Genomic DNA, 274,727 nt, shown 5'->3' with positions numbered 1-274,727 from the left:
GGTATCAAACAGCTCCTTCTCCAGTCGTGCTGCTGGCATCCCTCTGAGGTTGGGTGCGGTATATTATTAATCTATTATAATAGATTATATATTAATCTCTCTATACAGAGTGGTAATTGAAGCAAAAAACTGGATCCAAGATCCAGTTCACACATTTTTTTTATGCATTTGTAGAAATATAGGTGAGTGCTAAAATCTCATTTGTCATCAGCTTTAGATGGCAGAACACCCTACTCTTCTTCAAGCTGTCTGTGATGGAACAGAATATTGGGTTTGGAACATATGAGCCTTCTGTTGGCCTTCCTGGCACAGATCAACTGCTTTTATCAGGATTGTTGTATTTATTAACTGTAAGAGTAGTGATTTTGCCTCTAGTGGTCTTAACTTCCTCTAACCTGTGAGTTAAGTACAATTTGTTTTGACTTGTAGATTGTTTACTTTGCAATGTAGCTCTGGCACTGAGCTCGTGTGAGCTGAGTCCCTGCCAGGGCTGGACTCTCCCTGCATCCTGTGCATCCTCCCTGAGCCAGGCTGGATTTCAAACCTCGGTGGCAGTTTTGCCTGTGGGGATGCCCTTCTGTGGGAGGGCAGGTTTGTAAAGCAAAACTCTGGGATGAAGACTTGGCTTTTACTCTTTGCCCTTTACAAGCAAATCAAATTGGACCATGTCATTTTCCTCTGTATTTGCTTGAGCTTTATCCTCAGTGACACACAATAACAGGAGTATCTTGTCAGCAAGTTTCTTCATCACGGACTAGCTGGCCATGGACACAGTAAGGTCACCACACTCAGTGAATTGTTACTGACTTACACAGGATTGCACGTGTTGTAACCTCACAAACTGATTTACAGTTGCTGTACTTCAGACAAAGTTAAATTCTGTTTCACAAACTCCTTCTCCAGCTCATCCCCCTGGCAAAAGAATTCCACTGCTGAAAGATTTTGATGCTTAAACTTTTAACTTTATTAAACATGATTTCAAATCCAAATTGAGATTATGTTAACATGGAAGTACCATAAGGACTTCAGTGCACAGAACACAAATTAGCTTTCTCTGTATTAAAGGAGAGCTCTGAAACATACATAATCAGCTTCAGTCAGATGCTTCTGGATTGTATGGGGGAAAACAGATTACTTTAGTAAATATATTTAAATGTTTCTACAACTAATATTAAAATATCAAAAAAAAACCAGGTGCTTTTTCACCAGAATTGAGCTGTTCAAAACCCTTATTGTTTCCATCAGTGAAAATCCATCAATATTTCAATTGAAAATACTGGTCCAAGAATAAAGGCACTTAACTTCAGCAGAATTGCTGAAGCATGTCTCACAAGCCAGAACACATTCTGTATCTAGTCCTAACCCTCTGTCTGCTTGTTAAAAAGAAAAAAAGCCAAAATGTTGTCTCTGAATAAATCTCTGATGCAAATTTGTATGTGGATTCACATGGGGATGGCTCAAGGGCAAATAGTCATTGGACATTTAAGTCTATTCAGCACCTGACAGCAGGTCCAAAGCCTGAAATTACGGGCTATTTCCAGAACCTAGGCCAGACAAAATCTACCAACATTGAAATAGAAACTATATGGGAAAAAGTCAATTTTATTACCTGCAGGAATACTTAGTGTTTTGGGAGGACAGTTCTTGTTTTGGCTAGAGATTTTTATGAGTAAAGTTTTTGCCTTTAGCTGTCTCTCACATTTCCATTACTTTTCCCCACAAACACTCCACAGCACATGAGAAGAGGGTCCTCTGTTATAGCCCATATGGTCTGTTAGACAGTAATACTGATGTTCCCAAGTCAACCTGAGAGATGCTCAGATCTCTCTGTAACCAAGAGAATGGGTTTTTTGTTTGTCAAGAAATTGATTGAGAGCCCAAATGATGGCAAATAAAGTGATTATACTTAGGAAACATGTAACAGAGCCATCAGTGAAACTACTGAGAACAGCCCCCTTCCTCAATATTCCCACTTGTGGCTTTCTCCAGATTTTCCTTTGAATCTCTATTCATTTGAGTGAGAACATGACATGGTAAACTCTATGTTGAAAACACTATGTGAAGAGAATGCAGCGTCCGTGTTACTAGTCTGTGACTTCTGTTTCTATCAATTAAGGCATCCAGCTGCCCCAGCTAAGGACACTGGCGGACGTGATGCTCCTACTTCCAGTAGATCTTGCCGGCTTCTCCAACCTGCACAGCCCCACTGGCAACAAGCTGCAGGGCAGCAGGGAAGGCTCGGTGCTCAGCCTCCTTCACCCTTTCAGACAGGGTCTCCACTGTGTCACCAACCTTAACTGGAACTGCCTCTTGGAAAATGATTGCTCCAGCATCAACTTCCTCCTGTAAAAGCAATAGCCAAGAAGTCTATGTGGTTGAAAGAGGACAACAAATGTAACCCAGCTGCCTTGGGGATCTGTTTATCATTACACTATTACAGGAAACATGAATTTGGGCTCATGTGAGGAGTGCAAAAAAGATGCTGGCACTCACATCGGCCTGCAAGGCACTGACAGAAGTGTAGTGTTCACAGAAAAAGAGGAGGTAAGCAGAACACCATCAAGTAACATCTCTGCTACAGAAAAGAACAAAAACCATGCTAACTTGGGACATGATAGGCTAAATTGGACCAAATGATGACATTTCAATTCAGAAGAGCGAATTAGCCAAGCCATGGCACAAAGCCAGAGTAGAGGACACCGCAGGTCTTTCTTCTGCATGCTAATGAGGCAGATCCCTGCTGCTGTGTTATTGTTTCTCGGTACATTGCCACACACAGAAGAAACCCTGAGTTGTATCATGGAGAAAGGAATGCAGTTTTTCCTTCTCTCTGGAAAATAGTTTCTGTCTCCTTTTCCAAGAGAAAGGAAAAATCATGAGAACAGATGTCAGGAGCAGTGGAAAAGAAGAGGATAATCTGAAGAATGCAGTGAAGAGGGGGAGACTAGTTACTGTCAACCCTGAGAACTGAACATGGAAAAAATGCACCCTGAGGTGACAAAAATGTTCATCTTCCAAGTGGAGTCATCCCTGGCTTTTGTTTTCTTAGCTTCTAACAGAAATTGTGAGGTTTTTCTCCGTTGCCACAAACACTGGATTACTTCTCAACAAATCAAAGCTTCTCATGCCATTCCCAGCATTGTTGGTTGTTGAGTTCTCTTTTTATCTATTAAAAGCAATGAATCAGGAAGGTTCTACAATAAAATCTAAGAAGTTAGTACTGTGTAGTAATACAGATTTGGGGTTAGCCAAAGCCTTATATGAACTAGTACCCCCACTCCAACTGCTGCTGGTAGGAAGCAATGGGATGCTTAGGGAAGAAGTTAGCTTAGGTAAAGCCTAAACTCCTGTATAAACTCTTAATTTCCAGTTCCTTCTCCAGGGATGGCAAACTAAAGCTCTATATTGTCTATATGTTATGAAAGAACAAAGGAGCAAAGGTAAGCAAAGGTGATGGTATAAAGGTGTTCCAAGCAAGCTTCGAGGTGAAAATCTTAAGACCAAGGAATTACAAAGGGAAGGAGAAGGAAGTACTTACAGCTACAAAGTGTACAGTGCAGCCTGTGACCCGCACTCCAGCCTGTAACACCAATTTGTGGGCATTTGCACCCTTAAAAGAAGGCAGCAGAGATGGGTGGATGTTCAGTATTTTTCCTGGAAAATTATAAGCAAGGTCATTGCCTTTTCAAATTCAGCCTTACCAGAGTGTTCAAAGTACCATAATCAGCAGAAGAACAAACGACATTAGTGAAGATTTTTCACACCTTCTGCATACACTTCATTATAATGATACTGACAGACAACCAACCAAAGCATTTCAGAATGTCTCACTGTTTCAGCAATCAGTTACAATCAATTGCATGGCTAAAGCACATTACTCCAGTGACTAATAGAGTTTTGATGTAGCTGCTCTTTCCCTCAGCACCTTGTTCTTCTCTGCTTTGATCACAATCCTCTTTCTTAGAAACTCCGTGCAGTTTCAAATGATGTAACAAATGCCCCATGACATGGCAAAAATTCTTTAGCCTGGACTTTTCCTCCACACCTGTTTTGGCTTAATGAAAGACAACAGCTGCTCATACAAGAGCGTTCTCTCTGCCCTTCTGAAAAGCATCTCTCTGTCACTACTGATTTCCATGTGGAAAGTTGGCAGGGGACTCTTGAAATTGATAATGTAACCTCTAATGCTCAGCCAGACGCAATCATGGTTATGTCCCCAGGAAGCATGTACCTTACATTTGCTTTAGAAGAGGAAGCATATGCCTGTGTTCCCACTTAGCTGTAAAGTAAGGGAGAGTGGCTGCTCATGACCTCAGGGTCTCACCACTGTAGCAATGCAAAACCACGTTAAACCATGAGAAAACCACCTTTCTTCTTGCAGACTTCCCCTGTTTGCTCCTAATAGTCTGTGATAACTCCTCCTGCCCATTGTGGAGCAGAGTGAACTCAAAAGATGCTTAACAGCCCCAGATCTTAGATACAGTACAAACCTTTACAGGATAAAAAAAAGTGGCCATCAATACTATTTATACCACAGAATGCTTCGCCCACACCGTCTCTGCATGCCTCCTGCTTAGGAAGACTGTATGTCATTGGGATTCATTGAACACCACCTAAATGCCAAGCAGCGAGACAGAGCTGACAGATGCTGGCGGAGGCAGCAGTGTACTGAAATAGAGGCTTATGATTTTGTAATGTGAAGGGAAGGCCATTCCTGGCAGCACCATGTGAAACCATCCCCAGATGGGACTGTGCAACTTAAAAGAGGCAAATGTATTGGCTGATCTTCAACAATATCTCAAATGTGGTTTTTATCTCTAAAATGCCCCTTTTTGAGCATCAGTGTCTCCCTGCCTGCTGCTCAAGTAAAAAAGTATTGGGGATAGTAGGCTGAAAACAACGCTCTGCCCTTTTGTCTTGGGTTTCCCCACTTTCTTATTACAATAGCATCAGAAACTGCTCTAAAGGAATGTGGGTTTCTGTTTGCTTGGTTTTGTTTTGTTTTTTAATCTGTCATTTGTGTTAATATTGAAAATTAACATTTCTGAGCCATTAAGCCAGAAAGTTTCATAGGTAACTTCACACTCAATGTCCTTGTGACTGTGAGTGAAAGAAAAAGCAACAGCTTCTAAGAAAGCTGCAACAAGAATTGATTACTTGTAGACAATACAGGGCAGTCAGTGCCTAGACACGTCTGGGTCAGAGTTTTATAGCAGGTTCCAGGTAGCTGGCACAGATCCCTGAGCTCAACTCTGAGCTCACACCTACGACTCAACTGAAGCATACTCTTGGTCAGAGCTCACACAGGTGTCTATTTTCAAGCTCAGTTCAGTGCTGGGCATTTAAAAAGTGTTAACCGTTCTATACTGAAGCAAGTCTTCTCTTTTGGTCTCAGGCCAGTCATATTTATAATGCAAATCCTTCACTGTGCAGGGCCATCATCATGCTCCATTCCTAAATCAGAGGGAACTAAACCCACCCTTTATTTACAAGATCTTGGCACTAGAAAAAGTTCTTTTCCATCCTCCACAGATACTCAAAACACATCTCCTGTAGCGAGGAATTCCTCTCTTCCAACTACAGCTGTCTACAGCACAGACTTACGTCTTCTGGACTCCATAATGAATGGGAAGAAACAAAAACAATTCATCTGACTAACTTTAGCTGACAGCTTTAGCATAAAATGAAGTGCCTCCTAGGAATGCCTGGTTTGCTCCACTGGTTTTAAAGAGAGGTGTGAAAAGTAGTTCAGGTGTAAAAGGTCTGTATCACAGACACACCCAGGGGAAACAAAAGTCACCCTGTGAACAATAAGGCCACCCAATGTATAGGCTGACCAGCCTGCAATTAACTGGTATGAGCAAGAATTAGTTTAAGTAACCCTGGCTGAACCGAAAGCAGAGCAAACAATGAAAAGAGCAGCTGTTTGCCTGATTCAGGGCTCCCTGAAAGAAACAGACATAAGATGAGGAATGTAACAACTGAGGGAGGGAGAGCAGCCACTGAAGTAACCAGAGGTGTTACCAGCCTGTAACAAAGCCCTGGAAAAACTGTAAAAGATGACCAGAATGGAGACACTGTAAACATGTTGGGCCAACAAGAGCTCAATGTGCCTGTGAAACATACCACTCTTGGATTCAGACAGCTCCTTGGATGTCTGACCAGAGGACTGGCAAGGTCTTGTTAACAGGATCTGCATGTTACTGCCCAGTTCTGCGTTTTTACATGCAGCTCATCTGTTAGGGGAAGGAATTCTCAGTGTGTGAATGCTCATGTCTTCTTGATCAACACCTGCTTAGGCAACAATTTGCCCTGCACCTCATGTTTGTGGAGATCTAAAGCCTTCACAACCTTATTTTTAAACATTTTCTAATAAATCAAAGACTACAAGATCTTCACTTGCCCTTGGCTTCCTTAAATCTCTGCAGAAATGACAGAGGGAAGGGGGAAAATACTGCCTTTCTCTTTCTTATTCTTTTCCTTACAAGATGGGAAGAGTCTAGTTTCCTGCAAACCCAGAATTAGTATGGTCCCATCTCTATATTTTTCCCATTTTCTTCTTCCCGGGAATAAGATATAAAATTACTTTTATTAAAAACATGCATATAGTACTATGCTGTGCTTACCTTCCCATTTTTTGACAAAAGGACCTGACAGTATTCTCATAAATCCAGCCAGACAGATCAGTTCAACTGAGAATTCTTCAAGGACTTTGTCAACAGCACTATCAAATTCAGTGCGACTTTCATACAATTTATGGTCAATAACCTGTGATAACCCAAAAGACACAGAAATAGGGACATGGTGTTAGTTTAATCTAGTCCTAAGAGCACAATCAAATGGTAGCCTGGAATAATAAAACCCAAATAAAATATCCACGTGTGGCTCAAGTTGGGTGCACATGCACAGCAAGAAGATTTCATAAATGCATGCAGCTCACAGGCAAACATGCAATCTTTATTCCTGTTCACAAAGAGCAATCACCAGAATAAACATGAATTTGGTCTTATTAGGCCCACAGCTGTAGGCCCCAGCATTCTGACACGATTTAACAACTTACAAATGTAGGTCATTAAGACAACCTAAAGTCTTACAAGTATTTCATTCAATTTAAGGCCTCTGAGTTTTAAGCAGCTGAACCTTGCTAAAAATTTTATCACAAAACCTTGACAGAAAGGCTAATTACAACTCATAAAATAGCCCCTACTGCATAAGGTCAATGTTCTCGAGTTACATGTTTTTCATCCAGGACACATCTCCTAGTATAAGCAGGAAGAAGGCAGTGCTATGTAACTTAAAACATCCACAGTCTTTAAAACAAAAGTATCTGTTAATGCCTACCAGATTTACCACAATAGTTTTGAAGCACCAGAACTGGTTAGCTGAGAAGGTGGTAGAGAGCACTGGAAATAGAGACCAGCTCAACACTGGGCAGAACTACCCAGTTCTGGCACAACATATTCCTCAATGCCTCTGTTTCATCATTTTCCATCTTAACCATTGATACCATCAGCCCTCCCAGACTGTATTTTTTTCCTCATTATATGTTTGTTCCCTGCACATCATGGACATATTTTACTTATGATCCTTGGGTACTCCCAAATAACAGCAAGGCTGATGTTCAGATCCTGCTACTGTTAAAGTTAACAACAAAGCTTGCATTAAGCACAGCTCTTCCCTGTGCCCATAGCTGTGAGAAGTGCCTGTAAAATGCTAAGTTAGAACAGTAGCATTTCACATTTGTAATACAAATGACTGAAAAAAGAGCAAAGCAAGGCAGCACTGGATTCAGTGACACTAAGGGAAATGCAGTTTGTTTTGCATTAATACTGAAGAGCCTGAAGCAATGCCCAATGAGTCAGTGGAAAGTCCTACTGCATTTGACATCTCTGTTTCAGTCAAATGAACTACCATGTCTGTTTAGCATGTAATTTTAAAATTAAATTTGGATTAAATAGCTTGTTACTTCAGTGTAAATGCATGTAAATACGTGGTAAAGTTTAAACTCTTAACTCTGACAGTTTTGCATCTGCTTAATATCGACTGCTCCCAAAACCATCAGGATTGCTGGCAGTATCTCTGAGAAGGAGAAAGTTTGTTCAAGGGCATAAATTCATGACAGATTGAAAAAGAAAAGCTAAGTCTTCCTATCAAACCATCTTTTACCCCAGTAAAACTTGTTATGTCACAGTGCCTTCCCACTATAGTCAGAGATAATGATGGCTAGTTTTAAAAAGATGAGAAACACTTACCCTTGTAGAAATACCAGCTCTCTCAGCTCTCCTTAACCCCTCCACACCAGCTTTGTTAGAAACAACAAGAACTATTTGCGCAAAACTGGTGGGTTTCTTTGTGCTGCTTATAAGGGCTTCCAGATTTGTGCCTGTAAGTGACAAAATAATTAATGAATATTAAAGATGTTCCTGGAGAATAAATATAGTTAAGAGCCAGAAGAGGTTTAAAATAAGCAGCAATGTGGGTGAGACACAATCCAAAAATCACTGACGTTAACAATAATCCTTTTTTAATTGATATTACTGGAGGCTGAATTTGACAGCTGGAGGCTATAGGGCTTTTACTAGCAATTAAATTTGCAAACTATAATTTATGGAATTGAAATGATGGTCTACCCCTTAGCAAGTGACAATACCGGAAACCCTAACGGTGCCTATCTGGCAAGAAGAAATTCTGATCTATTTGTGGAATAATGTTGTTATTCCTACAGTGCAGTCATTGCTTGGATGTGGAGATATGCAGAGTCTGTAGATAAAATGAACACAGATGTAATTCAAATGAGCTTGCAGCAGAGGTTAAAGATCATTCTGTTTGTGACTGAAATTAATCCATGAGCCAAACCTATCCTGTCTGTTACTGAAAGCCTGCTAGAAGCCTATCAGAACCTCCATGGAGAACTGAAGGACTTACAAGATTTTACATCTAAGATCAAGTTCTGCTTTCAATAGTCTGTTTTACACTGTACTGAAGAATATAACTCTCACCTGTTCCAGAGATAAGGACAGCAACCTTCACTTTCTTTGTAGGGATTTTGCCTTGGATATGGCTGCGCAGAGACAATGACCTATTTGCCTGCAAGGCTCGAAGCAGGTTATGGACTTTAACATGGGCAGAGCCTGAACACAAGAGGAAAAAAAAACCAAATAAAGCAATGCATAAATAAAGGGAGAAACAGAGAGGAGGAAAGCACCCATGAGAAGAGATTAATGGCACAGCTTTACTCCTCATAATTTATTTATAGTTATGGTGACATCTGACATTGCTAATCACGTGTTCCATGGACTAAGACTGAGGTCATGAGGGCTGTCATTTTAATACCTTGTGCAAAAAGCCATGGAGTTGTCAATCAAGAGATTTTCAGCTAACCACCATGAAGACTCACCAGCTAAGGAACTAAGCTCTGCATTTTTTAAGGAAAATAAAAATGTAATAACCTTTTTGAAGGGAGACAACTTTCCCGATCAGCCACGCTGCCTCATGTCTCTCTATGTCCTTGAGGACCTGCTGAGCCAGCTCCTTCTGAACTACCAAGACAGCACCGATGCCACAATTAAATGTCCGAGTCATTTCTTCCTCAGAGAGGTTCCCTTCTTTATGGAGCCAGCAAAAGATTTCAGGAATCTTCCAAGTAAGAGCATCTGAAGAGAATTGAAAATACAAATGAAGAGTGGAATTCACTACTAATGGACAAATACTAAAAGTATTAGAGTACTGAGAGGCAAGATCTGTGTGAAAAGCACGAAGTCCCACAGCAGCATTAGCTTGAGTGAAATCGGCTTCTATGCACAGAAACAGGATTTTGTTTTTCCTTCCTTACTGAACTAGGAAAGAAGTATCTGGGAAGAAAATAATCATATTGCTCTGCTGCAATCCACTAAACAATAATTCAAAGTGGACTCTGAAGCATTCTTTGGAAAATCCTTGTCTTGAAGATTACACCCCTGCTTCTAGAGAAACTATTGCACCAGAACAGTAGCTTTAAAGCTTTCACAAAACTCTCATATTGCCCATAAATCTGACCAGGTAAAGATGATTTACAACAGCATGAGAAATGCTTCTGGACAAGCTACTGCAAAGGAACTCCAAAGACACTAAGTTTCTTTCTTGTGTTATTTTTAAAATTGCATTATCTCCATTTACATATACCAATGCCCATGATGGGAAAATGGAATAATGATTTACATGCGGTTCTGGGCACAAAAGTCAATATTGGTTCCCTTATTTTATTTTACAACACAGTGAACACTGCATAGCCTACAGTAAGTCATCTACCTTTCTGTACTACACTTTGTAAGTGAAATACACTTTCTACCACACCTGATGAGATTGTGGTGAGGATTAATTATGGTATGTCAAATAGCAAGAGATGTACTTGAGCTAGTGATCGTATCTGAATGCTAATTCAAGACTTCATGATTATCATTTAATTAGCAATAATTCTGTATATTATTGCAAATTGTGACAGCTCACTTTGGATTGCTTTTAAAGTTGTTTTGTTTTTACAAGTATGGATAAAATCCAATCCGAAGCACCACCAAGGGAAGTGAATTCAGTGGGCAGCAGTCTAAAGACTACAAAGTGTTTTGACTGGCTCTGATTCAGACACAAGGAGAAATTCAGCAACAGTGAAGAAAAAAGCAAACATTTCTAGAGAGGCAAGTCTAGCTCTTACAGCACAAGTCAGCTGACATGGCCCTACTGCACAGGCTTCCACATCAATCCATATTTAACATGAGGATGCTTCCATAGCTTTTCTTTTTATCTCACCTAAAACAACACCAAAGGACTCTGGGAGAACTCTGGGGATATTTTCCAGCAAGCCCCCTCCAGTGATGTGAGCATAGGCTTTCACATGGCCTGAGCGGAGGACAGGCAACAGAGTCTTACTGTAGATTTTCGTTGGGGTTAACAAGAGATCTCCTATAGATGAAAAAGGGTGAAAGAAGACCAGTTACAGCACAGAAAGAAGTGTTAATCAATATACAACTGAGAAAATCTCAAAATATTAATTTGCTGGAAACCAATGAGCATTGTATCACAGACAGAACCACAATGTTCTACTTGTTTTGCATATGAATAGTTATTTATCCCCCTCCTTTAATTTCTTTCCTGCATATGTGATTCAAGGGAAAAAAGAAGATGAAAACATGCTAAAGAGCATTTTTTTAGTGCTTTAGAAAACTTACAAAAGCAAAAGCACAGATAAAACAATTGTGATATTTGCATGTTCAGAAGTTTACATTATGAATGCAAGAAACTGCATGGTAAATGGTACCTAATGTCTGATAACCAGAGACATCAACCGGAGAAGAGAAATCAAATGATGATTTTTCCACAATCTTCCTTACAAGGCTGTATCCATTGCTGTGAACCCCTGAAGAAGCTACTCCAATGACCACATCTCCATCAGTGATTCTCTCCAGCTGAGGCAGCATCTGCCCTCGCTCCACTGCACCAACAGCAAAGCCAGCCAGGTCATACTCTCCGGGTGGATACATGCCTGGCATTTCAGCAGTTTCTCCTCCTGTGGGAAACAAAAAAAAAGGGGATGTTGTAAAACCGATGGGACTGGTAGGCCTGCAATTTTTCACTTTTAAATTAATAAGGCATTGACAGAGTAATTTTTTAATTACATTAACAAACATTAAAAATAATTAAAAACATGCTTGTCACAGGCCCTTCAACTGACCAAGCAATACCAAATCAGGAAAGAATGTTTCTTCTCTCACTCTTGTGAATGCAAATCAATCCAATACAATTTAAAATCAAACCATATATTTAGTCTTTCATATTTCCAAATTTCTGTCAGGTTTAATATTCTCCATGTCAAGCCTACAAGATACAAGTAACACAAGAAATTCATACAAGGACATCAAGGGAACAACATAACTGTGAAGTCCCACTTGCCTTCACAAAACTTTTGAACACAGTGCTATCTTGCTTGCCACTCCTGCCCACAACCTGGCCATCACTATCACTATTTGGGCTCCAAATTTACATGAGTGATGGTGGAAGCTGCACTTGTGCTCAGTGATTGGCATTGCTCAATACCAGATTCTCTGGAAGCTTTTCCAGGTTTCTAAATAACATTGTTATAACCAACTTTAAAATCAAAGTACATTTGCTTAGATACATCTGTTTAAATCTGTATTTAATAACAATTGTGCAAAATGAAGCATGTAGATAAGCCTTTCAGTACCTTGCTATCAAGTGGTCTGACAAGCTTAAGGTGGCCGAGTTGAATATTCAGTTATTGCAGAAATGCAAGGTAGGAATTTAGGAATATATTTCAAATGAGACTTGTATGAGATGTTATTATACAAAGACAGGCTGTGTGTGTGCACAGTTAAATGAATGGGTGAAGCTAGAGCCCAAACTGAACATTATTTCAATGCTCCAGGCTACAGAAAACCATTTTCCCCTTAGGTTCAGAGTTACTGCATCATCTCTGTCCCTTCTTTTCCAAGAGTGCCAGAAATTTGGAGAACAAATCATGGTTGCTTTATTTATAAGTTCAGTGGACTTATTTTTATATTAGCACAAAAATATATTTGCTAACTCATTTACAATCTTAAGAAATTGTTCTCTGGTAATAAATTTAAAACATCTAAAGCCCTTTGTAGTCTTAAAGTCATACAACTGGAAATAGAATCCTGACATTTCAGTAAGCAATTTCATACCAAGATTTCACATAACATGTACTTATGCTAAAGTATGAATGGTTTGATTATACTGGGTAAACTGAGAGAACACCTTAAGAAAAATATAAAGCTGACTAACAGTTCATGCAGAAGAAATTAGACCAGAACATAAATAGACTCTTGTTTAAAGCTTGTAAACTACCTCAAAATGACACACTCCCACTTACAAAGGGCTTTTGTTACTAACTTTCTTAAAGAATTAGAAAAAAAGGACAAAATTACTGTATTACAAATTATAAAGTGGTACCTAATGTAAGACACTTGAACTGTCTGTTTTAGTCCCAAATTAAAGGTAATATTTGAAAAATCATGGCAATCCTCTATGTCTGGTTTTATACAAAAAGAGGGAAAAACAAAAATTATGTGAGGAAACAGAACTTTCTGGGTTTATTACTCCAAAATTTAACCCCACATTGTACTCCTTTTGTAAACTAAAGCCTTATACAAAAGAATGTATTTTTGACTGACCTAGAAATACTTATTATTGAGCTGAACAGTGTTGAAGCTGTATGTTTAAGATTCAAGAAGAGAAATATTGTATCATTTTCATAGATAACTAGATTACTGTATACCAGAATACATACACATGTTTTAGTAAAATGTCTTGAGTACTTATATTATAGTGTTGAAAAGGAGAATATTTAAATTTGAAATTAACATATTGGAATATGCTCATCTTGGTGAAACTAATCTTCAGCAGACAAAGAATTTTTCTGTTAGTTTCGTAACTAGTGAAACCTGTTTTCTTTTATGTTTCTGTCTTGTGGTTAATGTCTGTGTCTTAAGTAATGAGCTCCAGCCAAAACTTTTGTTGCATTCATAAGGACAATCTTGGGCCTTCTAGTTTTACAAAGCTTGTGGGAACAAACAGCTGTAAGATCTCTACCTTTCCTATTAAATATGGTTAAAATCAGACAAGAGGTGCAAAAGATAATATGTATACACATAGGTACAGGTGCATGCACAGTAACACATATAAACCTTGTTTCTAATGGAAAACTTGAGGATTTCCTTTAGGATAAAGGATAGAAAAGCTTATTTGGTATGTTTTAAAATTTACTTGAAAAATACAGAGGTTAAAAATACATGAATGATTAGTTTTCTAGATAGCTGTTATTGTTATAAAGTTAAATGAAAAGATACTAATAAGAAAGTTTGTATGCAACTTCCTGAGCTAATGGCAACATTTGCATGGAGTACTGTTGCTTTCCAGTGGAGATCAACTTCTCTGACAGCACTGACAGCAAAAACGTATGACACTGTGGGGTTTGTTTTCACTCCTCTCAGATTTTTCAGTAGAGTAGGAAAACAAACACATTAAAAACCATTATAAATGTATTGCATCAGATTTTTCACATCCTTCAAAGAAGCATGTTCATACCTAAAAGTGCACATCCTGCTTTTTTGCAAGCTTCAGCTATTCCTGCAATGACACCCTGAGCTATTTCCACGTCAAGTCTGCCACAGGCAAAATAGTCAAGGAAGAAGAGGGGCTCTGCTCCTTGAGCCAAGATGTCATTCACACACATGGCAACCAGGTCTTGACCTATGGTGTCATGTTTCTTACACACTTGTGCAATCTGCAAAACACATTGAGAGAGAAAAAGAACCCGTTGGTTAGCTTTGAGAAACTGAAATGCAAGCAGAGAGTCTGCAGTGGAAGAGGATCAAAAACATGCTGTTCCTCCCGATGCTTTATGAGAAGCAGCTTCATTTCTTATCCTTGCTTTGAGCCTCTCCTAAAATTTCATTTTGGGAAGTATCACTTTCTTAATTAGCAAGTACAAAAGGCACTGTATGGAAGGGGACTGGGCTGGAAAGGGTTTCTTTGCAGTCTGCGTAAACACAATAGCAACTATATAATTAGATGTTTTTCCTCACAAGTAACCTTTTTGAGGATGGAAACTCTAACTTAATGAAATGGAGTCCCCAGTTCTGTACTTAATATTAAAAATGAGTTATTTTAAGCATAATTTCAAGTATGGCTATTTACATGCCATAAGCTAAAGGTATATTTAATTATTTTGCCTGAAAGAGGGCAATTTCATTTTTTATACCCTTTTCAAAAAGACAAATAGGTGTTTCTAAAAGACAGCTGGCATTTTCTGTGGAAACATTTTCCATTCTGTGCTTTTTTCCTTACTTTACATGGATTTTCACATTACCTTGAGTTTTGTGCCAACACCATCAGTTCCAGATACCAAGATAGGATCTTTGTAACCAGCTGCTTTCAAATCAAAGAGGCCAGCAAACCCTCCAAGCTCCGCATTGCAGCCTGCCAGCCAGAAAACATGAAAATAGTAAATTTTTACTTTCATGGCTTTCTCCATGATCCCCAACATAAGTTTGTCAACATGACTTTGCTTTGTCAACAGGAATCTTTTCTCTGACATTTAGACCCTCTTCATAGAGACACAGGAGCTCCTAATTTTATGTTTGCTTTGTCTTTTTTCTTCATTACCTAAGGCAATGCAAAACTTTGTGATTGAACATTCAATAATTACTATGACTGATATATTTCACCCTTGCACTTAGTATTTTTATGGACAAAACCAAACAAACAAAACCCAAAAAAAACCCCAAACAACAAACCAAACCAAACAAAAAACAAACAAAAAGAAGTTGTAGTAACAGATTGAAGCCCACTGCTTCCTGGGAAAGGATGGTATCTAGACATTTTCCAACTGAAATTTCTTATCTCTTTGTTAATACTGCTACTTACAATATATTAAGACTCCTTGTTCCTAAGCCTGGTTGTGATAGGTAAGCACAGTAGCCTTGAAACTATAACTGGCTAAATCGTAAGAGTGAAACAAACATGAGGAGAAAATACTATGAATGCTGAGAAATCACTAGTTGTACTAGTGTGTGTGCATGTGTCTGTATTTTTCTATGTATACTGATGTTATCTGAAGGTTCTCAGTTAATTTGAAGTAAAATGTTTATTTCATAAGTGAATGATATTTTACATCTATCAAAAGAATTGCAAGGGACTTCCTAGAGCAAGATATGCCTGAGAGATTCCTAATATCATGACACTCAGGACATGTAATTTAGAATCATTTTTTGAATAAAATCTGTAAACTTAATGAAGCACATTTTGAAGAAATCACCAGCATTTGCTTACCCCAGATATTTCTTGTGTAATCTAGCAAGACACAGAACACATAAATATGAGCATTTGTATCAAGATCAAATTATAAGCCTCATTGCCATGAGCTGACTGAGACAGGACTAGAAGGCACAAGTCTTACCTGACCTTGATGTAGCTGAAGCTAGCGGTTTAATTTTCTGAACCAAAGTATTCCCTGCTGCAATGTCTACTCCACTGTTTTTGTAAGTCAGGCCTCTGGAAGAAGTTAAAAATAATGTTACAACAATTGATTACTAAATTCATAAACATATTTTAAAATAATATTTATTTCTTTACATCATTGCATCACAAAAGGGATGAACCATTCAGAATCCTATTCTGTTGTCAAGTACCATTATTTTCCTGCTTGTACAGTAACCAGGCTCATAGAAAATGATTTCTAAGTATTGCAGCACTCATTTCAGGCAGGTTCAACATCTCAAAGGTTAATCTTCTTGCTGTTTGGAACCTGGCCTGAAGCAGGAAGTATTATACCAAAGATAGGAAGTATTACACCAAAGATAGGAAGATAGGAAGTATTATACCAAAGACACAAAACTTCATGGGTCTCCACCACAGAAAATCTGCCATAAGCAGTATTCAAATAGTTCCAGATATCTTAAAGACAACACAGGAGCATCAGTATCATACTCTATCCAGTCAAATACTAAGCCAATGCATGCAAAAATGCACTGCTAAATCAGAACACCTCAGCACCCTGCAGGATTAAAGCAAGTTAGCTTTTCAACACAGAAGTATCACACAAATCAATAGTCCCCTATGATACTTTGGGAGTTTTACAACTGTAACCTGCCTCTTTATCACCTGAAATGATACTACCACAAAACCAACCACACCTCTTTTTTACTTAAATGGACTTTCTCTTAAAGTATATATTTTAAAGTTTATTTAAAAAGACCTAAACTCTTAAGGACCATTAGAACAATACAGAAAAATGTCTGTAAACTTCAGGTGTTTCTTTCTCACAGCCATACAACAAAAAAAACAGTACAAAATGTTACATGTCATTTGTCTGTCCATATGATTGACTGGGACATTAAGACCCTCCCATATTTACGGAAGAATGTTTTCATTTTGGAGATAGTGAGTATAATGACTTAATTCTTACTTGTATCACACGTATCTCACTCCAGTTAAGAAACTGTTATTTCTACACTGTCAAGTGGAACGAACCAGGCTATGTGGTGCATCCTTGTTCCAGGTTTATACTGATTTTAGTTCTATGATGTGATTCAGTATTAAGTTTAAATTCAAAGGGTGAAACACACTATTGATTACCAACGACAAATACAACAAACAACTGGCTGAAGAGCGCTACTACCAGGAAAATACAATGGTATTTGTACATATCACAGTTCAATGATTTGCAAGATAAAAACAACTTTCAGAAGTAGCTGTTCAGTCTGTGAATAAGACTCAAGGAAATACTAGCCTGCAATAACAAGTGACCAAAGTCAGCCCCTTTTAGTCTGGACACAATAGATATTCACCATATTTTCACCTTAGTTTTAAAGGCATGGTATATACTTTGATTCTTCAAATAAATCTTTAACTTTGTTTAATTTTCTTGAATATTGTTATTAAATAAATATTCCGGATTTTTCCACAAAGTGAAATGCATAGGACTTGATCCTGCAAAACTGCCAAGAGGAGGTGCATCCCCAGCTGTATAGACCCAACCATCACTCTTCCATAACTATGTGCAACACAGAGTCCAAATGAAATATGCCTGTCTGTTCTTTCAATTTTAGGATGTCTGAGCAAAAGTTGGTGCAGAATCAAGGACAGCGAAACAAGCATTGACTATACACAGCTTCCAGGAGTCCCCTTGGTAAGTTAGGGATCCCCTGAGCACATAGGCACTCCAGTCAAGAAACTTGCTGGCTATGGCCCATGAACTCAGTGTTTTAGAGAACAGCTCATTAAAGAACCTTCTTGTCTCGCCTTACACACTGATTTTTTTTCTACTACAATACAAATATCACATATTTTCACAAAAATTTCTCAAAAGATGCACAGCACTTGAGAGAGAAAGAAGACTAAATACAAACACCCTTGCTCATTTAGTAAGTTTATTGATGATAATTTTACAATATACTAATCAGTATACACTGGCAGTAAAAATGGAACTCTTACTAATATACTTCATAGACTAAAAAACACTCTACTATCAAAACTTGTGTTTTGAGCTTATTGAAGCATAGGCAGGCAGATACACTTCATATTAGGTGAAAATGAGTTAATCCTACATGCTTGTCACTGTAGCTGAACTCAGATATGGGAGAATGAGAACATGGATGACAGAGCCATCAAGAAGTGTGTTCCTCCCTTGGTTGCTCCTCTTAGATTGCTTACAAAGACGGTAGTTAAAACTTCTCTAGATTTATATATAGTATCAACATCAGTTTATTAATGTAAACTAGCGAGGCCTTTAAATCCCTTTTACACCACTTATTTGCATTTCAAATATTTCAAATATCTACCTGGATTGTGTCAGGAAAGCTATACCCCGATAACCAATGTCCTTTCTATAAATGGCACCCCTGAAGTGTATAGCTGCAACTCCCTTGTTGGCTTCTTGCAGTGCTGTCATAAGATCTTCTTTAATAGCAGTTACTGTAAGGACTCTTCCTCCACTAGTCACCACTCTGCCATCCTTCAGGGCTGTGCCTGCATGGAACACCTCCAGTCCTAGCTGCTTAGCCTTAGAAAGTCCTGCGATGGTTGTTTAAGAAAATAAAAGCAGAAAAATAAATCTATTAGAATATCCTCTATTAAATTACAAATTAATAGATATTCAGCACTTATTGACTATGTCTAGAAACCACAACTGAATTCAGTGTGATTGTGTTGGAAAATAGGAATAAATTTGCAAAATCTACATTTTGTGGAGAGACAGGTCTGCTACTTATATGCTCAGAGACAAAGAAAGAGGTAGTTAGCTGAGACATCTGCATACAACATCTAATTCCAGCTGGATTTTATATTTCACTGACATACAAAACACAGAACATACCAACATCATTATGTAAGAATCAGTGATCAGTCCAGAACTACTTTACTGTAACACATATGAAAGAAACGCTAGAGAACTTAATAATATAGTGTAGAGAATCAAAAATATGATGGGTGCATTAACAACAATTGATGTGTGAAAACTCAGTCATCTTTTCCTGAACCATAGCCACAAGACCTATAGTTTCTATGTGCCTGTGTTACACTGATTCACCTTTATCCACCAAAAGAGAGAATGGAGAGAGAGCAGGAGAGAAGTCAAACTTCTGCGGTTTCTCCTATTACATTTACCTGTTATTTCCAAACCCTTGGGATATGTTCCTGGATACCCTTCGCTAGCCATGACCACCGTCACAGCTGCACCATCTTCAAGCCACACTGGCATGGAACTAGACAACCTTTTATTGATAACTGCTTGCATGACTTCATACAAATCACTTTTCAATAGTGGAAGAATTACCTACAACAATAGAGATCAGCAAATTCAAGATAACAATATAAATTGTTACATTTTCTCTCACTGACCTTTTAAAAATACTAATGAAACTGTCAAGATAACATTAAATATGTTTGTATGGTGTACTTACACACATATATACACAATGTGCATAATCTGTGTACCTTTAAAAATACTATTCCTTGAAGGCAATTTCAGGGAGTAAAAGATCTGCTACATACAGAGGAGAAAAAGTAGACAACAAAGAACCCTATTTGCTCTGAAGAATTACAATGAAGTGGTTTATTCCAGTTATTAACAGGGACTGGGGAAAAGAAGTGTTCACTTCTAATAGAGTAAAAAAAGAATTCAAGTCCATTTGAGAAAAGATATGGAAGTGCTGAGTTTCACTCAAGCTTACCCTTGTAAAACCCATCTTTGAGTATAGCCTGCTGAAATCTTTTCTGGAATGGAACAATTTCTTAACAGACCTTCTGTCTTGAGTAAACAAACCAAATATTTAAAATCTCAATCAGCTAACTGTTCATCTGAAAGTTAGGTAAGAATAATAGTAGATGGCAACAGACTTTTTTACTCCCATAATGCCAAACTGTATCTACCTACGCAATAACTCACCTGACATTCTGGGTCACCAAATCTGCAGTTAAACTCGAGAACTTTAGGTCCATCTTTGGTAAGCATTAACCCAGCATAAAGCACACCTAAAATAAAAAATTACATAAAAAGCCATCTAAGCAACTGCATAGGTCATATGTTTTGTATTTGTAATAGCATTAAAAAGAATGACACCTGTACTTATTTAAAGGTAGGATGCTGACACTTGAGAAGTGTTAAAAAGAAATCAGGCAGAAACAGTTGTGGTTACCATTTTGCAGCTTATTTTCAAATGTTTTCCTCTCTGTTCTTCCTTACTTGACAATTATCCACCATTAATAAAATTATATCCATTGATTTCGATGGTCACTAAATCAAGCCACTGATACCAAACCCAGTTTCCAAATAAACCAAAGTTATTTACCTTAACTTACAGGGTGAGTTAGGCCTATGAAGAGGATAAAGTAAAAAAAAATACCAGAAGTTCTTTCTCTTTATGATTAAAACCCCCAAACTTTTGTACATACCAAAATAGGGGACACCTTCTTTCCTCATGCCATCAACAGTTTTTTGAAGAACAGTATCTCTTATTTTCTGCAGTAAATCTTTAGATATCTAATAAAATAGGATTAGAAAAGTGTTTGTAAAAAAGAAAGTGCATGAGTTTTCCTACTCTGATGGCTAGTGTTTATAAGAACCAAGCAGAATACTTGGTGTCCTGCTTTCTCCAAAGTGTTTCATATTAGCTTGTCGTAGAAAACTAGTATTTCTTTCTCTGTCCTCAGACAACAGCATTAAAACAATCATTTGCATATTTTCAGACACTTTTCCATGTTTAGATCTATATGTGTACACAGTCAGCCTGGCTTCACTGGAATAAACTATTTGCACAGATTGGAATTTAGATAAGGTGTCCCAAAGACAAATCAGCTGGAAAGTACAATGATCAATGAACACATTTTATTCAATAAACAAAATTAATAATTTTATAGAATAATAAACACCCCCCTTTTTTTAAAAAAAATACCCTACCCCTGCCTTCACTGGCCATGACACAGGTTAAGAGAAAACAAAGTAAGTCCTTTTGCAAATAGAAGTTCCTTGCCAAACTACCTTAAACCACAACTAAAACTCATCATTAGCTTAGCTCAGCACAAGATAAAAATGTGGTTTTAAGCACCTGGTTCAGTATTCCATAACAATGAAAAAAAATCAAAATCAAAATATAAAGTTACAGAAATAACGTATCCACCTTCCCACTTCCTCCTGTGCATCATGTGGAACTAAAAATTCACACATGCTTTCCATGCTAGAGCTGTAGCACAGCTGTAGAGGAGCATCTCCTTATCAGTACATTTTTACCTGAGGTGCTGGGGAATAAGCTCCCATCCCTCCAGTATTAGGGCCTTCATCTCCATCCATTAATCTCTTGTGGTCCTGGGCTGGAGGCATGGAAGCAACTGTGACGCCATCAGTGAAACATAAGCACTAGATAACAAGGAGAATAATTAAAACTCCAGTGTATGATTAAAATTAAAGCACAGAAAGTACATTTGATTTTCAGTGTTGCAATAGATATTTGAAAGTGTAAATTCTGTCTCCCTGACAAAACAAACTATATTCTGAATGTTTTCCTTTCCCCTCAGGAAGAAGTGCCTCATTTTTTACTACCTTGCTGTGAAAATTACCTTTACTTTAACACATAAAAATTACAACATAACATCAGTACTGAAAGAAAATACTAAAAAGGTTAAAAAAACATTTAAAATACTCTTGACAGAAGCTATTTCCTCCCTCACCTTCCTCCCCTCCCTGCCCTGGAAGGAAAGCATGACATTCCTTTCAAGATTTCCTGTTCCTTGATAAAACTATTTAATTTTGAATTATTTATAAATCACTTACATAGCAGATGCTTTTACCTTCCTTATATTCATAACAACAAGCCTGCTGGAATCCTCTGAACCTCAATGATGATCTTCATTGATTGGACTACTGCTAGCTGTACTCAAAAACATTTTAGAATGCTAATTAAAAAAACAAACAAGGACTTCCCTACATAACCTGAAAATGCCCAAATATTTATATATGAAAAACTAACAATTTTTGGAAGGTGAATTACTTTGACAGCCAAAGCAAGCAGCACGTTTTTCATATTTCTGTCAGTTATCACAGAAAAAAATCCCCTTTAAACTGCATGCTTATATTATTGTGTTAATTTACAGTAAGTATTTTAAGGACTAATTAAGGGTGTTATATATTTTCCACCACAGAATGAAGATCCGGATAACCCCCTAGTTCCTAAATAGGTCAAGCCAACCAGGAAGGAGTAAGGATGCCTTGCATATCTGATTTCTTCATATCGGGCAGGAAAACAGACTATGTGAAGACTGGCAACAGTTGGAGATGATTGCTTGCTTTATAAATACCACCACCTTCAAGATGAAAGCGCATAACATCACCATAAGTCAACTCCAGCTCCAGGAGCTGGGAACCTGAGCTGGTACTTGGCTGTTCTACTTTATGTGAAGCAGGTGTCAAGTTGTTCTGACACCTCAAAACACAGGCTCTAAATTCTCCTTTTCTCTTTCACACTCCACTAATCACATCAGATATATTTTTATAAACAAATGAGCTGAATTAGTTTAAAATAAAGGAAATGTCCATTCTGCATATGTAGAGTAAATCAACACTGTCAAAATGTTCAACAGCCTTTCCTTCTGGGTCCCTTGTCTCCAGATGCACTTCCACATTGCAGTATCTAGGCCAATGAAACACATTAAAAAGGATCCAGAAGGCGCCTGTCTTGAGCTGATTGTTCCCTTGCTCCAAAGTTTATGGCTCCCTCATCATGCAGTTCAAGATATTTCCTCCATCAGCAAAGCTGATTAAATGAAGTCCCCATGCTCTTTTGCTCCCTATCACTCCTTGTCTTGCTCTGCACTTCACCATCCTGTTATACTGATTCAAATAGCACTGGCCTTTAAACCAGAACACAGAAAACACATAAGGTCATGGTGCTGATTTTGAAAAATGATCCTTAGATTGTAGCTTCACAAAGAGGTAACTTGTACAACTGAATCAAAGGCAAACTATAGTGAAGAGGTAGCAGTGTGGAAGGGAAGGTACATTTTACGCTGTCTTTGCTGTCAGAAATACTAACATAACTGCATGCTCAATGACACTCAGAATTTTTAAGGTTTGCTATTCTTTTTTCATGTGGCAAGAGTTGATTACTATTTGAGTCATCTTTAATTTTTTCAACAGACTGAAGGATGTTTGGTTCTTAACACAGCTGTCTTTAAATTTATAAACAGATAACTGGTTTTAAGTAATAAAATCCTACACATCCCTGCTGTAGGTACCTATGTAATATTTCCTAAATAGTTTAGAACAGGTATAATCAAAATGTTATAGTGAGATGCACACTTACAGAAACTTCTTCTCCTTCAAGAAGTTCTTCAACAACAACGGTTTCCCCAGCTGTGCCAAAAGTCTTATCCTACAGTAAAACAAAAATCTGTTTAGTTTTGCTTTTGTTATTTTAAACTATTCAAAATGTAACAAGAAAAAATATTTCTACCACAGCAAGAAAGATGTAGCACAGTTTTAAGACTATTAATCCATTCTCCACCCTGGTTATGTCAAAAATGGTAAAATCTTTGCTCCTCTTTTCTGTTTATTCCTAAATAAATGCAGATTTTATGTGTCAATGTTTTTAAATTACAGGTGGTATTTATGACTTACTGAGCAATTCCTCATGCTCTAGCTTCTGAAGCTTTTACCCACTATACTGAGACTAATAGCAATGACTATCAAGTCTATAATTTGAACTTTTATTTTACAAGAAAGTGCCTTTCTATGGAATACATTGGAAGAGGGCAATATTTTCATATTTCAATGCAATGTTTAAACACTGACTGCATATTCAGGCAATTAAAAACAACCAGCCCACACTGACAAGGTAATTTTGGGGATCAGTAAGCCTCTCTGACATACTTTTCATTTTTTGTTCAAGACACTGAGCCACTTGTTAAGACATCTATTTGTCCAATAACCATACACACACAACCAAATGTGAGTGCAGACTCTATCTGTATTCTAACTCTTGAAATACAAGTGTCAAATAACATCTATGAATCAGGATAGCTCCACTGCATTATAAGACACTGTGCTGCTGACACCAGCTGAGGACCTGACCTGTATGCATCTTATTTTCCATCTCTATATTCCTAGCTCTTCAGATAAAATCGCTTTGTTTCGCATCTCTTCAGATTTTGATGGTCTTAATGTGGTTGTTAAATATCATACCTAAATGTATATTTTGCTTGAAATAATTCCTCTGGAATTTCACTGCATGCTTAAGTACTGTGTGACTGGAGTCCTAAAGCTGATGTTGCTTGTCATGATCAAGGTCAATTACAGTGTTAGTGTTACAGCACTGTAGTACGAGTTTGACTGCAGCAGTCTCAAATGGTACAGGCAATCCATATGGAAGTAAGTGTGGGTTTTGTTTAAGAATGATTCTATTTTAGCCTAAACTATGCCTAAAAGAGTACCCTCCCTCAGGCAATAGATATGACAAAGCTTCCTAGTTGTCCACATAATGGATAAAAAATTTGATGCCTATTAGCCAGGTTCCTACTACATAGAAATAAAGAATATCTCTGAGATGCTCTGGTGGTTAACAACTTATTTTGTGCGAGAATTCCTCCAGTTAGTGCATGACATTTCTACTAACCTGCATGATTTCAGTAACAGCTTTGCATGCTTCTTCCTTGTTTGAAGCCACGATTACTCCTTTGCCAGCTGCCAGGCCACTAGCTTTTACAACTAAAGCAGGGAAGTTTGCACTTCAAAGACACAGAAGAGAGATTCAACATAAACACTCTGTATTGCAAATACATTTTGTAGACATTTTGAACATTTCAAATAGATGAAAAATCAAAATACTTCTAAGTTTTCATAGCAACATTTTACCTTATTGAGTGTTGTGGTTTAAAACCAAACTGCACAGATTGTGCACTCACTCCCGCCCTTGCTCCCCCAACTTCTGGAGAGTTAGGAAGGAGAATCCAAAGATTGTAGCCCCCACGGGTTGAGGTAAGAACAGTTTAATAGCTAAGGTATAACACAAATCACTACTGCTACTACTACTACAAATAATAATGATAAAGGAAATAACAAGTGAAGAGAATACAACACCTCACCAGCCACCAACCCATAACTCACATTATATTGAGTTACACACAGATAAACACTAGACTTCTCTCATTATGCTATGCCTGTGAAGGATTTCTGCTTCTTGTTTTTTTTCTCCACCACTGAATTTCATTACTGTTGTTTTTCTTTTAATAATTTATTGCTGTAAATTATTATTATTTGGGTCACCTGAATTGTATTCTGAAGAGCAGAACAGCATTTGCTGAGTAAGTCTCCAATGCAGAATTTATACTTGTGGAAAAAAGGTACAAAGAAAGCAGAACAAATGACTGCCAGACTGCAAGCTGGGCTTCCACAGTAGACAGTTTGGAAAAAAAAAAAAAACAAAACAAAACTTGTCCTATATTCTCTTGTAAACTGAACACTGAATTTTATTTTCATTTAGAGCAGTAAATAAGGACCATTTAATTATCACTGCAATGTGCTAGTGTTGTTATCCTTTAAAACCTTTACAGATGTTCTATCACAGCTGAAAGTACTCATATTAGTAATCATTTGATTGTTTGCTTTGGATACTTGGCACACTGCTGTAAAAAGAAATATTTCTAAAATGACAAGAATTTTACCTGTTAATAAAGCTACATGCTGCTTTGGGATCAGTAAAAGATTTCCATCTTGCAGTTGGGATTTCGTGACGATCCAAAAAGGCTTTGGTAAAGCTCTTACTGGACTCCAGCTGAGCTGCCTTTGCCGTTGGACCGAAACACCTTACTCCAGCTGCTGTCAAATCATCAACAATCCCTAAAAAGTACAACACATAAAAGTTTCATAAATCACCATGAGAATTGAATGATTTCTCCCTGTCCTTCTACTTAGCTACTAGTTAACTCAGCTACAACTCATCCTGAACATCTGCTAGTTTTAGATAATCTTTATCTACGTGTCCTGTTTTGCTTACCATAAATTTTGGACATTCCGTTTTGCTTACAATAAATATTGTACAAGGTTATAAGGTCCTAGAACTACATCAACTATGGTCATTTATCCTTTACAAGGATGACCACTAAGCAGAACTAAACTTACTTACTTGTAATAGATCATATTTCATCCTGTTTTCTCTATTTCATCAGGTAGTCTAAGTCTTGCAGAAGCACTGATTCATTTGAACAAGTATATCACAAATAATAAGCCATATATATCTATCCAGTGCCTATTTCAGATGCATTCTTCACTATAATCAGAAGCAGACAACCCTGCAATATCTGTGGCTAAGAAGATCTGCTGCATTTGGTAAGAGATGACAATCTCCCCTTGTTTTATTTAGCTTTTAGTTAAAAAGTTAGCATTAGTATTTTGTGAAGATGACAATTGTTGATCATGTGAAATGTTAAAACACAAAAACTGTCAGCATGTTTATAAATGTTGTGGTTTTGCGGTTGTTTTTTATTTTGGTTTGGTTTTCTTACCAGGTCTGAAATTATTATTTGAAGAAATGAAACTTCACCAGAAAATCAAAACTCTAATTAAGTTTCATATATGGAAACACTTTGATACCTTCCCTACCAATTCCAAGCACTTAAAAAGAAATTGAATATTTAAGGATATTTTAAGCGTTATATTGTTCACACAATGCCCTTCAGAAATTCATTTTCATCACACCACAACCCTGAGCTTCAGGGAAACTGACACAGAGAATCTATTTCCATTCCTACTGAAGACACTGGGATACTTCAGTGGTGCACAGAAGACAGGAACTTAAATTTACTTTTCTTCCTAAATGATGAAGACTATGTTTTTTTAGCTTGCTTTCTCTTACCAGCAGCAAGAGGAACCTCTGGACCAACCACAACCAGCTTGATCTCCTGATCTCTGCAGAACTGGGCGAGTGCAGCATGATTGCTGATTGAAATAGCTGTCAAAAATACAAAAGAGTGGTGAGACTGGATTCATTACTTTTCCTTGGCACTTATACTATCAACACATGAAGCAGCACTTTCATCAGTCTCACACTCTTGAATGTGAATGACAGGTCATTATGCATCTGGAAGAGGGAGGTATGAACTAATATGTAGGCTTACATGCAAGGGGTAGACCAAAATAATGCACTCTCAAGCCCCCAAGCAAAGGCTGTGGTTTGAAATGCATTGTCAACCCACTTCGCTCTTGAACATGAGAAAACCAATTTTGGGTTCCCCTACACTGCCATACATCTCTAAGAACATCTTGTTTGCCAGCACAAGAGGTGTTGTGAGGGATTCAAGTGAAAATAACTCACAAGCAAAAATAACACATTTTTTTCAGCCGGTCTCCTTCCTGAGTAGGGTCACCATGAAGCTTTATACATGTCCATGCCAGTATCGTATAAGGGACAGGTATAAGTGGCTAGTGGTGGGATTGCAACTGCTTTCTTTTCTTTTTTCCTTCTTTCTGTAGTGCCACGTGAAACTGACACTACTGAAAAAAAGGGGAAGCTCAACATTTTTTTATTACATTAGGCTAAACTTCATAAGGGCAGGTGCTGTAATTATGGGTAAGGTTATCTGGTCTTAGGTTTTTATGAACATTATTTTTCCATAAACAAACATTTAATATGACAATTCTTGGAATACCAAAAACTGTAAACAAAGTAAAAAGCTTGCACAAAAGACAATAATGACAAGTGTCATGATAACAAATTTACGCAAAGGCAATGTAATTCCACTGCTTTTATCAAGAATAAACAAAGCCAAAGTCTACAGCAGATGGGGATACAAACCCAGAACAACCAAACCGGCAGTGAGAGAAGCCTGATGTGTATTGGCTGACCCTGCAGGGAGGAGACTAACACATCAGCGCACAAAGCTCCCAAAAGGAGCATCATACAGCACAGCACAAACCCTCCTTGCAGACGGACTACCTTCCTTTTAAGTTTTGTCTGTGATGTCCTGTTAGCAACTGTACTGCCAACATGCCAGGAACTCATGGTCTCTTCCAGCTAGTTTCCAGGGAAGTGATGAGAAACAGCAGTGACAGTGACATAGCTGCTTCTGCTGGACAGACACAATTTTGTGTCAGTGCCCACTGTGCTCCTGCCATCCTATATGACTAAATTGTCTCCTTCCACAAGGGAACCAACTATTTCTGCCTAAGAGATGGTATAAAAACAGCTATCTGAAACCCACACTATGGTTGTAGATTTACCTTATTTGGGTGGAATGGGGGGAACAACAGACTGAACACTAATAAAAACTATGTCATCGATAGCTATTTCAATTACATTGTTCCACAAATATTTGTATGTAAGGAGAAGCGAAGGCCTTTAACTTCCTTGGACAACTTATGTCAGTTGACTTCTGGCTCACAAGAGAGCAAAACCAAAAGCATTAATACGCTTGGCTTTAAAGTACTGATTAACATAAAGGTCAATATTGCATTTCAGTCCCATGAGGGTGTTGTGAAAGCAGCTAGAGAACGACAGATCCCAACCAAAGAGAGTGGGAGCTCTGGTGGGCTACTGAAGAGGGATGATCCCTGTTCCTTATGAGATTAATCCATGTGAAGGGGAGAAGGGAAAAGAAAGAGCCTGTACGGTGATTACACTTCACATTCCACATTGTCTTGCCTCAGGTCTGATCTACTAGTGAATATGGCATCAGATTTACATGATGTGGAAATGTCCTAGTAACAAACAGAAACAAATAAATCACACTGTTAATGCATAATTTTAACTTTCTTTCCCCCAAACACCATTTTCCTCAGGATGCAAACTGAAAGAGGATATTTTTGTAGCTGTGTTTCATGTCTCAAAACAACAGCTAAATATTCCTTTTGAAATAAACAGAAGGACTTTGACCAAGGTTTTCAAAGCTAGAGCTTAAAATTAAAAGAGTATAAGGTATACTGAAAGCTATAATGTGATTGAAGGAGGTGTCAGGATGCTTAAGTCCATTCACGGACACACATACACCTATCTCTGGATTCAGCCCTTCTGTACACTTCTGGCACTGAAACTGCCATGTTAATTAAATATAAATTAAATATAAAACTATATTTAGTCACTCAACCTAAATCTGTCTTCACTGTCAGAAATGATTACTGACTCAAATTAACCATGAAAACTTTTTTTTTACTTAGATACAAGAAAGTTTGAAAGTTTTAATTTTACAATTTTAAGCTCACATTGATGTATTTCAGAAATCATCTGAGAACCAGAGCTGCAATGCTAATTAAAGGCAATCTCATGAGCCATGAGAGGAGGATGAACTTTCAAAGACAAATCTTCATTGTACCAAAAAACCCCCAGAAACAATGGTAGCAGTTTCACAGTGTTGCCCAGGCTCACACAATCTAATAGACTCACATGCTTCTGCAAAGCTGTTTTCCATTCTCTCTCCCGAGTTAAAATCTAGACCCCCATGACAGGACTAAAATGCCTGAGCAGATAAGACTAATTGTTTCCTTAAAAACAAGTATGTCAGACTCTTCACAAATTCTAGATTCTGCCTGCCTCCTGGTTGGCTGAGGATCTCTCTCCCAAAAAACATGTGAACCCCTAGCCTAGAAGAAAAGGTTTTAGTAAAAGATTTTTGGACCTGGCTCAAGCATAATTATGCACACGCTCAGATATTTTTCACTGTTGAGGGTGCAGGATTTTTTATAGAATAACAATGGAAGAAAAAAGCGCAGCAGTTTTTAAAAGACACCACTTGAGAAAAAATACTGCAATTAACATTCTGCAGGCCAAGCAGACTGGCAGTGACTCCACTTATCAGAATGGTAAAGATTTTTGTTTTAATTTCTCGGATGCGAAGGAAACGTATGACTTTCCTGTGAGGCTCTTCCTTGGACCCACTCCTCAGAGGCCAAATAGAACAAAACACGATTCTGTGACTAGTCAAAGAAATTAAGGAAAGAATTATTTACACAGCCTGTAATTAAGTATTCCAATGGAATTAAATATAATTTACTGCTGTACAACAATCTGACAGGATTCATGTTTCCACATGAGGTGGTAACAAAAAAAATATTTTACTTGCACACAAACATGACTGCATAAAATTGATGTATATAATTCATGTTCACATGCATACTGTGTTAACTGTAATTCCATACGTTACCACATATTTTAAAGTGGAAACTTAAGTTGGTTGTTTAAAGTACCTAATTCAGGTTCTATTATGTAAAGGACACAAGACAGGAATCTGAATAATTACGCTGGGTTTTGTACTGATTCACTCTGTGCCTCAAGGCAAGCATTTTAGACCAGTAGTTTTTTAAATGCAGCACACAATTTTGGATGCTCAATTTGAAATACCTTAAGCTCGATTTCTCAAAACTATTAACTATGAATAATCTCAAATACAGCCAGTCAGGGCTTAACATATTAAGCTAGAAGCTCAAAACAAGCAGTCAGTACAAAGACAGAAACATCTGAAAATAACCTTAACTTCGTAAGGTCACCAAGACAAAGGAATGAACATTTTCCTATGGTGGAAAATTTCAGGCAAGAAAGTATCCTCATCAAAGATTGTAGGGATCACAGGACTTCAATACACTTGAAAATATAGTTGTGAATTTAGTACTTTAGGTGTTGACATTTGCTTCAGGCACTTTTCAGCTGTTCACTGAGCAGTACTGAACAGCAGTGTGTACCAAGAGAAACCACAAACCACCACCCCTTCTCTGCTAGGCTGCTGGGAGCTGGGAACCACAGCAGCTATCTATCCTGAGCTGTATTCTTGGAGAAACATGCATCTTACAGATGGGAGTTTTAGTTGCATCCTCCACCTCCAAACCTAAAGGATTAGATACCACAACTGAGATAATATAATTAATTAATTCTTAACTGCATCTATATGTTCTATTTCACATGCCCAAAACATTAAAAGATAGTAATAATCTTTTCACATCAACAGCTGTGATTTCAGATCTATGACAAGAACAATTTACCAGTTGAGTTATCAAATTTAAAAGTGGTATTTTGGGGGGTTTTACCTGAATTTGAAATTTTTCCACTGTCAGCTGTTCCTGCATTTCCTGGTGCAACAAACACATGTTTTACATGTGGAGACTGGGCCAACTTCCAGGCCAGCGCATGCTCTCTCCCTCCACTGCCAATCACAAGCACTTGATCAGCCATTAGTCTGCATAAAACCAGAACACAAGCAAAACAGCCAGAATTAGCTGCGTGAGGTTAGGAAAGCAAGAGCTACACAGACCACAAGTTTTAAGTGCTGGATGCAACGCAATTCACAACAGATACGAACGTCACTTTGCTTCAGGCAACAGTATTTCTATAAAGCTTTTGTTGGTCAAAAAAAAAAAAAAAGGAGAGAGATATGTATATGAAAATAGATAAATGACTTAATCAGATGTGATATGAATTAAATATCTAAGATTGAACTGCTCCACAACACAGAATTAACCTGCAGAGCAATCCATCTTGGGTTTTCCTTTAGTCAGATTGGCAACTGCTACAAGTTATACAGAAGTCTGTGATACAGGAAAAACAGGAGTGACTGGACCTATAGAAATTCCTGGTGAACCCAAGTCTGCAAAGGGCAAAACCCTTCTGATGAACTGACTGTAGGAACACAGTACTACAGAGTTTAGAGCTGAATGGGAAATCAACTTCCAGCTCTGGCTTTCCTAAGAACAACCACAAGGCGAACAATAGGGAAGACCAGGTGACATTAACAAAGAAGATTCCTCTGAGAAGGTACTGAAGGATGTGCACTCCCCTCTCCCATTCCACTGAGTTTTAGGAAAACACATTAATGCTGTCTTGGCCTGAATAAAGCAGGTGTTTGAATGAAGGCTGTAACTTCATTACAATTTTAAACTGTCCAAAACCTTTTCAGTGGTTTGGAAACAAAATGGTCACAAAATTTAAATGAACTCTCTCAGTTTTGCCTTCGCTATGTCATCTGTATATGTACATATAACTTACACGTATTGGACTGATGTCAATATTACAATTTTTTCTTTGAACAGTTTTGAAATTTAGCCTTTGCTTTTTAAGACATATTTACTTCTATGCATATTCTTTACATACTTACTGATGTACGCCACCTCAGAACTGCTATCCCAACAATGATACCACACAGCTAGCAAGGAAGTAGGAGAATTTGCGTACACTGAAAAAAACCCACTGGAATTTAAAAAATCCTAAATAAATTAATAAAGTATATAATTTATAAAATATGTTCATATGTCTTTATTTGGAGCTTATAGAAAAGCAAGGGCTAACCTCCTAAACTATTCAAAGAATAAGCTGTTAAGAGTCACATTTGTCCAACCATAAATTACATACACAAACGATGCCAGCACACTGGTTAAAGTGAGAGTTTTATTCATAGAAGCCAAATGCTCCCCAAAGAAGTTATTCAGTGGAGCAGAAAGCAAGCAGCTACAAGTTGGCAGGTGGCCCTAAGTCCAAGCGCAGCATGTACTCCCTACTTGCAAAAAAAAAAGCCAATCTTTAAATCTTAACTTATGCAAAACAACAATCTAAACCTATTTAAACGTATTTTAAAAATGGCTCAAGCATTTTAAGTAATGAGAATAAACAAAACCAGTTCAGTGTTGAAAATGGCACAATTTATTCAAAGGGCTTTGCCTGGCCAGTGAAGGGGTGTGATGTGTCCCTCCCCTGTAGGAATCACTTCCCATTCATCAGGACGAATGCAACCCAGATGAAAGTCTTAGTCAAATGGAACAACCAGTCTCCCTGTTGTAATCCCAGCTCACATAATGCGCAACCCTTGGTCATCCCTGTGCCTCTTCCATTAAGCAGCTGGTCATTGACCTGCACTTGCCAATGTGTACAGTGCCTCCCAAGGCAAGCTCAGAAAAAAACCCCTGACACACATCATAGCTTGAATTCACACAGGTGACAGCTCCATTTCCAAAAGCAGTGAAAAATCAGGTCTCCTCCCCTCCTTCGAGGAAGGAAAAGAGAGGATGACTTGAAAAAAAAAAAGCACACCTTAAAAGGAAAAAAAATACAAAACCACCAAACAACAGATTTCTAAGAGAAAAGCAAAAAGATATGAAAGCAGATTTTTAGCCAAATGATAAGGCAGTGACAGCTTGATAAGACTGCGACAGCTTGACTTGAATAGAGTTTCTCTGATAGGTCTGACCCTGAAGAAATCTGCACTTCCTGAGGATCTGGACTATGGAGAAAACAGCTTCTGCTCTGAGGGCACTATGCAATGTATATGGCAAGCCTGAATTTTAAATCCAAGCCCACTGTACGAAACTTTAGATCGAAAGAACCCACACATGTTATTCACTATGAACTAAACACAGTGGAGTTAAACTTTAATTGTAGGTTCAGCCTGGAGGAGATCAATAACTTTCTAATCAACAGTGTTTGACAAGATACACATGTTGCAAAGTTGCAGAGATGCTTTAGTTGCGAAACTCCAGAATTACCTACAATAAAAAAAAACCCATGGGGTAAAAATTATCAGTTATGGTACACATACTTGGGAAACCAAGTTATGCGAAGCCTCTTTGGTATTAGAATTTAAGCAAAAAAGAGAAGATGAAAGATTAAGGGATTGGCTACAACAAAAGGATGGCTAAGATAAAGGCAAAAATAAGTAACCTAGGACAGAAGAATGTAATCTAAAAGAATAAACATTTACCATGTAGCAGGCAGCTATCTCCTACACTAAAGTTAAACCAAACAAGTATATTTCCAGTGCTGCCCAGAAACAGTCATCATTAAATAGCAATTTTTAAAACAAATTTTATCAATAAGATGAACTATACACATTATCTAATTTTCTTACAACTACCTCAAAACTGCATGCAGAGATTTGAATCTAAACAGAGAATACACTTACCCTACCCTATGTGCCGGCAGTCGGAGGAAAGTAGTGCTCAAGAGTTCAGATGTGCAAAGAAAAAGGAGATAAGCAGCCTCCAGTTCAAAAGTAGTACCCCTGTCCCAGTACTACCGCCCCACTGACGACACTGCAACTAGCCAATGAACAAGAAAGACCAGCCACTCCAGCCGGGAAGAGGGGACAGAAACTCGCATGCAGATATATGGTCTAGGAGTGAAGAGTAAAACCTTTGCAGAGCAGAAGCAGCAGAGCCTGTTGTTTCTGAACATGCAAAATGAATTCTGTCCCATCCTACATATTTTTTGCAGTTAAAATCTATTTGTTACTCAAGACTGTAACCATTCTCTTTTTATTTAAAAATGAGGGTACACATTTTGGCTATGCATAAAAATGAGGCTATGTATAGTCCTATGAATATCAACAGCATGAAACAACAAGGTGCATGATGCACTTTCCTGCTCTGCTAAGCCTACTGCTTAAAACTAGGACAGGTGTGAAGATCCAGGGACACTCTTGCCAGCTAAAGTAACTCACCATGCTGGCAACTCAAAGAACCACTTATTTTTTTCCCCTGAAGGAACATATTGTAACACTACTTTCAGCTAAAAAAAAATAAATTAATAATATACAGCATGAAGTTTTATATGGGAGCAAGTAAAATGAACAAGCCATGTAGCATATGTTCAAATAAAATGTAACCGATTTTTAACATAGTGTGAGTAAAAATTAAGTTTCAGCCATTTGTTTTGAAAGTCAGTGTTATTTGTGCATCCCACAAGTGGTATCCTAGCAACTTTTATTTAGGGATGCAGCTTGAGAAGAACTTCTGGTGGCAATCCCAGTTTAGGAGGCTCAAATCTAGCAGAAGCAGCCTGTCTTTTTTTGCACTGACATAGAAAATGTCATGTAGGCCCTCTGCTGCCCAGCAAGATCTTCCATTAAAAACCGAAATTCCAAGAGGTGACATTTCCTTTTATTTTGTCTCTAATACAAGAGTCAAAAACCTGTTCTCAAAAGACTTCAAGCCATTCACAAGCTAGATATTTCTTCTGTGAGGCTTATCATACGCTCAGGTTTTTTGGAAACAATTCGTGAAATCCTTAAAAATTCCAGAACATGGAGCATAATTTCCTTCAGCAACCATTGTCTGCTATTGTAAAGAAGGAAGAATGAACTTATATGAAGTAAGAACATGAAAGCAAAAACAAGCTGATCACTCTGTGTATCCAAGTGGAGAGGACATGAGGATAGAGTGAAGACAAGTCAACTTCCAGAGCAGTTAGTCAGCAGAGAATGAGCATCACCCTAGAGACCTTTATCCTTCACAAAAGGTAAGGCCCACCAAGAAGCTGGCCAACTCTTCCAGTAGGTCAGAGCCTGTGGAGCAGAGAAAATAAAAGTGAGGAAAGCAAAACTAACAGTATCTTGTAGTTTGCCCCATCCTGACTCCAAGGCACATTCAGATTTCAAATACAGGTAGAACTGAGAAGAGGCTACTGACTTGGATGCTGCCCCTTCCCTGTTACCATGGAAGGACAGGAGCCATTGACTCTTTCTAAAACTGATCCTGTGCACAGACTTGAGTGTTAAACTCAGCTCCTTGGTTGTGTTACTGAAGATAACTCTATAAGAAAATTTAAACTCTTTAAGTTCTTCCCAGGTTTCAGTTTCATATCATAAATGTGTAGTGCAAGTGACCTAAGTATTTTATCTCAACTAGGTGCACTCTCATAATAAGCCATTGCCCTACTACCTCACCCCTAACTAAAGCAATAAAATGGTGCAATTAACATAAGAGCTATGTAGTATAGTACAAACAGTAAATGGTATGACTGGTGGCAGAACACTGCTTCAGATAATGTCTTTTTTATTTTTTAAATTTAGCTTTCTTAGTGCTCCTTGATTTAGAGACCTGGTGGAGTGTGTTTTGCTTTGGGGAGCCAAATACACTGAATCTTGAAAACCTGTGTGAAAAGGTGCCTCAAACCAAGTAGTTAAAAAAAATGCTTTTAGTGTCTTAGTTTCAAAAATATCTGAGCTGAGGCTGGAGTAACAATGGTAACAAATGAGTATATTTAAAATGTTGCACTGTGCAGGATCTAAAACACTTCTGCCCTTCACTGAAAAATACTTGCTGTCCAAGCAGGTTCACACTCTGCTGTGAACATTTACACCTGCATTAATGCTGGACCCATTCATATACCTTGTTGCCATTGAAAAGCGATCTTGTGAGCCCATACACACTTTCCCTTTTCTTTTACTGGCTTCAGAGCAGGCCTGAGCTAGTCAATTCACTGAGATTCAATAAAACTAATGGGGGGGGAGGGAGATAAAATCCAAACCAGATTTCTGTAAACTGAACTGAAGTGCAATCAGCCAAGATCTAGATACACTAACAGTGAATGGATGGGACACCTGAGCTGAGCAGAAGAATTTGAGGGCAAGACTTGCTTTTCAGGCAGCAACAATCTACTGCATTACTGCACACTTACTTACACACTACTGTATTACTACACACATCTAACCTCTGCCTATTTAAGAGCTGAAATACCTTAGCTTTTTAACACTGTGATTCCGGAAACCTAACACAGGCATTTAAGTCTCTTTATACAAAAGGCATGGTCCTTGCCCAGAGTCCTGCTTTCCTAGAGCTCAGGCTACAAAATGGCCCAGCAGTTACAGCACTTACCCCAAACTCAAAGAACCCAAGCTCAGCATCACTAAGAAGGTTCAAACACACACCCCCTCAGTCCCTGGAATAGAGTTCTTATCACCTGGCTTTGTACTTCCTCTTGAACTTAGGCAGGAGAAGAAAAAGAAATGAAGACTCACAGGGGACAGGAAAGACACAAAGCCGGCAGGCTGTGCAATTAAGCTGCAACCTCACTGAGTATTAGTTTCTAGCTTTACCAGTCAGTCATTTAGATCTGTAATGGGATGAAAAAAAAAACCAACAAAAACTAAACAATGGATAGGAGAAGAAGTCAAAACCTAGAACTTTCTACTTCCATCTTCAACAGCTAGGCTGCTGCCATATTCCCTCCTGGGAACCTGCCATCCTTTACTTGGGTCCTAAACTCATCAGCAGCCAGGTGCTGTGGTCCCAAGACCCCTCAGGCTGACCCCAGCCCTTCTGCTTTCTGCATTAATGCTATAACCAACAGGCTAAGTCATTTTCTTATGACTTAGCCTGCTGTGCGTCATGAGTGCACACAGATCTCAGTACACACAAGGCGAGCTCCAAGCTGGCCTTCTCCATGAACCTATGACAACTGCTGGACTCTGCTCAAGCTTGGAGAGGAACCAGAGGCTAAAATGCACAAGCTGCAGGTTCATCAACTGGTCTTTCACACTGCCCTTTGATGGTGCAGCTTCCCATTGGTCCCACCAGCTTCTCCACCTCCAGTCTTTCCTTCCCTCTCCCTCCTGTGTGCCAAGGGTGTTAAGTCACTTGGATCAGGTAGACAATAATGCTGGAAAGTTAACATTGCAACAGTAGCTAATGCAGCAAATATGCATATATATAATATGTGTATGCACTTATAAAGAAAATATCTTCTGCCAGCTTAGTGAGCTAAACTAACTCACTGGGGGGGTGATGTGATCACCAAAGAGAGTACAAAGGAAGCAGAAGCAGACAGCCTGAGAGGGTGAAAAGAGCTCAGTTATGCTGCAGCAAACCCCCCATCAGACCAACTGTCCTGTGCACTGCACCCTTAGATCATCAGACCATAAGGCAGCTGGTGGCAAATGATGCTTCACAGTTTACCTTCTAATCAACTGTTCGTTCTCACCTTTTGCACCAGCTTGCTCCAGGGTGAGCTGGATCAGAAAATGACATGAGGGCTGGGGAAGAGATGCAAGCCTCTCCATGTGTTTTTTCCTATGTGTATCAGTTTCCAGGGGGAAATCACCATGCCAATTGTGCAGATAGGTCTGCTGGTGCAACAGAAGGTAAAAAAAAAAAAAAAAAAAAAACAAAAAAAAGAAACAGCCATGGCACCTAAATTGGCAAAATGGACAAAACACAACCATGGAACTAGAAGTTTAGGCTAGAGCAGCATTAGACTAATCCTGAAGGGAACCAATACCTTAAAGAACATTTTTCCTCAGATTTCAATACCATCAAAAGTTCCTTAAGGAGTTGAGAGACCTCAACAATCAGGTGGCATTTATGATGTTTAACTATAGCTTTGAGTTTAAATAAGCTGCTTTCGCTTATGTGTTTTATTTAGGACTGATTCATGGCTCTCACAAGGCCATGTACTGTGGTGTATCAGATCACTTTAGAAAATAAAATCAAACTAGAAAAGTCATTATTATCTATATTTTACTCCTGCAGAAATCATAGCATCAGGCTGAAGGCCTGAATCAGACCCGAGAATAAAACATACCTCTTTTACGGCCTGAACTGAGGCTCTGCGGGACAGGGACCTTGCCTCCTGCAAACAGCCAGATTGTGCATTTCTTAGGCAAAACATTACCTCAACTTCTGCTGCTAAAAATACATAGGGTCATAAACTTTTACAGCCATCCTTGAAGTACTAATTTTATTTTGCTTCAAACTCCATGTAGGAAGCTGTGTCTTTCCCCACCAATGCCTCAGCTGAAGCTACCAGGTGAGAACCAGAATGAGTGAAGAGGGAAGAGAAATGTCCATTCTGTGTTATTATTTCAGTTATACACACAACACAGTTAACTAAGTATTAATTTTACTGATTAATTTCAGGTATCTACTGGATAGACTAAAAAAAAAAAAGAGGGCCAACGTTAAAGTTAGTAAGCCCCAAACTTCACAAACAGCAGGGAAAGAATCAAACGGAGTCAAAGTCCAAAACAAAATAGGCTGAAAGTTTTATATTTACTTAAAAGCAAATATTTCATCATTTTACAAAATCAAACAGAGCTGGGGAAAAAAAGTAGGTATAAAAGGCACATGCTTTTTAAAATACTTTTAAGAATGCTACACACCAGGCTCCCCAGAAGTAAATCTGAGCACCAAACAAGCAGTTAAAATATATATATAAATAAGCTGTTTGCATCTGTATCTTCACAGACTCCTTCAAAGTCAAAGGTGCGGGTCAGGGCAGGACCCGGGCTGACCCACAGTCGCCCGGGGTTTCAGACGAAGCCAACTCACAGAGACAGCCAAGACAGTGCTATCTGGACCGGCCGCCATTTTACCGCGCGGGTAGCGGGCAGCACATGGCCCCGCCGCCGCCTCGCCCCTCTTGCTCCGCCGCTAAGCCCGGCGGGGGGGAAGTTGGCTGCGGGCAGTGATACCGGCACCGTGCGGCCCAGAGAGACCGCGCTTCTCCAGAGCGAAAGAAAAACTTACTTTCCTTGAGAGTGATTTTAAGGAGCGGGAGGGCATCCTCCGCCGCGCCGCCAACGAAAACTACAGTACCCAGCGCACACCGCGACATGGCGGCGGGCTGGCTCGTGGGCGGGGGCTGGTAAGCGGGACGGGAAGGAAGGAAGGAAGGAAAGAAGGGAAGAAGGAAGGAAAGAAAGAAGGAAGGAAAGAAAGAAGGAAGGAAAGAAAGAAAGGCAGTGCATGAGTGTCCCAAGTTTGGAGGTTACTAACTGGCTTTTGAATGTAAATTGTTCAAGTCTAGAAATATCTTCCGCTGGGGGTGGCTGCTGCTTGGGGAGCGTGCCCAGCCGGGAACTTGCTAGAGCCAGCCAAAACCCCGTCTCAGTATGTAGGTTATTGTTTTTTTCCTTTTGGGAGTAGTGCTTCACGAACTATACGTGATGGCTTATGAAGTTGGCTGGACTTGGATGTGCAAAGGCTCATTTTGTTTCCATGTCCTCACAGAGAGAATTCTACTGCGTAGGAGCAATTCCTCAGTTTGTACCACATTGAACTACTTTATGAACCCAAAGAATATTGGACAACATTTAGTCCAGTTTAGTATTTCAATTTTGCAATAATACTGTTAATAAAACCAGATTTGATCCATAGTTTTGCTTACCCTCTCCCCCCCCCCCGAGCTATAATATGAAAATCTTACTGTTCTTTGTAAATTAGGTTATGAAATGAAGATTCAGTAAATCTCATTTGCATATTTAAGCACACCTTTGATTCATGCTTTATCAGGGAATGGCCACATGAATGAATGCTCTAAGTAGCATTGATGATAGCAGCAGAACTGCTATTAGTAAAGTTCTATAATTGTTATGTCTACCAAACAAACACTAAATGCACCCCAAACAATCATCGGTCTTGACAAAATGAAGGTAAAATATTAATCTGAAAACTATGCAACACCTAAATTAATAAAAGTGTTTAACTCAAGGGGGTTCATACAGCCAACAGAGATGGGAATGAATAGCAACAACAGTTTTTCTCGTGCAGGGCTGTGGATACTCATTTGTATGAGAGGTGACTTGTATTTATCACTTTGTGTCAATTTTTAAGGAGCAGGAGGAAAACATGCAGCATGTGCTAAAATTGTTCTCTGCCTTTTTTTTCTTTTTTTTTTGTACCTTCTGCTATGATTTGCCTTGTGTAGATGGAGGCCTACAATGGTCATGGTATTAGTGTAGCAAAGTTACTGTGAATTAATTAATTAACTGCAGATGAAAATGGTCCATTTCTGGATGGCAGGGAGGTTTGTTTTGTGGGTTCCCAGTGGCCCACATCAGAGGTGTGGTCTGCAACTGGAACAGCTTTTCTGTCTGAAGCCCCTAACACAGGCTATAAGTTATGTTGGTCAAACCTGCTGTTCTTTTGTATACAGTTTTGGGGCTTCTTATTTGGAAGGGGTGAATTACCATTACATCCTGCCTTTGCAGCTTTGTGTTAGGGCAAGGCCTACAAAGAATATCACTAGTTAGTTCTAGGTAAAAGCATGCCTGGTTTAGACAAGGCCACTTGCATCAGGGGAATCTTAAGTACATCTGAAACTGTTCAAGTGAAACATTTTCAGTCTTTAGCTCACTGAGTAACAGAAATTATGTGCAGTATTCTACTAGAAAGATCTAAAAGTTTTCAATGTTGGCCTGGCACACAAGATACGAGTTATTTGTGAAAGGGCAACTTAAATGGAGCTGCTTTCTATTTCAAATGTAATAAATTATCTGTGACATAGATGTAAGCAAATTGATCCAAGTATGAGATCCATTATTTTTCCAAAGTTAATATTAACACAGACCATCTCCCAGCAACATGCAGTAAAGAACAACACTGCTTTTAAAGGGGCTTGGGTCTTTAAGATACATTGAATTCAAGGCTGACAGTGCAAGTGAAGACTCCAGCAGGAGCTAAATGCTTATACCTAGGTTTTGATGTATTTTAAATTTTAAGGTGAGCTAACCCCCCTAAATTACTCCATCATGACACCAGAAGGGCTTTGAGCAACCTGGTCTTGTGGAAGGTGTCCCTGCCTGTGCTGGGGGGTTGGAACTGGATGAACTTTGAAGTCCCTTTCAGCCCAAACCATTCTGTGAGTCTGTGAGGAGTCTTCCAGCTGTAGGATTATTTGGTTTAACAGGGCATGACAATGTCATATTTGTACATACATGTATCAATATGTATGTATAAATACCTATATATACACATCAATATATATATCGATATATCTTTATCTGTATCTATGATTGAGAGTTGGTTTTGGGGCAGCATGAAGGGAGTCTCCAGAGTGGTTGTACAGGGTACATACTGATTTTGGTGCATTCCAACAGAACACCTCGGAGAAGACACTGCTTTGCCGGTGTCGGCTTTCACTCTGGTGCCATTTATTTTATTCGGTGCACTTCACCGACGGCGTTTCCCTCTTTCTTTGTTCCTTTAATTTTCGTCTCATCCCGCGGGGCGCCCAGCCCTGCAGACAGCCCCCGGAGCACATGTGCGTGTCACAGGCAGCCTGCTCTCCCGGCGGAGGGGGAGGGCGCCTTTCGCATGGAGCCGCTCGGTAGCTGAGGGCAGCGCCGCGCCGGGTACTGTGATGCAACACTCGTGTGCAGGCAGGCCCCCCTGCTAGGCGCTGCCTGCACTCGGCGCACGGGGCGGCGGAGGCGCGGGGCTTGGCCCCGCTCCATGGAGACCAATGGCATCGCTTCCACCCACCCCCACCGGCCCCGAGCCCGCCGGCACGCACAGCTACACGCTGCAGCCCACCATGGCCCCACCGCCGCCGCCGCTCCAGCCGTCTGCGAGGTAAGTGCGGGCCGCACGGCTTTCCGCGGAGGCCTAGACGGCTCCGGTAGAGCGCGGTAGGGGAAGCGGGGAGGAAGGGTGGGCGGGTGGCTGGGTGTGGGGAGGAACGGGGGACAGGGCCGCAGGAACCCGCGGTCACCGGCCACCATGGTGCCCTCCCCACCCTCCTTCTTTTCCTCCCCTCCCCCGGGGGCTCAGGCACAGTTTTTCGGTGTACGGGGCGCGAGAGGGGCCGAGAACGGCGTAGGGGGAGGGGGGACGGGGTACAGGCATCGGTCTGTGTGTGTGGACAGAGCGGCACTTAACGGTTTTATCTGAGGGGGTGTGGGGGGCCCGCCGGGGCTTTACCGAATGGGGGGGTGGGGGAGCGCCGGCAGGCGCGTGGGGAGGGTGGCGGGAGGGTGGGGGGGAGGGCGGTGAGTGCAACAACATGGCGGCGCATTCGTGCGGGGGGAGGGCGGGCGGCGAACTTCTCCGAGACACGAGACCACGAGACATTCCCCCCCTCCCCCCCGTAACCGCCGGAAGCCAGACAGGGGCTGGCGCTCTATGACTCCTGCTCAGTGCTAGAGCGGCCGCCCGGAGGCCCGAGTTGGCCCTCCCTCCGCTATCCGTCCGTTAGAGGGCAGCCAATGGCGAGAGGGCGTACAGCGAAGACGTAAGCAAGCGCCCTGGGCTTCTTGTTGCCGCGGTGTCTTGTGGGGTATAGGAGGCCTCGCGTCTCGGCAGGAAGGAAAGCGGAGCGGCGGGGGGGGCAAGGGGAGAGGGAGTTGGCCCTGTGCTGTAGGGCTGTCATGGCGACTAATATTGAGGAGATCTTTCGGTCCTTTGTGGTTAACAAATTCCGGGAGATCCAGGAAGAGCAGCAGCAGCACGGCGGGTAATGAGGCTGCTCGGAGTGGCGGGGGAGATGGCGCTGCCGCGGCCTCTCGCACGGGGAAAGGAGGGGTGTACGGGCAGAGGGGAAGTGCGCGGGTCTCGCCTCGGTGCGGGAGGAAGGAAGGAAGTAGGGAGGGAGGAAGGAAGGAAAGAAAGAAAGAAAGAAGGAAGGAAGGAAAAAAAAGAATGGAGAGGGGCCGAGGCCTTGGGCTGTTGCGGGTTGTTTCGGCGTCAACATGGCGGGCCCCGGGGGGCCACGGCGGGAGGGTTGGGGGAGAACGGGAGGGAGGGCTGTCTCGTGGGGAACACGCACCCGTTTTCACTAACGGATTTTCAGTACTGGTCTCTTGTGTTGAGGCAAGAGGGAAAGGGGCGAGCGTCTGTTAGATTCCTCTTGCCGATCTTTCTGCGTTTAAGCTCACTTAGTTCTTCCCAGCCTTATCTCGCAAAGCAAACAAAACGTACTGGAGAAGAGTGAGTGATGGGTGCTTATTTTCTGAGGGGAGCCTATACAAGTTCTTGCATAAAGCACGGGGTCTGTGGCGCATTCAAGACCACGTTTTCCTCCCTTGTGCCTAATACTTAGTTGTCACAACATGTTCTGTTGCGAGTGTATGAAAGCTAAACAAAAAAATAGATGGTTTGCTAAAAGCGTGGCTTCTTCAGGAGGCTAAAATGATGTTTTGAAGGGTTGAGTATAATAAATGCTTATGAATAAAAAAGGTCCAAAAAAAAAGCTCAAATTTGCTTGTATTATGTTGATATTTTTTTTGGTTAGTGGAAAGGTAGAAGGCCAGCCCAATGGTGACACAATCCCAGCTGAGCAAGCCAACCCTTCAGATGACACTGTTGCTGGTGCTGGGAGTCGTCAGAATGATCAGATAGTGCAGAAAATAGAGGAAGTGCTCTCTGGAGCCCTTGATACAGAGCTGCAGTGCAAATCAGGTAAATGAAAACATATTTGGCAAACATGTTCTTGTTTAAGAAGGTTGTCATAGTTCTTAAAATGGAATAATTCTTGCAGAGATGAAAAGTAATTTTCAGTACTGCTCCTCTCAGTGAGCTTCATCTGGGAAGTTGTGTGCTGATTGTAATGTTTAAGTTTTTTTTTTTATCTACTCTAACTTACAACCATAGATGGACAGAGAAGTACATAATTTAAAAACTTAAGCTGTTTATTTGTATGAAAGCATTACTTAGTCTGCAAAAAAGTTACTTTTTTCTCCATTACAATAATGCTAAAATGTATAAATAATATCCATTTTTATATAATAATAATTGTACTTTATTTTGTATATATCTACTTCAGGGCCTCAATGGGCAGTTCTTGCTAGCAAAGCTGGTACTGACAAAAACATGTTGTTTTGGATTGGTTTGCAAGATTATTTCAAAAAATCATTTGTTAGACTTCAGAACTGTAATTAACTGTTCTGTCAGAGTAAGATGCTGTGTTGTTTTAAAACAAATAATGCAATTATCTTTAAAATGTAGATACTCAAATTACATTCCCAAAGGTTAAGAATTTTTTGGTCATAATCTAAAAACTTCAATAAATTACTGGATTTATTATGCCAAAAAGTTGAATATCAGTATACCTTCGCATGAGACTAGTCGTTTTTTTACATTTCTGAGAGAGAGAGTTAAGGGCTCTGATTAATGCATTTTTAATGTTTTTGAGTTGAATCTGCTATGTGCTTGGTAAGTATAGTTCCAGAGGGACTTTTTTTCTAAGAGGCAGCATAGAAAATTTCAGAGATTCTGTTTTGCAGGGTTTTGGAATTGGTATTTCTTTCTTTTGTGTACAGTGGCTTGTTTACCTTGATCATTTTCATCAGTCTTTCACTTACGTTGCACAAGCAGCACTTTTTGCTGGCATCTGGTTTACTTTTGTTCTTCTGTCATGGAAGAATAAAGCAAGCTAACATGTTAATGAATGTAAGACCTATTAATCTGTAAGTTAATAAACTTCACCTATGGTAAACGTTTCCACTGTTCATATCTGGAAAGGAGCTATTGTTGCTGTTGTGCAACAGAGGTTATCTGAAAAGGCTGGGTGAAACGGGTCATTTGACTGCTTCATTGTCCTCTTTCATTACATTCACAGCAGTGATGGTGAAAGCACTATTTTTTAAGGTGTTTATTCCATAAAAATGTGTGCTCAAATCTACCTTAGATACCTCTCTATAGGAACGTAAGTCATGTTAATTAAATAGGATTGCGGTATTAGTATTTTTTAAGTTAGGTTGCACTGTTCACTTGAGAGAGCATGTTTTGAAATTACAGCAAGATCATAATTGAAGAATCCATGTTGCTGCACTGACCAGTATAAATATAATCACTGAAGAAAATATGGAAACAGGCTTAAATATGTAGCTCTTAGTTAACAGCAAATTACAAGTTGCTTTTAATAAAGTGGCTTTCTCCTCAAAAGAGCACCTCTTCTATAAAGACAGGCTGAGAGAGTTGGGCCTGTTCAGCCTGGACAAGAGAAGGCTCAGGTGGGACTTTATTGCAGCTTTCCAATATCTGAAGGGGGCCTCCAAGAAATCTGGAGTGCGACTTTTTACAAGGACATGTAGTGACAGGACAAGGGTAATGGCTTTAAACAGAAAGAGGATTATATTAGATATTAGGAAAAAAATTCTTCACTGTGAGGGTGGTGAGACACTGGAACAGGTTGCCTAGGGAAGCTGTAGCTGCCCCATCCCTGAGAGACTTCAACACCAGGTTGGACAGGACCTTGAACAACCTGGTCTAGTAGTATATGCCTCTGCCTGTGGCAGAGAGGGTTGGAACTTCTGACCTCTAAGTCCTTTCCAACACAAATCATTCTATGAAGCCATGGTACTAGATCCAAAGAAGGGTAAGAACCTAACACAGGTTAAATTCAGAGGGAAATGAGGTATAGAATGAAAAGAAAGTGATTGGTTTTCCTCTTTTTTTTTTTCTTTTTGCCTCAGTGATTGCTTGTCCCTGCAGTTACCTGTATTTCTTAGTTACTTTCCTTTTTGAAGCAACAGCTCTGTTAGGTACTTCCAGGTTTGCCTGTGGCAACTCCAGTCTGAGCAGTTGATTGCCTGCAGTGCTTTAAAGCTTCTATGGGACTGTGGAAGTATATGCTGTTTCCCAAAATTTGTTTGAAGCATTTTGTCAGTGAGAAATTTAATCAGTAAACACACTTACAAACTTCTAACACAGAAGTAATACTGAGCATGCTCCCAAATTTAAGTATAGTAGGGAATAATGGGCTGGCCACATTTTATACAGTAAGCATACTACCACTTAGGTAAGTTGTCTGGAAAATTGGAGTTCTTGTTTCATGTGCAGCTTGATGTAGTTTAAAAACACATCCCCACTCTCCTGAAAAAATGAACTGCACAGTTGAATATAGGTGGATGTATATCCTACTACTTACTGGGAGGAGTCATCTTCCCACTGGGTCTGACGAAGATTTCTTTAACTTTTTGGAAGAAAACGTAGTTATTTTTACTTCCAAGTGACACCAGAGAGAAGGGTTAGAGGGCTGAAAAGGGAGTGTGTGCAATTTTGTATGGTACTTTAGTGAAGAAGGCATGTGTTTCAAGTTTAATTTTTCTAACTCTGTCCATGGCTTGGTCAATAGCCTAAAAGAATTTCTGAAATGTCATTTTAATAAAATTTACAAGGAAAATATCATTTTTTCTAGATGTAGACAAAAATACTGTGAAAAATAGTTCTCAGCCTACAAAAAGAAGCTCTACTGCTGAAGATGAAATTCCTAGGAAAAAATCAAAGAAGAACAAGAAGCACAAAAGCAAGAAGAAGAAGAAAAAGAAGAAGAAAAGGAAGAAAGAGAAAAAGCATAAAAAGCAGCCAAAGGAGGCAAAGCTGAGTGCACGTCATGGAGACCGTGGGGACTCACAGCTTACTTCTCAGTTAATACCAGAGAAATCAAGTTCCAAACTGAGTGTACAGCATGGAGGATTTGAAGGCGCAAATCTGGCTGTCCATACGCAGCCAGAACTGTGCTTACAAACAAGTGAGGAGCTTGATAGGCAAACGTTAGGGCTTGTTTCTCATTCAGGAACTGATTCTCAGCAATCTACAGAAAATCTTGGAAGTGAGAAAGGGACTTTGTTTGTAACAAATCCTCCATTTACTTTAGAAGGCAGTCAGTCTGATATCCAAGAAGATGCTAGTATAGCTCAAACTAGAATTTGCACTAGAGAAGAGCAAATTAAACAGTCTCATGACAATATTTATCCTATAGCTACTAATGTGAGTGAAAAGGGTGTTCTTGTTGATACTGGAAGTGATACTTCATCTGGCATCCTGTATGAAGTCACCAATAAATCTGACATACAGAAAGATTCAACAGTAACTCTAGCTTCAGAGGTAGCTGAGGCACTAAAAGGTCCAGAAGTTATTCTGGAATCTAAAGGCACTGGGGAAGTAAAAACTTCGGATACAGCTCTTGAGTCTGAGTTCATGGAGGTGTTGACATATTCAGAAACATTTCTACCATCTCTGGCACAGGGGAGAGCAAGAGAAATGGAAGCAACTTCGGAACCTGTGTGTTCAGTAAGTAATGTGACAACTATTCCTAAATTTGCAAATCAGGCAGATCTGAGTACTGTGAATGTAGCTCACATGTCTGTGGCCATGGAAGAAGTGAGAATTCTGGAAACAACTGAAAAATCTCTGCCTATGGGAAATGTGGAAAGACCTTTGGAATTGGGAGGTATGAGCAAAACTTTGGAGCCAGCCCTGAAACTCTCAGTTACATCTGATAACTTGAGAGTGATGCAGGCCAGTCCCATCAAGGGTTCAAGTGTCTTGAAGACAGATACGTCTTTGCAACATCCTTATAAAGTATCTGCAGCTACTGCTGTGACCCACATGGAAATAAAAACTGCCAATATGGCCCAGGGACCTGGAGCTGTTACAGAAGTTAAGGATATTGAACCAGCTAGAAGCTCTGAACATACAGAACATGTGAAAACTTTGGAAGAAGCTTTGCAGCCAGTTTCTGTAGGAAAGCCTGAAAGTTTGGAAACAATCCTGAAACCTGTGTGTGTTGCAGCAAAAGACATCACGGCAGCTCAAGAACATCTGCAAGCTGAAGTAAAATATGTGGAAGATACCACTGGTCCTGCAACAGTGCTGAATGCATCAGGAGTGTTCCTACAGCCTAATGTCTTGATAGATACAAGAAGTGTGGATAGAACCCAGGAATGTACCCTTCCAGCAGAGCTGACACGCGTGAATGTGGTTGCAGAGGTAGAGGGTTTAAGATCAGCTTTAGAACCTGTTGTACAGACCTTTGCTCCCCAAACAGTTCCAGAAATCCAGATGGTGGAGGGTTTTAAAGGTCCACAAGCAACTACAGAAGTTGCAGCACTAACAGGAGTAAATATTAGAGAAACAAGTCAAGCTGCTTTGCAGCTGGAAAATACTAATGCTTCAAAAGTTTCAGAATCTACTTTCAAGCCTGTTACTGCATCAGCAAAACATTCAGAAGGTACTTCATTACTGAGACAACAAGAGGAGCTGAGAGAATTAAGATATGAGGGTGAATCAAGTGTGAGAGGTCTCCTGTCTTTGCAGAAAGAAGGTGTGAGTGGCCTAGGAGGAGTCCTAAGACCAGCTGCTGTGGTGGAAGCAGAAACTTTAAAAACAATTTCACCGTCTTTGCAAATAGAATGTGTAAAGGCTTCCGAAGCTGTGCATTGTGGGACTGTGGCCAGAGGTTTAGCAGCAACAGTGGGTTCAACAGTGGTGTCAAAAGGTTCAGAGATAAAACTTGAGAGTGTGGCAGTAGAGGCAGGCTCAGATGCCAGTCTGGCTATGAAAGTGGAAGCAAGTCCAGGGCTTCCTGCCTTGGAAAAAACATTGGAAAGGCCTCCTGAATCTATGGTTGCATGTGTAAGCATGGAAGCAGTTAGAGAGTCTGACACATTAGCAGGGATGATGCATTTGAAAACCACAGCAGATAGAGAACCAAAACATACAGAAGCAGTCGCAGAACCTCTTGGTGCAAACAAAACGGAGAGTTATGTTTTACAGTCTCAGGTCATGGCACATACAAGAATGTCACAGCCTGATACAGTAGGGGAGATAAAGGATTCTGAACTAGCTACTGGTTCTGCCACCGTAGAAGTGAGGGATTTAGACAACTTGAAAGCTGAGGCAGTTGCAGAGGTAAAAGATGTGGAAGTGAGATCAAAAACTTCACACTTAACACAGATGAAAAATTTGGAAATGGTTGTGGGATTTGAAACAAGGGCCCTAATGGAAGGCATGGGAAGGACATTGGCATCTGAGGTGGTTGGGGAAATGAGGTATTCTGAAGTTGCTCCCGAAGATTCAAACAAAGCAAAGGCAAGGAGTGAAGAAGCAGTATTAGAACCTCTGCAAACAGTGATGGTGCAGACTTTAGAAGCAAGTCCAGAATCTATACAGGAACAAATAGTAGGTCATTCAGAAGCAGTATTAGAGTGTTTACCCAGAGTGGAAGAAAAAACTGTGGCATCAGAAGTGGTGACAGAAGTAAGCAACTTTAGAGGAACCTTGGAATCTAAGATTTTGACAGATGTAGGAACTCAGGGACCTACTGTAGAATATGTAATTGCAACAAGGAAGACAAGCACACAAAAAAATGAGCCCTCACTTAGCGATGTCAAATATTTGGAAGAACCTTCAGAAATGGAGAAAGCAGTGAATGCAAGATATTTGGAGCCAGCATCAGAAGCTGGAGAACTGAGGTTGGAAAGTGGGAAAGAATCTGCAACAGTAGAGGTGAAAGGTTCTGAAACAGTCGAAGTGCCTGAGGTACACATGGATATCCAAGGAAATCTGGGGGCCATGAATGTTTTAGAGCATGTTTCAGAAGCTGTTCCAGAATCTTTGCATACTGAAAAACAAGAAAATCTGCAAACCATACTAGAAGCAAAAGCTGCTGCAGAATGGAAGAGTACAGAAGAAGCTCCAGAAATCGTGACTGCTGCTGAAGTGAAATCTTCTGAAGCAGGTCCAAAACTAGAGGATATGAAACATTTGGAAACATCACTGGAACATGAAGTAGCAGCAGAAGTACGATATGCAGAAGGAGTGCAGTGTCAGCAGGTGGAGGATGTGAGAGCTCCAGGTCAAGCTCAGGAATGTGAGATCCTAGTTGAAAAGAAAGATGCAGAGCAAAGTCAAACATCTGAGCCTTTTACAGCAGAAGCAGCTTTCAGCTCTTCACATGCAGCAGATGAAAAAGAGACTCCTGAATCTGAAATAGTCAGAGACGCAAAACAGTTGGAAGCAGCTCCAGCTGATGTGGCAGAAACAAAAGGTTTGGAAACTGTTTCTCTTCCTGACACTGTTGCAGAGCTGAAAGATGCAGAAGCAGCTGTGGAGTTGGAGACAGAAACAAAAGATTTGGAAGCAGCTTCCGTACCTGAGACTGTTGCAGAAGCAGAGCCAGTACCTGTGGCAGAGGCAAGTGAGGCAGAAGTCCTTCCACAGGCTGAGACTGTCAGAGAAGCGACTCCAGAACGGGATTCGGAGAAAAGAGATTCAGAAACGTCTGATGTACAACCTGATGTGGCGGCACGAATGAAGGAGACTCTGATGAGACTTGAGAAAGTTGTTGAAAAAAGTAGCCATAGAAGCAGTGATAAAAAACATGATGCAAAGAAACAAAAAAGGAGTCGCTCCAAATCTCAGTCCAGGTCTAGGAAGCGGAAGAAAAAATCAAGGTCACGTTCCACTTCTAGGCGTTTGACCTCTAAAAGAGCACGTTCTAGGAGCAGAAACTATTCAGATTCCAGAAAAAAGCATTCCAAATCTAGATCCCGATCTGTGGAGAAGAGAGAGAGAAGAGTGTCTTCCCGGAGGTCTAGGCGCAGACGTTCCAGGTCATCTGACCACTACAGGTCTAAATCGAGATCGGCAGAGAAGAGAGGGAGCAGATTGTCCAGACGCAGACGTTCCAGGTCATCTGACCGCTACCGGTCTAAATCCAGATCAGTGGAAAAGAGACTGTCCTCCCGAAGGTCCAGACGCAGACGTTCCAGGTCATCTGACCGCTATAGGTCTAAGTCTCGGTCAGTGGAAAAGAGACTGTCTTCTCGAAGGTCTGGGCGAAGACGTTCCAGGTCTTCTGACCGCTATAGGTCGAAGTCCAGGTCAGTGGAAAAGCGACTGTCCTCCCGAAGATCTGGGCGAAGACGTTCCAGGTCATCTGACCGTTACAGGTCTAAGTCCAGGTCAGTGGAAAAGAGACTGTCCTCCCGAAGGTCTGGGCGCAGACGTTCCAGGTCATCTGACCGTTACAGGTCTAAGTCCAGGTCAGTGGAAAAGCGACTGTCCTCCCGAAGATCTGGGCGCAGACGTTCCAGGTCTTCTGACCGCTATAGGTCTAAGTCACGGTCAGTGGAAAAGAGGGGGAGCAGGTTGTCCTCCTGGAGATCCCGCCGCAGACGTTCCTTGTCTTCTGACCGTTCTAAATCTAGATCCAGATCTTCAGAAAAGAGAGGTAAAGAATACTCGTGGAGATTCAGACATAGAGGATCTGGTTCCTCTGATCGTTCAAAGTCTAGGTCAAGATCTGTTGAGAAGAGAGGTCGGAAGGCATCTCTACGGAGATCTAAACGTCAGCGCTCAAAGTCCTCTGACCGTTACAAGTCTCGATCTAGATCAGTAGAAAAAAGAGATCGAAAGCAGTCTTCACGGAAGTCTAAACGTCAGCGCTCAAAGTCCTCTGACCGTTACAAATCTAGATCTAAATCAGCGGAAAAAAAGAAAGAGTCTTCACGAAAATCTAAACGTCGCCGCTCAAAGTCATCAGAACGTTACAAGTCTCGGTCTAGGTCTGTCGAAAAAAAGCGCAAGGAATCTTCAAAAAAATCCAAACGGAAACGTTCAAAGTCATCTGATAGTGTTAAGTCAAGGTCAAAATCTGTAGAAAAAAGAGGGAGTAAGTTATCCTCAATGAAGTGTAGTAGCAAGGGTGTGGAATCCTCTGAATGTCAGGATTCAACCCAGTGTCTTGAAGAAGGAGAAATTATTGAACAGTCTTCTGCAAGTGAAGACAGTCCCCGCAAATCCTCTAATGGTCCCATGTCAGTAGCTTTGTCTGATGAAAGAGTAAATGGCCCAGAGCTGCCACCAGCATTTGATAGTGGGTTTTCCAAGACTTCTGATAGTCTTGAGAGCAGTTCCTCATCTGTTAAAGAAACAGCGGGTCTACAGCCTTCTGTGGTGTCAGAATTTGATAGCTCCAGACTCCCACATGACCAGGAAGGATCACAGGTTTCGGAGCTTTCTGTGACATCTGGAAATGGATCAGCTGAAAAAGTGGGGGCTCTGGAGTCTTCACTACCTGAACTTACATGCTCCACATCCAAGTCAAGATCCTCATCTGTTGAAAAAGGAGATCCAGAAACTTCTTCGGTAACGGAATTTCAGCTCTCTGCATCCCATGAGGATGAGTTGAGATCTACGTCTGTCAAAGAAATAGAGGGTCCAGAGTCTCTTCTGACACTTGAAAGTGGATGCTCTGTGTCTTCAGATGATAACAAGACAACCTCCTTAGCCTCCGGAAGAACAGAGGCTCAGGGATCTTTGATGTCTGAAAGTGTACTCTCTGGCTTGTCTGATGGTCATGAATTGAGACATTCCCCAGTTGAAAAAACAGAGCCTGAAAACTTTTTACAAGTACCTGAAAGTGAATCTTCCAAGCTGGTTGACATCTCTGAGTCAAGGTCACTATCATCTGAAGCAGCAGAGGCTCAGAATTCTTCTCTAGCACCTAAAGTTCCATGCTCTGCATTCCCTGATGCCTGTGAGTCAGCCTCCTTGCCTGTTGAAAAGGGCCAGATGCAGGAGCGTTCTCTGTCTTCTGACAGTGGATGCTTCAGATCTCCTGATGCTCTTGAGTCTGGATCCAGCTTTAATGCACAAACAGAGGAGCTGCTGTTGATGTCTGAGACTAGGCCCTTCAGGTCACCTGATGGAAATGAACAAAGGTCTTTATCTGCTGAAAAAGTCAAGGCTCCAGATGTTTCCTTGCAAGCGGAATGCAGCCGTGTTGAGATTTTGGATGACCTCGTTTCAGCGTCGTCATTTGGAAAAGTGCAGGAAGTTGTACTGACAACTGTAGAACAAAGCTGCAAGTCCTCTGGCGTTCATGAGTCCAGATCATCTGTTGACAGAGATGGTCTAACACTTCCACAAGTACTCGAAATTGAGTGCTCTGAACCTTCTGAAATGCATGAATCGAGATACCTGCCTGCTGGAAAAATAGAGGGTGCAGGACCTGTATTGATGTCTAGAAGTGGAATTCCTGTGTGCCATGATGGCCATAAAACAAAACACAATTACTTTGAGAAAACAGAAGGTGCAGAACTGTTGTTGGCATCTGAACTTAGGTGTTCTGTCTTCCCTGAAGGCTATGAATTGACATCTGCTGCAGTTGAAAAAATGGAGATGCAGAGGCTGGAAAGTGGATTCTCCAAGTCTGCTAATGTTAGTGAAGCATTAAGCACACCTATGGAAAAACTACAGGCCTCAGTGGCTTCGCTGACATCTGAAGGTGGACTTTTCCTGTTGCCTGATAGTCATGAACTGAGACCTGTCCCTGCTGAAGAAGTGGAGGTGCTAAAGTCATCTGAACTGAAATGTGTTGCATCCCCAGATGACCACAAGTTGAGATCTGCCTGTCATGAAGAAATACAGGTGCAGGAGCCACCTGTAGCGGAAAGCAGGTGTTCAGTTTTGTCTGATGGTGATGAGTTGACATCCACCTCTTTTGAAAAAGTTGAGATAGAGGAGCCTTCTCAGTTGTCTGCAAATGAATACACAATTGGGCTTGATGGCCCAGAGTTGACATCAACCCCTGCTGAAAAAACAGAACTGCGGGAACTTTATCGGATGTCTAAAGAAAGATGCTCTGTGTCTGTTGAGAGTGAGGAGTTGCAGACACCCCTAGTTGAAGTGCAAAAGCCTGCTCTGGCATTTGAAAATGAATATACTGTGTCTTGGGAAGGCCAGATGACATCTAGCTCTCCTGAAAAGGTAGAGATACAGGAGGCTTCTATAGTACCTGACAGGGAACATGCTGTGTCTTCTGAAGAACACAAATTGCTGTCTTCCCTTGCTGAAAAAACAGAGATACAGGAGTGTTCTTTGCTGTCTGAAAATGAATATGTTGTATCACCTCACACCCAGGATGTGGCAGCCAGCCCTGCTGAAAAAGAGGTGCAGGAGCATTCTCTGACATCTGACAGTGGATATACCATCTTCTCTGAAGGCCAGGGATTACAGTTTACCCTTGCTGAAAAAACAGTGGTGCAGGGACCTTCAGTGATATTGGGCAGTCAATATGTTGCATCCTGTGAGGGTCAGGAGTTGCACTCCGCTGTCACTGAAAAAACAGAGGGGCAGGAGTGTTCTTTGCTGTCTGAAAACGAGTATGATATATCCCCTCAACGCTGTGATTTAAAGTCCAGTCCTGTTGAAAAAGAAGAAATGGAGGAACCTTGTGAAACATCTGAAAGTGAAAGTTCAATGTCCACTGATAGCCAAGAGCTGCAGTCTGCTGCTGTTGGAAAAACAGAGGTGCAGGAGTTGTCTTTGTCTGAAGGTGAATGTGCCATGTCCCCTGGTGGTCAGGAGCTGCAGTCCAGCCCTGCTGAAAAAGTAGAGGCAAAGGAACCTTTTCTGACATCTGAAAATGAACATGTTCTGTCCCCTCAAGAATGTGAATCAAGGTTGGCTCATGCTGAGAAAACAGAGGATATGAGTTCTTCTTTGACATCTGAAAATGACAATCTTCTGTCTTTTGAAGGCCAGGATGTAAGATTCACAGCTGCTCAGAAAGCAGATATGCGGGAGCTTTCTTCAACTCCTGAAAATGAACATGCAGCATCTCCTTATGGCCAGGAGTTGAGATTCTCTGCTGTTGGAAAAGAAGGTGGTTTTGAAGTTTCAACGCTAAATGATAGCATCTCCGTGTCCCCTGATGACTTGAAAGCCATCCCTGCTGAAAAAATGGATGATGCAATGCCATCTTTAATTCCTGAAAGTGCATCTTCCATGTCCCCTGATGGCTACAGTGTAAAATCTGGTCCTGGCGAAGAAACAGGAGATCTAGAGCCCTCTTTGTTATCTGAACGTAGACATTCTACATCCTCATATCAAGAAAGCCATGAGCTGAAATCTCCCATGGAGGAGGAAGGTCTAGAGTCGTCTTTGACTCCTGAGCATAGACGATCTGTGTCCCCTGAGGGCCATGACCGAAAATCTGTCATAGATGAAGAAATGGATGATCGGGAACCCTCTTTGACATCTGAACATAGGCGCTCCACATCCCCTGATGAGCATGAGTCAAGATCTAGCATTGGTGAAGAAGCAGAGTATCTGGAGCAGCCTTTGACAACAGAACGTAGACGCTCTGTGTCTTCTGATGAGCATGAGTCAAGGTCTACTGCTGGGGAAGAGGTAGAGGATGCAGAACCCTCCCTTACAGGTGGGCGAAGAGATTCCACATCCTCTGATGAGCAGGAGTCGAGGTCTACTGCTGGTGAAGATGCGGAAGATGGGGAGCCCTCATTGACAGCTGAACGTAGACACTCCACGTCCTCTGATGATCGTGAATCAAGGTCTACAACTGGTGAAGAAACAGAGGATTTAGAACCTTCTTTGACAGCTGAACATAGACGCTCCGTGTCTCCTGATGGCCGTGAGTCAAGGTCAACTACCGGTGAAGAAGCAGAGGACCGGGAGTGCTCTCCAGCAACTCAACGTAGACACTCCACATCCTCAGATGAATCTGAGTCAAGGTCTACTGCTGGTGAAGATGTGGATGATGTGGAGCCCTCCTTGGCAGCTGAACGAAGAGATTCCACATCATCAGATGATCATGAGTCAGGGTCTACCGCTGGTGAAGAAGCAGAGGATGTGGAACCCTCTTTGACAACTGAACACAGACGTTCCACATCCCCTGATGGACATGAATCGAGGTCTACCAGTGGTGAAGAAGTGGATGATGTGGAGCCTTCTTTGGCAGCTGAACGAAGAGACTCCACGTCGTCAGATGAGCATGAGTCAAGGTCTACCACTGGGGAAGAGGGTGAGGATGGAGAGCCCTCTTTGGCAGATGAAGATAAACAAGATTCTGTGCCTCTTGAGAGATCGGAGGAACAGGACTCTGCCTTTGTACCCGAAAGTAGGCGTTCTGAGTCTTCTGAACGTGAAAAATCCAGATCCAGATCCGTTGATAAAATGTCTGACAAAGAGTCTTCACGGAGATCCATAAGCAGACATTCAAAGTCTCCTGCTCACCAAAAGAGTCGATCCACATCTGTTGAAAAAGAGGCAGACAGAGAATCTTCACGGAGATCTAGACGTAGGCGCTCCAGGTCTACTGCTCACCCAAAGAGTAGATCCACATCTGTTGAGAAAACAGACAAAGAATCTTCACGGAGGTCTAGACGTAGGCGCTCCAGGTCCACTGCTCGCCAAAGGAGTCAGTCAACATCAGTGGAAAAAGTGGCAGACAAAGAATCTTCGCGGAGATCTAGACGTAGGCGCTCCAGGTCCACTGCTCGCCAAAGGAGTCGATCCAAATCTGTTGAAAAAACAGCAGACAAAGAATCTTCACGGAGATCTAGAAGCAGACGCTCCAGGTCTTCTCAGCGCAGATCCCAGAGGTATGATACAGAATCTCGTTCTAGACGGAATCGCTCCAGATCAGTAACACGGAGAAGAGCATCAAGATCAAAATCTAATCGTCGGTCTCGGTCTAGTTCGTTGTCGCGTTCAAGGCACAGAAGGAGGAGTAGGTCAAGGTCAGCATCAAGACGGCGGCGTTCTTTATCAAGGGACAGGCGTAAGAGATCGCAGAGAAACAGATCAAGGTCTACTGATAGAAGAAGAAGAAGATCAGATTCAAGAGATCGTAGGATATCTCTCAGACTACGAAGCAGGAGTCGAACACCTATTCGTCAAAGGCGATCAAGATCAAGAGGAAGAAGACGGAGCTCTAGTAGGTCACCAATTCGGCTGCGGCGATCAAGATCTTCAGGGAGAAGAAGATACAGCAGATCACCTGATCGTCGTAGGTCAAGGTCATCAGAATTTTCAAACAGGTCACCTAAACGTCTTACAGACTTGGGTAAGTGATAAGTTTATTTTCAGTATTTCCATGTTTAGGTGGAACTGTGGTCATTCACATAGTATTCCTTAATTTAGTATATTTCTCTAGCATTCATAAAGAATTTCTTGCAAGTAAGTTCAAGCATTGCTTTCAGGTAGTGATTTCCTGTAGGGACTTCTATGTTGAAGCTGACCCAATGCTTGCTATTTAGATGAAATTGTATTTAGAGAAGGTTATATCTTGGTTTTAGAGCTTTTATACAAAGGTAGTACGTTACAGTCTTGGGGAACATTGTTCAGTAAAGGCCACATAATCTGTAAGAAACAGAGGCATTTCTAGTTTTACTGAGAACAAAATGGGCATGAAAGAACACTTGAAAGTAAGTGACAATTGGAGAGTTCTTAGATGTATTGTCAGCTGTAATGGTTGTTTATTTGTTTCCGTTACCCTCTCTATATTGCCTCTTTCCCATGGTAAAAACTTCATGACCAGAGAAAGAGAGGCCTTGGGGTTTCCTTAGGTAGTAAGTTGCACAAGGAGAAAGCAGGTTTTAATTCTGAGAGATGAGCTCTTGTACAGTGTGTGAGGAAGCTTCTTTTTTGTGGACCTGAGGTTCTGATCCTTTGAGTCCTGTCTCATAAAGTTCCTATGAAAGCCTCTCTACCAGGGAAGCATTTTCATACAGAACATGACAATTAATGAGAGTCCTTGAATCTGCCTTCGTGCTTTGATTATGCAGCAAGTCTGTGTTTATATACTTCTGTTGCTTAAGAAGCAAAGGAATGTTGCCCTTTTAGGATTTTCTTAAAGCTGAACTCTTGTAGAGGTAGTGGTAACTCATTTATTCGCAAACTGGCAGATCAAGCAAGACATATAATTCATTTTCATACCATATTTCTGTGATAGAGCCACATGCGCTTTCTTAATAAAGCAAAATACTGTTTTATTAACAGTTTTGCATGTAATTTTGTTTTATGCAAGGGCTTATCTTACGCAGTGCTTGTATTTTTCTGTTGGTTGATAGTAAGTAGCATTCAGGTTACTTACAGGGAGACTTGCAGGGATTTCCTCAAGACCTTTGAATGCTTTCCAGAGATAGCTAGGAAGTAGACTCAGTGTTTCCAAAACCAGAGTGAGGTCGTGAAGTAAACAGGCCTCAGAACTTGTGGGATTTGGCGGATTTTGACTGTTGTATTTTGGGCTCCCATGCTTTGAGCTAAATTTGCAATTTTACTTGTCTGTTGTGTAGACCAAATTAACTATGGAGTAACTAAGTACAATTTTAGCTGTTTTAGATATTTGCATAGAACATAAAAATGAAGTGTGAGTAGAATCTTTTGTCTTCTACTTTACTTAGTCTGCAAGAAATGCTTAGTTATTATTAATACAATCTATAAAAATAATAATTCTTCTTTAAAAAAATAATTTCAGACAAGGCCCAGCTACTTGAAATCGCCAAAGCTAATGCAGCTGCCATGTGTGCTAAGTCTGGTGTTCCCTTACCACCAAGCCTGATGCCTTTGTTGTCTCAAAAGAAAGACGACAAAGCCAACCAGAAGTCATCAAGAGATACGCTAAAGGAGCTCACTGAGGTAAGTGAGAACACAAGTAGCACACCTGAACATAAGCAGATTTGGTTTTTTGTGACTTCTAGGCAACTGTCATTTTGTGTGCTTGGTTTGTGTGGGAACCGGCCTGTGGTTTGAGACTTTCTTTTCTACTCTTTGGTTGATTTTTTTAAGTCATGAAAACATGCTTTAAAATTCTGTATATTTGTAGTAGGGTCACCTTGTTCAATTTGCTAATTTCCTCAGTTTGCTGTCATGTTTCCCCCCAGAAACTAGAGAAAAATTTGAATGGGGGGAGAGGGAAAAGTGCCTACTTTTAATTTTGTTTGGTCGATTGGTTTTTATAATTGCATCCTCGGTGTGACAGTCTTGAAATAATCTGTTTATGGGAGTACACCTAAAATTAAGCAATGTCAAATCACTGAAAAGCAATGTTTTAGTTGTGTGTGGGATAGTAGATGTCAAAGTACGTTTTAGTAAAAAACCAGATTGTGTGAATACACTGTGCAGACATCTTCGGTAGTTCTTGATGTGACCTGACCAAGACCCAGAGTAGCTAGTGCTAATTTGAAAGCCAAAATCCTGCCCCTTCCTTGCTTTTTCCAGCTGTTTAGAATGTGTTCCTGTTCTGCTGAATCAAAATAGGCCACAGAAGCAGTCCAGGTTGTCGTCATGTGTCCAAGCAAAGGGTCTTTCCAGAGCCTGCTCACTTTCTTATAAAGCTGGCAGTGTTTTCTTTCTTTCCTCTCTGCAATATAACCTGCAAACAGTAGAAACTGCTTCCAGTTAGTTGGGAGCTAACTAATAACTATACAGAATACATATTGATTAGCTTTCTGAATAGTGCAGCCTTTTCCTGTTGCCTAAAGAATGTGCTTCAGTCATTGTTTGTAGGCATCTTAGCACAGGAGAGTGCAGAAGTCTGTTTTTATAAGGACTGATGAGAACAGTGCCTTCAATGTGTCTTGATTTTTAGTGATGGAGCTGCTGGTTTGCTCCCTATATGCCAACAATGAAGTCATCAAAACAGATGTGACCTACAGTGAATGATCTGAACTTAAACTAGAATCCAGACAGATGATGGCTCCACTTTGCCACTATTATTTCCTCAAATATTATGTCCTCAAACGCCTTGTAAGTCTTGTAAATGTGCTTCTAATGAATGGAGATAATAACAAATATAACATACTAGACTATAATATTCTCTCCTGCATTTTTGTCCTAAGTTATAGTTGCAGCTGGTAAACACTTGGTGCAGAGAACTAATCAGTAAAGAATTCTTCATCATAAAATTCTAGCCTCCATAGAATGTCATTTTGTTGTTTTTTTATCTCCACCTGGAGGCACTCTTCTGTTTTGACTGCAGTATCCCCATAGCACCTAAAATGTTTAATTTCTGTTGAATATAAAATGGTGATGTCAGGCATAAGTGGCCAACATAAAAATATCTCAGAAGAAATCGAGGTCTTCTGGAGCCATTGCTTCTGACTAGGTCTCTGTGCTGCCTGTACAATTTAGAATTACTGATAATTTTTCCTGTGTTGTAATTTTGGAAGTTATGCTGAAGCTTCTATTCAATTGCAGTATGCTAGTTATGTGGGATGCCAGACAGTGAGCTCTTACTCTGGAATGTCTTCAGCCTTAGGTACACATCCTGTAACTACCATTGTGTGGCAGGTTTTACAGTACGCTGCTGAAATCTTATGTATGAAATTATTCACTGCATGAGTGCCTAACAAACCTAGGTAGGTGTTTGATACTGTGTGTCAAATACCAGGTACATATATAGATGACATTGCTAAAATTTCATCAAAAGATTTTCTCATACCTCCTTTAGAAAAGATGTTGGTGTTTTTATTTATGTTTTGGCTGAAAGTCCAGGTTTATTCAAAGCTGTCATGTTTCTCCCCACCCCTTCTTTTTTTAAGAAATGCAAAAAGATTGCTCAGAGCACAGATGATGTGATAGTGAACAAACCTCATGTTTCTGATGAAGAGGAGGAAGAGCGTCCTTTCTATAATCATCCTTTTAAGCTCAGTGAACCCAAACCTATATTTTTCAATTTAAGTGTAAGTACTTCTTTAATTTTAAAATTTTTAAAATGTGGTTATTTTTAAATAATGCAAGTAATTTTGTATAAAGTTTAAGAGGGATCAGTAATTTCAGTGAAATTGCAGTGGTATGTTGTCAAAAGTACTCTTGCTACAATAAGGAACTTATATGCAGTCTATGAAATTATAGTAAGTCTCAGAACTGGATTGAAACTGATTTTGCCATTGATGTCTTTGCAGCTTTTAAAGATTAAATAACATAAAAAGGATCAATTTACTTTACGTTTTCATGGCAGAAATACTAGTACGAATTTGCAAACAGTACTGGAATTGGAAAGCACTTTTGGATAGGCACTGTTTTTCTTTAAAGACAAAAATAAAACCTGTCAAAATTCTAGAAGCATTTTAAAGTGTTCTAAATAACATTATGCCATCAGCTTTGCGCAAACTCCAGATCTTTTCTGCTTCTTCAGTAGATCTCAAGTGTTCACTAAAGGAGAGAAAAGTTGTGTTAGTCTTGAGATTAGCCAAGTCTATTTAAAGAATGAGGATCACTGAGGTTGCCTGTAGCCGAGAGGGTTTAAATGGTCCATTAAACCCCCTCCTAGAGGGACTGCCTTTGACTGTCATAGCTTGTGTTGATGCTTTCTGGGTATGAGCATGTTGGAAGGAATAAAATCATAGAGTGTTTCTTTAAGTACATCTGTGATTCATATGCTTTGAAGCATGATGAGAACTCTTCTAGGTTTTGGTTGTTTGGTTTTTTTTTCCCTTGTATCTTCAGGGTTTTTTTTGTGCCTGTGAAAGTCTGCTCTGATTTTGCAGGGTATAGAGTACTATAAAAGTATTAATATGCTAAGTGTAAATATAAGTAGCATGTATGTTTTTATATACAAATACACATAGCTTGTGGCATACACAAAATAAGAAGTAATACATATTTACATAAGCTGTAAGGTAGAAATAGATTTATACTTTATATGGTACTATTAGAAAGTGGTACAATATGAAATATATTCTGAAGTTCAGTAAACCTTGGGATTCTTACAGGCTCCAAAGAGGAATGTTCTTTAGTGGTTAGGGCTGCTCTGCCTGTTTTCCACAGTCCTGACCATTTTTAGTGTCATTCTTTCCATTCTTCCTGGATTCTATTCTTACTACTATTCCTGTCTATCTTCCTTTGATAGCAGAAGTTTACCCAGTATTATCAGCTGTCTGGGCTCTGTTTGCTTCTTAGAAGAGGAACCTGCCAGAGATCTCTGAGAACTCTTTAGCAGTACTCTCTAAGGAAGACCAGCTCATAGACTTAATCTACTTTAAAATTCATGCTGCTATTAAAAATTATCAAAACCTAGAAAACAAAACATTTAAACTACTTTCTCTATTTATAGTGATGTAGAGCTTTTTATCATCATGTGACTATCACATCCGATGTTTTTTGCTGTCCAGGAATTTCATTCTTGAGCTTTCCATACAAAATACATGTGTGGCAGATGATTGTTCCCTTTGTGATGGTGTCTCGGTGGAGGGAAAGCAGGAAGGTTAATTGTGAGAGTGAGGTTTTGTGTACCTTTGGCTGCTGAAGCTGACTGAAGTGATTTTAACTTCTAGCTAAAAATCTGCTTGTTGCTCATTTGTATGTTTTTAGGGCTGTACTAAAATGATTTGTTGTAAAGGCTTTTGGTTTGATTATGGTTAGAAGGATAACTGTTTTGTGAAAGCGCGGCACCAAGTGTGCGCAGTAATTAGTTTCTCAAAGACGCATTGTGAGCATTGTGTGTTTTCAAGTTTTAACTTCTTCTAACTTTATTTCTTCAAGACTCCCAGCATAAAACCAGCACCACCTCCACAACCAAAAAATCAAGTCAGCCTGTCAAAGGAATTCCCTGTTTCATCTGGGTCTCAGCATAGGAAAAAGGAAGCAGATAGTGTCTATGGAGAATGGGTTCCAGTTGAAAAAGGCAAAGAAGACAGCAAGGATGATGTTTTCCCCAAACCATCAATTGAGGTAAGGAAGGGAAGGAAAGCATATCATATAAGAAAACCCAAGCCATTACCTGCTCAATCTGGTGTCAAATCACAGTCTGTGAAGAAGAAACGTGTACATAGGTAGTATTTAACACTTGAATAAGCTACTCATGTGAACTTCTGCAGTCTTCCGTTTGGTGGCCATGCTTGTGTAGGCAGTGATGAAAGCAGCCTGTACCCGTATCTTGTGCTTTTGTCAACTAGTGACTTCTTTGCCTCAATAGAATTTAAGCTTTTGCTTGAATGTGAAAAGCAAGATTCTTGTCCAGTTTCCTGCAGAGGTTAATAACCTAAGTTGAGACTTTCATAACAATGAAGTTATAATTAAAATTGTCCTACCAATCTTAGAGCAGTAATGTTGCATTAAAATGTAATTAATTCAAAATAGATTTGAAAGTAGTTTCTAAAACTGCAATTTCATCTGGGTTTATCTGCTAAGTTTTTAGTTTGACAGTCCCATTTCCTCACATAGTTGTCTTCCATATGGCCTTCCAAAGGAAAATCTAATTGTATGTATAGTAAAAAAAAACTGAACTAAACAAAAAGAAAGCAAATGTTTTTCCCCTTGAAATGTCTTCAAAAGGATATTTTGTGGGGTTTTTGTAATTAAGTAAATTGAATATTTAAGACGTATGTTAATCTTTTCAAGTTGCTGTTACCTCACTCTATCTGAAGACTTGTTCTCATACCTTTCAAAGTAAATAAAAAAGCCTTGGCATCAGTTTCTGATGGAACAATCTTTCCACCTGGTGCATTTTGTCTTTGAAGAGCTTTTTAAGATTGTCCAATTCACTTCCTGAAGCACAGAAGGTATTTTCTTCTGGGTCTTTTACAGCACCAAAAGCACAGTGAATATAACGCATTTAACAGACATTTTCATGGTATACCTCGACAGTCAGGCATCCAGTTCTTTGTTCCCTCAGTGTAGATCATAACTGCTGTTTGGTCTTTGTCATGAACCACTAATAAGACAAACATTCTGAAGTGTTTGTGCAGCATGTCTTTACCAGTTACTAGTGTACATGCAAAAAGTCCAGAGCAGAGGAACATTGTGTATTAACATTTCACTGTGCTTTTACCACGTGGCAAAAGTCTTGTCCTTCACATGGTTAGTGATATGCTTGTAGTTGAGGTGAGCTCTGTAGAAGTCTGCATCCAGATGGCCAGTGACGCTAGGCTTGTGTCTTTGACAAATGGGGTTAGCTAAGCACTGATGGTTTGTGTATTGATTGTAGAAGAGGCCTTAAAAATCAACACTGGAGTAAATATATTGAAACTTTCTTTCCTGTCATGTGTATCTTTATAAATGCTTGTAACAATATTGTCTGTTTTTATATTTTGTAAATAAATATTTTTATTTGCATTTACCTTAACTTGGTTTGTGTTAAGGGTGATTTCAAAGGTCTGACAACAGAGCATACCATCCCCTTGGGTTTGGCAGTCCTTATTTTTGAAATACAGGAATACTCCTGCAGTGGCAGAATCCCTGTACTTTGCTCCAGGGAGTCTGAAAGGGAAAAGAGGGCTTCTCTGCTTAATTTTTTAAATGCTTGTGAGGACTCTTTGTAGATGAAATGGGTTTCTTTGGGCCAGATAAGCCAGATAAGCTCCCTTGCTGTTGGAGTAGGGGAGTGTGCTTGGATCCTCGGAAGTTTGACATATAATTTGCCTCTATGCATTATTACCAACTTTGAAATCTGATGCAAGTCTATATTGACATTAAAAATATGTAATTGGTTTTATTGTTACTTTTTTTTTAATTCAAGTCACAGAATTAGTTACGGGAATAAGCAGTATAAAATAGTCCTGCCTATTATAAATTGTTTTAATAACACATTATGCTCTTAATATAGTTGTTTGGCGTGGTAGGAGACGCAGCAAAAATTCTTCAGTAATCTGAAGGATCAGCATGTCTCTAGAAGCTGGGGAAACCTATGAGAAAGCAGCTGTACTTGAAAGTCTGAAAGTTATACAGCTGAAGCATTGCATCTAAGTTTAGGGTGTACACAGGTGACTATTATGCAGAGAAGTCATTGTGATCTAAAAATGCAGTAAATGCATTTGCTGTATCATTGGACATATGAAGTATGTAAAAAGTGCCTGCTTTCTATTGTCAGCCTTTTCCTTCTTGCTTCAGTATTTGTGATGTGTGTCTGTGGGGAAAATTGTATTAAAAGTCAGGATTGGAAAGGCAGAACTCTTACGGAGAATAGCATGCTGAACTTGAAACTGTTTTACTTGACTAAATAATAACAACTTTTCATACTTCAAGCAGAGATTTTTTTTCAAGATCCAAAGCTGCCATCGAGTGTCTTGACATAATACAAAGCCATGATGGTCTCCAAAATGGTGACTGACCATGTGGGGAAAGTGTGTGGGAAATCTAACTAACCAGGGTATCTACTAATAGGCCCCAGTCCGGTAAAGCACTAAAGTACACATGTATGTTTAAGTATGTGAGTGGTCCCAATGTGGTTTCAGTGGACTACTTGCATGCCTATGTGTATTGCTGGATTGAAGCTTTTGGTGAGTAGAATAACTTTTATTATCTCCTGAACCAGTTTCACAAACAAAACATTACAGAATTACTTTTCAGTATGTAAAGGAAACTTATTAACTCAATAAAGTGTATATTTTAAACAGGCATTCTTTTACACACATGACTGTCATGTTAGGTGATGATTAGAAGATCTTTTAATTCTTCTTGTGCCTTGTTTATGATCTGTATTTTTGTCAGCTTGGACAACTTATAAACCCTGAAGTCAGTTCATAGACACTAGGACTTCTGGGATTTTAAATCTCCCTTAGTCAGTGCCAGATGTTTCAGCAATGATCTTCCCAACAGAAATACTGTTTATCCCAGACAGTACAAAAATCCCCTTAAATAAGATATAATAGAATACAAGAACAATTACTGTTTTATGCAGTTTTAGGCATTTGTGTTTGTCTTACTGTTTTTCAACATTTGCTAAATTTTTGACCTGGTCCCTGTGACAGAGATTTTGTGGCGTAACTGTATTTTCCTGTTCTGCAGAGTCAAATTAGTTTCAGTTTCTTCTACTGGCCCTTTATTCTTGCTTAATGTGTGAGAGGCTAAGGTTATGAGATAGTGATTAACAAAGGACAGAAGTACTTTGTAAAGCAAACTAAAAAAAATGAAACTATTAACTTACTTTATGTCTATATGCCACGTGCTGTTTTGATTATTTGTTTTCTTCTGTGCTTCAAATGGTTCCAGCCCTTTCAATACCCTGCACGTGCTCACCTCCAAAGACATATATTTGTCTCTGAGCACTGTTCTCCTTTCAAGGTAGAATGATCCATAAAATGCACATGATCTGAGGAACAAGGCACAAGTAATTTTACAAAAAGAGCCAGAACTTGTTACATCTTTATATTCCCAAATATTTTGCATTTCTCTTGATTGTTTTGCATATAGAGTAGACTTTTGCATTCAGCTTCTGCGTTTGCTCTATATTTTTACCAAAATAATTCTGATTAGTATGTGCAGAATAGTTTCAAATACGTTTTTCTTTTAAATATGGGTGTGGGAGTTTTTTTGTTTAGTTGGGTTTTTTTTGTTTGTTTGTTTTTATTATTATAGTTCAACAACACAGATCTAAAAATCCTTTATAAAACAGTCAATTTTATGAGCTACCAGTCTGGTTTTACATTTATACAAGTTTTAGGCTGAAGATTAAGATTTGAAACAGTAAAGCTGAGTTCATGGAGTACATCTGATTCTTGCTATAATTATTTTATGCATAACCTGAAGTTTTAGTGTGACTTAATAGAAGGTTGCTCATGTGTACAGCTCTGTATGATGGCTTTTTTCTTTAAATTCTTAGCTAAATTGCATTTAGTTTTGTTGATGAATAAGATTCTGTTGAACATAAAACAATACACACCAGAACTTCCTGTGACCAGAATGGTTCTTTGAAAATAATTCTTATAATATTTTGTATGTACAGATGATACTAAATTATCAGGTTGTTACACTTTAACTTCAGATTTTGTATTGGTTTATGAAAACCCATATTGTATGTACATACCAAGTAGTCCCAGCATTTTTTTTAATCATTGCCTATTTGTAGTGAAACCAAATATTCAATCCATAAAACATCTTTGTAGCATTTGTTCTACAACAGCTTTTTCCAGATCAAATGGATATTACAGTGGTTTGATGTATTTTTAAAAGTAATGTTTTTCTTCCTAGGGCGTGGACATAACTACAGCTATGAATGATCGAGCAATAGCTCAGAAAAGGCTTAATGAAAACACATTTGATTTAGAGGCCATGTGCATGCTAAATCGTGCACAGGAACAGGTATGTTGCAAATATTCGTCAGCATTTTGACGTACTTAAAGTAAATGTTAACCCTTCATACCGGTTTTTACTTACACATTTAAGTACAGGCAAAATTTTGAAAGCTCATTTTATCAGCATGTGGTTAAAAATTCTGCGTTTATTTTGCACATCATAGCAATGATTTTGAGGATAAGGAAACCATGAACCACAAACTTGCTAGACTGAGTTTGGGCTTTTGGGTTAACATATAAAGATGTTCAGCTTTTCAGAGTGATCACTAAACATAAGTGAAAAATCATTATGAAAATAAGAATCAATAGAGAATTGCAAAGCAAAAGTTTGCAAATTTTCATTTTGGTCTTACATTTGATTTTTATTTTGTAGATTGATGCCTGGGCTCAATCAAACTCCATACCTGGCCAGTTCACAGGAAGTACTGGAGCACAGATATTGTCCTCGGATGAGCTGACCAACAGTGGTCCCCAAGCGTGGATTAGAAAGGTAGAAGTTATGCAGACATACTTGTCTGACTGTCGTATTTTAAATAGTAGAAGTATTGGAAAATGCACAAAATGTGCCTTAAAAACCTATGGTAATGCATGTGCCAAATATAACAGGTTGAGTTAAATCAGTGTGTTTGATATAGATATATGCTGCTGCTGTGTCTCTTTTGTTTTGCATTAAGGTATTGTTCATGACATAGGGTACTTCAATAAGGTGTGCGTCTGGTATTTGAGTCAGATTGGTTCATACATACTCTTACCTTACACTGAAATGACATTTATAATAACATTATGGTTGCAGTGGTAGGTCCATCACTACTTTCACAGGATTGGGACAGATCAGGCAAGGTCTGATCCTGATGTTACTGAAGTCAGTGATGTTTTGGCATCAACTTCAGTGAGCTAAGTACCAAACTGACATATTGTTTGACTTGGTTTTATCTGATGGCTACTTTGCCTCGGTTTGTATCACCAGTTTTTTCTGGGACCCAAAGATTCAAAGTATTACAGTAACAGTTGCAGTTTGGTTAATAAGTTTAATGTCACCCTACAGTGAAATAGTTACCTCTTACTTCAGAGTAATAGTGGCATATTTTTGGGGTGTGGTGTGTCATACATACATGCGTTTTATAAGTTTAATAATTCATGCTTCATATTTGAAAATTAATACCAAACTGGTTCTCTTTCAAGAAGTAGAACTGAGGAATTCAAGCACTGTCTACTTTTCAGGCAAAAAGAATAAGATTACTTGCAAGATTGACTGTTGTTACATAGTCGAGTATATGTTGTATCTGCTTGTCCTTCCAGAACACAGTGTTAAGACAACCCTCAAAACTGTTAGGTAGATTTGAGGCTTAGTCAGAATTTTTCATAAAACTTGGTGTAAACTGGACACAAAAGTCTGGAATTACAACATCCTAAAAATAGAAATATTTTTACCACGACTCGCTAAGTTATTTTTCCACTTTATATAGCCAAGCAGTACAGAGGGCCAAGCAACACAGGGATCCAAGTTACTTGCTAGATGGGAATCTTTTCAGCTTTTCTCAGTGTTAATACAGAGCATATGTGACAAAGTCTTATTTTAACAATTATTAACTTTTGAGATTGTAACCAAATGTTGGCTTTGATTACGATAATTGTCCCTTGCAGAGAAACTTAGAAATATAGAGCACTCAGCAGGGATGTGCTGGTGAGAACAGAGCTTTTCCTCCATGAGGCTTGTGAAAGAGATCAGCAAGCGTGTGAGGGTTCTCCCTTTCTGCAATACCTTGAATGGGTTCCCAAGGCAACAGAAAGGGAGCATCTCTGATCATCTCCTTCCCAAGCCTCCTCATTCGGTTTTCATTCTTTGAGTTTCTGTGGTGGTGTTCTGCACCTTACAGTAACAAGTGTCCACTAACAAAAAGTAAGTGGAGGAGGCAAGTGAGTTTTCCCTCAGTCTTATATAACTTTTCACTCCATGATTTGCTTTAAAAATAAAATCAAAATAAAACCAATGAACCGAACAAAAACCGCAAACAAACCCAAACCAAAACCCCAACAAAATGCTTTATAGAGACAAACTGAGAGAAGACTCTGGTCTCTGGCTTGTGGGCACGACTGCTGTGAGGAGCAGAAGCACACTGGAACATTTTGTTGCATCTAGAAATAAGAGTGAGCAAGCAGAACAACTTCTGCTGTTCCCATAGCTGCAAGACTGTAGTGGTTTGCAGTAGTAGGTGTCCTCCCTAGCAAACATCCTGTGGTTTGTCAGAAAGGAGGCTGCTACTGGAAACAAGAAGAGTTGGTGAAGAAGATCAGGATTCATTCTTCTTTCCTGCTCTGGCATTCCTCAGCTTGACTTCTTTTGCTCTTTCCAGGTTCCATATTTGCACGCACATTGCCATCAAACTCATGAGATGACAAGTAGTTAAGTCACGCACCCTCTGCGTGTTAGGGGCTGCACAAGACTCAACCTGTGTTTTTAGGAGTGGTGGGTCCTGTGAGAGCCTTAACAAAATTTAGGTTTGGTGAATTTAATGTCAACTTAAGACCTATTGTTAGAGAATGATTTCACAGAATAAACTGAAGTAGGGATAATGGGTTATGAATGCATGTTATCTTTCTCAGTGTCATGAATGCAAACCAACCATGAAATGCAAAGTACAGGTTGTATTTTACTTAGGCATTTGAAGTTCTGTAACTTAGTTCCTGGTAATTATGCAGTGTAGCACTGGGAAGTCAGATTTGTACTCCCCTTTTTTTTTTTGTCCTGAGAAAATGCATTTTATAATTTAAAAAAGACACCAAAAACCAAAACCCAAGAAACTAATGGTTTTTAATTTTTCACCTGCTAGCAGGGCTGTGGAGTTTGTTAGGTATGTTTTTATAATGGGAATGGCTTTAAACTGAAAGAGGGTAGTTTTAGGTTCAATATTGGGAAGAAATTTTTTCCTCTGAGGGTGGTGAGGCACTGGAACAGGGTGCCTAGAGAAACTGTGGCTGCCCTGTCCCTGGCAGTGTTGAAGGCCAGGCTGGATGGGGCTTTGAGCAACCTGGTCTAGTGGAAGGTGTCCATGTCTATGACAGGGGGTTGGAACCAGGTGAGCTATAAGGTCCCATCCAACCCAAACCAGTCTGTGATTCTGTGTTGTGTGTGTAAATTAATGCATGTTTCTGACTGAAGATGTTGTTTACTGAAAGCATTTTGCTTGAGAGATTGTCATAAGCAATTGCCATAAGGCGACTTGTGGGCCTGCACTGTTCAGAAGAAACAGCCCATGTCAGCTTGCTATTTGTGTATCTTTAATCAAAGAACATTTACAGACATTGTGCTTGACAGATAATTGCAAAATTAGATAGATGTAGCAGAAGAGCAGCGTCGGAGGGGAGAAAAACTGAAGTACTTGGGGAGCTTGTTTTGATAAGCGCTGTCTTCACTTTGCATTTCGTGGATTTCAGCTACTTTTTGTTGTTTAAAAATAACTTTGGAGAAGGTAATATGTACTCAAACCAAAATATGCTTGCAATTTCAGTTCAGTCTCAAAATTCTGAGGGAATTAGTTACCAGAGTGGTTAACGTGGCATACTTGAGTGATCAACACACCAATTAGTAGTATGGTTTGTTTTTCTAAGTCATGTGGTAATTCATGAAGTTCATGTGCAGGGTTCCGAGCAGTACTTAGAAAGGAATAATACATTGTTAGGTTTCTTGTGTCATGAAAGCAAATTTATGAACAGTATTATCTTTTTCTTTTGAAAAGTGGCTTCTGTTTCAGTTTATCGTTGTTGGTGTAATCAGTTCACAAATATGACTGACGTGTTCTGGAGGTTACTTCTTTTTTTTGTATTTTTTTTGATGTTTTCTTACAAATACACTATGCTGCTGAATGAATGCTAAATCAGAGGAAGGGGTCAAATACCTTTTCCAGGCAAATGCTGTTGAGGTCTACTTACTCAGACTTTCCCAAACTTCACCAATTGTTTCTGGATTTATCAGCTTAATTCTCCCACCTAAACTTTATCCCCACTCAAGGTTTCTGGAATGTTTTACGTACACAGGATAGTGCCCGAGATGTGTTTCACTCAGTTGGGCTAAAGCATGACGTGCAGTTTTATTATGACCATTACAATACTCTGTGTAGCTAAAGTTATGAAAAGTTAAAGCATTCTTCCATTCTTCCATGGTTACAGCAGATGAGCAAACTCATGCTAAAGATGGATGTAAAACTAAGTCTTGTGATTATCACTTGCAGGACTGCTGAGCTTCTCACAAGGCCACTTGTATTCCTATTGCCTTAAATGACACCATGAGCTTTCATTGGAAATGAAGGCCATGTGGCAAGGCCAATCAACCATGTTAATTATATTGGACTGGGTCCCTGTTCAACCCTCAAAATGTTCTGGGATTTTTTCCCCACTATCCTCAGCTTGCTTTCTACTGACTATGCAAAAGCTGCAATCAGAAATCCTGAAGCTGATTGCTTCAGGATTTCAGGAGTGTAGTTTTTGTAAGGCATTTGATAGCATTCTTCAGAAAGGTATTCTTTCTTTTCTGCTGGGGAATGAATGTGGCTGCTGCTAAAAGGGCCAGTTTATTTAATGGAAGATTCAGCTACTTTGCAAAAGTTTTGCCAAGGATAGATGCTTGTTCTGGTGCTTGGCTTAGAGGAATTTCTCAGAGTTAAAATAATCTTTAAGATAGCCCTATTGTACTATAGCTGAAACTGTCCACCAAGTGCCTTTAAGGCTTTGTTGTGTTCTGCTTAATGAACTGTTGCCCAAAAGAAACAAACCTTATGACACAACTTGTATTTTAGAGCATGCCAGCAGTGTGAGAAGGAATGGGTATTTTCTTTTTACAGAGGAGAAATTGATGATGTATTTTAAGATCTCTCAATTACAGCTTTCATATTTTGGTTGCTGTGGGTGCTGTTTTATGGATTGTCTAGTTCAGTGCTGTGTGCTATCTTTTACCCTGAGACAGCTGTTGCAATTAAATGATGGTGACTGTCCAACTTGCATTGTGTTTCAGGAAAAAAAAGTGTAAAGTCATCTTTCAGGTGTGATTTTTTTATTTTTTGTGTGTGTGGTTTTGCTTGTATAAGCCCTTACATGCTAATTCAGGCACTCGTGTCCCCCAAAATGGGTCACTCTAACATAGCTTTAAAAGAGGAATAGTTTTTAAATTGCTAGAAAACCCTCTTAAATGATGAGGTTTTACTGTGTAGCTAGCCTTCTTTTTAAAGCAAGTGTTGACACAAGAATGTGGTTTATTGGTTGTCTCCATCTACTGGCAGAATGGAAATATGCTTTGTTTGGCTGACCTTCCATGGAGTTTAGATAGAGATAAAAAGATGAGAGGAGTGGTACTGAATTTTCACGCAGACGTACTCAAATTGAGATTAGTGAATGAAAGAGAACAGTTATTTTGTAAATTTTTATTTTATTTTGTTGTTTTGGGGTTTATTGCATTAGATACTCTTCAATTTGATATCCTCCTGTGGGCCAGATCTGCAAGGGTATGGAGCTGCTAAAGAGTTTTGTAATTTTTAAAACTGAATAGAAATTTAGATCTTGTTCCAGCTCTTGTTAACATTTCTACTGCAGTTTTTACATTTTCAAATGTACTTACAGACATAGCTCTAGTTGTACCCATACTCTGTTAAATCATGGGCTGAGGGAAGTTGTCTGTCACTGCATTTAGTTAAAGATAATACAATTGTACAGGTGGCATTAGAGGTTTATGTTCAGCTTATTATTTAAAACCAAACTAAAACTGAAGGAACACTTTCCTCTTGCTGCAAGCCTTCTTTGCTTCTTCAGTAAGCTGAATCAAAGTGGGCTTCTGGCTCCTCTCATTTAGGAGAATTATTTCACGTAGCCTTCTAGGGTGATGTACAAGTACAGCTATTCTGTAACTGAAACAAGTCCTTCCGTTCTAATTCCTTGTTGTCTTGCTTCTATCATACATTTAAGACTCAGCATAGTGTGAAAAATTCCTGCTGAAGTTACCAGATAGGGCTCTGAATTAACACATTAGAAGGTGTTTTTAATAAACTACACTTTGGGTTTTAGAAGACTTTTTATTTCCAGGATTTGGAATTCTATTCAGACTCTGGTAGTTCCTTTGTGGGAACTCAGGGCTTTGATTTTTAACTAAGAATAGCAATATTTAGGCTCTGGTCTTTCTTTTCTACACAACTACTAAATGTACTATTAGTACATTTACAGGTGTGATGAGAAAGCTGTGTAACGTGTAAAAATGACCTCATCCAGAAATGGCAATCTTATCATTTGTGAACTGAATACACACTGGTGGTAATGAAACAGATGTTTATATTGAAAATTCTATCATTGCAAAGCAGGTACAAAAGAGGAATCGGAACCCAGGGTGACATTGACTGGGGTTTGTATCATTCTCGGCAAGGTTGCCCTTTTCTTATGAGAGGTTCCTGGAAAAGAGAGGGGAGGATGAAAATGGAAGTAAGTAAAAGCCATTCTAGGTATATAGATTGAGGCAGTTCATATTGAAGAAACTGATTTTGTATGCACACACATTGCATGGTCTGCACCAATCAGAAAAGAAGCTGAACTGGAGAGGTGCATGTAGCCTCTCTACTTTTCCATCAGACCACTTTGTTGAATGCAGCATCCAGTTACATGATTGCTAGGTGTTTACTGTTCAATAGGGAAATATTTGGAGAAGTTCTGCCACAATCTTCCACACTTACTATTATTTTTATTTTTTTTTAACACCATGGGGATTACACACATGCTTCAGTGTGTGTCAGTTGCCAATTTGAAATCCCCTTGATATCCTTAGTCTCTGCAAAAGTAAGACTTCTGGTTTTCTTTTTGTACGTATCAAAACCAAGGACCTGTCAGTCCTGTGTCCAAACCTGGGAAATGCTTACTTTTGCAAGCACAACTCAAAATGAAGAAGAAAAGCCCCAAATAATGTTCTGTTAATTTGCTTTGATAGTAAGTAACATTTTCACAAAGATACTAGGCATTGTATCATCTAACCTACTATGCGAAATAACGGATGGACTTATCAGTGCCAGTGTGTAAACTTGTATATTTTAAGGCAAGCAATTTTTTGCTGTGATGGAAATGATTGACTTACTTACTTGGGTCAGCGGGGGGGGCAGAAGAGAGTTGATAGTTCACAGAATAACCTGTGAACTTTCACCCCTCTATATGGAAACTTGTTTCAGGGTCAAATCCTTGTAGCTGCCTTCTTGCCACGGTCAATGCCAGCCCTACTATTCACAACACTGCGGCCATCGAGGCCTAGGTACGTAAACATTTAAGGAGTTTTTAAAGTTCTTTACATCAAAACAGATTTTTAAGATTTCTGTTTATAAGCTTTCACCATTTAACAGCTATTATGTAAATGATGATTTGAAAGAATGTGAAGACTTCTCTACTGATGCTAAACTGTGTGGCTAAGCGCCTTTAAAAAAAAAAGAAGATAAAAACCTGTATGTTTCATGTGGATTTTCAGAGTAGAACTTGAATGTGCAACTGCTGTATAATAAAATGGGGAATTTTTTTTATATATATATTTTAAATACACCTAAACACTGTGAATGTCATTACTAAATGTGCTTGTATTTTGTTCAGTAACTAGGTACACTTGGCACACGTGTTGCCAGTTAAACAGTTAACACTGCCTCCTTTCACGAGATGAGAAGAGATGCATTGGAACCAAAGTAGCGTGTTTAAAACTGGACGGTTATCATTTTATTAAATGCATATGTCTGCAAAGGGTCACTTGCCACTTTTGGATCACATTAGAATTTTCTTAAGTTGTTCTTTTTTGCAAATATTGATTTGTGTCTCGTGTGTCTGCGTGAATTCTGGTTGCTGCCAAATGTTAATGTATATAAAGCTAAGGTGTATGTTTTTTTTTAATTGAGTCTGTGAAAGGTTGTTAGAAACATTTATTTGGAAGCTTCCCCTTAGGTTTTAAAGCCCCAGTGCTAACTTTAGGACTTGTTTTACTTCTCTTTTTCTGGATAGGATCAGTTCTTAAGAGCAGCCCCTGTAACTGGAGGAATGGGAGCTCAACTGATGAGAAAAATGGGCTGGAGAGAAGGAGAAGGGCTTGGGAAAAACAAAGAAGGCAGCGTTGAGCCAATTATGGTGGACTTTAAGACAGATCGGAAAGGTAAGCCCTTCTTTACATGTCTTGTGGCAGTATAAACTTCTCATGTCAGTTTTGCAGACAGGCAACATAACTTTGAAGTAGTAACCCTTTTCTGGGTACAGCACCACTGGAAAAACTAACAGAATGGTGTAGGTGATTTTGGTACTAGGTTTTCATGCCCTGGATTATATATATAGGCTTTGCCCTTATGCTTGTGGACTCTTCCAGGCATTCTTTAACTTTCCCTAACCATCACCTTCCATTTTGAAAGTGCTTCTCAGTAAATTAGAGATGTGCTTTGGTTGGATGTGTGGAGAAGGCACGGGACAGGGAAATTGTGGAAAAGCCATTGAGGTTGGTCTAGAGGAAGTGGCTCAAGCAGAAATGGGGCTGGATAGAAGATTGACTAGGTCAGTTTTAAACTGGGGTGGAAGACAGATGAGACCTACAGAGCTGGGTTTGCTGCTGCCTTTCAGCTGAAGTCTTGACAGAAACAGACTCACACTGATGTTTTTAGGTCTTTCAAAGGGATTCTGTGTCCTTTTTTGTCCATCTGGTCTCTCGGCTTTTCTATCTCCTCATTTGATCCCGTTGCAGGAAGCTCTGCTCAACTACAGTGATGTTGGCCCGGTCGTTTCCAAGGATTATTTTTTTTAGCAGTCTTTTCTGCTTCTCCTCTCTATCAAAAGTCCACGGCCACAAGTGGAGAACTGTTGCACTTGTTTCATTTGATGCAAGAGAGCTCTCCTTTTAATTGCAGGCAGCATGCTGCTCTGGAGGCCGGGGCAGTGTGGTTTTGTACGGTAGGCCATTTTGCCAGCACATTCAGCAAGAGCTGTCTTTTCAGAGTGAATGTTTTTGGAAATTTTTCATCAGCAATACAAGTTCTAACCATTTTAAAGGCCAGATGCGTAATTTTAGCAAAATTTCAAGATTAGGCATGTTAGCAAAGTTAACAACACTGCAGGAAGACATGTTCTGTCTGTTGTTCTCCTAATGTACATTTGTTTTTTTCAACTGGGAATCTTTAATATTTTAAATAGATCACATCTGATATGAAAGCATGAAAATACTTTGAATTACGGATTTATGTTAGCTTTTATCAATACTCATATTTGAGCTTGGAGAAAACAAAGCATATAAATGCAAATGTTGTGAAGTTTGCAGAGATGCTGCTGGAGGAATCTTTATGTGTCAACAGGATAGTTCTTAATACAGAGGTAGTTGAGTATTGCTCAGGTGACAGCTAGCAGTGAAAATAAAGTTTAAAGGGCACAGAGGGATAGAAAATGAGGAAGGCCTATATTATGAAAATATTGCTTTCTAAATCCTAAAGACCTTCTAGCAGCATAATGTGGGTTTTGTAAATGGAGAAGTGCAACAGTCTCAAAGTACTGAACACAGTTACACGGACTTCACTTTTCAGCTGGTTTTCTTTTGTGCAGCCTCTCTGTTTAAAGAAAGGAAAAAAGATACCTGGTGACAGAGTGGTTGCCAAGAAAATAATTTTTGACTAGTATTTTGTTACTGTTACTTAGCTACTGTCGTCTTTGTAGATGTTGTCTTGGAAAGTTCTTGGTGCTGGCAAGAGTTCCTTCAACCTAGCTTGATTTATAGCAGTCGGAGAGAAGAAACTGAGAACAGTGTCAGTATTATTTTCTCAAACAGCCTATGTAACATGGTGATGGAGTTTTGTGGTGAGGAGGGAAGGATTAGCTCTGTTCCGTCATGTTGCTTGCTTCTTGCTACCTCACATGAAAGAGGCAATTTTGCTGCACAACCTGTGAACGTTTTGAACATTAAAAACGTTTTGGTGAGATGCAGCTCATGTTGCAGCTCAAGTTTCCACTTAGAGAAGTGTGTCCCAGGATCCTCATGTTTTTCCTAACAGAAATTTCCTTAGTGCCTGCAGAATTTATTACCAAAGTTTCAAGCACCAAGCCCTATGGCCTGAGACAGGTCAGGTCCTTGTTGTGCTGGGCATTCTGTAACAGATAGTTTGCTCTTTCTTCTTCAGAACATTCAGTCTTCAATAACAATTAAAAACGTTTAGTGGAGTTAAAGGATGCCTCTTCCTGGCCTGTGGTAGCTCTGTCTGAAAATACAGATAACCTTAGTGATGGCTGTGCTTTGCTCGAATTTAACTGTTTTTAAATACTTATCATCATGTGTGCAACCTAATCTGATCATTTCCACCCAAATAAATTCTAAACATGTTCTGTGTTGATAAAGAATTATCTTTAATATTGAGCCAACCAAGTGTGTAATACAGGGAGGCAGTTTGCGTTGTGAAGAGGTTACATGTTTCATGCATTACAAAGAAGCAGCTGAACAGTGTTGAGTAGCTGAAAAGCTTCTTCAAACATCAGAGTTTTTTGATGCTTAAATGTGTAAAAAGTAGTATTTTTTTAAAGTTTTTATAGAGGTTTAAAGACAAATCAGGAATTTTTAGAAGGAATCTGTCTGTTACATTAAGTGTCCTGGTTTTGTTTTGTAAGGAATATTTTGTCACGCTTTCAGAACTCATTCCCAAATAAAATACTATTCCTAGATGCAGGACCAAGCAGTATGCTCAGAGTTACTCAGTAGGCTGAACTAGGACACAAACCAAAAGGTTGTCTGTCTGCCTTTGTCATAGCTTTCCCTTAGACCCTGCTTTTCCCAGGCACTGAGCGAGATCTGTAGTTCTGTCACAGGCAGCATTGAGCCAAACCCTCCTTGAGCTTTGATATCAGTCAGTAAATTGCTGGTTGTCTGTGTTAAAGAACCTTGGTCCATCAGTGGGGCTTGGTGGAGTCCACTGCTCTTTTGACAGTCCTTCTTGAGGTACCAGGGACAAGATGTGGAAGATAAGTGTCAGTGACTGCGAGTGAGGGAGACACAATATTAATCAGAGAATGACATAAGAGGTTTTTTTCTTTGGTGGAAATCTTTGGTTATTCTGGATATAAAATTCTGTAAAGGGAAGAAAAATAAACCTCGTTTCAGTGATTCTTGTCTGTGAGGGTTTCATACCACTTGAAAAGCCCTTACTCGGGAGCTGCATGAATATTAGGATGACAGTCTGGTAAGGAGAGAAGGATTTTCTTCAAAGGCAAACCAGATCAAAATGCCAACCAAAAAACCCTAAAGGAACAGGAAGAAACTGGAAACAATTGCAGTATCTCCCTGTCCTTATTCACCAAAGCCAGGAACACAAACAAATAGAGGTAAGAAACAAAGTAGTATTTGAAAGACTGAAGTCTGAGAAACTGAAAACTGGGCAGGTATTTTTGATATTTAAGGTAATAGCATGTAAATATGTAAAGATACTTGAGTCACTGTATGAGCATGGCATGGTTACTGGCATTTGATATGTTTTTAGCAGTTGTTGCCCTTAATTTCTTATTCTTGTAAGCTTCCAAAAAGAAAAATGTTCAGCTTCCGTGTTTCATAGTGACTTTCATTGGCATTTGTGCTCTTTGCATTGTCTTGTGGCCCAGTTGCAAGCTCTTCTGCTATTTTATATTCGGGTGCAGTTGAAAGCACAGAAACTGGGCTGTGAATTTGTACTTAAAGGATAAGTATTTGAATACTGATAAATAGAGCACATCAGAATGGTGCGGTGTTACTTGTATTGCAACAGGATGTGCTAGGTTACAATTCTTACTGTTTATTGGAAATACAACTGTTCAGTGTGTCAGAGGCAAACTCTTACGGTAGTGGATGGCTTCTGGGTTGCACAAAAAGACTGGAGGAGAGAGTGTTCTTAACCTTGTCTCTTATTCAGTGTTTCTCCAAAGAGGGCATTGAAAACCAGGTGTTTCCTGACTTGCATGAGACTACTCAAAGTTTTCTACTACCTGGCTTGTTCAGTCTTACTAGAGCAATTGAGAAGAGTGTTATCTGTAGTAAGTATGAAGGGGAGAAAAAAGTTGGATGAAGGGGAGGTTTGGAAGACTTCTGAAAAGACCATTGAATGGTGTTCAGACTTCACTGAGTACATGTTATTGCTTTACTGCTGGTAATACAGAAGTCAGGTGAGGATCGGAAATGTAAACTTTACTGTGTTTTGTTTAGGGCTTGTTGCTGTGGGAGAGAAGGCACAGAAGAGATCTGGACATTATGTTGTGATGAAGGATCTTTCAGGTGAGATTCTTTCTTTTCTCAAAGCAGTCTTGTTTAAAATGGTGGCTTCAGTGGCACTGAAATTTCAAATGCATTTTCTCCTTAAGGTAAACATCCCGTTTCTGCTTTGATGGAGATCTGTAACAAAAGAAGGTGGTCACCACCTGAATTTGTGTTGGTGGATGATAGTGGGCCTGATCATCGCAAACATTTTATCTTTAAGGTGCGTGTGAGTTTGTTTGCTGTTGGTCTTTCTGTTAAAGGTGATGTAAGTTCATGGTTTTATTTTCGTATAAACATATAAACCATCTTACGAGTGGTTGAGGACTGCTGCGCAGTGTCTTTGCTAAAATGTCTAAGTTGTGTTTCTGTAATGGCCAGATCAGACCTCTAAAAGTTCATTAGTCTGTAAATCCATCAAGAAACATACTGTTCCACTTCCTAGTACAATTATTGACTCATGTGGTACCATATTCTTGCTGTTTGCTTGCAGGCATGGTGTTGAACCTTACTGTTGTAAAGGCAACGAGCAAGATGGGTTTGTCCTTCAGTTATCTTACAACATGAGCTTTCTTTTTCACATCATACCTTGTATTAGCAGTTGATGTTCAGAAATGATGATGCTTACATACCAGGGGTGGGTTTTGACTACCCCTAAGAGGGATTGTGTAGGGAAGGTGCTTAAAGGAGGAGCTGCGAAGCTCTGCCTCAGAGCAGTGGTTGAGGCACTTTGTAATGCTTTCTTCTCCCATAAACAGGTGAGAGTCAATGGAAATGAATACAGGCCTACTTTTGCCAGCCTTAACAAGAAGCATGCTAAAGCCACAGCAGCAACTGCGGCTCTCCAAGCGATGGGACTTGTACCAAAGGAAAGCATGGTTAATACCACCATGTTTAGGAGTGCCTCACACCGCTAGATATTGTTTTTTATATTGACATTATTTCAGATAATTTTACTCTGCACAAAAATGGTATTTGCCCTTTCATGTTGTAAATACATTGGCAATTCCCACGTTGTAAAAACTGTACAGACACCTTCAGGTTTTTCTTTTGTACCATCAAAATGTATTTAAATCATACTTAGTTTTTGGTATGTTTATATTGTTTACATTAGTGATGTAATTATTTCTTAAATGACTAAATCAGACGACAGACTCTGGAGGCATCAGTAATTGAAACCCTTGTTTTAAAGCTCGTGCGATTCCTCTTCAATACGGAATGTTAACACTTTCATACTGTTTTGTATGATGCTGCAGTTTTCTCTGGTCTCGGTAAAGCTACCCGTGCACGTTGCCGGCAGCTGGTGAAGGTCATGTGCTCACCCATGGTTGGTCGAGGCCAGGTACCAGGCAGCGCCGCAGCCCCGTGAGAAAGCACATGGTGATAGCCCTGTTGTACAGTGTTAGCACCGTGGCTGCTGTCTGTGTTCAGTCCAGGGTTGGACTCGGTGGTGCACTGCAGCTGGCCCCGCAGCCCATGCTCCAGGACGTACGTGATTTAGGCAAAAGACATGCACTTGAAGGGACGGCAGGAAGTCCAGCAGTGGATCCCGTGAGACTCGCGACGTGAAGGTGACTCTCCCTGCATGTTCTAAGAAGGGAGATGATGGAGTTGTCTATTCCAAACAAATTAACACACTGCCTGATGTTGATTGTATGATTTTGTGGTTAATGTGAATTTTAAACTCTTAACAAATCTACAACTGGATTTGGGGGGGAGGGAAGGGATAGAATGATGCTTAAATTGTTGTACCCAAATTGGTCAATAAAAGCAGCACAAGTTCATAATCTTAATCACTGGTCAGTAAGCAGTAATTCAAGTGTCTGCCAAGTTGACTTGTGGAAGAAGGGTGCAGTGTAAGAGTATGCTGAGGATCACCAATAACTGTTAGGGCTGCAGGGTCACTTCTAGTTGCTTTGGAGTATTACCAAATTAATTCCATGGGCTTCCACTTTCTGTAATGGTACTCTGCCCTCAAGGAGACAGCCTGATCCAGAGTTTAGGCAGTTGGACAAGGGAGAGGATGTACAAAGCTTTCCCTTCTTTTATCTTCCCCCACCCCTCCTTTTTTTTCCACTTTTAATTTAAGAAGTGTTAATACTTGAGCTGTAATCACTTTGGATTGGAAAGGGCATTGCACACCTCTGGCTGTATTTGTCTGAGTTATGATCAGGGTGCCAGGATTTATGGACTTCTGCAGCTCATGTGCTTATTTCAGAAAAGTCTTTCTGAGGTTTCTTTGTATTACACCCCCTGAGCAAAGCCTCGTCTGGGATAGGAACAAAACACAGTTTGTACACAGCAAGGCTGCGCTCAGGCCTAAAGCGTGTGAGCTTTGCCATGGTAACAGGAACAGAGGTGAAGAATTACTAGTACCTCTTCCACAAAGTAAGATGACCTGTGTGTATTCTGCCAACTGTTAAAGAACAAGGTGTCTTTCTGTGCCCTGAAGGGACAAGGGTCTATGTCTTGTGTTATGTACAGCAGAGAAATGGTGTTTGGTTGTTGACTGCCCACTTCCATAAAATAAAGACCCTTACTCGTCTGTCAAAGCGCTCTAGGCCTAAGTTAATTTTCATGGACATAATTGTCTGTAATTAAAACTTTTTTCCCTTTGGCTTCTTGCCTTCAGTCTCTGACTAAATATGTGAAGATTTCCTCGCCGCATTTGCTGCACTACTTGGGAGGTGTGTATAAAAATAATTGAATACGCTGGGACAGCAGTGGAAGGATCCAACCTAGGAGAAGTGGGTGTTGTATGGGTCTTAGCACAAGTCGGGCTTGTTGATGTACGACTTGAGAGTAATTAATGGGCTCTTAATCAGACTTTTGTGTAAATGTCTGGTTTGATAGAGCTGAAGCAGTTGAGATGTTCGTTATTCTGTTCACTCTGTCCGTGGTGTCCATGTCAGCACTGGTGTCACAGCTGTGCAGCATCACATCTGGGAACATAACAATCTCTTGTACCTGTTTGCTTTTGCCTTTTTAGGTCTGTATTCCCCATATATAATGTAAAGACATGTTATTGCACAGCAGCAAGGAATGGATGAATTTAGTCCCACTGCAGACTCCATTTAAAAAATAACTATTTAGGAAAGCTCTGGATTTCAGGGCAAGATGTGGTGCTGTACATGGATTTAACCTTTGGTCTGAAGGAAGACTTGTGAAAAAAAGATAACTAAGGTCTGTAATGCCCTAATCATGACAGTTCTTGATTTTGAGGTTTGTGTTCTAGTTTAATTCTTTGTTGTTTAAGATGATCTATGGATCTAAAGCTAGTGCAGCCATGTGCTTCTGTTAGATTTGTAAATTTGAATTGGTTTGAGTGTCTTTTGCATGCAGGAATAGATAAGTAGTGATACATTAAAAAGAACAACTAGGAAACACTCTTGGAACCTGGTTATTTATGCAGCACTTGAGCTGTCTTGAAGGGGACTGCCTGTAACTCCTCCCAGCTCTGGCTGCGGGATTTCCTTTCCCTGTAGAATTCTTTCCCTAGAAGTAACTTTGCTTGAAGGTGCTTCTGCACCTTCCCTGTCACACAAGAGGGGAGCCCACAGAAACAGTCACCTGAGGACTTGTAGCCGGCTCCCATGGGAACAATTTGTTTGGATTCTTCCCATTTGTAGTCTTTAAATAGTTAGGACTGGAGGAGCAGGAAGGCCAAGTGCCTGTACCTTGGAAATGTTGGAATTGCCTCTCCCAAACAAAGGACAGGTTAATGAAATTCTATTCATTTGGACAAGTTAAATAAATAAATCTCGCTGCTTTCCACATGCCCGAGATAATGGTAGGTAGTACTTACTGAACATACCTGTAGGTGGGGCAGGCTAATGCCAGAGCTTTTCTAGGGAAGATTCCCTAGTGCCAAGTATGTGTTGGGAGCAGTGCTGTGTTGCAGGACCGGGAGCAGTGGGCGCATGCTGCTGAAAGGGCAGGCAAATCTCTTGAGTGAAAGCCAACAGTTCAGAGTGGCAGGAGGCACTGCAGCACAAGGTAAAGAATTCAGTTGTAGATCTTTGAAGCTGCACGGTTTTAGACTACCAGAATGTAACTGCAGTTCAAGAATGTTTTTAAATGCATGCTAGATGTGAAAATACAAACTGAAGTAAGTTAGCAACAGCCAGGCTCTAGACCACATACAAAAATGGGCACTGGCTCAATTAAAATTGCTTTTCCATAGAGGCAACTGCAGAACTGTTATTCCCTGTTGTTTTCAGTAACTTGTTCCATGTGCTAACACATACTCTGTAGGCCTGTTCCTCAAGCACAGACTGGGAAAATGCTGCCCATTTTCATTTTCATTTTTAAACTGAATGGTGGGCTCTGAGGTCAGGAACAGCTCTCAAGAGAGGCTCACCTCTGGGACAACAGGGAAGCTCAAGAGAGACCTGGATGAAGCCTCCTGTTGCTGTTTTAGAATCCCTGGTCAATTCTGAGGTAGTGAGCTTCACAGCACCACAGTGAAGATAAGGGTAGCTCACCACATGGCCCGAGCACCACTTTGTTTTCTGTGCAAAGTACTGGTTGGATTCAAAATGTTGAGGGCACAAGCACAATGGTGTCCTACATACTGCTCTTCACATTTAGTGTTTTCTGCTGCCAAAATCTGATCACTTAATAGCTGTGTAAAAAGTGACGTACATGCCTCATAAATAACAGCTCTCATGTGAAGTGAAGCAGACTGAATTCAACCTGTTCATATGCTACTGTTGCTATGAACGTAGATCAGCAGCCCCCTTCTGGCTCCTTGTTCTCTCGCAGGTGCCACAACTATTTATTCCTCTAACTTGTTTGTAGAAGTGGCTCTTTAAAAGCCTAGTTAGCTTTAATGTGAGTGTGGGTATGGGAATACCAACTAGGTATGCCCAGCAGTTCTGAGGAATTGAAACCTTTTAATCCAGTCCCACTGCAGCCAAAACGCTGCTGTGTCCATCTGGTTTTCATCTGGCTTTGTGGAGTTGAGAGCAGACTCACTCTAAAGCAGGAGGTGCAGCATACCAAAGTGCAGCTATTGAGCTCTTGGTAAGGTGCTGTGAGCAGTCCTGGAAGGAGGGTGGGAAGGTTGTGCCAAGAATTCCACATGTCCAAACTGGTTACACAGAGCAATTGCAGCACATCTGCATGACATGAGGAATACAGACCTTCTGGACACAAGTCAGACCAATAAAACATAATCATGTTTTATCCAGTTTTATTTAAAAAAGGCTTTCTAAAATACAAAAGCAGATGTCCAAGGCCTTTTCATTAATTTCCTTTAGAAGTCCTTTGAAGCGTTTTATGCAATAGTTATCTGTGTTGTGCAATTAGATCGTATCCCTATCGGTATCCCATGGGTGGTGCCTGTGTAGATGCATGTGAACGAAATACAGCAACTGCACGCTTGAGAGCATTCTCTCCCATTAAATGGGACTAGCAGACCTAGGACTTCCAGGTATAAGCATAATCCTTCATTTCCAGAAATCGGATGGAAGATTTTCTCAATGTTGGACGCTGACTCAGTTGATCTAAAGTCTTGGGATGCAGTCCACATGCAGGAAGATCTTTGTGTACTGTTTCCTGTGGGAATTTACATGAAGAGGAGGGACATAGGTATTTCTGTTTGAAGTACCTGCAGTTCTAAATGTTCATTTGTGTACCTCTGGGGAACTTCCAGAAAAGCTGATTTCCTGGATTATTCTGTATCTAAGGGAGGGACAAACCCTGAGGACAGCCAGGTCGTGATCACAAGTAGTTGGGTGTAAACCGATGTGTTAAGGGAAAGTTTTATGTCACTGTGTCCTACAGTTTGCAATAAAGATACTATTCCTAACACGAAAGATTGTCCATACTAGTTTCCTTACCTCATTCAAGGCAGGGTGTGTGTCGTCAAGATCAGTGTTAAACACAGCAGTTGGCTCATGCGTATAAAACACACCAGAGAATGCTCCCCTCTGGGCAGCCTTGAGCAGCATAGTCAGTGCATGCAGGGAATGAGGCATGACGGGGCCCACAATCTCCAGGCTGAATATGTTCTCATATGCCAAGCGAACCCTGGCTTTGGCGTTTATACTTCGAGCCTGAGGACAAAACCATATAGGATTAGTTCTTGACACACCAAATCAAGCCCTAATTTTAATTTATTTCAATACTGCAATGCTACAGTCCCATTAAAGGTTCAAAATACTTCTCAGTATTGTCAACTTACTGTTCAATACGTGAGCATTAGGCTTTTACTGTCTAAGAACTCCTAAAATGTACTGACTGATATGCAGGAATGCTATACAGCATTAACTCCTGAAGAGCAGTGTGAACTGCTCTCTGGTGGGTGAAAGACTGCACTACCTCTATTAATGGCATCTCCTTTAGTATCCACCACATCCTTATAGTAACATGGTGAGCCATGGCTTAGAGGCTCCCTCCATGCAAACAGTATCTCTGATAGCTGGAGACCCCATGAGATCCCAGAACATTTTAAGAACCATTTTAGCATTTGAGAAGTCTGTTTAACCCCTTACTTATCAGGGTATGAAGAACATAAACTTGGGTATTTTAGTTTAGCAGCACAGATCAATGTGGACAAAGACTTAGGAGGCAGTCTGTATTGCAGCCAAAATGCTCCCTTGGGTTGTAGCAACAAAAATTACTCTGCAGTACCTCAGGGAAACTATACAAAGCCTGTATCTGATCTACTGGGTGAAGAAACAACTTTATTAGAAAACAGAGACAGTGGTGTGACTTACTTTGAGCGTTTGCATTGTTCCACCTCGGAAAGCAACAGGGGACAGCAAAGTCGGCGGAAGGCCTGCCTGTGGGCCTGCCACAGCCACCAGGCTCTTACAGTTTATCAGGAAGTTCAGCAAGGTGAACGTGTTTGTTCCTTTCACCAGTGCAAGGGATTGGGGTTTGTGATCCATCTGCACCTCACGATTATCCTTACGACTGCATTGACTGAAGTCAAAGAAAAACCATGAGGAATTGAAAAGCATCAATGCACCCAATTTAGAACTGGAGTAGCACAGCTCCAGAAGGTGCCCCTCTGACCAGTCAAATCAGTTAAAATAAACAAAACCCACCAAGCTTCACACTGATCCAGGTTTGTTCTTCAAATATTAAACAGCATCTTAAGCCAGGCTTCTGATTTCATTATTAAAACCTCCAGTGCTCCCCACGTGCAAACAGAACCAGAAGACCTCTGAAACACCTAAAGGTTCTCAGCAAAAGCTGTCCCGGTCTATAGCTTTGTCCCTGCTATGCCACACTACTTCCAAGTGTAAATTCAGCATACGTGAACAGACAGCCTTTTCTTTCACGCTGCTTTTTCGTTCAAGAAGAAAAGCATCTAGAAATACTTGTCATAAAGAAACAAAGAAGACATGCACAGTCCCTGGCTATGCAGTAATACAAGGATTGGTATTTGGAAATAAGCTTTCAAAAGCTTTTACAAAACTCAAATCTATACCACAGAAAGATAACATCTGCATGGTTTTCCCCTGTCATACACAGTGATGTGCACAGAAAGGATACAGTTTAATAGAAATAGCATCTGGTTTCTTAACCTTGTCTTGGACTCCCATCTCCTCAAGCCAAGAGAAACTTTCATCATCATCATCATCGCTTGGAGCTGGCTCTCTGGGAAACACAGAATCAGTGTTAGGTGAGCAACACTTCTTATGAAGGTTTCCAAATAGAACATTGAGAATTCTGTAGATACCCTTGAATTCCAGCATTGTGGAAGACCTAACATTATGTAATACATACTCTCCACCGTCCATGCTGTTGTCCACTTCAAGGCTGTTGGCACCTTCTGCTTCCAAATTCACTTCAGAGTTTTTCTGTTTCCTGCTTTTACTTTCTTCTACCAAAGGTAAAGAAAACTCTATGCCTTGAACAGAGGAGGAGAGCAAGCAATGAATGGTTCTGTGCTGCAGTCAATGCACTTTATCAGTTATTCAAATCCCAGTTGGACTGGTTTCACCTCACCTTCATTTCTCATGGCTTCCCTCAAACCTCTAGTTGTGGGAGAAATTACAGCTGTGATGACATCACTTCCTGCAAGACCGGCTGCACGGAACAGGACAGTAAACTGGTAGGTACATACGTAGAAGTAGGGACACAGTTTGGCTTTGAGCAGATTGTACAGAGAGGTAAAGCTGACAGACCTGCATCAGAAGAAAAGGTGTCTGTGACTGAAGGTAATCCTTGGGTGTTGACCTACCCAGCCGGGTCTGACTGGGTATTGGTGGGTGTACTTTGCACAGATTTGGCTGTGTGTTAGTGGGTGTACTTTGCACAGGTTTGGCTGGGTGTTGGTGGGTGTACTTTGCACAGGTCTGGCTGGGTGTTGGTGGGTGTACTTTGCATGGGTTTGAGAGCACTGTGAATGATTGTCCAGATCTTCAAATGTGCTCAGCATCTGGAAAACTGTACTCCTCCAAAACACAGCCTGTTTGCAAGCACTATGCTCTTCCAGCACATGTGCTTTCTAGCACATGGGTTTACAGGAAGCCTCAGAGGCAACCTAGATTTATGGACTGCTACCCAGATTAACAACTAGGATCAGAGAAGAGCATTTAACACAGGAGGGTAGCTTTAGTCTTATATTTTTTTAACCTGGGTCATCAAAATAATGTGTATTCTAGAAGGAAAAAAATAAGTTTAAAAGCTTTTTAACTAAAATGGAAAGAACTTGTACAATTATTAAAATCTCATTATTTGAATCTTACTAGATACAGTGTTTGATTCCACTTACCAGTCACTCATTAGCACTTGTTGCAAGTCTTCATCCTGTGACCAAGGACTAGCCTTTCCGACTATTTTCCTATCTGCTCCAATGCGAGGGAACAGCTGCAGCCACGGCAGTGAAGGGTGAAGCCAGTAAACGAGGCTTTGCTGAAAGGCACAACGCAGTTCTGTCGACAGCTTTGGTTCCTAGGTGTCAGAAAGTATTTGGTGAGGACAGTAATGCTTCACTTCAGGCAGTGTTGCAAGTGAAGATTAAAAAAATAGTACATAAAGTATTAAAACAGAAACATCCCAGGCTTGTGAATAGGGCAGACTTAAGAAAGATGGAAAGCAACTGGCAACTGCTCCACAGTTTAAGATTTAACTTAACCTCTAAGTGGTCATTTAAGACCACTCACCACTGCTTGCTGCTATGAGTACAAACCACAGATGGAATCAGGTTAGTAAGTAGGCCTTATTCTTAATGTAAGATGAAAATAAAACAGAATCAAGCCTTCACTGCCATGTACAGAAAGGTGCAAAGGTACAGCCTCCTTTATAAAGCTGGAGCTCCAAGCTACCCTCTTACGTATTACCTGTAAGCTCTGTGGCAAGTTTGTTTCTACAGCTCTGCAATGCTGAGCAAATCCTTGAGCTTCCTCTTGTGCTTTTAAGTGTTCTGTCCAGGTAAAAGGTTGTGAAGACATAAACAAAAGTCGTGTTTTAATACTCCAGTCTGCAGGAAATTCATGCTTTGGTGAGGAGGGGACTTCAGGTACAGTAGCAGATGAATGCAGGTCCTTATAAAACAGAAATAGCATCAGTTAACCCCTAGGAAACAAACAAATAAAAACCTAAAACTGAACAACCACCAACAAACAAGAAACCAACCTATGTAGCTACCTGTTTATAATTTAGCATGGTTAGGTCTCCTCCCTTGTGAATTTAATATACCTTTCCTGGCAGGCAGACCAGATACTGGACTTCAGCTATCACATGGACCATCTTCAGTTTAGTAGCCTATAAGAAGACAAGTTACACCTGCCATCTCCTGTTTTTGTCCAATTCAGTACACAGCAAGAATCATAGACTGGTTTAGGCTGGAAGGGACATTAAAGGTCATTTAGTTCCAACCCCCTGCCAGGGGCAAGGACACCTTCCACTAGACCAGGCTGCTCAAAGCCCCATCCAGCCTGGCCTTGAATATTGCCAGGGATGGGGCAGTCACAGCTTCCAAATGCCTGACTCCTTTTGTTCCTAAGGAAATGCTTACATTAATTTAAGACACATACTTAAAACAAAAATGCTTTTTCAGACAGGATTTCTAAGTTACCCAGAGTGTCACTCTTAACAGTAGAACCAAAGTCACAGTTTATACTCAATTATTTTACTCAGTAACAGATTCTACTACAAATACAGCATTATATTGCTTATAAAAATGCAAAAGTAGGTTTTCAGTCACAGAAGTCTTTCCAAAAGTTCCGAACTAGGAACAGATAAAAGGATAAAGGACTTAAAAAAAGTAAAAAAAAACAAAACAAACAAAACCAAAAAACCTCAACAACTTAGCCTTAAGTTTATGAAGGCAAGAATTTCCATGCCAAACCAATTACTGTTTAAATTCATCCTCTCCTGGTGACTGTGGTGTCAGATACTTTTCCTGCAGGCTACAGAAAACCCCACTGGGGAGCTCCAGGACAGTTTGTTCTCTTTGAGAGGCCATTTTTCTGTTCTGCTAAGTTAGTCTGAACTCCAGTTTCTGAAACAGTAACAGTGTTAGACACTGTCTGCTCAAAACTGTCTTTCAAAGTCTGGTTCTTAAGTATTCTCCCTTTCGTGTGTGCTGAGTGAAGTTGTTTGTTCCCTTTCTGCAGCTGAATAAAAGACTGCAGGATATGCATCACGTTGAAGAACATGCCTAATCTCAACAAAACACAGAACTAAGAAACAGGAGAATTATGGTGAACATGGTAATAAAACTGGAAGAAGACAACAACCTCTGCCAACTGGAACTACAATAGTGATGTCAGGCTGGCTTTAGCCTATTACTAGAACAGCAAATATCAAAGCAATTTAAGGCAGTTTCATGAACACTGACATTTTAATACATGACTTTATACAGAGATGGGCTATCAAATATTGAATTAAACAATTTCAGCTATTTTTGTGAACTGAGAACAGCTAAAAACCATTTCAGAAGCAGTATGTGCTGTTTCATACATCGGTTAGGGTGAGGATGTCAGTTCTTTCATAGGGCTCCGCTCTCCTGGTGGGCTTATCTTCAGAAACAGGCTCTAAAAGCTGAATGGGAAAGAAGCGTAAGATGCAGCACAAAGTTAGAACTAGGTTCGTAATTTATAGCCGCCCCCCTCCCTGCAGTGAAGTTCCCGGAGGGATGCTAAGCACATATATACTGCAAACACCCACCCTCGGTGCGATCGAAAGGCTCCTACCCAGAGCAGTGCAATGGCTCGGCCTGGTCTGTGCACAGAGCCAGGGAAGCCCCAGAGCTGCCTTTCCCCAGAGGAGCGGGCTGCTGGCTGCCGCGGCCGGCTGAGGGCTATAGCGCCGGCGCCAGCGCGGAGGCTCCTTTCCCTTTCACCCCGCGCATCCCCGGCCCCACAGAGAATCCCCCGGTCCCCGCAGGCCCGGCCCTACCTGCCAGAACGGCACTGCCGAGGGGTACCCGTCTGCCGGTGGCCTCCAGGCCCGCTCCAGCGGTTGCGGGGTGCCGGCCGCCCGGGGCGCGTTGTCCAGGCTGGAGAACGGGTTGCGGCGGGCGAGTGCGGAAGGGCCCCGCGGGGCCGCGCCGCAAGGCGGGGGAGCGGCGGCGGCCGGGGACTCGCTCCTCCTCAGCCGTTTGCGCTTCAGCCGCAGCACGGCCGGTGGCTTCTTGAAGCCGGGCGAGTACCCGGGCACGGTGTGTGCTGCCATGGCCGGGCGGCGCGCAGCAGAGCGGAGCGCTGCTGAACAGCTGGGCGGGAGCCGATGTCCCAGCTTGGCGCGAAATGCTACGAGCTCCGCCCCTGGGCGGTACTAAGGTACCACAGCAGCGGCCGCCATATTTTCCGCCCCCCGAAGGCGCCTAGGGGTGACCCGGTTACCGCGGCCCTGCCGTGCTCCCAACCACGGTTCGGGGGGAGAATAGTAAAAGCGTTAGTGCTAAAAACCGTAAACGCATTTCCGAATCCATTCTGAACCCAGCCTGAGTGCCTCTCCAGTCAGGGACTGAGGAAACTGCCACATAGCCGCATCAGGACCAAAATCACTGGTGCAGATGCTAGATCACAGCTTCCACTGTGTGAAATGGGAGACTGTGCACACGCTGTGCAGAAAACTAGTTGTGATGGTGATTCACACTACTGGCGAGGGCACACGCTGGGCTATTTTACTTCAGACTGTCGTGGAGAAAGGCACCCATGCCCTCACCACGAAGAAAAGGCAGTAGCTTTCAGCCCATGCTAGGCAGATGATCTTTCCAAAATACAACTCTGAAGGCCATTAAATAAAATAATGCTGGATTATTGATATAATCCAGACACAAATCTCTTTTTGAAGACACATGGCTGCCCTTAATGGCAGTCTGTGTCTCACTGAACATCATCTGGCTGTGTGGGGGCCTGGGCTCACCAGAGCCAAAGCTTCATTGGCATAACCTGGGAAAAATCCTGAGCTGGCACAGCTCCTGGTATGCCTCTCACCATTATCAACACCATAGGAGACCATGGGCAGCTTCATGGGCTCTCAGCCATGAAGCACATGCCATTTTCTTGTCAAAGCTACAAAAGAACCTGGCAGGCTTTGTCCCCCGAGTTGGGGAGCCTTGTTCTCACCCCCACAACAACTTTCTGCTTTCTTCTGTCAAGGGATGCATGAAAGAGGAAGCAGTTTCTTAGGAAGCCTCATGAACCCTCTTGTTCAAGCACACACAACTCTAGAGCTAGCATTATTAAAGAGCATTAGAAAATGCTGGCACACCTCAGCCAGCTAAGCTAAATGGACCAACAGGCAGTTTAACACCCAAAGTACAAGACATTTGCTTCATAACCTGATCCAGCTGAAACACCAAGACCACTTCAGGAACAGCTAGCCTTTGTCCATCATGTGTGGAGTTCAAAAGACATTTATGTATGTAGTTAGGAGAAACATATCTACTGACAAAAGATCCAATAAAATATGTACTATAAAAATATTTCCTCTGCAGTTTTACCCTGTTGTAGTAAACCTTATTTTAACTCTTATTTTTGCTTCCTCTGGTCTACTTTGTTTTGCAAACTATTTTTTATTATTTATTTTATTTATTATTATTTTGCAAGCTATTTTATAGTTTTACTATGTAAGCAAAAATGAACAACATCAGGAAAAAACAAATATTTGGGTACAAAGCTTCAGAATGTCAAACTAACATCTGGGATTCACATGCTTTAGATGTGCTAGTGTCCACTGAGCTATGCACACAGCAAAGATGCACAGCACAGCTGAACAGAAAAAAATAATTTTGCTCTCAAAGAAGAGCAAGTAGAAAAATCACATGCTTTGAAGAAGAAAACCCAGCAGTTCCTTCCCTTGCTGATTTACAGATAGTTCATGGTAATGGAGAATGTTGGATAAACAGATCTGAGGCATTGGAATGGTAGGCATAGGAAAGAGGTTAAAAGAGAGAAAGTAAGAATGTACAGCATAGGAAAGTCTTAACGGAAAGATATCAAAGATAACCTTACTCTGACTGGATACATAAAGTGCCTCAAATATCTGAATGGCACAATCATTTCATAGATTTACTGGGTTTACTCCCTGATTGCTAAAATGAAGAAAATCATCTGTGGGGGGGACTCTTACTGTCAGTACCATATCCTTCCCCCTCTAGCATCCTTTGCCAATTCTGATGGTTTTGCTTGTCTTCCAGTTAAATAACAATTCTAAATGTGGATTAAAGACTAAGTGTACCACAGAGAGTGCTCAGTCTCAATGCAGTCAAACGAAAAAGGTAAATATAAAGGTGACTCTTAGTAGAGGCTGGAGACAGAAGAACAAATAAATCTCACCAGATTTATTTTTTTTCCCTTTCATTTCTTATGTTTGAAAAACAACAGCAAGAGAGTTTGCCTGTAAATATTAATGACATTTGTAATTGGGGCAGGGCAGATAAGATTTGTATGTCAAGACAGCCTCTTTAGAATTTGCTGCTGGGAACATTCTACTGAAGTTAATGAAAAAAAAAAAAAAAACAAAACCAACAAAACACCAAACTTGAAAGTCACAGGAATCTCACAGGACAAAAGATCTGAATTCCAGTTACAGAATTATTTGAAAGCGTACACAAATTTACTTCTCAAATACATTACGTTTCTTTATCTTCCACAGGCTTAGAATCCAGGAAATTGTGTGTGTCAGAACTGGATGACTTGCCTTTTTCTTGCTTGATTCTTTTGAACTATTTCCATAGAAACTTTGGCTTCATACAATGGGATCGGTTCATCCAGCTGAGGCCTAAAATGGAACATGTCAGAAGTGTCTGGTGAGCATGCTCAGATCAACAGAAATATTGCAGGACTACTGCTATAGACTTTACTTTCACTATGTAAACTTTACTCCTTAAACAAAATAAAAGTTTTATAGCTTTGCTTGGGTTCACTAAAGAAGGGAAGAGCCCAAAAGCAAACAGAAAAGAGAAGTTAATGAAAAGAGATCCTTCTTAAGGGGTAAAAAAATAGGTGGCAGTGGTGAGGCTTTTGCTCAACAGCAATACAGTCATCGTGCACAGAGGTAAAGGATCTTCCATTCCTACTTTATTATGGGAGTCTTCACACATAGTGAAGCTGTTACTCTTCTCAGAGGAGTATTAGACCTATCATCTTCTACAGCCAAAACCATTTCTCAGTCAGAGATGTTGCTGAGCAGCTAGATACATGCGCTTCCTCCACCAAGAAAAGAATATGTGGCCTTTGTTAAATTCTGACATACAGCATAATCATGGGATTTACCCAACATCCTTGTGCGTTAGCTTGCTGTATTGCAAACAGAAATAGACCATAAACTGCTCCATAAAAACTGTGTGAGGCATCTTTTCCTGAGTATCCCCCTATAAATTTGCAGTATACTGCTGGCAAGAGTTATCTGCTCTAATACTGAATTTCATTAAAAGAAGAAAGAAAATAATAAAAAATCAAGTCACATCTCACCTGAAAATGCTACTTGATAATTTCTCCATTATATCTTCTAAGATGGGTAGCTAAGAGGACTGTCAAGGTAACAACGTATCTACAGATAAATCTTTCCATAATTGTGTATGCTGGCAAGAGCCCTGTATTGATACAAAACCAGCAGGACCAAGGCAAAAATTAAAGTTAACGTTAATGCCAATCTTTAGACAACCTTTATGCACTTGCTTATATATCAGAAGCCTCCTTTCCTGAAACAGTATACAGAAATGAAATGAAATATGGAAAATAAAATTTCAAAAAATAAGGCAAAAGTGTTAAGACTGACAAATGCAGCCTACACTAGTTCAAAGTTCATCAATCAGAATGGCAGCTGTGGGTTTTGTGTAGAATGAAGAGGACAGACTTTGGTACAGTTAACTATCCCTACTCATCATACAGACATCTGAGATGAAAATCAAAAGAAAGTTTGGAACACAGTGAGTCTGTAAATTCATGAAGCAGCACTGTGCATCTGTAAGGGATCTCTGAGTTAATGACTACCATTCATGGCAGAGCAACAGATGAGGCTGTATTTAGTCTTTATATGAAACTCAAAAATTAATGTCTCTTCCTTAATTTTTAGAGCAATCTGGTTAATATTTGAAGCTCAAGTTATTTTAAAAAGCAATCACCTTGTGTTTTCTTCAGATGTTATTAATGCCATATGCTCAAGAATTTCACAAGATACACAGATCCAAAAAAAAACCCAAACCTAAACCAGATTTTTCCTTTCAACTTTAAAGCCTGTTGTGATAAAATGTGCTGTTGTTATTAAAGATACCCCAGGAGACAACAGAAGAAATATTACTGTTTAGTCAGCTTACTTTTTATGTGGATAACTACTCAGTAAGTGTTCAACAAAAATACCAAACAATAAATCCATTCTTGATAACCTGCATCCTATAAATATTTGCTTAGTGTGCCTGACCTTGCCTAAGCAACTTTGCAGTTTAGTGGAGGAGGGGAGGATCTCCTCACAGTACAGTTAGCTGTTTCACAAATATAATGACTTAATCCTCACCTTCCTCTGCCGTTCTGCTAAACTGCAAAAGTGATTCAGCAGATCTCAGTCTGCAGTGCAGTAAAGAACAGGGAGGGTCCTTAAAGCCATAAACAGAAAAACCTCCCAGTACTTGAAGGGATCCACTCAAAACTGTCATGCCCAGTAGAAAGCTCAGAGTCCAGCTGCTAAGACCAAATGTAGGTAATGCATACTGCAAATGAAGGAGGCATTCCTTCATTTCCGTCAAGGAGGCATATGCCCACATCCACATCTTTGCTCAACAGATTTTATGTACATAACATTGCAAATACGGAAAAGCTTATGAAGACAAAATATTTTAACTTTTCCAGTTAAACTGCATTCAGATTTATGGATGATGCATTTACCGCCCAAAAGAACACAAAAAAATTAAAATAAAAAATGTCATATGCATAATATAAAAACTTACAGAATCAAATCTTAAACTAATGGGGTCAATCTTAAACCAAAATACTGCATTTTCTCCAGAATACATGTTTTCTATTTCAGCACTGCTTTTAATGGAGCGTGTGGAGACACACACTTAGAAGGAACGCAGAGGCTAGCTTAAAACATGACAGAATGTTACGTTTCAGTTACACTGTAAGCTTAACTGTGCTGACCTTTATGCCTGTCCTTATGTGACTTAGTAGAAGAAAATCTGTTAGTTGGTTTCTCGGTTGTATTTACATCCACTTGTATCAGCAGTCAGTATTCAAACGGACCATCGAAAGGATATAGAGATACTTCCCTTGCTGTACATTGGACAAGTTCCATATCTCATCATTCAGAAAGGAGACAGTGGCTCCTTTAAGAAACAAGGAATGGCTGTCTGGAGGATCCAGCTATAACAAATTAAAGAACAATGTTATTTAGTTATGTTTTCCTATACAAAAATAGAGGATAAATCGTTATTTTATACAGATGGTTAAAAAAAAGACCACAAACCACGCTTTGCCCATGCTTAAAACATAGCAAACTTGTGATATTAACAGCTTTAAATAATACTTTTCTGTTTGTCAAGCAGTTTAATACACTCAGCCAAACAAAACAGGTCACTTAAAATCTGTCAGTACAGCTAAGCCATTAACATAGCTTACTATTATCTCAGAGAAGACAACCCCAAAACTATCCCAAAAGAAAATAAAAAATGTTACTAGTGCTGTCTACTTCCCATTTTCTGGATGTGAAAATTTTCTTCAGTGAAAAGTGATGGTGTTACCACTGGAGAACCACTTGGCCATGACCGAAGCTCACAGACACTTCCATACATGTACTGTGGTACAAACTAACTTTCTGATGCAGTATCTTACCTGAAGATTTTTTTCTGTTGTAATCCAGTGTCCCCCGACACCAAGAAGAGTTATGATATCATGCTTATGAGGCAGCAACTGTGATTTTGAAGTTGATTCATCTTCAGCACTATATAATTTTACTGGGGAGGAGGGAAAGAACAAAGTTCATTTCAGCTCAGAAGAAAATTAGGTTCAGAATGAAACAGCCATCTCTTCCTATACTTAAAAACACATTATCTTGGGATTCTTTACAATCCTATGTCCTCAGATACAAAAGAGATGGAATAGATGCACACGAACACATCCAGTGAAAGACACTTGTCTGGAGCACCACTACAAATAGATTATGCTGTTAGTCACATGAGAATACCTGAGAAAGTAGTTGATTTAGGAAATTCAATATATATTTCTTTTAACACATTTCAGTGGAACTCTTAAGAAGTTCTTCAATTATTTCAGCTAAAAATAGTAACCAGAGATTTAAACTATTATGGCTGCTTCAGAATACAGGTTGACAGTACTGGTGACTATGGCATAATACTTGTATTAAAATAAGGTAGCATACACAGTGATGTCACAGCTCTACTCTTTAAACACATTTTTTTCCTTTTCAGTTTTAAATACAGGAAAAATTCAGACAAATTTAGCAGATGACTGACAGTATTAGATACTTCCTCTAGAGGGTGATGAGGAGATCTTGCTTAAGCAAACCTATTGAATAAAGATATGTACATGAAATTGCATGGGAACAAGCAAGTAAATGTAATTGTTTGAGGTGATGCAGCCTCCACCTAGATTACCTGGAAATTCTACTACTGCTACCACCACCACCACCACCTAATAGTGCTCTGAAGACCAGTTTTTCATCCGTTGCATACCTCCAGCATCCAGAACAATATCCACTCCCAGGCCACCTGTCTCTTCCAAGCAGCTCTCTGCCACATCAATCTTGCCATTTGACACATCTATCACACGAGCTAGAAAGAGCAGCACATTTGGTTAACAACAATAAAAATGCAGAGTTTAGATTCAGAGAAGAACAAAGTTTCTAGCTACTGAAAGTATTATAAATAAGTTTGCAGCCAAGTCAAAAAACCTTAAATAGCTATTAGCTTAATGCAGAAATCAAACTCACAAATCTGTTTAGGCCAAAAAGAATAAAGTATGCCATGACAAGAATTAGAAATCCTTCTGTAAATTCATTATTTGGTATGTTTTTCCAAAAGCACCTTCAAAAATAGCAAGTTCTGGAGTGACTAGCCATGTTATTGAAGCAAAAGAGTGGCCAAAAGCTAAGTAGGGACTTATTTCACATTTCCCAACTTTCAAATTTTCTGTCAAATAACCATAGCAGTAATGCTTTGGAAGAGTTTTCCGATCATTGCTTTCTTCCCTTACTCTCCATAAACCCCACCACTTCCTGCTCATCCCTCGCAGAGCTCTTCTCTTGCTTCCACATCACAGAGGGAAACAAAAACCTATTCTCTCTGGTATGGAACCCTGTCTCACAGTGCAAGTCAAAGCAAAAGAAATTCAGTCACTTGTGAGGCAATGACTTGACCTTTCTTAAGATTCCAGCTAGTCTTTTATTCTTATTATATCCATCTTTTCTTTAAAAGAACGCTTAGTAACCTCGTTATTTATCTCACAGCATGGATAAGCTCATTAATGTATTACTTTGTGCATGATGGTTTTAACCTCTAAATAGCCCTCTGGGTCATAAATATTTAGATAAAAGTATTTACATCTCTTCATGAAATATTTCTGAACTGAAAGTCACTAATACATTTTCTTCTCATATATCTGTGATACCATATTTATAGATGGTTATACAGATAAACCATGGAATCAGGGATAACTAAGGCAGAGAAGTAGCAGCTAAGGTTTTTAGGTCTTTAGTTTTGGTTTATAATTATAAGGTAAACCAAACATTTAGAAACTAAACAGGGCAAACACATCTTAGCAAAATGATAACTGAAACAATATCAAATTTGGAAGCTCATTTCCAAGGCACAATGAGTTAAACTCAAATTTGCAATCTTTACTTACCCACTAAAGGCTGCCGTATACCTTCTTGAACTTAGTCAAAAGGGTGAGAAGGAAGAAGAGAAGAAAAACGGCGAGAAACCAGTAATTGAGAAGAATATTACAAATACTCAGTTAATGCTTTGGGGCTTGTTTTTAATCACCCTTCCAAATAAATTATAAGACACTTTCAGATTTTTAGGTCAATCATTCAGTTTTTTCACTGAAGTCAAACTATCTGGCTAAAGAGAACAGACATGGCCATAATTTAATACAGATGTCACATTAATTTAGTAATGGTAGTCACATTTCCCATATGCAAATAAAACCCCACAATATCATTTTCTTATTAGTTTCCCGGTCAAGAAGTTAAAAAGCTTTTCTTAAAATGGCAATTTGACATGGTAAAAGGTTTCTGCAACTAATTTTACTTTCTAAGAATAATTCTGATTTACAGACTCAAAACCTGACTATCAAACCAAAAGGCACTAGTTTAATCAGTTTGACTATTTCCTGATTTCCATTTAGCAAATATTTTCAGTTTTATTACTTGAGTCAATACAGTAGTTTAAACTGTACTCATCAAAATCCTGTTCAATTTCCTTCCTAGCAAAAGGCTGTAATAATCTCTCTCCACTACGGAAAAGGCTGAGCAATAAATTATAATCTAATTTTCTATAATCCTTTGTCATTTATGCAAAATTTCTTGCAAGGAATTTTTAAATTACTTCCGTTTCTTCTTGAATAGCTTTTAAAGTAACATTATTCTGACCAGCAGAAAGGCTTTAATTTCTCTCCTCTTTCACTGTTGGTGACAAGTAGCAATAGCAGTATTTCCCCAATGTGCTACCAGTGCGCACTCTCACACAGTGAGATTTCAGCTACAGAGTTTAAAAACTGTCACACAAAAGATTTAAGATTTGCTATTTTGTTTGCTGAACAAGCTCAAGCCATGGAATCACTAAGGAGTTCTTACCAGAAATGTATCCACTGAAAGCTCAACAGTGGTTTCAAAGAAAAAAGAAAAAAAAAAGAACCAAACCAAAAACCCAACCAAATGAAAAAAAAAAAGGTGACCTAGGGAACAGAAGAAATAGGTGTGTGTGTATATACATATATATACATATTTTTCTTCTGTTTTCTAACTGAAACTCGTCATATTATTTACATAACATTCTCTCTCTAGTCTGAAATATGGGCATTAAAAGTTCAAAACTGCTTGTGATCCCCTCCTTCATAATATTATTATATTTACCCCAGAGATTACTGGAGAGATGTAAGGACCCCACCCTGTTGGCCTAAATATAAAATCCTTAAACACTAACAGGAACTTCTACTTCAGGCACTGGAATCATATTTATTAAAACCCAAAACAAAAAACCCTGAAATGCAAGAACAGTGAGTGGCTTTTTGCTTGCACACTCAAACTGTTTCTCCTTTTAATGCTGTACTCAGGTTATATCTCTTTATTTGGAGTAAAGATACAATTAACTTTTTTCCCCTAATATTTATGTTCCACAAACATTTGGAAAACTGCTAAATGAAACTTCTACTGTTATAGTGCAAGCATGTACATAAGCAATGTAAGCCATGGCCTCTTCACTGCAAGAGATGATTATTTCAGCCATTTTATGAAGCAGCTGGTTATTCTATACACTGGTAACTCAAACTGCTGCTCATTGACAACTGACATACACTTTCTAAAAGCTAAACAAAGAACCCAACACTAAAGAAGCACAAAACTGAAAAAGCCTCCACACACAGGCATTAGAAGCCAGCTTAGATACAGCTAGCTATGCTTGGGTTACTTTGAGCATTTATTTTGTATTAACATCCATAGAACTTAAAAACGCCAGCAAAAAGTAAGTAAGCCAAGCAACTCAAAGTCATATTCATATGTGCTGACAGGATTATAACAATAAAATTGCAAAGTCCTTTCTTAACTAATAAAGTTTCCATATCATTAGCAAGATACAACCCTAAATTACTAAAAAACAAAGTTTCAGGTCTTTTGTATTTACCCTTTCACCCTGCAACAGCTGGCATAACAAACCTCTACATAATAGCAGCATTCACAAAAATGCATTATGTTCTGATGCCTGTAATGTCTACTATTACAGTAAAAAAGAATTCTGAGATAAGAAAAGGAAAAACTAGCTTTTCAGAGGCTATAGAAAAATGTAGAGAAATAAGTCTTCCGGTTCTTAGAGGAAATTATGACATCCCCAACACAAAACTTTGCAGTTCCCTGTTGAAAACTGTTAAGGTCAGACAGCAAAAATGTCTTTCTCCCTGCTCTTGTGTAATAACCTCTGCACAGCACTCCATTTCCTGCTGCATTATCAGCACTCCAAAGCCACTACTGGAAGAGCTAAATACACACTTGGTAGGCTGGAAGTGAATCACTCCCCAACACTGCAGATGTGTGTGAACGTGCAGCCCCAGAATGCATTTGCACACTGTGTTGTCTCTGTGCTTCCACTGCCAGTTCTGTTCTTGGGAGCCAGAAAGGAATTAAAATTGACAAGAACTCTGTTCTCTCTGTGTCTAAAGAGCAGCTCTCTGGTTTATTTCATCCCTCTGTTAGCTTACTATTCTTGAGCCAGCAAGGCAGAACACAAGGACAATACTATGTGCACCTGCATATCAGCAATGCCTCATTTTAGTGAGTCACTAAGAAGAGAGGAGATTTGAAAACAGCTCTAATTTTCCATTTGGAAAGCAAAGATGCTCACATTATTAAGTGAAAAAAAAATTCCCACAAAGGAGAAAGGAGTCAGAAAGAGGGACAGCTAACCTTGATACTAACTTTTTAATCAGATCTCTTCTTAACCCATATATATTTTTATTGCTGCAACTGTAATGTACGTTGATGCGATAACTGACTACAGAATGTTTTCCCCCAGAAAATACCTTACAAGAGACACAGCTACTCTTTACATATGCTTCTTTGACTGGTAACAAAAGTCATACGCTGAAAAATAAACTTGGTGATTATACTGTGACAGCCTTTGCATTTTGAGGAGGCAATAATAGACACTGGTTTTAACCTTCTACAGAAAAGTTCATGGACTGCAATCAAACTGGACTTTGCAATGCCATCCTTTAAAGTGTCTGAATAAAGAAATACTCTACTTTCCTCCACTCTGCAGCATCGAAATAAGAAAAAGTCTGTTCAGGAAGGATGCCAGTAGCTTCGTATAGTCAAAATAGCACTGTTATTTTCAGGGACACCACCCTTCCCCTTCAAAATTAAGTATCAAATAGAAGAAATGGAAAAAGTCATAGATGAATACAAGTATTAATGTCTAATATGAAGCTCATTTAGGACACAGGAAAATGCAGAGACTTTGACTACCCTGTCATAACAGCTACTGTTATGACAGTACTTGAAACAAAGCTGCCACACAGCTTGATAAAATACTATTAGAAGTAATCTGAGTCTGATGAATACTGTATCTCAGGTACGGGATCGCATCTGAACTCTGGCTCAGATACGTAGATTACATAGTGCAATACTGGTGCTTTAGTAATGCTTTCTTCTTGCTCACAAGCAACCAGTTTATAAAGACTTCTGGAGTAGTTAGGCCAAAAGCCAGCACTCAAGCACTATAGAAAATTAGAAAAGACTGTCATTACAATTTAAGCGAAGAATAAAAATGCCATTAAATTCACCTAAACAAGAAATTAAATACCTATGGAGTACAGAATACATTTTAAAATTATTTCATTAGATTATTTATAATTTTGTGTTTCAGTTTGCAGCTACTTGAAATAAGTCTCTAGACTAAACGAAAAGTATTTTGAGACATTCTTCAGCATGAATTTTAGCACTGAAGAATATAACTTACCCACAGGAGGTCTGAGCCTCTCCAGGTGCTGCTTATCCTCAAGACTGTATGCAGTAGAGATTACTTTAGCTCCTCTGTGTTGTGCTAACTGAATAGCTATAGTACCGAATGGCTGCAGAACAAAAAAGTAGATGAATTTGTTTACAGCAACAATTTGATGCCATTTAAGGAAGATTATACTGCAAAGAACATTCAGGAGAGGATCCCAAAATTAACTTACTCTTTTAATAAAACAAATCTAAGCCAAGATTTTGAATATTCATAGATCTGCTTCTGTGCTAAATAAAGCTAAAAAAAAAAAAAGTCTTTTCATTGACTAGAAAGCTCTGAACAAACTTTTAGTAACTACTTCTCTTCTTCAACAGAGTATCTCAGGTTCCACTTTAACACAGGTATCATAGCTGCAATTGTAACTTGTAGCTTTGGGCTTGCTTGCTTGTTGAAGGAGGAAGTGCTACTAAGGAAAAAGCCCCAGACACATTTACATTATTGCATCTTGGCTGAGGCAAGCTCCACATCTTCATTAGCAATAAAGATTGCAGTAATGCAAAGGAAATTATTTATATCTAAGAGGAGTTAAAAAGCAGTGGGAAAGGACTAAAAAATTTAGGCACTTCCCTCCAGTTATACTTAAGGGCCTAAGGTAAAACTATGTCAATATAAAACACCAGAAAAGAACTACCTCTCTTCACTACCCACACAAAATGTAAAGGCCTATATTCTTGGCTCATTACCTTATGGGGGAGGGCCCTTCCTATTAATCCATTACATTAAGGGTGCTGCCAAGAGTAACATATAAGGCTTGATAAGTTTAGCACGTTGTAAGAAATCCAATTGTTCTGGTGATAAGGCAGTTATTTACAGCAGAGGTAATCTTTCTGTTCTGAAATTGTTATTATTGCACAGTCGTTACCTACACTTGCTCCATCCATTACAAGTACAGTTTTTCCAGGAGAGACTTGGGAAAGGTAGTGTAAAGCTGTGTATGCTCGGACACCATCACGGACAGTCCCAGCTGCTTCAACCCAACAGACTTTTTCTGGTTTATGAACTAAGTTTGGGAAAAAACAAACAAAAAACAGATGGGAAAAAAAAAGGAGCAAGTCTCTGATATTTCACTCAGTTATTTTTCAGACTTCATCAATTTCTAAAACATGAAAGAAAATTACACAAGTCAAATCATCTACAGATGTAATTACGATTATTTCACAAAGGCAATATTCCAATATTGTGACTCATCGCAGTCTTAGGTCAGCTACATGGAGTCGAAGTGGAAAAAGGCAATTATTATTCCATGAATAACCAGTTTGCTTTTGCAGCACTTGTGTGAGGAAGTTCAGATACAAGCACAGTACTTAAACAGAAAAAAAGAGAGATGTGTACTTCCTACTATAACCTCCCGATAGTAGTGATCTGAGGAGCTCTTTTTTCTGTCAGAGTTATTTTTGTGAAAACATAAAATGCAATTTCCAATCAATGAGTTCCTAATTCTTGTTCTCTGTAGGTTACGATCTACTTCATAATCCATTGGTACAAAGAGCTTATGCAGGTTATAACATATTTTAAGAGAGATAAAGGTCAAGATAACATTCTTTTTCATTTCTGCTTTCTGTTGTCTCTACCTACAAGATGCTTCAAAATTTTCCTATTCTATCGACATGCTTACAAGGAAGGTAATGTTAATGAAGTACTCTATTAAATAGAAATCACAAGTTCAAACACTATTTTCCATGTAAGCAATTTACATGATTTAGCAAAGACTTTAATGCTAAGCTACAAATCATCATAGCCCAGCTGAGAGTCTGGCACAGAACTGAACTAAGTAATGTCAGTCCTCTTGAGGGACACTACAAAGAAAATAGTGGAAAGGTTTGGTCTGTCACTTTAAACATAACAATTGACTGGACTAGCATGAATCAGGGAAGCTATAAAACAACATGAGCAATGTGATCACCTGGGATCATTTATCAGTGTGTTGGAAAAGAGTTCTACAGATCATCACCAGCATCATCACTTTTTGTGCCAGTGCATTCTATTTAGCATGAAGTAAACTACTGGAGATAATATAAAATCAGAAATATTTTCTGCCTATAGTAACTGTGCCTATAGATATGGCAGCAGAGACCTCTAGATTTCATTTTGCTTGATTTGTACTTTTAAGTGTTAGCAAGAGTAAACCTTGTTTATTTCTGTCTCTGTAAGTTCATGATTATTTTGCAGAAGCTGTCAATAGCCAGTTAGGAGGATTTCATCTTCAAACAAGACAACATAAATAATACTTCTTTGCCTCTCACATATAGGTTAAAAAACCATGGACAGCATATTTTACCATATTTTATGCACTAAATGTAGGGATTCTGATTTGGTATAAACAAATTTAGAGGAATCACCTTTAATTACACAGGTTGAATTCATGGACAAGCACAAAAACACAAACTAATCTGAGTAAAGACTAGCTTGTTCAAAGCAACACAACAAACTGTTGGGAAAAGCACAGAGATTCCCAAATTTAGTATTCTACACGTTAGATCTAGCACTTTATGCCCAGAAAGGGGAAACTGGAAACTCACAATAACTGTAAAAAGTGTTTCAATGCTAGGATTTCCCTGATCCTCATTACCTGAAAATTCCTTTCTCCACCTTCTAGTCTGCTAATTTTATCCCATTTGTTAGTCCAGTCACAGCTGATATTCTTGGACTGGGTCAAAGTGAGGAAAAAAGCAAATGTCTCCTTACTTAATTTTGTGACAGATGAGGTGAAGAAAAAGTAGAAAGACAATGGAGCAACAAAAAGGGAAATTACAAGAGGGGTAACAAAAAAAAAAGGCAGCTTTTGTGGTTTGATTTAAGGCAAAACATTAACCCATTCAATCTCAACAGCAAAGAAAAATCTCTTGAGAGTACATCCTATACAAAGTTTCTATGAACAGGTGGAGTAGACACAATGTCTGAATGTTGCTATACAGAACTACTTTGCCCATAGCTCCAAGTTAATTAGCTTCTATTAGAAAAGCTAAACTGAAGTCTAAAGATACAGTAAATATAAATATTAGCAAGATACATGAACAACTTACCCAAATAATGCTCATGAACTAGAATAACTTCACAAAGACCAGACTCTTCAGAATCCAGGGGCAAAATTCCTGAAAAAAAAATGAACATAGACCTTAAACTAAGCATACATTGTAACTAAAACAAGCTTTGACTGAAACTGCCAGTCCTGCTTGGGCTGTGGTTCTGTTGCCCTCCTGTCAGGTTTTATAACAGGTTAAGAAAACTTGCAAGGTAATAGCCTATCATCTCTATGGGTGCAGTGCACAAGATGGTTCCAGATGTGCTCCAAGCAGCATTTTGGGGTTGGGAAGAGACAGAATGGGGACACTACCAAGTTCTATTTGCATGCTACTGGCATGCTTCATTTTTGTCAAGTCATGACTGAGCCCACTTCACACTGCTCTCACTCTGATGAGCGCTCCTATTTCTACTCTGGGCCATGGCCGACAAAGAATAAAACCAAGCTCTGTATTGCAGATAGGCACCAACCAAGCCACATTGCAGATACCTCTACACTTCCATCCTGATGCCTGTACATGTGTTGTTGGCAAAGGCAGCAAAAAAGGGACAGAAAGAAGCAGAGGAAGAACAAGCAAGAATGCATGAGTGTAAGTTTTAAAAAGCTGGAATAGAAAAGAGGAACTGAAAGAAAAAAAAAAAAAGAAATCCATCCTGGTCATAAATGCACTGGCCAAAGGAGGAGATTCATGAACAGTAGGTTCTGGCATTCATTCAGTCTTCTGAAATATACATACCCTCTATCCTTGGTAAAACCAGTATTTTATTCCCTCTTCTTACACTCCATTTAGACCAAAGCAAGGGCTTTTGCATAAAATCCTCAGCAAATTTGGCTGCTATTTCCAGGCTTTCACAATTCCCATTAAAAATGGTTACCCTACAGTAACAGATGTATACAGCTTGTATATGTCTGCTGATCTTTCAAGGGTTTATCTATAGAACAAAAATAATATCAAGTCTAAAGTAGCTATCTATACCAGCTATTGTGCAATTAGGAAATAATGCAAGAAGGGCAAGAATCTCAGAACAGAACATACTTTCTTACAACATCACTATTGATTCTGTCTTACTTTCATAATTTAGGTCATTCTCTAATCCTTCAATTTAGCATACAAAATATAAACCTGTGAAAAAATGTCTTAAGAAATATCTCTTCTATCCTAAAGCATCATTCAGTTTTTGATGGTTAATACAATATTTCAAATGTTAAGAAAAATCTCCTTATAGTAAACGAAAGTAGCCTTGGCACTTGAACTAGTTTGCTTTCTAACATCTTACTATAGAAAAAGCAAATCAGAATGAATAATCCATGAAGAGATTCCTTTTCTTGACAGTCACAAAAGTTCAGGAACAAGTCATATTGTCTCTTAACATTCAAGACAGCCTCCAAGGAGTCATTATACATTGCTGTAAATTCACACTGATTTTAGGGTCTCTAAAACCATTCACAAAAACGTGACCCTTATACTAAGGGAAAGACAGGACATCTTACGAACTGTCCTCTCAGTGCTTACAGAAGCTCCAACATATATGTTACACGCATCAAGCATTTGCACAAATGAAAAATTAGATTTTTCATCTTACCTGCCAGAAATACTCCACAGAGTGTAGGGCTTTCATGCATTGATTATTTATGCATTCAAGAATGAGGCATCTGGAAGAACTGATGAGCAAGCGGCTAGCCACCACCAAATCTAAGTAGGTATTTTTATATTTAGGTTCATGTCTCCAAGTATTTGTGGCCAATTTAACTCTCAGAATATTTTTGCCTACACTTATTTTAATGAGGAAAAAGGCATAATTGATTGCTAAAAGATTCTGAGAATAACAAAGAAAACTGACTGTAACTTTGAAAGGAAGTCAAGAATGTATCTCAAAACAAAAGATTTTTGGCTGGTCCAAGGTTTTACTACTGTACTTTTTCTTAATCAAAGAAATGATTATGTATAAGATAATACATTACATAGACAAAGAAATCTCCCCTGGCAAATTAAAGAAGGATCAGAAAACCTCAAAAATGAGAAACAATTCACAGTATGATTTTAGGAATAGATTTAATACACCAGGAAACTCCAGCAAGCACAGAACTATTCTTGCACAAAAAAATAAGAGATTCATAACAAAAAATAAGAGATTCATAACAGCAGTAATATGGTAATATGGTTCTTATTTAAACTCAGTAAGGAATATATACCAGGACTGTACCCTTTGATAAAAGGACAAGCTTTTTTTTCGTAAAATTCAAGTAGAAATACTTTCCTGACAGTTGGGTATTTTGGGACTGTTTCACATTATTAAACACACAGCTAAGCAGACCATTTGGCAATAACTCACTTTCTTTTAGATCTGCTCACTCATTAACTACATATAAACTCAGAGCAATAGTACCTGGGAAGTGTGCTCATTAGGAGAGATTTACCATAATAGAAATGTTTCGCTCTTATTTTTTGTCTATACTGGATTCATAAGGTTGAACCGCTGTTTGAAAGAAATGCCATGGGATTTCAGTATTTAAAAAAGTATGTTTTCTTTCTTTTTAGGGCTAAAAATACATAATGCTCTTTTCTTCATCTTCTTATTTCCCCATGTGTAATTCTGACTTTTCTGTACCTGCATTCACAAGCATTCGGTATTTAAGAATAAAAAAAATGGACAATGGAAGTCTCAGACAAAATGAATCTGCTTCTTTCATGACCCAAGTAGATATGCTGTTCTCTTAATGTGAGATTCAGTCTAAAGTAGCTCAGCTGATTCAAGCTACTTATTCTATATTTGAACTAACAAGAATGGAACAAAGTTCTAAATCACAAAAAAGCCCAACCCTCCCACAGCCACTCTGGAGGTCACTTATGACCTCTCAGGTCCACAGACATATTTTCAGAAGTTTTCTCTTTTTCCCTCGTTACTTACTGAAACTGTGGTCCTTCAGCTGCAACAGAAGGTGATTGAAACACAAATACTATTTAAAAATATTCAACAGATGCAGCATATCTCAGTGAGATATTTAACCAAATGAGCAATACTGTTCACGATAATGATACTATTCATAGTTCAAAGTTAATTCATATGCAAGACCAGAAAATGCCTTACCATAACTGTTCTACTTCATTACACAAAGCAAAGCCTCTTCTGTATATCATAAATGGAATATTAATTCCCAAGTGTAAGGATTATACCTTTTGTAGTGAATAAATAGTAACAACCACACATCTTATTCCATTAAATTTAAGCTAATGATGTGAAGGGTCTGACAAATTTTGACCAGGAAAAGCCCTAAACACTTTCAGTCTGATTTTTTACCTGGAAGTTTGTTTAAACAACAAACAAAAAAAGTACAGCAACTACCACTTGCCTTTCTGATGGGCTTCTCTGACAATAGTGTTATAGCAGGATCATAAAAGCACTGATTCCCTGTGGTTAAGTTAGAGGAGAAACAAGTGCTTTCTAGAACTCCACCAAGCAGTAAAAATGAAGGGTCTGGAAAATGAACAGCTTGAATCAGTGCTTCTTTTTAAATGTGGTCCTGAGTATGTGCATTGCTTTTGGCAACTCAGAAAATCCAGCAGAACTGGTGAACCTACTTGCATGTTTAAGCTAGGACCACTCTTGATTTCTTTATTCAAACAGAAATTGACATGACTTAGAAGAAACTGAACAGTCTTCAGTACACTTGAAGAAAAGATTCATCATTAGCAGTTAAAATTGTATTTTTACATCATTCCTAAGAAGCCAGGTAATACAAGTCTGGACTTTGCATGACTGTTTATATTACTGGTGACTGAAGCAGGACCATGACTGACTGCATTAGCCAGGGACCTGAACTTCCAGCCTTATAACTAAAAAGCTTCCTTAACAGAATGCTTTTAGAATAGAATTCTCATTCAGAAGAGTTTATTCATGTGACACTAGTAGAATCTTTGAAACTATATGTGTAGTTGTAGCTTAAGCAATGATTATAACCTCAGCCATTCATTATCAAGATTACTGTGCTAGCTGATAAGGCAAAAAAGCATTAACTTACCCACAACTTCATCATCAGGCTGAAAAAAGGTCACCTTTCTTCCAACTCACGAAGAATATATGAAAGGAGGGAGGAAGGCATGAAGAGAAATGTTTATAGATGAAACTGAACATGCATTTGAAAGCACTGTTTATCACTAGCTCACAAACCTAAAAATATACCCTGCTAGTGACTTTTTTTTTCCTATTAAATGTGCACATACCAAACCCAAATGTTTAATTCACTACAGTCTGGCACCCCATCCACAAACAGTTACATGCAAGCACACACACGTACACGTTTTTGAAAGATCCAGGCTTTAAACTACACATCAAAGGTGGCTATGCCAGTGAAACACTGCCGAAATTCCTGAATGTTACTTTGTCTTCACTATTCCAAGGAATGATTTTTATAAATAAAGATTGCTATAGCTTGTGTGGGGGACATCTTAAAATCTCTGTACATTTTATTTAGAAAGCTCACATGCACTTTTTTTCTTTTTAATTGGTATGCAGGAATTAAAATTCAGGTTTTTTTTCCTTACTTTCATTTAAGGATCATTACTGACTTGGGGGAAGCCTCATGAAGAAAGCATGAAGTTCCTACTGTTACAGGAGTATCATACAAACAATGTTTATTTGTTCTGGATTATCAGACCTTAATTCTTGCTCCATATCCCCACAAGGCAATTATACAAACTCACCTTCCAATACAACTCCAGAAATTTCTCGACCAACAGGTAGAAGCTCCTTCTGCAGCTTAATTTCTGATAAAAGCTAAATGAAAATAATGGTTACAACATTCTTAGTAAGGCTTGAAATTGGCATATTTATTACCATCTTGCAGTGTCTGGTATTCACAGTAAGGAAGTTGGGCCATTACCAAAATGTTGTCTGGGGGAAGAAAGTATACACATTCCTCATTCAATATTAAAACCTTTGCACTGATTTTCTGAATTTAAATTTAGAAGCATATAAAAAAAACCAACCCAGAGATTTATTAACAAGCAAGCCAAACTGTGACTTAAAGTCAGTATGCAAAGGATGATAAAAGGGATTTACTGTAAGAGAACTCATAAATGACAACTGATCTTTCTCCATAAATTAGGAACTAAATTACAGGTTCTTTTTATTTAGAGAGATATAAAAGACATGTATGCAAGAATACCACATCAATCCTGTGCCCTCTTTCTCAGCAGTAAAGCCATATCCTCAGATGGCATAAATGGAATTGTGCCCATTATCAGCCAGGGCCCTGGCTAAGATCTTCAGTGGAAACTGTAAACACCTCTAGCTTTTTAAAAAAATATAAATAAGCAAATACCTTTGTATCTATCCAGCTCAGTGCACAGGCTCTAACTTGTATTTTCACTTCATTGTCTCTTGTAGGAGGAAGGTTTTCCTAGGACAAATTTACAGATGTTACATTATACAACGCAACATGAATGTGCTCGTAGGATTTTCTCAAGCTCTTGAAAGCACTTTTCCACAGAGTCTTTGTTTTAGATTGTTTTGTAGTGAGAACAAGAATTTATCTTTTTTTTTCTCAATTAAAATAGAACTTATACCACAACGGATTTACAACACCATTTTGAGTACACAGAATCATGGAATGGTTTGGGCTGGAAGGGACCTTAAAAGTCATCCAATTCCAACCCCCTGCCATGGGTTTGGAACACACAGAAAAGTGTTCAGCCAGTGAAGCCTCCCCTATGTATTTCAACTTTTGGTTTGAGGATTAATATATGAAATTATTTGAAGTAGCTGAATACTGCTAATTTAAAGTATTTCATTAGCCAAGTTGAGTTCTGGACTGCGGACTGCATACTGCTGTCGAAGAGCCATGTCAGGTCCTGGAGGCAAAATCATGTTATTTCCATGTTACACTGTAGTCTTCAGTGTAGACATCTGTTGAAGCTAAACAGTTAAACCACCAGAAAGTCAGGAGAGTGCTTTGTTTCTGCTTCTGAAGTTAAGATGTATTAAGTGTTTAAGATTTCTTTGATTTTTTTTTAACTCTTCCAAAGAAACAGCTGTTGCTTTTCTCCCAGGCTTAGCAACATGAACAGTAACTTCTATCCAAGGAATACTGAGCTGAACTTTTTCTCACCCCAGCTGAGTTAAACACATGCTGTTCCTTTAAAACTGCAAGGCATTTTGCCAGACTGACCTCCTGCTTCTGGAACAAACCAAAATGGGTTCTCACTCTTCATTCCACAAAGCAGAAAAGCCAGAAAAAAAGCCAACAGAAAAAAATGTTGAACTATACAAATACACATCTCTGGTAAAAAAAACAAAACAAAACAAAACAAAACCAAAACAACAACCAAACCAACCAAACAAATAAAAAAAAATCCAAAACCCAACCCAACAAAAACAAAAAAAACACCGTCAAAAAACAAAACCAAACCAACAATCCCATACCCCAAGCCCCAGACCAAAACCTCACAGGACTTAGAATTTAAAGGACTTGTGTAATTTATGTAAATATAAGGTTATATTGTCTTTTGGACCTATGCTTTTGGTAGAATGCACATAATAAAACTGTTTTTCTTTATAAAAGAATACAAGTCTTAAGAACAAAAGGAGCTAATGTAATGTCTGTGCTGTTAACTGGCTCCTGCCTTCGTAACTATATCATTATTTAATTTATGGTGCTTGGTTAATTTAGCAATTAACCAAGCCCCATATAAGGAAGGTTTGCTATGGAAGCTCTTTATGCAAGATACTGACTTTTTGTTATCCACCGTCTGTTCTTCTAAAGTCTCCTCAGTCAACTAGCTTTCCTATTTCTTGCTTTTGTCAGTATTTATTTGTATCTACAATGAGGATTCCATAGTGCTGGTCATTACACAGACACATGCAGAATCAATTCCTCTCTGAAGAGATTTAGATAGGCAAGTAGGCAGCCAAAGTCTATGCACATGAATGCAGTTTCAGGATCTGTTTTAGCTTACCAAAGACTGTACCAGAGCTGTCTGGCTCACTTGTTGCCAACATCTACATATTCCTATCCCCTCCTTTGTGTTGGACCTAGCAATCATGGAGCCATAATGATATGAACTTGTAAGAGGTACCTGATCCATCTTACCTTACAGCTCCATGACTCATAAAACCATTACAAGGAAGAGAATGAAAATATGCTGCTAAAAGATGAACATTTTTTTCAGCAAAAGGACAATTCTATAATCAGTTTAAGTAGATCTAAAACTGCTCCATCAAATCTTGCTTATATCAAAATTACCCATCTAATTGCATCCTTCTCTTCAGGCAGTTTATTAGATGAGCTTCACTACTGGGACTTTACAGACTGCTTGAGCAAGATTCTCACCAGTGCTGTATTGTTTCATTTTCATTTATGGCTCATAGGTATATTTAGGTATCGATATTAAACAGGTATACATAGGTATCTATAGTAATTTATTTTGTACCTATATTAAAGAATACAGGTTCACATCCTTAAAACCATGTAAGAGTTTTTTCTACTGTTCAGACACCCACACTGCATCAATATATACTCACTGACATCCTATTTTAGGCTTATGCCACAGCTCATGTATACCCACGTCCCCAGTTAATGGCTACAACAAACTGACAAAGACCCTTAGCACAACAGTTTCAGCTAAATTTGACAGAAAAATAATTACCTTCTTGTTCTTTCTTTCAGTTGTGGGAAATAGGTAGGTTAGACAAAAGAGACTTATTGATGCCTCTGAGAATAAGGAGGCACCGTGATCTCAATCCTCACTAAAGGCAAAGCACTTGCAAGAAGAAAGTAACAGTAGGAACACTCCAAACACAATAGTTTTCTCAAGTTATAATTCTATTTTTTCAGTGATCAGAAAATCCAACCAGGAGATCGGAAACCATATGAAGCCAGGGTACATTTGCTACACCTGCAAAACTTGTTCTTAAAATATGGACACCAATACTGCAAGAAATCTAGCACTGGTCTTGCCAAGTGCTACATGATGATGGCAAAATACACCTCCCCTACTTTCATTTACCTGTAAGGTAAATTTTGCCTGTAGGTGCAAAGATTACACCAGTTCTTTTTTAAGTCTACGGAAGAATTAGCTGTTACAATTCCCTTGTGGTATTCAGCCACACTCACTTCTTCCACTGAATGATTAATAGCACTATTATGATCAAAACTCACTCTTTCCTGGAAGACAAATGTAATTTCTTCTCCAGGTGAATTCTGCTGACCATACAAGGCCTTCATAGTGATCTAAAAAAAGATACAGCAACCAAACTGTAACACATTTGGTATCTATAAGGCAAACAGGTTACTAAAGCTTTATATTACTATATAAGCAGAATAGTGATTGTTTGTAAGCAACACAGGGCGCTGTATTCCTTCGAATAGGTAAGATCTAAACCAGATCAACAGACAAAGCAAAATATATGCTGTTACATGCAACAGGTTACATCCGTATTGTTGACCATAATACAGCAAATCTTAGGGTCTGAGGATCTACAGCAAAAGGCAATGAATGATACACAGGATTTAAGAACTAGTGGTCCAACGCAGTAGATCAGTTGGTTGCCACGGAGGTTAGAAGGCATACAATTTGACTAGCTCAGACAAAGGCAATGCAAAGAATAATATAACCAGCAGGAATATGGGGACCTTTATGTATAACTTCACTAAAAATCACAACTTGGGGTTTAGGTCTCCTCTCCCAAGTTGGCATGTGTTGTCCTCAACAAACAAGAACCTTCTGGAGAGGAAAGCAAAACAAAACAAAACAAAAAAACAAAGTAAGAAGAAGAGGTCTCCAAGTTAAAGGAAACATAAAAGCAGAGACCAGAGAAGCAGAAAACCACACAGCCATTACATTCCTTCTGGCAGCACTAGCACTTCGGGGGATGACCAATGTTGAGGAGACTGCCCCAAGCACCTCGCCTTTAAGGAGAGCAGCGCCGCAGCCGGGACTCGGCACAGCCCCCTCCTGCCCCTCAAGGAGCCCTGGGCTCTGCAGTGCTGGACCATTTCGCCTGGTTCCCGGAGCGCTGCGGGCCCAGCACCTCCAGATTCCCTGAGGGCAACCGCCGAACTGCACCCGCTTCCCTTAGTGCTACCGGCCACGCAGCCACCGTTTTCCCGGTGCTTTACCACACCGCAGAACAGCTCGGCGACAGGGGGAGAGCCAACGCCCCAGCAGCGCCCGCCTCTGTCTCCGCAGCGCCCATCGAGACGACACTAACCCCAGGTGGGATACCCAGCCTCCCTCGCCTCGGGTTCTACAGCGGAAACAGCCCCCGGGGCCGCGACAACACACCAACAGCCCCGCAGCAACGCCGCCACTCCGCGGCCCGCGGTTGCCATGACAAACCGTTACTTCCGCCGCGCTCCCACCTCGGCGCCCTCCAGCGAACACAAGCACGGCCCCCACACCCCGCCATCCACAGAGCTCCTACGTGAGCTCATGACTGGAAGCTGCTGCCGCCAATCAACAGAAAACTGGGAATAGGATTGGATACAGCGGCTGTCACTCGTTACAAGAGGCGGCATCAAACACCCTCTTTCCCGCCCCGGCTGTGCATGAGACTACGAGGCCCAGCAGGCTGCGCGGCGCTTCCCTCCTTCCCTCCCTCCCTCCCCGCGGTGGAGTAGAACGTCCAGCGGCTGCCCTGTGTGAGCTCCTGGGAGCAGGGCAGAAAGCCGGGACACAGCCCCTGGGAAGGGCTGAAGAGTGTTAGAAATATCGTCTTGCGTTACCGCTATGGTAAATAAAGGAGGCACCCGCCCCTGCAGGCGCGTCTCGCCAGAGGCGAGGAGGAAGCCCCTTCTCCTTCATTACCCCCCACGCTCCGGCTCCTTTCCCTGCGCGCTGACCCCTCTCTGGGCAACGAGCCCGGATTGGCTGGAGAAGGCCGCGTCCCCGCGGTGCTCCAGGCCTCTGATTGGCGATATCCTCTTGCCCGTCTGGCGGTGGGGGCGGGAAGGAGGCTGCGGCCGCGCGTCAGTACGGCGGCTGTAAGAGTGAGCGCAAGCCAGAGCTCCTCCTCCCCGCCCTGCCGCCCGCCAGACGGTGGCTGAGGAGGCAGCGGGAGGGGATGGTGCGTCTGGTGGAGGCGGTGGCGGACGCCACTCTGGCTCCTCCATCCCCCCGCGGTCGCCATGGGTATGAGTAGAGTCTCCCGGCCTGCGCAGATATGAGGTACTGCCCAATAGCGGCGGGAGGGGATGGGGGGAGAGGAGGGAAGGGCACGACGGTTCACCTCAGGCCAGTGGCGCCCGGCAGGCACCCGAGGGGGGGGGACGGCAGTGGCCCCCCTATGGCCCTCGCACGGTACCGGCGGGCAGGCGTGTCCCCGGTGCCTGGGCTCCCTGACAGGAGCCGCGTGCCCAGAGCAGAGCGAGGCGTCCCGCTTTTCCTCGTCTCCCGTCGTTGCCGCGGTCGTGGGCGGCCCGGGGGTGGGCCCAGAGCCTTGAGGCGGGATGCGCCCCCCGTGCCGGTCTGGCCCCTGCGGGCTGTGTGTGCGCGCCGGCTGCTGCGCGCTGGGGCGGGCGCCGCTGCTTGCCTTCCTCGGGCTGCCCTTTTTTACACTATTATTCTTGCTGGTACCTCCCCGGGGTGGGTTTCGCGGGTGCTGTTTCGCAGCGACAGTTTTGTGGGTAAAGCGGGGCGATGCAGCGGGGGGAGCGCCCCGGCTCATGTGCGCTGACTCGGTGGTAGCACAGCCCTCGCCGTCACAAGACAGCCATCGCTGCCCGGAGGCAACTGTGTCCCGGCCACCCGTGTCCTCCGGGGGATCTCGGACGTGGAGTGCAGGGGGTGGGTTGTGCGGCTGCGAGTAGAGCGTTTCCATTTATCACGTTAAATAACAATTATTCCTTCCGCCTCTGTCCTCTGTGCTCTATGCCCCTTCTACGCATACGGTCCGCCCTGGTGCGAAGGGAAGGAGGAATGCTATCCCTTACAGCTTGCAAAGGGCACACGACCAGTTGAACGGGGGAGTGTTGTCAGGGCATCAGGAAAAGAAAACCGGTACATGGCCGGTTTTTTGCCCTTCATTTCTGTTTGCCTCATATTAGTAGACAACTTTGTGGAAAATATTTCCTGTGGACATCTTTTGTTCTGGTTCAGTTGCATCTTTAATTTGAAAGAAACGTGGTGTTTGGTTTTAGAAAACAGTATTTTCTTTGAGCTCTACCTTTCTGGGGGCTGTGGATGTCACAATAGGGAAAATACTTTCATCGATCATTAGAGATATTTAGCAAATCTTGCTGGTAAAATAACTAGCATTCCAGATGTGGTAGTGTGGTACTCATTGAAGCGAGATATGCTCTGTTTTCCTCTACTTCTTCCTACCTCCCAGTTCTAAAGTACGCTTTTTGTTTTGATCTTGTATGGCAATATGTGTTTAGGGTAATTGCTATGTATTTTTAACAAAATATTTGAAGTCAGCCTCAAAGGCATGCATTTTTTCCTAAATCAAAAAGTCAAACTGTGTATTTTAGGTATTGTTGACTCTAGAGAGTGTTAGACTGTGCACTGTTATTCCACAGTGCCTTAGACAACCTTTCTTTTTTTATTGTGCCTTTTTGTTCTAGTCATCAGTAAATTCCCTCGATGAACCTGACCTGGTGATGTTTTTATATAGTATACTTTTTAACATACTAGTAAATTGATTACTGAATTTTTCTTTTTGTTTTAAAATGCTCACACTGCATCTCCAAGTCCTGCTTGAGAGGATAAGGTATAGAAGGAGTATTGCATGTCAGCTGTATTCAGATCTCCAAGTACAGGAGTGCATGTGGGTACGCTTGCTTGTGGATGATGAAGAAGCGTACTGATTACATGTGGAAGTGAAGGTAAAGAAAACAGTTGTGTTCCTTTTGCAAACTGGTAATCTAGGATATGCAGTCATCTATGTTTAGGCATGCATTTAGTCAAAGCAGCTTGAGCCATTTTAGCTTGCGTGATTAGCACTTGTATGCTCTCACTGATTTTGGCAGCTTTACAGGGGTCATGTTTCGTACAGATGAACTGTTTCTGAACAGTTTCTGCGTATTGGGCTCAGACTTAACTTGAGCTGAGTGGGCTGCTCTTTGCACTTGCTGCTTTGCAAACCACACTTAATTATTTCAGTTCTGGTGTTCCTTCTATAATATCCCAGTGTCTTCAGTTCCAGATAAGATCCTTTTCAGAGTAGCTGTGTTTTCTTGATAATTTTCCTTTATATCCTGGTTCAGTGAAATAACTACTTAGTTACAGTAAAATAAGAATTGGTATCTCAAACCAATGACCTGCAGAGCCTCTTCTGTCTCTTGCTGCTGTTAGCTGTTTGGTGGAAAGTTTGTATGCCCTTTCCTTAATGCCTCTAATCGTGCAATTAGGATAGATTTGGATTCAGGAAAGAATGTGAATGTAGCAATTAAATAATTCCAAATTATGATGTTGGATAGCCTCTTCTGATCTATCTTTGTACTGTAATCATGAATTGTAATTTTAGCTTCTAGCAGGATAATGCCTGTGAAAACAGGAATATAAGAGTTCCATTTGTAGAATAAAAATCAAAATAAAACAGGGAAAATGTAAGCAATGGCTTAAAGAATAGGGAGAAGGTCATCATGGAGAGTTATCAACTAAGAACATTTGCTTATGCTCTCTTACTAATAGAGGCGTATAAATCATAGACAGATTTGTTTGCAGTATGCATTTAAGGTGGGGGTGGCTCAGTAGTTAACCTGTATGAAACCAGAGAGATCAGATTTTATTTTTTCTTGTTTTTACTATACAAGTAACCAAAGATTTCTTTTGCTTCTGTTGTCTGCTAGAAGCTTTGAATGTTCATTGCTATTGTATTTAATACAGCTGCTGAACTTGAAATGCCCCCTACACAGTAAGTTGCTTTTGTTTTTACTTGCATAGCATGAAATTGGGTGGTGTGGTAGACAATTAGAAATTTGGTCCAGTCTGAGATCTAATGATAAATTACTTCTGCACAAAAAAACCTTACTGTGAAGTGCTAAAATTTATGTTGATACTGTGAACAGTAGTTACCCTCTTAGTATGTATGATACAGGGCAAAAGTGGTTACCCTCGTAAGAAAACGTTTTGAAAATAAGAAATGTACTGAAATTTTTTTTGAAAATGAAAACAAAGGTATAGCAGATTCCACTGATTTTTTTTTGTGGTATTGTTATGTTATTGTAGGTATGCCTTGATATTTTAATTGCAGATTGCAGTATTCAGAACTGTATTTGCCAATCTTTCCTGTAACAAACCAAAAACTATATTTTTGGAGTGTACATGTAGATGTTTAGTTAATCCATCTGTCTAGACTGAATCTCTAGATAGCTCTGTGTCTGGAAGGCATAGAGTTAGTCAAGTTCTTGATAGACTGCATCTTTTTTATAGGAGAGGTTAGTTTCTAATTACTGATCTTAAATGCTTTTCTACAACTGAAACTGGAATTTGTTCAGAATGTCAGAGGATCACCTTCCTGACCAGAATAGACAATGAGTGAACGTTAATTAATATTGTGTGGGGAGGAGTGAAAAGAGCTATCTTTTGTCTTCCCCAGGAAGAGAGTTTTTTCTTCTGGTTTGTTTTTTCCCCCCCCCCCTTTTATTTCTGGTGCAAAATGTTCATTTTTAGAGCATTCTCATTGCAATCAGCCAAAATGCAAAAATTTAAATGACATCGTATGTACTTGACTTGTTTTTCTTTTATTATACGTGTTAAACTTTTATATATTGGACATTTTCCGTTTTCATGTGTTGTAGCTAAGGCAATTGGATTAATTAGTGCTCGTGTCATTCAGTGGTCACCTTTCATTTTCTCTGTGAAATCAACTTTTCATAAGCATTGCATGTGTAAAATGTGTGTCTGGAATTTAAAAGTAATAATATTAATTGCCTGGAACCTAAATCCCTGCTGTGTATTTCTCTTTCACAGTAGTTCTCAATCTCCATTCTCATGCTCTGTCTCTTGTGGTTGTGTGTACCCACAGGATGTTTGTGGTGACCACAGTTTTGACAGTTGAAGTCTAAATACTATGGATTTATAAGAGTAAATTTTTGTGCGATGTCAGTCCTTGAAAATCATGGGCTTGATGGTACATTCTAGTATTATGGATATATGAACTAGGAGTAACATTACAGATTAGCAAGACCTAGTAATACTATTAAAATAATTTAACTGGAGACCTGTTTTCTCAAGAGTTCAGGTTTTCCTTTATATTTTGATGGGTAGCTCCTAATTTCCATGGGGATTCTCTACCTAAATATCTTTTAAGGATCTAGACCTAAGGATGGCTAATCTACTATAAATGACTGGACAACAGTTTATCTTTGCATTATTTCAAGATACAGTTTTATTTGCACCATATAAATGCACAGTTTTTAAATAAGAGTTATTAATTTATTTCCAAAATAGAAGGCCTGGGTTTAAATCTGTGGTTTCTGAGAGAGGGTTCATGAAGAGCCACCTTGGGATGGATGGGACATCTCTGGAGGACTCATAGTGAAACTCCTCTTTAGCACCTTGCTTTTTAATCTTTCATACATAATTGTAAATAATAACAACAATGAAATATACCTATAAAATAATTCAGGAGCTATATGTGAGGACTTATTTGCAACATTTAGAAAATTTCTAATTCAAATCACACATAAAAAAATCTTAAGTAGTATCTTTGGACCAGTTTACTAGTTAGCTGCTCTACTTACATTTAGCCATGCTTTCTAAAGATATTTTCCAAAAGTAATTACCAGACTTAACAACTGAGAATAAAACAATGGAAGATGAAGCTTTTCATAGAATATATACTTCATAGTAGAAATTTACAGCTTAGAATCACAAGTGCTGTGAGCAGGTAGTAGGGTTTCCCAACATCCTTGACAGTTAACTGCAGTTTTTATCCTGTTCTGGCCCCCACTTTTTAAAGAAAGATGTAATCAATTTCTGTGAGTGGTGTTACGGTTTGGATGTGTTTTTACTGAATGATGTGATAGGTGTAACTAAGTCACCTTCATTGTATTAGCTGCCCACAGATAATCTTGAGAATTTTTAAGACGTAAAGGACTAAAATAAACAATTCTGCATTAAAACTAAAGCTGTATGTTTGAGGGCTTACTGAAGATGCTGAGTGGCAAGTAGCACGAAACACAGATTTCTAGTTTCTCAAATGTGACAGCCAGAGTTTCTGTAACTGATAACTTTATTAAGGCTTGAAGATCACCATCATAGTTTACCAGGAGGCAGCTTCCCTTGGCTTTGCCCTTGCTTTGTGATCAGATGCATCTGTAGAACCGTATCAATGTTTTGAGGTGAAGACTGTATGCAAACTCTTAAATGAAACAGTAATTGTTTTGAGCAAACAATTGTAGCTTTGCAGTGTTTTACAAAGTAATTGGTTTGTAAATAAATGTAACAGATACACAAATCAAATTGTTGCATTTTTTTTTCTGTGATTCTGCAGGTCTGCTAAGGTTCAAAGGTGCGCGTGTCAGAGTTGTGTTGGAGAAACAAGAACTTTTATTAATTTCTGACTGTAATATTAAGTCTCTCAGTGTGAGGACGTAGAAGTGGTGTATAAGAAAAATATTAAAGTTATATCTAGTTGTGTGTTTAAGAAAGGGTGACCACCCATCTTTGGGGGAGAAAAGAAAAATGGTATCGATTGTATGTCAGTACAGAGTAGAACAGTCTTGGGTGCCCATTTAGCTGAAGAGGCTGTGTAAAGTCAGCTGCATATTCAACTTTTAAAGGTCAAGGTGAGTTTATGCAGGGACATTCAGATGTTCATCAGTGATAACTGATATGATCTTCATATTACGTTACAATAGTGCTTGTATATTAACTGTTCATATGACTGATTTGAAAACTGAAGATACAATTGAGCTAATTTTTGTGTTTTGAGAACACCAGCTCTTTATTAAAAAAAGCCCTCTTACTAGTAACTGTGAAAATTCATTTTCCATGTACTCTAGCTTTATAGTACAATTTAAAATTCATTAATACATGAGAATACAGGCTGCCCTGTACACTGTGAGGTGCAATATTTAATTTCTTTTTTTCCCCCCAAGTAATTTTTTTAATAAGTTATGACAAGATTGATCAAAACTTTAGTGTTGCATTTTCTACCAGTCTTGCAGCCAAAGAAGATAAAAGCTGAACAGATCCTGGTTCCAGTTATATTACACTGTGTTTAGACATCAGCTTCACATTGTTAAGCCCTCATCCTGCAAGCTGTTCTGTATGAACACATACTTGTACCCCTACAAAGCTGACAGCTGAAGAGAATATATTGCAATTTATAGATGCATCTGTGAAGAGTTCCCTGCAGGTTTGTGGCCTTCAGCTGGTGGATTCCTGTGTTTGTGATGAGGAGGTTTAGACTGAACCTCAATTACTCAGTGTAAAGTTCTAATAGCTTCCATAAATCTTCAGGGCATTTTTGAGAAGTAAGATTCTTTCTTTCTTACAGAGAATCATAAAAAAGAGCTGACAGTTCTGAGAGTTCTGAGAACTCTCAGAGAAAAAGCTAGGAGTTCTGTTTTGTAATAAAATGCAAGTAATCTGATCATGTACCAAAGGGGATGGTGCAATAGTTTAATTTCTTGGAAAAAAAAAAAATCTGACATTTTTTTTCATTGGATCATGTGCGAGTCCCAGTTGGAAAAACTTGGTTCTCTGTTTTTCTCTGGCAAATAGACTTCTGTGATATTCAGGTTTCGGTTTTGTTCTGTGTTTTTGCTTGTTTGTTTTTTCATAGGCATCCAATGTAATTGGCTTTTTTTCGTTAACAATTCTCTGACCTGGTCCTTCAGTGCATCTACTGCCTGTGGTACTGTGATGTTTGCTTTTCTAGCTCCTTGTCTTCAGCAGTCAATATTATTTTTTTCTTCCCCCCCCCCCTTTTTCTTTCTGCTTGTATCTGTATTTCTTCATTTTAATGGTCCTGTAAATTTTGCTATTATCTGAAGGCTGGCAGATGTTTTTTCCTGCTTAAGCTTTATAATTCGATATTTCTTGTTATGCTCTTGTTTGTAAAAGCCAATCTCAACAAGGGAAGACTGTGTGCAATAAATTACTGGAAATAGTTTGTAGAGCTACATGAAGTACTTTAAAATTTTCTCACAAAGCAGCATTCCATTTTAATACCTCTGTTCTTCAGTGTGCCCAAATTGCAAACCAGCATTAAGAAACAACAAAAAGGAGGAGAAAGATTTTTTTTTTTTTTTTTGTTAAAATGAAGTAGTGTGGAACTAAGTTGCTGTAGGTATTTTGGCAGGTATGAAATTTAAAAACCTGGCATGTTACAAGTTTTTCCTCTGTTCTTTACCAACTAGTCCTTATAGTTGTCTATTTTTTTTTTTTTCGGCTGGTTTGTAAAACTTCAACCCACAGCAAAAGCTCAAAATGTAAAAGTATTGAAATATATTTTCACATAAGGTCATCTATACTGAACTTTGTGGCAGAACATCGTGAATTTTGGAGGTGTTTAGTGATGAAGTTTGAAAACATCCATTATCTGGCTTAGAAATTTCTGCATGTTCTGCTGTTCCACACTTAGTCTACTTAAAGCCATAGTAGACTGTGGTTCTACTATGCAGCCTAGTAGGAGCATAATGTGCTCCTAAAAGAGCAAAAGGCAACATAACATATGAACATAATGTGCCAATTTTAACAAATATGATAGAAATTAAGTTAGTTGCGTACATAGGCTTGTGAAAAATGGTATTGCTTCAAGGAAATGTTGCGAAACTCTATGATGACATGGGCAGAGGAAGAAGGCAAATGCATTTAATTTTTGGTGTGGTGCAGCACTTGCCTAGATGTGATGATGGCATTACCAATAAGCTCTGGCTGTGGTCAGGAGTCAGTGACTTAGTTGTTATCAATAAGTTTGTCTTAGTGTTGGAAATTCCTGTTTGCCGTGAGCCCTTCATCTAGTAGTAGTAGTTCAAAGAAGGTGGTACTGGACTTATGAAGAAGTGATCTTTAGTTGAGGTGGAACTAAAATAGTTAGCTCCTCCCACTCTGATAGTGAGTTCCTCCCACTAGGATGCTTTTAGGATCTTAGTGGGATCCTGAACCAGGCTTGATGAGGGGAAGCTGCTAAAATTGTTATCCATGCTCAGAATGTGCTTTGTTACCCCAGTTCTGATCAGAATAATCTGAATGGAGTTGAGGGCTGTGCAGCATTTTTCACTTTAACAGTCTCATGCTTATTTGATTAGTCTTTTTTATTTTTTGTACAATCAGAAGTTAGGGATGTACTGTAGGGCACATAGCTCTGTGCAGTAAGTAACTGGAATCTGCTCGTGTGAAACAGAAATATGAAAGGCTCCAATGAAGTGCTGGGTTTAACATACCAAATGCAGTAATGGATTGATTCCTTAAATGTGTTGCAAATGTACATTTTGGTGCTACTATTTAAACTCAACCTCTAAATCTGAGGGGATTGCCTCAAACTTGTTCTGTCTGTAGATGATGCAAGCAAAACCATTTTGCTTTGTGGGTTGTTTTTTCTCTTTTGAGGGGAAGGAAGGGGAGAAAATTAATCCTTTTGAGTCAAGTACTCTTAACATTGTTCGGAACTGCAACAAATGTTATTGTATGACTAAAAAAAAAATAGCTTGTTTTTAGTAAGAAGTTGCTTTAAGTTAACTCAGAGTTTAATCTGCTATTATTTTAGAACTTAACAAACAAAAGCATGAGTACTTCTTTAATAACTCAGATACATTCCGAAGTAAAGCTGCTTTCTTAAAAAACCACAACTAAACCCTAAAACCACAACCTAATCCTGCATGAATTTACCTGATGTGTTCTATAAACTTATATAAGGCCTTGATATTTAAGTATCTGTTCCTATTCTTCCTCTGTCTTAGGAAACCTGGCAAGTATTATTTTAGTCTCTGTGCTATCTAAGACTTTTTAGGTGATGATATGAGGAAGATCCTGGTGAAGACCTTGGACTAGTTAGTATTTGTATGGGAAGTTAAATGGAATTTAAAAGCTAAATTTGCATTGTTAGCCTGTTGTCCAGAGCCAAGAGATCATATTTGACTTGCTGTGTGAATAAGAGAGAAATAGAAGAATACTAGATTAACAAAAGGAGCATAGTATTTTGCGTGTGTCTGACACTAGCCATTTTAGCATCAGATCATCTCAGTGCCCCAAAGAAGAGCCACTGGTGTTGTGGGAGAAAAACAGAAATGTTTCTGAAAATATTTGAAAAAATCTTTCTTTAAAAAACAAACAAGACCAATTCAAACAAAAAAGCTGAAAGCAAGTGAACGTCATCTGTTCTTTTAGAGTCTAACCCTTACTTTGTATACAGTCTTTGTACAGAAGAGACTAAATTTCATGTGGTGTGGTATCTCTGAGTATTCAGGCACCACCATTTGTTTGTGCTGTTGCTTTGTTTTGTTATTAGAATTGAGAATTTCATATGCAGGTGACAAGCTGTTAAGATCTGAGCTAGTTTCACTCTGTTCCTGCTTGTGTCTTAATACAGATTTCAGAGTCCTTACTGAGACAAGAGGAGAACTGTAGGACTAAAATCAGTAGGAATATATAGAATTGTTTTTCTTCTTGCTTCCCGGCCTCACCACTTTCTCAGAGGCAGGGATAAGAGAAATGGAGCCTTGACCTTTCGGCATCTTGGCTCTCATTAGTTGTTGGCTTGAAGGATTGAATGTATTCCAGGGGTGACATGCTAGCTGAAATTTCAGCAGACTGAAAGACTGTAGTCTTTTCAGCTGGTAGTTGTTTCTGGGTACTTGGTAGGCTCCATTGATGGCTGAATAATAAACCGTCTGCCTATTGTGTGTTGTCTGGTAGGTTTTTTTGTTTTGTTTTTTGTTTTTTTTGAGCTTTAAAGGCTTTTGTATAAGTAAGAGGAAGGATTCCACCTTTGGTGGTTTTGATACATGATAAAGTTCCTGTAATCAGAAATTGCATGAAGCTTCAGAAATAGTTTTGTGTCTTTCTGCTGTAGTGCTTCAAGCAGGAAAACGTTACACTGTAGCTCCAAGGAAAATGCGATTCCCTGCTGGAGTGGCTTTCTTCCTAGAATTTTTGGAATTTATTATGGCAATGCCAAGTTCCTGCTCTTCCTGGATTACCTAGGTGCAATCCTGAATTAAACCACCTGGTGTTTGTTAGAAACATACAGGCTAGTTGGGGAAGGGAAACAACTACATCAAAATAGCTCTCCTGAATGTATGTAGGGAATATAATCATGCTGAATCTCTTAAATTATTATCTTATGTACCAAAATCAGGCATTTTGCTTGGGCATTGAAAACAGTGTCAGAAATTTAGTTCTCTTACTTAAACACAAACCCTCAAAACCCTGCAAGCATTGTGAACAGTAATCCTGACTCAGCTAAACTTTCTGTGCTGAAATAAAACCTAGGAAGCCTACATATAGAAATTTCTGTGATATTTCATTTCCTTTTGTCTGGAGATTTATTTCTTTGTTATCCTTTCTCAGCTTCAAAAAGAAAAAAAAACCATTCAGTGAGAACTATGCATGCAATTGCTCTTCACCTGAGATACTTTGTAGCTAGAGAGGTTTAAAAAGACAGTAACTGTAAAGTCAAGAAAAGCGCAGAAGGCTACAAATAGTGTAGATACAGCAGTATGCAGATTTTCAACCTTATTTGGCACTGATTATTGTTTCTATTTCTTTCTAGTTCTGTACCAGGCCGTGTACAAGAGGTTGACTTTTCTGGCAATCCTCGGGTACTTTTCTGAAGTAGCTTGGATACTTACAATGAGCTCTACAGCTAGGGAAGAGAGATGGAAAAATACTAGGTTAACAAAATTAGCCAAAGAGGGAAAATGGGATCTTGTCTCAACTAAGGTATGTTTAACATCTACCTGTTGAGTTCAGTTGTTATCCCTTTACTATATTGTGAAACCAGATGAAGATAGCCTACAAATAACTTCATCTTGTGTTAGCTTGGCTTTCTCTCCCATGAAAGACTTTATTCTGCGAAGATTTAAACAGAAACAAAGCCTTTTTGTGATGGAAGGAAACAGGTCGCCTAGTTAAGTGGCTTCCACCATTCTTTTGATTTGTAGACCTCTAAAATATGGCTTCTGAGGATACATGCTTGGGATAATGTATGTAAACCTAATATTAGGCTTCATTTTCCTTTGTTATTATTTCAAGTTACATAGAGGTTTCCTTTGTCTTGAATGTGAAGTAATGGAAACCATGCTCTTGATTTCTCATGGTCTCTCACTCTTTGTTTGCTGAGAAAAATGCTTTAGCTGATGTGTTTTTAGGCATACTGTTGGGAGGTTGAACCATTTTTATGGATATGTACATCAGGGAATTTATAGCAGGAGCAGGTGTATCTAAACACAGAGGCAACCAAATGACCGCTTTGCTCTGAGAGCATAGAGAACACAAATTACATGTGTGAGGCTGCCACTGTGTAGCTGGTATGTTCATATGACTGTTTTAAATCTCCAGAAGATTTCCTATTAGAGTCTTACAGGGGACATGGGAGTATTAGTGCAGTTGACCTGCTGCTGATGTGGTGAGGAGTAACCAGTGTGGAAAAAAGTCTCATGGAAGTTCTGCTTCAGGGGAGAGGATTCTTAAGTGATGTGTCTGTCCTTGCAGAGTGATGGCAACTTGGGTACCTACAGTTTGTGTATCTGTTTACCTATTCCTGGTTATCCAATTTATTTTAAATTGCCCTAGTTTTGTATTGACCTCAGATTTGCGCTGTCTTTTGAGTCACAGCAGTGAACATACTTTCCTCCTCCCACTAGGAATAGGCTAAATTTGTTGGGAAAGTATTTGGCAATTGTATTCAGTTCAGTCTGTTTGAAAAATATCTCAGCAGCTGGTTGCTATAGAATCGTTCTATCTCTTCCAGATTTTAATGTTTAGAGGGTTGGATACAGTGGAGAGGTTATTGGCAAGGTAACTGAAAAAATGTGTTAAGTTCTTTCTCTCTTGGGACAGCGCTGGCTTAGTGCCTCTTTGTAGAACTTCTTTATTACTGTTTTTTAATAGCTTGCATGAGCAGTGCTATTGGTAGATGCTGTGACCTCTGATGCTGTGTATATGGTTACTGATATTTTTGGCCAGGCTGTTTTGTTGTTTTGTTTTTCCTTGCATTTTTGTGTATCAGCTCAGTTGGTATGCCAAACTAGAGAGAAGTGCTTAAAAATCAGGTTTAACTGAGTTTCCATTACAGGTCTGCAACACTTTGCACTAAAACCTGTAAAAAAATTAGATTTCTCCTGCAACTGTTAGCTATCACTTGGAACAATTATGATTCTCCTCACTTCTATTCCCTATCCCTTACCGCCAAGCTTTTGGGTTGTTTGGGTTTTTTTGTTTTTTGTTTTTTTTTTCTTCATAGAGTTTAATTCATAAATGATTTACATATGTTTCTGGGGGCTTGATACTCTGAAATTGCTGTTTTCCAAAGCAGATGAATTCTGTCACAGAGAGAACCTTTTTCAGAGTTCAGTTGCTATATGCAGTGATCTAGAAGATCAGATCTTAAGGATTTTTATAGGTAACAAAAGCTTTTTTATTATTCAGAAATTAATCAGTCTGAAACATAGGCTGTGGTCAGGGTGATTCATGAACTTCATCTGTACTCCTTCAGAATTTTTTAAGAATGGCCTTATCTCAAGGGTTGTTGTATCTCTGTGTGTGTTGTACTAATGCCTGCATCTTGCTTGTATGTTCAGGCATGTAAGTTTAATTCTGTCTTAATATTCTAAATGTTTCAGTTTAGAAGCAGTCTCATAACTTTCATAGTTGTCAGTAATGAAATTAATTTCTTGGAAAGACTCATGAAAGAGGTAGATTAGTGTAAGTGAAGAGTTAATACAAGTGAGTAAACCAGGAAACTTACTACTCTGTGTAAGCTTATGTCAGTCACCAGCTGTCACTTCTAGCCTTAACTCTGGCATACCAATCTGTATTTCAACAAAGTTTGTCTCCCTCTTCCACTGTTGTTAGACAGTAGGTTTCTTTCTAATATTTCCTGAAAAGTGAATAGTACTCATACATTGTCTTAAGGTATTACATTTTCTTGTTCATTTTGTTTGCACTGTTACCCAGTTTCTTTGCCTCTATTTCAACATGATTCTTTCAGTTGGTACCTTCAGTTCTCTAGGGATTTTAACCCAGCATGCTTTGGCAATGAACTGGCTGCTGGCAATCAGATTTCTTGAGGCCTCCATTAAGACTTCAATTTTAGGCTGTTAAACCAACAGGAACTTTCCAAAAGTAATGATTGCAGGGTAGGAAGATGCTGATTTTTCTGCTGGGCCTAATTCAACCAATTGAAGGAACTGGAGATGCTGGGCTGTTTTGTTTTCTTTTTTTCTCCATACTTCTCATGCATTCCAGTTCTCTGCTGTACAAGCAGTGATTAAATGAGCCACAGACAAATATATATCCCAGATACTTGTGTTACTCTCTCAATTGTCATCATGTATTTGGTATTTAAGAGCTGGTATTCAAAGTAATGAATGATTTTTTCAGCAGGTCTTAAAGTAAGAACACGTACCATATAGTACACCTGTAGTGTGAAGCAGTTGTCATGGGTATTGTTGGAGAATTAAGAAATAAAAAGCAAAAAGAAAAATGTGTGAGTAAATGGCCTACTCATTCTAGAATGCCAGTGCATTTCTTGGCAATGCTTGCTGGCAAGCTTTATTGAGGATTACTTTCTGCTTCTTTTTTCTCTTTTAAACATGAACTGGCTTTTTTTTTTTTTTTTTTACTGGAATTTTTGGTTGCATAGCATGGGATTTCCTGCTGGAAGGTTGCACTAAGACAGCTGCACATTTGAAGGAGTACTTTGAGTACTTGGGTTCTGAAACTGTCAGCAGCAGTATTTAAGTACATGAGAACTGAGGCGTTTTTATATAAATTTTATCCCTACGGGTACTTTATTGATCATTTATGTGAGAAAGTAAAGTTGATTTGGCTTATGTATGAGATTTATGCTAGTACTGCTCTGGAAGCTTTAAAAGTGATAGAAAATAGTACTGTAGCTGTAGGAAAAACAGTTATTGTCGCTGGGTTTTCAGAGGAAGTAAATTTAACAATCTCCCTCTCACTGTGTCCTACGCTTACTATAATTTACTGCTGCATAGGACCTGCTATGACTGCTCACAACCCTGGAACTGAACATATTTAACAGAAAATATTGTATATCATACTTGGCATATTTAGTGCCTCTGCTGGTTCTTGGTTAGGCATGTATTAATTGTTCTGATGTCAGATTGTGGGTAGTGTTACCACCTTATTCTTTCCCCTGCAAGTAGCCAACTCCTCTTTCCAGTAAGTTCATTTTGTCTTTCGCCTTTCATTTCAAGTGCCAGTAAATGTCATGTATGTTTTTCAGGAGAGTTGAAAACTCTGCAGTTGAGTTTTTGAGAAAAGCTTTTTTGTCTGACAAAGGTTTGATTGCAAGTGCTTCAGTATATTGGATTTTTTAATAGCTGAAATGTTGACAACTTATTTTTTAATGTAAAATATCTCAAACCTACACTTCTGCAGACAAGTGACTACAAGAAAATCTTGCTTGCCTTTCTAGAAACTAACTTCTTAGCTGTAATGATTGTTGAGAGTGGGTGCTTCATTATAATGATAGTTTTCATTTTCAGATCTCAGAAGGTAAATAATCAGGAATGTATTTTTAGAATCCAAAGTTTATTTTTAAGATCTTGTCAGTTGCCAACTCTTAGAGTATGCTGTGCTGTACTGAAGCCAACTAGTGTGAGCTGAAAAATCACTGCAGAGTATACTGCCAGTTATGCTAGCCTCTGCTCTTTAAAGCTTCCTGCACAGCTGTCCCCAAGCCACTTCTGATGATTTCTCTGCTGCAGAAAATGGCTCTCAAGCTGTCTTCTGTTGGAGTCATAAGACTCAGTTTTCAAGGTAAACTTGCTCCTATTTTTAATTAAACCAGATGGAGAAAGAAAGTAATCCTGATTTAAGAGTGAAAGCACCTGAAGTTGTAGTAGCTTCTGGAGTAGGTTGAATGAATGGGGACTGTATCATTCCAGCTCTTGGGTTTTAATCCACTACTGCAAGTGTGAGCTATAAATTGTGTAAACTTGTATTCCTCCTGGGCTATAAATTGTACAATCTTTTCATATCTATCGTTCTCACATGAAGGTATGTTAACATACTTGTCAGGGAGAATAAATCATGAAAATATCTCCATTATGGTAGCATATGAATCCTTTCTGTTATGCCAGGCAAATGTTGGGTTGTTTTTTGTTTGTTTGTTGGGTTGTTTTGGGTCTTTTTTCCTAATCTTATGTATGTGTACACATATATTTTATGTGAGCTGTTTACTTAAGATTCTTTCTGAGCTTTGGCTGCATGCTTTATCTTGAACTTGAAATCAGCATAGAAAGGAAGGAGCTGTTTTGAGATTAAGTTTAAGGACTAGATGTGTTTTTTACATGTATATCAGTGTGTTGGTAGCTATCAATGTCTTTCATCCTGTTGATCTTGAAACCAGAAGAGAGAATAAAATGGTGAAGATGTACACGTTTAATCAGCTTTTCAGGAGCTTCAGCTGTAATTGTTAACAAGGCATGGGAAATAACATTCTGTAATTTCTCTTATGTTTTTACCGATGGCAAGTTTAAAAGCTACGAAGGTAGACAGCTTTATAAGCTTTGTAATGATGTAATTTAAACATTAAATATTTTTTAGTGTGATTATTTTCTCTTTTTATAGAACAGGGGTTTTTTTAGGTGCAGAATTCTCATTTTAGTGAAGATGATGTAAATTTCTTGGTCTCTGGATTGCCCTTGGTAACTGTTTAAATTGATACATCTCTGTCTGATTCCGTACAGATCGTGTCTGAGTCTTGACAGACACCAGTTTTCAGTGAAGAACTGTAAGCTAATGGCAGCAAACATACCAAGAGAAAACTGTCCAGGTGAGATTTAGTGCTGATGACTTCTGTAGGAATTTGAAGTTCACTCATTTAACCAGATGGCTGGCGTCTTTCACATCTTCAACATTTGTGTCCTACAAGAGCCTTGCTCAGGGCTTGTACTGTGAGGGAAGATGAAAAAAAAGAGTCTTACAATCTGACTGACTTCTTCTATTTTTTTTTAAAAAAACAATTAACCCCCCCCCCCCCCAAAAAAAAAGCCAAAATAAAAACAAGCAAAAACCCAAACCCACAAAACAAACAAAAAAACCCCAAACCTAATCTCAAGGCAAGTCAGATCCTAAAATGAAGCTATGCCTTCATGTCATTTTTTTGTGTAATCATCCTTTCTCAGGAGTGTGAAACTTGAAAAGCTTAGTCTTTGTGAGGTTTCACATAAGTAAAACTGTAAGAGCTGTGGGAGTTTGATGAAGGAAAGAGGTGGGTTGTGTTTGAACTATGAGGTGCATGAACCACGAAGTCCACTGTAGCATCATGCCCTTCCTGTGCTTTTATCAGGCTTGTCCTGCTTCATTCTTTTTTGGCCCTTTTCTCTGTGACTTTCTTTACTACTACCCCTATAAGTGTTTAGTTTCTTCACTTTTTTTTCTCTCCCTGCTTTTGCTGAGGAAACAAGTCAGTGTGTCTCTTCATAGTAATCAATCTGGTTGCACCACACAACTTCAGTGAGTAAGGATCACATTGTACAAACCAGCAAAACTGTATTTATGCATGTAGCTGGGCACTTGAGTAATAGCATGTTAAAAACTTGCAAATGTTTTAAGGAGTTCAATAGGGTTGTTTTCATAGCTGTCTTCACTTTCTGCTTAAATCAAACTTGAAAGGTTTTATAGATCTATTATGGTGGGAAATCAGAGCACTGTAGTACAAATTTGCAGTTTGATTATTTTTTTTTTTTTCCCCCTAGCTGAAGACAGCCCTGCAAGCAGGATGTGATTTATTACAAATTTTCCTGATTACTAGGTACTGAAAAACAGATGACTTTTGAAGTACCCACAGAGGAGAAATTTGTAAGCTACAGTAAATAAACCTCCCCAAGCTGCAGATTTGTGACTTACAGTAAATAAACCATTAGCACTAACAGTAATGTTAATGTTCTTATCCTCTTTAAGGAAAGGAGTTTTTATCCTGGAAAGAGATACTAAAGCATTTCAGTACAAGGAAATTACTCTTTTCAGTATTATTAACCATACAGACTTCTTTGGTCATTTACAGAAAGACCATAACAAAGTTGGCTCCTTCCAAATCAAGGATGAAGAAAGCCTGTGCATATAGTGCCCTACCCCTGTAACCTGCATTCTTAGCAGGATTCATCTTATCAGCTATAAATATATAAATATTTATAAAATATAAAATATAAATACTGAGAATGAGCATCTCTTTTCTAACTGCTTGATATATCCATCTTTAAAAAAAACCCATTCCTGTCTTCTGTTTCTTCTTTTTCTTGCAGTTGGTTTGTTTGTGTACATGGCCTGTTTCTTTCTTTATAGGCTTGAAATAATTCCCAGCCTTGCTAGAAATGCTGAGTGTTTGTAGCCTGGAATAGTGTTTGCAGTGCAGCGCTGTTGAAAGCTGAAATCTGTCTGTTCTTCCAATAATCTCTTGTGTCTACCTATGTCTCTTTGTAGTGAGAAAAACCTTACTTTTGCTGTAGATAAGCTTTAAAGGACTCTGTGTTGCACAAGTACTGGCACTTCTAGTTAAAAACATATAGAAAGCCTTATTTTTTTTGTGTGTCTGTTTTTATAATTTCTTTGCTGCCTCTGAACTTGTTATTACCACTGGTAAGTATTCAGCAGGATGATTCCTGTCCTTTAATCATAACATTTGAGAAATCTTCTACGCCAACCGATGACTGAAACTTTTCCCACTGTTGTTAAGATGCAGGAGACTGACTTATGTGGAACTGATAGAAAACACACTTGTCATCTGTAAAGGAAACTTGTCATGTGCCCTTACACAATTTTTAGTGCCATTCAACTACACTTGCAGTCAATTGATAATTTTGTTCACTATATGAACAGGATTTATAAGTTGGTATACATTTTTAAAATTATTATATGTGTATCTACCATTTATGATTTCATCTTGCAGAACATTTTTCTTTCCCTTATCCTATTGCATGTATCAGTTGCCTAGCCTTGTGGACACACCTAAAATGGTTTTGCCCTTTGGTGAAAATTGCTTACAGGAATTTTGGAGGAGAATCAATATCCTGATGGAAAGAGGAAACAGAAAACAGGGTATTTTGAGATGTACCCTGCCTTGTGCAGTTAAGCCCTTTATTACTTCACTCATGTCCTTTAGTATATTTTAAATAGATGTTACCTCTGGCACTTGAGCTTTAGCATATTTAATTCCTTGTTTAGGGCAACTGTTCCATTAGGGCAACTGTTCCATTCTTGACACTTTATCGTTTGTTGTCTAATAAGCAACCTTTCTAATGTAAGGAAATACCTTAATTTTACAAATGCCCAAGGGTCTCTCCTTATCTCTGTGAAAAACAGCACAGGAAGTTTCACTATCTGTTCATCTGACATTTGCATTTTTTCTCAATAAATCTTCTATTTAAAGTACTTTGTCTTTTAATTGTCTGCTGGAAGCATATTTGTGTTAAATGGTGTACTTCTATCTTTAGGTAGTGTTAGGTAGGTCTTTGGAATATTTCTTCACCCAGGGTGTTTTTTCGTTTATCAAACTGCATGCCATTGCTTTAATTGGATTGGTTTTAAAAGTATTTCATTTTCTATAAAGCTGAGTTTTGATAATCCTACTAAGGGAAAATTCCAGATCTTGGCATAAGTGAAACTTGAATGGCCTGCTTCATAGAAGAAATGAAGCTTCAGTAACTAACTCCTTGCAATCTGTCAGCTGCTTTAGACTCAGGTATGTTCTCTATGTTCACCTGGGAACTATTATTTGTATTGATTTGTTACTAAAGTTCTTGAAGTATTCTGGTGAAGGTACCTTTAGGTGATGTTCAATTTCAGGCAGACTAAAGAGAGTTATTGAATTGTATCATGTATAGCCGGTACTGCTTACAATCATAGAATCAGCTAGGTTGGAAGAGACTTTGAAGATCATCAAGTCCAACCACTACCCCAGGGCTGCCAAAACCACCACTAAACCATGTCACTAAGGGCCATAGGTAGGTAGATAGATAGATAGATAGATAGATAGATAGATAGATGATTTTTGACCGCTTCCAGGGATGGTGATTCTACTACTTCCCTGGGCAGCATGTTCCAATGCATGAGCACCCTCAGTGAAGAATTTTTTCCTAATATCCAACCTAAACCTCCCCTGGTGCAGCTTGAGGGGAGAAGAGGTCAACCATCACCTCACTACGTCCTCCTTTCAGGTTGCTGTAGGGAGTAATAAGGTCCCCCTGAGCCTTCTTTTCTCCAGACTATAAACACTTCCAGTTCCCTCAGCTGTTCCTCATCACACTTGTTCTCCAGACCCTTCACCAGCTTTGCTGGACTCCTGTGGACCTGCTCTAGCAACTCAGTATCTCTCTTGTAATGAGGGGCCCAGAACTGAACACAGGATTTGAAGTGTAGCCTCACCAGTGCCAAGTAGAGGGGGTTGACCAGTTCCCTACTCCTGCTGGCCAAACTATTTCTAATACAAGCTGGGATGCTGTTGGCCTTCTTGGCTGCCTGGGCACAAGCTGCTCATGTTCAGTGGCTGTCGATCAGCACCCTGACGTCCTTTTCCACTGGACAGCTTCCCAGCCACTCTTCCCCAAGCCTGGAGCATTGTATGGGGTTGTTTTGGCCCAAGTGCAGGACCTGGCATTTTGCCCTGTTGAACCTCGCACCACTGGCCACAGCCCATTGATGCAGCCTCTCCAGATCCCTCTGCAGAGCCTTTGTGTGCTCCAGCAGATCAACATTCCTGCCCAACTTGGTGTTGTCTGCAGCCTTACAGAGGGTGCACTCAATCCCCTCATCCAGATTATCAGTGATGTTAAACAACACTGGCCTTAACACTGAGCCCTGAGGGACACCACTAGTGACTGGTTGCCACCTAGATATGACACAATTTACCACCACTCTTCGAGAGCCATAGAGCGAGACGGCATCCTGCCATTTTATTGTATATGTTTCTTATTTGAAGTAGAAAAGAGACTCTTCTTTAAATCAAGGAAATTGTGACAAATTAAATGTAGCATTGATAATTTATTCATCGTGTAACTGGTTTTAGAGGACTTTGGCCCTGACCTCTTACAGCCTGTTGTGTGCCAGATGAGTAGAAGCCAAAATCTGGTGATCTTGTATGAGTCAGTCCACACATACTTTCAGTATATATATTTACATTATATAGAAATAATTTCTTAAGTCAGAATAGTTTTGTCTGTTCATACTTTTTCTAGTTCTATGGCATTTCCTGTGTAGTCTCTAAAATTTCCTGAAGGATCAGGGTCATCTACAGATGGAATACTGTTTTTTTCAAGTAAGTTAGTATAGTGTCATGTGTTGACTGTAGGTGGCTGCCAGATACCCATCCAACCACTCACTCACTGCCCTCCTCAACAGTACAGAGGGAGAAGATGGGGTGAAAAAGCCTGTGGGTTAGGATAAAGACAGGGATATTACAGAACAATTACAGTCACAGACAAAACAATCTTGGCTTGGGAAAAACTCATTTATCACCAGTTAAAATAGGTTTGGCTAGTGAGAAACAAAGACAAATTGAAACAACACCTCTACCCCCTCTTTTATCCCAGGCTCAACTTTATTCCTTCATTTCTAACTCCTCTGCCTCTGTCATGCCCCAGGCAGCACAGGAGGAGGGGAATGGGGGCTGTGGTCAGTCTATAACAGCTCCTTTCTGCCTCTTCTTCCCCTGCACTCTTCCCCCCTGCTTCAGAATGGGTCCTCCCCACAGACTGCAGTCCTTCAGGATAAAGCTGCTCTGGCCTGGGGTCTTCCGCAGGCTGCAGTATGGATGTCTGCTCTGTTGTGGCCTTTCCATAGGTTGCAGGGTGATGCCTGATTCAACTAGCCCTCTCCAAGGGCTGCAGGCGGTCCCTGGAGCACCTCTTCCTCTCATGTGGGTGCTTGCAGGGCTGTTTCTCACACTTTTCCCCTCAGTGCTGGGCAGTATTTTGCCCTTTCTTATACACACTTTCCCTGAGGCACCACCATCTTGGCTGAGGGCCTCAGCTTTGCCCTGTGGTGGGTCTGTTGGAGCCTCAGAGAGGAGACTGCAGTTCCCCACTGCCGGCACTACCTGCACTTCACATAACCCACACATATGAAGCTTGTGCTACATGTATTTTTATAGCTATATACTTTTTATTACATAGATTATGTGTGTTGCTTGTGATGAAATCAAAAGGGTCAGATAATTGGGGTGAATGCAGTACTTGGATCACTGCATTGTACATTGATGCATTCAGTCACCTTGCAGTGGTGGGATCAGGAATGTACCTGTGTGTTAGTGCCACAAAACAGAGAATCTCCTGGCATGTGCTGCATCAGTAGCTTTATAGGTCAATAAAATGCTTTTAGAACAACATGAGACTCCTCATAATTAAATCTTGAAAATTTTGTGAAGTTCTTTCTTAGTATAATCTCCACAACTGAAACTGTAACTTTTTGCAGAGTGTTTGTGTGTCCCCTTTCTCTGGGAAGCTCTGTTATGGAAGAAAAAGGTAATTTCCGAAAGAAAGTTAGGACAGCATTTTCATTTTCAGGGTTTGTTTTAATGCCCGTTTTGTTCTTGCCCCAAAGAACAAGCTTCTCTCACAGCATGCTGCTCAGTGGTGTTGGGCAATTCACTGATAGGTGATTTCTTTTTGCAATTATTATTTTTTTTTCTGAAAACAAACCCAACAGTGAGTGCCACTCATTCTCACTGGTTTGAGGGGGGGTTTGGGTGAAGTGCAGGGAGGTTCGACATCTCTTAGGGGTTCTACGCATGTTTAGAGCAGGTTCAAGGAATGCTTGTATGTTTTACGAGGTCTCTCTCTGAGAGTTTCGCCCTGAGATCAAAGTTTTTATATTGACATTCTCAAGGAAATCAATATGACTAATTAGAAGAAAAAAAAATAGAGGAGTACGCCACAGAGAATGACTGCTATCAACCTGTGCCTAGACAACAGGTTAAGTGTGACCAGAAGGAAGGTGAACAACAGGAATACTTGGCTAGATTACATAATACATGTCTGTTCTTGTATCAGGAAGTGCTCCTAATGTCATGCAGAAGAGCTAATGCTAGAGCTAGTGCTCCTAATGTCATGCAGAACTGAAGAAATTCATTACAGAAGGTACATGTGTGGGAGATGTTGGCTACTTCAGTCAGTAGTGATGTGGTCTGACACAACTGCTGAGATGCTGATAAGGCTTGGTAGATGCTGAATAATTCTTTCTATTGAAGCACTGTTTTGAAAATCTACTTGACCAGTCTGCTACAGCAAACTGCTTTTGCTGTACCACTGCATTTATGTAGCTGATGATCCCTTTTCCTCTAAGAGTTCAGAAGATGAGATACTTATGGAGAAATTGACCTACACTGGAGTAGTTCAAAGGACAGAGCCATCTGTGCCTTCCCTAACATCACTGACTGTGCTATCTCTGCCATACTAGACCTTTTATCTTATAGTCTTTCCTTAGAGAAGAGGAAAGAAAGTGAACACACAGGTCCTGAACTCTCTCGACTTACACTTGTGCTGACTCTGTGCTTTTTCTTCCTTCTTACACTTCCCCCAACATAAGTGTTACTATAGGGCAGCGATGAAGAATGTGAAGTGAAAGAACTCTGAACATCTGATTTTAAGTTTTAACTTTTTCATTGTTCTTTTTTCAAATGATTAGCCATCAATATGTGAAGGGGGGCTTCCAAGGATGCTGGAGAGGTGCTCTTCATCAGGGACTGTAGTGATAGGACAAGGAATAATGGGTTTAAACTTAAACAGGGGAAGTTTAGGTTAGATATAAGGAAGAAGTTCTTTACTGTGAGAATGATGAGGCACTGGAACAGGTTGTCCAAAGAAGTGATAAATGATCCATTCCTGGCATTGCTCAAGTCCAGGTTGGACAGAGCCTTGGGTGGCATGGTTTAGTGTGAGGTGTCCCTGCCCATGGCAGGGGGGTTGGAACTAGGTGATCTTAAGGTCTTTTCCAATCCTAACTGTTCTGTGATTCTGTAAATTCAGATAAGAATGCGTATTTGTACAGCATAGCTACGTGACCTTGGGTTAGTCCTACAAATAATGAAATCGGGGTGGAAGACCACCACTGCTGTCCAACAAAGACTCTGATGTATTCCTTTGGCTGTCCTCATTCCTCTAAGAACATCAGGCTGCGTTATGAGTCCTTTGATTCTTATCTGTCTAATGTTACTGACAGTTATGTTGGCCTACTCAGAAACAGGGGTCTAAACTGTAACTGTAATTCTTAGGTTTTCAGTCCTGTGTTTGAAAACACAGTTCTTGCATCCACAATCTCCATCCCCCCCATTATTTCTGAGCTCAGGCAGGGGTATGAAAAAATAATCCTTGTGGTTAGGGTGGCTTTAGCTGCAGTAGAGGTGTGCAATGATAAATGATGCTTTGAGAAGGCAGAAACACTAGACTAATGCTGGAACAACATGGTGAAACATAGGAGAGTTCATGCAGAGCTGTGTAGTGGGTATCTGTAGGAAAGTGGGGGAAGAAATATACCAGCTGGTATATACCAGGTATTTATTTACCTCTGATAGATTTACATGATCTTATAGACTTGCAAGTAATACAGCAGTGTCCATGTCACTATAGGAGGTGGCCCAATGGAGAGTGGAAGCAGTTGTGTTGTGGTAGTTGATGTAGGAATAAGGAAAATCTGGAGGGGGAAAATAATGCAAACAAGAAACCAAACCAAAATCATGTTCATTATTCTGTAGGTGACTGTTTCGTGCTGAGGCATTAAAGGAAGAAACAAAGGTACTTGTTTTGTGGACGGGAGAGATTACAAATCTAACAAGGGAAAATGCCCAGTGAAATAGAAGTGATCCAGTGCTACACTGGGCTTTGAAAACAGCTGTGCTCTACTGTCTGAAAAGCTAGAGTTGAAAGGTTAATGGTGGCTCAATTAAAAGTGTGACATGATTATCAGCCTTTTCTTGGAATAGTACGCTAATATACAGGTAACATAAGACTAGCACTTAGGTATTACAGAGCACTCAATTTGCTTTCTTTGACTAAGGCTGCTCTCCAGGCTTTGGACACTTTTCTCTTTTGTTCCCAGTGTATCTTGTAAGTGCCATTGCTTAGTGATCCTTGAGCCATGGAGACAGACAGATTAACAGTTCTGAAATAAAGCATGACTGACTTAATTTTATGTAATGTAAATAGCAGAACCAATCTGCTTTATCCCATTTTATTAGCATTCAGTATAATTCTGAGCCATTACTTACTGGCAGTTGAGATCACTGCTCAAGTTCATGTTTGTGAAACAAAACAGACTTTGAGGGTCAAGAGAATACAACACTTTTATATCTAGCAGTGATATCATGCATTCCTTGTCTTCCTTACTGAATCATTCTGGAAGTTAATGCCAGCCTACTGCTAAGGCTGTCTTGTAGGTGTGGCATGTATTCCTAACTCCTAATTCTTGTTTCAGAAGTTTAGTTTCAGAATTTGTTTTTTTAGGGGGAGGAGTCAGAACTTGCCAACTGCAATTGTGTTAATGAAGCTTTTTAACAAAAAAACCCTCCAAAAACCAGACAAACAAACAAACAAAGCACTTTATTACTACACCTCTGTAAGTAAAGACAACTAGAAAGAGAAAATGGAAGTTGTGAGTGCTAAGAAACTACTGAAATTTCATTCTAAAAAATAAGAATTCATACTTTACAAGGGTCTGGTGGTTCAGAATGAAGTCAGCAAATATTAAACTGAAAATAAATCAAGGTACTTATTTCTTGTTATGGGTTTTAGAAACAGTTGAGTGGTGAATGGATTTTCCATCATGTGAAAACTTTTGAAATGGAAGCCAGTTGTCTCTTTAAAAAGATACTGTGATTCAGCTATAGTTCACCCAGTACTGGAATTACTGGGTGAAATGCTGTCAAGATTAAAACCAGACCATGTATGTGCAAGATTAGAAACAGCCATTTAAATAGTGCCAGCTAGACTACACAACAAAGTGATCTTATCACTGCAGCCTTTGCTTGCTTTCCTCCTAAAGTTAATTCCATTTGAATAAACTGGGAACTCCTTAAGGGAAGGACTTTTGCTGTGGTTATGTAGCCTGTACTATCCTGTAGTATTTTAACTATAATGCTTGGGAGCTGTTTGAGTACTGCAGGTGATACATAGTCATCAGCAACATTTCTTATGTGGATGAAGATTTAGAATGTGATGACGCTGGAAGATCTCCAGTTCTTTAACTTCTCATTTTCATCATTATGCATTTGTTTCTGTTCTGCTTGTAATATCCATGTGTAAAATATATGTTCTTGTGGTTCATGATCACACTGAATTAGGTTTCTGTACCAAGTTGCACTACTAACTTTTACCATGAATTAGAATGTTTTCCTGCCATAGTTTCCCCAGCTTTGAAAAGGGGATTGTCATTCTCATTTGCTTCGGAAGGGTAATATTAATGCCAGTGACTAGTTATCTAATTGCTTCTCATGTACTGGAAGAAGAAAAGGACTAAATTTTCAAGGTATTAATCTCTGAATTCTCCTGAAGAAATACGCTTATATGTTTGTTAAAGACAAATTCTGAGCACCTTGCTCAGATTAAATTAATAATTATTAATAAATTTAGATGTCGGTTAAAGAAATTAGAAATACCTTCTCCCAGAAGCATATAAGGTAATATAGCCTGGAAAACTCTGTACTTTAAGGAAAAGACAATGTTACTTTAAGGAAAGACAAATTGTGGAAAAGAGCAAGCCAGCTGTTAATCTGAGTGGCAAAAAAAGTCCGTTGTCTGGATCTTGTCTGTGAATTTTGAGCAGTATAGGTCTGATTTCACCACGAATGTTCTTAATAACCTTCCTCTTGAACTTTGGCTCTAAGGCCTTGAAGTGATGTGTTTTAGACAGTGTGTCCCTTACGCAGTTTTCAGCAAGAACAGACAAAACCCTGGTAGTTCCTGTGAAATTAGCTGTGAAAGGCTTTCCTGCAGAAACACTTTAAGCTTACGTGACTGAACAAGCTAAAGTGACAGTGATATATCAGGAAAATAAACAGTGTCCTTAAGTGCATGCAAACTTCTAGTACATAGAAACACCATTTTTGTTGTTTGCTTGGGGCATCCCTTACAGTTGTTGATAAATATCAGCATTAGGTTGATATATGTCTCCATTGTTCCTGGGTTTAGGAAGTAAGGAATTCTTTATTTGTTAGACTATTGAGCTGACTTCTGACTTCAATGAGAGGAAAGGGAAGGGTGCCTCGCTACTACACCTGTTGCCTGCATGGTGGGTTCATAGTGACTTCCTTTGTGGTCAGGGTATCCTTTCCCCATAGAAGCAGATAGATATTGTGAATGCAGAAGCGACCTTCACAGTTTGATCATTGCCACAGGTATGAAAGGTGTTTGCAACACTGACTAGCTTTGTTAATCTCATTTGGGTACTTGGCAAAAAAATGAAAATAAGAATAAGAAATAAAAAGAAGAGAGAAACAGTAGAACTTGGCATTTGTGAAGGTTTTTACAGTTAGAAGTCATTCCTGTAAAGAGCAGAAACTCTGAAATGTTTGACTGAAAGTGGTAACTCTATTAATGATCTGATCTCCGAAGAGCAAGAATCAAACTTAATATATCAAACTGTTTTTGTTTTCCGACATCTGTCTAAAATACTTTAACACTATAGGCTTTCCCATGTAACATGGGAAACCAACAAAACCTGCTGTTAGTCTGTGATACTTTCAAGTGACATCCTGCTTTGAGGGTTTTGTCATAATTTGGAATTCTTGTGAAGGATGTGGGGGTTTTATCTGGTTGGTTTTATTTCTTTTTTTTCCTGTAGGAGGAAGAATGTGACCAATAAGTTGCCTCAGGAATTAATTATTGAATTGTATGCCCAAATTATCTTGTGAATGATTATTTAGGGATAGAAATGCTATGATGCATTTTAAGGGGGGGGGAAAAGAGTTGTTTTTCACGTGAAACTTGTCCATATAAAGACACATAGCACTGAAATAGCTAAATTGCTCTTAATTTATACCTCCTATGGCTTTATTCCAGATTTCTTTGTAGACATGTGCTTAGAAGAGCACAGATAACTTGAAATATAAACTATAATAAAGTTTTGAGCCATATATAATATGTAGTGGAAGAAATTTTCATACATGTTTGACTTCTATGCATAAGTGTTGTTATTGCAGTTGTTTTCAACCTGATCATTTTTTCAAGGTAAACACTTAAATAAGACATCAGTACTTAAATTTACAAGTGGCAGAGAGGTAAACCCCCTGAACACAGTCGATGTTGAGTGAAACTTAAAAAAAAATGCTCACAAGCAGCATCCTTTCTGCCTGCTCATAACAACATAGTGTAATAATCCTGTGCAGAAAAGAATTGCAGACAGATGTCTATAATGGGTCTTGTGTACATTTGCAAATTATTGATCGATGGGAACATCATTTGTTCAATATGCTGTGTTCACTGACCTGGGAGCACAAACGTGCTCTTGTTCTGTACAGACTGTTGTGGGGAAAGGGTGTGCAATACATGGTTGCTGTTGGTACCACACTGTGAATTTGAAAGCTGGTGTGTCTGCCTTTTGTGGAGAACTGGGAACTACAGAACTTGTGAATGATTGTAGTGTTTAGTGGTTTATGTTGTGTGTAGGTTGGATGTATATCTCTAAGTTTTTCATAGACCAAGTGCTGTATGCTAGAAGGAAGTGTTTAATGTTGGATCTGTTTGTCAAATCTCAGTGCAGTAATGGCATAAGCTTTTTTTGTGAAGTCAGTGTTCTTAATTGCTCTTTCTAAAATAGTGTAAAATATCCATTGCATCTTCTGATTCTTGTGGAAAATAGACTATTTGATGGACTGTACTAAACAGTTCATTACTAGCATAATTTTGCTTATGGTAAGAGTTTGGGGCTGGCTTCCTAAGGAAAGTGCATACGGTTGACTGACAGTGCAGTTGTGGTTCCTCTTATTGTCTCTCCTTCTTCCTGTTTGAATAATTTCTGAACTCATTTGTCAATGTGAAAGGAATTTGTCAAAGTTCAAAAAATTGCTGAGATACCTAAAATTCCTACAAATATGAGTCAGTAGTTAGTGAGAAATTATTGCTTTTTCTTTTTTGTTAGCTTTCTGATCAGGTGGTTTCTGCATAGTTTTTACTTTGTGCCGCCATGTGTTCTCTTTTTGGAGGTGTCAGGAGGAACAAGAAAGTCAGAGGAGTTACTGTTACTGTAACCAGTAGAGATTAGGGTACAAGGAAAGCAGATCTAAAACAGCTTGTTACTATTTCAGAATAATGTTGTGAAGTGGTATGTCTGTGCTTGTATTTGCATTATCATAATTTGCAAGTATATGGTAATTTATAATAAAATTACTATGCCAGATGCTTTTTTTGCATAAATAATACCTGGTCTCCATTCCCAGAGATCTTCAAGCCTAAACCCAGAATCATAGAACAGCCTGGGGAAGAATAGACCTCGAAAGACCATCTGGTCTGACCTTTCATGGGAGCAGGAGCCTAGATGAGATTATCTAGCACCCTGTCCAACCACATATTGAAAACCTCCAGTGACAGGGACTCTGTCACATCCTTGAGGAGGTTGTTCCAATGATTGATCTCACAGTAAAAAATTTTTTTCTTGTATCGAGAAGCAACCTTTCATAGTACAACTTGCACCCATTGCCCTCTGTCTTGAGAGCCTCTGTCCTGTTTGTAACCACTCTTTAAGTACCGGAACACTCTAATGAGGTACCCCTTGAGCCTCCTCCAGGGACAAAAGACCTAACTCCTTCAGGCTTCCTCACAGGGCAGATTGTCCAGCTCTTTGATACTTAAGCGAAAACCTAAGAAGTCAATATTGGAATGCTTTGAAATTCTTGATGTCTTTTAACCTTCATTTTCCTATATAACAAACCTTGAGCTGTTGGAATCAACTGTACACAGTTGCGAAGTTTGATTCCTGCAGAGTTAAGGCTTATGCTGTCACCTTGGCATGTAAAATGAAACCTCTGGTTGTGGAAGTTGGGTGTGATATTGGCAATAAACAGCAAACTTAAATTGCTCTCTTCCTGGAGTATGCTGAACTTTCTCTGTTTGCTTTCTACTGGGTGTCTGTCTGCAATTTATTTAATTTTCTTCTTCAGTCTCTGAAGTTTAAACATAGCCTTCTTCTCCTTTTCTCCATTTTACCTACCACTATTTAATCTGTTTTCTGTTTCTTCCCTGCCTCCCACCCCTCCACCCCCTCCCTTCTTTCTCTCCAGAAGCCCTTGGAATGGTTTTATGCTTTCTTTGGCATCCAGCACAGGGCTAGTCTTGAGAATTCCCACTTCCTCACCCCTTTCTGATGTATTCAAGCTAAAGGAGGAATAAACTACCAATTTATTTGGAATAGTAGTAATCTGTGGAGGCGTATCTTCCCTTAAGTGGCTGAACACTTTTAATCTTCTTGTTCACTCTTCTATCCTAGTATTTACAATACTTAAGTTTTCTGAGCTTGAAAAAAAAAAACCCAAACAAACCCAAAACAAGCACCACTCATCCCTTCCCCAACCCGCCTTCTAGTTCTCCTTTTCAAGTGTCTTGTCCTGTGGCTGCCCTGGATGCTTTTCCTGTACTTCTGAAAACTCTGGGAAATTGAAGTAGGAAGAGAATCTGTGGTTTGCCAGTCTCTCTCCTATTACCTTTTTAACACTCAAGTGTAAAAACTGCCTGTGCTGTAAGATTCCATGGTACACGTTTGGAAGTTCAGAAAACTCTCTTCCATTTTCTTTTTTTTTTTTTTCTCCTTCTGTAGGATTTGCTTGCAGGTTTAAGAAATAGAAATGTAATAGAGCCATTGCCTTTAACAGAGTACAGTAAGAAAACATAAGCTGAGATTAAAGTGCTGGTGATTTAGGACTGGAGAAGTGCTTTTGGAAGAGCCATAATACTGAAATAGCTTATTCTGAAAACACTGTATCAGTTTGCATGTGGTTTTAAACTTTTGAGATAATGCTTGCTGAGCATGGAATTAGCATCGGCTGTGTTACCTGGCATTTGGGAGAAGGTTTCTGAGTCATGTACCACACTTGGCTGCTCTGCCAAGTTATGAGAAAAAAAAATAATCTTTTTTCTCATAGTTTCCTCAATTACAACTGATGGGGAGACTGACTTATAAAAGTGCTGTGGGTTTTTCTGCAGTGACATCTGTGGAGTGTATATATAGTAGGTTCCTAAGTTGGAAGCCAAAAGAGTATGTGGGAAGTGTGAAAGAGGGTTGGGGAGGGGAGTGAACAAGAAATTCAGACAAAAGGAAATTGTTCATGCACGTTAGTGCCTTTTCTTAGTGATATTGATAAATTTCTGCTGCTGCTCAAGCGGTCTAAATTATTCTGTTTCCTTTTGCTTTTTTTCCTGTTGCCTGGAAAACACGAGTGGAATCTAGTAGGACAAGAAGCTGCTTTTGTATTGTTTTGTGGCTCCATTGCTAGCTATTGTCCTCTTGGCTCAGGCAGTTCATGTCAGTCTTTGTGTGGAGTAAGAAAAATGTTTTTCCTTTTTTCTTTAAAGATTAAATTTCTAGACTGTGTAGATTGCTTTCATTTGAAAAGCAAGCAGTGTTAAGAATATCTCCCACCAACCAATGCATTTTTGCTTGCCATGTCACCTTTAGCACTTTGTTCATTGGGACGTACTTATTAAATTTGTGGGCTAGTTTGGAGTAAAGCAGTCTTGAAATCTAGTTTCAGTTTTTAATGTACTTTATTTAAAACAAAGGAAATCCAAGCAAGATGGTGCATTTCGTGAATTTTTCTGTCAGGAATAAAAACCAGATCGCTGACAATGTTGTATGTTTTCAACAGTTGGAAATAGAGCCAATTTTGCTCTTAAGTACAAGCAGAGCTCTAACATGCCGTAAAGTAACGTAGCCTTGAGCAGTGTCGCTGAGATCTTGTCTGTTGTGGCTGACTTAACTCTCTTCTTTACTATACCACTGATAATTTGTAAGAGAAGATTGTTGAGGGCATTCTTGGAACAGAACTGAAATGTAGCTGTTTGCTAGTATGAAAACTCACTCATGGATGCATAGCGTGGTACAAAAAAATAAACAGTTCTCTTGTAACAGTTCTTGCTGATAGCATTTAAATGCTTCTACTTCTTCATTGCCTTTATTTTTGCTGTATTAATTAATTTATTTTACAGAAAATATATTGAAAATAGAGGATACTGTAATTGATTACCTGTTTTGTTTTTTTCTTCTTCAGGCATCTCTTAACAAGATAAAACTTACAGAACCATGGCTCAGTTTCCAACACCTTTTGGGGGTAAGTTGTTTATAGTGTATTCTGAACTATTCTGATATACAAAAGCTCTGCATAAGTCTGCTGCTTTCTGAATATGTTCTCTATGTTCCTGTTTGTGGGGTGTCCTTCTGAGATGCTAGTTTATCTGATTTGCGATGTTTATGCAGACCAGTTAGAGAAAACACAATTTTGTAGAGACATCTCAGGAGAGTCAAAGAGAAAAGCTGTGCTGTATCCCTTTTTGTATGTTGATCCATTACAGTCCTACAGTTTGTAACTGTAGGGCAGATAGGTCCAGGTCACTCAGCCACTGGCAGTAGGGCATAGCCTCATTCTGTACTAGTTATGGCTAAGAAGTGGACATGCTTTTTCCTTTGAGGTTTCCTGAACTTTTTAGTTACTAAAAAGTACTGTGGATGTCTGTGGATACGATCACTTCAAATTTCTTTTCCTTATTGTCCCTAAACCCATGTTTAGATTACAGCAAAGGTGCTGTGGTTTTTTTAGCTCTTCATTTAGAGCAGGGGAAAGTAGAGCATCTCAAACCAGTGTTCTGAAAAATCCAGGAAGGGCCTAGGTATAGTGCATCAGGCTGCTCTACAAAGAGGAAGCTGAAATAAGCATGGGGCTAATGTAGTTTCTGGAGTAGCTTTAATTTGTAGTGAAGTGTGGGGGGAGTTTTTTATGATATTCATACTTGAACCAAGTCTACCAAGTAGCATCATACTTCCTCTTAGAAGAATGACAGCAAAAGTCTAAGAATGTTGTCAGAGGAAACAAATGGTGTAAAAAAAAATCTGGGTTTTATGGGGAAATTTATAATCCTTTAGAGAATGCAACATTTTTTGTTACCTGTAGTCACCAAACAAGATGGAGAGGAGAAGATTCATGCAGTCTCCATCTTGGAAGAGCCCTCACTCCAAATTTGCAATATCTGGTGTCCCTCTCCTTGTGAATACCAGTAATGATGTTTTTTGGTTTTAATTCACTTCCTTTCTTTTCAAAGAATCTTTCAAGTCAGTTTGTGTATGGAAAGAGCACAGCATCCAATTTTTAAATTGGGTGACTCATTTATATTCCAGAACATGGCTACTTTTAAGGATGACTAATAAGATAAAAAGCGTGGTCGGATTTTTGTAATTGTTGGGAGAAATGTGCTATGCCTGACCTTCTGTTGATTTGTCCAGAAGAAAGTGCTTATTTCATATGAGAGTCCACTGCTTTGCTTTTGTAGATGAGGGGATTGCTAAGCCATGTAAAAGAAAAGATGGTTAGAGGCTTGCTGTTGCATGGACAATAGCTTGCTTATGAGTCAATTTTGTGGTTTGGTGACTGCCTTCTTTGTACCCAAATGTATTGAAAAGCCAAACAACCTCTGTATTGGCATCCAGGATCTGAAACCATGAACGATGGCCTAGTGTTGAGTAAGATCTTGCCACATGTCCTCCCATAGCTCTTATTGTTTCCTCAAATAACAAAAGATGGAAATAAGGCAATGCCAGAGATGCCAGCCATATTTTTTTGACTGAAAAGAAGCTACTAGGCTTGCTTAGTTTAACATTGGCTCCTTTGATACTTGTTTCCCACAGTAGATATCCGAAAGGAGATTTACTGTTTCAATACCAACTGAATTTCTATCTGGAAAAGTAAATATTGAGAATTGTGCATGTTTTCCAGTTATAGGAACTCCAGCAAACAAATCAACAAAATTTGTTAATAAAATAGTTAATAGAATACATTTTTAGTTACCTCATGCCATAAGAGTTTTTAGTTTTGTGTTTTACTGCCTTCTTTGCAGAAGGATGGGAATAGCTGGGTTTGGGGTATTTTATTGTTTGGCAGTAGAGAGTTGGTTGGGTTTTTGGGGTGTTTTTTGGCATTGGAGTCATACATACCTCAAATTGAGAGAGAGTGAGCCAGTAAATTATTGCAAATTTCATGTTGTTTTCTTTGTTTGGGTTTTTGTCTTTCTGCTTTATATTCAAGAAATTCTCCCTCTTTGTGCAAGCTGCCACATCCAGCCTTAGGATCTTGGGCAAGAGCAGTCATTTCCAATGCAGGGAGAGCTGTTTGTCTGCTAGTTGGCTTAGTCTGCATATTGGTCATAAAGTCTTGATCAGCACTATTCCTTTCCTCCTGTCAAGAGTTCATGAGAAGATGGGGGAGAAAATTGCTTACCTGAACTATTGTGCTTTAGGATGTTCATATCCAAAGAATTCCGATCCATCCCCACAGGGAGCACAGCCATGAAATCTGTTTACAGTGCTTCTGTGAGCTTAATCACTAACACTCGTGAAGTTTTGGACTAATCTTTGTACATCCTTTCATTGAATTAGATATTATTAGCCTGTCTGCTTCTAGAAATTCATAGGTTAACTGAAACTGAGATGATAATTTTTTACCAAGAATGTAGTTTTTCTTTTGTTAATGAAATCTACTATTTAAAGGAATATTTTTTCTTCCCCTTGTCGACTTCCTTTTCTCTCCAAAGTACGTTTTGCCACATGAAAGTAGATTTTAAATAGCAGTAATTCAGGAGACAGGGAATTCTAATGTTCTTCATAACTGCTGCATCTAGTTCTGCAATAATATTACTTATTATATTCTGCAGTAATATTACTTATTATATTATCTTACTATATTCTTGAAGTAGTTTGAAATACTTGCTGTAAATGTTTGTGGACCTTATTACCTGAAATTTAATCTCTGAGAATTTAGTGCTGAGACAGAGTGAATGCTGGGTCTCCTCTGTATTTTTCTGCAAGTCTACATTTTATCTTTTACTATTACTTCAATAAAACAGTGATTCAATTAACTGAATGCTTTCATATCACTACATTCATATGGTGTTGGAGTTACAGGAAGATACACTGGTGCAATGTACTTGTAGAGATGTTAAAGCCAGGATTTGTACTTGTTAGAAATTGTTGAGAGAAACCTGAAACACAATGTTAGAGAGTTCATTGGAGGCCTGGAGGTCTCCGGTGGAAATTGAAATATGTTTGCTCTGAGTACAAATAATCTGGAGGATAGAACTGAAAAGTCTGCAAGAGGAGAGAGAAGAGAGAAACTGCTGCAAAAACAGAGAAAGCATTGTGGAAGCATTGCACTGGGGAAGGGTAGTACATCTTAATGTAAACTAAATATTCACCTCCAGTTTATGAGTGTGATGTAAAGAATCTGGTCTGTGTAACATATTTTTACTCGGATTTCTTAGAATGAGTAGCACACTTTCTTGTGCTGTTGTTGCCCACGGGAAATGTTTACTAGATGGTTGAATCACACTTTTCCTAGATAAGGAGAATTCTTTTCTTACTATAGTACAAAACCATGTAGTACACAGCTGATTATTTGAGGTATCTCTTCAGTTAAAAGAACTTGCATTTCAGCTGTGTATGCTCTGAGAGGCAGATGATCTCCCACCCCCTAAATATCTAGTGTTAGGAACTATCTGCATTATATCCTCTGGTGTGCTGATGTTGTCTTTTAATAGCCCATTTGTAAGTTTGGTTGCACTTTAAGTAGCATGGTTGTAACTTTAATTTTTGAATGAGCCAGGTAAATGAGTCAGTGCTCACTAGTCGTCTTCATTTGGTAACACATAGTTCTGATAAGTTCATATGTCCTAACTGGCTATTTAAGGATTCCTAGAGCTTTCAACTATAGACTTTGGATGAATGGCTTCTGTGTGTATGTTGTTTTCAGAGGTCCAGTATGATATAATTACACTCAGAAATACAAATAGTGTAGTTTTTAGATAATGTTTCTTAATTTTATTTCTCCATTTCTTTTGAGCTAGGCAACCTGGATATCTGGGCTATTACTGTGGAGGAGAGAGCAAAACATGATCAGCAGTTCCACAGTCTGAAACCAACATCTGGATTTATCACTGGTAATGAAATAGTTTTCACTTCTAATTTCATTTAATAAAGTCTTAACTAATGAGCCTAAATATGGAGAGAGTTGCCTGGGAGACATTTGGGCATACAAACTTATAAAATTGGGCAGATCTTACTTTTAAAATGAAAAATTGCATAAATGAAAATGTTGCCTAAATGAAAAATTTATATCCAATTTTTCCAGTGCTTTGCCACATCAACCCCATCTTTTCTGGTATTTTCTGGTGTTTTTCTGACACTTACCAGCTATATACCTGGTTTACACCACTTGATTTTTCTGTAAGTAGGATTAAAATGATTTATAATTATTTATAACTCTATAACTGATCTATAAAGCAGTTTTATTGTGTAAAGCCAGCTGATACTTATGAACTGTATAGTTGGAATTTAGCATGTGGAATCACCCTGATGCCTGGTGATATTTATAGTGCTTTTGATGTGCTCAGTGAATTAGCTCACTGTGCTGAGTCTGCCAAAGATGGAGTTAACTTCCCTCACAGCAGCCTGTATGGTGCTGTATTTTGGATGTTTTGGCTATAGCTGAAGAGTGCTTGCAAAGCCCCTGGGCTTTCACAGTTTCTTACTCTGCACTCAGGGAGTACGCTGGGGTTGGTCAAGGAACTGGGAAGGAGAAAGAGCAGGGACAGTTGATCTCAACTGACTGAAGGGTTATGCCATACCACCATACTCAGCAAAAACTGAGAAGGGGGGGCTGTTGTCTCCAAGGTAGCCATTGCTCAGAGGCTGAGCTTGGGGAAGGTGGTGAGTGAAATACCTTTGCATCATAGAATCATAGAAAGTTAGGGTTGGAAAGGACCTTAAGATCATCTAGTTCCAACCCCCCTGCCATGGGCAGGGACACCTCACACTAAACCGTATCACCCGAGGCTTCATCCAGCCTGGTCTTGAACACTGCCAGGGATGGAGCATTCACAACCTCCCTGGGCAACCAATTCCAGTACCTCACCACCCTAACAGTAAAGGATTTCTTCCTTATATCCAGTCTAAACCCCTGCTGTTTAAGTTTCAACCCGTTACCCCTTGTCCTATCACTACAGTCCCTAATGTCTTGGTTTGATTTTTACTCTTTCACTTATGAAACTGTCTTTATTGACGCCAACTAGTTTTCTGAATTTTCTAACTTCTGCTCTCCCTATTCTGTTACCCATCCTGCTGGGGGGAAGGAAGTGAGGGAGTGACTGGGTACTTAGTTTCTGCCTGGGGTCAACCCACCATGCTAACACACTAATAGGTTAAGAACTCTATAAATAAGGGTGTATCAATTTAACTGAAACCTATTTCAGAAACTGATTGTTTAAACAAGTGAAATCAGCATGAATGACCTCTTTAAAAATTCTAAATTACAAAATCAATTGAAGTTGTGGGAAGCAAAGCTGCAAGTAACGGAATTATACTTGTCGTGGTTTAAACCAAGTCCCCCAACTCCCGGAGAGTTAGGAAGGAGAATATAAAGAATGTAGCCCCCACGGGTTGAGATAAGAACGGTTTAATTGCTAAGGCACAACACAAATCACTACTGCCATTACTACTACAAATAATAATGATACAGCAAACAACAAGCGAAAAGAATACAACACCTCACCAGCCACCGACCCATAACTCACTCCACCCTGCCCGGCCGAGCACTGCGTGCGCCCTCCTCCATTTTCCTCCAGAGCTCCACCCCTCCAGCTCTGTCTCCCAGTTGCATCCTGGGCATCACGTGCGATGGTATGGAATACCTCATTGGCTAGCCTGGGTCAGGTGTCCTGTCTCTCCTTCCTCCCGGTCTCCCTTCCTCCCCCTCCCCAGCAGAGCACGTGCTCAGAAAAGGCCTTGAACAAAAACACCTCAAAACATGCTCGCTATCAAGCAACTGTTCCCAGCCCAGAAGTCAAAACACAGCACTGCACCAGCTACAAGAAGGAGAAAAATGACTGCTACTGCTCAACCCATGACATACTGATACTACTAAATTTTCATGGAACACCACTAATTTGTTTTGGTTTTAAAAGCAATAGGATGCCTACTTTTTGTTAGGGTTTTTTTTTTTTTGCATTTAATTTTCTTTAGAGCTATCTAAAATCTGTTGCTCAATTGAAGTGAAAGGTATAGAAGTGTTTTTCCTTTCTTACTGTCTGATCCATCCAGAAGATTTCCAGTGTGAAATTGGAATTAGATTCTTAGCAGCATCTCATCGGAGCCAAACATGCCTCCAAGTATACAGTTGGATTGTTTCTGCTAATGCTACATGACAGATATGGTACAAAATAATACTGGCTTTATTGACCTCCTTGGATATTTAGTGCTATTTCTGTTTTGATTATAAATTTCCTTTACAGACCACATTATTTCCAAATGCCTAATCCTTTTGTAATTGTTTTGCTATCCTCACCTTTAATTGATAGTTGGAAAATGACTTGGAAATACACCATTGCTTTCTTTAATAGTGGCTTATCAGGGTAAAGACCGCTTTATTTAGTTTGCGCTAGCTGACTGGCATTATACTTCCAAAGAAATCTAAGATGGAGTTTATATTGATACATACTTTCCTGGAATAAAAAATTCCCTGATTCTCACAAGGCATATGATTCCTGCAAACAGAACCATAAGTGCAGGTTGGGGACTGTGAACCATGAGCTTCTCATTTCCCTAAATGTTTATGCACAGTTGACTTCATGTGTTTCTGTTTCAGACTTTAACAGGACATACTTGCTGGAAATAATCTGGTAGGTTTGCAAGTGACAAAAGAAGTTTTAGTCTTACACTCTGTTATGTATGTCTAGCATTAAGTATTTATGGTTTTACTGTTGCTTCTGGTTTAGATATTTTTGACTCATTATTTCCTCTTTCTTCTTGCAGGTATTTTTAGCATATTCTAAAATGATGTCCTATTTATTTTATAGGTGATCAAGCTAGAAACTTTTTTTTTCAATCTGGGTTACCTCAACCGGTATTAGCACAGATATGGTGAGTATATGGGAGGGGATGGGACAGTTACAGTTATGTCATAGAATGAAGTTTACTGGTACAGACCAGGACAGTAACTGTATTTTGCAGCCTGGGGTTTAAAATCACCAATTTAGTTCAGTGTGCATTCCGAAGGTCTACAACGTAATGTTTTGTAGTATGTTTCAGCTGTGTTTTTTAGTTACTAGTTCACTTATTAGAAGCAGGTATCTTTCTGCAAATGGCATTTTTGAAGTTGGCAATTTGCAACTCTCTTTTCAAATTACTAAATGCTTTCAACTTTATTAAAACCATACTAATACAATCGCTAAGCACAGTAATTAGTATTAAAAATCTTCTACTGGGAGACCTTGTACAAACCTTGCAGAATTTGTTACAAAAATAAAGACTGGCATAGACTATTTCAATTGTAGTTGGAGGTACCGCTTGAAAGCTTGAAATTTTTACTATTCTTTGGTGAGTTTAGACAGATCAGAATCTCCATTGCTATATATTACACATCACGTACATTTCTATAATCTGCCAGTTTCTTTGTTCAGGATTGTAATTCTTTCTGCTCCAAATTATATGACCCTGCCAGACTTCAGCATGCTAACTTGCATGGATTATTCACAATTTATATCAATTATATTATTACTAAGACTTTGGTGCTAGACAGAGTGAAATAATGCTGGTCAAATTCTAGATTTGAAAAAGGCAGCAGAGGGATGGATAGCATTTGCCAAATTTGTTAACTTTTCCTCTGTTTTTAACTGTTTGAAAGAGTAGTGTGTTGCAGTTATAAAAACATTTTAATATAGTAAAGATTTCTGAAGGCAGAATGTTGCTCCGACTGGAGAGAGAAAATAATTCTTTTTTTGCAAGGAAAACGATTGCTTTGGAAACATACGGTTTATATTGCTGGATTTACATGGCTTTTAAATAAATAGCTTCTTTTCTTTTAAAATTATACAAATATCAAACCTGGTCTGGTTATTTTATTTGCCTTAGATGCAGTGAAAGTTCAAATGTCCCTTTGGAACTTCTCTTGCCTTTGAATTAAACAAGGAAAAAAGTTTTGTCTTAAACAAGGCATCCTTTCTTCAAAAAATGTTCTATAGGCATTAGCTTTAAATAGGTGTTAACAAAACTGAACGATTGTAAATTGTCTGATTAAAAATCTCTTCCTCTCTGAATTATTCAGTTTTTCAGCCTCTTGAGAGAGGGAGGGAATCATTCCGCTAGTTCCGTAGTTGTCATAGAGACAAGACCTGAACTTGCACATTTTTTTAAATAAAGCTGAACCAAAACTTATTCATGCTGCCTTTATAAATCATAGAAAAGCACGTAGATGTGCCTTTCACGCTGTCTCCCTTTTTCAGTTATCTTTGAAGTAAGAAAAGTAAATATTTGAGTAAAAATCTAGATCGCTTGTATATATTCCCAGTTGGAATTAGATAACCAAGTAGGAGAACAGTTGCATAGTGGTAGTAAGACCCCTTAAATATAAAAAAATAAAAAAATAGAAAATAAAAAAAGGAACCTCCTTCCTTTTATTCCCACAACTTAAATGATCTAACTCTTTTGATCTGTCAGTGAATGTTTGTTTGTAACCTACCACAGATTACTGCTGTCCCACAGAAACAGTAGGAGTCAGACTGTTTAGTGGCAAGAAGTCCTTTGCAGGCTGCAGAGGACATCACAATATGCTCAAGACTGCATAGAAAAATGTGAATCATTGTTGTCTTAGCTGCCAGGGGTAAGATCTCAAAGGGGCACACTTGCTTTGTGGGTTAATGGCAATACTCTGATGTTGCCTATCTATATCTCTATTAACATGGACATAGATCCATGAGTATTTTAACGGGGGGGGGGGGGGGGGAGTTCTGGAGTAAAGATGCCAAAATCTCCGAGACAGATGAGCTGCATAAGACTTCTTTTATGTCTGTATTTTTTATTTCTTGACTAGATGCATTTTTTTTTCTTTTTAAGATAGAATATAGTTACTAGTGGGAGAGAATAGGAGGTACAACGAAGGAAGGAAACTTGTTTATCTGAGTTAGAGCAACTTGTGAAACTCTTCAAATTAATTTGCTGATCCTAGAAATATGTAGGTGTGTCTTTGTTGTGTTTTAGAAATGTTTTCGGATTCTTCCTGAGTTATTGAGAACGCAGTTGCTAGTATTAATCTGCCTGCCACCTAAGAGCCTAGCATTTGTTTCATGAAGGATTACCTACAGCTGTATGTAGACAAGCTTATGTTAATACAAAGTTTCATCTGTTTTGTTGGCTATAAAAGTTCTTGTACAGAAATGCAACTGGGAAAGGAGCTGCAGGGGCGATTGGCCCAATGAGTGTTTTGCCATACTGTTTTCAAAGCTCTCTGCAGTAAAAGCAAACCCTCTATCTCTCTGAGTTTCCAAATGTATTATATCATGAGTGAGAGTATTTCATTGTCAATATAAGGATTCTGACTGTCTAATTTTAATTAAAATTGAATTACCTTTTTTGTATCATGAAAAAATTATTTCCACTGGAACTTCAGGAAATGCTAGCTAGGTAGATGAAGTACCAGTTAAATGTCTTCTGCCTCAATAGCTGCCTTGAGAATATTATGCAGTTATTGTTTATAAGATGATATGTTAAGGAGTATGTCTTATAATTTCTTTCTGCTGTTAATCAAAGCTTCCCCAGAAATCATGCTGCTTAAAAATAGCACCTCCATAATTTTTAGCATTGAGAATTCCTGTGTCCCTTCTACTCATCATTCATTTAAGAAAAAAGTCTCCAGGACCTCAGTGGAGCAAATTACTGGAATTATTAAGGTCTGTCATGACAGCATACTTACTGTTCTACCTTTTACAAGCTTTGGAGTCTGCCAAGCTGGTAATCTATTAAGAAGGCTCTAAGTAGTCTTTGAATTGAGACTGCAGCGGCTTGGAAGATAACTGTTTTTAAGTAGGCAATAATCTGGCTTTCTTCTAAAGCTGTTATGAATGGTGGCCTCAAAAAGCAACTTCTATGTTGCCTGTTTCTCTGGAATTAAATGAGAACTAAAACAATCGATGCCATCTGTTTTTTGTGCATTTAGAGTTAACTTATTTTTTCAGGACAGACTAAAGCCATTGGTTGACTTACTGATTTCTGACATATGCTTCTCAAAACTTCTTAAATTTGTGTCCAAGCGTGGGAGTAAAAGGTTGTACTCTCATATGAGGTGTAAGGTTGTATGAGGTTATGAGTTGTAAGTCTTACTACACATGTATTGATTAAATGACTGATGCTATAGATGTAATTTTTCCTCACTAATTACGTCTGCATTTTATAATGCAACATGTGATCGTATAATCTAATATGGGAAAGTAAAGCTAAATAAATCCAGATTTTTTTGAACTGCAAGGAGATTTCCTTGTTTTAACACTCTGTGCTATTTTTGTGGAGGTAGACATTTTATAGGCTGGTCATAATCTTATTTGATGAAAAAAAAAACCCCTGTGTATGCTCAGTTCTGTGCCTCGTAAATGCAGAATGCATTCTGCAGAAAAGAGGAGGTAAAGGAAGAGGAAAACATGTGCAGAGAAACAGTTTTGTCAGCACATGTAACCTAGCATTGTGATGAAGCCCACAGCAGCTATTCTCATTAGAAAAACCTGTTATAATCACCAGCCTGTTGTATGAAATATGATAAATATTTAGTCAAGTTTTAATCCACTTACTGTTCTGCACTGGTTCCGGACAGACCTTAAACGAACCAAATTTAAGGACATTACATTCTTCCAAATTTCATTAGAAGCAGAGCAGGTAGTGTGTACTGTCAGCCAATCACTGCATTTAAGGTGATGTTTATTCAAAAATAGCACTGCAATCTGACAGCATGATACTAGGCTCAGTAATTAGAAAATAAAAATTGTCTTATTCTTGCACTAAAGATTTTGTAAGACAAGCTGATTTTTGTTAGCATCCTGTAAGAATGTGTATAAATTCTATAGTGTGTACATAATTTTTCTCAGAAATTTGTGCTGTTAATTTAAATAACAAAGCCACTGATGTAGAGTAAATGAGTTGAACAGGTGGTCAGACATAAAATTAAAAGCTACTGATGATTATGTGAATAGGATTTCAATTAAAGCAGAGAGACTGGTGCACATCAGAGTTTCTTATTACTGGACAATTAATATTTTCTTATGTAGAATGCAAAGACTTACTGTATTCTAGCAGTACACTGTAAACAGTGCCTGGAGAATCAAGGTTGCCTACATTATGCTATTTACTCTTACTATATTTTCATGGCCATTATTGAGGGACTCTGCCTGTGTTTTACTAATGGAAAGACTTAAATTTTTAAGTTGGAATATTTGCAGGTGTAGAAGCCTGTTAGCTTGAACAAATAAGACTATTATAAATACAACCTGTGTAATTACTTTGCTTGAAAGCGAAGATGTAGGGAACTTTGTGACTATTTATTTGAGCTGTTGATGCCAGGTGGTCACTATGGAGCTTACTAACTTCTCTGTATGTTGAGGAATAAGCTATCTTTGGGAAGACCACTGATTTCTTCGCGTGCAGTCCAAAATCTGCTAGAAGAGGTTTATCAGAATCAATTTCTCTAGCTTTGTTCGTATGCACATTTTCAACTTGCTAGCCATACAAGCCCGTTTTTCACTCCTCATTTCCGCTGGGTATTTGACAGAATAAGCAGATATTGAACTGAACTTTCATTAAAAATACCACACATTTGACCTGTTGAATATTTTCTAATTTTCTTTGATTGCCTCCAAAAAGGTGTGCTGTTTGTAAGCATCAGTTAAATGAATTGAATTATCTGCTCCTAGGTTCCAGTGTTCTTCAGTGTCTTAATTTTCTAATGAGGCTTTCTCACCCTCAGTATTCATTCAGTGTATGTCAGTTCAGTTTCTAGTGCAAACCCCACAAATGACAGTGCTTCAATATATATATATTTAGCCATTCAGTTTCTGACATTCTAACATTCCAAATACCTTTTGCTTCTTGAATGTTTTGGGTTTGTAAGACCTGCAGCATGCTTTTTTCCTAAGTTAGACTTCTAACATTGCTGTTAATAGGTGGTGACTAATAGATGTTACATGAACTGTTTTGGTTGTAAAAAGTAAAAGGTATATGAAGAAGAAAATGAAAATGTACTGAGTAATACTATTCTTTGTAAGCCTAAGAAGTGATTTTGGGCAGCAAAAATTCTACAGCATGTTGTGGGACACTTCCATCCTGCAGTTGAAATGTAAGCAGAGTGGATAGTCTTAATTGTCACAGTTAAGCTATGAAATCCTTAAAAATTAATTTGAACTTTTTACAGGAATTTTGAGTTGATACAAACAAATCAGTTGTAGAGAAGAAAATAGAGAGATAATAAATGTATTTTTGAGTTTTATACCTATTTTATTGTATAGGAGGAAAAGCACTACATACTGCATACATGCTATCTTTTTGCAGGTTTATATATAGTGACTTGTGGTCTGTACACCCCACTGGACAGAAGAATAAGATGAAAGCTAATAAATTCTTAGTATTTTTATGTCCAGAGAAAGCCACTGTACTTCAGAATTAACCAAACATGGATAAACTCAGTAACAAAATGTGAGAAACCTACTTTGTGTTCTTAGCTATTTCCTAGAAGTAACTATACTAATTTTATAACATACATTAATCATTAACAGCTATTGCAGTCTATCCTTGTTGCTAACACTCATAAGAGGAAGGCTTTTCTGCTTTCAGTACGGTTCTCTCACTTCTTTCTGCAAGTTGTGTGAAGACAAAACCGTTGTGTCTTCCACTTTAACTTAGCCTGCCAGTACATCAGGAAGCACTAGTGTGTTGCTTGCTCTTCATGGAAGAGTAAACATAAGCTGAGACTTTAGAGCAGTGGTGTCCTGCAAAGAAGAGGAGATGCGCGTTCCAAACTGATGCTTCTCTTGGTCCAGGTTTGCCATGCTGGCCTTCCTTCTGCTGTTTGGACTACCATATATCAAGTCTGGCTGCTACAGTAGGGTCATTTTTGTTTATTGTCAGATGAACTGCATACTAAATGATCATGACTGAAACTTGAATCTGAATTGCATTGTGCTGTGTGGGTCCCAGGATAGTCCCAGTTTAGACTAAATTTAGGCTTCCAAAGGCTGGGTGATAGTGGAATAAGAAGGTTTAAAGTTATGAAAGAGCAGACAGATTTTTTGTGTAAATTAAACTTCTCTGTGATAGGAAGCTTCAGGGGTAACACCTAGAAGTTCCGACATCCAAAACTTGTTCTTCACTGAAATATATGTGGTAATTCATTATTTTTCCGGAAGTGGTACAGTGTGTACTTTTCTTTCTAACTGTAAGCCTCAGAGTCTACAGTTTCCTTCACCAGATTTTGTCTTTCTTTAGATACTGTTGCCAGGTTGTCAGTAGTATTTAGTCTTGTGACATCAAAATTAATGGATTAAGACAGTTGGCACGGCTGAAAATACAGTCTTAAAAGTATTGGGGAGGGTGGGAGTGTCTCCATTTTTGGGGAAATGATACTGGTGATCTAAACCAGGGGAAACTCTTAAGATGTATGGTTGTCCTGTGGCAACTGCTGCTGGGATCTGCCACTTTATTGACTTTTCCTGGCTTTTTTTTGGCTGAGGTGGGAGGGATTTAATTTTTGTGAATGCTTTGCTATTGCATTTACCTGGCTGTCTACTTATTTGGGTTTCAATTATAAAGAACTGTCAATTTATTGCAATACTTTTTTTGATAACTTTTCACATACTTGCATGGAAGCTTTCCTTGACAGGGATTTGATCAGACATAAAGCTCTAGTTTAACTAGACTGTGAGGGTCCTTTATGTTGTCGTGTCCCTGCCATCTAAACGTACTCATAAACTCTCAAATATGTATTATTCCAATAATGCAGTGTGCACTTAATTCTCCAAATGAATGCAAAGAAATAAGCATACTGTTTAAAACTAAGTTTATAACTAATCACATTACTAATGTGCATTTACTCTGTTTTTTTGGTTTGCAATTGCAGCAACTAACATTCTTCTTCCTGCTTCTCTCCTGCCAACTGCCTAGCCCTATTCCCTGCTGCGCATGATTTTCTTAACCATCAAATGAAGAAACAAAAAGAAGACTGTTTTAAGTCAGACTACTTTGCATTAAAGCCTATTCAAGGTCTAGGCTCAATGTTTTATCTTGAGTACTATTGTTTAACTGAAAACATTTGTACACTTGCAGATGTAGCAAGTGTTTAGCAAAGTGCACAGAATTAAAGAATGTTTTATTTTAAGTGCAGCTAAAGTGCAGATTTACAATCTAAATCATTTGATTCTCTGTGGTGCTGTTTGCAGTACCATGTACTTTCGTTTGTTTGATTTTTGCAAGGTTTTTGTAGAACTACATTAATCCTTCTTCTTTACATGCTCCACTGTAATTCTTCTAAGAATTGAAAAGTGAATTAATCATTTAATATTCATTAATCATGCCAAGAAGCTCTCAGTTTAAACAGTGTCCTGTTTTATGATCACTTTTAGCCTGGCATAAATATTTTTAAGGGAAATTAATTAGTCTTAAACATACATGCCTATGTGTGCATGGTGTTAGGTCAGTTCCTGAAGTTCATAATTTAAGAATCTAAGTGTGAAAATCATGTATTTTGTAGGGCTCTAGCTGACATGAACAATGATGGGAGGATGGATCAGTTGGAGTTTTCAATAGCTATGAAACTTATCAAATTAAAACTACAAGGTTACCAACTCCCATCTGCACTGCCTCCTGTCATGAAGCAGCCACCTGTTGCTCTGCCTAGTGCCCCAGGATTTGGTAAGGTCTTTGTTTTCCTCCTTGTCAGTTTGTATTGTAGCAACCTAAGTTGAATTTGATTGTTGTTTTGCAGTTTCTAAAATAAACTTTTACGAAAAAGTACTTCTAAAAGTATGTGAATTCAAAGGTGAATGCTGCTGCATGCCTGTGGGTGCTCAAGAAAACCCATCTCAATGAGTTTTTATCACCCAACCATACTGAATAGCATAAGCCGAGGTCCTGATTGCTTCAGGTCTCCTTACACTGCTCCCTGTGTGTTCCAAGCAAAAGTGTTTCTGGACAAAAAAGATGGATCTGATATGAGGGCTACTACATTCCAAAGTGATGGAGTTTTTGTTTGAACTGGTATCATCAAGAAATCTCCAGCTTTGGCAAGATTAGCTATGTTTTTTTGTTTTTTTTTTTTACTTTTTACAAGTCATGGTAGTACTGCATCCCTCTGCTATTATTTTAGAAACACCGCTGCACTGTGATTAGCTAGAACAGCTACTGATTAAGTTCTCATAGTTAAGTACTGCCAATGTTGCCATCATTTCAAGGTAAAAAGTGGGGAAAATGGGATGATGAGAGGAAAGTAACTAAATGAAGCTGAATCTCATGTTTGACACCTGTGTTCTGTAGAGAGCAGTTCTTTACCTTTCTGTTTTAGTTGTCGCTGTGACTCGATTTGGTTGGGGTCTGAGAATCACTGCTGTCCTTAAGAAAAAAGAACAGTGCATTTGATAGACTGTGTGCAACCATGTTGTCTGATTGGTTGTTGCTTCCACAAGTTTTACAAACAGTTTTATTTCTGACTGTAAGAAATCAGTGAAATTGAAGAGATCAAATACTGGCTTAAGTGAGAAAAGGCATAATAAAATCAAACAAGAAAACAGTGAAACCTGTGGTTTTAATTCTCAGTCACTGTAGACTTGATCTCAGCTGTTTGCACAGACCCTTATTCTTCCTATTGGCATGACTGGAACTCCTTATCCTCCCTGTTATCGATGCAACTGTGCATACACCTAAAGTACCACATTACTGTGCTTTACCCTATTAGCTTTGCACTGTTTCATCTTGACAATAGGCTGCAAGCAGTTATCCTGAAACTTGTTCTTTTCAGCTGTGGCTAAATGTAGGCTTTGGATTCATTACTCACTGGAAGTTGACAGTGCTGCTCTTCATTTAGTTCGAGGCAAATGATTCTTTTCTTCAGCAAATGCTAATAGGCTTTTTTGACCAGTGTCGCATCCAATGTGATCTTATATGCATACATTAGAAAGTGATATGTTGTTCCCTCTGCATTGTTTTATGTTCACCTGCCACGCTAATGGTGCAGTGAACTGTAAGAGTTCTTTCAGGGGTTGTGTGAAGGTTTCCATTTCAATTTGCTCTTTAATTCTGGTTTTACTGCAGGGTTGCAGGCTACAGTTAAATTGTTGTATCATATTAGGAGTCTCTAGATTAGAAAAAAATATCTCCTTCTCTTGCCCTTAGGTATTGGGGGCATTGCCAGCATGCCATCTCTTACATCAGTTGCCCCAGTGCCAATGGCATCTATTCCAGTAGTAGGAATGTCTCCACCATTAGTATCTTCTGTTCCTGCAGCAGCAGTACCTCCCCTGGCTAATGGAGCTCCTGCTGTTATACAGCCTCTGCCTGCTTTTGCTCATCCTGGTATGCTACACTTTGTTTACTCTCTTGCTATTAACAAATTATTTTGCCATTTTCTTTGGGTCCAGAGAACAGTAGACATGGAATTAGCCATTCTAACTTACTTTAAAGAGTGACTTTGGGTAAAGACTGTACTTTGGTTTAGCCCAATGTAATTGGTCAGCAAACTTGTATAAAAGTTAAAAGAAGAAACATGGACATACCATACTGTAACAGTTAGTCATGTTGAGCAAAATATTAACCCTTTTATAAGAGCAGTGTGATAAATCTAGCTTGCCAGCAAAATGGAAAATGGTATTCTACTATCTATAACTATTGAAGTACTGCTGTTTGTTGGGATTACTTTAAAATACTAGACTACATATGACTTCTAACACAATCTAATTAGATTAATCACAATCTAATTTGATATCAACAGTGTCTGCATAAACTGTGAAAGTAAAAAAATGAGGGAAGTGTATTTTCACCTATTTTGTTAGACATTGTTAGTTTATCTTAGTATTTTTTAAAGTGATACCATCGAAAGAATCATAATGCTTGTATTTGATGTTAGGAACTAACTGAACAACACTGAAATTCTGCATTTTAAAATGGTAATATAATTTATGTATTCTGTTATTTACAGCCACATTGCCAAAGAGTACTTCCTTTACTAGATCTGGTCCAGGATCACAGCTAAATGCAAAACTACAAAAGGCACAATCATTTGATGTGGCTAGGTAAGTTGGTAAGGAAGGAGCATATGTGTATATCTGGTTCCTCAGAGTTAGAAAAATGACTTCTCTTTCGCAAAGCTGTTTTCTTAAATAATATTTACTTGCAGAAATCAATTCCTGCTGAGGTACTTCAGGATTTCATAGTAGGCTGTGGTTTTACAAGGAATGCTCCATGAGTAATGAATCATTGAAATATAATCATTAACTATTACAGTATGTGTTGACACTATTTACAAACTCTTGGAAACTTAATATTTAGAAATGCATTTGCTTCTGTAAACATAATCTGCATTGTGTAATACTACATAAGCCCTCCTCCCGTTAGTGAGAAAACATAAAAAGCAATATTCTTTAAAATGAGCAACTGTAAGTTAATTTTTAAAGCAAAATATTTAATAGTTCTCATATTTTAAGTAAACTTCATATGAATGTTTCTTGTGTATTCTTCAAGTTCTGCATGAAAAATCACCTAAAAGGCTTGTAGATTATTTCAAGGCCTAAGAAAAGGTATGGTTAGGCAAAATGAAATGTATCTAACAAAATCAAACTTCCTTAGAGGGGATAACAGAGTAATTTCCCAAAGTCTTTGTAAATCAAGCTTTCTTACAAGTCTATACTACAGATTTTTTTAAGGAGGAAATGGCTTGGGGTGTTATTTAATTATTTTTTTTTCTTTTCAATTTTTCTTGTGCCCTGGTATTAGATAAGGACACTACTGATTATTGTCAAATAGGATTAAAAATCTTTCAAAACAAACAATTCTATTTCTCTTTGAAACCTAGTAGTATTAGGAACATAGTGATGCTCTGATATAATTTTCAGAGATATAAGAAGTTATCTGCTTTGTCGTAACAACACTTAGTCTTTATAATGAATGGAGTGCAAGAAACTTCATCTGAGATGGGTTTTAGATATTCCATAAGAGGGCTGTTACAGTTTTGGGGTTAACTATATCTGACTCTTACTGGTCACTTTTATTGCCAACAGAGGCCTGAACCTCAGGTTAGATTTCTTTTCTGAGGTGAAATTGCATGGCTCTCTAACTCTGGGCTGAGCCTGGAGCTTCCTCAGCTCCACACTGTTACTTCAGTAACTCTGAAACATCTGCCAGCAATTTGTTCCCAGACTGCTGCTAATGCTGAATTATAAACTGGTGTGTGTCTTCAAGTTTTATTTTGGAGAAAACAGATAGCAAGGTAATTGATTTGCAGAGTTTATGGAAAGGGAGAAAGAAGAGCTAAGCCAATTAAATTGAAATGTAAAGTTGAAGGGTTTTGTTTGTTTATTTGTTTGTTTTTTTTTTTTCATAACTGAGAATTATTTTGAATTTTGAGAAGGGTGAAATTCAAAATTTCATTTGTGTTGCTTTTATAATTTTATTTGCCGAGTCCTGAGTAATAAACTCTTGGCATGCATGGTGTTTGGCATACGGGTGTCAATTGTTTTATCCTCCAGCCTTTTTTCCTCCAAAACTACCATTTGAGTATCTATGAAGAAGAGTTTCATTACTTAATGTGCAGTAAACTTACTTCACAGATCAAGGAACAACTATAGGTAAAGACTAAAGTAGACTTAATGTGTGGAAACTCCAAATCTGGCAAAACTTGTGAGGGAGGAACTGACATGGATAAAACTTAAGTAGTCAGCCTTTTTTTTTTTTTTTAAAGTTTCAATTCTTGTTTTTATTATGTAATGTGCAGCTTAGTTTTGCTTTGTTCCTATGGTGGAGGATTATTTCAGCACAATAGCTTGGAAATAGAAAAGAGAAATAGAGATATTAGCTGTTTCAGGTGTTATGTGAAAATAGGATATGAGGTCAATTAGTAGAGTGAGAGTGTTCACATAATCCTTCTTAGCTCAACCTTGAAAGATCTTACCGTGCTGTCTGCCCAGTGGAACAGGGAAAAGAGATTTGCTAGGCTTGGTTCTTTTTGTTTTTTTTAATGTGTAATTTGGTGCTGTTGCAAATGCTTATTTAATCTGGCTGCTTTGTGTGTGTGTGTGTGTGTCTTTTTTCAGCCTTAACAAAAAAAGACAAAGTTTAAATTTGCCTAAAGACAGAAAAACTGTGCTCATTGTTTTTCAGTATGAAGACTTGCCAGCTTCAAACATGGGAAATCATAGATACAACTAACAGCACACAACACAACCTATTATGTGAATGAATTAGAACTGGGAATATTATTTCTGTCATTTGAGCTTCATTACAAAAACATTGATTGCTTTAAAATCTAGCTTTTTCACACTTTTTAACTGTTTTCAGTATGTTTTACATTTGTTTTCCTTAATCAATTTAGGAATTATTTGGATAACAAAACCAGTTAAAGACAGGGTAAAATGAGGTATTACTTTCTGCTGACTGTGGTCATGTGTTTCCTGTTGTATGTTTATGTACAGGCTTTTCACTATGAACTGTTTAGGTTACTTAATTCTCTGCTAGTAAAGAAAAAAGCAAAACCCTTAGGCCTCTCATTCAGCTTTACAAAAAAGCATCTTCTAAGATGCTGAATTATGATTAATGTTTTCAAGCAAGAAATCAAACCTATTGTGGTCTCAGGATTAGAAGGGAATATTTGTGAAAAGAACCATATTGAGCATAAAACTTGATCTCTGTGCAGCATGTCATGTTGTAGTACCTGTTAGCTTCATGTGATTAAATTTAAAATCATCTTTCCTCCCCCTTCTTATCCTTTTTCTAATTCTAGTGTGCCTCCTGTGGCAGAGTGGGCTGTACCTCAGTCATCGAGACTGAAGTACAGACAGCTGTTCAATAGCCATGATAAAACAATGAGTGGACACTTAACAGGTATTGAGTCAGTTTCTGTTGTTTACTTTTTTCAATCTGTAAAAAGCCAATTATAGTAGCATTTAAAATGCTGTTCCCATAGTAAGACTCATCTCTCTCTGTTATTGCTATCAGCATTTTTCTGCTTGACTCTCCTAACTGCTTAATGAGCTTGTTTAGAAACAAATATACATTCTAGCTGGGATAATTTTATCACCTTCTTTCCTTTATTTTCTGCAAAGTAAGTTGTCACTGGGAAACAACTCTTCGAAAGGTTACAGTGGGTTATGTGAAAACTTCTGCAGCCATTTCCAGTTTCAGCTTATCCACTGGTGAGGGTGCCTACCCAGTTTCAGAACAAACTGGAGTGATACACTGGCTTAGTTATACTACTTCCTTTGACTTTCATAGCTTGCCTTTTTTTTGTGTTTTGTTTTTTTATCATCCTTTTTTGCCCTTTTTTGTTTTGTTGGGTTTTTTTATTTATTTGTTGTTGAGAGGGGAAGGCTTATGGGGTTTTTTTAGTTTTTTTCTTTGGTGGGAGGAGCCTAGTTCATGCTGATAACATCTTTTCAGTGTTACCTCTTCAGAATTAAGCTCTGCTTGTGCATTAGCTACTAGGTAGTGCAAGAAAAGGAGAAAGTTGCTTATGTGTTTCTTAATCCTTGTTTTGCTTTGTTAGGTCCACAAGCAAGAACTATTCTTATGCAGTCAAGTTTACCACAGGCTCAGCTGGCTACAATATGGTAAATCTATCAGTTTTCAAACTGGAAACAGTACTTGAATCTCTGTACTGAATATTGTGGGCTTTTCCTCCCTTTTCAGTCTCCCTCCACATGTTGCTTTTTTAATGTATAACTTTCTGTAGTGCTTTTGGTTAAATGACACTTTATAGACAAAACCTGCACTGATATGCTTATATTAATATTACATGACAAAATTTTAAAATAGTGTCTTTTAGACTATGCACATAGGTGTTTTGTAAGTTGGGTTTCAGCTATGAGTTTTTTAGGCAGACCAAATGTTGAGCCTCCTGTGTCTTCCACATCCCTGGCTGTATGTGATACAGCACCAGTGAAACTTACACATTTGCGCACGTAGTACAAAAGGAAGCTTAATCCAGAACCCTGCTTTTTTGAGAGACTTCTCTGACTTTTAGATGAGTTTCTAAGGGCTTATTTCCAAGGGGCTTGAGTTACATACACTTAATGGATATTTAAAGGATTTGTCTCAGCTTCTTGTTTTCTTTTCAGCTTCTTGTTTGCTGAAGTTTAGTATGTTTTTACTGTTACATGGAATGTTACTTCTGATTAACTGCTGGACTTTTTACATCATTGCTTGAAAACCATTGTCAGCTCAGTAAGGCATCTGACTTCTGCTTGAGGGTTTTGACTGTGTTGTCAGTTTAATGTGGCAATTAATTTGCATTTGCTTTCTTTGCTAAGCACAGATGTTTGTGTTACATCTTAAAATGCACTCTCTCCTTCTGTTTCCTAATAAAGCTACTGTAAGGAAAAAAATATCAACTCTATCATCCAGCAGATGATTAACCAAAAAATACTGTGCTTGTTGCCAGTGTTCAAGCAGTCTGTGTGGGCAGGGGAATGACGTCAGTGTAATGCAGGAGTTCTAAACATAACTCTCTTTTGACATTTAAAATTGCCAAGTCTACTGAGATAAGGAATTGATGCTATAGCTTTTGTTTCCCGATGTATAGCTCCTTTTTCTTATACTTGCTCTCTGGTAGTGGAACCTCTGTCACTGTTCTCTGGGGCAAGCTTTGTCAGTCTGTATTGGGTTTGGATTCACTGATTCATAGATATACAAAGTGAAGTACAGTATACAGCCTGTCAGCTACTCTTGTAGCAGCTGTTCTCGTATTCCTGGTACAAAGATGTGGATCCAGACTGTTAGGACAGCAAATCAATTTTATCTTGCCTGCTAGATTTTCATTCTAGTGACTTGTTCTTATGCCCCAGCCTGAGGAGTTCATTAACACAAACATGGGTCAAATGAGCCTGTAATTGTCTTCCAAATTTAAATCCCTTAAACAGTCCTGTACCTCCAGACATCAAAAGAATGTATCAATTGTTTATCTGTGATTTTTCACAGTATCATCAGCCATTTTCCTGCATGGTTAAAGTGCAGCACACTAGTGAAAAAAAGCTGATGTTTAGGCTGTTAAATTTAGTCCTATGCCACCTTACCATGAGTAAAAGCATTTTGTGCATCTGACGGAGGAGCACTGGTTTTAGGTCATCCAGATATGTTACTCCATAATTTTTTAGTAAGCGTATAATGCTAAAACATTTTTGTGCTTGTCAGGACTAGAATGTTACTGGCTTTGATTTTAATGCAGATGTGTGCTCTGGAATGTGAAATAGGAGCCTCCAGAGAAGAAGGATTCCAAATCAAAAAGTTCTACAAAACATCTGAGCTGATTCTCTTCTAAATGATACTGTGTACTAGATGTTCACAAAGCGTTCAAGAAAACTCCACTGATTAATGTTACTTACATAGTATCTAGTACAGGCAGTACTCAAAGAGCAAGCAAAGTAGAAGCCATGGCTATAAATATAGTTTCCAGATAGATGTGTGAGGTATGTGGGAAATAGTGAAGCATTTTGGGTTTTGCTTTTTATTTGTTTTGAAGAAACAAAGTAGTGTGGAAAAAAATTGTGAAAAATTGAAGTGACTTTGAACTGAATACTATGCTTTTTAACAGTGCTTTTTAATATTTAACAGTTTACTTACTTTGTTCCTTCCCTTTAAAAAGGAATCTTTCTGATATTGATCAAGATGGAAAACTTACAGCTGAAGAGTTTATTCTGGCTATGCACTTAATTGATGTAGCTATGTCTGGTCAGCCACTGCCACCTGTACTGCCTCCAGAGTATATTCCACCTTCTTTTAGGTAATGGGTTAGAATTCTGGAATCTCACTCCTAAATTTTTATTTCATTTGGGAAAGCTGTCCTGTGATTATGAAGTAGAAGAAATTGAAAAGCAATCCCTCTCCTTTTTGTACTGCATCTATGGCACAAAGTGCTGCCTTGATGGGAAAGGCTTGTCTAGCTTTTTGGTTTTGTACAATTACTGGATGCTGGAAGTAGCAAGAATTGCTTGTAAGAATACAGTTTCAATCAATGTTTTATGCTAGCATACCTTCCAAAATTTAGTCTAGCCATATAAATTTAAAGTTAAAGCCTATATTTCTTTAGAGCAAATAGTATGTATTAGAATTCAAAACATGATACAAATTTGCACCATAGAAAATTAGATGTTTTTTGGCACAGTTGTGTATGTGAATAGTAGTGACGAGTCATTACTTTTGTTTCTCTATTTCACTTTTTTGTGGAGAAATGGCTAGGAAGAGAGTGACAGCAATGAAAATATGTTTGCATACAATGGTAGCTTCATGTTCTTTAAGTATCTTCCTGAAGATTACAATTTTGTTGTTTATTCCATGTGAGATCTTGTTTTTAGCTTGACTATTTTGAGCTCTTCCTCTGTCTTTGCAACTTTTCCTGTAGTTGAGATAGGCATTTCCCCAGCTTCAGACTGGTCACAAGTAAGAGATGTTGGGGACAGGGTTGAACACATCTGGAAGCTGCATGGTTCTGTGAACTTTGAATTGGGTTTTTCAGGTCACTGGTGTGTGCTGTTGAGACTTTGGAGGGTACTGTTATCTTAATGGCAATGGCTGAGTAAAATCCTCTAGGCAACACTGAGGGAACATTAAATATCAGTAAACATTTCATCATGGCATTTAATTTATAATTTCATCATTAAATCATAAATAAATTTGGCAGGCATAAGTTCTTTTAAACAACTTAGAATTATCACTTTATTGACAGAAGAGTACGCTCTGGTAGTGGCATATCTGCTGGAAGTTCAGTGTCTGCAGACCAAAGGTTACCAGAAGAACCAGCATTAGAAGATGAACAGCAGCAACTGGAAAAGAAGCTACCCGGTGAGCAAGAAAAAACAGAGATACATTGTGTGCTCTGATCAGAGAGATGCTATCATCAGATAATATGCTGTAGAGTTAAAAAGGTTTATTAAGAAATGTTTTCTTTTGAGAACAGTTTGTGACGTGTCAGAGGCATAAAGAAGACATTGCTTGGTCCAACTAATTCCTTACTATTGCATGATACTTTGTGTTAGTGACAATGGAGATATGAATAACATTTGGGTTGCTCATTTTATGCACTCTCAACAGAGGCAGCACTTTGCAGTCCTCCTACACTTGTACAATGAAAACTTTTTACTAACTTTGCATTCTGACTTAAGTGGAGTGTAGTTTGCCTTATGTACTCTTAAGATCACAGTATATATACAGAGGCCTGTTTCACTGAAGTCTGTGTAACAATATGTATTTTGATACAAGCCTTAGCAGGTCTGCTTTTGGGGAAAATTAAAAAAAGGAAAAAAAAGGCAGTAAAGGAGGAAAAAATGGGACTTAGAATCATAGAATCGTCAAATACTTTGGGTTGGAAAGGACCTTAAGATCATCTAGTTCCAACCCCCCTGCCATGGGCAGGGACACCTCACACTAAACTATGTCACCCAAGCCTCTGTCCAATTTGCCCTTGAACACTTCCATGGATGGAACATTCACAGCCTCCCCAGGCAACCCATTCCAGTGCCTCACCACCCTCACAGTAAAGGACTTCCTCCTTATATATAACCTAAACTTCCCCTGTTTAAATTTGAACCCCATACCCCTTGTCCTATCACTACAGTCCCTAATGAATAGTCCCTCTCCAGCATCCCTGTAGGCCCCCTTCAGATACTGGAAGGCTGCTATGAGGTCTCCATGCAGCCTTCTCTTCTCCAGGCTGAACAGCCCCAACTTTCTCAGCCTGTCTTCATATGGGAGGTGCTCCAGTCCCCTGATCATCCTCGTGGCCCTTCTCCGGACCTGCTCCAACAGCTCCATGTCCTTTTTATGTTGAGGACACCAGAACTGCACACAATACTCCCAGTGATGTCTCACAAGAGCAAAGTAGAGAGGCAGGATCACCTCCTTGGACCTGCTTTTGATGCAGCCCAGGATACGGTTGGCTTTCTGGGCTGTGAGCACACACTGAAGCCGGTTCATGTTCATTTTCTCATCGACCAACACCATGAAGAACATGATATATTCTTTTTCAAAATTTTCATCAACTAGGTTTAAACTTCTTCTGGTTTACTACAGTAATTTTTCTGAGGAGGGAGAATAAGACTAAATCTTGAGCTTCCTGGAGATGTCTGGCACATACAGGATTTTTTTGTTTCAATAAATCATACTTTTGTGGGGGTTTTTTTTTCTTATTTTGAGATGTTTGAAAGAATTTTTATTGTTGGCTTTTATAACCTTTTAGAAGCTTTCTCTTAAGCATAATAACACAAGCCAATAGCTATGTATTTAGATTGCTAGAAGTTTTTAACTTCTATTTTTGTACTTTGGATATGCTTTGTTTTTGCTTTGTTTTTTACCTACCTTGATTTTCCTGAATAGCTGTACTAGCTTGTTGACTGTCATCTTAGGATCTGCTCTTTCTGAGCCTTGAACATGGTATCTTATTGTCCATGCTATTTGCAAGTGTTTTGTCTTTCTACCTATTCCTTTTAGCTGATTTTCTTGAAATAAATTTTTTTTTTCTTTTTCTCCTTTCTACTTGGTTTCCTAAAACAGTGGGAGTTATAATCACATTCTCTATCAGTTTGTATCTTAATATTCTTTGAACCAAGAAACTAATTTTAAACAAATCTGACAGACATCAACGTGGTTAAATTTTTTTCAAGTTTTATGAAAATTGGCAATAGGAAGGGAGCCCGACTTAAATAAAGACAAGAGTTCAGCTGGTTCAGCAGATGTTGAGTCAATGTGTCAAACAGTGCATGCACACTTTGAGGTAAATACATGCTCTCTCTTCCCTCCCAAAAATGTACATCTTGAGCATGCAGGAAGAGAAATACAGAATATGGGGTATGGGAATGGGACATACAGATTATGAAAAGAGACAGAAGGCAAAGCGAAAAGAATAATTTGGAGGAACTGTAAGGGATGGATCTAGGAATGTGGAGCAGGGAAAGGACAATTCCTGATATTGCAGAATGTTAGGGAGCGCCTGCTGGAAATGAGGTCATTCCTTTAGGACTGTAAGTGACAAGCATGCAAATCTGCAGGAATCCAGTCTTTCTGAGTTCAGCTGCTCAAGAGCTTAAGCAAGCCATTTCTTTTCCTGGCAGTAATGAGTAATCTTAGGAGAATATCAAGTTTAAGTACATTCTGGTCATTTGCATAACAGCTTTTTGATAATATCATCAGCTGAATTCTTTCCCTTATAGTAATTGAAGTGTTGGTTCTTGTTGCTGCTAGTATTACCAAATGCAAATAGTAGCAAAACTGCTACTATTATGAAGTGTATACAGGAACTCCAGACACACAGGACTAGCTAGTGAATAGTTTATTTAAATTATACCTACTTGTAGGGCTTGAGGAGAGAACTAGAAGCCTGAGGAATAGGGATTGAAATTTACACCTTGGCTTCCTAACAATGTGGATTTAAGGAGATCTACAATCTAAATGCTAATGATAAAACCAAAAATTTCCTATATTTCTGTATTATCAGTAGTTTAGAGCTGTGTCTAGTACTGCTGGTTTCAAAGTATTTTGATTCAGCATATATAGATATTGATTATTTTTTTTAAGTCAGTAGCAGAGTTTTAATTCTCTTTTGCCCCACCTTTCCACACATTAAAGTTACATTTGAAGATAAAAAACGGGAGAACTTCGAACGTGGCAATCTAGAACTTGAGAAACGGAGGCAGGCTCTCTTGGAACAGCAACGGAAAGAGCAAGAACGTCTAGCACAGCTGGAACGGGCAGAGCAGGAAAGGAAAGAACGTGAGCGGCAGGAGCAAGAACGTAAAAGACAACTGGAGCTAGAGAAACAGCTGGAAAAACAACGGGAATTGGAACGGCAGAGAGAAGAGGAAAGGAGAAAAGAAATAGAAAGAAGAGAGGTAAACAACTGGATAAAAGGAAGGTGGTTATGTCACTGGCAGCTGTACTTGATTAGAGCAAAATGTAATGTGTACACTAAATATTTTGCTGTAATTTTTAGTCGGCAAACATTTAAAGAATTAACTTAAATTTCTGGGGGTTTGGAGGTAAAGAAAGAGTCAGCTATCTGCTTCTTTATTTTTCATGTGAAAGAATGAATGAGATATTTAGATATAAGACAATGTGCTCTTAACATCTGGCTTACTTAAAAATAGTAATTATTTTCTTGGTATAAAAAGATGCTTGAATGAATGAAGAAAAAGTTACAGGCATTGGTGGCATTCATGATTCATAGTGTAGTTAATATGTTAAAGGAAACACATGCTGGTTAACTTCCAAAGCTATTTTTTTCTCATATTGCCAAATGATGATGCAGTCAATGCAGTCACATTTGACTATTTGCAAAGCTTCAGAGTGTCTAATGTTGGAACCTGGAAAAAGATTTGGCGCTGTCCTGGAGAGTTCTTCCAGTCTAAATGTGAAACAACTTGTTAAATCAGAAAACTGGATCTTGGGAAAGAGATTAAAATAGAGTGGTATTCTGTTTAGTCGCCTGTCTGCTCTACAACAAAACCCTATTTCAGCAGTGCTTTCAAGTGAGCATTTAGACAATTGAGCAATTTCTGTGCTGAAAGAGGCACGTGTTTTAGTCCACAGTTTAGCAGTGTGTTAATATTAATGTCCGGATTGCACATGAGAATCTGAATATGAGTGACTGGAATACTTTCTCAGAATAGACTTTTTTTTTTTTCCTTTTCCCAAATGGTACAGGCTGCAAAACGGGAACTTGAGAGGCAGAGGCAACTTGAGTGGGAGCGAAATCGTCGGCAAGAACTACTAAATCAAAGAAACAAAGAACAAGAGGATATAGTTGTTCTGAAGGCAAAGAAAAAGACCTTAGAATTTGAGCTGGAAGCTCTAGTAAGTGATCATCTTGCAGATAAAACACACAAGCACAATATTGGCTGTGATATGGCCATGTTTATTTTCTATAATTTCAAGTTTTCAATGTGGAATAAAAATACTTTTTAGATCCTGACTTGCCTGACAAACCATTCTGGTAGAAAAAGAGAGATATCTTTCTTTCTTTTTTTAAGAATGATAAAAAAAATCAGCTGGAGGGAAAGCTTCAGGATATCAGATGTCGGCTGTCTACCCAAAGACAAGAAATCGAAAGTACAAATAAATCTAGGGAACTGAGAATTGCCGAAATCACCCATTTGCAACAGCAGCTACAGGTGGGAAAACATTCTCTAATTTTGCTCTTAGCTTTGCATTTTGACCTTCTCAACTGCATCAAGATCCTAAGCAAACTTGCCACAATATATGATGTGTTTTTCCTTGTACATAAGGAATTGTTTTAGATAATTTGTCTTTCTTTTGTATGAATGTTCTTCAGACATCTCTAGGAATTGTTTCCTGCACTTGAAGGTGTGTCTGTGATTATAACTTCAAACTCATGTAATCTTGTTGAGGGGAGCGGGAAATAAGCTCTTTGGCTGAAGATGTTAAAGGGTTTGGGGGGGTGAGGAGAATGAAATTTTATGACTTGTATTTTTGTTGGCAGTGTTTGCTCTCTGTATGTGCTGAAAGAAAGAATTGACTTCAGTGAAGTGGCTAGTTGATGATCTTTTTTTTTTTTTAATTAATGAACTTTCAAAATTGTAGTTACCAGCTAAACCAGTTACTTCTTCATTTAATCCTGGCATTTGTCTTTCCTACTTCTCTATCTAAAATTCTCTGTCAAATTAAAGATGGAATTGTGTAGAGGTCTGCTTTTAGTGACTGAATATTCTTTGCAATTTGTAAAGGTTCCTAGATGAGTGGTAGTATTTGATTTGGGGATATTTTTTCTTTACTAAATATTTTATATTGTTTGAAATTAATTATTGGTCAGTAATAAGGGCTTTCAATGTTTTTTCTACCAGTCAAGGTGAATCTCACACTTAAGAGTAAACCATATCATAAAAGCTAATCCAACTGTTCCATTCCAGTTCTCTAAGCATCATTAATATCGTACATTTATTTGAACAAGACCAGACTTGAAAGTTCCAGGGTTTTTGTTTTATGTATCAGTGTTTTTTGACTTTTTTATTTTTTTAAAAACATCTTACATTTCTGTTTTGTATATTCATATACAACATTACACCTTTTACAAGCCATCTTTCTTTTCAAAGCAGGTTGTTGCAAAGAGTATAAGTGTTTGTGTCCACTTGATGCAAACAGTAGCAAACAGTAAATGCTTGTGACATAAACAACTGTCATAGTTAGGCTTGAAACTACTCTCTTTAATGAAATGCTCCTGTATTGGCAACTGAAAATGTGAAGGCAAACAGCATTGAATCAAGTGTTTAGGCTATAAAGTTACGCTTAGAGGTACTGGCTCAAAGAGACAAAAACCTTGATGCTTGATAAAACCCCTCATTTACCTGAATAAGTTGAAGACTACTGATCTTATGTGCACAGCCAATCTCTATGTAAAAGCAACAACCACCTGAATTTCTCTCTTAACCGTTCTGTTCCAAAAGCTTTCCATAGAAATGGTCTGAGGTACCGTAACTCACTCCAGAAGAAGCTAAGCAGCTACACAGGCAGTAATAGATAAATGCTATTTCATTTCAACAAATTGAATGGAATTCATATCCTACCTTCATATGTTATTTCTGTTAACTTGGTAATTTTTGTTCAGTTAGCCTCTGTAGTCAGAAAAGGTAAAGTATCTCTTTGCATTTGTCATAATGTAACCTATTAAGCAGGAAAAAAAAATATGTTACTGTAAAAAGCTGTAAGCTGTTTATGTTGTAGTAAAGACCAGTGTGCTACAGTTAGGGTCCCATTACAACAGACATCGTTTGAAAAAAACAAAAGTGAGAGAGTATCATTATTATGAATAACTTGGAATGAGCTTCCACAGCTGGGTATAATAAATGGAAGGTGCAGATGGAAAGAAAAATCTGTGAAATCAACATTATTGGGAAACGATTAATAAGAAATCTGTTCTATCTGTCATTAGGTGTGCTTAAATAGGTTATTAAACAGTGCAAATAAAGGACAGTGTTCTCGGTAGGTTTGTTAACAATTTTTGAATTTTTAATCATATCCTCGGCTGATAGTAGACATGCTTTTTTCTTACCTACAGCTTTTATGCATCAGTTTTAACTACATCACCATGAAGGGAAAAATTGATGAGGGCAGAGGGGTTCTTCACCTTCCCAACATTTGATTTATGCTACCCAATCACAATGGTTGAAAGGAAATTCCTTTTTTTTTTTTGCTTTAGCATTTTGACACCACTCTGAAATTTTACTGAAACATCTGGTGAAGTACAATGAATTTTGCACAGTTGTCTACATTTTAGTCTTGTTTTGGAATCACTAATACATTTGTAGTGATTTTTAATCATCTCTGGTCATTGTAATCGCTACCAGATGGTATGTACCCAGCAGCTTAGTTAATGCCTATTCATTGAATTACTTTGTTCATGACAACTGTAAGAGCAGTTCTGTAATGAAAATCACACTTGCCTTTTTTTTGTTTGTTTTGGTCTTTGGTTTTGTGTTTGCTTTGGTGGTGTTTTATTGGTGGGGTGGCTTTTTTTGTTTTTGTTTGGTTTTTTTTTAGGTTGACAGCAACAGCTGTGGCCTTGAGGTTTTATTTTCTCTCAGTTGGTCACTGATGTCGGCCACTATATTTTAGTTAGTGTTGCTTGAAGGGTTTATCACGACTGTGATCCCAGAAAGAAGTGTCGCTACTTAGTAGAAAAGGCCAGATTTTACCAGGGGAGAACATAAAAGACTGGATAGTTTTTTCCTGAAAAAAAATTAGTTTGTAAAAATATCATATAATTTTTACTATCTGATTTGTAGAGGAAAGACTTAAAACAATAAGTGACTTTCTAAAAAGGAGATTTTGGTCCTCTAAACAATAGATTAACAAGTCAATATTTTTAGTTACCTTTGTAGGAAGATACATCTTCACTTGGAAATAGTTTAATACATCTGACACTTGATATAGAAAGATGAGTTGATTAAAAGTAGTAATTATTCTTCAACCTGTTAATTAGTTTCAGGATGGAGTTTGATTAAAACTGTGAAAGACATTGTGTAACAACCTTGGGTGATGAAAATTTGTGCTAGTTAAATGAATCTGTGGTGTCTGTTAGATTGGTATCTCCAGGGATGTTTGGAAGGATTCTGCCTTTCAAACATCTGAACTATATATGTTTGAGTCACATTTATACTGTCTGCAGAGCTTCTGCTAGTTACCTGCAGGGATTATCTGCCTCTCCGATGAGCACCTTGGCTCCCAAGTAATTTGACTTTCCTCTGAAGCACTTGGAAGCAGGGTATGTGGCAGACACTTAAGATATCTCTGTTTCCCATATGGCTTCTTGCTCAGGGTATAGGATAAGATGAAAACTTTCCCTCATTAGGTTTTCAGGAGCTGCTTTTTAATTGCTTTGTTTGCCTTCTACTGCCATGTGGGGCATTATTCCATTCTCGGAAATTTCCTGTTGCGTGAAGCTTCACTGTTAGTGATGCCATGAATTTCTATCATCTGTTTCTTCAGTACTACTAAAGGATGTGGAAGAGAAATGTTGTGGATGCTCTTAGAATAGATGCTTACTTGCATGGTTGTCTGTGATTTCAGGAAACAGAATTCAATCCTCATGATCCCTTGCTGTTCTCATCCTTAAATACTCTCAAAGTATTCTGTGTATTAAAATTGAGTAGCCTGGAATTTAGACATATTCTGGCCTTTAAAAGTAAACAACTAAGGTTAGGATTGCATTCCACCCTGAAATATTGTCCTATGTTACTTTTCGTGCTGGAAGAATGATAATTTTTCTTTAAATCCTCTTTTATTGTGATATCCGTACTGCTGTTTGGCTTATCTAAACGGTTCTTGAATTGGAATAGTATTGTTTTGATATCCTTGTGTTTTGAAAGCTGATTTGTTTTCCTCTTTCTCTTGAGGTTTATCCATCAATACTTTTAGTCTACTAAAGGCCACATTTTTTGGATTATATAACTTGTAAACTTAATTTCCATGATGCCTTTGTGCTATCCTAATTTGATAATACTGTTTGAAAATTTTGTGCTGAACCATGGTATGGGGAATGAAGACATTTGAGTGAGAGGGTGTACTGGAAGGGGTAGTGTAAACACAAAGGGCCGTGTTTTGCATGTAGTTTAAGAACATCATAACAGTGGTTGCTGGGAAGGAGCCATGTCCCCTCAGGCATATGATTTGGAAAATGCTGCATTATATATTGATGTGTCTCATTTGCTTCTAGGTAGGTAGTAATAGTCTCATGATAGGAGTATCTGGCCTTCATGATACCCTTGAAGGGCTGAAAGAGATCTGCTGATGCTATACATGGTGCAGCTGAACAGTGAGGGACCCACATAACTCCTAATAGTGAAATGCATATTTTATCTTAATTTTGATACTTTGTGAATTTATAAAGTCCTTGAATCTGCTGTGCTAAGTATGTTTTCTGGAACACAAAGAGATCACAGTCTGCAGTCATTGCATAATCATAAGATTTGAGCTGTACACTGCAGAAGCCCAGTCAAAGATTGCCATGAGGGAACTGGGACAACTACGAATTCATGTCAGCATGGCCATCCTTGTGTTCTTATACAAAACCTAAAAATTTCTCATGGGACTTACTCTGGTATTAAGTGATTAGGTGACATTTGTTCCTAGGATTGTATTGTCATTTGCAGTCCTTCATTACAAATTGAAATTGTCAGATGAGAAATTGTTGATTCCTCAAAAACCTGCAACTGCTGAAATATATCCCTTAGTTTGTCTGAAAGATGGCATGTTAACAGGCAATTTTTATAAAATAAGCTGTTTCATCTTCTATGATATGTTTTGATAACTTGAAGTTAGAGTTCAAGGCTTCTAAGGTATAGGAAGTAGCACTTCATCCTTCAGAAAGAGCAAGGATTATAGGACATATATGCACCACAGGAGGAATTTGTCATCCAAAGGCGTACAGTATTAGAACAGTGTGTTGAAATTGAGAGAGATCATAATCCTTTTTTAAGAGTGCTAATCAAGAAATCTAGGACACAAGTGTTCTCATCTAATAGGATGTGTTTTGCATAGCTTTGGGCCATATTCCTTTAAAGTGAAAGCCTTTATTTTCTCTTAAAGAAACTGTAAATATTTGTATTCCTATTCTTGGTAAAAGTTAATATTAATTTATTAAAATGAGAATTAAACAGTATGTGCTGGTGTTAGTATTTCCTGGAATTTATCCATGTCTTTTTTCCCCGGAATTTCAAGTAAGTAGAAGCCCAGTTACATATTCAGTGAGAATAAGTTCTCAAGTAATATGTTTCAATTTGATATAGTCAGTTTCTTGTATTGGCACAGAGCTGTGCCTGAGTGGTAGTAACACGCAGGCAGTGTTTGGTAGCAATAACACATAATTTAGTGTGGGAAAAGTAGAATGATTTCAGAAAGAAATGCAAATGAGAGGTCATATGGCTAAAGTCATCCCTCACCTCTTTATTTCTTTCTCGTTTTCTCTCTCCTTGTTATCGTCCATTCAGGAATCTCAGCAGATGCTTGGAAGGTTGATTCCAGAAAAGCAATTGCTTAATGATCAGCTGAAGCAAGTTCAACAGAACAGTTTGCACAGTAAGTATATTTTTATATATGTCTAAGTATGTATAGGACATAATGCTACATTGCAGTGTAGTCTGTAATTTTGGGTTTTTCTGTGTTGCAAGATGCATGTTTAAAAATGTTGCTTTCTATGATCTAAAATTCTCTGCCTAAGAAAATACTATTTGACGATATGTTTAAAACCAGGAGATTCTCTTCTTACTATCAAAAGAGCCTTAGAAACCAAGGAACTAGCACGTCAACAGCTTCGAGATCAACTAGATGAAGTAGAAAAAGAAACCAGATCTAAACTTCAGGAAATTGATATTTTCAATAATCAACTGAAGGTAATCCTAGACTTTTTAACCATTTCTTCTAAATATTCAGTTAATTATTTTCCAGCTTGATTATGGAAAAAATGCTGAACTAGAATGACTGGTTTAGAATGCCAGTTTTGTCAATGTTCTCAAATTATCTTTTGGGGAGTCTTTTTGGGTATTAGGGTTTTTTAATTAATTTTAAGAAAATGCTACTTAGCATCCATACTCAGATTTTGAATCAGTTTTATCTGCAGAATCTATGTAAGAATAAATTTGAGCTCTGATTCTAGATCCATGATTGCAAATACGAAATTGCTGGTTTCTGTCTTTTGCATCAAAGAAGTACAAGACTGTAGTAGGTCAGCAAATCTGCTGGAATCAGTACTTCAAATTGAAATCTTTATTCAAGAGACTTGTTTTTCTACTGACGCACAGAATTTTTATCTGCTGTCGTAAGCTCATAGTTGTTCCTGAATGTAGTTGTCTGTTGTTTGTGGTTTCATGCTTTATTGATCAGTCTTCGTTAAAACTGTGTGATTTTTGTTTATTTCTGCATAAGAAAATGACAGAAATTGCAGAAGTCAGAGGAATTTTTCTTCAAAGAGAAGTTATAAATCAGTCTTTAGTTATAAACTTTGACTAACATTCTTTTTTCATAAAATATTCTAATGTTAAAGTAGCCTATCTGCTAATTCAACTGATGGTTTCTGCTGAAAACTAACTAGAAAAATACCCAGTTTCCTGCAGGGAATGTTTCTAAAGTATTTAGAAGGAAAAACACTATGATAGGTACACTAACCTTTCTGTAGATATTTTGAAATTACTTCAACCAGGATTACATTATATGCCTTCAAATGGAAGGTGTGTTTGAAGTTAAGCAACAAATAGCTTGCTTTAACATTAAAGATGCTAATAATTACAGGAAAAATTAAAACCTGTAGACCATACCACTACCTCTTTCAATGCCAATTCAGGGATGACTTTCACAATCTTAAGCAAGGAGGTAGGAAGAAGAGAATATCTGCAGAGTCATAAGAGACACAGACAAAATGTGCCCAATTTACTCTAAAAGAAAACAGAATGGTTCCCCTGCAATTTTTTTAATGTTTTTTTGACACATGTTAACATGTAATGCTTTTTGGGTGATTGTTCTTTTAAATGGAGTCCTTTTGAAGTGTTTTGTGGATAAACATAAACAAAGGGTATTAATTCTAAGATTAGTGTCAGCATTTGGTTTGATCATAAAGGACTAACCAGTTTATGTATGGGCAGAGAGGTGAATAATTTTAGTGCTGTGACAGTAGCAAAATACATGCCAAGACCAAACAAAATGCAGTATTTTAAGTAGTGAAGAACTCAACTTCACAAGTAGCAAGCTAATGATAATTAAAAATTGAAGATGTAAATTAAAGACATTGACAGTGATTTATCAGAATGTCTGCCATCTATCCAAGAATACACTGAGTCATTGTAAACTATTTTAAAATTTAATGGGAAAATTGATTTCTGTATTCAAATCTGAATATTTAGAGTTATCATTTTAAATGCTGAAAATGAGTGATGTAGGCAGTTCTTTGGGAAGACTTTGGCAAGCTTTGTCTGGCTTGAGGATACTGTGTTCTTAATTTTGTAATGTGTAGAAGCAGTGTTTTATAGGAAGACCACTTTTTGATGCTGTATGTTGGTATATTTGCCTTGCTGCAGCTTTCTTTGCTTTCTTGGAAGAGGTGAGTTTAAGAGAGGCAATTTTAGTATTGACACCAAGCAGGTGGAGCTTAATTCAGGCAGTTTTATTTTCCCCCTTGGCAGTTTCACTAGATATGCAAAATATATTTTGGTTGGCCTGAATGATTTTATTACTAGATTTAAATATCTACAAAGGCATATATACTTTTCGTGGACTTAGCATGGGTGGTTGTAGTACTTCCAATGCCATAGAAACCATTTAAACAGTGCTGTGTGCAGCAGTGATTTAATGGCTGTTTTTCTCATAGGGACACTTCTCAGAATGCCTTGCATATGAAACTTTATGGACGAAACTAGTGAAAGCATCCATGAGACTCATGGTTTTGTTAGGGTTTTGAGAAGTGGAAAATCTGTTTGTAAACCTAGGTAGAACACACCTGTCTCTTCAGTAATAATATTGCTCAAAACAAAGTCTGAGAACTTGCATAAATCTCAGATACTTCTACCTTTTTGTTTTTAAAATGTATTTTTATTAAATAAATTAAATCCTCATTTATTGAATCAAGGTTGCTTCTGAATTATCTTGTAGGTTTAAAACTGATAGATCAAATCACCATAAAAAAGTACTACTTTGCACTTCAGTATACTGACAGAGATGCACAATTGCTGGGATGGCTGTTATGATGCAGCACCATAATTGACAGTGTCATGTGCAGCTTTTGTACTCTGACAGGTGATGGAGAGGTACTGGTGCTTGCCTTGTCTTCTATAATCCAGGTAGCTTCTGGGCGAGAAACAGAATGGTGGGGGTTCTGTTTGCAAACTCCCCCTCAGAAAAGTATCTAAATAATCTTGAGGTATATACCACCTTACATCATTTCACAATTATTTCCTACAGGGAGAGGGAGTTATACATGTTTTTACTTAGTCAAAATGTATAATTTAATAGAAAACAACCAAAATTGTAAATATGTAAGCTACTGCTCCCTGAGTACCAGTATATGCCAAACTAGTATGATGAAATGTTTGAGAGGGTAGTTGACAGCAACATTAAATTATAAACTTTCATCACTGTTGTTGAGATTTATTCTTTGCTGACTACGAATATTGGTTACATTGTCTCCTATGTGAATGTATCCTTAAAGTTTGCAAAACTGTTTCTGATTCATTCTCTTGAAATAGGCTATGCTTGATAGTGAATACAGAAATATGTAGTGATAGTACAAGAAAAAATGAAGTCTGTAACTAGTATCATTTTCATTAATGAGACCACAAGGTTTACCTAATATCCCAATATACTTCAGGTTATGGGTCAAGTTGCTAATACCATAGAATCATAGAATCATAGAATAGTTAGGATTGGAAAGGACCTCAAGATCATCTAGTTCCAACCCCCCTGCCATGGGCAGGAATACCCCACACTAAACCATATTACCCAAGGCTTCATCCAACCTGGTCTTGAACACTGCCAGGGATGGAGCATTCACTACCTCCCTGGGCAACCCATTCCAGTACCTCACCACCCTCACAGTAAAGAATTTCTTCCTTATATCCAGTCTAAACCTCTGCTGTTTAAGTTTCAACCCATTACCCCTTGTCCTATCACTACAGTCCCTAATGAAGAGTCCCTTCCCAGCATCCCTGTAGGCCCCCTTCAGATACTGGAAGGCTGCTATGAGGTCTCCACGCAGCCTTCTCTTCTCCAGGCTGAACAGCCCCAACTTTCTCAGCCTGTCTTCATATGGGAGGTGCTCCAGTCCCCTGATCATCCTCGTGGCCCTCCTATGGACTTGTTCCAACAGTTCCATGTCCTTTTGATGTTGAGGACACCAGAACTGCACACAATACTCCAAGTGAGGTCTCACGAGAGCAGAGTAGAGGGGCAGGATCACCTCCTTTGACCTGCTGGTCACTCTCCTTTTGATGCAGCCCAGGATACGATTGGCTTTCTGGGCTGTGAGTGCACAGTGAACCCGGCTCATGTTCATTTTCTCATCAACCAACACCCCCAAGTCCTTCTCTGCAGGACTACCATGAATTTCTTTTTTTTTTTTTTTTTTTACTCCTATACATTGGATTGTACTGCATTTGCCTCCATATTGTAGCTCTTACATTCTGCAGTAAGTGAATTCTTGAAACAAGTGTTGAATTACCTCATCTTTTCTTCATGTCTTAATAGCATATGTGAGTGACTAGGGATATAAATGCAGAATTTTTTTCCACTGGGTCTTTTTCTCCAAAAGAATTGATTTAAATTTCTCCTTATTAGTCCTTTGGAACTCAAGTATTTCAATCACTTTATTTTCAAGTTAACATCCCAAGAGTTGTAAATGTTTATAGAATTTGGTTACTTTTTAAAAATTTTCTAGATGTCGTGGTTTAAACCCAGCTGGCAACCCAGAGCCATGCAGCCGCTGGCTCACTCCCCCTCCTTCCTCCCCCCACTCCTGTACAAAATGTTACTAATATTTCAAAACTGATCGTTTAAAGAATCTTTGTTGACCAGGTAGAACCACATGGTTTTAGGAAACTATTAATATTTGCCTGGCAGAGAAACAGGTACCTTAGCCTGCAGCTGGTCAACTATTCTTTTAAATTAGATTTGATGTGTTTTATGAGCATAGGAACTAGTCTTGTGATTGTGCTGTATGTGATTATAGAGCAAATGACTGAGTTTGTAGCAAGGTTGAAAGTTGGGCCATTTTTTTTTATGTCCTGAATTGTGGATGAAGGAGTCTGTTTTCCATTAGTCTTTAGAAATCTTAGCCTAGAAACCTAAGAATTAAAATTGCTGTATATACTAGTAAAATGTAACTAGGCGCTTGTTTATTTTCTCTGCTTTATAAAATAAACCTGTGGAATAGAAGGCTTTATACTAGGTTTCTTGTTTGTATATTTATAGCCCTACTATAATTTACCTTTACAAATTTTTTCTATATTCAGTGTGAATTTACATTTAACTGTTACAAAAGTTGGCCATTGCACACTGTCAAAGAAAGCAATAATAATTCTTAATATGGTCCTTGTCTCCAGAGACCAAATAATAATAATAATAATAATTTCATATAGTATAGAAGAATCAAGTATTTAAAGCTTATCAGTGTTACTGCACAGAAGAAGAAAACTGATAAATCAGTATTTCTGAAATGTATTAGTCTTGCTGAGAAGCTTTTCTCAGTGCCTGGAAAAAGTGGTGAACAAGTGTAATCAAGTCCTTAAAAATGTTTTATATTTTGTGTCATGTTCCAGTTGTTGTCAGTCCCTGTCTAGTCAGTGTGCACTGGACAAGTCTTGCATATGAATGCCTGTTTACATTTGAGCATTTCTTTCTTCCAGTCAGTGGCAATGGAAGATGCAATGCTGCAGTGCCTGGCAGTTCTCCTGGGCTGCGTCAACTACTTAGACTCCTTTCTAAAGGTCTCCATGCCATACTCAGGCAGTACACAGCTATCTCAATCTGAGTGATGAACTTCCTCCAGTTATGTGCTTCACTTTACCATAAACAGATGAGTGTGCAGTGTTTAACTAAGTTAGTATTTTAAGAGATGCTAGCACTAAAACATAACCAAAGAGAACAGTTTATAATTATTATCTAATCCTTACAGCCTAGATTTGAATTGCAACTTGGGCAAGGTATTAGTTAGTTATTTTTGTCTTGCTTATCTGAAACTTCAAGATTTTAAGTTATTTGCCTATTTGGTCATGATGTTCAGAATTTTCAAAAAGAAAACACTTTTATATTAAGTATTCCTACACAGTACTGTAATTTGTGATTTCAGGTATGAGAGATGGCAATATATTCCCTTTATCGAATCTCCCATAGCTGTACAATGGGATGACCAAAGGAACTGTTTCAGTCAAGGAGAAAGCAGGCTTTCTGGGAGCTGAGGAAGGGGGTAAAAGAGTATTGCTGTGGAAAAGCCTCAGTGAGCACAGAACTGTAGGGTTCTTTCCTCTTGGATCAAATGCTCTGGTTTGTCTCAAGGGGAGAGGATTTGATAGAAGCCTTATATTGTAATCCCTGAAGTATCCTAAATTCTATTGTCTTTTGTCAAAAGGCAAAATTTGAGCTTAAACAACTATATTTCTAATGTTAAGGTTTTCATAGCAATACGACTTGTCTGTATATAGTGAGTATTACTCAGCTGTATGAAACTCATATATTAATTCATATTCAATATTATGTGGGTGCCTAAATGTGGCTATTGTAACATCTCAAAAATTTTACTTGTTAGTCTGTTTGTGAATTAAACAGAAAGATAAGTTTCTCTCTGCTATTAAGGTAAGGCATGCTTTGTCCTGCCCACCAGAAACAAGCAAAGCATTGTTATGTCTTTGGAGTTACAATATATGATTTGTAAATGTATGGCTTTGAAGTTGCTTGTGTCTGTAAAAGATGAGTGTAGGACTGTGCTGAATATTCAGCTGGCAAATGTTTCATTCTGTTAACTGTTGAAGTGTTACTATACTTTTGTTCAACTGCTGTCCTATAGCACTGTGGGAAATGCTGATTCTTTCTCGCCATCCTCCCACTGGTACTTGGCAAAACAACAGAAAGTCTTTCTGTTTCATGAGATACAATATCAAATTTTTATTTCCTCCTTGCTAATGCAAAAAATTATATATACTGTATTTTTTCTCTCCAAAAATATTCTACCCAGTGCTATTAGTATAACAGGTTAGATTTTCTTAACTGTTACAGATATGTCACAGAAAAATCTCTTTACAAAATATTGAACTAGCACATTTCTTAGCTTGGAGGGAGTAATGTGTTAAAATGTCCATGGAAAACTTGAGTAATTTATTAAAATGTCCCTTGAAATCCAAATTCAGCTGAGCATATAGGGGAAAATGATGAAATAAGCAAACAAAATAATTTCCTTATTTGGACCAGAGTTGGCAGGAGCATCTAACTGCTGTCATGCAGCAGTTAATGATCCTACTGCATGTACTCAGTTGGAGAAACTCCATGCTTCAGGCAGCATGGCTCATAGGTACACCTTTCCCAGTTTTCTGTTTGGCAGTAAAAGTAGCGTATATCGTTGGGTTAGTGGTGACATAAACATACATGTCTATACTACAATTAAAATAAAAAGATTGGGCTAGATTTGTTGGACGTCTAGTGGAAGTTAATAATGTTAGTTCACAGATGTCTTGCAAATTGTAACTTGTTTTTATGTATTTGCAAATTCAGGGAGTTTTTCTGAAGGAGGGAAAATACCAGTATTCTGAATTAGCCGTAGATTCCTCCTGATTCTGTGTATAAAGATGAACTGAATCATTCTTTCTAGTTTAAAAATGTCTTGTTAAAAAGTAAACTAAGCTCAAATACATGCATATGGGTTGTCCCACTTAAAACTTTTGACATTTATAGGGGTTTTTTTTTGTTTAAACTGTGATAGCCTTCATGTTCTTTAAGTGGTTATTTCTGTTTAACTGCTCAAACACCAGAGTTTGGGATAAAAATGCAAAAGGAAAGAAACAATAAACCTGAAAGCACTGTTGTGTAAAAAGCTTAAAGCTTTTGCAAGTTGCAACAGGTTATCTTCAGTGCTGCCTCATTAGAAATGTGTTGCTATCCCAGACTTCTCTGTTCAGCAGCAAGAAGAGTTTTTATCGGTCAGGACTCTTGAACTTGTTGGCATACACAGTTAGGTGAAAGGAGGGAACATGATTGCGAAGGAAAGCTAGAGCAAGTGGAACAACAAAGGATTTCTAAATGAAAGCCTGTGCTAAAGCTGAACTAAATGTAGGAGTCAGAAACCTGTGCTTTGTACAGAAGTCTTTTTATCCAGAAAACATAGCTTGTTAAAAATCGTGAGTACCAGTCAAGGTACTTGATTCTTCTCTGAAGTAGTATTTTGAGCTTCAAGAGCTTTGTAGAGACTTTTATGGATTTCTGCAGTCTACAAAAGCCAGGCTTTCACCTGCGCTATTTTCTAATCTATGTCCTTTCCCATGAATGCTTGTAAATCACTTAGCTGATGATGATCTTATGGTTGTATAATTTGTCTTTTGCACTTGTACATATTTTTGATACAAATAAGGGTTCAGGTAATCATGGAGAGAAGATGGGGACTGTCATTCTCCAGAGAATTTAATTTGAAACAAGGGCCAAATATTTTGTACCTTGACATATTACAAGTCTAACATCATTAAAGATGCTGAATTAATAACATACAGTTATTGAAATTACTGTTTGCTTTAGTTAGCACTTCAGAAATTCATAGTTAGCTCTGAGACCACCTCCAGCTCCAGGTGTAGTTGGCCAGCTGTGTATTCACTGCAATCTCCTGATCCTTTTATTTTCTTATTGTTCATTATGGGCCAGCTACTAAAAACTCATTACGTTCAATATTGCTAATGTATTTCCTTTTTAGTAGCCCTTTTCTTTAGTCCAAATGACGCTATGCATGAATGTTTATAACCATGGTCATTTAGGGTTTAAAAATTTTCCCAGAAGGCAATATCCTACCTGAATAATTCTGGTGAACTACTCTTATCCAAGAGTAGTTTATTTTACATTCTGTAATATCCATTCAAGACCCTAACTATCTTCTAAGTGTTAATGTGACTATGGAAAATAATGATGCTCATAATTTATAACATACACAGGCATTGTGGAAATTAAGTTTACAAATTATATAATCCAAAAAATGTGGCATTTAGTAGACTAAAAGTATTGATGGATAAACCTCAAGAGAAAGAGGAAAACAAATCAGCTTTCAAAACACAAGGATATCAAAACAATACTATTCCAATTCAAGAACCGTTTAGGTAAGCCAAACAGCAGTACGGATATCACAATAAAAGAGGATTTAAAGAAAAATTATCATTCTTCCAGCACGAAAAGTAACATAGGACAATATTTCAGGGTGGAATGCAATCCTAACCTTAGTTGTTTACTTTTAAAGGCCAGAATATGTCTAAATTCCAGGCTACTCAATTTTAATACACAGAATACTTTGAGAGTATTTAAGGATGAGAACAGCAAGGGATCATGAGGATTGAGTTCTGTTTCCTGAAATCACAGACAACCATGCAAGTAAGCATCTATTCTAAGAGCATCCACAACATTTCTCTTCCACATCCTTTAGTAGTACTGAAGAAACAGATGATAGAAATTCATGGCATCACTAACAGTGAAGCTTCACGCAACAGGAAATTTCCGAGAATGGAATAATGCCCCACATGGCAGTAGAAGGCAAACAAAGCAATTAAAAAGCAGCTCCTGAAAACCTAATGAGGGAAAGATTTCATCTTATCCTACACCCTGAGCAAGAAGCCATATGGGAAACAGAGATATCTTGTCTGCCACATACCCTGCTTCCAAGTGCTTCAGAGGAAAGTCAAATTACTTGGGAGCCAAGGTGTTCATCAGGGATGCAAATAATCCCTGATGCTCATAAAATATGGTATGGCCCAAGTTACGTGTGTGTTTCAGTGAGTTTCATGGCCTTAGCAGAGTCTTAATTAAAACTTGCATTAGAACTGATTATCTCATTAATGATTTTGAATTCAGTTTTCACTAAGCTTAAAGTTGAGGATCATAAATAAAATGAGACTAAGATCCAGGACATGAGGTTCAACTTCAGCCTGGTTTTTTTCACCTTTTGTCCTTACATCCAGAATTTTTTTAATAACTTGCAAGGATCATGTGCTGCTGCTCTTCATGACTTAATTCTTCTGATGTCTTAAAATTTGAGGCACACAACAATGTGCAGTTTTCAGCACTAATGCATGTATTATTTTAACTAACTAAAACTTTACAGACACAGCACAAGCGCAGTTTGTAAATAAATAGATATTAACTTTCAACTTTTGTGACATTATAGCTAAGAAGTTACTGTTAATGTTGTGAAATTAACTTACTGAAACTTTCCTAATTTTGGCCCTTTGAATCACTGATATTCAGGTTTGGGTTTTTTTTAATTATAATTTATTTTTTCTTACAAAACTCTACATTGCTGTCAGTGCATGAGCATAGTCTTCAGTTGGCTAATTTTTAGATCGTAAATTTCTGAAAAACTATACAGAATTAGTTATCAAAAAAACCTGTCAAAGTTGACCTTTTCAACCTTTTTATGGATACAAAAATGAAACAAACCTGCATGATGTAAGTCATAACATATTTAAATAAAAGTGGACACTATTAGGATAAATTAGAAAGAATTTCCTCCTGCAGATTTTTTCTACATATTTTTTCTGTACTATATTTTTATTAAAACATACCAATTTTTCAAAGTAAAATTTTATTTTCAGTGGAAAAATTCAGTTGTTGTAGGTAAAATTGTCCTTTTTTCCCCTGGTATTACTGAGGAGTTCAGGCACAAAATTCTAGGTATGCAAGATGATTCCAGATAAAACTTCTATTTGTGTTAATAGGTGTTAATGCAGAAAACAAATATTGAGGAAAATATGATGGTTTTATTATTAGTTATATTCTAAATGTTTCAGACAACATCTTTCAAGTTAATTAGAGGAAAACTGATTTGTATATGGATGAATATTCTCTGTGCAATGATTCATCCCAAAGAGGTTGCTTAAGGAATTCAGTCTTCTAGGTGTAGAACCATAGAATCAGCTAGGTTGGAAAAGACCTTGAAGATCACTAAATCCAACCATAGCCCCAGCACTGCCAAATCCACCATGAAATCATGTCAATAAGGGCTTTGCTTACGTGGTTTTTTAATGCTTCCAGGGACTGTGACTCTACCACTTCCCTGGGAAGCTTGTTCCAATACCTGAGCACCCTTCTGCTTGAGAATTTTTTCCTAATGTCATAATATCATAGAATGGTATCAGAAAGGACCTTAAGATCACCTAGTTCCAACCCCCCAGAAAAACAGGGACACCTCACACTATAAGTTCTTGCCCAAGGCTCTATCCAACCTAAACCTCCCCTGGCAAATATATAAAACAATATTGTATATGTATTGTGTAAAACAATCATGAAATTTCTTCAGTAAATCATAATTAATTTCAAAATAAAACACTGAAAATCAAAATCAACTGAAACAGTTGCTGTTATGAGCAGCTCAGAAGTCACTTTTTTGTATGGAATGTAATAAATAAATTGAACAAACCAGCAAACAACTTAAATCGTAAGTGATTTTTCAGATAAAGCTTCATGAAACTTTTGTTAACTTTTTAGGGTCCCGTTTTAAAAAGGTTTTCTTGTTTATTAATCCATGTAATCTGAGACATTAAAGGATAATATAGGAAAACAGTAAGTGGTTTATCGTCCTTTGAATCTACCTTAAATGTCTGCCATTGCATTTGGCAATACTCATAAATTTGAATAGAGATATATAACTATTTGCAAGTTTTGCTACTTCACAAATATATGGGGCCATTAGTTATGATTCACATAGTATGTGTTTACATATATTTTACTTCTCTAGGAGCTGAGAGAAATACATAACAAACAGCAGCTACAAAAGCAAAAGAACTTGGAAGCTGAGAGGCTGAAACAGAAGGAACAAGAAAGGAAAACGGAACTGGAAAAGCAAAAAGAAGCTCAAAGGTAACTGCTCTAATTTAAGCCATATATTAAAGTGCAAAGCATTTTGCAAACAAACTCTATTCCAAGGAGTATAATCTGATCTCAACTAATATATCACTAAAAGGCAAGAGTACCCAAGGCCTAGGCCAAGTTTCATTTCAGTGCAGATGATCCTTTTTAAATCTCAGAGAATCTCTTGATTAATCCTCGAATGAGAAGCGTGCTGTTGGATTGAGCTTCTGCATCTGTCTGTGGCTGTCGGTGATGCATACAGGTTTCAGCAGTGTTACTTAAACACGTAGTGTACTTCTATACCTAGAAAGGTTCTTAAACAGCCTAACTTTACTGACATAAAACACAGAGCTAATGTTTTTCTGCTATAAAGTTGGGAAATTTGTTTTATACAATTTGATTCTGACATTTATCAGTAGCTGTTTAATTTTTAGCAATTGTGGGGTTTTTATAGCCTTAATATAGGCAGATGTTGGTCAGGAGATGAAAAGAAAGGCCTGGGAACAAGAGGTCTTAAATTATTGGTTATAGCATTACATGGAGTGTGACCTTAAGTAAATTGATAGCCTGTGTTACTGCATGGTGAGTCAAGTTAATTTTCACGTTTCAGGCAAAGCCAAAACGAGTTCTTGGTGAAAACTGTATCTTCAAACAGAAATCTTATACACAGAAAGCAGTTAACTTTAGTTAGTTCTTAAATATTTCCATAAAACTGATGTCTTTAAAAATCTTAAAAATCTATTTCAGAAATAGCAAACTTTCTAAAAAAGCAGCTTTCTATCATGAAGAAATAATTACACAAAATATATGGTAATTATGATGGAACTTTCCTTGAAAACACAAAGGCTGCTGAGATACTGGAAGTATAGAAAACCAAGAAATATTCTCTTTCAGAATACTGAATAAAATACTCCGTTTCTTTCCAGAAAAAAAAAAAATTAAAAAATCAAATCTCAAAAAGGAAGTAATTCTGTCATGGAAAACTTAATCTCTACTTTTTTCATGCTAGTTGAGCTTTATTAGACATTATTGGTAATGCAAAACTTCATGTTGTCCAAATATTCAAGCTTCTAAGTAATTGTAATTGGTGATAATTATCAGTCTGCCAGTCTTAGTGATTTCCACTAGACACCAAGATGAATAAGGTAAATGGTTAATACTCGTAACCTGCTAATTGCCTCATAATGATTATGGCCTTTTAATAGCTCTAGTGAAAGCAAAGAAAGAAAGAATAATCTAAGATCATAATTATGCACACTTTAACCTTTGGCTTGATGATAACCACAATCACTTTATACTGAGAACTGTCTTAGCAATTTTTTGGTAATTATACACATAATTGAGCAAATAAAGGTACAGACATACATATTTGGGGATGGTAGAGGTCTTTGTGAAGACCTCTTCTAGGTAATTAGTCTTAATTGTTTTAAGGCTAATTCCATGTAGACTTGTATGATTGTGGGAGTAATACATGGTTCAGAACTAAAATGAGTATTTGGGATAAGAACTGCCTGAGCGGTATAATGCAGTTGTTGGGAGAAAAAAGGAAACTAATAGAGTGAAAGCAAGTATATGTAAATCCCAGATTAGAAGTCGTATTCCACACTAATTCACACAAGGTTTCTTGAAGTAAGGAAAAGAACAGAATGTCAGGTTTTCTATTCTTAACCCCGAGCTATGGCACTCACACCTAGGCTTGTGTTTCTTTAGCTTCTATGTCTCTTCCTATTCCCTTCCCTGTCTTTAACTTATAGTATTAGCTTCCATAACAATCAAAGAAAAAAATTCTGCACCAGCTATGGAAGGAAAAAAGAAATTACACACATCCACTGTCCTCCCAAGGTACTTTTTTTTTTGTCTGCTCTTCTCACTCCAGCAGTTAGAGCAAACTTAGCTTATAGGTATGGGAAGACTTAATCACTCTACTAGAAACATAATTAAAAACTCAATTTCCCATTTAAAGCCCATCTGAATAAACTCACTAGGTAAGACGCCACTCAAGTCAAAAGGAAGCTAAGCTCTGTATGCCTGTGTGGTGCAGCTTCAGTGTTGCAACGAAGCTATTGAGTAATCGGCACTGAATACTTTGCAAATGAACATATGAAGGACAAATTGAGCAATTAAAATAAGAGGTTGTCAGAAAAGTGAATTTATTAACTTATAAAACGACTTTATATTGAAGGCAGAAAAGCATGGCAGTGTTTCATAGGGGAAGAAGTGATCTCCTTCGTACTGGTGTCTTAGGTTCTATTTGTGACATACTAATGTGGCATATTAAAATAGTATAGGCAATTTCATTGAGAAACAAAGATTTTTTTGGAGCTTGTAGGTTAGCTGTCATCTTAAGCAGTTACTTCAACAGGTACCTTGATACCTTTCAGAAATTATTCTTCTTAAGTCAAACCTTACATTGATAGAGATGAGATTTTTGCATTCTGGTGCCAACCTACTGTTTGGAAAGTGGATTTTTCACCTTAAAGATTTTATTTTATTTTTTTCCACACAGTTTCTGGCCAGGAATTCATGTTATTCTTCATTTGTGATGTTCTGTGTAGCAGGCCAAGTCTGTAACGACCAGCTTGTTTTCATGCCTTTGTCACTGATTCTGTGAATAGGAAGGAGGTATGGAAGTGAAATAGGTCATCTGCTACAGCCTTTTAGAGTTATCTTTACTGGTGCAAATTGTTTCTAGCAGAGAATATTTATTCTTTTTGTCTGTTATTTTGTCCTCTGTTGGAGGGGAAGGACTTGTTAGCTTTCACAGCTGGGAATGTGTACTTGAATAGTTCTGCAAGAGTGCTGTGTGATGCTTGCAGATATTTTTACTCCTTGCCCATCAACAGAAGGATCCAGATGGACACGTTTTCTGATAACTGGCTGGTTGATTGGGTTTCGTTTGGTTGGTTGTTTTTGTTTGTTCGTTTTTTGTTGTTTGGTTGGTTTGGTTTGGTTTTTTTTCTGATTTTGCTGTTTTGAGTCTTACCTAGGGAACTTTGCAGCTTTGAGAAAATAAGCAGAACCAGCTTATTTTATATTCCTACTTCTTTTACGTTTTAGAGCTGAAGTCAGTACTGAACAGATTAAAATTGAATCGTATAATTTGCTGCCTGTTGGATTTCAGGGAAAACTTTATCGTAACCGTTAATCTTGAAAATGTCTGGCAATAGCTATAGGTGGTATCTACAAGCTTAAATAAAAGGAGTTGTGGGGCAATTGAAAATGGTAACTTGCAATGCTGATATTCTCAGATTGCTTGAATTAGACAGCTCAGGAAGAGGTTTTCGAAAGCAGCCTTAGAGCTACATGGAACTGAAGGGCATATGTCTGGGTTCTTGGATGCCAAAGAGTTTCATTTCTTCAGCCAAGAGAAGTTTCTACTCCCCTCTTCCCCTGCTTCCTCCTTTCTCCATATGGTTCATCACTTAAGAAAACTGCATAGGGTTTATGAATCCCATGGAAAATGATGAAAAGAGAATACACTAATATTGTTCAGTCCCCAAGCTGAAATGGGGACTGAATGTGTAAGATACTAAATTGTTATCAAGCTTATAATTTTCAGAACATTGTGAGCTGATGAAGAGTGTTCTAAGATACCTGTGTAAAGTTTCATACAATTAGAAAAACACAGCTTTCATGTCACTATAGAGGAGAAGAGATCACAGCCTCAATAAAAAACGTAAAGTTTAGCATTTACAGATTGCTAAAAACCAGCAAGAAAAAATAACATTGAATGTTTTTTCCCCATCTTACATTTAGCTCCAAAGTGTAACTAGTTTATAATTTCTGTATGCTCAGGTTGCTTTGTACCTCTTTTAGAGTTCTGTGGAATGGTATTGTAAAGGTACAGAATTCATACACAAATTAAAAAATTCTATTAAAGGTAGTTCTTTTTAATGCAAAGACAAAGCAACCCAAGGTAATAGAGGCCTGCACTTAGTAGCTGGTTATGTGAAATTGTGTTCTTTCACTTGTCTGAGAGTCACGGGTTTTTCTCTATGAATACATATGGAGTCATAGCAAATCTTTCTGAATATTTCTCCTTTGCCCTATAGGAGTCATTGTGTAAGAAGATGATGTGGAGTGGTTGATAACTCACCAAAATAAAATTAACAGCTCTTACAGGGTATGCAAAAGCCATAAAGAGTACACTTTATTCTATAGATCACACGAAAGGACAACTAACTTTTATGGTCTTTTGTTTGACTTGCTTTAAAATACCTTAATTATCCAACAGACGAATTCAGGAACGAGATAAACAGCGGCTTGATCGAGTGCAACCAGAAGAAGAACTTCAGTGGCAAAAAAAAATTCAAGAAGATGAAAAGCAAAAAAGGGAAGAAATAACCAAGAAGAAGGAAAGTGATGATAAGGGGAAACAGGAAATGCAAGAGAAACTGAATAAGCTTTTCCAACCACATCAAGAGACAATCAAGCCAGCTGTTCAGGCTCCTTGGTCAAATGCAGGTAGAATAAAAAATTCAAGAAATGATGTTGCGCATGCCTCTTGAACAATCATTTTCTCTTTTGTCTTCCTACACAAGCAGCCTCTAAAAGTATTTGGGTTACCACTGATAAGTGCAAGAACATCACTGTTTGAATTGATCAGATTTAACTACAAAATCACTGAAGCATTTGAGAAGTTATATATTTTGCATCAGAAGTACACCACTCTTTCTCTGAAAATAGCTGTATGTATCATAAAAGATAAAATATAGCAATATTTTACCTGATCTTTAGAAAAGAAAATAGTAAAGGTTGTATTTTAAAGAATTAATTTCCATGTTTCCCCTTGTGTAAAAGAGGGATAACGTACTTCCTACAGACAAAGTTTGTTAATTTGTCTCTATTTTCACCTTATTTTTCAAATTTTTTTTTTGTGTCTGTGCACTTTTTTCCTTTGCTCAGAAAAAGCTCCTCTAACCATTTCTGCTCAGGAGGATGTAAAAATAGTGTATTATAGAGCACTGTATCCTTTTGAATCAAGAAGCCACGATGAAATCAGTATTCAGCCTGGCGACATAGTCATGGTAAGAAGGGATTTTTGTGATATGTGATATTACTTGATACAATTGCTTAAGCTTTTGTGCTTGTGTGATTGAAATGACATCTATGGCAAGATTTTTTACAGAGTTGAGAAAAATATTTCAGTGAATACTGAAATCATGTGATATGACAAGTAACCCTACTATAATAATGGATAGCTTCTTACAGTTCATTGTAAGTGTAAAGTTTAAACAATCTATGAGTATATTGTATCAGTTTCAGCATGCTGAGCTGTGTGTGTCTGTCAATGGGCTTAAAATGCTCCTATACAGAAGCTACTCAGTCAGAGGTTTCTTGTCTTCCAAGGTACCTAAGAAACAAAGTTACTGTTATTTTCTATTGAAAAAGTGGCTATTGTGTGTGGAAATCAATAACTGGCTTTGACAAAGTATGTTTCTAACAAGAAATCTACCTTTTTATAAGAATAGGACAAGAACAGTGTAAAATTTCTAATTTGGAAAATTCCCTTTATTAAGAGAATGTGATGTCCAGTGTAATATACTGTGTGCAACAGTTATGCAAAACCACTAACTAGCTACACTTCTTAATGGTCACCTAAGTGTTAACATAGTCTTTATATGGTAGTGTTATTTCTTCAGCAATACTGGAAATTTTTGTACAACTCTTGGTGACAACATTTTATGTAATGATCTGTTATAATTGTAGCTTGGAATTGTTTGTATGAAAATTTACTCTTTTTTTTTTGTCTACTTAACTTTTATGAGATGCCTTTAAATTTATTTTAAAGAGCATATACAATAAATCACATTTCTAAAAATGGAAACTTCAAAACCTAAACATTTGCTTGCAGATGTGTTGATACAAAATAATTTCCTTTCCTTTTTATAAGTAGCTGTTGAGACACAGGGATATGACCAGCCGTTCTGGTGTTAATGACTGCAGTTACTGAATGTATATATTAATATTAATGAAGTAAGAGTATGATCTTAGCATACATATATCTATGCATAATGAAAATTCCTAGTTTAACTATTAAATGATATCTTATTCACTGATAATATGATTGTCAGTGGGAAATTATTTTCATTATAGTGTCTACCCAACAGAATAGATGTTAGGAGCTATGGTGTTTTGTTACAGTTCAGAAAAAATGGACTTGGGAGAAAATACACTTTGTAGACTCTCATAAGTTTTAATGGTAACTTTTTTTTTTTTTTGAATGTGTGTATTTGGGGGAAATGAGCCTTCATCTCAGCCTTTTTATTGTAATTGTTGGGTTTATGATGTTAGAATCTGCTTTAGAAAATAAAAAGGCAAATCCTGGATTAGTGACACTACTGGAAGAGACCCAATGCCATTCATTCTAAATAACAATGCAATGTGTTGGTTGTTGTTTTTCATCAAGTAATAGTATTGGTCAGTCAGCTGTTAAATGAGAGAGGGTGCAGGTACATGGGTCTCATTAGGCTATTAAAAAATGTTGTGTTGTCTTGCTATCTTGGGAAACAGACTGTAGCCTAGGCATATAAGTATTCCGGTTCTTAACTTGAGGAAGAGCAATCACTAGTATTAAGTAGACTTGCAGGGAAATAACATATTTTGCCAAAAATATATGATTTTTAAGGAGCATTTCACACATTTTAGAGAATCTAAGGTAATCTGAATCCTTTTGTTTGTTATTTTTGGACTTTATTTTAGCTTACTCTGCAGAACTAGGGTAACTACTCTGTTTTCTTCATTTACCTTATTTTTGACAATAATTAAACCTGATGGCTGATTCTTGTGGGATTTATCTCCTGCTCTGTAGTTATTGCTTAAGTGGGCTACTCTTAGAAAAGTTAATATAAGACACTTTTGTGAAATGTGTTATAATTCTGCCTTGCTTTAATCATTGCTTTCCTGATGGAGGTTAAAAGGGAATGGGTAAGTGTGCTAAATGACTGTTAGGAAGTCTATGCAATTTATTCATTTTCATAAACACAGATTTTTGTTGCCATGTAGTTTACTTGTTTTTGAATTCACCTAGGGTACAATTAACAAATTAGCTCACATTGTCAAAAGTAATTTGAGTGCAGTGGGCCAGAACTTACTTTTGATAATGAGCATTTGGACTCCTAGGTTATTCCCTGTCCTTAAGTGTTTGTCATGTCCTGTAGTGCTGAAAGGTTTGAGTTGATTACATTTTTTGGAAAATAATCATTTACAAGCTTACATGTTAAAGTGTGTCTAATCTATGGCATAAATGCAACTCTGTAGTTAAGCTGACATACACATTTAGGAGTTTACTGTATGCAACAAAATAAGCATTGCTTAGGATAACTGTGTTCTAACATAAGCAAATTTAGCACTTTACCATTGTAATACTTATAAATGGCTTTGTATGTGCAAGGTTGTGTGATCATGTCCTGTAATCATATAGCTGTACAAAAGATAATATCCAAACTGTAATTGCCATGAGCAGAGAGTCCAGCTGAAGCCAAAAATCTCTTGACCATGCATATGGGAACCAGTCCTAAATCCTGGGTGTAACTAGGACTGCAGAATTCATTATGTCAGAATGACTTGTGGCTTTAATAGATGTATAGCTTGTAAATAGTTTTTGCAAGTGTAATGCACTTTTACACTATGTATGAGTCTTGAGACCTGTCTTGGTGGAAATGAGGGAGATGAGGGCTTATGCTGAAAGGAAAAGTATTTGCAAATTTGATGAGGGCTTTCTTCTGCCTGACTTTCCAGTACACGTGTTAATTATCTATAGTAGTGATGTGTCCTGTGTAACTGTTTAGAGAAGGTGTGGGGTGTGGACTCTGGTTTTTTTTTTGTTTTTTTTTTTTTAATTTAATTCTTCTGCTTTTTAATTACAGGATTCTTGTATTTTCTCAGCTTGGATTTCTGCTTTCTCTGCTTCTTGCTTTCTATGTACTTTAAATTTCTCTCACTGTAAACTAGATTGATTTATTATCCTAATTATAATTTAACCCAGCTTTTGTCTGGGAACAAGTATTCTGAGCCAAAAAAGCCAGGCCTTTTGTTTCTAGTATGTGTATGAATATATATATACACAATGTATGGAATTTCTTTTAGATAGCTCTCTTACAAAGTCCTGCTGGCATTTGATGCTGTTAGGCTCCAGTTTGAAGGAAATGACTGGATTCTTTTGTTTCTGATAATGTTTTATATAATATACCTTCTTTAAATAAATTAAGCATAATTCAGTGGAATATAGCTGAATTATCAAATTACTGAACTGTAGTGGCTCTGGTAGCAGAAGAATGTAAGTTAAACAGGAAGTTCATAAGAAGCTTCCATGGAAAGTCTAAATCAAATTCAAAATTCATCAGTTGTGTTAATTACTGATTGTGAGAGTTAGAATGAAAGCTCTTTGTTTTAGACATGCAGACAGCTTTGTTGTGTTAGCTCTACAGGCCAGAGGCCATATGCTGAATCTTATATTCAACATTTTAACAGAAGTTCCACTAGTCTCAAAATATCTAGATCAAAAGCCTGAAAGGGGAATACAATTAAATTGGACATTTAATGGATAGATAGTTGAACAGAACAGAAGATGGTAATCAATTTAACTTTGATTGAATACTTTTTGTGAGAGTATCTGAGTTTGGCTTTGTAGCTAGAGTGAATATCTACCGTAAACCAGGGCTTCTCTTACAGTGTGCGTGTACTGCTGGTGATACATGAGATAGCTCAAAGTGAGTAGGCCACTGCAAAGCCAGCCCTTCTGTTGACAGAGGACCTATTGCTTTTTCTACTAAGAGTTGTGTTGCTGTTATTGCTGTCACTTGTTTTCAGTTGTTGAAACTATGTGGTTGTAAGCTGTGGCTCGAAGTATGCTTGAATAAATAAAAAACTATATGCTATAATTCACTATATTAGTTATGTTTTGAGGTTAAACCAATATTTTTGAAAATCATGAAATTGAAGTATGATTTGAGTTGGAAGGGTGTAGTTCTACCCCCCTGCCATAGGCAGGGACACCTTCCGCTAGATCAGGCTGTTCAAAGCCTATCCAAGCTGGCCTATCCCAAATAAATTGGAATGGTTTGTCACAGGGGCTTGGGGACAGTGGGTGTAAACATATTAGGAAATTAGAACAAATGAATTCTAAAAAGGTGCAAAGGTATTTCTTCAGTGTTCCTGTACTGTACTACAGAAACAGATGCAAATTGTAGTTTAGATGGATGACTGAGAAACCAGAGTTTTTATACAGCTAAAATGATCCTTCAAAGTGCCTTTTTTATGAGTATACATAGAAAACTTAATTGGATCAAATAAGCATAAATTTGAGTATTCTAATAGGCTGTTTTATGAATTATTTGAACTTGAAACTGTCTTCTAAAGAGACATTAAATTGGTTGTAGATTTTTTTTTCTCTGGTTGTACAAACCATTTCTATCTGAAACAGCTGTTTCAAAAACTAATTTCAAGCACCACAATAGCAGATTTTTGCCTTTTCAGTCCTAGTTTTATTGTACATTAGTGATTCTAGTTGCTGCCTGCAAAAAGTTACCACCAATTAAATGGCAGTAGAAACTATGTGACTATTACTACTGTTTACATTGTTCAGTTTGTCATCAGGTGCTGTTAATCCGTTTCTCCCTCTCTCACAAGATTCACCCTCTGCTGTGACCTTTCATCACTCGTACTGCTGCTTTAACAATCCTATGCAGTGCTGCAGTGGAAATTTTGCTCTGCACTGCAGTAAAGCCACACTGAACCAGTCATGCATGTAGCCCATTTATTTCTGGGTTTGCTTTGAGTTAAAAAGGATTGAGACAGAAGATGGACCCAACAAAAAGCAGAAATAATGTATTGTTTAGCATCAGAAGAGGGGTGTGGGATACAAATTACTACAGGAGGCAAAGAGACAACAGCTGGCTGAAGTCAAAGCAATCTGTCAGCAGCTCAAATGAGTAGTCCAGGGACAATCAGAGGCAGAGGATTTTCTGATTCAATTTCAGTCATGTCTTGGCAAAAGAATGGTCCCACCTTTGGTCTAGAGTGACTAATGTGCATCATTGCCACAAAATAATTTTTTTGCCACTACTTTTTTTTTCTTCTCTAAATAAGCAGCTGATGAGGTTATATTTTATTAAAATTGGTAGAGTGAATTTGTAGGTGTGTTTCCAACTGTAGAAGTATCTGGCTTGAGCCGCTTCTATATGCTATTTTCTTATAATGTACTATACTGAAAACTGCTTTGACTGAAAAATATACCATTTGTTATTCCTGAGCTCATGAAGCATTCTGTTATCAGCAGATCCTCACACTGATAATGGATTTTTAGGAAGTAGTTTCAGATGATTGAGAAATACAATTTAAGCATCTCTGACTGCTGTGTTATCTGCTACTGCCAACTCTTGAGTTACTTTGTAGTTTGAAATCCATGTATTTTGAAATACCAATTGCTAGTCACCTAAACTGATGAGAGAAATTCTTGCCCAAAATCAGCCATTTTGTAGGGTGGGTCATCTGACTTCATTACTGGCCTGGTTCTACAGCTGACTTGATTACTGTTGGGGAATCTGCAGTACAGCAGGTTACTGTACAAAGTAGGTGTTATTTACATGTCAGAGGTGCAAACCCTATTCACATGTATGGGTTTGCTTGAAAACTGAAATTCTTTTGACCTATCAATAAGGTTAGATAGCTAGAACACTTAATTTACCAAAATTATTACTGAATACAATTATTGTCTTTTTTTCTTCTAAAAAGTTTCTGCAGCTGACCTTGCCTTGAAGATATTTAGCCACCCTGTCAATTCAGCAGGGATAGGATAGCAATGGTGAATTACTTTTCTTCTGCAATTATTGCTGAATATGGTTAGCTGCAGCTCACAGTATTTAAACTGATCACTTCTGGTGAAATAACAGACTAAGACAATAAATAGGCTGACAGTAGAGCATGGAGGAAAAATATATTAAATGTTTAAGAAAACAGGAAAACATGAAGTTTACAACATTGTAGTTTAACATTAATATAATAATAAGTAGGAATTAAAATACAGCTGCAAAACTAGCCCCATTTCATTGTGTCCTTTGTGGCTTGGCAAAGATGTAGGAGTGAGAGGAAAGAACAAAGTCCTCCACATTTACATATGAAAACTTAACCATGGAATTGTTTTGTATAAATACATTAGCAAATCTGTGGCTTTGTTTTGAATTGTTCAATGGATGTTGTTTTTAGTATGCTGTGGTTTTCATTGTATTTTCTGCAAGAGAGAATCCAGGAGAACTTGTTAAAAACTATGTTTTGTGTTAGTTAAACCAGAAATACCAGTATTTCAGGGATTTTTCTAGAACTTAGTTCTCCTAAGTTTGCTGTACTGTGACAGACTTTCAGGCAACTGTTTAAAAACCCATGCTCGGCTTATGCATCAGAACTGAAATAAAACTCATTTTACCTCATCAGCAGGAAATCCTTTCGATTTTTAGCTTGGGGAAAAAAAAGAAAAATAAAAATTAAAAAAGTAAATAAATGAATTGCAAAGCAGTATTGCATTGCAAAATGTTCCCTTATTTATTAAGATACCTGTCAATATCTATTAAGATACCTTATCTATTAAGATAAGCTGTCAACATAATTCTCCAAAGGTAATTTAAATAACAACAACAAAATTCTACCTAGGTGGAACTTGCATTTGTAACGAAGGTGTCATGTCTCTGTAACTAGAGAAAGGTAATTGCTGTGGAGGAAATGGATTGCTTAAAGGAAAAATTCCATTTGTGTGTGATGTTTCTTAACTTTCTAACTTAATGCATCTACAGGTGGATGAAAGCCAGACTGGAGAGCCAGGGTGGCTTGGTGGAGAACTGAAGGGGAAAACTGGATGGTTCCCTGCAAACTATGCAGAGAAAATACCTGAAAATGAAGTTCCAGCTTCTGTAAAGCCAGCAGTTGATGCAACTGCTGCACCTAAAGTTTCTGTGCATGAAACCACTACATCAATAGGAACTCCTGCTTCTACAGAGTGTACTACAACTACCAATAACTGGGCAGACTTCAGTTCAACGTATGTTTGGGTAGTGATTGTCACCCTAAATGTGGTAGAGTCCTTTTTAATTGATTTGACTGTGGTGACATTTAACACAGAGTATCAAGAATGCAAAATAAAAATAGCCTGTTTGAAGGAAAATGTTTTTTCCATAGTAAATAGTTAAGATTGCAGCCTTGTGGAACTTTATCTATGCTTCCGTCATATTTGCCTGAGCAATGCATAAGGGCACATCAGAAATGAGGATGGTGACATGGTGGAAATTCCAGGGTGTTCACCTTCCTTCTCTTAAACTTAGTTAAAATTATTTGACACTAATCCTCATTGAAGCTTTCCAACTTGGATTATGCAAAATAAGATAATGACAAAGTTAACATGAAAAGATGACTTATTAATTCTTTCTCACAACATTAGTAAGACTGATGCAAGTAGAACATGTGCTTTTCCCTAGATATCTTGTTAACTTAATGCTGTGTACAGTATTATTAACACCTATGTAAATGGGGTTGGGTAGGTAATTGTCTTGTCCTTTTATCATGTAACACATCTTTATAAATTAAATATCTACATATATTTGTGCAATATTACAGTACATAGAATCATAGAATAGTTAGGGTTGGAAAGGACCTTAAGATCATCTAGTTCCAACCCCCCTGCCATGGGCAGGGACACCTCACACTAAACCATGTCACCCAAGCCTCTGTCCAGTTTGCCCTTGAACACTTCCATGGATGGAACATTCACAGCCTCCCCAGGCAACCCATTCCAGTGCCTCACCACCCTCACAGTAAAGGACTTCCTCCTTATATATAACCTAAACTTCCCCTGTTTAAATTTGAACCCCTTACCCCTTGTCCTATCACTACAGTCCCTAATGAATAGTCCCTCTCCAGCATCCCTGTAGGCCCCCTTCAGATACTAGAAGGCTGCTATGAGGTCTCCACGCAGCCTTCTCTTCTCCAGGCTGAACAGCCCCAACTTTCTCAGCCTGTCTTCATATGGGAGGTGCTCCAGTCCCCTGATCATCCTCGTGGCCTTTCTCCGGACGTGCTCCAACAGCTCCATGTCCTTTTTATGTTGAGGACACCAGAACTGCACACAATACTCCCAGTGATGTCTCACAAGAGCAAAGTAGAGAGGCAGGATCACCTCCTTGGACCTGCTTTTGATGCAGCCCAGGATACGGTTGGCTTTCTGGGCTGTGAGCACACACTGAAGCCGGTTCATGTTCATTTTCTCATCGACCAACACCATGAAGAACATGACATAATTCTTTTTCAAAATTTTCATTAACTAGGTTTAAACTTCTTCTGGTTTACTACAGTCAGTTTTCTGAGGAGGGAGAATAAGACTAAATCTTGAGCTTCTGGAGATGTCTGGCACATACAGGATTTTTTTGTTTCAATAAATCATACTTTTGACAAAGCTATTTCTACCCTAGGTGGATAATGCATATTTTCAGGCTTTTCATAAAAATTAATACTCAGTTTCAACACAAAGTGAATCCCAGAGCATTTATACTAATAGTACTCTCCTTGACTTAATGTAAGGGTTAGGGATGGTTGTGGCCTTTGGACACTTACAGTCTAGGTGGACAGGAAGTGATAACTCCAACTAACAGCTCAAGCAACATGCAAGGGCAATTTGTGTGTTTAAGATAGGTGCATTGTTTAAGACAGGTGCTTTGTTTACACTCCTACAGTTCAGGGGATTTTGTTCATTTAAGTGGGTATCTGGAGGTAGAGATGTGGATTATAAGGTTTAGTAGGCATTTTAAAGGACAAGATATAAAAAAGATTAAGAGGTTGCATAAAACTAAAGAGTTGAAAGAAGTCAGTAGGAAATAATTTTAAGCAAAATTAAAAGGTAAGGATTTGAATGAAAAGCAGAAAAATTATATGTAAGGGAAAGGGATGTAAGAGGTCAGTGGCATGCAGGTGTGAAGATTTCAAGCCAGTTTTGAAGAGAATAATTATTTTTTTTTAAGTTAGCCCTTTCAAATGTGTATAATATAGCCTGTACTGCTTCTGTTGTATTGGGGGACAGCTAAGAAATGAAAGTAAATTACAGGAACAGCTGACCTTAAGTAGCAAGGAAGAGCAACTCTATTTAGAGATTGCTTTTTTAAGATAAACTTAATTGTTAGCCTATGTTTGCACTACTTCCACCTGAGAGTTATGATGCTTATGGAGTATTCAGTTAAAATAACCTGGAATGTATAGATATTTTTCCTGCACAGTCTTTCTGCATGAGTGTTTTTATTCAGTTGAAAATGATAGGAATTATGTCATTCTTTTCAGCTGGCCATCAAACACTAGTGAGAAACCAGAGACTGATAATTGGGATGCCTGGGCAGCTCAGCCATCTTTGACTGTTCCTAGTGCAGGGCAGATGCGACAGCGATCAGCCTTCACTCCTGCCACTGTTACAGGATCATCTCCCTCTCCTGTCTTGGGTCAGGTGAGTGTCTGTATTGATTGAAACTGTTCTGATCCAGCACAAACGTTTTGAAAGCAAGTTATGAACATTGACTTGTATTATAGCAGTCCCCTGAGACAGGTAAGCCACTCCATTTTGGAGTGATGAACAGGTAGCATAAATCCATTTGCTTCCATTGATAATTTAACATGAAGCAGTTTTTGTTCTGCTGTTTTGTGCTAACTTTTTTAGACTCTGGTGATCCAGCCTTAACGTTTTGACAGAATGCCAGTTTTGGGTTGCTTCCTTGCAGCTTTTCTGAGTCACCTCACAATAACCTTCATTCCAAAGTGGATTATGTAGTTAACTGAAATAGCAGTGGCAAAGCTTCACACCAGATGAATTCCGTCCATCTGCTAAGGCATTTTCTTTTCCTCGATTTAACAATATACTGTTCTTGTAAGCTAAAGTGTTCTGAAAAATGCTAAGTATCTCAGTATCTTAGGGCCAAAAGAATTGGAATGTACAGTGCATAACTTGCTGCAAAGCATAATTTTCCTTAAAGTTTACTTTAAGTCTTGAGAAAATAGCTTCATGAAGGTTTATTACATGTATACCTTAATTGTAAAACTTGATTTAACTTGCTAAGCAAAACCTCTGGTAATCTTGCTTTGTATTGATTATGCGTTAACAGATAGAAATGTAGGAGGACTGTGAATGTTTTATGTATTACTTTGTAAGTTTAATTGACTGACTTTGCTTTATACAGTTGATGAGCAATGTGGATATTTTGTTGCTATATAAGTAGCATAAGAATATAATTCCTTAAGCAGCTTTCTTTGTGAAAGGTGGTGCATGTCTGACTTCTCTTTTGTTTTTTGGGTTTTTTTTTGTTCTGTTTTGTTTTTTTTTTTTAAATTGCATTAGGGTGAAAAAGTGGAGGGGCTTCAAGCACAGGCTTTGTATCCTTGGAGAGCAAAAAAAGACAACCACCTTAATTTCAACAAAAATGATATCATCACAGTTTTGGAGCAGCAAGATATGTGGTGGTTCGGAGAGGTTCAAGGACAAAAGGGGTGGTTTCCTAAATCGTATGTGAAGCTTATTTCAGGCCCCATTAGGAAGTCAACGAGGTATTTTATTTACTTTCACCATAGTTCTGTACTGTAAAAGATAAATATGAAGAGCTGCATGCTTGAATCTTAAAGCTTAGAATCTACTTTGTAAAAATGCCTTTTTTATGTGACTTTCTTTTGGGCAGTTTTGACTCCCAACCCTGGAAATTTTTGTGGGAGGAATAAGAAAATTGACCACAGTTGTTCTTGGGCCATGCATAACCAACAAAACATCTAAGGTCTTAATTCTATGTGACTTGCAATCAAAAAAATAGTGGATTGGATTTTATGAATTACAGCTATGTAAATCATAGCTTATCTTTCCTCAAAAATAAAAAGGTATACTTCAAAACTGTACCACTTATCATCACTCTTAGGAGATGAAACAATCAAAATCCGGTTTTTTGTGAAGGCAACATTAACATTAGTAATACAAATGAAAATGATTTTGGATTTTTTTTTTTCTTGAGGGAGAAAAGGAGGTGTGGAAACTTGTGTATTAAAGGCAGTAGCTTAAATGTAACCATGCCTTGTACATTTAATTTGCACATTTACTGTCTCTTCTTTAAAATTGTAGGAAATTACTTATGGATGCATATGGTGGGTTTTTGTTTGTTTGTTTGTTTTTGTTGTTTGTTTTTGGGGTTTGTTGTTTTTTGTTTGGTTTGGGGTTTTTTTTGTTGTGGGGTTTTTTGTTTTGTTTTGTGAGGGGGTATTTTTCATTTTTAAATATAATAATACATTTTCTGAAGAGATTTCATTTCTTAAATAATCATTATTTTCTTCTAAAGCATGGATTCTGGTTCCTCAGAAAGTCCTGCTAGTCTGAAAAGAGTAGCATCACCAGCAGCAAAAGCAACCATGTCAGGTGAAGGTAAGCATTTCAAACTGAATGGGATTATTAGTATTTTACTATGTAGTTAAGTAGAGTAAGTCAGCTTATTACCAGAAACGAACTTAGAATCAAACCTTAGTGTTTTAAGATCAGGCCTGTAAAACTGAAGTGGAAATCAATTTGCTTTTAGAATGATTTAAAAGTATTATAGTAAGAATGTACGTAACTTGTGTATAAAGATAATTTCACGTGCTATTAAAGTATCTTCCATAGTTTGCACTGTTTCTTGTACAAATATTTTGGTAACAATTCACAATCTGGAATGTTTTCAGAGCACCAAATAAACACATCTGTACATGTACTTCATGAGTGTCAGGAATTATTAATGTCTCATTTTCACCCAAAGCTCATTTCCAATGTTTCATTACAGCTCATAATTGAAGAAATTACAATCAGTTATAGAATGTTGTGATGCTTACAGTCAAGGCTACACCTAATTTTTAAAGATGGAGCCTGGGGCATAGACAGATAATTGTCAGGCCTCTGGAGGGTTTTAAAACACATTCCTGGCTGTTACTGCGCTTCAGCAGGAGGTCAGTGTCTCCACATGAGCTGTGTTAACAGACTGTGTGGGCACTCCTAATCCATTTCTGTGCGGACTCAGCTAGATTAAATCACAGTCAGAGTAAGTCAATGAATCTGAATGTAGGTTACAAATGAACATTTGTATATAACTCCTACAGCACACCTGATTTTTAGTTTGTTTTTTTTAATTGCAATTCTACATGTAGTTTTAAGTGAGAGTCTCATTGCTTGCCAGTGTGTTTAATTTGCCACTGGTATGAGCATTACAGAAATTAAAAGGAGGTAATTGTAAAGATCCATGTAACAAGAAAACTGAGATAATCAGTTATTGCAAAATACAACTGGTCTTGCTTGATACTATTATTGCTCACTAACTATGTAAAAAGGATCACAACATTTTAATCAAGCACTAAAGCACATCAAAGAAGCTGTATTTTCAAGAAATGGTAAATCATGGATTTATCATCTATTACATTTAAAAGATTTAAGAAAATTTCCATTGTATAGCATGCATTATGGTGTTTAATGTGTGTGTTGGTGTGTATGTGCATACAGATGTGTGTGTTCTTAAGCTGTAGTTGTTAGACAAACTGCTTCATTAAGGATAGTAATTGTGTCTTGAATTCTCACTGAACTTCCTTGAGCTAAGCCTTTTGGTCAGATTTAGTGTTCCAGCAAATAGAACAATTGCTAGCTTCAGTGGATACTCTCATGGTTTTGTTACATATGCATGAACATCTTAATGAAATACTGTGAATTGCTCTTAGGTCCAGAGCTGGTCCTAGAAGCAGAGGGATATAATCTTCAGAAATCTGTTTTGTGCCCATATAAAATGTGATAATGCTCAGTTAAATGTGTGAAGTTGTATAGAAAATGTTACTGAATTGTATGAAATTCTTCTTTGTAATCATTCACGTAAAAAAATTTTCATGTAGTTCTGTGATTGAATTATGCATTGCATTTCTCAACATCAGTCTGCTTTAGTGTTTTTGCACTTGAATACTAAGTAGTTGACTGTGTTTTAACAAAACAGAACACATACAGGCTTTGTCTTAACATTTCCCAGCCATCTGTTGCGTAAGATGCAATGAGATGTGTACCCTTCATGCAAAGCTTCAAGTAATGAAAGACTTCATTGTATATGAGAGCCAAACAGCATATGTAGAATGAAGACTTTAGAGATATTTGAATACTGAGACTTTCCATCCCCACGACTGAACAGTGCAGCCATCAGCGCAAAACAAAGATCATTGGGAAACATGTTTTCAGAGTAGTTTCTGTACAATTTATAATTTTTGTACATTTTAATTTACTAGTAAATTGTTTAAAAAACCAAAACAAAACTGCAAACAAACCAAAAGCAGTTTGATAGATTGCATTTAATTCTGATGGATATCGTTGTGTGCATTAAATATTGAGGTTTATATGAACAGTAATTAATAGATTTCTATCTAGCCTGTGGATAGACTATATTAGTTAGGTTTTGCAAATGATAATTGAGTAGTTTTATCAAGTGTTTTCCCATGTTCTCTATTTCTCTCTTACAGAATATATTGCTATGTATACTTATGAGAGTTCTGAACAAGGAGACCTAACTTTTCAACAAGGTGATATGATTCTTGTAACAAAGAAAGATGGTGACTGGTGGACAGGAACGCTGGGTGATAAATCAGGAGTTTTCCCATCTAACTATGTGAGACTCAAAGATTCTGAGGTAGAGACGTATTGAAATGTTATAAACTTGAGCTGGGGAGGTATGTTTTATTTGGTTAGAGTGATAGTTGCAAGTCAGTGGATCTTACATCCATTATTCTTCTATAAGGGAGATATACAAATATTTTACAGTTTTACTGAATGTGAGATTGAAAAGGGAAAATAATAAGAGTTGTACTTTATAACATAATGTCATAAGTAACTTTGGATCATATATTAAAATTAATCTTGCATATGTTAATAGTTAACTTGGCAGTTTTGTAGAGTCAAATCAGAATACCTATGACTACCTTGTTCCTGGGGCAAGTTTTTAAAGACTAAGTTGTATTTTACTGCCATTACTTTTTTAAAAAGATAGAGTAATTTTTCAGTCTATTATATTTCACTCCCCCTCCATATTATTTTGCAATCAAGGGAAACAAATTTTACAACAAAACTTGGATAACTAGTATATTTATTTGAAAGTTCCTGGCTGGTCAATAGAGGTTCTGTTTCATCTGATTTTTATGCTGGAATAATCCAACAGAACATATCCCTGTTACATTTTCTTTTTTTCCTCTCTCTTTAGGCATTCGAAAGAAAGATGTTTTCTCATTTATATCCCTCATCTGTTTGAGAGGATAACTCAGCTACTAATATGCAGTAGCTTAGAATCATAGTTGAATACAATACTAATTTCTTGACAAGAAGGAGTTCTTGTTTATGTCTGAAAGAGTAATAGTGGTTTTAAAAGTAAACAAATAAGTAAAAATTACTGGATTTTTAGGAATCTAGTTGGTAAGGCTTTTTCCATAAATCTTGAATTCTGTATGTATGTGATGCAACTCAGTGACTTGCTATATAGAGTTTGAGCAAAGTCACTCCTTAAAATTATTTCTGTTGGTGGAAAAGCCGAAGAATAAAACCTGCACTGAAGTGTGTACCTGAAGAAGGCCTTTATGGAATAAATTTCTAGATAATAGAGAAATTTCAATAACTGAGGCAGGATTAAAACCAGTTTTCAGGCAATAATATTTAGTATTGCAGTTCTTGGGAGAAACAGTATTGTGATATTTCTGTCAGAAACATTTTAGAAACATTTCTCATCTGTATTTTACATCATGCAACAGCTTTTTCAGTCTCTAGAACTAATCATTTTTATACTGGAGAAGTTCTGTCCCAGTTTTGATTAGTTGTTCCGTTCTGTTTGGGGTACACTTTTCTGGGTACATTGAGACTGTAGTTTCATAGAATATAATTGTAGAATCATTTAGATTGGAAAAGACCTTTAAGATAATCCATTCTAACTACCATTGCCAAATCTACCACTAAACCATGTCTAAGCACCTCATCTGCACATCTTTTAAATACCTCAAGGGACGGTGACTCATTCACTTCCCTGGGAAGCCTGTTCCAGAGCTTGACAACTCTTTCAGTGGAGAAATTTTTTCTAACATCTAATCTAAACCTTTCCTTGTGTAACTGGAGGCTATTTCTTTTTGTCCTATTGTTTGTTACTTGGAAAAAGACTGACACCCACCTCACTACAGTCTCCTTACAGGTAGTTGTGGAGAGCAACCAGGTCTCCCCTGAGCCTCCTTTTCTCCAGACTAAACTCTAGTTCCCACAGCCATTCCTCATCAGACTTGTTCTCCAGACCATTCACCAGCATTGTTGCTCTTCTCTGGACTTGCTCCAGCACCTCAATGTCTGTCTTGTAGTGAGGGGCCCAGAATGGAATACAATATTCTAGGTGCAGCCTCACCACTGCTGAGTATGGGGGATGATCACTTCCCTAGTCCTGCTGGCCTCACTATTTCTGACACAAAATGCTCATATGCAACCCGTTCTAAGTGAACACAGGTACAGACCTACCTGCTGCACTTTTGCTGCCGCTGTCTTTCATCTGACCTGTTAATAAGCCAGTTCAGGACACTACACAGAGTAGGAAACTTGTCTAGTAGAAGTAATACATGCTTCTAATATGTTACAAAAACATCAGTGGCAGAATTAGTATGGAAGGAGAGTAGGGAAGGAGGCAAGATTGCCACAGCATTGGCTTGTATTAGCTTGACCTGATTTTGAGCTGCATTCTTAGCTGGCTTTTGCTTTAAATACAAGCAAAACATAATTTCTTGCGTTTAGTATGTGGGTTTGGATATGCCTGTGCTCATTCCGACCTTTTGGTTGCATCAGATCTAGTGACTATGGATCAGGAGATAGAGTTAGATCAAGTCCCAGACTCGAAGAGGAGCACTTAATGGTTTATTTAGTTGAAGCACTGTAGCTGTATCACTATGGATTCCATCACAGCATGCTAGCTTGTCTTTTTGACAATCAGAGTAAATTTTGTACAGTTGTAAATTGCTGTGTTTAGGCAGGATATAGGTTTACCCTGACAGCATTGCTCAGTGAGAGTCCAGACAAGAAATTCTGAACTCTCTATCCCCAATTCTAGCAGCTTGATTTTCATCTGAGTGGTGTGACATCACCTCAGTTGTGGCAGCAGAGGCATTTGTGGGTCTGTATCAAGAAATTTACCTGGTTAAGAAAAGCACTCCTTTTGCAGTCAAGGATGTGGATTATAGTTCAGCCCTGACATACAGCAAAAAGATGGTGGCTTGTCCCACGGCAGTTGAGGAGCAAGTGTACAGCTGATTGCCTAGCCTGTAGAATATCTTGTGATCATGAAATTGAGCCCTAAGTCTCTCTGTATTACCTGTAAGTTTGTATTGTACTTGAAGAGTGAAAACTTGCGCTGTTAGCCTCCTTAAACCCTTGTGAGTCCTGGTTTGTAGGTAGGTAGTAATAGTTGCTAATTACTTGCTTAACCTCACCTACATTCTTGTTAGTTAAGTCTCCTTTGAACCTCTGTGAAGAAACTGCTTTTGTTTTCTCTTAAGATATTTCCAACACAATTTAGTCTCAACACTTGGGAATTTATATTCAGATGTGCAGAGCTGCCTTTTGTGTGCCTTTAAGAACTGGTTGCTTGGCCTTTTTTGTAAGAGTCAGGCACACACAGTTGCAAATATTCCTTTTTTCTCTGAGAGAACTCAGAAATAGGTATTTAGTACTGAAAACTGTTTTTATTAGAGAGGTCAATTTGAAGTTTCTCTGGTTTCAACTTGTCTGGGGTTGAAAAAGCTGTGTGCAGTTCATAAAAAAATACTCCAACTGCCCTTTTTGCTGGTGAAAATTGCATCTTCAGATAAAATCTTGATGAGAGAGGGACGAAAAAGCACAGAGCTCATGAGATCTCGATATCTGGGATGCTTATTTTCATAAAGTGATTCATATGCCCTGCAGGACATATTTCTTGTTTCAAATGGATAATTGCCATTACACGTACAGTGTTCTGCTATTCAGCTTGTTCACAGAGCCAGTTTTTACAAAGGATTTCACAATAGTGGCTGTCTGTTAACTTTCAGATGTGCCGCTGTGCTTGGACAGCTGGCTGATTGTGGAATATGTTACTAAAAGAGTAAATTAATTAAATGTGTTCTGCTCTATTGACTTAGGCCCAAATAAAATGTAAGGCAGTGCTGATCTTTAAACAGCAAGCACAGAGTTTGTAGAAATGGTTGTAAGCCTCAAAATATCAATGGTTTATACATCAGAAGAAAATTTTTTTGATCTGTTCCTTTGTACCTAGTCCCAGGCTACCCATTTACCTTAAGTTGCTAAATGAAACTATTTCCTGCTCCTTAAAGTTTTATCTTATCAACAGGATGAAAGTCTTTGTTCTTCAAATAAATGACAACACTGGTTCATGGTCTGTTCTCAGAGTTTTCATTAGATTGAAGTAGATGGCTAAAGATCTGTAACAAGTATTTATTATATCCCTTCTTTCTTGAGGCTGGTGATAACTGCCGTAAGATAAGAAGCTTATATGGTGGACTCGGAAACACAAAAATTTATACTTTGTATAAATATCCTGAAAATAATAACAGTCTGAGTGTATTTATTCTGGGTTCTGAAAGTCTTCCTGTACAACACAATTGGCAAATGTACGTCTGTGTCTTATTAAATTAACAAAGCAAATTCTGCTTTACTGTTTCAAGAGACTTTATCACTTGTCCCAAAATACCCTCAAATGCAGTCAGTCTCAGGTGTGTAAAAGAGAAATAGAATGGGTTATGTCTTCTTCTCTGTTTCTCTTCTTCATCTTTTACTTCTCCATCTACTGAGTGGGCCAGGAGTTGGGTCCATCTTAAATGCATTATTTACGAATTATATATTTATTTAAGTACTAAAGGACTGCTCTATGTTTTTTTTCTACATTTTTACCAAGGATTCAGGCAATTATCAGAATTCAGACACAGTTGGTCAAGGTGATTTTTGAAGCTTCTCTCTTAAAATAATCTCTGTGTGTTTACCAGTTAACTGTACAGTGTCACAGGCTGTTTCATCTGTCTATATGCTCCTAATTTGGCAACATGGATGTTGACTACATGATATTTTGAAGAAGTGTGTTCTCTAAAAGTCCAAATACTTGTTCTTTATTGAGGAGGAGGAAGGTTGTTTCTCTTCCAGAAGCATTTTCCAAAGCAGAATTAATTCCTCATACTACCATATCATTGCTAGTTGCCACCTTTGTTTCCATACAGTCATTTTGTCTGGATCATCTTCTCTTTGTCCCCAGAGCTAAACTTAGTCTTTGTACCTGATCTCTCCATGATGCTTTCCTGTTTCTTTTCTTTTCTTGTTAATATAGGTTGCAGGGGTTGTAGGGAAATGTGGAAAACTGAAGAGAAAGAAACAAACATAGGGAAGAGAAGAAGATTTACTGGCTTTGTAAAAAGTAACTAGAATGAGTCTTTTACAATTGGAAGAAAGCAGCACCAAGGCAGCAGTATGCAGTTATTGTTGAACTTAACCTGCATTTCCACAACCCTTCCCAAAATCTAAGATGTGAAATGTCGAAAAGTGTGATGTGCTAGATATATGTAAGGTGCTTTGGTGCCAAATTAAAAATAAATGATTAAATAAATTCTTCCCATCCCCACTCTTAGCTTTTAATAGCAGTTATAGCTTCTGAGGTAGGCAATGCTAACTCTGCTGGGTTTTCCGCTCTTATTAGATGGGGTTGGATTAACTGATTCAGCCTTGTGAGATGATACGGTTCACTCTGAAAGATCAAACTTCTGCAGTAGTTTTGCTGCAGCAGGTTTTCTGCAAGATGTTAATAATGTGGATGTCTCTGACCAGCTATGTAATCTTCAAGACAGATTGAAGATCTGTCTAATATTATATTTTATGGAGGCATTAAAAAGCAATACCTGTTTTTAAAATGGGCCTGTTTTCTCCGTCATTTAACTAGCCTTTTGGTTACTCCTTACGTTAGTTTCTGCCAGAATCCCCAGGTTTTCAAAGCATCAAGTTAATATGGAGAATACTGAGGATAAAGCTGTTCCTTTCCAAGTAGGAGTTAGGATTCTGTGAAAACTTTCAGGTCATTTTATGTGGGCTTCCAGTTTGTAAGGGAGATCCTAAAGGAGAAGTTCAGGGGAAGTGGAAGTGTTGTGAGCCTTGCTTGAAGGCAAGGGGGTATTTATGGTTATTCATCATTCCTGGCCAAAGTACTGTTTAGTTTTATTATGTTGCTGTTTTCCATGTCAAACCTTTTTATTGCAGCAGATAAGACTGACAATATCTGGGAAGAAATTGAAGTAATTATTTCAGGGCAGGGGAAAGCTGTCCTAGACAGGGGTGGTGGCTGAGGGTTGATGATGACTGAGGAAGGGAAGCGTGCAAGGGACAAAGTTAAGAGCATGAGCTGTTCTGGTTAGTCAAATTGTGTGTATATAAGTAGACCTGTGAATGCATTAAAATAAATAAATAGAACTCTTTCCAAATAACCAGTTGACTCAAGGGAAAGCTGTTCAAAGGCTTTTCTTGCAAATCTCTTGGTCTTGACGACAATGATGTTCATCCCTTAAGTCACCCCGTTTAGGTTCAGAGGAAATAGCTACAGATAAATAGCAATTTTTGCTCTCACTTAGGCACAGAAATGGTGGTGGGGATTTTACTACTGCAAGTACACACCACCTACAAAGTTCAGATTACTTGTCCAAAAGATGCAGTGATGACACTGACAGTGTTAATATGCCATATGAGAATTTTTGTAATATGTAATATAGACAGTATTGAAATAATTATATCCAATTAGTTTTTAAAGTGTATTTACAATCAGACTATTTCTAGAGTTGAAAACTACTATTGTTATCTTAATAGAGCTTGACAGAATTCATATTGTGTAGATATGCGGATTTATAATTCAGATGCTATAAAATTTGGAATTATATTGGTACTTGCAGTCCATGAGAGGAAGAAAAATTCAGGAAAGAAGTCTACATGTTTATATTGATGATTGTCAGCTTACATACACTGCTTGGTATCTATTCCTAGATATAAATTGCCATCTAAAATATTAAGGGTTTCTGCAAGAACAGAATCTTTCTGTGAGAGTTTTTACATGCTTGTTTAGCGTGTTAAACTGAAGCATTGTAAATAGTTTTCATATACTGGAAAAATAAATATGAGTGCTAAACTTACATTTTACTTTCTATTTCAAGGCTCCTGGAGCAGCTGGAAAAACAGGAAGTTTAGGGAAGAAACCTGGTGAGTCATGTTGTGACAGCACCTTGTATTTGTTCTTAAGTACTCAAGTTCAAAGGCAACAGAATCTTTTCCATGAAAATAAATTATGTTTGCACTTGGTCATTTTGTGTAAATCTGCACTGCTGAAAACTGTTGGATAGCCTGTCAGTCAATTCTATCACTAGATAGCATGTAGCTAGAGAATAAAAATCTGCTTGCTCAAAAATGAATGTAAACTTGATGATACAGAACAGTGGAAGCTTAGAAAAAGCCCAAGTTTACCTCTGAAAATTGAAACATGCATTCTTATCCTGTGGTTTTACAGCATTTTGCCCAGAACACTACACAATATGGTACATGTAGGCACTGTGAACTCTTGTGCCTGCTTCTCATTTTCAAGAGCACTAGTTTGTATCCATGCTATGTAGCTTACTGTCTGTCAAGCCTGGTCATACTGCAGATGATCATGTTACAGATTACTTTTTGGCTAGAAAGAAGTCCCCTGGCTCTTGGAGTGGTAAGGGCTGTCCTTCCAAACAACCATTGTATTTCCAAAGATTGTTAAAAAACGGCATTCTGTGTCACTGGCAGGCACCTGTAAGCTTTCCAGAAGACACCTCTTTTTTTCCCTCAGTGTATTTATTTGCTTTTGTACCACAATGATGACTTGTGCATTGAGCTGAATCAAACTAGAGAGGGAGTGCTTCACGCTTCTTTGTCCTTTTCTCTGAACCTTGTTCAGTTGCAGTGAGGTGGTTCAAGGATGTGATCTACCAAGTCTTGCCTTATTTCCACACACACACATACATATTTTTTTTTGTAGGGAGGAGGTTTTGCTTTGTCTCCCTGAACTGGTTGGCTGTGTAAGAGGAGGAGGGAAAAGCAGCCCCAGATTCATTTGGCTGCTTTTACTTTGACATATGAGCAATGGGCTGTTCTTGTCAAATCTTACTGATCCATCTGTGGAAAGAAGGGCTTGGAAGTAAACAACTCCTGCCCTTTCTAACTTTCATTTCCATGATAAAAAATAGTTATCTTAATAGATACAAAGTTCAGAAGAAGCAGACAAGAAGAGAGATCTGGAAACTCTGGAAGTGATACCTGGTAGGAATAGTGAGAAGATGGTGATAAGGATGGCTGTTTTTTCTATGTAGGAGAATGGTGGATAACAAGACTTCAGCCCAGAGTACCAGTGTTTTAATTGCCAGTCGTCTGGATTCAAATCAGTGGAGACTGGTGGGGTGTTGACAAAAGCTGTGTTCAGAACAATCCTGCCTATTTTTCAGGAAGCAGATTCATGGATGTTTTTACAATAAATGAGCTGCAAGTACAATGAAGTGCTGATGAATGAGTTGAAATATTCCTGTTTTTTCTAGAAACAGCAGGATGAGTGGGTGGGAGTTGGTAAAAGTGTGTATTTGAAGGGCAAGGGCAAAGAAACTGCTGTCTGTGAATTTGAGCAGCAGTGTGGTGACAATCACCTCTGTGAGAAGGCATTTAGGTTTTTTTTTCCTAAATGTACCTGTTTTAGTAGAGGCCACATTTTTTGCCCCGGACTGTGATTGAATTGGATCTCTTCTCAGTAATTCAATACTTGAATAAATCAAAATTAAGAAGGCCTTCCTGGAAGGAAAGGTTTTTCTCTTTTGTTTTGATTTGGTTTGGTTGTGTTTTGCTTTGTTTCTCTTTTTTGCTGAGTTGTTTTCTCTGACTTTCTGCTTCCCTGTGACATGTAAAATGAATGTTGAACTTGTAGTTCATATTGTAACTTTTTTAACATATAGTCCACAGTAAAAAATCTTTATTCTGCTAGTTGGTGAAAGCGGGTATCTGATGCCTGGAGCCTTGTAAATCACCTTTTTGTGGATAAAAATTGAGAAATTACTTGTTATAAGATGCACAATACGAGATTTGTGTTCTTTCAATATGATATATTGAATATTACATTTGCCATGGTAGAGAGAGAGGCTTTTGCCTGATTTATATATATATATATATATATATATAGATGAATTCCCACTGTTAATTTGTTTGCTTATGGTCATTTTGCCTCCTGAATGCCTCTAGGGTGGGCAAATTTGTATGATTCTGTGAAAAAAAAATCTGTGAATACAAGGAGCTTGCAGACTTTCTAGCAGTATAGCCATGTTTCCTGCCAAATAGCTTGCTTGCTTTGCCTTGGTACAGGACAGACTGCCACTGCTGCTGGCTTTCTCTGTGTAAACCTTTCCATTCTCCTCTCATCATCTACTGTATTTTACTTAGAAATTGTTTCTTTTGTCTCCTGCTTTCACACTTTGTGTGCCAAGTTACAGATCTAGGTCTAAAGTATTTTTCTCTCAGTTACTGGCTTTTTATCACCTGTTCAGTTCCACCTCTGTGTGCCTGCCTCTCCCCTCTTTGAGCTATCATGAGGGAAGTTCTGCCATAGTTAATTCTGCACGTGTCATTTGCAATGACCTCAGACTGTTTGTCATCTCTCTGCTTCCTCCTTATGTTGTTCATTTACATCTTGAATGCTTCTCTGAGCATTTTAAATTTTCTTAATCATCCTTGTCGTCTAAATTTTAAGTAAACTATCTTACTGTTTTCCTGGCAGCCTTCAAATCACTTTGTTGTTTCTTCCCTGAAACAAAACCTCCCTCTGTTTCAGAGGAGTTGTTTTTGTGGTTTTCTCTGCCTACAACTGCATTTTCAATGATAGCTCCTTTCTCTGCCTTACCAGCAGACTTCCCTCCTCCTCTCCCAGTCTGTGGGTGTTGTGTTGTTACTGAGCCTTTGGTGTTTCTCTTGGCCACAGAAAGTTTGGCCAAGTAGGACATAGCCCAGAACTGTATTACTTTCTCAATACAGCTGCCCATGAGAAAGCTGGAAACCACTTCTGTGTACTTGCTCCCTTCAGCCTCAGTCCCTTTTGCTGTCATTGCTGTGTTGACTGCTAGTCCACCTGACACTCTCTGTCACAGTGCTTTATAAAGGGACAAACTGAAGGAAGGTTTGACCTTTTTCTGCTTAGTCTTCCAGTGCAGTTCTTTAGGATAGACTAGGTTGAAAATATACAGTAATTATTAGTGAAAATAACTGATACTGAAATTTATTATTTTACCAAAATTTTTAAATAAAATCTAAAATCTCAAACAGTGTATTGATCTGTGATCAGATAATTGCTGAGCTTTTAAGTTAAGCTGTCTGCTTTTGCACTGAAGCAGTTGAGACACATTTCTGTGATCTTGAGCTGCTAGCTCTGCTGTGGGCTTTTCTAGGATAGTCTTAAACCACAACCATAACCAATCAAACCCAGTGCCCACACTGGCTGTTTGATGGTCCCCATGTGATGCATTGCCAAATAAAAACCTCCTTTGTCTTAAACAGAGGGACAGAATTTACTCTTCCAGGAAAGTTGGGGTTTTGGTTGGGTTTTTTTCCCATGAAAAACCCAAATTCTCTCCCTCCCTCCTCACCCTCCCCCCTTAAAAAAAAGGAAAAAGAAAAAGACAAAAAAAAAGACAAAAAGCTGCCAACCAACCAAACAACCCCCACTCCAGCCCATAGATCATTCTGTGAAGGAGAATACTTACGTGATGAATAACAGTATACTGGGATCCTAAAGTAGAGTTTTCAGCAGTAACAACACTACTTTTGTCTTGCTTCAGATGTCTGAGACCCTTTGCAACTAAGTGAAGCCCAAAAACTTCCTCTCAGATTCCCCTTAATTCATTACTAGAGAGGGACTATATAAATGTAGCAGTCTAAAATGTTTAGCTTCTCAAAAGCTAAAATGTTCCCAAATCTGCCATGTTTTGTTTATGAAATATTCCCAATTATCATAGTATTAAACGAGTTCTCTGTCGCCCTAAACATGTTCTGATAACATGCTAAACCTTGCTTAAAAGCTATCAGTAGGAATCAAAATGCCTACAGCCACTTACAAGGTCCCGTCAGTTCAAATTGGTTCAAAAATGGATTAATCCTGACAGTCTTTGTGGTGACTAAGTTATCATCTGTCTTTCCACAACCATTTTAAAATGAAGTAAGCTGCATTGTCTACTTTGTCTCATTTAATGGAGAGATAATTGTGAACTCATAGTTCCTCTCCCTCTGATTTGTTCTGGTAGGTGATCAAATAAGGCTACCAGTGTTGTATTAATGCTCACAGAATAAAGACTTCAAAATAAATCCCATTTGTTACATACTGAAAACTTTAATGTTTTTGTCTAATCTGGTGGTGAAAAATTTTCTGTAGTCCTTCACCAGTTTGCATCTCTGTTACTGCAACTTCACCATTATATTGTCATACACATGTATCTCCTCTTTTTCAAGAGCTTGGTCCAAGCTGATGCTACAAAAATGTGTTTATTTGAAAACAGTATTATGATACTTGATTTTAAGAGCCATATAGTTATAAATGATGGTCATTCTTCTTCTTCTCTATTTAAAATATTTTGTATATCATACCCAAAGAGCTGCTGCACCTGCATTTTATTCCTGTAGTGCTATGAACTTCTGACCTGCTGTATAATTGCCAAATATTTTCATTCAATTGCATACATACATAACAATTTCATTGAAAGAAATACAGAGTTGATATACTGTGCAAGTGATAATAGCAGAGTTAATATTGTATAGTTGTGATCATGTTTCTCCAAATTAACTTTTTTCTTTTTCTTCCTGCTTCAACAGAAATTGCCCAAGTTATTGCCTCTTACACAGCAACAGGTCCAGAACAGCTTACTCTTGCTCCTGGTCAGTTGATTCTTATCAGAAAGAAGAATCCAGGTGGCTGGTGGGAAGGAGAGCTCCAAGTTAGTTACTGTTTTTTTGAAATAAACTTCCATGTAAAAAAAAAAAGTAATTTTTTAATAGTACAAAATGATGAATGCATCAATGAAAAACAATTTTTAAAATGATCTGCAAGTAAGCATTTACAAATAAAATGCCTGTACAAAAATATGCATACATTCCAATTCCTTGAACTTAAAAGAACTTGGGGGGGCAGCAGGAGGAAGCCAATGTGCTTCATTGTAAGTCAAGGACATCCATCGCAGAATCAGGCCCAGCCTGCAGTCTACTCCCTTGTACATTTTCTCGAAGGGCCTTCAGATATTAGAAATAAGGGTACTTTAGGGCGTATTTTTGGCTGCTTTTGAATCCTGCCAGTCTTGTGTCAGTAGCCCAGAGCAAAAAAGCAGCTGCCATGTCAGGTAGTGGGGAAAGCCAGCTAGGCAACAGGAGTGTATGGGACTATTGGGTTAAGTGTAAGGGTCTATTTCCAACAGTGCCCATGCATATCATGTGCATTTGGATCAGCCGATACCCATGACACTGTGAAAGTAAAAGAAATACTGCGTGCGCAGTCTTGAATGTCTTCCTAAGAAGCTTTCTAAATTGCTGCTGCCAAAAGTTTGGCTATCCCTTTTGTTGAGAGATTGAGAAGTATTTCACAGCAGTGGTTTTGTAAGATGTCCACCACTTTTTTAGGTTGCTTAATGAATGTGACAGCATAGAATACCAGTCTCATGGCCCCATCTCAGCAACAGCTTCATTTAATGTAGAAGAGTGAAAAGAATGGTGTCTGGTGCAAGCATCAGATAGGAGAGAGCTTTAGTGTTGTATTAGAACATAGTAAATAGTGAAATATTTTAAAGTGGCAGGTTTTTTTAGAAGTGTATGTACAGTTCAGTTTCAGCCTCAAGTAGATTTTGGTAATACTTGTCTTACATGTTAGATTGAAGGTAAAATATGGCAAATGGGTTAAGCATTATGTTGCCGGGTTTAATGCAATCATCCAGAATATCTTGAAATGAATGATCTAGATAGACTTCAGATCAAGTACTTTCGTTTTCAGCAATGACAAAGAGAGGGAAGGAAGTAGTTAAAAAATAGGGTATGTTAGATTACTTGTTTCTCTAAAATTATTATATATTTTGCTTTTAAAGACTAAATTCTACATGACAAAAATGCAAACTTTGTTCTAACAATACAAAAAAAAGAATAAAAGTAGTTTGTAAGACAGATTTAATAGTTTTAAAAGCAGAGATTTGATTCAAAATTTTAGAATGACCTTGCTTACAGTAAAGATGTTTCTTCTGATTTTATTTGCAATGAATAGTGCAGTTGGTGAAATAACAGGATGCAGTTTCTGTCAAATTCCTATCCTGCTTTGTTGATAAGCTTTTTCATACTGGATCAGACCTGCAGTTTGTCTGTCCCAGCATCCTGTCTCTGACAGTGACAAATTTTAGCTGCCTTACACACTGTAGAGCGCTGCTGTAGGCCAGGTGTATGGTAACCTGCTGCTCCCTCAGTACAGACATGGACCACACACACTAATACACGTGTGCACCACATGTTCATACTGATGTTCTCTGATTAGATAGGCATGAGAACATCTGGCCTCCTTTCCAAAACCTTAACATCTGTTAATTAGGATCATTTGGACAGCATCTATCCATATGTATTTGTAGTTGCCGAAGCTTGATTTTTTTTGATTGGAATCTGGCTTTGGGATTTTGTATTTGAATCCAAACTTTTCCCTTTTTTTCTTGCCATAATGTTTTGCTGTTCTTCTAGCACTTGATTAATGTGACATGTGTTTATACTCTTGTCTGTTGTTTGGGCAGGAGAGACTATTCAAAAGTTTAGATACTGTTTCTTTAAAAGGAAAGAGGTGATTTAATTTCTTAATCTCTACTTAAACTATCACTAAGTAGGTATCTATTTAAATGCTTTTTTTTTGGATAATGAAAAAGCATTTAAGTGCTGCCACTGAATGCAATAGCTAGCATAATATTCTGGAGTTTTGGTTTAAAACAGAATCAGGAAAAATCTTTCGAAAGAATCAGGGTTGTAGTATTAATTCTAAAACACACAAAGTAGGAATACTCTTAAGTGAAAAATCACTCAAATTAGTAGAAAATAACTTTTGTTTATATGTTATAATTTTTTTCCTTATATATTATGAAAGCTTACATAATGAACAGAAGCATCATATCATTAAAACCATTGCCACAAAAATAGCTGACTTTCCTCATAAAATGCATTTTTCTTATTCTAAAGTAGTAATTCTGACTGCAAGTAGTTAAAATACTGGCTTACTTACCTTGTCTAAGGATCTATTGATATGCTTAATCCTTTTAAAAAAATTGTTTTGTTTTTTTTTTTTGCTAGGCAAGAGGGAAAAAACGGCAGATAGGATGGTTCCCTGCTAATTATGTAAAACTTCTGAGCCCTGGTACCAGTAAAACTACACCAACCGAGCTACCTAAATCAACAGCATTACCTTCAGGTAAGGAGTACAGTTGCATTAACAAATTTGCTTTTGTAATGTGTGTCATTTACGATAGGACTTATAAAAATGATTATGGTTATTTAGAAGGATATTTAGTATCTGTTATACTAGTCACTTTGGTTAAACTCTCTATTTTTCTTTTAAGTGAGAAAACCACACAATTGGTCTGTGTATTTATAGTGGTGGCTCCTCAGGTATGAACTGTTGAGTGCTAAAAAGCCATCTGTGACATTACATCTTAGGGCATTCAAATTATCAGCCCTATTTCTTGGCACTAACTGTAGTAAAGAAGTTTTTAAAGGTTCAGGATGATCTGTGGGCTTAGCAGGTGAGGCCTCTCTCTTTCACAACCTTTCATTTTTCCTAAAGTGAAGTGGAAGAAAACCACTCAAATGAAGATGTAGATTCTTGTCCTGTATAGCTACCTATTTTAAGGTTTATGAAAGGATTTAAGAGTGGTAGATTATTATGTTTTTAAAGCTATTTGTTACAGCTTCACCACAGGTAATGTCAAACAGTCCTGTCAGTCTACTGCAAAGTATAAAGGCAGGCTGAAGACTGAAAACAAAAAGTTCATTCCTTGTCACTGTTTCAGTCTTGAGCCATTTTGTGTTTGTGAGTAACCTAAGGAAAGAGGATTCCTGTCAGTCAACATGTAGGATGGACATATTTTCTTCCATAAGCCACCCAAAAGACTTGACATATTTTTCTGTCATTTGTTTGGATTTAGTTTGGGTTGCAAGGGGCAAAAGCGTGCTGTTTCCCAAGGCTGAGTTTTGACTGTCTATCATGAAAATGGAACAAATGTTTCATAATGAAAAATGGTAGTGAACATAATTTTTTCCTTTAAATATGTATGAAAAGTTATCATGCAGTTATGAAACTAGAATCAAATACAGTTTCACGTATCGTTGGGATAAATGAAAGTGCCGTATCAGAAAAGGTAGATATTATAAGTGATTGCTAGTTGGCTCCTTTGATGGTAGTCATGAAGATGTAGAAAATTAGACTTCTATAAAGACTCATGAGTTTGGGTACTGCAGTTAAAATGGTAACCTAGTGTTGAGACACATACTTTTACAAGGCAATATGATAGATTTTTTTTTTTTTCATTTTTTTAATTATTTCAGGTTTGACAGCCTGGAACTTTTCACACATGCTAATAAAACTTTTACAGAATAAACTTTTTAGCACTTTTCTAATTGCCTACAGAGCATCAAAAATCTGGATGACATTTAATTTTATCAAACTTTGTTATAGACCTTTAATTTTGGAGGATAAGAAGCTTTTCTTTCCATTATGATAGATGGCCTCACTAACTGTGTGGTTAATGTAAGAGGTTAAAAGGTAATGCTTGACAAGCATCTTTATAGGAAGTATGTTGGTGGGGAGGCTTTCTATAGCAAAAGACATGGAAAGCCTGAAGAAAATGATCTACAAGGGTTGAATAATCCCCAAGGTGGTACATTATGAAGTGTCTGAGAATGTGCCGTTACAGTCTGGGTTTTAAAGGCAGCAGATCCGTCAGAAACTAGTATCATCAAGACCTCTGTTTCTTTTGTTATTTTGCTTTGATGTATGTGCTGTCCATCTGCCATACTCTAATACAGACTGCATGACTTTAACAGCTCTTTTTTTTTAAATTCTGTTGCATGGATGCTTTTGCTTTATATTTTGAACTTTCCTTAATTTCCTACTCCTTTGTACATGTTCCTTTCTAAATTTGTGTCATAAATGTGTTGTTCCTGATATTGATAAATTAACTGTTTTACTGATACATACAGTTAATCAGGCACAGAGAAGTCCACAGTCTCAGAATAGTAGGGAAAGAGTATCACCTGTTCTGCTTGTTTAAAGAAAGAACATTATAGATCATACTGTTTGTGTTATATGAGAACCTGGATTCCCTCTGCTGTTGCAGCAGGAGTAGTGTTAATCAATAGGCAGTCTTTCTAAAACGAAACTTTCAGGCTGAAGTGCATCTCAGAGAAGGTAGGCTATAGCTTGCTTCTGTAGTTAACAATGGCTTTTGGAGTTCAAGTAAGCGAAGAACTTCCTTGCTGGGACTACTGTTCCTACATAGGACTAAGATGAATTCTAAACTTTGTGACAAAGGGTACATAAGATCAAGATGAGGTAGGTCACTGCTTCAGGTTCAATTAAGGAGTCCTGTCTCTTCAAGAATTCTCTTAAATGGCTTCCACAGGTTTTAAGGTGATTCTTGGAATCCCACTGGACTATTTAGATATTCTGATAGTAGTGTTGGACCATGCCAAATTTCCTAAAATTCTTTGAAGTAGAAGAGAATAATCTGAATGAAAAATTCTTCAAATATGAAGAATTTATTCTTCAAATAAATTAACTCTAGAACAGGTTACAAATGTGTTAATGTAAGTTATATATTCAGGTATGGTCCAGCTTAAATTTTTTATTGTTCTTAATATTAGTAATGGCCTGTAACAAGAATGCTGTAAAAGAGTTTTTCAGGTCTTTAAAGTGAAATGTGAACATCCATGGTGTTTACAGTCAGACTTGTGTTAGCACAAACCAGGAGTATACCATAATATACCTTCCTTTAGAAATGCTAGTTTATCTCCAGTATGCCAGGGAAATGGACACTTTGGTTCCTTGATGTGCTGGGTGTTACAAATCACAGTGAGTGCCTCTTTCTTTCTTTATTTTGTTTTTTTTTTCCCACCTCTTTTGCAAGTAACAAAGCTAAACACTGAGACATCTGCAGAGTCCTGTTAAAGGATTATGATCTTTGTGGACAGGCACAAAGTGTTAACTAAAAGCAACTGAATAATATTAATTAAAAAAGAGAGGAGCTGTTTGACAAATTTAAGTTGCTGTCTGTGTACAAGAATGAAAATAGAAGAAAATTTTAGGTTTAATATAATGGAGAGAACCTGACAGCAAGGCTAATTAGAAGTTTTGTGTCTCAAGGCAAAATACCAGAAGCCGTGTGACTTGGCACAGAGAAAACATCAGTGATGTAGAAGAAGTATTTAAATAAACAGTCCCCCTGTTCTAGAGAATTACAAAAACTGCTCTATTATAATTGAATAGAAGCAGCTGTATTCTGAGAACTTGTCAGAGTTGATGAGTTTCACAATAAGTAAACAGAAAGTAGGCTGCTGGAAGCAGTCCTGTGGTGCCAGAAGGGCAGCCTAAACCACCTAAGATGCTTTTTATTTTTCTCATCTTTTCGAAGACCTTTGTGTTCCTAACACCTCAGTGGTACTGTAAGGATGGCACCATTGCCTTTCTCTTGAATTTAGAGCTGTGCTGAGCATGTGCAGTGCTTAATTACAAAAGAGGGTGCCTTTTTCAGGCTTCAGGTAGTGGAATTTAACATGTTTCCCATACTTTTCTGTCCATTGACCAGTTCTGGTGGAAAGGATACTTTTCAGAACAGATTGGTGAGGATGTGAACAAATTTGGTGCTTTTGTGGGGAAATCTGTGTATGCATAAATATTAAGAAAAGCAAAAGAGAAGTGTCAATAGAAAGCTAACATCATTGAAGTGTTTGACTTTTTGCTAAAACTTTTAAGTTTTTCCAGTCTTCTCCTACTGTTGAGCACTTCCAAACAGAAGTATCTTAAGTATCATTTCAGGCAGGCTACACTGTCCTGTTTGCTCTGCCCTTCCTAGAGTGATCCTTTGCCTTTAAACTGAAAGAGGGTAGATTTAGATTAGACATTAAGAAGTTCTTTACTGTGAGGATGGTGAGGCAGTGGAACAGGTTGCCCAGAGAAAACTGTAGATGCCCCATCACTGGAAATGTTCATGGCCAGGTTGGATGGGGCTTTGAGCAACCTGGTCTAGTGGAAGACATCCCTGCCTATGGCAGGGGGTTAGAACCAGATGACCTTTAAGGTCCCTTCCAGCCCAAACCTTTCTGTGATTCTGACCCCTCGGTAAGCTGATTGGGAGAGCAATGCTGTTAGGAAACTTTGTTTTTTATAAATCACTTGAGCCAACTTATTGAGGGCTCAGCTAAGGACCAGTACAAGGCACAGAAGAGTGCAGCAGGACCATGGCAGGATTGGTTCAGATCAGTGTGATACCTGTAGTGTTCATAGTTGGTTTATACATAGCTTGTGTTTTGCTGAAACATTACGAGTGCGATAGACCTCTTCCTTTATCTTACAGTGTGCCAAGTAATTGGCATGTATGACTACACCGCACAGAATGATGATGAGCTAGCATTCAATAAAGGCCAGATTATAAACGTCCTTAACAAGGAAGACCCAGACTGGTGGAAAGGGGAGGTGAATGGACAAGTGGGTCTCTTTCCATCCAACTATGTGAAGCTGACAACAGACATGGACCCAAGCCAGCAATGTAAGTGACCCTCTCTGCTGCCATGCTGTGATTATTTGTATAGTACTTTTAAGATGAAACATGCAGCATTGCTGTGATTCTGCTGTGGTTTGCAGAACTCAAAGCTTCACCACTGCTGCACTTGTCAAAGTCTCTTTGAAGACCTTCTGTAATGCAAACCTTATTTTATGTTTGTTTTATTTTTAGTTCCCATACCCTTTGTAGCATGTTACCCTTTATCATTTTTGCACCATGCTGTTTACATGCCTGACTCATTTTCCTAGCTTGAATTTGCTCATTGTTTTGTTTTGCTTATGTGTTGTTTTCCTCCTTTTTCTAGGAATCATATGTTGTCCATCCCCCACTCAGGCTTGAAAGTCCTCAAAGAGACCCACTATCCCATATCACTGCCCAGAGGGATGATGGGAGATGCAGCCTTGATCATGTGGCTTCCAGCATGATCATCTACTGCCTTCTGAATAGAAGAACACACTGCAGAGCAGTTTACCTCATTTTACATTAGTTGCATGTAATCACAATGTTTGAGTTAATTACCTACAGATATAGATGCAAAATTAAAATGAAACAAAAAAACACAAAAAAATCAGAGGATAGTGGGTCCTTTTGTGGCTTTCACAGTTACCAAACTAATTTTTCCACCTTTGCACAGGTGCTTTCAGTAGTTTTAAAATTATTTTAAAATATATATTTTAGCCTTTTAAAGGAAAAGTATAAATTAAATTTCTTCATTGCAATTTTGTTTGTGCAAAAAGACCCACTATCAAGGAATGCTGCATGTGCTATTAAAATTGTTCCAAATGTCCATAAATTTGAGACTTTATGTACCTTTCTTTTATATTGTTCCCTTGTCCAGTGTTGTCAATATGTCTTTTTTTTTTTTTCTTTTTTTTTTAATTACAAAAGAACAGAAGGAGTTAAATCAGTTTAAGGAACTTTAAATGTGCCCAATTACAGATAAGGTATTTTTTTGTAGTTATTGTACTGTATGTATCAGGTGTTCCTTGTTGAGTGTGTAATACATTGTGGAGAGAAGAAATTCACTTCCTTCCAATGCAAGAGATATTAACCTTGCATAATGTTTTTATCCCAGTTATGTTAATTTTATTTTGCACATTACTTTTAGCTGCATACAATTAGAAAACACCCTGGTTTATGTTTGTCTCAGATGTTCCAATTTTTTGCATTTTCTTATCAGAAATCAATAGAATGCTACATTCATGTGGGATTTGAGAATTAACTTCTTTATTTTCATCTTGGTTACATGGAGTTTGATTTCTCATCTTTACTTTCTTATGAGTATGGAACAACACATTTTGAACAAGTAATTTTCCTGACAAGAAAGAATGTATAGGAATATCTCCCTGCAATTAATTTCCAATGTTTACATTTTTTAAACTAGACTGTGGAATTTATACAAATTAATATTAAATGGAGCTTACAGTCAAGTTTATGTGGTAGATGTGCTGTAGCTAAGCCATGTTTGTCCTTCCAGCATTAGTTACAAACTCTTGATGAAATGCCTGGTGCTGTCAATGCAGAAACCCTCTCTTCCCAATGCCTCAAGCACAATGTAGCTGTTTTACTAATTACTTTACCATTTAGTAATGTTCTGGTTTGTGTATTTCATTACTTCTAAATTTCCTGCTGGCAGTGTTGTAGCATTTCTAATCCTCCCCATCTCCCTCCTTCTGACCCGTCATGCGGTGCAAAGAACAAGTGAAGCTCCTTATTCAATTGCACTTCAGTATTTCATCAATATGAATGTAAATTATATAAATATATAAAAACCTGCAGCTTTAACAACTGTAATACAGCCTTTAAAATTAGTTACATGTATAGATAATTAAATTCTTCATATAAAAGATAGACTAAAATGTGTTTGTCTCATTGCTGTATGCACACAGAATTCACCAAGTGGCATTAGCGCATGTAATGAATTTACCGCCAGAACAGTCTAAAGCCAACCTGTTAAATTTCAGAATGACACTTGTCTTGTTTCTTTGAATATTATTTCAATATAATTACTCAGATTTGTCATGAATACCTGCAACCTTTTGCACCTTTCTTTCTCTACTCATTGGTTTCTACATGTTACAAATCAGCTGATTTTTTTTAACAATATACTAGTAGATGAATTAAGTATTCTTTGTTACTTTACCATGGGTTTACATTGACTTAGGCTCTGTGTTGTATGCCAGAAGCTCTAGTCTTAAAACATGCACAATTGCACAGTGTTTTTCTTTTTAGGATAGTATGTAACATGAACAGATTTTTCCTTTACCACTCTGCCATTAAAAAAAGAAATATTAAAAATTGTCTTTATCATAGCCACTTGCTGAAAAATAGGCTGTCTGGTGTGACAGCAATTGAACAGAACGTCAGTGCCTGAGGATGATGTACCCAGATTTTATTCCACTATTTCAGAATTTTGTGCATTAAAATGTTATTTTAATGAAAGAATCTCTCTATTTTCCCATAATGAGCTGTTGTGTTGAAAGATTTATAACTCGACTAAAAGTGTTTGTCCTAAAGGACATGTTGTTTTTTATGATTTTAGGCCAGAAGCATACTTTATCTTGCTATTGAAATATTGGCAAAACTTTGGATATAGGGATTCTGATGCTGCTTTTTTTCCACCATTGCTTAAAGTGAGAAGAAGAATAAAGTTATTATGATGATCTGCAGGCTACATGTTTTCTAACATGCTTCTTCAAAGTGTTGAGTGATGTCTCCTAAAAGATTTTCAAAATCACAGTGCCCTAAAACTTCCTGCCATCAGCTTTCCATTGAAGTGAAAAGAACAGCCTTAAGTCTACAGCTCTCTGTAGAAGACACATACACAAACAGAGGTATATGTTGTGCCAGGACTCCATAGACAGCAAAGTGCTGTGCACTGCTCAACAGAGCAATATCTTTATCAGTCAATTGTTGAGAACAGTTAACTCACAGAAACTTCAAAGCACATTTAAAATGTCCTAGACAAAGAGATTCAAACCATTGTGACTTATATTGACATGCATTGTGGAAATACCTATAATGTTTATTTACTCAATTATTAAAGTTCTTAAGTGTACTATTATAGCTTGGCATGGTAGTGTTTAATCTTCCTCATAATCAGTGATTTCCCTTGAGTAGCAGGGAACAAGATACTGCACTTCCTGTTTCTTACCTGTTTGGATTTATGTTTATATATATTTATGAGAAAGGGAGTACGAAAGCAATTAATAAAGAAAATTTATTATTTCCATCAGAAAGAAGAGTTTTCCAGGATTGTGTTTCAATCCAGTTTTGACTCTCTCCCCTCCTTCCTGGTTCATCTGAAAAGATCTTTAACCTTTTAAGGCACAAGTCCCTTCCCAAAGCTGCAGATCTGGACTGCAGCAAGAAAACCTATTTCCAAAAGAATACTTGCCTCCTGTGGGGGAAATGTGCCCACACTATTGTTTCTTCGGTCCTTGAATTTGTGGCTCTGAAGTCAACACAAATCCCAGTCAAGGCTGAAACAAGACTTACATAGACAAAAATAAGAAAGCATTTAAATTGTTTTTTTATCTCCTTTATATTTTAAACTAACAGTAAGAAACAGGGCAGCCTCACTGCTGTCTAATCAACTGAACTCATTCTTTACATTAACTCTCATGTGCTGAGTACATTTTTCCCTTGCACTGGAGCTGTCACTTGAAGAATGTAAAGGTGACTGGATTTAGAGACCACTCCAAACAGTAGTGGGTTTTTTGTTCACGGTGTTTCTGTTTACCTTGAAAAGAATTTCCTCTGTATTCAGTTGCTGGGGAAGATTTCCCATAAATGTTCTTTCAGGGAATTTGTTAGTATCAATTCCAATACTTGAAATCTGTCCGAAGCAGCTGAGTCTGGACAGAGTGGGTTTATCAAGAATACTTGGCTTTATACTCAGAACCAGTTTTATTTAAATCTCAATTCTTTTGGAGCTTCAGTGGTATCTCTTCCAGTCCCTGTGAGCTCACTGAACACATTTGAAAATGGCCTATTACCATAACCTTCCTGCAAGGCAGCAAAACAGCTTCATGTTCTGGTTTTGTTCTCTGGTTTTAAAGCAGCTCTTTTTAGTTCTTTGTGATTTTTGACTCCAGCTATTTAATTTCTTGTTCAGTAGCTCCTTATATGCAGTCCTCTTCTATCAGACAAGAAATGGCTTATTTTAACTTCTTTTTTTTAGACAATTTCAGTAAATCCAGGGACAAGACATCTCAAACATTATTTAATCAGCTGAATTGCAAGCTATGTGCCTGCAGACAGACAACTGGATAACATGCTGCTGCTGAGCTAAATAGAGAGCACTAAGGTGACCTTTCGATTCCAAACCCTGAAAGCATGTTTTCAGAAGGTTGTCCTGGATGCAGTTAAAAACGTGAATTATTTTTAAAGACTTCATTTCCTGCATGTAGACTTTATGGGCTTTTGTATTTGTTGTTTGATAGCTTGCAAAGGAGTACTTAACCATGAATAAGGATTCATCTTGAGTTATTGCCTGTGTGAGGAGAAATTGTGAGTTAACTATCTGGCGTAACCTGGTAACGTTAACAGTACATGTAAACATAATTCTGATATACACAAGTTTCTATAGCTTGTTACAGCAAGTTTCATAGCTGTTTTGCTCCATTCCCCTTTTCATACATCTTAATTTGGTAACTTCTTTAAAAAAATACACCACAGCCCAAGAAAATCCCCTGTAGTGCTCCTCCTCAGCACAAACATTCAGACTGCAATGTCTGCATTGAGCCAGAAGCTAATTTGAATCAAACCTGTTGCTCTGCTTCTGCAACGGTTATGAATCCTTTGGAGCAACATAGAAAAAGAAGTCAGATTTTAGAACAAGCTCTATCTTGTGGAACAGTTTTAATTAAACATTTTGTGGAAAATCTAGCTGTTAATGGCTGAAGAGAGAAAGGTCTTTATACCTAAGTCAGCTGTTTTACAGCAAGTGGGCACAGAGCTTTTAGGTATTGGATTCCTGGTGGTGGTGCTTGATCACAAGATTTTGCTGTATTTTCTAGCACAAGCTTTTCATTCATTTCTTTGTGCCATGTCTACCTTTTTGAGTCTGACCCTTCAGCAGCAGCTGGCGGTAGGAGCGAGAAGGAAGCTCTGTACCTATATGCCATTCAGTTCCTGACTTCTGTTTGGTCTGTCCATGTATCAGCTTTCACCCCCAGAGTGCTGATCCAATGCTGCCGGCTCAGCTGAACACCTACCAGTGGAGATCTGTGAACTGGTGACAGTGCCAGCAGAGTGCTAGTGTGAACTGGACTCCGATCTGGTGTCACAGATAAAGGTTTTCTGTGCCCTGGCCCAGATGGCTGAAAGTGGATTCAGGGGGTTTTCCATCGCATTTAACTCTGCCAAGTGCAGTTTTTTCTGCTGTTTCACTTATTGGAATAATTCTGGATCCAGATGAGTGTTACAATGAATCTCATTTGTTTTCTTTAGTTTCTTTCCTGGGGGGGGGAGGGAAAGACTTGAAGCCAGGAAAGATGATGACTGGAGGTCTGCCCAAGAAAGTGAAAAAACTATAAAGTGTTGTTTGGTAAAAGGTTTTAACTTCTAGAATACTGTGTTTAGTTACCACATTTCTGATTCCAAGTGAAGTGCCTGTACAGCATCTTTATTTTTGTGGAAGACAATGTAAAATTGGACTGTGTAGTTCTTTCTGCTTGGATGCATGGCTGATGCTCTTGACTGATTTGCTGTTACTGTACAGTAAGTGGTCAGGGGCTCAAGATAAGTGTGGGTCATAATCCCTAAGTGAGACTGAAAGCTACCTGATGTGATATAAACTAGTTCAGAAGTCTGTTAACTCTGCCAATTTGTGTTTTTAAATGCATCTGTGTCCTCACATGTAGGATTTTATTCTCCCAAGCAGATTCTGGAAAGGGAGTGGTAGGCATGTTCTGTTTGTTTCTGAAAGGATATAGTAGGTTTTTTCCCAACTGTTTCACCTGTTGCCTTCCCTTCCTTCTCTTGACTGAATACTAAAATACTATTTTTATTCATAGAAGATAAGGTATTAACCTAAAACACTGCAGAAAGCTTTTGCTATTGCAAAATGAAGATGGTGTTAGTGTATCACAAGTGTGTGTCATTGAGGACTACACTCATGTATGTTCCAGAATTTAAAAAAAAGGAAAATGGAAATTGTTATTAAAGATTCTTGAGTCTCTTGCTTGTGTGTGGATTGGCAGTGGCAATCCCTCCACCTGGTGATAGCTGACTGGTATGAACAACACACATGCTGGTGTGACTGATCTTGGCAAAAACAAAGTAATGCTTAATATTTTGCAAGTTTCCAAACTTGTTTCTTGTTTTTAGATCCTGCTTCCATCCAGAGAGTAACCTTCTGCTCTAACAATAAATAGACATGCTGGTCCACTTGAGAAATTCTAAACATGCTGAAATTGTTGAAATTAGCTGTGAAATGGGATTTTGCAATACAGAAGCTTCAGATGGAGAAATCTGATCACCAGACACTGCTGTCTTCAGCAAAAGCTTGAGATAGTCTCTCAGTTGAGGGTCCGTCCCACAAGATATTTATGGGAAATTGGTGGTTGTACCTGAGGCTAGTCGATAAGAAGACTGAATGGTGAAATGCTGTAATTTGACAGTGAAGGAATGCTGTCATGGTGCTCTATTCCACCCTGCTTAAGGATTTGAAGGATAACTGTGACATAATATTTTACTGCTTCTGGTTCCCTACAATAGAACAGATTCCTGTCTACTGTGATCTTGTCATTATGGGCTGGGCCAGCACGAGGTTTACAAGGAAATCTGGCAGTTAAATTGTTAAAAAAAGTCTCCCCAAATTAGGCTAAATTAGAAGTTGTGCTCATAACATAAATCAGCAAGTGCCACAGCAGAACCTTCTTTCTGAAGAACAGTATCTCTTGTACATTGCTTTCAAGCTTAGTGCTTAGCTTATAAGACCCATATTTTTAGGCTGACTTTGTAAGGAAAAGGAACAACATCTTTCCTCTTAGAATTATTATTTTTTTCATTTCTAGAATCCCTTAATCCTACAGGTCCTATAGTGGTAGGAGGTCAAAGCATAGATTTCTAGTTACAGCATTTGTATGCTGGTTCCATAAATCCAGACAGAGTAGCCAGTCTGGTGAGTGTGCAAATGCCTCTGCTCAGGGTCATAGTGGTTACTCAAATCAAAGGGCAGAAAATTGGGTATTGACAGTACTGTGAACATTCCAAGTTAGCTATTGTAATTTCTCAATTTCTTGTCTGAGTTTACCAGCTTGTAGCTAAGGATTCAAATTTGGCACTTTCCAGGTGGGATCAGTGCTTTGCTTTGTCAGAGCAGGAGAGAAATGAAAGAATAGGGCACTCAGTAACTGAAAACACAAATGCCAGCGCATGATTTTAAGTACCTGAATGGCCGTATGCATGAGGGTCTATCTGTGTGCTTTAAATTAGAAATATTAACTAATTCTACACTGAGGTAAGGTCCCATACCTAACCATAGCAGAGCTTTCCCATCTGTTGCTTGAAACGTCTGATATCAAGGGTGCTTTCTACACCCTAGCAGGGGTCTCTTTTAGTGATTTGTATTCATGAATGATATTATTACAGCTGCAAGTGGAATCTAGATGTTCATAAAAGTACTTTGCATGGTACTTTGGCATCCATGAAAAACTAGCTAGAGGCCTGACATCTGCCCTTGGAGGAACTCAGTTCTTCTTTGGTGTTTTTAATACAAAGACAAGAAAAGTCTTTGTTCTTGTTCACCTCATGAAGAAAATCCCTAATATGAAAAGTGTTTCCTGCATGTTCTGCTCAAATAGAAACAGGCTATTTTCTCAAATATTTCGTGTTCTAAAGTAGACAATTTGTTGAAGCTCAGAGTAGCCCATTTACATCCCAGCTGGCTGGCTGTCAAGCTAGCCGCTAAGTTATATTATGGTTCAAAATGTTAAATGCTTCCTCTAAAAGATTGATGGTTGGAAACCACACTTCAAACCAAGGTCATCAGCATCTTTGAATAGAAACTTCCCCGGTCTCTGGAGAAAAATAATTAAACACTTTGTTCAGTTTAATGAAGCTGACAGTGCATGGGGAGAAATAGTTCTGCTTATTAGACTTCTGATTTACATGATAACTAAGAAAACGCTCTGAAAGCAACCATTTATTAAACAGAAATTAAACTTTTGGCTTTGGAAATATGCCCAGTGCTTTGATTGTTTTGGCATAAAGTTGATAATTCTGAAAACCTAGGAGCATTATCTACCTACCACCGAGGAGCATTACCAATATGCTTAGGCTTCCAACCTGACCTGTTCTCAGCTTCTTAGTCATAGAGGGACTACCTTGACTATCTGTATTGACTTTTTTTCTCTTTTAAATTCTTAAGTCAAATTTCTCATTACCTTTTCAGGAGCACAGATTAGTTTAATCAGCAGATGAAGGCATTCCATGAAAATCTTAATGGTAATGCAGGTGGATCTTGCTAGTGGCATAGTGGTGGACCACTTCCTAAGTTACATTCAGGAAGCTAAAAGTGGAGTAAATACTGTTTAAATATTAACTTTATATACAAAGAACTGAAAGAGCTCTCCAGGTTGTGATTTGATTAAGAGCAGTAGTGGTTCACTTTGTGAAAGAGTATGCAAGCATCTGATCTAAAAACATTCCTGTCAGATCTCAGCAGGTTGGTGTCATTGTTGATGCTGCTGAAAAATGTAAAAAGAAGCCTTGGCCTTTTTTGACCTCCTGAAGTGAAGATCCCCTTGAATATTTGTCAGTCAGAACTTCTTCCATAAGAAAGTTTGTTTAAATGGGAAATATACTAAATTTACAGAATCTTAGAATCACAGAATGGTCAGGGTTTGGAAAAAACATTAGAACATCTACTTCCAATCTCCCTGCCTGTTAGACCAAAGCCCCATCCAGCGTGGCCTTGAACACTTCCATGGATGGAACATTCACAACTTCCTTGGGCAACTCATTCCAGTGCCTCACCACCATCACAGTAAAGGACTTCCTCCTTATATCTAACCTGAACTTCCCCCGTTTAAGTTTGAACCCATTACCCCTTGTCCTGTTGCTACAGTCCCTGATGAATAGTCCCTCTCCAGCATCCCTGTAGGCCCACTTCAGATACTGGAAGGCTGCTATGAGGTCTCCACGCAGCCTTCTCCAGGCTGAACAGCCCCAACTTTCTCAGCCTGTCTTCATATGGGAGGTGCTCCAGTCACCAGAGCTCTCCTCTCCAGAAGAGATCATCTTCGTGGCCCTCCTCTGGACTTGCTCCAGCAGCTCCATGTCCTTCTTATGCTGGGGACACCAGAACTGCACACAATACTCCAAGTGAGGTCTCACGAGAGCAGAGTAGAGGAGCAGGATCACCTCCTTGGACCTGCTGATCACGCTCCTTTTGGTGCAGCCCAAGATATAGTTGACTTTCACTTGCCCATGCTTTACTGAGGGGTGGGGGAAAGAACTGAAGATTTTTGATTGTATAGAAGTACTTTTAAACAGCACATTTTAAAGCAAAATGTTTTCAACCTGTTCCAAATCACTGTTGCTTTTTGAAATGCATTTTACTGCAGAAAAATAATAAAAATAGTTTTAAGAATAAAACTGGAAGAAAATGTTCTGCTTGCCGGTTTCAGAAGAATTTCATTAAGGTCAGCTGAAAAATACTGGCTTAGAGAAAAACATTTAATGAAGTATTCTGTCTAATTCAGAACAGAAAATAAAATCTGAGATTCCAGAATTTATACAGAAACTTGAGCATCTACACAGGACAAACACCAGGCAGGTGGTTTGCAAAGAATAAAGGGCAACACTGATGGAAGATGAGTTCTTAGTTACAAACTCTTGCCATGCTTTTAAATATAGAGAATAGTCAACCCCTTTGGCTTGGCCTATAAATGGGTGAAATCCTTGGAGTGATGTCACTGAACCTCATGCATTTCTGCTAAAGTCCTTCAAATATTTCGAAGCAATTTTTAATTGAAGCATGAAGAAGTGGATAAGCTCTGCAGTACCTTCTTGATTAGGATGCTTACTTTGACTGGAAGGGTAAAGGTGAACCTTAAAATTAGAGTATCAATAAGCCAAGGACTTATATATAATTCCAAAGTGCCTGTTTGGGTCACTATAGCACTGTTTCCTAATTGTGTTCCCTTTTAGGAGATCTCTAAATTTTCTTTGGCAGTAAAACCAGATGAAGGCTTTGCCTCCTTTATTAGCTGCCACCCATCTGGGGATTTGTTTTACAGTGTGGCTCCAGTTGAACGACACAACTGAAGGGTACAGTGAACTTCAGTCAGGTTGGAAATGGGCAGGTAGTGGTGAGGGGTACTTTTAAGCTTTGTCTCCAGAGAAAAAAATAGGACTTAAAAATGGTCTTGATTTAATAACAATAATAATAATAATGATGTGTTAAGTACTACGTTTTGAGTCACTAAGAGTTGAAGCATTGTAGCATTGTGCTGTTATGTATGAATGATTAAGTGAACAGAACAGGCAGTAGTTACTTTTCATTAAGTGTTACTTGAACCACTACAGACCTGAATCAATTTGCAAACAACTGTGAGTAAGATCTAGGATATTTTGTGTTTTCCAGGGTGTGCAGACTTGCATCTTCTGGATATGTTGACACCTACTGAAAGAAAAAGGCAGGGATACATCCATGAGCTCATTGTCACAGAAGAGAACTATGTAAATGATCTACAGTTGGTCACAGAGGTAAGATGGCACAGCAACTTTAGGAGCAGGTTTTAATCACTCATCTGTTTAAAGTAAATGAATAATTTCACTGTGCAAACTTGTTTCATATCACTGTTGTGTTTGACTTCCAGGGATGACATGTATTAAATTTTCATATCTCTCTAATTATCTATATAGACAGGTATGGGTGTGGGCGCAACTAATGTTAAGTCTTTGTGTTACCATCACCAAAACACTGATGTTCATAGTATCACTCTAGAAAACCCTTTTTGCTCCTGATTTTGAATGTTTATTTCTCAAATATAAGTTCTTAAACTGCATTCACAGTGGCACTCAGTAAGTTACCACTTACCCTTATTTTCTTTAAATATTACAAGAAGCATCTCTTACGTGGAAAAAAGGGAATCAGTACAGCAGCTGACTTAGTCAGTTCTTTTGACAGAGAAGGAAAGCCCTTTTTTGACAAAGAGGTCAAGATGTGCAATTCTGAGACATTATGAGATAAAACAGAACTTCCATAAAGGAGGGCAAAGTAAAATGTGTTTTCAGCTATAATTCTGCCTGAGATATTTTGCAGAGACCTCTGACTAAAATTCACAACTTTTAAACAGATTATCGAGGTCATAATTAACACCATCAACTTAAATTCAGGGTGTTCTCTTTTAAAGCCATACCTTGCTCACAAACAAACCTAGTATCAGGGAATATTATGCATCTCCAGGACACAGTGCATGTTGGAAGTCTGTTCCACTGAGTGCCAAGTGCTACTCTGATGTGAAGTTTTTTCACGTCCAGACTAATGAAAGGAGTCATCAGTCATAGTCACTTTGATAATACTTACCATATACTCTCTAAATTGCTTTCATTTTCTGAATCTATAGATCTTCCAGAAACCACTAATGGAATCTGAGCTGCTAACAGAAAAAGAAGTTGCTATGATTTTTGTTAATTGGAAGGAGCTGATTATGTGCAATATAAAACTACTGAAGTAAGTATTTTTCCTCCATACTTAGCAATAACTAAATCATGGGCCTCTCCCCCTACTTCTCCTTTAGCTACATGAAAATATTTGCCATTTAAGCAAGTAGTAACCAAAAAGGGCCATGTGTTATTTCTTCTTGGAGAAAGCAAAATATTAGCAACATTTCTATGACTTACTGTTGTTGCTGAGAATAATCCAGCAGTTCTTTGCCGAGTAAATATTTGCCCTTACTTTGCTTTTAGTGTACATGTGCTCCAGAAAGCAAGATCAACCTCTCCTCAAGAGTAGTGCCTCAAAGGCTACCTACAGTCCTGTCACAGACTTTTACTTCCTCTGTCACAGCCCATACCCATACCCATTTCCAGTCCTGTCATCCATGAATGCAGAATAAGGCACAATAATCTTTTCATCCTGTATTCTGAGTTATCTGATGTGTTCCTTTAATTATTGTAGCACCTGAGAGAGCTGTTTTGTGAGGAGAGGTGCCAACAAAGCCTGGTTTCATAAGGATTTGTGTCCAATGTACCCTGCGCCCTTCTTTCCAAAGTCTCCAGCTACTGCAACCCCAACTCTCTACCATGAAACTCCAGGCAGTGCAAGTGCCCTTACTTCTCCATTCTCTCTGACCTCTGATGGATTCAATTTCTTTCTACTCACTCACATTCTTCTTACCAATCCCTACTGCTTCATCAAGACACACTAAATGCTGTGCCTTCTTTAAAGGCATGTGCATGCACGTTGCTTATCTAGTCATTGACATAGAATCTGGGTGAGGATTGGGTTAAATCTGCATCTTCGTAAGCAAGAGGATTAATAAGGTTCCTTTTTTGCCTACTGAGCTGCTAATTTTCATTGAACTTAATAGGGATTTTATAGCTTTATCTACTTTTTTGCAAAATGTATCTGAAAATGGCCCAGAAATTGAAAAATTATGGCAGTGATAGGATAAATGTGGGCAGCTCAATGACAATCTCCTTTCCTTAGGAAACCAGGCTAAAACTAGAAGTAGTTTTGAGCTTAAAGTAATGGTAAGGTTTTTACCCCTCATTCATGAGCATGCCTGTTAGTCTCTATCTAAACTGCTACAAAAGGAAATTGCATTTCTTTTAATATCGTATCTGATTTGGCATTGCATTAACTTAAATAACAGCTTCATTACCACAAGTGGGAAGAATGTTGGCTGAAGGTGCAGTCTTGATTATCGTGTTCTTACAACGTGTAACAAATCTTGAGGCTAATCTATTTTATTATTTAGGGGTTTCTGTGTATTCAGTAATGAATAAGAATCAAACCATTTATTTCATAAATGAGGAATCATTCTTTAGAGGTCTACTTATAAAACACACATGACATTTTAATGTTTAGGGCTTTGCGTGTGCGTAAGAAGATGTCTGGAGAGAAGATGCCAGTGAAAATGATTGGTGACATACTGACAGCTCAGCTGCCACACATGCAGCCATACATTCGGTTCTGTAGCTGCCAGCTCAATGGAGCAGCACTCATCCAGCAGAAGACAGATGAAGTCCCCGAGTTCAAGGAGTTTGTTAAAGTAAGAGACAAAGCAATCACCATTAATTTTCTACAGTGTAAATTTAGCTCATTGTTTTATTAATTTGCAAAGCATGGTCTCAGATGGTGCTCCATGTTGGGATAGAATTAAGAGTCTTCAGCCTTAAGCACTCATTGAAGAAATACAGTTTTTGTTGTTGTTGAAGGAATACATTTTTTCAAACAACTATAGAGCCATAAAATACTTCACTTAGTAATGGTTTTGCTATGAAGTGCTGGGACAGGAGGAAGAAGATCTTCTCTATTACAGACAAGGCAGGTGAAAAATAATGTTGTATAAAACGTAAGAAATTCTGCTGCACTGCCACCGTGATCTAAGAACAGATTTAGCTGTGTTCATTTGTTGCCTTAGCTTTTCCTTTCTTGGAGGAGCTCATTTTGCAGGGTTTTAAACAAACTGACTAACAACATTTTACCTCTCTAATGTTTCAGAGGTTAGCAATGGATCCTCGCTGTAAAGGAATGCCACTATCAAGTTTTCTACTAAAGCCTATGCAACGGGTAACAAGATACCCACTAATAATTAAAAATGTACGTTCTTTTGCAAAGATGATGTTTTTGATGCTGCTTTGCTCATAGCTGAATTGCAGGGTAGTTTCCCTACTTATGTCAGGATTTGTCACTGTTAGACATCTAATGTGTTTGGGAATGTGAGCTATACTTTTATATTTGATCATGCTAGCAAAAATGAGGTAACTCACTTGGCATCAGTGAAATTACTTGATATTTCCATTAGAAAGAGGTGAAACTTGCACACAAATAACCAAAAGGCAGTAAATGCTGAATGAAAACTTAAAAATTTAGATAACAGGAGTAATGGGTCGATCTTATGCTCATCTTTGCCTTTTTCCACAGTGTCATTCTGTCCCCTTAGTCTGGTAAATGACATTCAGTGTGCAAGCCTGAATGCCAAATTATTGCAAGTTACCTTCGTGCACAGCTTATATTGCTGGATAACTTACAACCCTTTCCTAACTTTCATTTGTTGCCTAACACCATCCCAAATAATGCTACTGAACCTGGCCCAACACTTTTGCAGAGAAGAGATATAAATTGGATATTGGCATTTAAGCATTTCCTTAAACAGTCATGGGTATAATCCTGTATATGGCTGGAATTTGTGTACTTATGTCAGAAGAATGAGCAGTGTTCTGGTTCCACAGGCAGGCATTCATTTAAGCTGTTCACAAACAGACTGTGAGTTTGTCTCCTATTTTTCATATTTGCCAAGGAGGAAATGAAATTTGCAACATACTGGCTGGCTCCGATGAAAATAAAGAAATAAACCAGAAGTATAGGGCTGGCAATAGGAATACATTTTAACTGCAGATCCCAGAAACAGCTAATGCATTTTATTTATCTGTAGATAATAGAAAACACTCCGGAAAACCATCCTGACCACAGTCACTTGAAGCATGCTCTTGAGAAAGCAGAAGAATTATGTTCTCAAGTAAATGAAGGCGTGCGGGAGAAGGAAAATTCAGATAGGCTGGAGTGGATCCAGGCTCATGTTCAGTGTGAAGGCCTGTCAGAGGTAAACAAAGTGCTGTCTAGAGTAATGCACATGTGGGTGCACTTCTCCACCAGTCGGGAAGAAACCATGGCTCACTCACGGCACTGCATCAGGGGACAAACAGTGTAATTAATCAAGTCAAATAATCTTCAGTCCTTTGTTTTCATCTTTCGTTTGCTCCTGCACGTGATCCTTTATGCTGCTCGTGTTATTGCCTTCTGCGTGATAAATGCTGCTTTTGTTGCCTGGCTCTGGACTAGTACCAGGTTCAATGCTGCAATGTTCAACCACAACTTTCTGGCTTCATAGCTCCTAATAATACAGTGGTTATTGTATTGCTGTATCTTATCCAGACTATTATGGAGGGCTTTAAAACTCATCACAGGAAATATTTTTTGTGATAAAACTTTGTATACATTTTGAAAACTCAAGAATGCTGAACAAGTCTCTCCCAAGATTTCACAGAGAGAATCACTGCCTCCCATTACATGTTATTTTTTAAGGTAACAAGCTAAGTTTCTATACTGAAACTACAATAAAGCATTGTGTCCGTATGTCCTGCAAAAGGATGGGAGGGTGTTTTGATGGTCTCCCTGTTACTGGTGAAAGTAATAGAGGCAGACTGATCACAGCTTGATTTTCAAAGTATGCACTGAGTTGTTTTCAGTACTAGAAGATAAAAAAGAATAGGTCTGGTGAACTTATTGTCTTGAAAAAAATTACATTTCAGCTTATGAAATCTGTTAAAGAGGAAAAATGCATATCACAATGTCAAAAGGGTCAAAGCACATTCAACTGTCTTACAACTACTGCCTGGAGGAAAACGGCTGCTTTTATCTCCTGTACATCATGTCTGGCCCTAGAACACTAAAAATACCACCTGAAACACCAGCTGGCTGCTTGCTGACACATTATGCCAGTAGCAGCAGCATTGAATCTGTGGCAAGGAGCAATCCAGCCTTTCCCTGGTTTTCTGTCCGAGATGATTCTAATCTGTAAATCCACATCTATCTTCCCAGCTGGCCAGGATGGAAAGGAAAGGAACTGGTACAGGAAAGAATTGTATCATCACCTAGAGAAAATACACCTCAAAATGACACTTTAGGAAAGGGTAAACCTTGGCTCATCTGGTAAAAACCTCCAGATAAGTCTCAAATACAGCCAGTGGTCAGCAGCTGTCCTGTAACTCCAGGTATCACAGCTACACAGAGACAGGCTATCTGGAATTCCTTTGGTATGTTTTAATGGGTGAAAATAAAACACAATTCAGAAATCCAGGCCTTTGTAAGGAAGCTCAGCATCTGGAGAGACCATTTGCATAGCTACTGCTAATCCAGGACAGGTCATCATCAGCTTGGTTCCACTCACAGAGATGCATGCGTTTGGCAGAGAAACTTGAAAGGAGGCACAAATGCTTTTGGCTTCTCTCTGACGGTCCAGGCCATGCCCCGTGCAACTGGTGGGCTGCCTTAAAGTTAATTTTCATGTAGCCTTTCTAAGACTTGCACCGCTTATCATGCGCAAGGCAGAGACATTGCTCGTCATCCCTGTGACCCAAACTGAAACCAATGTCAGGACTCAAAATTATATTTGATCTCTTTCAGGGGAACCTCGATTGTTTTACTTTATACAGTGCGTTGTTGTTCTTCTTCTACTTTTCGCAGCAACTCGTATTTAATTCTGTTACAAACTGCCTGGGACCACGCAAGTTTCTGCACAGTGGGAAACTCTATAAAGCCAAGAGTAACAAGGAACTGTATGGCTTTCTGTTCAATGATTTCCTCCTCCTGACTCAGATCATAAAACCTCTTGGCTCTTCTGGCACAGACAAGGTCTTCAGCCCCAAATCGAATCTGCAGTACAAAATGTACAAAACTGTAAGTATCACTCTTTAATGGTGACAAAGATGGTCACACGCTAACAGTGTGGATAGCAGGCAGCAGTGCCTATACTGGGTGTGTGGGCAATGAGTTTTATATAAAGAGGCACGAAAGCTTTGGCATTTGCTGGGGATTCCAGGGACTGATGATGAGAAAGCTGGTTGTTTGCTTTAGTGAGACAAGAATAAATGCTTTTGAAGTTTTGCTAAAACAACCTTTTCTGCAAGAGGTCATGTGTACCAGGGGGTAATGGGGAGAGTAATGTTTGCTGCTCTCTGTGGGAGAGATTGCTATGCTTCATGAGGCTGCTTGTTTACTTCAGGAGAAGTGTTCCCAGACTCTGGAGGCACCTATATCTTCAATAATAAGAAAGCTTTTAAAAGTGACATATCTGAAGAAAGATGGGAGGCAGGCAGAAGGGGAAAGATACTGCAGGCACAAGATAAATCTGTTGTAAATTGCTCTATGTTTAATGCATCTGTTCAGGTATTGTGCAGTAGAGTTCTATCTTTGCCTAATGTTTTACAGCCCATTTTTCTAAATGAGGTACTAGTGAAATTACCCACAGACCCTTCTGGAGATGAACCCATCTTCCATATCTCCCACATTGATAGAGTTTATACCCTGCGGGCTGAAAGCATTAATGAAAGGTAAGTACCTACATAGGCCATATTAGTACTGAATTTGAAAAGTCTGGTGCAAATGTATATGGTGTACATATGCATAGCAGTCTCCAAGCAGTTTATCTTACAAGGCTGGAGAATTCCTTTTGCTTGAGAATACAGTGGTATTCAATATATGAAAAGAAGGGAAAAAAATGATGCTTCCTGAATTCCAATGAGACCAATGGTGAAATGGCTGGAAGGGCTGATATATAGGCCGTATTCACAACATTTTATGCTAGCATAAGGAAGCCAAAAGATGCAGTCCTCTCTTCTTCTGTTAACATTTGTTTGTGCCTGTGCAAGTGTTTGTATGGCTGTATGTTCAGTGAGATAGAGAATTAGAACTTGAAGCAAAACCCTACTGAACTAATCCCAATTAGTTTTAATCTGTTTCAGTTCAGACTGAAACAATCAAAGGAATGGCAACCTCAAAACCCCAGCTGGTGATTTTTATCTGTGGCAAGCTTATGGAGAGTGACTACCCTGATTTATACTGAAAAGGTTTCTCTACACAAATGTAAGGTCTTGAAAGATAACTTTTGTTAAAAAATGAAAGCTGAAAGTGCAGCATACCCTTTCCCCATGGTACAGACATTGTGTTATGCCAGCTTGCAAATGTATGGCCCCTGAAAATTCCAATGCATAAAAATGTATGGAACATCTTTGCTCCCTGCCTGCCTGACAGTGGTATTCATTATTATTTATATTCATAATTTTTCTTGCAAAAGATGATACTTTTATGGATACCATTTGTCCTGTGGTATATTGTCTGTCCCTCTGTGGCACAGAATGAACAAGCATCGTTGTTAGACCCTTGGTGATGAAAATTGACACAGCCTTTTCAACTCAGGCTCTATTTCACAAATCAGACTATAGCAATAATCATCTGTTCTGCATCAGAGCACTTGCAGCAGTAGTCAGAAACATCTAAACTCTGCATCACATTCATCCTACCTAGCAGGAGGAACTTGAGGGAGATGTTCAGGCACCCTACACTAAACTATCAGTGAGTGGAAGAAGCCAGATCTTCACATACTGAACGCCCTCTGGAGGTGTCTGCCTCTGCTTTCACTACAGAGAAAACCCACAGGAACTGCTATCTGAATTTGGGCGATCTTGTTAAATGCTTTTACTTATATGGGATACAGCCTTTGAGTTTCTTCTATGCACCTTTGACTTTCTTTTGTACCAGAATTGCTAATAAATGCAGCATTTTAGGTGAGATACCTCCAGGTTTTCATTATTCACTTGCTTTTAACTAAGAGCAGTGGGAAAAGAACATTAGCATCAATGAGTGATTGATTTGCCCATTTAATCACAAAAGGACCTTTGTGATCAAAGGCTTGGTATACTTCTGAAGTTACCACTTACCATTTAGGGCTGAGCTGGAAGACAGAATTGTCCTTAAGTGTTTTGTTTTCTTGAATAGCTCTCTCTGCAGAATACAGGTAAGTGGTCAGACCCAAATCCAGACCAGTGCAAGTAGCTACAATGCCCTGCAGAGCAGCAGCTCTTCGTTTTGGGATCAGAAATAGATCCTCAGCTTCTAGATTGTCTCATTTTTCCTTGACTCAGGTCTGAGGCTCCCTTGTATGTCACAGCAATTCTTCTAAACCCTTGAGGTCCCTTCTTCCATGCTTTTTCTCTGACAGTCTTTCTACTCAGTCTCTTAAGTATGAAATTATTTCTCAGAAAGGCCTGTAGGGAACCATGATCATTCATCATCTGTGTACTCCATGATGTGTCACATGGCTCAGAAGGATTTTGGTACAAAACCTTAGGGATTAAGAAATGTGGCCACCTTTACAGTATAGCTTGTATCTGTTCTGTGTCAAAGGATTCACAGCAGTAGTCGGAAACATCTAAACTCTCCACAATGTTCATCCTACCTTAGCTGGAGGAACTTCAGTGAGATGCACAGGCTTGCTACACTTGATACTTCCTGTATCTTGCCCTTGAGAGACCTCACTTGGAGTATTGTGTACAGTTCTGGTACATAAAAAGGACATAGAGCTGTTGGAGCAGGTCCAGAGGAGGGCCACAAGGATGATCAGGGGACTGGAGCACCTCCCATATGAAGACAGGCTGAGAAAGTTGGGGCTGTTCAGCCTGGAGAAGAGAAGGCTGCGTGGAGACCTCATAGCAGCCTTCCAGTATCTGAAGGGGGCCTGCAGGGATGCTGGGAAGGGACTCTTCATTAGGGACAAGGGGTAACTGGTTCAAACTTAAACAGGGGAAGTTCAGGTTAGATGTAAGGAGGAAGTTCTTTACTGTGAGGGTGGTGAGGTACTGGAATGGGTTGCCCAGGAAAGTTGTGAATGCTCCATCCCTGGCAGTGTTCAAGGCCAGGTTGGATGAAGCCTTGGGTGATATGGTTTAGTGTGAGGTGTCCCTGCCCATGGCAGGGGGGTTGGAACTGGATGATCTTAAGGTCCTTTCCAACCCTAACTATTCTATGATTCTATGACCTGCTGGCTTCAAGACTTATTACAATAAAGAAAAAGGGTTGGTGAAACCAAACCTATTATCTATACCTTTTGTTTCTTACCAAGTCCCTCCTGCTTGTGATTCTCTTGAGCTTTATGTGGTGAGATCTGCTAGCTTGGGATGATTAAATTTCTTCAGGAGCTATAAATTCCAATAAGATCTCTATCAGGCAGACAGCTTCAATGTCATAGAACCTGTGATGGGGCCAAAGCCGTGGTTGGGAAGGAGGAATACCCTTTAATTTTGTCTGCTGTGCTCCAGGGATGAACAATGGGAATGCTATTTTACAGCTTTTTTCCCTTTCCTTCTGAAGGACTGCCTGGGTTCAGAAGATCAAAGCTGCTTCAGAACTTTACATAGAGACTGAAAAGAAGAAGAGGGAAAAGGCCTACTTAGGTACAGCATGGGATGAGGGGGTCACATCTTTTGTGGAAAAGTTCACAGGCAGGAAAATACACTGAATAATTTCTCTCACCTCTTCTGTTTCACCACAGTTCGTTCACAAAGAGCAACAGGCATTGGGAGGTTGATGGTGAATATTGTTGAAGGCATTGAACTAAAACCCTGTAGGTCCCATGGTAAGTGCTTTGGGGTTTTCATAATATGCTCTATGAAGAAGACATTCCTATATGTCAGACTAACTTTGAAGGAGGTTCTGTCCAAAACATGGTTTTGTTTAATTAAGCAATTTTAATGAGCTTAAAATATGTGCAAATGATTTTGTGCAGTTCAGTAACAGTCATGCAGTTTTCCTGAATAAAGCATTTGTTTCAGACAAACTTAGTTTCCATCACATTAGAGACCGTAAGCCACAAGGTCCTATGAGGCCACAAGCTTTCCCTTGCTTGTTAGCTGTAGGTGTAAAAGGGTATTTAGGAAGAAGATCACAGACCTAGAAACCTGATTATTCTCTTCTGTTTGTTTCCATCCCCCAGGAAAGAGTAACCCATACTGTGAGGTGACGATGGGCTCTCAGTGCCACATTACCAAGACGATACAGGACACCCTCAACCCCAAGTGGAACTCCAACTGCCAGTTCTTTATCAAAGACCTTGAGCAGGATGTGCTCTGCATTACAGTGTTCGAGAGGGACCAGTTCTCCCCAGATGGTACGTAAGGAGCTGCTGTCCTTCCAGGGGCATTTTTCAGTTCTCCCATTCTGAAGAGACACATGCTTGCTGAGGTAAATCACAGAATCAGAGAATGGTTTGGGTTGGAAGGGACCCTTAAAGATCGTCTAGTTCCAACCCTGGTATTGAACCCCTCTGCATACTGGGAGCCTACTACCCTTGCTCCCTCCTGAGTGGAGTCATGCTAGTATGAACACAAAAAGAATCAAGCTTTCTCTGTTTTTCTTTTTGGGGGGGTGGTGGGGGTTCCTTTCTTGTGCAGCTTGACAACAACTAAAGTATGGTTTGCAGTTCTGCTGAGTCTTTAAAAAACTCTGGATGCTGTTTGCAAAAGGATGGGTTTATGCAGGAGGAAGAGAAATGTCTTCAAGTAATATGCAATAATAGTGTCAGAAATGAATCCAGGATTCCTAACCCATTCGTATTTCATAACCTGGGATAAATATATGGAGCATTGAAGAGTGCATTTAAATTCATAATCTCTCAAGAGGTATTTGGATAGGACTGTCATTCACGTGGCCAGGGCCAGCTGGCCCATTGAACTTGTGTGATGAGCCTCTTGGCTTTATCACCTCCAGAGGGCTTCACACTCCATTTGAATGTGCAGCAGCCTTTGGCCTTTTTTCTAACGTATCATAAAACAAATAAGCTACTGAATTGAGGCAGCTGTCAGTTACATAGTGGATTTTTCTGATTATGAGGCCATTTACTTCTAATGCTGCTGCTGTCTAATGCTGTCTAATACAGTCTAGATAAAATCCAATTTGCTGCCAATTGGCAGCCTTTGGCAGCCTTCAACTGCAAAAGATATAGTTGCGCTGAATACTTGTTTTCTCCTCTTGTTATATCTAGATGGAAGCTTAGTTCCTTCTGCAAGTTAGCGTTTTATTGCAGCATAAGCAAGTTGTGTCACTCCTGAGCATGCTGTCTTTTTGCATTTCAGACTTTTTGGGCAGAACAGAGATCCGTGTGGCAGACATTAAGAAGGATCAGGGTTCAAAGGGACCAGTTACAAAGTGTCTCCTTCTACATGAAGTTCCAACAGGAGAAATAGTCGTCCGACTAGACCTGCAATTGTTCGATGAGCCTTAGAAGGAAAGGGACCAATGTTTTCTTTCAGCCTGAGTTCACTGCAATAGGTTTCTGCAGAAGCCGTCACAAAACCCTTACTGGTGTGGTATGAAACTACTGCTTGCCCTTCACGTGTAAGAGGGTTATCAAAGCAAACAGGAGCATCTTTGTGCCTTGATAATTCTCACTGAGAAATGAATCCCAGTTTAGTGAGGAGACCTCCCTCAATTTCTCTATGAGGAACTTGATGTTAGGGTTTATGAAACAACCTAAATGTTCGTTGTGCTCCAGTCTGAAAGGCTGGCAAACCATGTAGGTTGCTGTGCTTGCTCCAGTTACCCTACTCTTTAATTTATATGAAGAAGGCAATGTTGGTATGTTTTGGAGGCTTTCTGCAGGGTTTTCCCCCTTAAGGAATTCTGTGTCTATTGCTCAGCAAAGTGGCGTGTAAATGTAATGTGAGTGGAAGGAGCAGTTACGCAGTAAGAAGATCTTTGGAGATCTTCATGATGGTATTGAAAAGACTTAGATAATAGATAGTTTATATCTATAAACAGAGAAGATTCTATTAACATACCACTTCATGATGCACGTTGCCCCTGAAAATAAATTCTGTACAGGCCTTCTGCACAGAGATGAATTGCAGTCCAGAAAAGTCCACCCACTTGGTACCTTTGGAAATTGCTGTTTTCTGTAGGACTGTAAGTGTTTGAACAGTAAGCAAAGGATTAAATGTAGAGCCCTGCTGTATGTTGTGCTATACCACTTCAATGCTCCTTTCCTGCTGCTGCTTGACTGTCTGACCTCAGATGGATGATCTGTCACCTGCAGTGGGGGAATTCAGCAAATCACAGCTCTAGCTCTGGCAGCTAATTTCTACCCCACAGAGTCTAGTTTGCAAAGCAATTAGTGGTGACCAGTTATTAAATTGGACCATGCCTGTGTTTGACATAGTGTCACTAAATTCAGGGCAGCAGCATTCTGTAGCTCACAAAGGTGTTTGTGGGAACCCGTGTGACCACAGGGTTGGTGGAAGCGATACTGGATGCAACCAGAAACAGTGCTTGTGATGGTGCAGAGTGGGTGACCCCAAAGTAAAAGCCTTGTCATATGGGGGAATGCCAGGGCTTATATATCAATTTAACTCTACAAATACACACACACATAGGCACACATCCAGCAAACTTTCCCTGTTTGGCAGAGCAGCCAGCTTTAAGCTTGCACTTACATCTTGTTTCCCTTAAGCACATGTGTAAGTGCTTTGCTGAATCTGGACTCGAGACAGAATAGACCCCTAAGAGTGAAATTCCTCTATTCCTCTTTGTTCTCCTTGGATTCATTTTGTTCATGACCTATCATGCATACACTGGTATTTTTGTAAGGACTTTCTTTCCGAATGGGAGGTGTCAGCCTCTTTCATTAGCATGTGAACGTTCTTGTGGAGCCTGTTGTTAGGTTTTGGTGTTCCTTGCATGTCCTTTCAGTACTGGTTTCACCTTTCCTGTATAGGTGGTGTTCTCTAGCACTACAAGTCTTACTGATTTCCATTAGGAAATTAGGATATATTCATAATGGATAGGTAGATGCAGTATGATAGTAAGTGTAAACTGTGCTGGGAAGTGTCTGTGTATTATAATTTCCTAAAAGACCACTGTAATGTTTCAAGCAATGGGAAAAAAAACCCAAGTATGTTGGAGGGACAACAAAGTTTACATTTCATACTTATCAGAATCGCTTTATTATTTATTTATTGAAGATAGTGTAGAATTTTGTATCAGAAATGACAGACATACTTATGTATTTTTTGAAACAAAACAGAGCTACACACTTTAGTTGGAAACTTTCAACTGACCACATTTTAGAGGGAGTGTAACTTCCTAGGCATGCATTTGTTTACCACTAACTGGCTAAAAACACAATTAAGAGAACTTTAAGTTTCTATTTTTCAATGTTGTTAAGAAAATGCTTTCAATTAAAATATGTAAATAGTACTAAACCCATGCTTTCCTAATTCCATATCAATACATTTTATTAAATATAATGTATATGAAAATACACATTGTTGTGGTAGGATAAAAAAGAGTGATCAAAATCTATTAATGGAGTAACATTAAATGTCATTGTCTAACCTTTTATCGCTGTCCTAATTTTACTCAGTAGCTGTAAATATGGTGAACACTCATTTCAGTGTTTAAAAAGTAGCATCATGTCTTTACGGTCTCATTTCACCAGCATGAATTACAGTAACAGCTAAATAGACATAACAGGACAAAAAAACACAGTGTGTGCAACACATAGATCCTGGCCATGTTTTCAAAGGGAGCCTCAAGGAGCTGCACCAGCCTCTGAGACACAACTGGTGCTGGAAGTGGGGAACCCTTAGCTGCAGGGGGCTCCTCTGATTGCAACCCTTGTCATGGACATGTACAATTGCACCATTTTGGGGAACTGTAACGGAACTGAGCACCTTCCCAAGCACCATCACTTGTGATTTCCCACTGACTCTCAATGCACAGGCGTGTTTAACTCCCATTAACGTCAGAAGGAGTTACACAGATAGGATGATGATGAAAGACTGGAGTTTGGCTCACCAATATTTAATGAATCCCTCATAATGGGTCTAATCCTAGAGAAAACTTGTCCTAATCCCTCTGCATTGAGGACAGAATGTATATATGCCCTTAGAGCCAGCCGACTGTGCATCAGGATGTCCCTGTTTTCTTATTGCTTGCCCTCAGAGCTCTGTAGCATATTGGCACTGTTGGCTTCCCAGATGGAGCTACTTTTCACTAGTGTTAGCCAAAAGTTCTTAGAAACCCATTGACTCCAGCCTGGTTTTCCCTGTTCAGGTATGCTCTCGTCTTGCACATTGCTTTGCATTAACTTCATGGCTGTGTGTGGGCTACAGCTTTCTGCTTTTCTATCCACCATAGCTGCATAGATCTCCTGCTCATCCAGGACTTACTGCTTTAAAGGACTTCATGCTCTTTGCTGAAAGAGAAAAGAGACTCATTCACTGTCTTCCTCCTAGTGTTTTCATAGAGCATACTGCAGTTTCTCATAGGCTTGTTTAAATGCCACCTATATTGAGGAAGGGAGAGGCACGCAGCAATACCTATGAAGTCAGGTATCTCTTCCTGTCTTTAGAAAGCCAGCTGGCATTTCCACAATGTATGAAGGCTGAGCTATCCTCTTACAAGTACCACATGCTGGCAGTCAGGCCAAACTCTGCTAGTCAGTGCTAACAGTATTTAATACCTACATGTAGATGCTATTTTTCAGATGCTGGTTATTGATATCTCTGAATACCTTCCTAAAATAGCACACCTCAGCTCACAGGTCCCTTCTCCAGCCCCATCAAGATGTGTGTAAACTTTTCCTAACATAATGCAAAATAACTGTAACAACAAAATCGAAGCCCAGAAAATGCTTTGATCGCATTTTGGATTAAAAGAGCAGATTCGTGTAGATGAGCATACTCACTACAACACAGAGCTTGTAAACCTGTTTTATTCCCTTAGGTTCATTAATTTTAACAAGGAGAATAGTGTTTCTCCTTAGTGCTTCCCTGGTTTTAAGGCCTGTAATAGGGCTGAGTTAATGGGTCAGAAACTGGAAGGGAACAACACTGGTTTTAGAAGTTACTCAAATGACTTGTGAAAGATGCTGGTAGCTGGGAGCAGTCAGGATGTCAATGCTGTGGCTGCAGACAGGAGAGGATACTGAAGAAAAAGGAAAGTCTCTTTTTCTTCCTGGTTTTTGCTTTTTTTTTGGGGGGGTAGATAGTTTAAGATGGGATCCACAGTCTCACAGCAGAACTTCAATTATCCAGGATCCCAAACATCCATGATATAACAACAGTTATTAATAACAAACCCTGCATTTGTCCTCAGCCTGGGAGAGCCACACTGGATTTAGTGCAGCTTTCTGTTTATGCGGGAGTTTGGATGCACTTTCTTGTACAAGTGGAGCTTTGCGGTGTTTGTAATACCTCTGTACACCTCCTTCCAGGAATTCCCTTCTGAGGTATAGGTCTGAAGTGCTTTGGCACTGTGCTGTTTCAAGGTGCTTTCACAAGGACTTCATACACTTGTTAACATTGCTGCCTGGCCCTTTGCTTTCCTGGTGCCACCCAGGCAGCTCTCAGGAACCATCCGGAAGCGCATGGGTCCATGCCCTTTCCATACAGGGGAACCAGCTGCACCACCATCAGTGTGCCAGTTTTCTGTCTCTCAAAGACTTGTCCTTGTAGCATGCAGTCATAAGAGGTAGCTGCCAGCAATGCCTTTATACATCAGCAGGGCAGATGTCTGTTCTTTCACTTGCATCATCTCCATCACTGCTGTGATTGCTCTAAGGATCAGCCTGGTCTTGTTGATCCACCCTGGGAGCTTTTTCTCCCTGTGGACTGGAGGCAGCCCTTTAAGAGTTGCCTCTCAGGAAACCCACCTAAGCTCATTTTCCACAGGTGCAGCTGGAAGCCATTTTGTTCATGGCAGCTTCAGCTCCCCCCTTTCCCATGGTCCAGCCTGCCACCTGAGCACACACCCCTGCTGTCCTTCCCTGCTGTGCCAGACTGTGAGCTGGGCCCGTAGCCTCGGTTCATTGCCATAAGGGTTGAGGTTCATGTCTGGGATCAGCCAGGTCCCCTCTCAGACATTATTTTCTCCACCTGCTGAGCCTGCCGCCTCTCTCCAAGCCAAACACAGGCTGTGCTGCATAAGTGAGCACAGCGGGTGACTGGAAAACACATCTCACCTCATCTCACTTCCCTGTTCTACCACGTTCCCTCTGGGTTTGTCTTCTGTGTATGTCTTGTGAGTAAACTGGTGCTTCTGTCCTGTAATTAATTAAGTCCTTTGCAAAGCATCACTCTTTCCTTCTCTCAAACCTCAGTTCCAAGAGCTCAGCTGTGTGGAACAGTGCTGTTTCAGGGACTTCTTTCCAGTCTTCTCCCTTGCAGCTCATCTGCTAGCTGCCATCTCTGGTGCAGCCCCTGGCTCAACAAGAACTTCAGCAGATGCTTCACTTTAATTTGTGCCCCAATTTAGTGCAAAGGCAACATAAAGACAGATGGGTGCCTATGTGCTTTGGTGGGGATGTGTGGAGGAATTCAGAAGGCTTGGCTAAAGTAGAATCTACATTATGAACTTGATTCAAGCACTGTAAGTGTTGGAAAACTGCAATAGAGCATCAAACAAAATGTCAAGATCAAGGTAAAATGCTAAGTACTTCATAGCCTTTGCAGCTGTTTTCTTCCTTATCTTTCTGAAAGTGTTTTTAGCCACTAAACTCACCTGAACTTTGTTTACTGGGCAAATCATAATTCTTATACTTACAGATTGTGACCCACTGGGAAGTGCTGTAAAATAAAAAGCCACTAAGGCTGACCTCAGCCTCGGAAATACCGAGTACCTTGACAAGTATGGTGCTGGTAGAAAGCCAGACTGTAAAGCCCTGAGAGGCTGCATGCAGCCGGTGAGTTGACTTGGGCACATCGAAAGCGCACGTCACTGAGCTGACACTAAGCCAAAAAACTGATAAATTACTGAACTCTTTTCTAGATGCACTTAATTATTGTGTATTTTCTCAACATGAGTTTTTATGAGGGGACTTTTTAAATGTTCATTTTATGATTTTTTTACCCTTTAAAAAGAAATAAATCCCTTTTTGTTACATGTGAGTAGGGCTGGGGGGGACATTGTGGATAATGCAGTTTTTGTAATATTATTAAATACATTTTCAAAACTAAGATGTGAGAAGTCCAAACTTCTACTGCAACAGCAGTATCTCTTTCATGCTGCTCTGCTTGCCACTGTGATACTTCAGTGTATTCAAATCCAGCAGTCGGAACCCTTGAAACACAGAAAAACCTGGGAATCAGGTTATGTCACCTTAGCTTCGAGGTGCGTGCTTTATACATAAATACCACATGTATCCTGGTGTTTGTTTAGCCCCAGCACTCTTGCCCTACATGCATATTGATGTATCTATAGTTAAGTACATGCTTATATATATATGTGATTATTTGTATATATACTATAAAAACACAGCTATGTTGTCGTTGTCAAATACTGAGTAAATCTAACAGAAAAGAGTTTATAGGAACCCAGTTTTGTTTGTTCATTTAAATATTTTAAAATAGGGGCTGTCCTTGGGAAATTATTTTTCTGTACATAGGAGGATATATTTAGGACCTAATTTAAGAGAATAAAGATCTGCAGTAAGAATATGTTAAACTAGCCTAGTTGCTTGATATAGTTGTCAAAGGCTCTGCTGCAACTGTAGATGAATTCCTTGTGCTGCTTATAAACCTGCAAAGTGTCACTAACCCTGGATTTAGCAGCTGTTTCTGGGATGTTCAAGTGTTGTGCAAGTGAAGGGAGCTGGTGCTTTCTCCAAGCCCTATGTCAGACCTGCAGGCAGCAGCTCCTGACCACTGCAGGGAGCACATGTGGAAGGAGAGGGCTGGCAGGCAGGGTAGTAAGGGACAAAGGGGAGAAATAGGGACAGAGCGAAAAAGTAAGAGCTTGGTGAGCAGTGGGATCTCTGCCCCCCCACCCCGGAAAATGTGTGTGGGTGTCCATTGAGTGATGGATGGGAAGGAAAATCCCTCCCAGCTGTGGTGGCTGCTCCATGGGAATGGCCTCATGGTGTAACCTGCTCCTGCCAGGAGGAAGAGGGAAGGTTGTGTGTGGGACCATAGTGCTGGTCTCAGTGCTTGGCCAACTCGCTGCTCCTGCTCTCAGTCCATTCTTTCCTATCTTACCACATCTTTCAGGCTCTCCTAGGTTTGCACCCTGGGGATGGGATGCTTTTGGAGTGACCAGGCCTGGGGTCTGTAGCATTCGTGTGATCCTAAAAATCACAAAGACTTTGTAAGATAAGATCTGGCCAAACAGGAGAAAAAGGTACTTCTTTATTTTTTTTTCCCTCAGAGAAAATGGAATTAATTTGTATTGTGCATTTCTGTCACATCAAACTGTTCTACAGTAAAACATTCATACTGTGAAGTTGTCTTCTTTTGGTTTTCAAAGCATTTGTAATAGGTGTAATGAATAATTATGGCTCAGACAGCACTGTTTCTAGCAAGACAGTTCCAATTGTACTTTGATTGCTGCAAATGTCACGTTTCCTCAGCCACACTTTGTTAAATAATTCTATTATCAGACATGGTCCACTTCAGCAAAAGCTCTTAAAATGTGTTCACCTCCTTAAGGAATTGTGCTGCTTCCGAGACTGCAGTCACCAAGGTGAAAACTGACAATGCGGTTTTAGGCTGTGCAATCTGTTTGGCTTGGATGAGACTGTAGTTGTGTGAGTGAAATTATGCAAGAATAAATCCCTTTTTCTTTTCAAGTTTAACTGTGTGCTGTCATGTTCTTGTGAAGCGCTGAAGAACAGTGATATGGGGTCAGACACATGAAGAAGATATTCTGGTGAGTATTTTTGACAAAAGGACTACAACAGGTATAAGCAAAGTAATTGTTATTATTTCAGGGACACTACAGCACTTAATGTCATCCCACACGTGTAATGCATCTTTTGCATTTTCTGTCAGATTTGAAAGGTGAGAATTGACCCAATCTGTAGTAAGTCAGCAAAAATAAATTACTAAAAAATAATAATTGAAAAGCTAGCTACCCCAAAACAATTAAAGGCACTTGCTTTACAGGCCAGGTGCCATTACTTTGTGGTATCAGTGCTTTACAGAGGCCCTGCTCTGTGGCCAGCAGCACTTTGTATGCTTGTGGTTCTGCTGCTGAGAACATAGGAAGTCCCACACCGATCTCCCCCCTAATATTTGTTAATAATTACTGGTTTTGGCCAGCTGCCCTGAGGGCAATACCCTCAGTATCCTCTTAAGCAGTGGGTGCCTGTGTCTAGCTCAGCACCTGCCACACCTGCACCTTGAAAATGTCTTTTTTTTACAGCAGTTTTGGGGCTGGGTTGGCACAACAGGACAGTGCTGTAGTCAAAGCCCAGTTGGCAAATCACAGCCACTGTAGTGGTAGGTGAGGTGGGACAGATCAGGAAGCTCACCAGCTCCTTGGGGCTGCTTTATCCAGGCCAGGGCCAGCATCTCTGCTGCATGGTGCTGAGCTCTGGAAAACTGCGTTGCCTCAGGTACAGCTCGATACATTCCACTGCTGCTACGGAACAGCACCAGGAATGGAAAACAGGGTGCTAGAGACAACTTTGAGCCTTCCACTGCCCCATGGCCCATTCCACCTGCCCCTCTGCCCTGCCTCTCATACTCCTGGGGGTCCCAAGCCCCACCCCCCCTTGTCACTGACCTGTGGAGCTTCAGCATTCCCTCACCTTCCTCAGCACAAGCCTGCCTTGCCACTCCCACTGCCTTCAGAACCAGCACTTCATTCTGCCTTGGACCTTCCCATTCCCAGCCCAGCAGCCAAGGGTGGCCTTTACCCCTCCTGGCAGGATGCATGGCCACCAACACCAGGCTGGCCCCCTGGGGAATACACTTCCAGCAAAAGCCCAGGGCTAAACAGTCCCTCCCCTGCAGAGATACGTGTTTTTATCAAAAATTCTCTAACAACAACAACAACAACAAAATTAAACGTGGCTGGTGAATAATGCCACTGAAATGAGCTCGTGCAACAGGACTGCTGCCCTGCTGGCCTGACAATATCCTGAGCAAAAGTTTTCTCTGGTGACTGGTGGAACCTCACAGCAGCAGTGACCCAATTTATCAGCTCCTACACTGTTACTCTCCCTTTCCTTCTGAGCAATGTCCCCCTGCAGTCAGGGCAAGCAACGTTTTCAAGCTGGGTTATGAAATGTTCAGCAAGAACCAAATGAAACTCACTATAGCTTCACCTCTCTCCCTCAGCGCTGGTTCCTGAATCAAAACACTTCACACCATCTATTCAAGAAGAAGTAAGTTTATTGTTTTCATCTGTCAGATTTCACTGTGAGTGACAAGGACAGTGTGCTATGCCACCTCTCTCATGATTTTGGTGAGTTTCTGGATCTTTGTCCTTGTTGACATGTCCACATACTTCTCCCCAACGTTGACAATCATGCCACCAAGGATGGCCGGGTCAGTCTAAAGGAGAAACATTGATCAGAAATTCTATTAGCAAAACTCTGCGAGCTCAGCAAGCAATTTTTACACTGGTAAAACAAAGAAAAAAGAAAGCTTTTAAAAGAGCCTTAAAATAACTTTGCAGTCATTGTGTTCCAAAGTTAAGATTTTAGTAACTAAAGCATCATCAGGGAAGTACAGATTATGTAATACAGCTACTGAATTCACTGGAATTAGTATTTTAAGATCAGGGAGACGAACCCCAGCTGCTGAGATTTATTTACAAATCAAAAATTCAGACCTTGGTCTCCAGCTTCAAGACCTCTCCCTTAGCCAAGAATCCATTCAGAGCACTTTTCAGCTCAGTAAGGCTGGCATCATCCAAGGGCTGAAAAATACGAACAGAAGACAAAGAAAATGAAGGACTTGAAAATATCCAAGAGACATAACAAGAACCCAGATTTTCTCTTCAGATTCTTCTAAAGGCAGACATGTGCACCAACAGGGAAATTAAGCAGGCTTCTTTAACAGTAAAAACTGAAGGACAGCACAGAAACACCCCTTAATTTCATACACGTTGTGTTGCCTTAATTTCATAGACATTGTGTTGTTTGTGCAAACATTTGATACTGACATCTTCAGATGGCATCAGGAATCTGTACCTGCCAAAGTACACACTTGATGGAAAATCCTTATCTGCCTCACAACAGCATTCAAGTTGTACAAGAAAAGATTAATTTTGCTGTTTCTAGCAATTGAGACCATGGCCTTGAGAAGAAACACTATTTCATGTAAAGCACTGGGGAGTGACTGAGGACTTGACAGTTGAGATCCAGCCTGGCTGCAGGCTTGCAGAGTGCTCCTGGCTAAGTACACCTCTCTCCATCACCACAGGAACTTGATCTGGAGGTTCCCAACTAACCTGTGCAGTGGTGACTGTGCACACCACTTCTCCTCGGTATGCACTCATGATCTTTCCAAATGCAGAGACAATGTCTGGTGTGTAACGCAAGCGACCGTTTTCAGCCAGCAAATCTGGAAGAGGCAGATGCATTGGAAGGGTTTAAAGCAGCCACTAGAAGCAGTTTTGGTTAACTAACAGTAATAACAAGCAGCCTTACATGTTTTTCTTAAGTCAGATGGTTACTCACTCATCAGGTTGACAGTAATAGGGGACATCTTCTCTTTTGCTAAGGCATCGTTCACAGCTTTCTGTTTAACTGCGCTCTTGGTGTGAGGGTTCATAACAACACTGGATAGCTTGGGGTCCTTCAAAAGGGTCTAATAAGATACACAAAGGCACGCAAACAATGTTATGAAGGCCAGGAGTTTCCAGGCATTACAAGGCCCAACTGGACTACCCAAAGCAAGCAACATGGTCATTCCTTGAGAAAGAATGAAGAGGTCTGAAGCTAATGGGAAGAGAAACAACAGCTCCAGATGTATCTCACTTATAGCAGTGTTTTTTCTTAGAGCTGATGCTCCTCCTGCATCTCTTCCAAGCACTTTAACAGTGGTTGTGCACTGTGGGCAGCACGCACGCCTGCCCAGCTCAGTGGGAGTCTCAAGATGCAAGAGTCCACCTCCCTCCTAGCCAGCAGCAGCCTCGCTGCCGCCCACCCCATGGGCGAGCTTCAGCGAACACAAGCTGTAGAATCCCTTACCCACACTCGGCCCAGCTCCTTCTCCACCTGCTCCAGCTTCTTCTGCTTGGCGGCGGCAGAGTACAGCGCGGTGGCATAGCGCCCTTCCAGCCCGTACACCTGGATGGGGGGCTGAGGGCGAGAGGCCGGGCGGCGCCTCAGACAGGCTCCGAGCCGGGGACCCGGCTGCTGCCCGCCTCTCGCCACACCGGCGGCCCGCCGGTGACCCTCCTGCTCCCCTCACCTTGACAAGCTTGGAGACCGGCCTAGCTGCCGAAGTGCTCAGCTGCCGCACCTGTAGGGCACAAAACGGCCGGAGGGGCCGTGCTGGGAAATGGGTATGGGAACACGCGTGACATGCCGTGTCGTCCCTTCCAGCCCCTGTCCCCCCATACCACGGCAAGGCCTTCACCGCCCCCCAACTTCACCTTCAGGGAGAGCCCCGCTGCCGCCGCCATCTTCCCCGGCCTCCAGTCAGGGTCACCGCTGCGCCCGGCCCCCGCGGCGGGGCACTGAGCATGCGCAGCTGCAGCCACCTCCCCAGCCGCTCTGTAGCCGCAGTCCTCTTCCCCAGTGCCTGCCGGGAGCTGTAGTTCCCGAGGCCGGGCAGGCCCCAGCAGCGCCCTCCGAGCTCCAGTTGAAACGTTCCCCTCGCTGCCCGTTCTCACACCCTGGTGCTGAAGATGGCTGTCCTGAGGCAGGGTCTGGTGGTGCGGGATGTGCGGGGGGAACCAGGGTGACCAGGGCAGTGGATCCCCTAGAGTGCTTCAGTCCAGGCTGTGGCTGTGCTGCACATGCTGTTACACCCAGCCCCTCAGTTGGCCATGCCTGTAACTATGGCTTTGCAGGTGGAGGGACTATGGGATGGGAAGAGAGGTTCAGGCAATATTAAGGGCCTTGCAGGCTGCAGTGGCCCCCCTCACTGTCTCATTACTGTAAGGGTCCTGTAACTCTCACACCCATGCACATGTTCAGATGCACCAGGAGAGAGTGTCCCATGAGTTTTTCATAAATTCACTGAATCAGCTACGTTGGAAAAGATCTTTAAGATCAAGTTCAACCATTGACCCAGGACTGTCAAGTCCACCACTAAACCATGTCAGTGAGGGCCTCATCTGCACGGTTTGTGAACACTTCCAGGGACGGTGATTCCACCACTGCCCTGGGCAGCCTGTTCCAATGCCTGAGCACTCTCTTGGTGAAGAAATTCTTCCTAATATCCAGTCTAAACCTACCCTGGCGCAGCTTGAGGCTGTTATCTCATGTCCTATCACTTGTTACTTGGGAGAAGAGACCGACACCCACCTCACTACAACCTACACACAAAGCAGTAAGATCCCTCCTGAACCTTCTTTCTTCAGACTGAACACCCCTAGTTACCTCCAGTGTTCCTCATGGCACTTGTTCTCTGGACCCTTCACCAGCTTCGTTGCTCTTGTCTGGACCTGCTCCAGCCCCTCTATGTCTCTCTTGCAGTGAGGGGCCCAGAACTGAACACGGGATTTGAGGTGCAGCCTCACCAGTGCCCAGTACAGGGGGACAATCACTGCCCTGGCCCTGTTGGCCACGTTATGCTGATACAGGCCAGGCTACTGTTGGCCTTCTTGGCTGCCTGTGCCCAAGCTGCTCATGTTCAGTTCCATCAATCCCCACCCCCAGGTCCTTTTCCACTGAGCAGCTTCCCAGCCACTCTTCCCCAAGCCTGGAGCATTGCATGGGGTTGTTTTGGCCCAAGTGCAGGACCTGGCATTTTGCCCTGTTGAACCTCACACCACAGGCCAGAGCCCATTGATGCAGCCTCTCCAGATCCCTCTGCAGAGCTTTTGTGTGCTCCAGCAGATCAACATTCCTGCCCAACTTGGTGTTGTCTGCAGCCTTACAGAGGGTGCACTCAATCCCCTCATCCAGATTGTCAATGAAGATGTTAAACAACACTGGCCTTAACACTGAGCCCTGAGGAACACCACTAGTGACACTTTCAATGGAAAGAGTGTCAGCTGTGTTATTTCCTCACAGACATTTCTGCTGCCCTCTAACACAGTGAAACTACCTCTGAAATGCAATGAGCTGTTTCCTCCCCTCGGATAAACTAAATCTGAACAGCTCCTGGGGCAAAGACACAATCTGCCAGGTAAACCATAGGGTAGGCAGCATGACTTCGGCAGCCTCTGTGTGACCTTGAGCAACTAAGATCCTTCCCACTAATGAGCTATCTTGAACAGTTAAACTCTTTCTCTCCCTAATTCTTCTATCTTTTTTTTTGTATGAGAAGATAAAACGCCTGCCTGCTTTGAGGAGCTGTTACCAAAGTTTAAGTAATTATCTTCAGTGGCATGAGGAGCTCAGTTGGGTGCAGCTATTAAAATACAAAGCATGGCATTAGTGAAAAGCAGGGACGACTTTAAACACTAGATGTTGCTGTTGCTACAAATTGAAAGCGAAGTGATCGCTTCAGCTACGTCAAAACCCAGAGAATGAGAGTAAAGCTCTGTAGGAAATACAATTTACCGTCCCACCAGAAATAAGACACTATCACCAACAGACTTTATTCTGGGTGTCAGAATTCAGTTCCCTCTTCTATCTCTGGCTGTACGTGCTGTGGTGTCATTCAAAGGCCTGGCAGAACACTATTCTTCCCAATAACTTTTTTAACTACAGTACTAAGAACAGCATACTTAAAATGTAGAAAAATGTTTTTCTTTAGCAAACCATCAAACTTATCTATTTTTTATTTGTGATAATGTGCACACACTGAAGTTTTGGAATGATGCAGAGAATGGATTTATCTGAAGTGGGGTTCCATATCCAAAATTTTGTTAGTGTAATTCTGAAGTACTCTGTGATCTTGTAGCATTTTAATGCACAGGGAATCATGGCTTATTGAGGCCAGTCAAACCACTGAATGCCGAGGGTCCTTTAAATGAAATAGGGATTGGGTCAAATCCTGGTATGCTTTCAGAAATTAAAATCAGAGCACCTCTCACAGGTTAGTTTAGGCAAGTAAAATCCCACAGGTATTAAACAGTTTGTACCTTTATGCCTTATACTGGAGGGAAAGTTTAAATCCTAATAAAGCCTGGTTTTGTATTTGGATTCCTGTTATAATAATGGATTCCTCCATCATCATTGTATGGGTGTTTTTAGAAGCTACTTTTCTTCTAGAAAGCAATTAAACTCCCCATACTGCCAGCCACTAATTATTTGACATTTACCCCTGTCTCTGGTTTCAATTTGGTCACCTAGTGAGCACTTGAATTTTTACAAGTTCTTCCATGAGAAGCACCTGAAAGAATATTTACTTGTGGGTCTGCCACTTCAGCGCTTGAAGGATTGAAACATGAAAGCACTCTTTCTTAATAAATGTGGTGATATTATAAATGTCATATTTTTCTCCTGTTGAGACAGACTACAACTGAAATCACACAAAACATTTTATTTTCCTTTTATTGAGAAATTTTGAAAATAACTGGTTTGAGTTTAGGTACTTCTAGATGTATTCTTGTGCTTATATTGAGGATACACAGACTTTACTTAGGCATAATAGCTGAAGAGTTCATTATAATCAGCACTTTTATGTCTCTAGAAAGAATGTAATGATCCTTCAACTGTGATAGCGGTGGGATGTGTTTTGATGAGCACCCAACTGCACAAGATGCCATAGAACTTGTAGCAAGACTTAGACCATTCCACAGATAATTTGCAGCATGTAGAGGTAAAAAGGAGATTTGTAACAAGACATCTGGGGTCCTAAGAGTGATGAGAGCATGTCAAGTCAGTGCCATAAAACATGGTGAACTTACTGTCTACCAGACTATGGTCAGCTCCTTTAAAAAAAAAAAAAACAAACCAAACCCCACTGCTCATAAAAACCTCTAGTAATTGTACTAGTGACACAAAAATCTTAAGCAATGCTGAAAACCTGAATACTTTTCTCCCTTACCTTGCAACTCACCTGAAACATGAGCTTTTGGCCTATTTTGAATGCTGTTGTGCACCTGCTAGTCAGTAATTGCACCTGGCTGTTTCCCTTTCCCTGAGCCTGGGATCCAGCAGGGGAGAGTCCCAGAGGAGCCAGGGTGTAGCTACAAACAAGATCCTGACAAGTTCCTCTGTAGAGAGTTTATGTTATTTACAACAAGTGGAGGAGTTTTCCTCTCCTGGTCTTGAGCTGAGCTCAGAGAATGTCACACAGGAAAGTTATGACCAAACTCACCTCCCTATTGCTACTGTGCTTTTGTTCCTGCAGCTGCTGAGGGAAGGTTGTTGTGGGTTTTTTTTCCCAGTCTCCCAGGGACTGACCTTTATCATCCACAGGAACAGTTGGTACTCTTGCTGAATCTAATTCACCTGGTTGTTTTCCATACCTCTGCTCCATAAGCAGTTCCGCTCTGGCAGGGAAGTGCAAGTGCTCTGTTACGCTGACTCCCTGGGGACTAAGCCTTTCACACAGTGACCCACCCACTAAATTCTTGCTGCCTGGGGAGGATCTGGCTCTTTCTCCCGTTAAGAAAAGGGTTTTCCATTCAATGTTCAATGTCAAGGGACAGTAAACATTTCTTCTCCCCCCCCCCTCCAAAAGGTGAAGAATGATTGTAAAACCACAAAAATTGTTAGGCTTGTTCAAAATAGGAGCAGTACTAATTGAGTTAGGCAACGGAACTCACTGACCTTGGCATCAGAATACTCTCCTATGTGCAAAACCAAGCACCTATGCCTATGTTTTCTTGTCCTCCAAGGTGGTTTAAATCTAGCATTCTCACATGATAAAATGATTAACTGTTATGATATTACTGTGATACTTTTGGTGTTCTCATGGTGTTCTAGTTTATTTTCCATGCTACCATAGTAATCTGTTATAAAAGGGGAAGAAAAACATAAGTAGGTGTTTGTAGTTTCCTTGGCAAAATATCTACACTTTTTAAGTGTAGACTTACCAAAAAAATCTACACTCTAGATAACCTAGAAAGCTTGAAAAAATAATTTAAAGGTTAGCTATGACATGATTTTTGTAGGTTGGTGAAATAAGCACTGATCTGCAAGGCTTTATGCTAGAAAAAGTGATGTGGGCTCACTTGGACATTTGGCTGTTTTAGAGATTGTCCATGAAATATCAAGGGTAAAAAAAGCTGGTTTGGGAAAATATGTGAATAATAGACATGCTTTAGTGTAGGTAGTACTAATAGCTGAGCTTTATAATTTCACACAATGGCAGAGGATCAGTTAGAACACTGCACTGAGACTAGGGAGATTTGGGTTCTATTTTCAGCTCTGCTTTGGGCCTGCTGATTGGCTTCTAATTATTCTGCGCCTCAGTTCCCCCATCTGTAAAAGAACAAGAATGAGACCAACATCCTTTTGTAAACAATTTTAAATTGTGTTGATGCAGCACACTTTGTTAATAGCAGCGATACCTTCTCACACATGCTGTCATTAAAAAAAACCACTGTAAATTTACAAATGTCAGTCAGACTGTGGTAATGTGTGAGTGGCTATGGAGAAAATAACGAACAGGAGATTCATCATGCCTGCTCCAGCACTGCTGTGGAAAATGAGATGTTAACATAGACTCATCTCTGGAGTCAGAATGTTAACGTACGTAGTGAATTAGAGGTGCTGGTCCACGTTCTTGAGGTCTGTCACAGAAATGTCCACTGACATGGCAGAATCAGCAGAGATCATTGACTGAGCAGATTTGGATCACGAACCACCTTTTCATTTAGGACTGAAAGTGCCGTTTCAAGTGGAAGACCTCTCTTCCTTCAGTTTAAACTTGAGCTAGGTCCTGCCCCATTCATAGCACAGTAGATCTCCAAAGTAGTCAGAGGTCAGAGGTATTTCTGCAGAGCTGAGACCCCAGCCTGCCATCCACTCACCACATATAGATCTTTGTATCTGCCTCGAACTGAAATTAACCTGTCTTTTGCATTGATGCAAGCATCTTGCCCAGTGAGCATATTGCAGCATTTTGTGTTAGACAGATACCTCAGCAGATTCTGGTTACATGTTAGGGCTACAGCTTACTCATTACCACAAGAGGGAAGCCAATACTAATATTATAACTTTCTGCATGTATTACCTATGTTTATTGTGGCAAGGTTTTTATCCACTTTAAGGCTGTTGCACGTCTCCTCTTTCCTTGTAGCAAACTTGCATTTGATCATGTCAGAAACTGGAGAACATTATTCCACATTCCATTTGCTCAATGTTCTGTGAAATGAATTTTGTGGATTTGCCTATCTTGTTTGAATGGCACATACATAAAGCTGGGACAGAACTAAGCTGGTTGCTTTCTTAGTGAATTTGAACAGTCCACATGCAAGTAAGAGGAAGTTTGGTGGGCATGGCACTTGAAAAAATAAAGATGTTTTCCCTCATTTGGACAAGCATGAGAAATTGGAGACTATTCTTGAAGTCATAGACATTGCTGTTTCTAGTAGTTCTAACCCTGTAATAATGACAAATTAGTTCAGCAAGTCTTCTAACACTTGTTAGCCTATTTCACAGTCTACGTGAGCATCTTCTTTATGGATTCACTTATTATGGCAAACCTGGTCTCATTTACTCTGCTGCAAAACAGAGTAAATTTGCTGATTTCAGGAGCTTCATTGAATCACTTATCACGTGGTATGGTATCTGTGAGAGTCACCCTTGTTAAAATCACATGCTGAAGGCTTCAACCTGATAGGACAAGATTTGGCGTTTGCAGCTGGACGTTGAAAAAGGTTTTTGTAAAGTTGTGAAAGCAATGCTATTGCAAACAGGGATTTTTAAAATAGCCTGGGTGTAACACTGAATTCATCAAATTTCTTTGGTTGATGTTTTCCTGTGTTCTACATTGCTGCAAGATATAAATATAGAAGAGTTGCTGTTCAGAAGATTTCTGTAGAGCATTGCTGACATAAGACACTGGTTAGAGATCATCATTCTTAGTGTTTGGAAGCCGTGGGTTTTGAGGAACAGCAGAAATGTGAAGTCAGAAGCAGTGCAGAAAATCATGCATGTTGAGGCTTCCTATAAAGACCCCTAGGGTGTTCCCTGCAAGTGCAGGAGAGAAAATTAGGACAAGGTTATGAAAGTCACAGACATAGATTGCAGTCCCAAAGGACATTTGCATAACTGGCTTCTTTGGGTTGTTTTTTTTTTTTTGTTTTTGGTTTTGTTTTTGGTTTTTTGTTTAATATTTAGGAGCATTTTGGGTATTTTGTTCTCCTCACCACCCCCACCCTCTCCCTTTACAGCAGTCATACCTTAAAATGCTTTCCTAAAGATCCTGCTGGTCTCAGAGAAACTGTCAACCTTACATGAGGAAACATAGCCAGAAATATTACTGTTACCCAAATGGAGAGACACTCTTCACAGACCCTCATGGTACACTGTTGTTCAGGTATTCCTGAACCTATTTCAACCCAAACCACTCTATGATTCTATTCCTACACTACTTTTCTTTCTTCTTTCCCTCCAGTGCTGTTTTAGGCCCCAGTCCTGTGTGTATATATGCATGCATTTAACTCTAAAGTACATGAGCAGTCACACTGCCTCCAGTGAGAATATTCACATGACTAAAATCATGCACTTGCATATGGGTTTCCTGAATGAAGGGCACAAAAGGAAATAGCCAGGTTAAAAATAATGAGTTGGTTTTGTCCCTGATGTAATGCTTTTGACACTAGTGGAATTATACAGAGCTGAAATGGATCCAGTATGTCCAAAGAACTATCTCCCGCTCCCTCACCTGCCAGTTTCCATATCTATGTTTATAGAGTAATAAAATTCAGTCCTCCTTTCCCTGTGCTTGGGTGGCTGAGGCTGGGGGTGGGGGAGGAATTCAGATCGCTTTGCACCTGCAGGTGCTGCTTTCCTCAAAGACAGTATCTCCCAGCTCCCATGTGTTTTTGCCCTGTAGAGATGTTATGCCCATGGAGCTTCGCCAAGCCTGTAACTCCTTGTTGCCTAGTCATTGTCAATGCCACAGAGGGAAGTCGGGTGGCTTACAACAGAGCAGGTTGTGTCTGTTCTGCCACTTACCTGCTCTTGTCCAATGCTGAGCCATTCTGTGGCCTTAGCAGGAGCTGCTGATCTTGGAGAGAGAGCCCCTCTTGTCTCGGTGCTTCTAGGGTGCTTCTTTTTGTCTCCTGCACCAGCACTGCTTTATTCCGTGTGGAATATGCATTACTAAATACTCCAGAGGAATGCTCACATTTGGAAGCACCTGGCATGTAAACATTAAAAAAAAAAAAAAAAGATTTTTAGGCTTAGAAGAAACCCCTCTTAAAAATATTTCTACCTCCTTCCTCTGGCTGTCCTGCCCCATGTCCACATGGTGTTTGGGAGTCCCCAGACTGTGCTATTGTGAAGCTCTGACCTGGGACCTGTGTGAGACTGAACTCACACCCACAGCTGGACTGCTGTGCAGTCTAATGTTTCCTCCAGATCACCAAAAGCATATGCCCATACCTGCCTGCTAACCCAAATACTAACATGGATAGATAGACCTCTGAATGTGAAAATTTAGGGTGTCAGGAGAGGGAGAAAAAAGAACCCACCCCAAAACACAATGCTGAATAAACAATCTCTAGCATCCAGGGCTCATGACTGCTTTTGACAAGATCTATCTTTAGTTATAATAGTGAGTCACATCATTGTGATCTGACTTTACGGTTAGTTTGAGGTATGAGCCAGGCCATGGGATTGAGAGCGAGAGCATCATGGGATGTAGCTGTAAAATTCCACTACTCGCTACTCTCTAAATCAGGTTTGAAGAGCATTAAGAAACAGGAAGCGTGGGGGTTGGGGGGGAGGTATTTTTTCAGCAGAAAATTATTGCGGCGCACGGTGCATTGTGATGCAGTTCATCAGAGCAGGGAGAATAATAGGGGAGACGTATCAGTGATCGGAGACGCCCATAATAGTCTTAAGCAAAGCACACCTCTCTCTACATCGCTCTGTGTGCAAAGTGTCACGTCTAACCCACCCCACCAGCCACTACAAGCTAACGCAGGATTTTCTTGGATGGTGCTGCGTTGCTTAGCAACATTGCTAGGCAGCATGCTATACATCACGCACCGTGCTGGCTACTATGGTGTGGCAGGGCGGCTGCCACTTATTTTTCTCTGCTATAAAATATTCATTTTCTGCTCGCCAGCAGGCGCGGCACCAAGGAGGTTGAGGGATGCTGCCTCCCAGGTGGACATGTGCAGCTCCTGGCGACTGTAATGGGAATCGCAAGCAGCCCCAGCCTGAGCTGAGCTCCGGGTGTATAAAATGTGGGCGTGATTCCCAAGGTATAAACACCTGCCATGCCTAAGATGGAATACAGGTTGGCTTTAGCATAAATAAATAAATAACAAGGCAGCGAAGGTGATGTGACAGACAGAATAATACATGTAACCCACACCCCTCCTACACACCTTTTTTCTTTGACTGGCACAGGCAACTCCTGGTATGAGAACTGTGTGTTTGTGTACACAAAAAGAGGGACATTTACTTGACATTCTGCAATAATTTTGAGGCTCATCCATGCCACAGCACTGTTGGATGAGACATATCCAACAAACACCAGTAGTGGCTTTTTAGAGTGATGAGTGTGATTTCAGTGGAGTCTGCCTGCCAAGCCCCCTCCCCGAAATGGTTGCATAACCAGCTGTTGCATGTGCACACACACAAAAAGAGAAAACCAATCCTACTCTATAAGAAGCTGAGGTGTTATTACAAAAGGCAGACAACAGAGATCCTGGTCCCCAGAGCTATGGAGAAGAGGGCATCTGCAGCTCACTTCAGGTGTATGGACCCAGAACTAAGCTGTCTTGTCCGAGGGCAAAAGAGACTCCTGCAAAGGCTTTACACAGGGCAAGATTTCAATAGTTCTGAAATCTCTGCACCTACAATGTTTTTGTTTGTTTTTTTTTTTTATTAATATTGTTACTGATACTGTCAGCCGGTGGCTAGATGGGATGGGTGCAAAAGAGCTGATAAAAGGCAGCAGGTAGTTTCTGGCATCTGAACAATGTGTTTCAATTCTTCACATCAGCGGATAGACTCGTTGTTTGAGCCAAGCAAAGAGGGAAGCAAGAGGGGAAAACCACACTGTCAAAATACACAACGGTTTCTGAGATGAACAGCTGCATTACCCTTCGTTTACACTTGCAGATATGGCAGCACTGGTGAAGTCAGCAAAACTGTGGTTTGTATGACAATTATTATTGAAGGGATCAGGAATTCAGTTTTAGCTTAACCTGTCCTATTGTAGGCACATCTTGGGGTGTATGGTGGAACCAGAAGAATCAGACTTTTCTACAACAGAGGGGTATGTCTTCACATTACAAATCCTGGAGGAGTACAGCGTCTGCAGTTTGATACAGAAAATGTTCTCATGGTGTTCAATGGCATTTGTCCAACAACAGAACAAAGACAACAGAACTTCCATTTCATGTTTGTCACCACATTGTGGCAGACTGAAGTGAAGTCAGTGCCCAAGGCTCGGCTTCTCCATCAGGCTCCTCAATCTCTGCACATAAGGCCAATTTAATTCTAGAAGATGTTCAGAATTTGCACTGAGAGTAGTACACGTCCAAAGTATGTATAGACTTTGGAATGAAAACTACTGCTACAGACAAGTGAAATATCATCCCTCTTGTACCTGTGCTTCAGGCACAAGTGTAATCTACCAGCCTGTCCTGCTTTTGCGGACATTTTTGTTGCATGAAATAAAAAGAAAAATATAATTTGTCCTGGGTTTTTTGGGTTTTTTTGTTTGTTTGTTTTTTTAACTGGAAGGACTTTAACTGGAATGATTGCCCAGTTTTATGCTAGGTTTTCAGCAAGCTCTCCCATAAAAAGCTTTAGCAAATACTGACAGCAGTGACAGTAAAATTTAAGGTGTATGAAAAATCTGCAGAATTTCACCATATGTTTGCAATTTTTTTTGCCACTTCATAAAGCCTCTCAGAACTGATCACTTGAATGTGGACAGAGCTGCTCTACTTTTGGTGAATGAAGACCAAACAAAAAAATACACAAGGCCTGTAACTGTGAACGTTCACTGATATCTCAAGGAATTACTTCCCCTTGTTATTCAAGAAGAGGCATGGATTACTCCAGGAGGACAGAAGAATGTCTGTGAGTGGAAGAATGAAGAGGAATGCCAGACCCAGTGCACATCTGAGACAACCAGGGTACCATGCCTTGTTCCTGTCAACACAAGGACTTCAAACTAAAAGGTACTTCTCTATGAGTGCAAATGTCATTTATACCTGCTGCAAGACCTCTGCAGAGTCTTAACAATGATCTATCTCAGCCCTTCCTGAGGGCTGAGAGTCATCATAGCGAAATTTGAAAGATAAATTACACCTTACCACAAACCAGTGCCAAATACACATGCAAGTGTCTTAAGTCTGTGCAGAAAGCAGAATTAGTGTTATGTTGGGGAGGAGTAAAAAAAGGAAAAAGCTAGTATCTAATGAAATTGGAAAAGAAAATAGCCAAAGGACTTTATCTCTCTCTGAGTTTCATGGTAAATACCACTCAGTTTTTGGTATCATTAATATCTTCTTCTTATTAAGGAGTAGTCCACCTACTTTTCTCTGTGTTTTATGGGCATGCCTCAGCATTTTAGAAGTTGGAGGTTGTGCTAAGAGCTGGAAATATTGTATCATCATTTCATTACCACCTGGCTTGAAGAAAGGATCCATTAATCTGGTTTTGCAGGCATCTGCTGTGAGAAAGTAAGGGAGGAGGCTGCTACAAACTCTACTATAGTTACTGGGAAACAGCGATTATTTTTTAAAAGAAAATGCAATATTTCTCTTCTACTTCCTTAAATTTGTCTTCACAGCTCCATATCCCCTCCCCTCCTTTTCCTAGTTATTCGCAAGAAATAATGTTTGTTTGTTTCATGCTGCAAGAGGTGTCAAAGTCTTCTTTTTCTCCAAATGACTCAGGGTCAATGTAATCTGAAAAACAACTCTAACAGGACAAACTTTTCACAGATAAACCCAGAAAAACTAAATCCAGTGCTAGTCTTCTCCAAATTATTTGTATGTTTCCCTTTCCTTTTTGTCATATGTGTGGATAAGTGACAATATGTAGTTATGTTCAGAAGCAAAAAAACTCTTCTATAAGATGTGGACAAACACAGTATGTCAGAGAGGTTACGTGTCACGTACTTCACCTGGAAGAAGTCTTAAAATGAATACAGCTGTGGAAAAAAGTGAAAACCAGCACTTAATAAGAATGAAGTGCAATCACATAGGATGTGGGATGTGTTTGTGGAGGGTATCAGTCTCCCTGACTTTCTCTGATACTTTAAACAACAGTATTAAAGTTTGAGACAAACCCTGAGAATGGATAAATGAAAGGAGACTAGCCTGATCATTTGCCTCTGCATGTCTGCTTTAGGACAAGCTTTTAGTTAAACAGTCAGCTGCTATTTGTGTATAGAATATCCCAGTCATTGACTCAAAGCAGGTGGCAAACACTGAATAATGTTTTCAGACCCCTTTCTATCAGAGTGAAAGTGTGATAGAAATGCCTTCAAGATACCTCCCAGTGAAGGACAGGAAGCTTGCATGCAGAATATAATGCAGAAGTCACACACCAACTAGTGAAGATGAAAAAGTCAACTTATTCTTCAGCTCAGTACTCTCAGTTCTGAGCTAAAGAATGTAGTAGGTGTTCTTAGATCTGATCTTGTAATAAAAGGATATAATAATTCAAATGCACTCAAAGGCTTGTTAAACCTATTTGGACCATCATAATCATCTCATCATAATTCCTGCAAAATTCAGGCTGTTGATCCTTAAACTACAGTTCCTCTGACTACTCTTTGAGCTATAATATTTGTAACAGTGCTATGATTATATTCTTTAGATGCTTATTTTAAATGCTTTACTTGCATTTTCCTTGCACTTTTGATTTGATGTTGCAGAGTAGCCAGCCCAGGTTTGTTTACAAAGATATGCGCAAAGGCTTTGTATGCAAAGTTGTATTTCTAGAGGCAGTCTCACATGAATGTTTTTAAAATGTTTACTTTTATTTATATTGACTTTTTATTAAAACATTTATTTATGTTTATATTTCAAATTCCAGTGAATTGAAAAAAGAACAAAAAAATTATGGGTTCTTTGGTTTGTTGGTTTTATTTTTTGCTTGAAGAAACACTTCTCCTAAGCAGAGAAGGAAAAGAAATAAGGATTTTTGTAGATGTAGACATTTCAAGATGTTTTTCCTTTTTTTAAATGAGGGGAAAATTAAAATAAAAATAGTTC

At 38.9% G+C, this 274,727-nt stretch overlaps 6 protein-coding genes across 24 annotated transcripts; 2 read left to right on the top strand and 4 right to left on the bottom strand.

The window, feature by feature from the left end:
* Positions 1-942: 942 nt before the first annotated feature.
* Positions 943-39,376, bottom strand: GART (phosphoribosylglycinamide formyltransferase, phosphoribosylglycinamide synthetase, phosphoribosylaminoimidazole synthetase). 12 transcript variants are annotated; one of them, XM_034074201.1, is made up of 26 exons: positions 39,272-39,359; positions 38,328-38,375; positions 37,728-37,869; positions 36,623-36,860; positions 33,931-35,310; positions 31,070-31,218; positions 26,913-27,008; positions 25,723-25,897; positions 24,675-24,786; positions 23,367-23,435; positions 21,299-21,424; positions 20,464-20,551; positions 19,958-20,043; positions 19,177-19,345; positions 18,354-18,585; positions 15,971-16,065; positions 14,882-14,991; positions 14,098-14,296; positions 11,291-11,539; positions 10,783-10,935; positions 9,450-9,653; positions 9,000-9,131; positions 8,253-8,383; positions 6,627-6,768; positions 3,539-3,654; positions 943-2,343 (listed from the first exon to the last, which is right to left on the bottom strand). In XM_034074201.1, exons 6-26 carry the CDS (start codon positions 31,212-31,214, stop codon positions 2,161-2,163), a joined length of 3,012 nt encoding a protein of 1,003 aa, XP_033930092.1. In that variant the 5' UTR covers positions 31,215-31,218; positions 33,931-35,310; positions 36,623-36,860; positions 37,728-37,869; positions 38,328-38,375; positions 39,272-39,359; the 3' UTR covers positions 943-2,160. The 12 variants fall into 12 exon arrangements, with proteins under 12 accessions (XP_033930092.1, XP_033930085.1, XP_033930113.1 ...); XM_034074194.1 differs by having other exon boundaries at positions 36,766-36,860; XM_034074222.1 differs by having other exon boundaries at positions 35,247-35,310; positions 36,766-36,860.
* Positions 39,377-52,461: 13,085 nt separating this feature from the next.
* SON (SON DNA and RNA binding protein) lies at positions 52,462-81,922 on the top strand. The gene is made up of 10 exons (XM_034071692.1): positions 52,462-57,119; positions 58,533-58,693; positions 60,598-60,738; positions 62,540-62,728; positions 66,965-67,075; positions 67,442-67,558; positions 75,070-75,217; positions 79,256-79,324; positions 79,411-79,526; positions 80,062-81,922. The coding sequence occupies exons 1-10, from the start codon at positions 52,571-52,573 to the stop codon at positions 80,218-80,220; spliced, it is 5,760 nt and encodes a 1,919-aa protein (XP_033927583.1). The 5' UTR covers positions 52,462-52,570; the 3' UTR covers positions 80,221-81,922.
* Positions 81,923-84,480: 2,558 nt separating this feature from the next.
* On the bottom strand, positions 84,481-91,184 carry DONSON (DNA replication fork stabilization factor DONSON). Of its 2 annotated transcripts, XM_031051476.2 has the most exons (10): positions 90,665-91,184; positions 90,227-90,307; positions 88,603-88,806; positions 88,035-88,213; positions 87,266-87,444; positions 87,044-87,167; positions 86,810-86,914; positions 86,026-86,224; positions 85,147-85,362; positions 84,481-84,862 (listed from the first exon to the last, which is right to left on the bottom strand). In XM_031051476.2, the coding sequence occupies exons 1-10, from the start codon at positions 90,938-90,940 to the stop codon at positions 84,725-84,727; spliced, it is 1,701 nt and encodes a 566-aa protein (XP_030907336.2). In that variant the 5' UTR covers positions 90,941-91,184; the 3' UTR covers positions 84,481-84,724. The 2 variants fall into 2 exon arrangements, with proteins under 2 accessions (XP_030907336.2, XP_030907337.1); XM_031051477.2 differs by lacking the exons at positions 90,227-90,307; positions 90,665-91,184 and adding an exon at positions 88,910-89,100.
* A 2,038-nt stretch (positions 91,185-93,222) lies between these two features.
* On the bottom strand, positions 93,223-115,382 carry CRYZL1 (crystallin zeta like 1). Of its 6 annotated transcripts, none has more exons than XM_031051478.1 (13): positions 115,280-115,382; positions 113,632-113,703; positions 110,797-110,874; positions 110,177-110,249; positions 109,495-109,539; positions 105,476-105,544; positions 103,319-103,452; positions 102,402-102,513; positions 97,404-97,502; positions 96,544-96,665; positions 95,970-96,075; positions 94,189-94,234; positions 93,223-93,496 (listed from the first exon to the last, which is right to left on the bottom strand). In XM_031051478.1, exons 2-13 carry the CDS (start codon positions 113,695-113,697, stop codon positions 93,397-93,399), a joined length of 1,050 nt encoding a protein of 349 aa, XP_030907338.1. In that variant the 5' UTR covers positions 113,698-113,703; positions 115,280-115,382; the 3' UTR covers positions 93,223-93,396. The 6 variants fall into 6 exon arrangements, with proteins under 6 accessions (XP_030907338.1, XP_030907341.1, XP_030907342.1 ...); XM_031051481.1 differs by lacking the exon at positions 115,280-115,382 and adding an exon at positions 114,835-114,885; XM_031051482.1 differs by lacking the exon at positions 115,280-115,382 and adding an exon at positions 114,812-114,884 and having other exon boundaries at positions 94,189-94,238.
* A 119-nt stretch (positions 115,383-115,501) lies between these two features.
* On the top strand, positions 115,502-258,138 carry ITSN1 (intersectin 1). 2 transcript variants are annotated; one of them, XM_031051209.2, is made up of 39 exons: positions 115,502-115,639; positions 146,802-146,861; positions 150,640-150,732; positions 153,646-153,709; positions 161,349-161,509; positions 162,986-163,165; positions 163,788-163,881; positions 166,584-166,684; positions 167,346-167,409; positions 169,440-169,577; positions 170,520-170,635; positions 173,414-173,676; positions 174,488-174,637; positions 174,814-174,954; positions 180,286-180,373; positions 180,548-180,687; positions 191,751-191,872; positions 196,098-196,327; positions 196,769-196,890; positions 203,650-203,894; positions 206,177-206,336; positions 207,222-207,427; positions 208,201-208,283; positions 210,377-210,543; positions 217,100-217,145; positions 221,805-221,926; positions 224,292-224,409; positions 228,569-228,760; positions 239,373-239,494; positions 240,358-240,464; positions 241,824-242,007; positions 242,460-242,558; positions 243,394-243,561; positions 245,205-245,417; positions 245,949-246,070; positions 248,886-248,968; positions 249,067-249,150; positions 249,508-249,681; positions 250,646-258,138. In XM_031051209.2, exons 2-39 carry the CDS (start codon positions 146,834-146,836, stop codon positions 250,792-250,794), a joined length of 5,139 nt encoding a protein of 1,712 aa, XP_030907069.2. In that variant the 5' UTR covers positions 115,502-115,639; positions 146,802-146,833; the 3' UTR covers positions 250,795-258,138. The 2 variants fall into 2 exon arrangements, with proteins under 2 accessions (XP_030907069.2, XP_030907070.2); XM_031051210.2 differs by lacking the exons at positions 239,373-239,494; positions 240,358-240,464; positions 241,824-242,007; ... (6 more) ...; positions 249,508-249,681; positions 250,646-258,138 and adding an exon at positions 229,080-231,441.
* Positions 258,139-259,661: 1,523 nt separating this feature from the next.
* On the bottom strand, positions 259,662-261,970 carry ATP5PO (ATP synthase peripheral stalk subunit OSCP). The gene is made up of 7 exons (XM_005151660.2): positions 261,894-261,970; positions 261,710-261,760; positions 261,487-261,597; positions 260,974-261,103; positions 260,745-260,857; positions 260,124-260,210; positions 259,662-259,843 (listed from the first exon to the last, which is right to left on the bottom strand). The coding sequence occupies exons 1-7, from the start codon at positions 261,921-261,923 to the stop codon at positions 259,730-259,732; spliced, it is 636 nt and encodes a 211-aa protein (XP_005151717.1). The 5' UTR covers positions 261,924-261,970; the 3' UTR covers positions 259,662-259,729.
* Between the last annotated feature and the right edge of the window lie 12,757 nt (positions 261,971-274,727).

Source organism: Melopsittacus undulatus, chromosome 2 (assembly GCF_012275295.1).
Source record: "Melopsittacus undulatus isolate bMelUnd1 chromosome 2, bMelUnd1.mat.Z, whole genome shotgun sequence".
In the NCBI taxonomy this organism is placed as follows: domain Eukaryota; kingdom Metazoa; phylum Chordata; class Aves; order Psittaciformes; family Psittaculidae; genus Melopsittacus; species Melopsittacus undulatus.
This window is presented reverse-complemented; position numbering and strand designations above follow the sequence as displayed.

What these genes read in the sequence shown, in the direction of transcription:
- ATP5PO (XM_005151660.2), bottom strand. Translation starts at nt 261,923, where the DNA reads ATGGCGGCGGCAGCGGGGCTCTCCCTGAAG. An exon ending in AGGAGCTGGGCCGAGTGTGG is followed by an intron (nt 261,104 to 261,486) that starts GTAAGGGATTCT and finishes GTATCTTATTAG; the next exon opens with ACCCTTTTGAAGGACCCCAA. An exon ending in TCTTGAAGCTGGAGACCAAG is followed by an intron (nt 259,844 to 260,123) that starts GTCTGAATTTTT and finishes TTTCTCCTTTAG; the next exon opens with ACTGACCCGGCCATCCTTGG.
- SON (XM_034071692.1), top strand. Translation starts at nt 52,571, where the DNA reads ATGTCTGAAAGTGTACTCTCTGGCTTGTCTGATGGTCATGAATTGAGA. An exon ending in TAAATCGTGCACAGGAACAG is followed by an intron (nt 67,076 to 67,441) that starts GTATGTTGCAAA and finishes TTTATTTTGTAG; the next exon opens with ATTGATGCCTGGGCTCAATC. An exon ending in CTTTAAGACAGATCGGAAAG is followed by an intron (nt 75,218 to 79,255) that starts GTAAGCCCTTCT and finishes TGTTTTGTTTAG; the next exon opens with GGCTTGTTGCTGTGGGAGAG.
- ITSN1 (XM_031051209.2), top strand. Translation starts at nt 146,834, where the DNA reads ATGGCTCAGTTTCCAACACCTTTTGGGG. An exon ending in AACATCTGGATTTATCACTG is followed by an intron (nt 150,733 to 153,645) that starts GTAATGAAATAG and finishes TTTATTTTATAG; the next exon opens with GTGATCAAGCTAGAAACTTT. An exon ending in GCTGAAAGCATTAATGAAAG is followed by an intron (nt 246,071 to 248,885) that starts GTAAGTACCTAC and finishes TTCCTTCTGAAG; the next exon opens with GACTGCCTGGGTTCAGAAGA.
- GART (XM_034074186.1), bottom strand. Translation starts at nt 37,774, where the DNA reads ATGTCATTTTCTGATCCAGCTCACCCTGGAGCAAGCTGGTGCAAAAG. An exon ending in TGGAAAAATTTCAAATTCAG is followed by an intron (nt 27,009 to 31,069) that starts GTAAAACCCCCC and finishes TATTTTTGACAG; the next exon opens with CTATTTCAATCAGCAATCAT. An exon ending in GCACTGTACACTTTGTAGCT is followed by an intron (nt 2,344 to 3,538) that starts GTAAGTACTTCC and finishes TTGCTTTTACAG; the next exon opens with GAGGAAGTTGATGCTGGAGC.
- CRYZL1 (XM_031051478.1), bottom strand. Translation starts at nt 113,697, where the DNA reads ATGAAGGCCTTGTATGGTCAGCAGAATTCACCTGGAGAAGAAATTACA. An exon ending in TGAGCTGGATAGATACAAAG is followed by an intron (nt 110,250 to 110,796) that starts GTATTTGCTTAT and finishes ATTTTCATTTAG; the next exon opens with CTTTTATCAGAAATTAAGCT. An exon ending in GAGGCTCAGACCTCCTGTGG is followed by an intron (nt 97,503 to 102,401) that starts GTAAGTTATATT and finishes TGCTCTTTCTAG; the next exon opens with CTCGTGTGATAGATGTGTCA.
- DONSON (XM_031051476.2), bottom strand. Translation starts at nt 90,940, where the DNA reads ATGGCAGCACACACCGTGCCCGGGTACTCGCCCGGCTTCAAGAAGCCA. An exon ending in CAAGTGCTAATGAGTGACTG is followed by an intron (nt 87,445 to 88,034) that starts GTAAGTGGAATC and finishes CTTCTGATGCAG; the next exon opens with GTCTGTCAGCTTTACCTCTC. An exon ending in GATGCTATTTCTATTAAACT is followed by an intron (nt 86,225 to 86,809) that starts GTATCCTTTCTG and finishes CAGTCAATGCAG; the next exon opens with TCGTAAGGATAATCGTGAGG.